We start from the raw sequence: 288,358 nt of genomic DNA, 5'->3' as shown, positions 1-288,358 counted from the left end.
AAATTTGAGAAAACCAAACAAAGTTGGACTCACGCTTCCTAATTTTAAAAGGTACTACAAAGCTATAGTAATCAAAACAATGTGGTACATGACATAATGATGGACAAACAGATCAGTGGAAAACAGTAAAGTGCCCAGAAATAAACCCTCACATATATGGTCAAATGACCTTCAACAAGTGCAAAACCACTCAATGGGGAAAGGACAACAATTGGTGTTGATAAAATTGTATATTCATATTCAAAAGAATGAAGTTGGACCCTTATCTTACACCATACAAAAATTAAACTGGATTAATAGGACTTGAAACTATAAAACTCCTAAAGAAAGTATAGAGGAATATTGAACTTGGCAACATTTTTTTTGGATATGACACCAAAAGCAAACTCAACAAAAACAAAAATAGCCAATTGCAACTACATGAAACTTAAACACTTTTGTGCATGAAAGGACATAATCAACAGACTGGAAAAGCAACACATCGTATGGGAGAAAATATTTGCAAATTGTATTATGGATAATTGGTAAGTTCAGAATGTATGAAAAACTCTTACAACTTAACAATAAAAATTTAAATAACCCAATTAAAACATGGATAAAGGATTTAAATAGACGTTTCTTCAAGATAATACACAATGACCAACAAGCATATGAAAAGATGCACAATGCCACTAATCAGAGAAATACAAATGAAAACCACAATGAGACGTCACCTTACACCCATGAGGATGACTACTATTAAAAAACAAAACCATAGAAAAAAGGAAAAAAAAAACAAGAAATAAGTGTTGGCTAAGATAATGAAAATTTGGAACCATGCACACTTTTGATAGGATTGTAAAATGGTGCAACTAACATGGAAAACAGTATGGACGTTCCTCAGAAAAGTCTGAACTGTCACATTATCTAATAATCTCACTCCTGAGTAAATATCCAAAAGAATTAGAAGCAGTGTCGCAAAGAGATATTTGCAAATGCATGTTCATAGCAGCACTGTTCACAATTGCCAAGAGGCTGAAGCAACCCAAATGTCCACTGACTAATGAATAGATAAACAAAGTATTCTATGCACATACAATGGAGTATTATTCATCTTAAACAGGAAGAAAATTCTGTCACATGTTACAACATGGATGTACCTTGAAGATATTAGGCTAAGTGAAATCAACCTGTCACACACATACACACAAAAATACTATGTAGTTCTGTTTATATAAGATATCTAAAGTAGTCAAATTCATAGAAACAGGTTACCAAGGGCTAGAGGGAGAAAAAAAGGAGAATTGTTTAATGGGTATAAAGTTTCAGATTTGTAAGATAAAAATGTTTTGGAGATCTGCTTCAAAACAATAAGAATATACATAATACTATGAACTTAAAAATGGTTGTGATTGTAAATTTGATTTGATGTGTTTTTACTGCAATATAAAGAAAGGAAAAGAAAACCTGGCAAAAGAATATAAGGAGCTGTGTTAGGCTATTTTGCATTGCTTTAAAGAAATATCCGAGACTGGATAACTTATAAAGAAAAGAAGGTTAATTGACTCACAGTTCTGCAGGCTTTACAGGAAGCATGATGCTAGCATCTGCTTGGTTTTAGGGAGACCTCAGGAAGTCTACGAATCATGCTGGAAGACGAAGGGGAAGCAGGCACATCGCAACATGAAAACAGAGAGAGAGAGAGAGAGAGAGAAAGAGATAGGTGGGGAGGTGGAAAGGTGTACCTCAGACTTTTAAATGACCAGACTTCATGAGAACTCACAGTCATGAGGACAGTACCAACCCATGAGGGACTCGCCCCCATGATCCAAACACCTCCCACCAGGCTTCACCTTCAGGGTTGGGGATTAAAATTCAACATGAGATTTGGGTGGGGACACAAATCCAAACTATGTCAGCAACCAACAAATTTCAATGTATGTAAAATAACTTGAGATTAAAGAAAATTAGGGATATAAGAAATGTTTACAAGCAACCTAAAAAATACAAAAAACAAACCCTCACATTAGAGAAAGTAAATGCAGGATTTATACTGTAAAAAAGAAAATGGTTTCAGACTTGGCAAAAGAGGGAGTGAGAGAAAGCCTTCCCAGAATACAGATGAAAAAGTCAAAGAGATTTCTAATGTTAAATCAAACATACAATACAATAGAGGACAGAAAATAGAGATGCAGCCTTCCAAAACTAATATTAATAAAGAAAAAAGTAGGAAATAAGGGGAAGCAGAAGCAAAAAAAGACAGCTTTAGTGAAATAACACTTTCCTATGATAAAGACCAGTAGGTGTACATTGAAAAATGGGAATGCATTGTAGATAAATAAAGAGAATTATAGCTTAGAAATAACTACAAATTATTCTCACAATATTTTAATTTTAAAGCCCTGTAGCAAACCTGAAAATATATAAAAAACTGGAATCGCAAACATATTCTTTTGCACTCTACTGGATATATAGAACAAAAATTATATTTTAAGTATATTATACCTGCTCAGATTGTTCTCCTATGTAAAGTTTATATGGAAGTCTTCACAAACATGCAATTGTCCAGTCAATATTGCATTCATAAAGCTCTTCTTGGAAAACATTTCTTTGAGCATTTCAAATCATTCTTGAATTTTAGAATATACCAAAGTTTGGACTTCCTCTCATATATCGTCCAGGCCATAATTTAAGTCTTCTTGTTCCTGATAAAGTGAAAACTGCAGAATTGTTAGAGATAAAAATTGGCATCTATTTTCCCATTGGCTTCATGTCTTATCAAGTTCAAGGCCAGGAAATGGACAGGTGCCCCGCTCCCTGCTTCAAGCCCTCTGCCTGAAGACAGACTTACCCAATCATCAGTCTTAACCCAAAAAGTTTGTCTTCCTTAGTTGGAAGAAAAGGGCACAGGACAAAGGAATTTGTCTCTGGGCTACAATTGAGTTTTGGAAGGACGTATTACGGAACTATTTCCAAGTAAATCCTGCAGGGTGAGGGCTGGGGAGAGGGAGTGCCATTCTGTCATCTTTTCTAATTTCCTTCAAGGTTAGTCTATGGTAGCATTGCATCCCAATTTTCTCATACCCACAAGGTGGTGTCTTTCTACTCTTTTATGGAAGTATACATTTTAAAAGACTAGTATGATTTTAACATAAAGGAGGATTATAAAAGAGATTTGCAGGCATGACATAGTCCTACTCTAATTACAGAACAGAGGCTTATATTTTGATAAGAGCCCAGAGACGTTTTGTATCTTAAGACAAGTGACACTGATTTAATCTGTTTCTCTATTCTGCTTTCCTAGAAAAAGAAAAATGGTATTTTTACTGATGTAAGGAATGTGAGCTCATTTGGGATTTTTTTTTTTTCTTAAGGGATTTTCTTAACTGCAAGGAATCACACAAAATGAAAGAACAATTAATGTGAAAGATATAAAGAAAAAGCAGTGGCGGTGGCGGGCGGGGGGGAGGGGGGGAAGCCAGCTAATCAGAGGAGTCTAAATACCAAAGACTTTTTAAACAGTTTTATGAAGGTATCATCCACTTACCAGAAAACCCTATTTAATTGTACAAGTCAATAAATTGTAGTAAATTTGCAGAGTTGTCCAACAATCTCCAGCTGTAGAACACTTCCACTCGTTCTGAAAATATCCTTCAGACCCATTTGCAATCATTGCCAATTTCCATGCACAGCACTAGCAACCACTAATTTCTTATCTTCCTCTACAGGTTTGCCTTTCCTGGAAAAAACAAAAGCTCTGAAAATGAATACAGTTATGTTTTAATAAATATTTTAGACACATATGAACTGAACCTCATATGCCTATTGCCCTAGATTCCAAATATCTGAGCTTTCCTGAGAAGCGGCCCTGCCTATGTTTCCAGAAAACAACAACAAAACAGTTTACAAGCATGCTAACTTGCTGTTGCAAAGGCCCAGCCTCATTTGTTGTTGCTTAGAATGTTCTTACTCTAAGCACTATTCTACAAAGAGCTTGACCAGGTGCGGTTGCTCACGCCTGTGATCCCAGCAGTTTGGGAGGCTGAGGCAGGCGGATCACTTGAGGTCAGGAGTTCAAGACCAGCCTAGTCAACATGGTGAATCCCCGTCTCTACTAAAAATGCAAAAAAATTAGCCAGGCATGGTGGTGTGCCTGTAATCCCAGCTACTCAGGAGACTGAGGCACGAGAATTGCTTGAACTCAAGAGGCAGAGGTTGCAGTGAGCCGAAATCCGGCCTGGGTGACAGAGCGAGACTCCATCTCAAAAAAAAAAAAAGAAAAGAAAAGAGCCTAAATCTTTATTTCTCCAATATTCCTGTGCTGATTATTAGACCTGGGTTCAATACCACAAAGACCTAGTTCTACACACCTGTTTTTCCACAGTTGTTGATATTCATTTAACTCTGCTTGTACTTTTTTTTGTTGTTCATTAATTTTGATCTTTCCCACAATCGTAAGGCATCACTTTAAGAGAAATTCTGCATTGAATGGAATCACAGAGTAAGAGACTATGTCTCTGTTTCTTATGGATACAAATGCTCATTTTCATAACAGAATAGTCATTTATTGTCCAACATAGAAATTTTACACACTGGTTGTAATTCTAACACTTCATTTTAGCCTCCCTGGTACTAGGTATTGTAATGAATCACGTAGGAAATCTTCTCATCCCCAATGTACTATCTTGGCTAATCAATGTCAACATCTGCATTCATTCCTTCAGAACTAGTGGGCAGATCTCATGTCTGGCTCCACTTCTAACATTAGAATGTCTAACATTCTAACATTAGGATGTTAGAAGTCTGTCCCGACTTCTAACATTGCCGTAAAGTCAAATTTGTGTGTCCAAACTCATCCAAGAAACGCCAAGGCAGTTTAGTTATACTTTCATAGAATGAAGAGAGGCAAATAATCTGTATCCTCGCTTAAATGAAACCCACATTTTTATGATTTCAGTGAATCAGTTGGTAAAGAAGTTGGGGAGATTCAAAAGCCACCTGCAAGAGACATAGTGAGTCAAACAGGAAATTATGGCATTTTTCACATATAAGAAAGAGTACCCTAAAAAAAGTGGATATCTTTTTGTTCTGTCTGAAGGCAGAGAAATATACAAGCTGTTAATCCAGCATTACCTGGGAGTTCAATGACAGGATGATACAGTTAGAAAGAGATCTGTGAAGAACATTATCTGTTTCTCTCTCTGTCCCTCTTGTTTTTTTCTTCTCCTTAGTTAAGTTGCAAGTCATCAGATCCTGAAGTTTCATGAAATAAATATCAACTGGTAAGTCAAAATTGCTGTTAAGAACATCTGGTACCAGCATGACTAGTTGTTTTGAGGCCATTAAGAGTTCAGGCAAATTAAAACTTGAAATATTTTCTCCTTCATTCTGAATTTTTTAAGAAAGATTTAGGCTATAAGTGATGAGTAAGAGTTGAATTTTTTCTAATCATGCTTCTTAATATAACGTTCTGTAATAATTTTTCCTCATTGCTGTAAGACATAATTCTTCCTTAAGAGAAAAATCACATCGGGAGAGATACAGCAAGATTTAAAGAAAAACCATGGCTTTCGAATCGAACATAGATTTGATTTCCAGTTGTGCTTGCTATGCACTTAAACTTTTAAATAAAAATGAACAAATAAAAACTTAATAGCTTTATCTAAATATCTATTTTTTTTTTTGCATTAAGGAGTCTATTCACTGGTTTTAATCTTAAAAAAAAAATTATAACGTGGATGTTCCAGTTCTACTTTCCCACCTGAAATTCAAAAGTTGCTTACATACCAGAGATGCATTTGGACCTAAATCTATATGACTCCAAAATACATTTCACTCTCATATTAGCAATGTTTTGTTTAACTGAAATTGTAGTGAAGATTTACATAGCAAAGGAAAGTACACAAACCATAAATGTACAGCTCAATGGATTTTACACACTGAACACATTTGTGTACCCTAAACTCAAATCAAGGAAAAAAAATCATCCGCCTCCCAGAAACATTCCTTCCCATAAATACCTCTTCCAAAATAATCACTATGCTACCTCAAAAGCGCAACTTAGTTTTATCTGTTTTAAATGTATAGAAATGGAATCCTATGGCATAAAATCGTTCGTCTGCCTTCTTTAGTGCAGCGTCATGTTTCTGTTGTTTTTAATATTATAATTAAGTCAGTGAAGATTTTTATGCACGAATTTCGGTGAATATTTGTAGAACACCTGATTTTGTTGCTGTTCGGGGTGCCACTATACCGCGAGCCTATTGGACTGAATAAAGAGGGGTGAACGCAGGGATAAAGACAAGAGACAAAAGAGTATATTGGAAGAAGGGGTCAAGGGGCACCTTGCCTCTGGTGGACAAGGGCTCTGAGCTTTACACAGCCCTCCGTATTTATTAGGCAAAAGAGACAGTGAGAAGGGTGGGGTGGAAGAAGGGGTCAGGTGCTGAGTCCAGAGTAGGCTTGCAAGACTGTATTGTCTAGATGTCGCAGTAGACAACCTCGGCGCCAGGGAGTGATTGCCTCCAGCAAACCTTCTGTTGGCAAGAGCAGTCGGGAGTTTGTTCGCCTCCTGCATGCATGACAAACAGTTTGCTGTTTGATCATATAGCCTCCAGTGGAATGCTGAGTTGGTCACGTCCCACGGGCCTTCGGCTCCCTGCAAATATTAGTATATGTTTCTGTCGTATATAACCTAGGACTAGAATTGTGGATTGAAGAGCATACCGATATTCAAATTTAATAGATAATGGCTCCCCCAAAAAAGTTTCCAAAGTGTTTTTTGAGTGTGAGTTTTAGTTTTAGCTTTTTGTCCTACCACATCTAGATTCTCCCTTTTACCTTTGCCAAAATATTTTATTTATCTGAATAGTAATTTTCACATCTGATAATAAGAACAGCCCTTCAGTATTGATGTGAGAATTAAATACTGTGGCATATTAAGAATAATTCATATTTGGTCCATTGGAACTATTTGAGCATTATTAGTAACTTAACCACTTGGATTTTCTCCTTTGCTTGTTTTGCATAAAACATCATCAATTATTTCAAATAGTCTATCTGTTGCTGTTAATTCTAATTCCTCAAAAACTCATATACTTAATATTTCCAGAGACAATTTACATTTTCAGAAAAAAAATATGTAAAATGTGTATGAAAATGTCTTATATTTTTCATATTATAAAGAGGTCAACATGATACTAAAATAGTAAATGCACTATTTAAAATCTAAAGAACCAATTTCAAATAGCATTACATTATAATTACTGGCTCAGAGTGGTAACCAAAAGACCATCCTTGCTTCCACTAAGCTTTCATTAAGCTCATATTACAGGTTTATAGATAATTACCAACTCATTTCTTTCTTCTCTTTGTTGCTCTGGGATAGTGCTCAGTTCTAGAACTATCACTAAATTAATTTGAAATAGGCGTTGTGGCACCTCCCAACTTAAAAGGAGGCATATTTTGATATAGAAAATGGAGAGAAACACAGTAAGCTTAAGAAGCTGAGAATTCTATTTAACTCGGTAAATATTAATTGAGCAATAAACTGAGAACTCTGATTGATTGCATAAAAATATGAAAACATGATTCTTTTAATAAAAATTCATATCTATTTTTTGAGACAGGGTCTCACTCTGTCACCTAGGACAGAGTGCAATTGCAGGATCTCAGCTCACTGAACTCTTGGCTCACTCAGTGAGGATCAAGCGATCCTCCTGCTTTAGCCTCCCATTTATCCCCAAATTGAAAAGCTGTATTATGGGTATACACATGATAGAGAATCATGCCTAACTGCGGGATTTTGTTTTGTTTTGTTTAGTTTTCTGTTTATTTGTTTTCTGATAAGCAATGTAACACTTTTAAATTTAAATGAAAAAGATACCGGCCTAATGATTTAGTGGTATTCTAAAGCTACTAGAACAATACAACAAATCATGACATTTTCAGTTTTTAGAAGGCAGCTCTTAATGATAAATACAAAGAACAATATTGTACAGTCTTTGTCTGTAAAATTAAAAAAAAACTGTTTATGATAGAAATGCTTTTAAATTGTTTTAGTCAAACTCAAATAAAAGGACTTAAAAAATAAAACGTCAACTAAAAAGAGTTTACCAGAATACTGAGCTCTTTTTGATATTCATAGAAATCAACACAATGTCCATTAGCACAGAATAAAAAACATAAAACAAATCAGTGTTAAAAAATACCCTGAATTAATGGAACATTAAAGTTATGATTTAAACCCACAAAAGTCAGGGAATTCAGAATTAGAACTCCCAAGGTAACCTTAACTGTGACCTCTTGCGCATGTACACTGTTTAGAAAATTGAGAGTTTTGCCTTCCTGATCACATATCACTATAAAGAACAATTCTGAAGGAAAAAAAGGTACAACATTTTTTAGAACCATTGTACATGTTTAAAATTTTATACCTACTTACAAAATCAAACCATCAATCTTATATGACCACATGAGCTAATTATGGGATAGGAAAGAATTTTAAATATATACTATAGAAAGCTGCAGAAGCTACAACATAATGCATATATATGAGAAACATATGAATTTGTGCTTTCTTTTAAATATAGCCATAAATGCCTTCCATATAAAAATATTCACATTGCAAAATGATGGTGGGGGATATTGTCAAAATGGAATAACATTTAAGAAAGAATGATCAAGAGAAATAATTGATCTGAGAGCCCAAAATACCATTTTTCATATTTATAGTTTCCTAGAGAAGATATTTTATCTCTACAACTATGACTTCTTCATTTGTAAAATGAGAAGATTGAGGTAAGCGACATCTTAGCATCTTCCAACTTCAAAAATAGTATAATTCTGTGACTTCATATAAGTTTATATTCTAGAGGAGAATCAGAAAACTGAGATCATATTATTCCTAAGTAACTTGTGTCAGAAAGCTTAGTGAGAAATAGATGGTCAGCCAAGAAAAAAAAAAATGTGATGTAAATAACTACCAGGCTTCTCTTCAATAAGATTAACCCATCTCACTAATACTGACATTTCTTTCAGAATTTTTAGTCCAAAATGTTAACTCATCCATCCAAAGATTAGCCTAGTCTCTGTGACTAGGGGTAGGGTAGATGTCTTTTACTAAATTGAAAAACATTCATCAGGCCCCCAGATCTGTTTTTCACAATACCATGAAATTAGACCAAGCAGAGCTGAGAAGAAAGATATTAGAGTAAAAATGCCATATTAGAGTCACCATGGTATCCAGTTCTTTCAAGGAAAGGCACCAAAAACAGTTTCTAGACCTCCTTGACTTTACTGTAGGGCTTAGCCTGATGCGGAATCAGAGGCTCATTAACTAAACAATAAATTTCTGAAAGCAAGCAACAACAACAACAAAATTCCATGGCATTCAGTTCTATATAGATCAAAGGAAGCAATTATTGTTTTTAATTCTGTGTGTTTAAACTTTTGTTGAGGTGTTAAAAGCTTTCTAGTTTCAAGCAACATTGAATGACACAGATCAACATAAGGATGCTGTGTCAGGGCAACTCAAGTCTAATAGCCATCTGTGAAGTTGGAACTTTGTGCCTAAGTATTGCTTTCACCAAAGAGCATAATGCCATTTTCAAGAAAACCAAAAAGACTGGATTTTTTGTGGTTAGATAAGAATTTCTAAAGTCACTTATGAAATCCTAGAGACAAAGGATTGTATGGCCAATTTACATGAAGAAATTTAATATATTTGACTCACTGGTGAACGTACTATAAAGAAAATAACATTAAAATGTTACCTTTGTAAATGTAATGTCATTTACAAAATCCAAGCAACCTTTTCTATTATAGGTGTCATAGATTTAATTTCTGACAATTGTTTTACTATCTCTCTTATTTGCAGCTGGATAAATTGAGAGAATAGCAACAGTGCCTATGACATAGCCTCTTCTTATTGAAAAAGGTTAAAGTGAGCTCTGAGAAAATTTAAATGTTCTATAAATCAAAAAACGTACTGTTCACTATTTTTATGTTTACATATTCTCCTGCAAATATTGCCAATAGGGATATACTTATTTTATGGTTGAAATAGTAATAAAACCAAATCATTGTATAGTCTACTTTTCAATAGAACTTTAAATCACCATGTTTACATGTCACAAAATATTTTCATCATTGTTTTAAAGGCAGCATAATATGCTACCAAGTTAATGCACCATAATTTACTTAATTTCCTTATTGTAAGACACTTTAGCTATTAGAGAATATACCCAGGGAATTACTATGTTCACATTGCTTTTTTCCCCTTCCTTGAAAAATTTCCAACATGAAATATTTATGACTTAATACATAGAGTGACATTGTAACTAGTTGAAGGTTGAGGAAAGGAGTGTTTAAAAATTAGACTGCAGTCTTAAGAGAAGTGACTGTCAATGATAAATTGTCTACTGAGATAGCAGGACAGAAATCTTGTCTCCTTATGGTACGTAGAACTTTAAAAGTAGGCTCCCATAGACGTGGATATCTATTCAGTACCCCAAACTAGTTGTTGCTGAAAGAGTAACAGCAATATTTTAGATTTAAATAGCCATTCAGAGTCACAAAATACTTTTAAGTACCTACTCAAGCATTTTTATTACCTTAACTTTCAGATTAAAATATTAGGGTACAAACTCTGATACACTCACACTAAAACAAAAATCGGGATGCTATAAATATTAGCAGGATAAGCACTGATATTTTTAGAGTGATGACGTTGCTTTGTGTAGGTAATAGAATTATCTAAGAGATATTATTTCATTATGCAAAACAAGTATTCCTACTCTGAAATATCACTGCAATTGAGGCTAATATCGTTTTAACAAATACCCTTCCACTACCTTGAATGTTTATAGTACTTTCCTTCTCTTTCCTAACACAGTCACATTTCTCCATGGCGATGTCTATCCTTTTATTAACTTTTTTCCTCCTAGTCACTCCTCAGCACTTATGGTCCGGTTGCTGGCCCTATCGCTTGACTGAAACATCTCCGAGAATAGGTAGCAATAACCTGTGTGTGATGAAATCTAAGGAACACTTTCCCATCTCTATTTTTATTTGACCCCCCTGCCACATTTGATATTTTTGATTACTTGCTCTAGAAAATTTTATTTTCCCTTGGCTTCCACGTAAAAAATCTGCCCCCATTGTCCTATAACTTTGTTGTCTCTCTTTCTCACACACATACACATTCATATACATGTACACACATACACACATACACACTTTTGGCCAGCTTTTCAGGTTGAAGCTCCCCAGGATACTGTTCTACCCTATTATCTTATCACTGTACATTTTACCTGCTGCTTATTCTTTCTCATTACTTAAAAATTAAGTCATATATACTGATTCCATAATTTAGATTTCCTGCTCAAACCTAAGAATAGAATAATAGATATATCGTAAAGCCCTCTCTCTACATGAATAGTCCTGTTTAAAACTGAACCAATTGCCTCATCCCAAGACCTCCTATCCTGATTTCAATACTTGTTCCACTGAAATCAGCCAGAATCATGTTATCTTCACCACCACTCACACCTCCATGTTTTTTTCACCTTATGCATCCGCTTAATTATTGCTCACCCTCTAAATATCTCTGTAATCTATTTTTTTCACTGCATGGCCTCTGCTGTTGGTTCACAATGTCTTCTTTTTAAAACTGTTAAAAATATCCTCCTAATTCATATTATGATATAATACTTGTCCTCTAATCCTATCTCTTTCCAGGTTCCCCCCACGTCCCTCTCCCCCACCCCCCGTTCAATAAAGGGAATTTTCTAAAACACATTGGATTTAGTTACTTCCCCGTTTGATCCATGGAACTTCAGTTACCTGCAGAAAAGAGTCTATACTCCACAGCATTCATGCACATTTTCATTCAGCCACTCATTCATTCATACATCCACTCACTACCATGTCTGAGAAGCGAAGAGGATATGGAACTCCCCGTCTCATGAGGCTTACAGTCAATAATGAATGATTTAAGTTTAACAAGCAATGGCACATGGAAGGAACTTAGAAACAGAGAACCTAGCAATGCTATGGGGTCAGCCAAAGGCTTTGTGATCAAATGTAATATCAAAGTTGCAAAATGTTACGTCAAAGTTGCATGTGGATTTCCCAGCTAAATGTGAGGAGAATGGAGGCAGCGAAGCATGGAGGCGTGGATTAGACGATTGCTCCAAATAGAGGCAACAGAGTAAACAAGGCTCTGGGGCAAAAGAGATTTACATAAATCTCTTAGATTTACAAAAACCTGATAGCGGTGGAGGGGACAAAAGTTGAGAGAGAGTAGGTACAGATGAAATTTAGGGGGAATACTGACATAAGAGCTTGGTGGACCCTACTGTTACTCTTAAAAATATGACAGATCCACATTTGCATTTTAGGAGACGTAAGCAAGAACCAACCAAACAAACAAACAGATAAACAAGCTCTCTGGCTGCAGAGAAGAATTGCAAGGACCTTTATGACCAAGATCCTGCTTATAGGCCCCACCTCGCTTCATCCCTTCCTCTCACCCGCAGTGCCTCTTTTCCTCCACCCCGAATATCCCCCCCACAGAAGTAACGTGGCCGTTTCCTAGTGTCTGCTCTTCCGTCTGTTAAGGTCTACATACATGCTTTTCTTAGTTTTTGTTGTCGTTGTTGTTGCTGTTGTTGTTGTTGTTGTTTTAGATCTGAGTCTCGCTCTGTCGCCCAGGCTGGAGTGCAGTGGCGCGATCTCGGCTCACTGCAAGCTCCGCCTCCCGGATTCACGCCATTCTCCTGCCTCAGCCTCCGGAGTAGCTGGGACTACAGGCGCCCGCCAGCATGCCCGGCTGATTTTTTGTATTTTTAGTATAGATGGGGTTTCACTGCGTTAGCCAGGATGGTCTCGATCTCCTGACCTCGTGATCCACCCGCCTCGGCCTCTCGAAGTGCTGGGATTACAGGCCTGAGCCACCACGCCCGGCCGTTTTTCTTAGTTCTTCAAATCTGCTTCCCCTTTTCTCAAGCCATCAAAATCCTCATCTTGTACAACCAGTTCTAGCATTTTGTCTTCTGTAAAGCCGTATTTGATTCTGCTGTCCTTTGTTTTTACCATCTCATGAACACATTTATTCGAAGATGCATATCCACTTTTTGAGTTCCTGTCCCTACACTAGAATTAGAGTACCTAAAATCACTGGATGCATTTTTCACTCTTTATTCACTATGTCTAGCACAGTGTCTGACACTTGATGAAAGACAGGGAAGGGAGGATGGCAAAAAAGAGAAAGTGAATGGGGGTGGGGAGGAGAGCGAGTTTATTTGATCAGTATGTTATTTTCCTGCTATTTCTATTACCAGAGTAAAATGCCAAAGTGGGAGGGGGGGGAAACTTCCTATGAAGTAAGTCGTCTTCTCTACAAAATTCTTGACAGATGGCCATGCAGACTTTGCTTGAACATTCAGTGACTTGTGGCTCATTTTTTTTTTTTTTTCTAAACTAAACCAGTATTTAAAATGTTGAATTTTTAGAACTGATGTTTGCCTTGTAACTTTTATTCATTGTACCAAGTTGTTCTCCCTGGAGACATGAAAATCATGAAAGAAACCATCTCTAGGTACTTTATGCTATGTTATTGAACTTATTTCCCTGGACAGTTACAGTTTGGCAATGCCCAGAATGAAATATAACACTCATTAAGCAATAGTATTGATAAAACATAGTATTAAAGCCATATTTGAAGCCAATGCTATTAGATTGTTACTTTCAGTACTCAGTCTTTTGGAGTCACCTATGCTTTCCTTGTTTCCTGAAGATATGGGCCCTTAATTTTCTAGCGTTCTTTTCACTATTACTCCTTTCCTGAACCATGATGATTCTAATATCCCCAAAGTCAATCTTTCTAATGCCCTGGACTTGATGTTCTTTAGCAAAATACTATCTAAACTTCTCTGCCATGCAGACCACGCATGTTCATATCCAACATCTTACTAAAACACGTTGGATTTAGTTACTTCCCTGTTTGATCCATTGAACTTCAGTCACCTGCAGAAAAGAGTCTATACTCCACAGCATTCATGCACATTGTCATTCAGTCACTCATTCATTCATACATCCACTCATTACTATGTCTGAGAAGCGAAGAGGATATGGAACTCCCGGTCTCATGACGCTTACAGTCAATAATGAATGACGTAAGTTTAACAAGCAATGGCACATGGAAGGAACTTAGAAACAGAGAACCCAGCAATGCTTTGGGGTCAGCCAAAGGCTTTGTGATCAAATGTAATGTCAAAGTCACAAAATGTAATGTCAAAGTTGAATGTAGATTTCCCAGCTAAATGTGAGGAGAATGGAGGCAACTGTTGTAACAATGGAGGCAACTGTTGTAACAATCAACCACAACTTCAAACTCAAGAGTTTCATTTTTACAATTACCTTCTCCTCTTATTTCTCTAGGTCTCTGACTTCAAAAATTATTGGTCTCCAAAGGGACAATCAGTCCTGTGGTCCTACCACTTCTTACTGTTACTCCCCTTTCTCACGTCTTCATTTTGCTCCTAAATTTGTTTCCTTGGTTTATCATTATCATCATTTCCTAATATATTTGTCAATTTACTTCCTCTGTCCATTGTAGTCTGGGGAGCAACTCCAAACATGGTAAAATACCATATCCTTTTCCTTGATAATTTTGCTTGTGCAGTTGAATGTTTAAATCCATGGCCGTTGACCTGAGATGACCTTTTAAAACCATATTTTTATTTCCTGTTATTTTATACATTCTATTTATCCTTCAAATCTTACACCTATCCTGACAGTCCTCATTTTTGCTTGATATCTTGTTTCCAACTTCACTGAAGAAAAGGGAAGAAATATGAACAGAGCTTTCATGTTCTGCCATCACCACATGTATAAGCCTGCCTGCATCTTTGTCTATCTCAGTAAATGACAAATCCAACCCCACTTTTTTCCAGTAACTCAAGGCAAAATCTTGTAGTCAGTCAGAAATCTCATTCTGTATTAATACCTAGGTCCAATTTGTGGAGCTCTGAGGAGGTAAGAGAAATGTGAAAATGGACTTAGCTGGCAGGAATGGAAATAGGGTCAACAGGGAGGAAATGTTCAGAGAAATAGGGTCAACTGCAAATGGCTCACTGGCACCCAAGTATCCAGTTTCAAGCGTTCAGCCTGAGCAACAGGATCTTATAAAACTTCCCTCCAGCCCCTGCCTTTTTGCAGACAGCCTCTTCTCTGCTGTGTTGCCCATTGTTGCACCCTTGCAACATACTTTTGTGCTTTTTCTAATAAATCTGCCTTTTTGTTTCCTAAAATTGTCTTGATAAATTATTTTACCCACTATGCGCTGGTCCCAGGCAGTTGTAAACCATGACACAATCCATTGGTAAATCCTGCTGGTCTTAGCGTTAGTGCTACTCAAGAATCCATGTCTTCTCAATTCCATGGGAATATTATTTTCCTGCTGGACTGAGATATTTTTGTTTTGTTTTTCAAAGAGGACTTCAAAATGATTGTGATTGTAGTGTTCTAACTGGTTTCCCCTTGTGTATCCTTGTCTACCATTATGCTGCCTATTTTCCCAGGAGACAATATAATAAGTTTTAAAATATTTTGGATTATGTCATTTCTCTGCTTATCTCATTGAATAAAAGTCAAAGTGATTACAGTGCCTTTGAACTATCTGAGAGCATTTTTTTTAAAAATCTTTTAACGTGTCCAATCAATCACATGCTGCTATTTTATAAATATACACAAATAAATTATTAAAAGTAAAATAATAAATGTTAATTCAGACCAATTAAAAGTAAATTCCTTCAGATAATTATTTTACAAAATTACACCGACAAATTTCAAATGCTTCCTCTCAGTTTTCATATTCATTTAATCATACACTGATGACAGTTTTCAGAATGAGATGAAACTCTGTACCTATCTTGAATGGTCTATGTGGCTTTCCAGGGTCTAGTTCATAGCTACCTTGCTCATCTTACCTCCTTGCACCTTTCCCTTCAGCTTTTCTTCACAAGCCACATCAGCCTCATGACTTTGCTTTAAATGAGACAAACATTCTTCCTGTTAGGCCGTTCATACTTGTTCTCCACTTTAACTTCTTCCAGATTTCCACACTTTGTATTTTAATAACCTAATATGCAGAAATGTTTATGGAGACAGTACTTCTGTTGTATTTCTGTAATTAACCACATTTCCTTTACTTAAATCATGCAGACAATTTATTTTCCAGTTTTATTAAAGCTTCACCCTTTACTTAACCATATTTTTCACAAGAAAAAAATGATAAAAATGTTGGTATGCCTGATTTTTACCTCGTTATGAGTATTACTGTGCTATGAACAATGAAAGAAGGATTGGCTAGGTTCAGTTGAAGGCTTTGGTCAACTGTTAATAGTTTTACTTATTACATTATTTATTCCTGCACACTAGTATGGCAAATCCATTGTTGAGCAAAATAAAATAATTCCAAAGTTCAAGCTCTCATGGCTATTGACAAAAATTTCATAGATTTACCATGTGCAATTTCAGTCTTTTGCAAAGGACCCTACTTAGAATATCAACTCGCATTCCACGCTCTACAATTTTTTAAGATCTCTCAAGTTATAAGCTAAATATCTTCAAAAGTATATCTTTTATTTCTATAAGAATCAACATATATTGGCTATTGACAGTAGCTGGTGGAATTTATGAGAAAATCAACAGACTCTCCACCAACATTAAGATTCATTCTTCAGAACAATGTAGTTATCTACAAACAAATCAGTAACTCATCAGCCTTTTAAATGTTTACCTATAAGTTTTCATAGATAGATAGATAGATAGATAGATAGATAGATAGATAGATAGATAGATACTTAGATACATAGATAGATAGATTGATTGATGGATGATAGATTTTATTTGATGATAACAAGGTGTGAGACATTGCCAGCAGAATTAACTACTGTCTTTATTTTATAATGAAGCGTAACATGAAGAGAGGTTGAAAAGAAAATTTGACATTATATAATAATGCATATTTTTCTCTCTTTCTTCATTTTGCCACATGTTATTTTTATCAAACTTCCTAAAAGCTTGCTGTTATATCTTCATACTTGTTTCTTTATTTCTTTCTGTCCTGGCCTACATCCTTAAAGATTTTCTCCATTCTATCTGGAAACTCTACTTCCTTTCTCAGAAACTAGAGCATATGGTTATTTATTTTAAGACCTTACTATTTCTTATCTATCTATGTGATCATTCTCTTTTATTGCTCACAACATTTTTGATGATATCAGGGAGGAAAACAAAGATCGTGTTGATTGAAGGTCACTTTATATGTTTCATCAGCATCTATACTTCCTGGATCTCAAATTGAACAATATTTCTTGTGTCCCTTCTGAAAGCAGCACTTGTAAATTGCCACCCCAAGTTATCTATATTTCATGTCTATTTGTAAAAAAATTCATTTTAAAGAAGTATTCTATAAGTACATTTAACATGGGTATATTATCTGATTCACTTAGTAAAAATAATATAATACATATGGTTCATAGCTAACTGAAATTTTATTATTATTTTCTGTCCTAAATGTGTTTATCTTCAAGTAAAAATTAGTAATTCATCAATCTTTCTCTCAGTTCTCTATATTAAGCAGCAATATTCATGGATTCTCTGTATGTTCTCTCTCTCATGCTTTCTATAGCTAAAAGATAAGATGCACTAAGAATTACATTTGACTATGGAAGCCAACATTTTGTATTTCCATGCAGTTCAACAGGATGCTGGTAGTTTCATTTTTAATTATTTTATTAAACTATTTCACTCAATGCTTAAAAGTTAATTACTTCCAGTTTTATCCCTCAAATTTTTAAAAGTGTTTGTACACTATTAATGATCTGAAAAAATGAAGATATTTCTAAATACGTATATTTTATACACTCTCATGCTTTCTATAGCTAAAAGATAAGATGCACTAAGAATTATATTTGACTATGGATGCCGACTTTTTGTATTTCCATGCAGTTCAACAGGATGCTAGTATTTTCATTTCTAATTATTTTATTAAACTATTTAACTCAATGCTTAAGAGTTAATTACTTCCGGTTTTATCCATTAAATTTTTAAAGGTGTTTGTACACTATTAGTGATCTGAAAAAGTGAAGATATTTTTAAATATGTATATTTTATTCACTCAGTTTGCCTTCTGAATGCATCCAACAACCCTTAAATAATATTATGTGATGATTCAATAGATTTCATTCATTGGATCAAAATTTACTGACTAAATAATCATGCCAATCTGCTATCTTTGTCCGCAAATAGCTTAACATGCATAAGTGAAGAAATATGAATAAACAAGCATTTAAAACGATACAATACTAGTAAGACAAAGTAATATAGAATGAATATTTAAGCAAAGAATAGAGTCTTAAGGAACACTGTCAGTAATCAATTATGTCTATTTCATAGCGTGGGAGTAAATAGGGAATAGAGGAATGATGACAGACATCTTCATAAATCCTAAACATATTTTAAGAAGGGAATATTATGTTGCAATATAATGCCAGCAAGTTTGAAATGTAGAAGAAATGGTTGAGTTCCTTGACTACATAAATTATCCAATTTGACTCTAAGCAAGAGTATATCAGAGTGCTCTCATACCAATTTAAAAAGTGAATTTATAATAAAACACTTTCTTACAAAGAAAAGATGTATAGTTTTATATGGATAACTTTGCTGGTGAATCCTTCCAAACATTTAGAGAAAAAAATATTACAAGTTCTCTGCAAACATTTTGAGAAAATAGAAGAGGAAGGAACACTTCCAAGCTAATCTTAGGAGGATAGCACTACTGATACCAAAACCAAAGACAATTAAAAGCAAAAAAAAATCAAACATATTTTGGGAAAACATGCATTACATAGCCCAGAAGTATGGTTGGCTACTACAGGGACATGGAATAATACAAATAAAAACAATTCAATAAAAGTTAAGAGTGAACCTGCACAGATTGTGAGGATAGTATTCTCTGTACAGGGAGAATGCATAGCTCTGATTGGAGTCCAACAAGGTTTAGAAAAATGTTAAAATTGAAGAGTATAGCTCATGTAAGTTTGATGGTCAAAGATGGAAAAGGAAAGGTAAAGGTAATCCGGGCAACATATATTCTCATCTTACATAGTCTGAAGTCAAAGTAAATTATTAATATCTTGATAAAAAATAATACAATGGTGGTTATCAAAGGCTGTGGACACAAGGGAGTGGGTGAGGTTGGAAAGGGGGAAAGCAGTGTTGGAGGATGCAAGAAGAAAGAAGTGATATTGGTCCAAGCTTACCAAAATTTCCGTTAGACAGAAGAAACACGTTCAAGTGATCTATTGCACAACATGGTGACCAAGATTAATAATACTATATTATATATTTCAAAATTGCTAAAAGAGTAGATTTTAAATGTTATAACCATAAAGAAATAATAAACATGTGAGATAATGGATATGTTAATTTGCATGATCTTATCATTCTAGAATATATACATGTATTAAAACATCTCATTGTATCGCATAAACGTGTACAATTATTATTTGTCAGTTAAAAAATCAAATAAAATTTTTAAAGTGGAACTTTACAATTTAAGGAGAAATTGTGGAAATAATATTCTATCTAATTATGTATTATATAAAAGAAAGTGTCAAAAAGAAGTAAGGCCTAAAATTAAGTCAAGAGTGATTAAGACAACATTATAAGAATTAAAAACAAACTGTTGAATGTGTTTGCCCCTAGGGAGTTTTGTGTTTTTAAAGACAAAGAAGTGTGAAATTATTTTTAAGCCATTCTGAAATAATTGCCTTTTTAAAATTAAAAAACACTGCATATATTCTTTTAAAATTAAGGAAAATCATGTAATAGGATTCCAGTAAAACAACAACGAAAAATGTTAGATGATACTGAAACTAGGAGATATGTCAACCAGCCAACCAATCAATCATTATAGTAGCAGCTGTCTATTATTTTCAAGATTCCATGTTAAAAGTAAAAGAGCACACTAAAATTATGTGTTGAAAAATTATGTATTGAAGAAGATTGCAACTTAACTAAGCAAGACATATGCTTCACACATATGCATATGCACACAAACTCTGTACAGGTTGAATAGACTTTCTGATCTCCAAGAGTATAATGCCTTAAATGCAATCAGATGTGTTGCAATAGGGCCAGCACTGCGGCTCAGGCCTGTAATCCCAGCACTTTGGGAGGCTGAGATGGGCGGATCACTTGAATTCAGGAGTTTGAGACCAGCCTCGCCAACATGGTACATGGTGAAAACCCATTTCTACTAAAAATACCAAAAAAAAAAAAGGAAAATTAGCTGGGCGTGGTGGCAGGTGTCTATGATCCCAGCTACTCGGGAGGCTGAGGGAGGAGAATTGCTTGAACCCGAGAGACAGACTGAGGTTCAGTGAGCCGAGATCACACCACTGCACTCCAGCCTGGATTAGAAAGAAAGAGTCCATCTCAAAAACAAACAAACAAAAAATGTGTTGTAATAGCTAATGGCAGTGATCTCAGTGCAGGAAAGAGACCCCCGAAAGCTCCCTGTGGAGCAGCTGTATATTTTTAAATTACACAGTCTAATATTAATTTACATTTGAAATATGTGAATATAAACATTTCAATTATTATCTTAAGTGATAATTCCAAAATAACCTGAAAATATCAGCTTTTTCAAGTTTCACAAATCCTCAAATAAAATGAATTGTTATTATGCCCCTCTTTCTAGCCAACTTTAGTAAAGTGGATCAATAAACAGAGTTGCTATTCTATCTTGACAGGGATTTTTGTCCACTTTGGTCAGGTCAATGTTTTCACGGGTTACTTTCTTTTTTAAGGCAATCTTCTCAGTTGTGACTCCAACAGATGCATTGCAAGTCCCAGGGAACCTCCCACACTCAGAGACTGCTTTCAAAATAGATTCATACAAAAGTGAAAAAGCAGTCAAACCTTAAACAAATGCCAATGGCCGGAAGCAGTGGCTCATGCCTGTAATCCTACCACTTTGGGAGGCCAAGGCGGGCAAATCACCCGAGGTCAAGAGTTCAAGACCAGTCTGGCCAACATGATGAAACCCCATCTCTACTAAAACTACAAAAATTAGCCAGTTGTGGTTGCGTGTGCCTGTAGTCCCCGCTACTCGGGAGGCTGAGGCAGGAGAATTGCTCGAACCGGGGAGGCAGAGATTGCAGTGAGCCAAGATCGCGTCCCTGCACTCCAACCTAGGTGAGACTTTGTCTCAAAAAAAAAAAAAAAAAAAAAGCTAATATATTTTATGCTGGCCAAGACATAAATCATATACAAAAATATAGGAGAGTGTTCCTCTTTATTCCAAAAAATAAAGTAGCTCTATTATGTGGATTGTTTTTTAGTTGGGTTTCCTGGTTGCTGTCGTTTTGGTTTAAATGAAAAGCATTTCAAGAAAATAAGGATATTTTTTCTGTGTTTATCATGTGTCTGTTGGATTAGTCCAACATCCCTCCTGTCTGGGGAGCCTCCTACACTGACTTTTTCAGGTCAGTTCACATCATGAATCTGTTTTCATTCAGAGCCACCCAGTTGCACTCAGGGTCATATTGTACTATATGGCTCTCTGTATTTCATGATCTCTTTCTTACGTGTTTTTCAGGGACTTTTTTGCTTCCAGCCTTTTACATATGTTCTTTCATCTGTCTAAAAGTATCTCTGACTTCCCTCCACCCCTAAACCTGATAGCTCTAGCTTCTTATGTGAGCTGGGACAAACCCTAATATTTAATCTGTATTGGAAGTTTACACGAACATTGGCTCACCTTCAGCTAAAATTGCCTTCAGTGTGCTTCTGCAATAAATGCCCAACTAGATGTTCAACTGACAAAGGGAACAAGGATAGGAAAAAGGTGAATTGCACCCTGTGTCTCTCTTTTACTGAGTAAAGACCCAGACATTTGGCAGTTAAGGCAATTCAGGTCAATGGAGAGAGGAATCTATTTTGTTGAAAAGCCCAGATGACTTCTGTAAAATCCATTAAAACAAATCCTTTATTTACTTCCACAGAGAGAACTTTGTCTAATCCCTAAAGAGTTCAAATTCAGTATGCCTTGTCATAATTAAATGTTTACCTGCATACTTTCCATATTGTACTCCAAACTTAACGAGCAAGGGAAAGAGGTGATTTTCTATCACAGCACTTTGTATTAGTGTGCACACAACAAATGTTCGTTCATACGTCCTGAATATTTTTCTCATACCTACTATATATTAAGTTTTTACTGAAAAATGAAAAGAAAGTAAGAGAGGCAATATCTTGGTAAAATCCTTTCTTCCATAATTTAAATTAAAAAAAAAAAAAAAGTTGGCCAGGTGCGGTGATTCACTTCTGTAATTCCAGCACTTTGGGAGGCCAAGGCAGGTGGATCATCAGGTCAGGAGTTGAAGACGAGCCTGACCAAGATGGTGAAACACCGTCTCCACTAAAAATACAAAAAAAAAAAAAAATTAGTTGAGTGTAATGATAGGTGCTTGTAATCCCAGCTACTCAGGAGGCTGAGGCAGAGAATTGCTTGAACCTGGGAGGTGAAGGTTGCAGTGTGCCGAGATCACACCACTGCTCTTCAGTCTGGGTGACAGAGCGAGACTCCATCTCAAAAACAAAACAAAACAAAACAAAACAAAAAACCACGCTTCCATGCAATAACAACAGGAACAAGAATTAAAAACAAAACAAAGCATTGGACTCTCCTCTGCAATAACGGAAGTGGAAGACAATGGAAGAACATCTACAGACCATTGAGAAGTTGAGACTACAACTATCACATCTCCAAGCAAAATACCAAACATATGTTAGGCAAAAGAAAGGCATATTTGAGCAACAACAAACATTAAAAGGATACATCTTTATGTATGTATTTGAAGAAAACTGTCAATGAAAAACTCTCAATAAAAATATATTTGAATTAACGATATGAATTTCAAAAGAAAAGACAAAAGGAGAGGGGACAGCAGTGGTGATCCATCAGTCTTGAAATTAGTTAATTGTAAATAATAGATGTGTAGAAAACAAGGGGAAGTCATGATTCTTGTAACAGAAAAAGTGCACAGAAAAGAAAAAATAATAATAATATGAAACTAAACTAAAATAAATTATGCCAGTATAAGCCAAGAAATTGTAGAATGGGCTCTAAGAAGTGGAAGACATTATTAAGGCAAAATTTCTCTAAAAAGATTATCTTATATTATTGCCCCTAATAATTTTTGATCTCATTGGTCATGCATATTCTTCATTGCCTAGTATGTAAACAGTATTCTCGATAGAGAAAGTAAAACTAAATAGTACACACAGCCTCTACTACTGAAAGCCTGTCAGATGATTGTGAGAAAAACACATTTTTTAAATAGAGAATAGAAACATGCTCAAGAAGCTGTGAACTTTAAAGTGAATTTATGCATGCAAAAAGGAGGCCGAGAGGACAGATGTTTTCTGGAAAGAAATCGGTAGAAAGGGGGAAGGGGCAGTAATTTGTTAATAGCATTGCGTTTATTGTTTTAGGTTGTCTTAGTTCTGCTGTTTCCTGGAAGCATGGCCATCAGAGAAGCACTACCAGCTGCCACCCGCAGACTCCAGAAGCAACTGTGGAATAGCAAATAGCTAGATTGTCCCTGAAAAAGTGCCAGTTTGCTCCCCCTCCCCAACCTTCCCTATAACACACACACACACACACACACACCAGACTTACTGCATTCTTTTTAACTTGATAGATGTAAATGTTTCTTTTTCTTACTATATGAAAGTCAAATATGTATGTGCATTACAATTTCTCTCTTTAGACAGATAAACTGAATCCATCTCTGTATCTGTGAAAGAATTTAGATCTCAGAGCCCTGCTGCAAGCATAGACCTTGGAATACAAGGATAATTGAGCAGTTTTCAAATCCAATGGGAAAGAGTGGGGGCAAATGTATCCCCAGCTGGCATGAGTAACTGGGAACTGGCATCTGTGGCTTATAATTCCAACACTTATGGTGAAAGGAAAAATGCACATACATACTCTATTAGGGTCTATTTTCAATTGATCATTGTCTCTTTTCAGTTGTTTTATTTAGAAGCCTTGTAATTAACCTTCACCCAGAGGTTTCATTTACTGAAATGGATTGCATATTTTTGGCCGTGTTGTTTGAGGAGGAGAATGAGATCAATATAGTCAATAAGATTAAAATAGAATGTATTCAAATTGTTCGATGCAATTGGACACATTTGACATATCTTAGCATATTAAAGATTAGACTGAGGAAATAAATTAATTTCAATTTATAATAATAATGAACGAACAAAGTAAGAAAACAAGCTACTCAAGGGAGAAAAAAAAAATCCTTCAGAGCTTTCTTTTTCCTCACTAAATTGAGGTGACAACTGTGCTGGGATTTCTAGTCCCCTTGTTATCACTACCATCACTATCACTGGGTCACCTTGTCATACATCTCATTAGTTAACACACAATTCTGTAGAAACTGCAATAATCAGTATACATCCAGATAGGTTTCAATGTCATCTCTCCAAAATGTCTATTGACAAAACGGAAGTGATTCGATATATTAGCCAAAATTAGAACCTTCAGAGTTCTGTCAGTAGGAAAAAATAGATATATTTGATGTTTCTAAACAATTTTTTTTATTACTAAAGGTGATTTAGGCCTAAACAATAACAAACAATAAAGATTACTAGTAGCCACTAATATAATGTAGCCAATAATCATTAAGCACATCTTCAGTGCAACTCCTCATAGGTAATGGAGGCAAAGTTGGGAGAGACAGGTCAATCATTTCACCTATGGATGAAGTAAGATGCTGACTGATGCATTACACCTGTGAACATTTTCCAATTGAGGACACATGTTGGTAAGGTCATATTCACTTATCTATTATTGATCCTGTTCTCTCTTTTCTCTGTTACTTTTGGAAAAGGTGTAATGAAAAACAGCAAATTAGTCAGAAAATAAATTTTATCAACCACAGTTGTGCCAATTCATGAACTTTGCAAAGTATTCTTTCATTTGCCATCTGAATGCTAGCATCAAAGATGATGCAAGGGAGACAGAAAAAAAAGAGCAGATGAGTGAATGAGTAAAAAACAATGCATGGCTAAAATAGTTCGGTATACAATGCTGAATAACCAGCTTCAAAGGGAGCAGAAATTTCCACACAAAGCATCCTACGTCTTTTGGAAAATTACATCATTTTTCTTAATTTATAAAGTAATACTACAAACGCAAATAAGAAAAAAAGAAAGAAAGATGGAAAGAAACCTGAAATTTACTCATATTTTTCTGCTGGTTTTGTGTTATTAATAGACTCAAATGGCTTTTACTAGTATCACTCCCATGTCACAATGTGTTGACACATTATGTATTTTCTAACACATTTGGAACGCTAGGTTTCCCTAGTGAATCTCAGCATCTCAGAGGATGAAAACAAAATCTGAACATTGTCAGAAACATCCAACTGTGTTCTAATTTAGAGACTCAATGGATTACCCAATTGTCTTGAGATGTCCATTGTAGGATAGAAAATAAACCTTTTTTGAAAAATCATATTACTTATTTAACTATTTATCTTGCCTTTGTGGCATACTCCTATTATGATTCTCATTCTTCTTGCCCCCTGGTTCACATATGCGAAATAAATTAGTTGAGACCAGAAACTTAAAACAAATAGAAAAATCTCAAAGAAAAAATTTTATTATATGGTAAAATATTACATTAACCACTGCTAATAGTTCTTCTATTCTTCCCTCAATCATTGTCTCTCTAAGCACATACATATAGAGAAAGTGAATAAATATACATATCATTATGTCCTCTTTGAACACCTGATTTCCAATAGCTATGCTTCAGTCAGTATGTGAATTTGATATTTCTCTTATGGTTAGACATTGGAATTATTTTATTTTTTTCACAGTCATGGTTGCCAAGTACATTCATGAACATAACATTTTGTATCCATTTCTTACCATTTTTAGTAGAGTTTCATACAAATGAAATAACATCATCTTAAAGACTTTTTTTTTTCAGTTAGACATACAGTAGTTCCTCGGTATTCGTGGGGTATTGGTTGCAAGACTTCCCACCGATATCAAAATCCAAGGATGCTCAAGTCCTTTATATACAAAGATGTAATATTTGTGTACAATCTCTGCACATCCTCCTACATACAACTCTGTACATCCTATATACATCACCCCTAGGTAACTTATAATACCTAATACAAAGTAAATATTTTGTAAATACTTGTTTTATCATATTTTATTTCATTATTTTTATTGCCTTTTTTTTATTGTTTCTTTACTCAAATATTTTTGATCTGCCATTGGTTGAATCCAGGGATACAGAACCCACAGATACGAAGGGGCTACTGTACCTTCATTTCACTTTAGTGAAAGATTGAAAACAATATCCCAAAATGGAAAGGGCATGAGTGTGCAAGGGTTTGCTCTTTCACAGACAGTCGCTATGTTTAGAAGCTCTTTCAACTTTGGACATTTACTTAAACTATTTGGGTTTTAGTTCCTTCTCTAGTCTCAGAAGAAAATAAACTTTCCTCTAGAGATTACTTGAAATGCCACGTATAAATGATTACCATAATCCCTAGCAAACACGTAGTGTTCATAAGTGTTAAATATTATTGTTATACCTTGCAAGCACTGCCCTGTGTTTAAGAGTCTCATGTCCTATAGAGCCAGACAACTTGATGATGAACCTTGGTTTTTCCACTGCACTAATTATAAAAACAAGTTTTGAATTTTTATGTGCCTCAATTTACTCATAAAGTGGGAATACTAACAGTGCCTACGTGGGGATGTTTTGAAGATAAATTGCTAATACATATAACTCAAGTCCTAGAAAACTGCGAATCACATGTTGGATGTTTAATAAATGTGGGCTACTACATACGCTATTAATACTGCAATGTTTACCCTACACCTTCTTTAGGATGTATCTTATTTTTAAATTATAAATTATTTTCAAATGTCCCAGTTATAAAAGAAATATTTTGTTTTTATAAGTCGTTCTTTTAATACTGGTGTGTTGATTCCTCTTCTGAGAATTGACAAACTCCATAAATTTTTCTCTAGGTGATGGTAATCAAGAATGTTTGTATTTTAGCTATTTGATCATTGTATTTTCTTGCACAGATTTTCCTAATGTGTATATGTTAACTTTGGTGATATTGGTTTCAGTTATAATTCCTTCATAGGTTGTCACATCCAACAAGCATCCACTGATTTTTCTTTTTCATTTTTTGAAGGCTAGTGGGAGTTTGTTAATATTCTGTTTAGAATTTGTTTATTTGTGCCTTTATTTATTTTATTTATTTATTTTTTGAGACTGAGTTTTGCTCTTGTCGCCCAGGCTGGAGTGCAATGGCATGATCTCAGCTCACTACAATGTCTGCCTCCCGGATTCAAGCAATTCTGCTGCCTCAGCCTTCCGAGTAGCTGGGATTACAGGTGCCCACCACCATGCATAGCTAATTATTTTTATTTTTAGTAGAAACACAGTTTCACCGTGTTGGCCAGGCTGATCTCGAACTCCTGACCTCATGTGATCCACACATCTCAGCTTCCCAAAGTGCTGGGATTACAGGCGTGAGCCACCACTCTCAGTCAAATTTGTTTATTTGTAATAGAAGGTAGAACATAATATTTGTAATTTCATTGGCTACATTTAACATTTCGAATACTGTTCATTTATTCACTTATGAACTTATTTGTTTGATGCTGAGTGTTGTGCTACGGACTGAATGTTTGTGTCTCCCCAAAATTTATATGTTGAAGCCCTAATCCCCAGTGTGATGGTGTTTGGAGGTGGGAATTTTGGGAGATTATTAGGTCATGAGGAGTGCTCCTGATGGGATTAACATGCCCTTAAGAACAAGATTTATCTTTGTGTCATGTGAGTATACAGAAAGAAGCATCCTTCTGAAAATTAGGAGGATGGCCCTTGCCAAGAATTGAGTGAGCCAGCACGTTAATCTTGGACTTCCCATCCTCCAGAATTGTGAGAAATAAATGTTTGTAGCTTAAAGCCATGTAGTGTATGGTAATTGTTATTGAAGTCTGAACTGACAACTGACTCACATACTGGATAAGGCTAAATATAAAAATTCTATTACAAATGTTCAATGTGTAACAAATACTACTTTTAAATAGTTATCTTTCATTCATTTGTGATTATTTCTATGTTATATTAGCCTATTTCATTGCATTGATTTCTATTTAGTTCATTTTGTGCTGCTACAACAAAATACCACAGACTGGGTCATTTATAGGGATGGAAATTTATTTACTCACATTTCCAGAAGTGGAAAAGTCCAAGATCAAGACACAGGCAAATTTAAAAGGGCCTGGTCTCCATATCCAAGATGGTGCCTTAAACGCTGCTTCTCACATGGGAGAAGAGCATAAGAGCTCACACCTGCAAGCCTTTATATAACAGCATTAATCCTTTCCTGAAGGCAGACCCTTAATGACCCAAGTTCCTTTCAAGGTCCGCATCCCCAACACTATTGCCTTGTGAATTGTTTCCAACACATAAAATTGGGAGGAAACATTTAAATCATAGCAATTCCTTATAACTCATTTTAATAGTGCCCCCACTATTTTGAGTCTGTTATTTCTATGTTTTTATATTAGGTAGAACAAGACTTACAATTTTTTTTTCCTTTTCTGAAACATTTTAGCTATGACTTACCCTTGTTTCATTTGTCCTCCATGAGAATTTAGAAATATGTATGTATGTATGTATGTATGCATGTATGAAAAGATAGATAATGGTTTAATTATAATGTCGATATCTATATTTTCTCTTGATACAGTGATATTTGTATTACTTTTTATAATCTTGGAAAAGAAAACATTTAAGCTTCTTGTTGGTAGAATTAAAATGTTTATTATATGCCCATAAATCTTAAAATCTTAATATATACATACATATATTATAACTATGTATTATATATCATATGGCTAAAGTTACTGATTACTGGTTATCTGATTATCTTATGATTCTCAATTTGAAGAACATATTTAAAACTTGTTATAGAAATTAGATACAGAGGACAACGAAGACTAATTTATACCTTTCAAGCTGTATTGTAGAAGACCCTATTAGATACTATTTGTAGCACAGAAGGATTAAAACACTACATGCCTTCTATCCAACTAGGAAGTTTAGTAACTCATTTAATTAGCCTAAGAAGAAATAGGAAAAATAGGGAGAAAATTTTAAATTTAATTAATTCTGAATAAAGAGGCATGCACAAGTTTTGGCAAGAAAAAAATTATCAGATTTCTTGATATAATTGAACACAAGTATTTTAGAAGTCTCAAAATCTCCAAATTAATATCATTTATCCACTTTTTTTAGGAAGAAACATATATAATAGCACTACACCATATATAAATAGTTTTAAAATTTTTCTTGGATTATGCCATTTATGTTTTTAAAAATATAGTCATCAGATAAGCGTTATCCTTCAATTACTGCTAATTTCTAGCAGAGAAAATACTAAAAAACAATTATCTGAGTAATGTTACCAGTTTAATATATGATAATATTAATCAGGAGAGAGTATTTTACTCAACACTCATGAAATATTTAATGCTAATGAATGCATCTTCAAATACACTTAATAGTTCAAATATACAATTTTCTTATTTATGTTATTTCAAATATATATGATATGACTTAAATATAAACAGTGATCATATCATTATCTATAAATCAAACAGGTTAAAATAGAGATGTTTCCTTCCAGTAGTAAATTATGTATATTGTTCTATTTACACAATGCAAATTTAATGTTTTATTTTTATATTTTCATGGTTTAAAAAATTTAAGCCTACTTAACCCTGAACATAAAATTGTATTCCAGCAAATCAATGATCACTCAACTGAAAAAAACTAAATATGTAAGATGAATATAACTGAACATATTTAAAAGGCTTTATTTTTATTTTCATTTGCTTGTTTGGATTGTGAATCTGAATTTTTAGAGACCATATTTTGTTTCCTATGTAATAATTTGCCAAAGGAATGATCACTCTCTATGAATCTTAATATCAACGAACTTTTAGAACAATAATCAACGTTATTGTTCACTGAATTTCTAGGATTATTATTTGTAGACTCAATCTATAGCTAATGTTATTAGGTTACTCAAGATAAAGTTAACGGAGAAAAACACACACACTGTTCTATAAAAATGCTACAGAATACAAGTTTTTCTTATATATAGAGTTTAGTTTAGTGTTTACTGATTATTTCAAAAGCAGCTTTATTCATAGCTACAGTGGCAGAATTTGAAACTATGCAATAAATTTCACTGGATAACAACAATCCACATGACTTTCAATAAAGATGATACTTTAAGACCATAATTTGAGTATAATTCCCAAACCTAAATACCACACACACACACACACACACACACACACACCATGATAGTTTCAATTAATAACCTGAGATTAGGAAAGAACTTGTTTTGTTCAGCTATAAGATAAACATTTCCATAACCCGTATTCAAAACTCAAACATGCATCAGAGCATGGGGCCAAGGTTTCAAGCTTCCTGACCCTCAGCCAGCAGGCAACAGAGATCAGAAGAAAAGCTTTCTCTGTAATAAAAGTAAATAATTCCATTTAAAGCACAAAAACAAAACAAGGCTCTGTACTCTAAAACAGGCATCTGGGGTGAGAACCACTTGCTGAGTAGAGAATGGAAAAGCTGTTGCCATCTCATCACTCCCTGAGACTATGAATTATTTGGGGGACCTGGGAGAGGTGGGGACTGAGACAAACCACCCCGATGGCTTGGTGTCTAGATCTACAAATATCTGCTGTCACCAAGGGGACAAAGTCCCCATGCTGCTTTCAGATTGATAGAAACTGTGGTTGGTTGAAGTCATTGCCAAAACTTCTAGACACAGAGAATAAAACACAAAGAGATAGATGCAAAAGGGAAAATGAATTTTCATGTAGAATGAAACCCAGTCACATACTCTTAAACACATGGGCAAATAGACCATAAAAGAAAATTTATTTACAAATTAAAATTAGACAATGACACATAATTCATTCTATTAAAGTATAATTTTAATCTTTAAAAGTAAGTGAATTATGTCAAGAAAGCATAATTTTGGCAAAATAATATAAAACAGAAGCACAAAGATATTAAAGATATATGTATACAGTGCATATGGATGGATCTCTGAGTGACGATAGGTCAACAATTTTTTGAATTTACAAAAGCAAAACCATACTTCAAGTAGCTATACAACCATTCTGAAGGTGTTTTTTGGTTTTTAAAATTATTTTTAATTAATATATAGGAATTGTACATATTGATGGGGTGTAGCGTAAAATTTAGTGCATGTATACAATGTGTAATGATCTAATCAGGGTAACTAGCATATTCATGACCTCAAGCATTTATTATTTATTTGTGTTGGAATCTTTCAAAATTCACTCTTTTTGTTATTTGAAAATATAATTTTTTTTTTTTTTTTTTTTTTTTTGGAGACAGGGTATAGCCAGCCCTGTTGCCCAGGCTAGAATGCAGTGGTGCGATCTTGGCTCACTGCAGCCTTCGCCTCCCAAGTTCAAGCAATTCTCCCACCTCAGCCTCCCAAGCAGCTGGGATTACAGGGGTGTGCCACCATACCCGGGTTCTTTTTGCATTTTTAGTAGAGACGGGGTTTTGCCATGTTGGCCAGGCTGGTCTCAAACTCCTGACCTCAAGTGACCCACTCGCCCTGGTCTCCCAAAGTGCTGGAATTACAGGCATGAGCCACCATTCCTGGCCTGAAATAAAAAAATAAATTTTTATTTATAGTCACCTACAGTGCTTAAAGCAGTAGAACTGATTCCTATTATCTAGCTGTAATTTTTTATCTGTTAACCAATTTTATACTGTTCTTTCTCCTCATTTCTCTTCCCAGCATCTAGTAACCACTATTCTACTTTCTACTTCTATAAATCAACTATGTTAGCTTCCACATATAAATGAGAATATGTGGTATTTATCTCTTTTCAGCTGGATTATTTCACTTAAAATCTTCCAAGCTCATCCATGTTGCTGTGAATTTTAGGATTTCATTCCTTTTTGCTGCTGGATAGTATTTCATTGAGTATATATTCCACATTTTCTTTATCCATTCATCTGTTGATGGGTGTTTAGGATGATTTCATATCTTGGTTGTTGCGAATAGTTCTGCAATAAATATGGGAGTGCAGATATTGCCTCAACATACTGATTACTTTTCTTTTAGATATATACCTAATGTGGAATTGCTGGATCATGTGGTAGTTCTACTTTTAGTCTTCTAAGAAACCTGCATACTATTCTGCATACTATTTTCTTTCTTTCTTTCTTTCTTTCTTTCTTTCTTTCTTTCTTTCTTTCTTTCTTTTTCTTTCTTTCCTTCCTTCCTTCTCTCTCTCCTTCCTTCCTTCCTTCTCTCTCTCTCTCTCCCTCTTTCTTTCTTTCTTTCTTTCTCTTTCTTTCTTTCTTTTTCTTTCTTTCCTTCCTTCCTTCTCTCTCTCCTTCCTTCTCTCTCTCTCCCTCTTCCTTCCTTCCTTCCTTCCTTCCTTCCTTCCTTCCTTCCTTCCTTCCTTCCTTCCTTCCTTCCTTCCTTCCTTTCTTTCTTTCTTTCTTTCTTTCTTTCTTTCTTTCTTTCTTTCTTTCTTTCTTTCTTTCTTTCTTTCTTTCTTTCTTTTTTCTTTCAACAGAATTTCACTCTCATTGCCTAGGCTGGAGAGCAGTAGCACAATCTCAGCTCACCCTCTTGGGATCAAGCGGTTCTCCTGCCTCAGCTGTCCAAGTAGCTGGGATTACAGGCATGCACCACCATGTCTGGTGAATTTTTTGTATTTTTAGTAGAGACAGGGTTTCACCATGTTGGCCAGGCTGTTGTCAAACTCCTGACCTTAAGTGATCTGCCTGCCTTGGCCTCCCAAAGTGCTGGGATTACAGGAGTGAGCCACCTCACCTGGCCAATACTGTTTTCTATAATAGCTATATTAATTTCCATTTCCATCACAATGTATAAGAGTTCCCCTTTCTATGCATTTGTTATCTTTTGTCTATTTTATAATAGCCATTGTAACTAGAAGGAGATTTTATCTCATCGTGGTTTTAATTTACATTTCCCTGATGATTAACGATGTTAAGTATTTTTTCATATACCTCTTGGCCATTTGTATGTCTTCTTTTCAGAGATGTCAATTCGACTAATTTACCAATTTTTAAAAAAAATTTTTTCTTTGATGTTGAGCTGTTTGAGTTTCTTGTGTATTCTGAATACTAATTCATTGTCAAATGAATAACTTTGCAAATATTTTCTTTCTTTCTGCAGGTTACCTTTTTATTCTGTTATAACCATTCTGTTTGTCACCTTCAGTTTAATATTCAATAAATTACATAAGATATTCAAAACTTTGTTATAAAATAGGCTTTGTGTTAAAATAGGCTTTGCCCATCTGTAGGTTAATATAAGTGTTCTGAGCATGTATAAGGTAGGCTAAGCTAAGCTATTATGTTCAATTCATTGGGTATATTTTATGCATTTCAACTTACAATATTTTTAACTAGCAACATGTTTATGGGAACGTAGCCCCATTGTAAATTAAGAAGTATCTGTATATGTACATAAAGTGAATTCAGAAATCATGGGTATGTTAATTTTGTTTGTGTGTTAGTGTGTGCGTGTACAATGCATGTGTGTGTTTAAAAGAAAATTAAGGGTCTAAGATAAATATAACAAGGATTTATAAAATTTAACAATGAGAATACCAATATTTTAGCAAAAATAATTACAAAATTTTCAATTTAAAAAAAAGTTGGGGCAGGCACGGTCTGTTGCTCACTCCTGTAATCCCAGCACTTTGGGAAGCCAAGGCAGGCGGATCACGAGGTCAGGAGATCAAGACCATCTTGGCCAACATGGTGAAACCCCGTCTCTAAGAAAATGCAGAAATTAGCTGGGTGTGGTGGTGCGTGCCTGTAATCCCAGCTACTCGGGAGACTGAGGCACGAAAATCGCTTGAACCCAGGAGGTGGAGGTTGCAGTGAGCCAATATCGTACCACTGCACTCTAGCCTGGTGACAGAGCGAGACTCCATCTGAAAAAAAAAAAAAAAATGAGTTATCAAATGGAGGGAACACTCTAATTCACTCTAAAACACTGATATTCTATGAATCCTATATTGAGTCAATGGGGAAAGTTTAATATTATTTTTGCCGAAACATCAAACATCAAATAGTGAGATGCAGACATGTGTCTCAAGCTTTAAATCCTCTTCTGTAGTATGGAAGTAGATCATATATCACAAGATATTCTTAAAATCACAATCAGTACTACTTTGCAAACTACTGCTGTCAGCTTGAAGCAGGGAATTCCATCTTCCCACATTCAGAACAAAGAGGATCTGCAAACATTAAACATTAGAATTCAATTTGTCAAAGACCATTGCATCTGAATACAGTTATCATTAGATAGTGAAACTGAGACTATTAGTGGCCCAGCCAGTTGAAATTTATCCTGTTCAAGGAAGAGGAAAATGTAGTTGGGGGGAAAAATGTTCAATCTGAAAGAAAAGAAGTGATCATTGTAATTTGTCAAGCTACACTCTTCACATATCTAAATTACTCTTTTTTATACTTTAACAATATAAGCATATTGCAAAGCTTTAATTACTATTTAGGGCCACTGGAGGGCTATTTATAAAGACAACAGTAACAAACTAAGAGCACATAATGCCCATGTGGTGAGAAGAAGTTAACATAACTTCCGAAGGAAATTAACCTCCCACAAGACTACACTTACTGCTTTAAGAGCTTCTGATTTTTCATTGTTTCCTGATGAAGGCAAAATACTCCAATTAATACTGACATTCTCTTCATATTATAACTAGTTCAGATTATGTTGTTCTGGGCAAGGGGAGAAATAGGAGAAAAAGCAGCAAATAAGTAATCAAGTGACTATCCTAAGCATTTTGTCTCAAATATTTATTGTGCATTTGATTTCTCCTTCTTTGCATGGGTATTTCCCCTTTAAGGATATATAGTTTTCATGCTGAATTTAAATTGAAGAAAAATGTTAATTTATTAACAATAGTAAGATCATTCACTAGACTTGTAATCAATTATATTCAAGAGTGGAATGGAGAACACGATGAGAGAGGAAAGGAGAGTTTTGAGAAACCCACAGCTATGATTTTTCTGATGCTTATATTGCTGACAGGACCAAAAATATACCTGAGAACATTGCTTAGTACAGCTGGCAAAAGACAAGGGAACAGATATTTAAGTGGCAAACAGTAGAAGGTCACACACTAGTGATTACACACACATATGCTGGAAATCAGCAGGGTGTCAAGGGAAAAGATAAAGTTCAGCTGAGCTAATACAGCAAAGAATCTGTATGCAAACATATCCTTTACCCTAGATTATCAAGTCAACATATTTACTGATCCCTATTTTTAATTGGTCTTTCCTCACTAGCAGTGAAGTAGACTGCAAAAAAAGGTGGCATTTCCGCTGATGTGATATTATTTGCGGTGCTCACGGCTCATGTCACACTTAAACACTACACTTTTGACTTAGTCTCTGTCATAAAGGGATATAGTTCACAGATATAAGTTATTTACATTATGTGTGCTGTTTTAAATACATAAGCTTTCAGGCTTTTTAGTTAAACTTTGGAGGGTACTGACTCTATGTTCTTCCCTTTAAGCTAATCAAATTCACAAATGAAAAGAGACAGACGGTAAGGAGCAGAAGGAGGTAGGGTGATAGCTAAGAAAACAGAATAAAAAGGTCACTCTGGTGATTCCCAGTGTGGGGAAAGAATATAAATTCTAGAGAAAAGGCACTCAACAGTCAATGTTGTGCTAGCAAGTGACATTTTGATAGACATGTCAAGAACGTGAGTTAATTGCTTTTTACATAGACAGCCTTATATGTCCAAATCTTTTTCTATGTTTTGTATATAATACTCAGCATCTGGTTATTTATACTGCTTTGCAAAGTCATGCAATGAAATGGAATTATTTTAAACTTAGCATGACCATTATCATCTCCTGGGATCCACACTACATTTATACTCTGTCATTGAGCAAACCCTACTCCAGCTCATGTGCAGTAAATGGAAAGATCAATGAGCCGCTGCCAGTAGCTCCTGGTGGATGCTGGGCCCCTTTTCCACATGACACACAGGTTTTCATAACAGAACTGACTCTCAAAGTCAAAACTTATTCCTCCAGTGCACCTACTCATTGTCACGGTGGATCATGTCCTGGATCAGCACAGAAAGATCTAAGATAAGTCTCTACTGAGTTTGTTGCTATTGCTACTGTTCTACATGGAAACATAAGAGCTCCACTGGCAATCTAAGAATAGTCGAGCTGGTTATCTCCAAGGATGATTTACTTCTGGATTAGATGCATTATTAACTGCAGTACTTTTGAACATCAGTTGTGTGACAAACCATTATTAAGCCTGTCTGAGCTCCTCACTGAAGATCAAAATTAGACTTCTCAATGTAACTTTTAAGTTTTCCCATACCTCTCAAATTTGGATTATGTTTGTTTTTGTTGTTGTTGTTCTCTGTCGTTCTATATTTTCCAGGCCAAACTTCACTCATTTTAAGGTAGCAAATTTATTGATTTAAGCTTTCATAATCAATAAATCTTTCCAATATGTCGGTCACCACTGATGTGTTTGTGGAAAACACTGGTGTTTGTGACTCTTTTCCTACAAACAATAGGCATGCATATTAATAGTCTTGGACCATAAGTAAAAGTATTGACCTTATGCTGTTGGACAGCATTTCTAGACCTTCCCTGGGCCAGAAGGGAGACCACTCCACTGGAGGGTGAGTTCCAAGACTGGCAGCATTTATCACAAGCTGATGCAGATCGCCCTGAGCTTTAAGCAAACGTCTTCAGAAACCTGGCAGAACTCGCCATGGGCCAGTGGTGGTAGGGGCCACATGGAGAGGCTCTTCTGCCTGTGAAAAGGGGAGAGAAGAGTAAAAAGGACTTCATCTTGTGGTTCGAGTGACAGCTTAGCTGTAGTAGAATAGAATATATATTAAATAAATTGCTAAAGTTTTTTACTCTAATCCCTGGGATACTCTAAGGGCCTGGGGGAACTTGCCACTCTAACTAAGAGCCCTGGGCATCACGGCAGTAATGGCTACAGGGGTGCTTGCATCACTACACTCCCCATTTCCAGATGGCTCAGTAAAGAGAGAGAGATGGTGTGTTTAGGAGAAAGTAAATGAAAAAAACAAAAAACAAAAAAACAAAATAAAACAAAAACAAGGGTCTCTGCTTGGTAATCCAGAGAACTCCTCCAGAACTCATCCAAGACCATCAAGGCAGTATTGCTACAAGTTTGGAAAAACCACAGTGTTATTGGGCTTGAATCCCAAGTCCCTCCAAATACCTGAAAAGTCCTCAAAAGAAAGACAAACACAAATAAGCCCAGACTGTGAAAACTACGATAAGTATCTCTTTTCAATGCCCAGACAATAAAAAACATCTACAAGCATCAACACCATCCAAGAAAACATGACCTAATCAAATGAACTAAATAAGGCACCAGGGATGAATCCTGGAGAAACAGTCATACATGACCTTTCAGGCAGAAAATTAAATGTGCTGTTTTAAGGACACTCAAAAAAATTTCAGATAGCACAGAAAAGAACGTCAAAATTATATCAGATAAATTTAATAAAGAGATTAAAATTATTTTTAAAAATGAAACAGAAATTCTAGAGTTCAAAAATGCAACTGACATGCTGAGAAATGCATCACAGTCTCTTAATAGCAGAATTGATCAGGAGGAAGAAAGAATTAGTGAGCTTGAGGACAGGCTATTTGAAAAAACACAGTCAGAGGAGACAAAATAATAAAAAATAAAAAACAATGACGCACACCTACAAGATTTAGAAAATAGACCCAAAAGGGCAAATCTAAGAGTTAGTGGCCTTCAAGAAGAAGTAGAGAAAAAAAATAGGAGTGGAAAGCTTACTCAAAGGGAGAATATAGAATTTCCCAAATCAAGAGAAAGATATCAGCATTAAATTACAAAAAAACTTATAGGACACCAAGCAGATTTAACCCAAAATAGACTACCACAGGGGATTGAATAATCAAATTCCTAAATGTCAAGGATAAATTAAGGATTATAAAAGCAGCAAGAGAAAAGAAACCAATAACATATAATGGAACTCCGATATGTCTGGCAGCAGACTTTTTAATGGAAGCCATACAGGCCAGAAGAGGGTGTCACAACATATTTAAGGTATTGAAGGAAAAAACTTTTACCCTACAATAGTATAGCCAACGAATATATTCTCTATGCATAAAGGAGACATAAAGATATTCCCAGACAAACAATAGTTGAGTAATTTCATCAGCACCAGAACTGTCCCACCAGAAATGCTAAAGGGAGCACTTCAGTCAGAAAGAAAGGGATAATAATGAACAATAACAAGAAATCATTTGAAGATTTAAAGCTCACTGCTAATAATAAGAACATGAAAAAACGCAGAATGATGTAACATCATAATTTTGGTGTGTAAACTTGTCTTGACTAAAGTAGAAAGACTAAATGATGAACCAATAAAAAAAAGTACAGCAACTGCTCAAGATATAAACAGTACAATGAGATACAAAGGGAAATAAGCAAAGTTTAAAAGCTGGAAAATAAAGATAAAGTATAGGGTTTTCATTAGTTTTATTTTGTGTTTTTGTTATGCAATCGGAATTAACTTCTCACCAGTTTAAAATAATAGGTTATGAGATAGTAGTTGGAAACCTAATGGTTATCTCAAATCAGAAAATATACAATGAATACACAAAAATAAAAAAACAACAAATCAAAGCATACTGCCAGATAAAATTATCTTCAATAAAAGGAAAACAAGTAACAAAATGACAAGAATAGGTCTTTACTTATCAATAACAACATTGAATGCAAATGCACTAAACTCTCCAATCAAAAGACAAAGAGGGACTGAATGGATAAAAAATACTCAATGATCTGTTGCCTATAAGAAACACGCTTCATACGTAAAGATACACATAGACTGAAAATAAAGGGATGGAAAAAGTTCAACATCACTTCATGATAAAAAGCTTCAAATACATGCTTATAGAAGAAACATACTTCAATATAAGGCCATATATGACAGACCCACATCTAGTATCATACTGAATGAGGAAAAACTCAAAGCCTTTTCTCTTACATCTGAAACACAGTAAGGATGCCCAATTTCACCAGTTATTCAAATAGTGCTGGAAGTCTTAGCTAGAGCAATTAGACAAGAGAAAGAAATAAATAGCATCCAAATTGGAAAGGAAGAAAAGCTGTCCTTGTTAGCAGATGATATAATCATATATTTAGAAAACTCTGAAGACTCTATCAGGAAAATATTATAACTTATAAATTCAGTAAAGCTGCAGGACACAAAATCAGCACACATAAATTAGTAGCATTTCTAAATGCCAACACTGAACAATCTGAAAAAGAAATCAGTAAAGTAATATCATAAACAATAGCCTCAAATAAAATTACATACCTAGGAATTAACATAACCAAAAAAGTGAAAGATCTCTACAACAAGAACTATAAAACACTAATGAAATAAATTGGAGAGGACACCAAAAAATGGAAAGATATTTCATGTTCACAAATTAGAAGAACAATACTGTTAAAATGTGCATAGTACCCAAAGCAATCTACAGATTCAATGCAATATCTATCAAAATACCAATGATATTGATCACAGAAATAGAGAAAACAATCCTAAAATGTATATGGAATGACAAAAGACCAGGAAAACAAAAGCTATCCTGAGCAAAAAGATCAAAACTGGAGGAATTGCATTACCTTTCTTCAAATTATACCACAGAGCTATAGTAACCAAAACAGCACGGTACCGGCATAAAAACAGACACATAGACCAAAGGAACAGAATAGAGAATGGACAAATAAATCCACATGCCTACACTGAACTCATTTTTGACAAAGGGGTCAAGAACATACACTGGGAAAAAAACCAGTTACTTCAATAAACAGGGCTGTGAAAACTAAATAGCAATATGCAGAATAATTAAACTAGACCCCTATCACTTGTCTGATTAAAAAAAAATCAAAATTGATTAAAGACTTAAATCTAAGATCTCAAATTGTGAAATTACTACAAAAAAGTGTTGAGGAAACTCTTCAGGACATTGGTGTGGGTAAAAATTTCTTGAGTAATACCCCATAAGCACAAGCAACTAAAGCAAAAATGAACAAATGAGATCACATCAACTTAGAAAGCCTCTGTACAATGAAGGAAACAATCAGCAAAGTGAAGAGACAACCCACAGAATGAGACAAAATATTTGCAAACTATCCATCTGACAAGGGATGAATAACCAGATATATGGAACTCAAATACCTCTTTAGAAAACTTCTAGTGATTTGATTGAAAAAACAGACAAAGGATATTTGTAGACATTTCTCAAAAGAAGACATACAGATTCCAGACAAGCATATAAAGAGGTACTCAACATTACTCATCATCAGAGAAATGGAAGTCAAAATTTACAGTGAGATATCATTTCACTTCTGTTAAAGTGGCTTTTATCCAAAAGTTAAGCAATAGCAAACACTGGTGAGGATGGGGAGAAAAGGGAACCTTCGTACACTTTTATTGGAAATGTAAATTTTCATAGTACAACTGTGGAGAATAGTTTGAAGGTTCCTCAAAAAAAGAAAAATACAGCTACCAAATGAACCAGTAACTCCACTGCTGGGTCTATACCCAAAGGATATCAGCATATTGAAGAGATATCTGCATTCTCATGTTTGTTCTAGCGTGGTTAACAATAGCCAAGATTTGGGAGCAACCTAAGTGTCCATCAACAAATGAATGGATAAAGAAAATGTGGTACTTAGACACAATGAAGTACTATTCAGCTATTAAAAAAATGAGATTCAGTCATTTGTAATAACATCAATGGAACTGGAGGTCATTATGTTAAGTAAAATAAGCCAGGAACAGAAAAACAAACTTCACATGTTCTCACTTATTTGTGGTATCTAAAAATCAAAACAATTGAACTCATGAAGATAAAGAATAGAAGGATGGTTACCAGAGGCAGGGAAGGATAGTAGGTGGGTGGAAAGTGGGAGTAGGGATTGTTAATTGGTTAAAAAAAATAGAAAGAATAAATAAGACCTAGTATTGATAGCACAACAGGGTTACTATAGTCAATAAATAATTTAATTGTACATTTTTAAATAACAAAAAGTGCATAATTAGATTGTTCGCAACACAAAGGATAAATGCTTGAAAGGATAGTCAATTTTTTATTATGTGATTATTACTCATTCCATGCCTGTATCAAAATATTTCATGTACTGTGTAAAAATATACACCTATATGTACCCACAAAAATTAAAACATAAAATTATAAAAAGATTATTTGTTTCAATTATTTGCCAACTGAAATGTTGCAATTATGCACAAAATATTTCTGTGATAAGGTCTCTAGACATGTATTTTTGAATGTTGAGTGTTATTTTAAAAATATGTTAATATATTTAATTAGTTGTCTTATTCATTCTTTCATTTAATGATTTAAATGCATCTTTTACCTAAAAGGTAAATGTGCTAAGTGTGGTTCCAAGAATTAGGTATAGTTTATTAAACAAATCCAAGTCCCTTACTTATAGGAGCTTACAATAGATTGGAGGTGGGAGTTGGGGTAGAGAATAAAGGCAGAGCCAGGCAAATCAAAGTGAAATTATAATACACTAGGGTAATTTAAGTGTTCCAAACTTAATTCATATCTTGTAATCCATATTGCACAGGTTAAAAATTTCCTTTAAGTATAAGCACACACAGAAATTTTACTTTGATACCTACCCTGTGAAATGGATCAGAAAGCGAAGAATGACCCTTTCTTCATGTATTCCACATATGATCAAATCACAAACTACAGTTGAGTCAGACTCATAAAAATCACTTTAATCTAGGTTTATTTTGCTCCTGGACCTTCATACTAGTTCCAGTGACCCGAATCTGGACTCTGGTGCATTTGTATGGACTGTGCCTTAACATATACCACTAACTGTATATTGCAAACAAGTTTATGAATGAGGATATAAGTAACACAAATTATCTACTTTTGCATTATCAAACCAGGTCAGGGATTTTCCCTGGTAAGAGATCTCTGAAGGTAGATTGTCTACTGGCTACTCCAGAACCAATGTTTCAGATAGACCAGTCCCCATTTATATTTTGTCCAAGAAGAATGAGAGTAACACATTTAGGACTTACAACATGATACAAATTGCAGAAGCTCAAGTTTCTAATAGATCAAAACAACCACCTCAGTACCTATGTCTTGAAAAGGTGGTCATTTCAGAAGCCAGAGCCTATTTATTTTGGCTAATTTCCTCCTAAGACCTAATCAGAGAAATGATAATTTAATTATGAAAGCGATGTAGATAAATCACAATGTTTTTCTATCCAATTCATGAAAAACCATACTGTAATATCATTAATTTATTTTACATTTAAAATAAGATATTCTCAATACAGGCATATCTTCAAGCTATTGTGTATTTGGTTCCAGATCACAGCAAAAAGCAAGTGACATGTTTCTTTTTATTTCCAAGGGTATATAGAGTTATGTTATACTGTAGTTTATTCAGTGTGTAATATCAACTTGTTCAAAAAACAATATACATACCTTAATTTTAAAATTTTTTACTGCAAAAATATGCTAGCAATCATCTGAGCCTTCAGTGAGTCATAATCTTTTTGCTAGTGGAGTTTGTTGCCGTAATGTTGATGGCTGCTGACTGATCAAAGTGGTAGTTGCTGAATGTTGTGGTGGCTGGGACACTTTCTTAAAATAAGACAACAATGAAGTTTGCAATAGGCTTCCTTTAATGAAAGATTTTTCTGTGGAATGTGGTGATGTTTGACAACATTCCAGGTGTAGAAGAACTTTTTTCAAATTGGAGGTCAATCTTTACAAACATTTCCACTGCTTCATCAACTAAGTTTATGTAATATTCAAAATGCTTTGTTGTCATTTGAACAATTTTCATGGCGTCTTTACCCAGAATAGATTCCATCTCAAGTAACCGCTTTCTTTGTTCATGCATAAGAAGTAACCCCTAATTTGTTCACATTTTACCATGAGGTCTCAACAATTCAGTCACATCTTAAGTCTTTACTTCTAATTATAGTTCTCTTGCTATTTGTACCACATCTGCAGTAACTTCCTCCACTGAAATCTTGAACTCCTCAAAGTCATTTATGAGTTGTGGAACCAACTTCTTTCAAATTCCTATTATTGTTTATTTATTTACCTCTTCCTATTAATCACAAATGTCGTTAATGACATCTAAAACGGTGAATCCTTCCCAGAAGGTTTTCCATTTACTTTGCCCAGATCCAAGAGAAGAATTACTATCTATGGAAATCATAGTCTAAAAAATTATTTCTTAAATAATGAGGTTTAAGAGTTAAAATTACTCCTTGATCCATGGGCTACAGAATAGATACTGGGTTAGCAAGCAGGAAAACAGCATTAATCTCCTTGTAAATTTCCATCAGATCTCTTAGATGACTAGGTATATTGTCAATGAGCAGTAACATTGTAAAAGAAATATTTTATTCTGAGCAGTAGGTCTCAACAGTGGGCTTAAAATATTTAGTAAACCATTGTGTAAGAAAATATGCTATCATCCAGACATTGCTGTCCTATTCATAGATAACACCCAAATTACATGTAGCATAATTCTTAAAGGCCTTAACACTATAGCCTTGGCTTCAGTTGAAAGTCACTAATATGGTTTGGATCTCTGTCCTCACCCAAATCTCATGTTTAATTATAATCCCAAATGTTAGAGGTGGGGCTTGAGAGGGAGATGATTCAATTATGGGGGTGAGCATCATCCCTTTGGTGCTATTCTTGTGATAGAGTGCTCAGGAAATCTGATTGTTTGAAAGTGTGTGGCACCTCCCCCCATCTCTTTCTTACGTGCTAGCCATGTAAGGAGTACCTGCTTCCCCTTTGCCTTCAGCCATGACTGTAACTTTCCTGAGGCCACCCCAGAATCCACTGTGCTTCCTGTACAGCCTGTAGAACCATGTGCCAATTAAACCATTTTTCTTTATAAATTACCCAGTCTCAGTTATGCCTTTATAGCAATGCAAGGACTGACTAATACTGTCACCAATTGTGTTGTCTCCTAACAAGAGTGTCAGCCTTGTTTAAAGCTCTGAAGTCAGGCATTTACTTTTCCTGTCTAACTATGGAAGTGTGAGATGGTATCTTCTTCCAATAGAAGACTGTTTTATATGCATTGAAAAATCTGTTGTGTAGTGTAGCCACCTTCATCATTTATCTTAACTAGATGATCTGGATAATATGCTGTGGTTACTACATAAGCACTTACTGTTTCACCTTGCACTTTTATATTATGGAGATAGCTTATTTCCTTAAGTCTCATGAACCAACCCCTGCTAGATTCAAACTTTTCTTCTGCAGCTTTCTTACTTCTGTCAGCCTTCATAAAATTGAGAGTTAGGACCTTGCTCTGGATTAGGCTTTTCCTGAAAGAAATGTTGTGGCTGGTTGATCTTCTACTCAGACTGCTAAAACTTTCTCCACATCAGCAATAAGACTGTTTTGCTTTCTTACCATTTGTGTGTTCACTGGAGTAGCACTTTAAATTTCCTTCAAACACATTTGTTTTGCATTCACAATTTGGCTAAATGGTTGGCACGTGAGGCCTATCTTTCAGGCTATCTCAGCTTTCAACATGCCTTCTTCACTAAGCTGAGTCATTCCTAGTTTTGATTGAAAGTGAGAGATGTGTGACTTTTCACTTCACTTCAACATTTAGAGGCCATTGTAGGGCTATTAACTGGTTTAACTTAAATATTGTGTGTCAGGGGATAGGAAGACTCAAGGAGAAGGAAGAAAACATGGAAAACAGCCAGTTGGTGCAGTAGTGAGAGCACATACGACATTTGTCATATTTGCCATTCTTTGGCAAGAATTACTAAAATGTAACACAGGGACATGAAAAGAATGTCTGTTCTTGGGAAAATGACACCAACAGCACCAATAGATTTACTCGACACAAGGTTGCCACAAACTTAAATCACAATACCTGTGAAACACAATAAAACAAAGCACAATAAAACAAGGTGTGCCTATATTTAAACTTAGGTTTACTAAAGCAGGTGTTCCATGAGAGCAGGGAATTTTTGTTTGTTTGTTTTATTTTCTTTTATTTAGGTGCTCAGCATCTAAATAAATATCAGGTTCATAAGAGGTGCTTTATAAATATATATTGAATGAACAAGTACACCTAAGTATATTTCCTTCTTTTTCATCCAGGAAAGGTAAAACAATAGTATTCTGAACAAAAACATCTTTCACATGAATTTCCACTGTCTTTTATTTTTTTTCCTATTTGCCTCAAAATGAGAAATTTAGGAAAATCACTATGAGAAACACAGGGTAAATTACCCAGTTTCTCAGTTTATGAAATCTAGAATTCTTAAAGACTCTTTTAACTATCAGTAAAAAAAATACACCTCAAAAGATTTAATAAACAACTAAATTATTGTTTCATCAAGCCAGTAAATAATCAATTATATAATCTTCTATCATGGCTGAATAGGTGTCCTATTTATAACCTCAGGAATTTTATTCAGTTTCTCCCTCTCTCTCCTCTTCCTCCTTCTCTTCCTCCTCTTCCTCCTCCTCATTCTGATTCTTCTTCTCCTTCTCCTTCTCCTTCTTCTTGTCCTTCTCCTTCTCCTTCTCCTTCTTCCTCTTCCCCTTCCCCTTCCTCTTCCTCTTCCTCTCTTTGTGTAGGCATTGTTCTCAGGTAGACACCTGAATATGAATTTGAGATGCCCATTGGCATTTCCAAACATACATGCCATTATAGCTTGAATTTCCAGAGGAAGAGAAAGTATGTTTCCTGATACATCGTTCTGGTAAATGTCCCAAGGAGATAAGATGGTCTCAACATAATTTAAGTGTACACCTCTCTAAGCCAACCACTGGGCTGCTAATGTGGGTCTCTTGTCTCCCATTTATCTTTGGGCTAAAGACTAAAAGTCTGGATTAAATTAGATCCACCCATGAGCTAGGTAGACACAAAATATTATCAATCACTCATAGCCCACAAGGTGCTGCCTCATTCTCTGTGTTTCGAACTCATTGACCTTGTTACTTTCCTCAAATGCATCAAAGCTCTTTTATTCCTGAAAGCTTTTACATGTGATATTCCCTCTCTCTAGACTATCTCTCCTTCCTCTTCACCCTGACTAGATCGTATTTATCTGGCAGCCCTCAGTTGCTTGACCACTTTCTCATGAAAGCCATCAATACTTTCCAAAATTACGGAAAGTCCATTTATACATTGCTCCCTGCTAGAAAACATATATGCTTCTTTTCAGAGCTTGTCATTATTATAATTACTTTCTAAAGATTTGTTGATTTTCTATTCCTTTACCAACAGGAGTACACAACCAAGAAAACAATCAACAAAGTCAAGAGACAACCCACAGAATGAGAGAAAATATTTGCAAACTACTCATCTGACAAGGAATTAATAACTAGAATATAGAAGGAACTCAAACATCTCTTCAGAAAATTTCTAATGATCTGATTTAAAAATGGGCAAGGAATCTGAGCAGACCTTGAATTATACTCCCAATTCACTGTACTGAGGAGTACAGTGTTTTAGGTGGTTACCTTTATCGGCATTGCTCCAGCACACAGCAAGCTATGTCTGTCAAAAGGTAAGTGTTAAACGTATTCGTTAATGAGTCAAAGAAAATGAGTCAAAGAAATGAGTTGATTAATTAAATATTTGCTAACTGACTACTCTAGTGGGAGAATGACTTTTGCAGTTAAATGCCAGATAGTAAATATTTAAGGCTTTGCAGCAATGTATAGCTCCTGTGACATATTCTTATTTGGATTTTGATTGTTTTTCTGACTCTGGATTTTTAGTCATTTAGGCCATCAGCCAGATTTGCCCTGTGGATCATAATTCACAGATCTCTGCATTACTTTACAAGTAGTTATGGTAATTTCTCTGACTGCTTAATTATAGTGACATCCTAACTGTATCTCTTCTATCTTTTGCTTTTCTTTTCTTTCTGAGCACTTAGCTTTCTATTCTATATAGATACTCCTTCTGTTCTCAGCACCCAATCCAGAGTCATATTGTTGTGATCTCTTCTCAAATTTATTTGTTACCAACTTTTATCCCTGTAAACTGTCTGTGCATTTCATCTAATCTCCTGCTGTCTGTGCCACACTGTGCCTTCTTCATTCTTTAGCCAAGTGCACCTGCTGCCAGTGCTTCTTATTACTGTTTCAAATTTTTATGCTGCATCATCATCCCTTCTGCTTTCTGCAGCATATAGTATGATATTTCAACAGAAGAAGAAATGTTTATGTAAAATAAACTAAGTAAAACAGACATTCTCAGGTCCCGACACCTGGAAAATAACATGCCATCTGCCCTCCTCCATAAGGAGTTATTTGCTGGAGGGGCATGCCCTCCATAAGGAGTTATTTGCAGTTATGATAAGGTGATAAGCTTACCTTATCACCCAGGTAAGCTCTTACTAATGTAAAGATTGCACTGCAACCTACAAATTGTGGTTGTCATTCCAAACCTTCTGTCCTTTCACCACCCTCTGTTCTATACTTCATTTTTAAATTATTCTTTCTCTGATTGTATATACCTTGACATCTCTTTCCCTGGAATACACAACCACTAGTGGTGTGAATGGGAAACTCAGAACATCTTATCCATTATAGCTTTATACCTTAAATTTCTAAATGTAAATTCTAGAATCTATATTGTTTTTAGTAAAAAAAAAAAAAAGCCTTCACAATTCAAGTACTGCTGTTACATAATTTGAGGGAAATAAGGCCAACCTAAAAAATATACACATAAAGGTATTTTACAGTACATTATTTATTACTTTATTATATAAAATAGCTATCAAACAAAATATAAAAATTATAACAATAATCCAGGTCAAGTTCTTCATGTCAGGAAGGTCCAGAAAGAAGTAATGATTTTTACAAAGTTGGTTAGATAGTAGCAGGTTGAAGTCTAAAAGTCCATCTCTTTACTCCAAGCTTTATATTTTTTCTGCACAGAAATGTATGTTCTTTCAGCAATTCTTTCTGAATCAGAATTGACTCTTTTCTTGGCCCTCTTTTCCCTCTTTGTTGAACCCACACTTTTTTAAACTAGATGGGGTCTTGCTCTGCTGCAGTCTGGAAAGCAGTGGTGCAATCACAGCCTCCAAATCCTGACCTCAAGTGATCCTCCTACCTCAGCCTCCCAAAATGTTAGGATTACAAGCATGAGCCACTGCTCCTGGCCCATCTAATTTCTTTATGATTGTGCCATATGTCTTTCATCTAATTATTTATGTTTAATTTTTGTGGATACATAATAGGTATATATATTTATGGGGTATATGAGATATTTTGTTACAGGCATGATAATCACATCATGAATAATGGGCTGTCCATCCCCTAAAGCATTTATCCTTTGTGTTACTAACAACACAATTATATCCTTTGAGCTACTTTAAAAAGTACAATTAATTAATACTTGACTATAGTCACCCTGCTTTGATATCAAATATTAGGTCTTATTCATTCTTTCTATTTTTTTGTACCCATTAAACATCCTTGCCTCCCACCCAATCCCCCACTATACTTCCAGCCTCTGGTAACCATTATTCTGCTATCTTTCTCTCTGAGTTTAATTGTTTTTGACTTTTAGATCCCACAAGTAAGTAAAAACATGGCAATGTTTTTCTTTCTATGCCTGGCTTATTTTACCTAACAAAAGAAGCTTCAGTTCCACACATGTTGTTGCAAATGACTGAATCTAATTCATTTTTATGGCTGAATAGTAGTCCGTTGTGTATAAGTACCATACTTTTTTCCATTCGTCTGTTTATGGACTCTTAGGTTGCTTCCAAATCTTGGCTATAGTGAACAGAACAGCAACAAAAATGGGAGTGCAGATATCTCTTCAATATGCTGATTTCTTCTTGGTACACACCCAGCAGTAGGGTTACTGGATCATATGGTAGCTCTATTTTTAGTTTTTTTGAGGAACCACCAAACTGTTCTTCATAGTGGTTATGCTAATTTACATTCCCACTAACAGTGTATGAGGGTTCCCTTTTCTCCACATCCTCACAGGCATTTGTTATTGCCTGACTTTTGGATAAAAGCTGTTTTAACTGGGGTGAGATAATTTCTCACCGTAGCTTTCATTTCCATTTCTCTAATGATAAGTGATGCTGAACACCTCTTCATATGCCAGTTTGGAACCTGTATGTCTTCTTTTAAGAAATGTCTACTCAGATTCCTTGCCCACTTTTTAATCAGATCATTGGAATTTTCCTAAAGAGATGTTTGAGCTCCTTATATATTCTGGTTATTAATTCCTTGTCAGATGAGTAGTTTGCAAATGTTTTCTCACATTCTGCGGGCTGTCTCTTCACTTTGTTGATTGTTTTTTTGGCTGTGCAGAAGCTTTTTAACTTGAGAACCCATTGTGTGTTCTTGCTTTTGTTGCCTGTGCTTGTGGGGTTTTACTAAATAAATTTTTGCCCAATCTGCTTCCTGGAGAGTTAAGCCAGGATTTACTTGTAGAAATTTCATAGTTTGAGGTCTTAGTTTTAAGTCTTTAATCTATTTTGATTTGATTTTTGTATAAGGCAAGAAATAGGGGGCTAGTTTCATTCTTCAACATGTTGCTATTTAGTTTTCCCTTCCCTAATGTGTGTTCTTGGCACCATTGTTGAAAATGACTACTGTAGAGGTGTAGATTTGTTTTTGTGTTCTCAATCCTGTTCTATTGTTCTATGTACCTGTTTTTATTCCAGTACCATGCTGTTTTGGTTACTATAGCTCGGTAGTATAATTTGAAGAAAGGTAATATAATTCCTCCAGTTTTTTGTTTTTTCTTTTTGCTCAGGATGGCTTTGGCTATTTGGGGTCTTTTGTGGTTCCATATGAATTTTAGAAATTTTTTTTTTTTAATTTCTGTGAAGAATGTCTTTGGTGTTTTGCAAAGAATTCCATTGAATATGTCAATTACTTTGGGTAGTGATATGGTTTGGGTTTGTGTTTCCACTCAAATCTCATGTCAGATTGTAATCTCCAATGTAGGAGGAGAGGTCTAGTCTGTGGTGATTGGATCATGGAGGCAGATTTCTCCCTTGTTGTTCTTGTGATAGTGAATTCTCATGAGATTTGGTTGCTTAAAATTGTGTAGCACCTCCCTCTTTTCTCTTACTCCTTCTCTAATCATTTAAGACATACCTGCTTTCCCTTATGCCATGATTGAAAGTTTCCTAAGGATTCCCAAGTCATGCTTCCTGTATAGCCTTCTTAACCATGAGCCAATTAAATCTCTTTTAACTATAAATTACCCAGTTTCAAGTATTTCTTTATAGCAGTGCAAGAACAGACTAATACAGGTAGTATGGACATTTTAACAATATTTCTTCTACCCATTTATAAACATGGAATATCTTCTCATTTTTATGTATCCTCTTCAATCTCTTTCATTAATGTTTTATAGTTTTTATTGTAGGGATCTTTCATTTCTTTGTTTACATTAATTTCTTGATATGTAATTTTATTTGTGGCTATTGCAAGTAGGATTACTTGATTGATTTCTTTTTCAGATTGTTCACTGTTGACATATAAAAGTGATGGCAGTGAAGGTCCATCTGGAGCAGCTGCTGCAAAGAGGCTGGGTGCAGCAGGGGAGGAGTGGCCAGGGCTGTCTGCTGACTGGGGATAGGCAGAAGTCCCACCCTCTTCCAAGCTGGAGGGGTGGGAGCCCCAACGTACCTGTCGCAGCTGTAGCCTCCCAGCCATGGCTATGAACCCAGGCATCTCTGCTCTTTCTGGAGCCTGGAAATCCCCCCTTACCTCTACAAGCTCAGAAGTGTCTGCTCCCACTGCCTGGCCTCTCTCTGCTCCTGGCACCCACTCTAATTTTGTGGGTTGTTGCCGAGTCCAGGTCAGTGTCACAACCTGGCCATGTGTGCATCTGCTCAGGGCAGCACTGACATGCCAGCCCTCTGCCACCTAGGCACCCTCTGGACTTTAGACCGTCCGGACACCATGGACAGCAAGATAATGGTAGCAGAAGGCAAGGCAGACAGGCTCCTGGGTGAAAAGAGGCAGGTCCCTGGTGAAATCCCACTTTCAGGTCAGAGACTGCCTGAGGCCTGTGGGCCAGACTGCCTGTTCTGTGAACCAGAGTAAAAATTTGTGGTGCTTTTTCAGGGACCACCACCCGTGGACACACTTCTCCCACCCTGAGGCCCATAAAAACCCCAGGCTTAGCCAGACTTGGGCAGATGATGGGAGGATCTGGCTGCAGGGACAAACTACCCACTATGGGTTTCCACTCTGCTGAGAGCTGAACAGATAATGGGACAATCGGCCTGCAGAAAGGAACTACCCATCTACCCACTGTGGGTCTCCTCTCTGCTGAAAGCTGAACGCTCATTGGGATGCCCTGCCTGTGGAGAGGAGCTAGCCACTGTGAGTCTCCTTTCTACTGAGAATTAGACACTTGTCAGGATGACCTGCCTGCAGAGAGGAACTATCCACTGTAGTTCTCCTCTGAGCTGTTCTGTAGCTGAATAAAACACCACTTTGTGTTGCTCACCCTCCACTTATCTGCATACCTCATTTTTTCCTGGACACAAATCAAGAACTTGGCACCCACTGAGGGTGGGGCTGAAAGAGCTGTAACACAAAGAGGGCTGAAACATGCCCCTGACTCACCCAGTTGTGGGCAATGAGAGGGATAGAATTAAGGAGGAGAGAAAAGCTGCAGCACTTAGGGCAGCCCAGACCTAGGATCTCCCTGTGCCAGGGCTGTGACACCTTCTTTGAGGATCTGCAGTTCCTGGCATCTCCAAGCTTCCAGTCAGAAATGCATTCCCCAGAGCCAGCTGTGGAAGCTGATTGTGGTATGCCTGATCCCCCACAGCCTCACAGGGAGCTGCAGTCTGTGCCAGCACCTGGAATTGCCCACCCCACTGCAGCAGGCGTGCCTGAATGTACACAGTGACCAGACCCCATGCTCACTTGCTCACACACCCCCTCACCACTCTGCACCTTGCTCCCCTTTAACAGGCATGGGATCCAGGCTGGTAGTGTGAGTGCAGCCTGGCAGACTAAGTAGGCAGAATGAGCCCAGCATGCCCAAGCAAATCTTGAGCAGGGACACTACCGCCCACAGAGGTTCTGGCTGGTGAAGTGACACCCCAAGCATCCTTTGACAAAAGTGTTATTGATTTTGGTATGTTGATTTTGTATCCCTCAACCTTAGTAAATTTATCAGTTCTAATAGTTTCCAGTGGAGTCTTTAGGGTTTTCCAAATATAAAATCATACGATCTGCAAACATAGATAATTTGACTTCCTTCCCAATTTGGAGGCTATTTATTTCTTTCTATTGTCTAATCGCTCTAGCTAGGATTTCCAGTACTATGCGAAACAAGAGTGGTTACAGTAGGCATGCTTGCCTTGTTTCAGATCTTAGAGAAAAGGCTTTCAGGTTTTCCCCATTCAGTATGGTACTAGCTGTGGGTCTGTTGTATGTGGCTTTTATTATGTTGTGGTATGTTTCTTCCATACCCAGGTTTTTGAGGTTTATTTTTTGGGGGGGTCATGAACAATACTGAATTTTATTCAATGCTTTTTCAGCATTAATTGAAAAGATCATATGGTTTTATTGTCCTTCATTCTGTTAATGTAATATAGCACATTGATTTATTTGCATATATTGAGCCATCCTTGCACCTCAGAGATAAATCTTACTTGGTCATGGTGGCTAATCTTTCTAATGTGTTATTCAATTTCATTTTCTAGTATTTCATTGAGGATTTTTACATGAATATTAATGAGAAATATTGGTGTGTTGTTTTCTATTATTGATATGTCTTTGGTTTTGGCATCAGGGTAATGTTGGCCACATTTAATGAATTTGGAAGTATTCACTCCTCCTCTATTTTTCTGAATAGTTTAAATATCTTTGGTAATATTTCTTCTTTAATGTTTTGTAGAATTCAGCAATTAAACCATCAGGTTAGGGGCTCTTGTTTACTGAGAAACTTTTTATTACAGCTTCAAACTCGTTTCTTGTTTTTGCTCAGGTTTTGGATTTCTTTATGATTCAGTGTTGGTATGTTGTAGATGTCTAGGAATTTTTCCATTTCCTCTAGATTTTCCAATTTATTGGCATATGGTTGTTCAGAGTAGCCTCTAGTGATCCTTTGGATTTCTGTGGTATCATTTGTAATGTCTCCTTTTTCATTTCTAGTTTCACAGAATACACATCTTGCAGCCATTGGATGACCTTTTCTGTAAATACTCATTAGGTCCATTCGGTCTATAATGCAGATAAAGTTCAATGTTTCTTTGTGGATTCCCTGTCTGATGATCTGTCTAATGCTGAAAGTTAAATGTTGAAGTCTCCATGTCTTATCATATTGAAATCTCTCTCTCTCTTTAGCTCTAATAATATTTGCTTTAAATATCTCAGTGCTCCAGTGTTAGATACATGTACATTTCCTATTGATATATCCTCTTAATGAATTGATTCTGTTCTCGTTAATAATAACTTTCTTTGTGTCTTCTTACACTTTTTATCTTAAAGTTTATTTTATCTGATATAAATTTAGCTATTCCTGCTATTTTATGGTTTACATTTGTATGGAATATCTTTTTCCATCTCTTTATTTTTAGTCTATATGTGTCTTTATAGGTGAATTGTGTGTCTTATAGGCCACAGAAGGTTGGGCCTTTTTTTTTTTCTGTTCATACAACTAACCTATGTCTTTTGATTGAAGTATTTAGTTCATTTACATTCAACGTTATTATTGAAAATATGAACTTACTCTTGCTATTTTATTATTTGTTTCCCAGTTGTTTTGTCATATTCTTTTCCTTATTTTCAATCTTCCTTTTTGTGAAGGAGATTTTCTCTGGTGATATGTTTAATTTTCTTACTTTTTATTCTTTGTATGCATTGTGTATACCTTTTTTTTAATTCGAGGTCACCAAGAGTTTTGTAAATAATATCTTGTAACCCATTATTTTAAATTGATGACAACTTAATACTGCTTGCATAAGCGAACAAAGAAAACAACTAATAAAAACTCTACATTTCAAGTTCAACTTCCCTTTTTAAAATTTTGTGTTGATATTATTTATATTTTATTATACTTGTTATGTTTTAAAATGTTTTGTCATTTTTTAATAAGTTTATCTTTTAGTCTTCCTACTCAAGATATGAGTAATTTACACACCACAGTTATAGTATTATAGTACTCTGTGTTTTTCTCTGTACTTACTATGAGTTTTGTACTTTCAGACGATTTCTTTTTGCTCATTAGTGTCCTTTTCCTTCAGATTGAAGAACTTCCTTCAGTATTTCTGCATGGCCACTACTGATATTCACTCAAGGACCATAGGCTATTCAGTCAGCTTGTGATGAATGCTGCTAGCCCTGAATCTCTCCTTTCAGGGCAGTGGACTCTCTTCTGGTCCAGGGCAGCTACACAAATGCCACCCAGGATCCAAGGTCTGCAACTGGGGACTCTAGGAGTCCGCTTGGTGCTCTACTCCCCTGAGGCCAAGCTGGTAACCAAAATGCAAGACAAAGTGTCCTTTATTCTTCCCTCTCTTTTCATCCCCACAGCTATCACAGCTAGGTATGTGCTGGGTCACACCTGAAGCTAGCATGGATCTGAGTCTCACCCAAGACCCATGGCAAGCACTTCCTGGCTATGACTGCTGGTTATTCACACCCGAAGTGCTCTTTAGTCAGGAGGTAATGAATTTTGACAGGACTGAGTCCTTCCCTTTAAGGCAACAGATTCTCTTCTGGCCCAGGGATCAGGGGGTGTTTAGAAATGTTGTTTGGGAGCTAGGTCCTGGAATGGAGGCCTCAGCACTCTGCCTGGTGCCCTATTCTACTGTGGCTGAGCTGGTAACAAAGTTGCAAGACAAAGTCCTCTTTACTCTTCTCTCTCCTCTTCTCAAACAGAGGGAAGAAGTCTCTTCCAGAGCTGTGAGCTGTGCTGCCTGGGGTTGAAAGAGGGGTGATGCAAGCACTCCCTAGGCAGCCCCTGATTGTACCTCATTAGGTGGTGTGCATCCTAAGTCCACTGGTTGTAAGCTCAGCATAACACCAGGACTTGCCCAGAAATTGCACCCCTCATGGCCTAGACTGCCTTTCAAATTGATTTAGGACACCTAAGAACTTTAGCCCATGGTAGTGGGGCTTGCCAGAGTTCAAGTTCTCACTGCCAGATGGACAATTTGCCTCTAGCTAGGGCTAGTTCAAATGCTCCCTCCATGGGCAGCAGCTGAATTCTGCCCTGGTTGCTGTATGCTGTGACAGGGCAGCACTGAGTTCCAATGCAAATTCCCTCAGTTGCTGTATTCTTCATACACCAAGTGCACAGACTGACTCTCCACACCATGTGGCTGCGGCTAGGATGTGTGGGAGGGGTGGTTTAGGCCATTAAATATTGATTTATGTATCATCTTCAGAGCCTCTTTTATTAATATGATGTTAAAATCAGGTACTGTGATTGCTTACCTGATTTTTGATTCTTATGCCGGTGCTTTATTTTTGGATAGTTGTTCACATATTTTCATTATTAATCCATGTCAGATGCATAATTTGGAAATATTTTCTCCCATTCTATGGGTTGTCTCTTCACTTAATTGATGTGGAGAAGCTTTTTAACTTTATGTGATCCTATTGGTCCATTTTTGAGTGGGTTGCCTGTTCTTGTAGTGTATTATTAAAGAAATCTTTACCCAGTCCAATGTCCTGGAGAGTTTCCATGAGGTTTTCTTATAGTAGTTTTATAGTTAGAAGTATTAGATTTAATTCTCTATTCCATTTTGATATGAATTTTGTATATGGAAGGAAATAGGGGTCTAGTTTTATTCTTCTGAATATTGATGTCCAGTTATTCCACCAAAATTTATTGAAAACACTGTCCTTTTCACAATGTAAGTTCTTGGCACCTTCATGGAAAATGAGCTCGCTGTAGATGTATGGATGTGTTTCTGTGTTATATATTCTATTCCCTTTGTCTACTTGTCTGGTATTATACCAGTATCATGCTGTTTGGGTACTATAGTGCTGTAGTACAATTTGAAGAAAGCTAATGTGATTTCTTCAAATTTGTTGTTTTTACTTAGGATAGCTTTGGCTGTACTCATTGTTACTGCAGTTAGATATATGTTAGTCTAGTTAATAGTTCTTACAATTCATTGAGGTTCTGTTTCTTTTTTTAATTTTCAGTTTGATTCTACTTTTATTTCAAATTCCATTTTTCTTCAAGTTCATATTCTTACTTTTGACATCAACAGTCTGCTGTTAAGCACATGCATTTTTTTAAATTTCAAGTATTATTTTCACTTTTAGATTTTCCATTTTTTCATAGGTATAGTTTTTTATCTTCTGAGATATTCTGTTTATTAAGGTATTGTTTTATTTTAAGTCCTTAGGTACATTTATAATGTTTGCTTTGTATTATTTTTCTATAACTGTGTAACAAATTACCACAAACTTAGCTAATTAAAATAACATCCATTTGTTAGCTCCATTTGGTAAGAACACTCTATTGATTTCTTTGCTTAGGATCTCACAAAGCTAACATTAAAGTGTCAGTCATGGGGCTCTTGTCCATATGCCATGGGAAAGAAATCCCTTCCAAGTTCATTTTTGGTTTTAGCAGAATTAGTTTATTTCCAGTTGTGAGACTGACCTACCCATTGTCTTTCTATCTCTTAGACTGTGGTATTTTCAACTTCTAGACATCCTCTTCAGATCATGGATATTCCTTTCTAGTCTTTTACATGTAGCCCCTCTATCTTGAAAACCAGAACTGGTATGTAAAATCTTTCTTGTGCTTCAAATCACTCTGCTACCATCCAGGAAGACTATCCACTTCTAAAGGGCTAATTTGCTTAGATTAGCTCAACTTGGCTAAACTCTCTTTTGTTTAAATCAAAATCAATTGATTAGTTATTAACCAAGAATATCCCAAAAATGAGAATCAATAGAACATACATGCATATGAAGAGATATGTTATAAGGAATTGGCTCACATAATTATGGAGGCTGGTGAGTCCAAATCTGCAATATAGGCCAGCAGGCTTCAGACCCAGTAGGGCTGAAGAGGCATTGCCAATCTGAAGACCAGACAGACTGGAGACCTAGGAGAACCTATGGTGCATTTACAATCTGAAGGCCAGCAGGTTGGGGACACAGGAAAGCTGATGGTATAGATAAAGTCTGAAGACAGTATGCTGGAGAATTTCCCCTTGCTTGTGGAGGCCTGTTTGTTGTTTTATTCAGGCCTTCAATTGACTCAATCAGGCCCACTCACATTATGGTGCGCAATCAACTTACTCAAATTTAATTAATTTAAATGTTACCATCATCCATAAACACCTTCCAATTTGATACATAAAATTAACCTTCACAACTATAGATCTTAATTATATCTGCTAAATTTCTTTTGCAATATTATATGCCATAATCTTTGGTGTGATATCTCTTCATATTATAATCCCCAGGATTAAGACAGTGAATCTTGATGGGCTATTTTAGGATATTGCTTACGACTTATTTAAAGTTCTTGTCTGTTAATTCTAACATCCATGTCATCTAAATTTCAATTAATATTGACTGCTTTTTCTTTTGACTTTTGATTACATATTTGTTACTTTACGTATTAGTTTATTCTCTCAGTTCTATAAAGAAATACTGGAGATTAGATAATTTACAAAGAAAAGAGATTTAATTATCTCACAGTTCTGCAGTACCAAGTAGGAAACTTGCCCTCATGATCCAATTACCTCACATCAGGACCCATCTAGAATATTGGAGATTGCAATACAACATGAGATTTGGGCAAGAATACAGATCTATATCATATCATATCGCATCACATCGCATCGCATCGCATAGCATAGCATAGCATTCTGCTCTTGGCCTCTCCCAAACCTTATGTCTTTCTCACATTGTAAAATCCAGTCATACCTTCCCAACAGTCCCTCAATGCCCTCTTCTATTCCAGCATTAACTCAAAGGTCCAAACTCCAAAGTCTCATCTGAGACAAGGCAAGTCCCTTCCACCTATGAGCCTGTAAAATAAGAAACAGGTTATTTACTTTCAAGATACAATGGGTATGTATGCATTGGGTATATATTCACATTCAAAAATGGAGGCATTGATCCAAAAAAAGAGACTACAGGCTCCAAGCAAGGCAGTCATTAAAAATCTTAAAGCTCCAAATTAATCTCTTTTGCCTCCATTTCTCACATCCATGGCACACTGAGGCAAGAGGTGGGCTTCCAAGGTCTTGAGAAGTCCCACGTCTGTGACTTTGCAGGGTTCAGTTCCCATGGCTGCTTTCAAGAACTGTCAGTGGAGACTCTGTGTGGGGGCTCAAACCTCACATTTGCCCTCTGCATTGCCCTAGCAGAGTTTCTCCATGAGGGCTCCATTCCTGAGCAGGCTTCTGCTTGGACATCCAGGCTTTTTTGTACATCTTCTGAAATCTAAGCAAAGGCTCCCACACTTCAACTCTTGAATTCTGTTCACCTGCAGGCTTAAGAGCACATGGAAACCACCAGGCATTATGGTTTGTGCCCTCTGAAGCAGTGATCCAAGATGTACCAAGGCCCCATGAGCCACAACTGGAGCTGGAGCAGCTGGGATGTCAGGAGCAGTCTCCTGAGGCTGTGCAAGGCAGTGGAGCTCTGGGCCTGGCCAAGGAAACCATTCCATCCTCCTACAACTCCAGGCCTGTGACTGGAGAATTTGTCCTAGAGATCTCTGAAATACCTTAAAGGCCTTTTTTCTATTGTGTAGGCTATCAGCATTTGCCTTCCTTTTAGTTATGCCAATTTCTACAGCCCCCTTGAATTTCTCCCCTTAAATTGGGCTTTTGTTTCCTACCATATGGCCAGGGTGTAAATTTTCTAAACTTTTATGCTCTATTTCTCTTTTAAATAATAAGTTCCAGTTTTAGATCATTTATTTGGTCACACATATTAGTGTAGGTTGTTAGCATCAGTCATGCCACATCTTGAACACTTTGCTGCTTAGGACTTCCTTCCACCAGACACCCTAAATTGTTCTAAGTTCCACAGATCCTTAAGACATTGGTAGAATGTTGCCAAGTTATTTGCTAAAGCATAGCAAAAGTAAAGTAACCTTTACTCCAGATCCCAAAAGGTTTCTCATTTCTATCTGTGACCTCCTTAGCCTAAACTTCATTGTTCATGTAACAATAAGCATTTTGGTCACAATTTAAGTGGTCTCTAGAATGTTTCAAAATTTTCCATCATCTCTCTCCTTAGGTCTCCAAATTCTTCCATCGTTAGCCCATTAACCAGCTCCAAAGCTACTTCTACATGTTCAGGTATCTATAGCAATGCCCCGATCCTTGGTACCAATTTTCTGTGTTAATTCATTCTTGCATTGCTATAAAGAAACACCAGAGCTGTGTAATTTATAAGAAAAGAGGTGTAATTGGCTCATGCTTCTGCAGACTGTACAAGAAGCATGGCAGCATTTGCTTCTGGGGTGGCTAGGGAGCTTTTACTCATGGTAGAAGGCAAAGCAGGGGCAAGCATCTTACATGGTGGAAGTAGGAGGAAGAGAGGGAGGAGGTGACACACACTTTTAAATAACCAGATCTCATGAGATCTCATTCACTGTGATGAGAACAGCAGCAAGGGGAAAACCTGTCCCCATGATCCAAACACCACTCACCAGGGCCTAACCTCCAACACAAGAGGATTATGATTTGACATGAGATTTGGGTGAAGACGTAGATCCAAACCATATCACTTTAGTTACATTTTATTATAAACTGAATAGTTCATATGGTACATTGAAGAGACTGAATTCTGTTATCTTCTTCAGAAATGTTTATCTTTGTTCTAGTATGAGAATAAATTATTGAATATAATTGTAATGTTAAATGAAGTTTGATGTTATGCTTTTTTGTCCAGGGAAACTCTTTTAATCCTGTAATATCATAACAATTTTAAGGTGTGGGTATTTTAAGTTCTCAGTGATAAACTTTAAATGTTTGCCAAGTCCCTTCTAATGTTTTGGGAAAGAAACTTTGCATGAGCCTATTTTTAAGATGCTAATAAAAACATATCAGAGACTGGGTAATTTATAAAGGAAAGAGGTTTTATTGACTCACAGCTCAGGTTCAATTGACTCACAATCACAGCAGAAGGGGAAGCAAACACATCCTTCCTCACAGGGTGGCAGGAAAGAGAAGTGTTGAGCAAAAGGGGGAAAAGCCCCTTATAAAACCATGAGATTTCATGAGAACTCAATTACTATGATAACAAAAGTAGTATGGGGGTAACTGTCCTCATGATTCGATTACCTCCCACCAGGTCCCTGCCACAGCAGATGGGAATTAAGGGAACTTCTATTCAAGATGAAATTTGGGTGGGGACACAGTCAAACCATATTATTCTGCCTCTGGTTTCTCCAAAATCTCATGTTCTCACATTTTAGGCCACAATAATGCCTGCCCAACAGTACCCCAAAGTCTTAACTCATTCTAGCATTAACCAAAAAGTCCAAGACCAAAGTGTCACCTACCACAAGGCAAGTCCCTTCCCCCTATGGGCCTGTAAAATCAGATGCAAGTTAGCTACTTCCTAGATACAATGGGAATACAGGCATTGGGTAAATACATCTGTTCCAAATGGGAACAACTGGCCAAAACAAAGGGGCTACAGTCCCCATGTTAAGTCCAAAATCCAATAGAGCAATCCTTAAATCTTAAAGCTCCAAAATGATCTCCTTTGGCTCCATGTCTCACATCCAGGGCATGCTGATGAAATAGGTGGGCTCCCACTGCCTTCGGCAGATCCTCTGGCTTTGCATGATAGAGTTCTTTTCTGACTGCTTTCATAGCTAACACTGAGAGCTTGTGGCTTTTCCAGGTGCATGGTGCAAGCAGTTGCTGGATCTACCATTCTGGAGTCTGAAGGACAGTGACCCTTCTCACAGCTCCTCTAGGCAGTGCCCCAGTGGTGACACTGTGGAGGGTTCTGATGTTATATTTCCCTTCCTCACTGCCCTAGTAGAATTTCTCCATGAGGGCTCTGCCTCTGCAGCAGATTTCTGCCTGGACATCCAGTCATTTTCATACATCGTCTGAAATCTAGGCAGAGGTTTCCAAACCTCAATTCTTGACTTCTGTGCACCCACAGGCCCAATAACACGTGAAAGCTACCAAATTGTGGGGCTTGCACCCTCTGAAGCAACAACTTGAGCTGTCTATTGGCCCCCTTAGCCATGACTGGAGCTGAAGCACCTGGGATGCAGGGCATGATGTCCTGAGGCTGCACAGAGAAAGGGGGCCCTGGACAAGGACCTGAAAACATTTTTCCTTGAAAGACCTCCAGGCCTTTGAAGGGAAGGTTGCCATGAAGGTCTCTGACATGCCCTGGAGACATTTTTCCCATTGTCTTGGTGATTGATATTCGGCTTCTCCTATGCAAATTTTTGCAACAGGCTTGAATTTCTCCCCAGAAAATGGGTTTTTCTTTTCAAAAATTTCCAAGGTTTTTAAGCATTTTTCTTGAATGCTTTGCCACTCAGAAATTTCTTCCACCAGATACCCTAAATTATGTCTCTCAAGTTCAAAGTTCTACAGATCTCTACAGCAGGAGCAATATGCTGTCAGTCTTTTTGAGAAAACATAGCAGGAATCACCTTTATTCTAGTTCCCAACAAGTCCATCTACAACTGAGACCACCTCAGCCTGGAATTCACTGTCCATAGTATTATTGCATTTTGGTCAAAGTCATTCAGCAAGTCTCTAGGAACTTCCAAACTTTCCCATGTTAGATGATTACCACCCACTAGGTTCCTCCCATGACAAATGGGGGTTATAGGAACTGCAATTCAAGATGATATTTCAGTGGGTGCCCAGCAAAACCATGTCAAGCTTCACACTCTTTTTGTCTCACAGCTCAGCTCTCTTAGCCTTACAATGATTACTTTCTGGTGGGATCTTTTGTCTCCTTTTTTAAAAGTTTTATTTTTGTAGATTTGGGGGGTACAAGTGCCATTTTGTTACATAAATATATTTTGTAGTGGTGAAGCCTGAGCTTTTAGTGTAACCGTCACACGAATACACCCAAATAGTGTTGAAGTGCAGGTCAGAGTTCACTGAAGGATTTAAAGTGACTCGTATGCAAGTTTTAGAATTGTCTCCTGTAGGTGGCTACCTTCTTTTCAGTATTTCCTTCTTCAATTTCCAGTGACTCTGGTAGCCCAGAACTCTTATTTAACACCCTAAATTAATATGGTGGGATCTTTCTGCTTGATTTTTAGCCAACTTAGGCCTCATTGACATGGCATTTCAATCAGGTTAAAACATTTTAAGAATGTATTTCACTTAGTGTGCCTCCCTTTTTTTCAAGGGTTGCATTTACACAGAATTTTATGTTTTGGTTTTTCTTCCAATGCTTTTATTCAAGTGACTTTCTGATGGTTTTTCTTCAAAGAGTTGAGAATAATGGTTTTTTTTTCATTTATTTAATTTTACATTTTGTCCAGAGGTTATTATTTATCCTTATGAGCAGATTTTTCTGATACCAGCTGATACTGAACTATGTTGCTACTATTAAACCAGATCTTCCTACTGAAATTTATTTAAAATGTTAACAAATATTTTGATGACACTAATAACAATAATAATTTGATTGTAGTAGGTCTTCAAATTTAGGTATTTATTTTAAATTCATTTAATTTTATATATAAATTTTACTCTCAAACATTTATATGTTAACAGATATGCATACTTATGTACACAAACATCTGCACCCCTCCACAAACACACACACACACGCATACATACACACTGACACACACGCACATTTTTAGTAGAAATGAAATTTCTTCCAACTAAATTTTAAGGAGGCATTATATACCCTTTAATTTGCACTATTCCAAATAACTACAAGTGGTATTTGCCCAAGCACGCATACTAATCTATCCAAATTATTTATTCCTTTAAGATCAAAGTCAATTTCTATCTTCCAAATAAAGAATTCTTCAACGACTGTTAACACTCACTGATATTTAAAACATGATTTAGCACTACTTTTCATACTGACTTGGCTTTCTCACTTTTTGAGTCATATATATTACTCATGCCATCTCAACTTGAGAGCAAACTTCTTCAAGATAAGTACAAAGTTTAAGGCTATTTTTTAAATAGTTCATAGTGGTAACGAAAGAGCTTAAGTTCTATACTCAAATAGAAATAAATTGCAGTTCTGACATAATGCTTGGCTGTGTTACTTTGACTCATTTTAAAAAATTTCTAGTCTCAGTTTCTCTCTCTGGAAAATGTAACTGAACATGTTCCGTAGTTCATAAGTTGTTTTATCAATGTCTTTATTTTTTTTCTCTGGGATAGTATTTTAATGTTGTAAACATATTTGGTTTTCAAAAATTTTGCTAGTGTAGCAATAATTCTATTATATTGCTCCCAGTGTACTCTGGCTACGTACTAAAAGTGAATTTAATCTGCGTGTTTCTGTTTATTGCAACACCTTCAACAACAAAAATTTAACATTTCTGGAATACTAATCCTATATGATACAAGTTGTGCATCCTTTATCCAAAATGCTTGGAACCAAAAATGTTTTACGTTTTTAATTTTTTTAAAAGCTTGGAATATTTACACGTACATAATGAACTATTTTGAGGATGAGACCCAAGTCTAAACACAAAATTTATTTGTGTTTCACATTACAACTTATACAGGTAGCCTGAAGGTAATTTTAATTTTCCCTTGGGGATGCTGAATAAACTGTGTGTTATACATTTGTTTTGATTGTGACCTGTCACATGAGGTCAGGTGTGGAATTTTCCACTTGTGGTGCCACATCAGTGCTCAAAACTTTCAGATTTTTGAAGCATTGTGGATTTCAGATTTTCTCTTTTTTTTTTGAGACAGAGTTTCACTCTTGTTGCCCAGATTGGAGTGCAATGGCACAATCTCAGCTCACCACAACATCCGCCTCCTGGGTTCAAGCAATTTCCTGACTCAACCTCCCCAGTAGCTGGGATTACAGGTATGTGCCACTATGCCTGGCTAATTTTGTATTTTTAGTAGAGATGGGGTTTCTCCATGTTGGACAGGCTGGTATCGAACCCCTGATCTCAGGTGATCTGCCCACCTTGACTCCCACAGTGCTGGGATTGCAGGTGTGAGCCACCACCTGGCTCAGATTTTCAAATTAAGGATGTTTAACCTGTACATCACTGATATTCGTAATAAAGATTGCATAGATATTTTAAGACATGTAAAAGGTATCAGATTGAGTACACCACTATGGCTAAAAAATTCAACGTGAAATGAGTAGGCTGGTGAGAAATTGAATTTCCAAAACTTCAAATTTAATTTGAAATGATAACAGGCTTTATCAGTTTTGTGCTTTGCTTCAACTATCTGGATGAAATGCCTGTCTTCTACTAAACAGAAGAGTTAGCATTGGAAAATATAGAAATTTTCCCTTGGGGAAAAATTAAAACCAAAGCTTTTTTTCCAAAAATTAATTATTATACAAACCTTCTAAACTGTGGATCCTTGAAATAATTATGATAATTAGATTATGATCAAAGATAAATGGGATGGTGCTTTATTTAGTTTACCGTAATAAATACGCTTATATACTACACATTCTCGCCCTAGACACTGACTTTCCCAGCATCTGAAAACTGTGAAATAATTTGTACAAACACCATATTAAATTCAGCCTATGATTTAGATTAGAAGTTGAAAATATTCATTTGATTTAGTTAAGTTGTCATCATATCCTCTGTATTTTACCATATCTTTCTCTTCGCAGCAGCCATCTTCTGATCTTTTTTAGGTGAAAACAAATCTGGAGAAATTTGTAGGCCATATCTTGATGATTATGGAAAGAAAAAACACAGATTTTTTTAAAGGACATGTTTGTGATTATTGTAATAGGATAATGAAATTACATTTTTGTAATTGGTGAATATTTAACTATATGAATTCTAACCAAACACAGAGGTTTACATAAATTCATAATATAACTAAATAAAAAATGGAAGGAGAAACACTAGATTTTGATCAATGCACTTTTAATTGCTAAAATACATATTAGGAATAATTGATAGAATTAAGACAAGCTTTAATTTGAAGTTGCTAAATGTAGAAACTTTTTTTTTCTGTATTTTCTTTTTAATCCCCAGGGGAAAAACTGTATTTTGTATCTGAATATGAAAAAATTGGCTGGTTTTATTTGTCTTTTTAGGTTTTGTTTAAAATTTTTTTTTAACTTCCTATAGACTAATAGTTCCTCTGTTTTTCTAAAGAGGAAGAGAAAGATGACTATAAATATTATTTTCATCTGTTAAGTTACTAAGGCAAGCTTCATGATACTATGGTATAGGTGGGAAATCACGTATTAAAATGTCATTTTCCCTTTTGCTATTATTCTATGGACTATATATAGCTAAATTTACATTTGAAAAAATTTAAAAAAATGTTGCTGCTGTTAACAATAGAAGAAAATAAGGGATTTAAATGATTTATAATTTAAATATTGTAATTATTTAAATCTCATCGCACATCTGCTGAGTCTTTAATCCTTGGTTCTGTAATACAGGTAATTTTCATGTTTGGTGTATGGTGAAAATGGAGTTACATAGTTTCCTTTTATATCAATTAACTACCTTGTTCTTTTGTATAAATTACGTCATTTAATTATCAAAACCTAGCTGTGAAGTAGGAACTATTTTTCTCCCATCTTGCAGAGAAGGAAAGTGAGTTGCAGAGAGACTTCCACAACTAGTTGATGGCAAAGCCTGTATTTGGAGTCTGGAATTTTGACTGCAGGATCCAATCTTTTATCCATTGTGTTATTCTTCCTAATACTTAATGGGTCTTTCACAGAAAAAAACAACTCAAAAAATGAGCAGATTGCTAAGCATGAACAGGCAAAAAGCTGAATGTCAAAATGGCCATGATGCGTGGTGTTGAAGAATATCTTGTTTTTCTGCTCTATTACAGTTAAAGATACTCCTTTGCTGCTGAAGTGATCAAAGGAAAATCAAGACTGTTATTCGATTCTTTCTCAGGGTATATGTGTGCCTAAAACTGCCAATCACTAGTGTAGATAGATACATGGATAATTTTTTTGAACTTGGAATGGCCCAAGTTAAGATGAAAAGACAAACATATACAGTTTACATAATGAATAAGAAAAAAGAAAAGAAGAATACATTATTAGTACTATCAGCTAAAGGATTTGGAAGATATTTTTGGGTAGAGGTAGGTTGAAAGGGTCATGAGTGCATATGAGAGAAGCTACAGAAAATGCAGGCAGTTCATAAAAAGGAGATAAAATGTAATTTAATAAATATTTCTGTGAATTATGAATTTTGATACATACAGTTGTCTCTTACTATATGTGGGTTTTTTTTTTTTTTTCAGAACTCCCTTGTATACCAAAATTTGGGGATACTCAAGTCTCTTAAATAAAATAACATAGTATTTGAATGTAACCTACACACATTCTCCTCTATATTTTAAATAATCTCTAGATTACTTACGATTTCTACAACATGCCTAAATCATTTTATTCATGTGAATTCAATGCAGTACTCTGTGTGCAGTAAATTCAAGTCTTGCTTTTTGAAACTTTGTTGATATTTTTATGAATGATTTTAATCCAGGGTTGGTGAATCCATGATACAGAACCCACAGATATGGAATGCTGACTGTATATGTAGAAAACTAGGGTTCATAAGTTATTTTAGTTCTTATAAATGTACTCTCTGATTTTAACCTACATGGGGAACACACAGACACACAACCACACACACAAATGCTCACACATACACCCACATGTTGAGAGTCAGATATGATTGTCTTTACTCTCAAAAACTTTTATTTCGGTTTTAAAACAACACTGTAGCATACATCTTAGTGTATTCTAAATACAAATCCCATTCTACATGACATTACTGACTGCATTAGTCCATTTTGCGTTGCTATAAAGAAATGTCTGAAACTGGATAGTTTATAAAGAGAAGAGGTTTATTTTGGCTCACAGTCTGCAGACTGTACAAGTGTGATGCTAGCATCCACTTCTGGTGAGGGCTGAGGGAGCTTACAATCATGGTAGAAGGTAAAGGGGGAGCAGGCATGCCACATGGTGAGAAAGGGAGCAAGAAAGAGAGGAGGAACTTCCAGGCTCTTTTAAACAACCAGCCCTCATGTGAATGAATGGGGTGAAAATTCACTTATTACCATGGGAAAGGCACCAAGCCATTCATGAGGGATCCACCCCCATAACCCAAACACCTTCTACCAGGCCCCACCTTCAACACTGGAGATCACATTTTAACATGAGATTTGGAAAGGATGAGCATCCGAACTATATCACTGACCAATGTTGATTTAATATGTTGTTAAATATACTGAGGATAGAGTTCTCTTACTACATGAGAGCATTCCTCATCCAAAATCCCATTTGACATCTACTTCAGACCAGCTCAGTCTAGGGAACCTTCCTCCAGAGAGGTTTAAATGGGCCCCTACCTCCACATTTTTTTTTGTTCTTGCAGAACCATCTAGCTAATGCTCTTCTTTTTTAGTCCTGCATCCCAGCTGAACCACTAAATGGGAAGCCTCACTAAGTTCTCTTATAATGATAACCATCCAACCAAATTAGCTCCTTCCTTGGAAGCAAAATAACTACAAACTATTTTTAAAAATTACATGTGGTCATATTAATAAATAATCATAAATTAATACATAAATAATTATACACACAAATTCGTTTTCAAGGAAATACATGTATATATAGTATTTATTAATAGAAATAATTTCATTTTAAATATTTCAAGGCTTTTCCACATGAGAACTCGAAGAAACAAAGTTTTGTGGCTATCTTTTGATTAAATAGTTGATTTTATTGAAAGGGAATACTTAACATTTCAAATAGATCTACATGTCCTTCAGAACATGAAACAAATCTAAAATTATTCTTAAAACTAATAATAATTCATTTTCAAAAACCAAAGCTATGTTTAATTTACTGGTAGCTAATATTTATAGTCATTTTAAAAATCAGAAATAAAAAAAACTATGTGTGAGTATTTTCAAAGATAATATGCTAGTTTTTGTTTTCAAGGCTTTTCGAAATAAAAATGATTTTTTGTTGTTTGATTGAGACAGTGTTGTTGTGTCACTGAGGCTGCAGTGCAGTGGCATAATCTTGGCTTACTATAACCTTCACCTCCCGGTTCAAGGGAATGTCATGCCTCAGTCTTCTGAGTAGCTGGGGCTACAGGTGCGCATCACCAGGCCTGAGTAATTTTTGTACTTTTAGTAATAACAGGGTCTCAGCATGTTAGCCAGGCTTGCCTTGAACTTTTGGCCTCAAGTGATCTGCCCGCCTTGGCCTCCCAAAGTGCTGGAATTACAGGCATGAGCCATCAAACCTGGCTAAAAATGATGACATTTTCCAGTAAGCCAAAATAATAGAAAGGTGTTACCACATTCCATTGAACCCATTGATTTTCAGAAAATCTGGGCCAAATTAGCAAGCACATGATGAAAGCAACACTGTTTTGCATTATTTAGGAAGATTAGTTGGTTCATTCCAAGAACATTGTAAAAAATTTCAAATACATTTTTAGTTTACTGGAATATTTAAGTGTTAATAGTATCTACTGAAAGTAATGCTGGAAGAAACAGGATTGTTTTCCCCTCCATTTTGCACATGAGGAAATGGAGGTGGAAAGAGTTTAAGTCACTCATCCCATGTCACACAGCCACTGCGTGACAACACAATCATCTTAATACGAGTACTACTGCACACATTCTCTAATGTAAAATATGACAAAATATTTCATCTGTTTTTCCATTAGCAAGATAAATTCTAGTAGCCACCATTATATCACTTGCATTGCCACCAAGATGAGGGGGGAAAAGAGAAAAACATACAGGACTGTGCCATTTGAGCTCAGCAAATATACTGAGATGAATATATTTCCTCTGAAATAAATATGTCTCAGTTTAAGCACTATCAATTAAGCACCAAAGACACATATAAATATTTCATTTGCAGTATACCTTTCTAAATGAAGCCATGCCTGTTTCTCTGACTAGATCCAGTGTCTATATTAAATCAAAATTTGCTTAACTCAGGACTAAAAAAATCAATGGATTTTTTTTTACAAAAGCCATCAAAAATACTATTAAGGATTTTAAAAACAAGTTGACTTCATTTAAAAAGAAATTTAAGTAGTTTTGTTGATACAGCCACAGATAACAAAGCTGGTATTTTTAAAGCAGCGAAACACAGCTCTATATTGCATAAAATTTTATATATACTGTGTTACTTTATATTTTCTCTTTCATTCCCCTAAAAATGTCATTGACGGAGTGAGTGATTATTTGGCAGTTTTACATTTATAATTGACCAGTAATGAAAATGTAAATGAGAGGAAAAAATAAAAGATATTGTCAGATGGTGTTCAATTTATAGCTGAATATTGTCATGTAATGTTCTATAATTGAAACAATATTTGCAAGAAATGATCTTAGAAGAAATTCTTCCTGAAGGCATGCATATGGAGCATTACTCAAACTGCCTGTGTTGGAATTTTATTGGAAACAAATTATTTTAAGATTTTTATTAATATTAACACTTCAGAACTACAAAAGTACTTTTATATTGGTAATAACATTGAGTAGACAAAATGTCTGGTAATAACTCTGTGCTTGAATATAGTTCTGCTATAAGAATATGATACTGAGCCGGGCGCGGTGGCTCATGCCTGTAATCCCAGCACCTTGGGACACCGAGGCGGGCGGATCACTTGAGGTCAGGAGTTCAAGACCACCCTGGCCATTATGGCAAACCCCCGTCTCTACTAAAAATACAAATATTAGCTGGGTGTGGTGGCTCATGCCTGTAATCCCCACTACTTGGGAGGCTGAAGAGGAGAATCACTTGAACCCGGGAGGCAGAGCCTGCAGTGAGCCGAGACCATGCCACTGCACTCCCCCGGGGGACAGAGTGAGACACAGTGTCAAAAAAAATAAAAATAAAAATAAAAAAGAGTATGACACTGAATAGAAGTTTTGTGTAAGTCTCCTTAATTCTTAACTCTGTGTTGATTTTTAAAGTGGCAACATAAGCAAAATAAACAAACAAAAGCAAACATCCCAAGCCTTTAAAGTTTGGGCTAATCATCTCCTGAAGGCCTTCATTTACCTCCTAAGGTCATTCAGTACCACACGTTAGAAACTTCCAGAACTTAGATTTGGGGAGAGAGAGGAGAAGGCTCGTAAATGATTTCTTAGGGATAGGGAAGCCATGAAAGTAAAGGAACTGAAATCAAAAACCTTCCGCTGGTTTCGAGTTTACAGATGAAAAATAAAGGTTACTGGCCTCCTAAAGTCCTCATTTGCTTTTGTTGTTGTTGTATGTTTGTTCTTTGAAATATGTATATTACCTTAAACTAAAACTCTGCATTATTTTAGCTCCTAATGGACTTATTATTCTGTGCTCTACTGTGCCTTTTGTAGATAAGGAGATAAAAATTTCTTTTGGGAATTGAATTGTATACTGGACAAAAAAGACAAATATTTTAGAATTCTAGTTTAGGGAAAAATTATTGTGATGAAAGCTTCTTTATAGGCTACATTGACCCATGTGCCTTAACCTTTGTCAAATAAGTTACAAGCCAGCAAAGTCACAGTAATTCTACATTGTACACAAAAACTGGTTTCTCAATTGGTGAGGTCACAATAAATCAAAACAAATAGCTAAGGTCACTGGTTTATTTCCACTGTACTCTTAATTTCACCCATCAGCTATAGATTTGTACCTTACCCTTGAAAAGTAATTCTGAAAATGGGAATATTTATTTTCTTAAATTTGGGGAATGGGATAAGATAGTGTAAATGGAAATGTAAAAATAGATTACTAAAGTCTTTTTTAGTTTTTCACTAAAAAAAAAAAAAAAGAAAAGAAAGAAAAGAAAAGAGAAAGAGAAAGGAAAAACTGCGGCGTCTCCAGAGGATATCAATGAGTAACACTCAAAGGACTCTACACAAAGGTGTTCTCAAAAATTTAATCCTATACTTTCAACACACAACACAACTGCAGTTTCCTCTATTTTCAACACACAACACAACTCAACTCTCAAACAATGATTTTGGAGAAGTTAATTTCCTTTTTTTTTTTTTTTTTTTGCGATGGAGTCTCGCTCTGCCGTCCAGGCTGGAGTGCAGTGGTGCGATCTCGACTCACTGCAAGCTCCGCCCTCTGTGTTCACGCCATTCTCCTGCCTCAGCCTCCCAAGTCGCTGGGACTACAGGCACTCGCCACCATACCCGGCTAATTTTTTGTATTTTTAGTAGAAATGGGGTTTCACCCTATTAGTCTCAAGTCCTATTGGTCTCGATCTCCTGACATCGTGATCTGCCCGCCTGGGCCTCCCAAAGTGCTGGGATTACAGGCGTGAGCCACCACGCCCGGCCAAGAAGTTTATTTTTCAAGGTTCCAAACAGACCTAAGGTATGATTTAATGAGTAAGTTAACAATCAGTATGCTGCAAAGGTTACACAATATAATCACAGACTGAAAATGAAAGGAAAATAAAGCAGGAATCAGAGAACGCTGTTCAATATCAGAAGTAGTCTTTTCTCAAATGCTGGTTATAATACATCAGAAAAATTTTGTTAAAGTGATGGACAAATACTAAGTCACAAAACACATGATTTCACCTATAACTCAAATGCCTTGTAACAAATATATGGAATAAATTAAAATTAGTAATTATCTGATTTCTTTTGTTGAGGAAAAATAAGGCTTATATGTAACTAAATTACTATGTTAACTAAATATTTGGAAAGCAAAACTGCACATTTTTATCCTGACATCTCTAACTTTTATGTACGAGGAAAAGAAAAAATTTTGTTGATCAATGATGATCTTAACACAAATAGCACTACAGTCTCCTCTGCTTGGCTACTGATCATATCACACTTAATTTTTTTTAATGACATTAAAAGAAGCTATTCTGCATCAGATTCTTAGATAATTTCAATATATGAACAAGATTATAATTTAATACTATTATCAAAATATCTAAATTTGGTAAAATATCCTTATTTTTGTGAAATAGAATGAGGTATATTTCTGGAATAAATTATATTTTTATGCTTAGACATTTAGTAAGTATATCTTATTATATTATTAATTCAGTAATTAGGTCATAACTTGGCTGGTACTAACATTTATTAACTATTTTACATTTAAAAAACATTCTTTGTTTTTCATCTATGTGGCATTCTCCATACGACAAGCTTAGAAAAATTTACCTAGATATGAATTCATGATATCATCAAAAGTTAAGATTAACACAATGAATCATATAAAAACATAAATTAGCCTGTAGAGAGCTAATGCCCAGACAAATAATATTATTTGTCCTTTAAGAATGTATAAACAAAAAAAGTAATTAAAAAAGGAGGAAGAATTCATAAACCCTTGTGGTATTTTGTAACAATCCACAAATATATAATCAAAATAATTATATTAAAATTACTTTTACAGTAGGGGATTTAATGGGAGTTTATCAGTAAATGTTAAAAATACTACTTTGCTATAATAAAATATGAGACATGAATATTTCAGTTATGTTAAACTATTATTTTATATACAATTTAAAATTTTATATTTATGTATGGCTACTTCATATAGTTGGAAGATAGTTTATTAGATTTGCTTTTCAACAAAGTGGCAATTGCTGTAAATATTTTGTTTAGATTTAAATTACCTTTGATTTTATTCTAACTTACTTTTTAATTTAGCATTACATGTGCAAACTTAAGCCTCAATCCCAGTATGGTATATTTCTAACATATAATGCTGGCACTTTTAAATAATGCAAATTATAGCAGTCATGCTTAATGTTCAAAACCCACCATCTAACAAGCCAAAATTGCTCATCCCCACATAACATTACCTAGGAACCAACTACCATTGCTAAGAAGAATCCAAGCGCAGAAGTTTCTCATTTCAATGAATTTGCATATACCTTCAAATATCATTCTTATTTAGATTTTCAAATTATGTTTTAGCTGAAAAAAACATTGACTAGAAAGTACTCAAGTGAAAAATGTATAGTTTGCAAAGTGGTTAGGAAGACAGGCAGAAAACTCTGAAGATAAAAACTTCTGAGTGAACAACACAGCAGTGGCGATTTAAGCATGAAAACATTGATGGCCTCTTCTAAGGTAGCATTGTGGAGTATGTGAATTAATGAAATAGTCATGTGCACGGTTGGAGGTAGGGTAAAAGACAGATAAATTCAACATATGTGCAATATGGAAAAATAAGAAATGTTTTAAAGTCCTAAAAGAAACCTTTGCAAATGTTTTGGTTGTCCCCAAACTAATTCCATCCTTAGTTGTGATCTCAGTAGGGCAACTCCATTTTGCATTTGGAATTATTCTCCCCTTTTTTCCTCTGACCCTACTGTCTAATCCATTAGCAGATCTTATTACATCTAGCTCCAAAATATATCTATCTATTTCTCATCAACTCATCCAAGATGCCGTCTTCTATTTGGACAGACCTCTTGGTTGATCCTCAGATTTCTCACTCCTACTCCTGCCTTTCCTATAGTCTGATCTCCACTAGGTAACCAAAATGTTCCTTTTCAAATGATGTGTTTCCCCTCCCCCAGACCTCCAAGAGCTTCCCCTGTCAATCAGAATAAGCTGCCAGGACATACCAGGCCCCAGAATGTCTGGCTTCTTGATGCTGGCACTCATCTCATTGACTAATTCTCTGTCACTAATTTACTGATTTTCAGTCATTATGTTCTTCTTGCTATTTCCCAAACAACTAAACATATTTCTGTCTCAAGACATTTTCATTTGCGGCTTCCTCTGCCCATAAGGCTCTTCCCATGTGTATGCAGATGGCTGACTTTGTCACTTCATTCAATTCTGCTCAAGCATCCCCTCCTCAAGAACTCCTTCCCTGACCATGCTACACAAAATGGCATATACCTACCAGACTCTACTGATCTCCTGTATTAGTTTCCTCTTGCTGCTGTAACAAAATACCTCAAATTTGGTGACTTCAATAACACAAATTTATTATCTGCCGCTCTGTAGGCCAGAAGTCCTACATGGGGTGGGGGTGTGGTTCACTGGGCTAAAATCAAGTATCAGCAAAGACTGAATTCCTGTCTGGGGACTCTGAGAATGTGTTCTCTTCTATTTTGCAGCTTTTAGAGACTGGCCACAGTTCTTGACTCCTCCATATGAGAAGCCAGTAGCAATGCACTGAAAGTCCTACTTATGCTATTGCCACTCTGGTTTTCTTCTGTCTTTGCTTTCTGAGCTGAGAAACATTCTTTGCTTTAAAGACTTCTGTGATTACATTGGGCCCCTCAGAATCATGCAAAGCAAAAAACAACAACAACAACAACAATAACAACAAAAACTCACTGGATCTCAAGGTTTTTTGTTTTGTTTTGTTTTCTTTTTTTTTTTGAGATGGAATCTTGGTGTGTTGCCCAGGCTGGAGAGCAGTGGCACAATCTCGGCTCACTGCAACTTCTGCCTCCTGGGTTCAAGCGATTCTTCTGCCTCAGCCTCCAGAGTAGCTGGGACTATAGGCACATGCCACCACACTGGACCAATTTTTGTATTTTTTTTAGTAGAGACAGGGTTTCACCATATTGACCAGGCTGGTCTTGAACTACTGACCTCGTGATCCGCCCACCTGTGCCTCCCAAAGTGCTGGGATTACAGGCGTGAGCCAGCGCACCTGGCCAAGATTTTTAACTTATATCAGCAACATCACTTTTGCTATGCATATTACTATATTCACAGGTTTCAGGGATTAGGATGTGTACATCTTTGGGGACCACTATTCTGCCTACCTTCCCCTGCTTCATTTTTACCTATAGCTCATATTACCGTCTGTTGTGTTATATGCTTCTTTGCTTGCTGTCTGTCTCTCCTTAGTCAAAGGTAATTTTCTCAAGAACAGAGTGTTTGTATGTTGTGCTTACTGGTGCATACCCAAGGCCTATAACAGTGCTTGAGATCTAGGAGGCATTAAAGAAATACTTGCACAGTGAAGAAATGTCAGGTGTATTTAATAACTAAAACATATTTGTGACCAGGGATAGTAGATTCAATATTGTAAACAGTAAATAGTACACAAAATATTTGTGATTTTGTTTAAATATAAGAACAGAATTAAAACAGGTGTAGTAAAATAATTTATGTCGTATGTTTCTTAGTATAGCAATGTGTCTGCAAACCACATCTTCCATATTCATACAAGGAAGGATAGGTTAAGTAAAGAAAACAAAAACAAATATTGTACTGAAAGTTTAGATCTAGAAGAAATTTACTTTTTTTTTTTTTTTTCCATAAAAAGAAAACTGGCCAGGCATAGTGGCTCACACCTATAATCCCATCACTTTGGGAGGCTGAGGTGGGAGGACTGCTTGGGGTCAGGGGTTCAAGACCAGGCTGGGCAATATAGTGAGACCCTCATCTCTAAAAAAACAAATAAGAAAACACGATAGCAGATTAGCTTTAAACTAGATTAAGCTCTTGACAAATATTTCAAAGTGTATGGGCAAGAGGGATTGACTTAAACAAATGAAATGCAAACATTTCCTACTAAGAGTATTGTACATCAATGTCTTCTAATTGAAAAGTGTTAACACTCATTCAAGTAATTATCTGAATTCATTCCCTCTGTATTGTCTTAAATTTAACCTGACTGTTATTTAACTTTTGGCTCAACATCATATTTTTGAGGGATTGCACATAAACATCTAAGTGTTTTTTTTTTCTATTGATCAGCTTCAAAAAGGCACAAGCAATCTTGCCTGCACTATAGATTGTAAGCATCAAGGTGAACACAAAGGATACAGGGTAATCATCATTACAGAGATTTTCAAAGCTCTAGTAATAATTACCTGCAATTCACTTCCCTTCATGACACTACATAGCCATTTATGTGTGACGATATATTGCACTGAATTTAAATACATCCACATAGTACCTATGATTCATCTTGCTATATCAACACTACTCAAACAATAAGGATTCTCACTTTCTGATCTGCGTTTGGCTACATTATTAATTTCTTTATTTTGTCAATGGCTTTATTTCTCAATTATTCGTGTATAATTTTCTTGTTGAAGAAAATTTAGACAAAAATGAAAAAAATTTTTTTTCGAGATGAAGTCTTACTGTGTTGCCCAGGCTGGAGAGCAGTGGCACAATCTCGGCTCACTGCAACCTCTGCCTCCTGGGTTCAAGCGATTCTTGATTATGTAGATTCTACAGAGAAACATGGAGGCACTTAAGAATGTCTGTGGGGCTTTAGGATCAAATGAACGGTTATAGGATCATAATCTCCTGTTTTAGTATAGTCTACCTTATTCTCCATCCTAGTTTTATGGAAAAAAGTAGCCCCTGATTATGGTGACAACCGCCTGTGCCAAGGTAGGACTAGAAATTTCCAGTGATGAGCCCAAATTCAGAGACCTCTCTATCCTAGGCCTCCAAGTCAAACTCAGTTCTTTCCCGTTATTTTCTAGGGCACTGCACCTTACCTCTGGAATTCAGATCATCTCTATTTGCTAATCTTTCCTCTCACCCCTAGTGCAAGATGTAGGGAGCCAAATGGATTAATATCAGCATAATCATGAACTTATTCACAAATAGCAAATATGTCTAAAAGGCCTAAGAAAGGAGATGTGAGCAGGAAAGTTCAACTCAGGGTGGAGATGCAGAAGGGAATTTTTTTTTTGAGAAATAAAAATGTAATAACAATAATAATATTTAACATACTTTAATAGCTACAATGCTCTGAATATCATGTCTGTATAAACACATTTATATGTTTTATGATTATGAGCATTAACATTAAAAGTCACTGATAGTTTTGCATCTTAAATTTATCTCACTGTTTGGAATTCTATGTTTATCATTTACTCATTTTGTTAAATGATGCTGTTCTCTTGCTTTTCTTAAATATTGGTCATTTTCTTTTTAGTTTGGAGAAAGAAAATTTTACTACACTACAATGATAACAACTAAAAATAAAATTGATAAAATACACACTTTAAAAAATTCTACCTTTGGAACAGCATTTTTACAGAAACCAGCTCAGGACTTTCACAAGTGATCCTTATGATTTGATTTATTTTGCTCTTAATTTTTAATTTAGTATTTTATACAAGGCAGCAATTGAATTGCTAATTAGTTTGACAAATCACCCAAATTTTGCTTTTGATTGTGTATTTTTTGTAAAGACTTTTAATTCATTTGTTTTAATTGAGTCAGGATAAGAAATGAAAAATGTTAAGCAACCATACTTAGCTTGAGATCTTGTATCTAGTTGAATAGTTACTGTATCAATTAAGTAATCAAATTTATTTAAGATAAAATTTTATCTGAAAAAACTCTTCTAAATCAGAATATTTATTTTGTGTCTCAGTTTAACTGTGAGCTACAAATTATGTTTAAAACAATTTAAATACTTGATTAATCTTGGTGACTTTTCAACCAAAGAGTATTTTAATGCAGAAATCATAGTATTAAAAAAGGATAAAAATTAAAGAAATAATGGCATAATTCCTTATATAAATGAACTATTTAAACACAGATTTTTCCCCCATGATTTTCCTGAAAGATGGTTTGATACCAAAGAATAAACATATATAGTTCAATAGTTGTTTTGTTTTTATTTCATTTTGCTCGTGCTAAAAATTGGACCAAAAGCTGATAAAGATTAAAGTACTTTCACAGGGGCTTCGTAGATATAACCTTTGCATTGTAATAATTGGGGTGTGTTATGCTCTTTTCTAATGTATTACAGGATGAGTAAGATCTTTTAGGGCAACTAGAGGAGTATGTATTTGCATGATATGTCTGATAATTTTGTTATCTACCATTTATTGGTTACAGATATTTGCACCAATGAAATCTCTTGGCCAATTAGGTGTTAGGAGGGTAGGATTCAAGTGTTACCAGGCAATACACAAGATGATTTCTTCTAAAAGTCAGTGGGACAAATGGCATTCTACTGTGTTTCCTGTTTTACCCTAAGGCTCATTTTATCAAGGAAACTTCTCTGACCCTCTTTTCAGCCCCTCCCTTTCTATGTTGTTCCCATTTAGGTCAAGACCTTCATAAGCTGCAAAAGAATCAAGTGCCTTCCTTTAGGGCACATACAACGATGTGCAATTATATAATCATTTATATGATTAAATGATTCTTTTCTTCTGCTAGAGTATGAACTTTGTGAGGGTGAGAACTGAATGAGGTACTGATTTCCATTATATCCCCAGTGCTAAGCAGAATATCTGGCAAAGTGTAGCTATTCAACAAATAGCTGGAGAATAAACAGCTGAGTACATAAAAGAACAAAATTTTACCTGCTGATTTCATAGAAACCTTAGGCCACTGCCTTGACACTAGAGATCAAATGATACACAGACGCAGGCCCAGCTTAATAGGAGTCAAGTACACTTTATTGTCCTTGTTTACTAATGACAAACGAATTTATCAATGTTGTTTGTCTGTTAAATGTCAACATTGATTACTGTGCAAACACTCACCTGTGAAGGACTTTTTTAGTCCGTGGGCCATCCTACTGCATTGGCATTATTAGCCAGTGAATAAGCAGATAGGCTACAAAATGGTATGTCCCAATGCAAAATGGAAACCTGGAGCCCTTCGTTAAAAATCTTAGGAAATTATGGGATGCAATCTCAGTGCATTAAACCAAGAAGGGGCCTTTGGGAGCACGAAGCGCTATGCAACTATGCAAGATGCACATTTCTAAAGCTAACCCTGTCAATAAAGAAGAAGACAGTTCTGGTTTCCTTTAGTTTTAGAATCTGACTTTATACAATTTCTTTTCCTTCTTCTGTTTCCTCTCCTTGTCTTAATTCCCTCTTCTTTTTCTTCTCTGATGTCACGCTAAGGATTACACAGGGGAGGTATTGTTACAAGAGGGACTGGGGAAAGGGCAGACATTTGTATGCAAAGCAAGCTACCATCATCAATTGGAGATTATTAGAAAGGAATAAAGAGCTCCTCCTTCTTCTGGTCTGTTCTCTTGGCAACTCCTGTGGGACTCTGCATTATCAACATACTTCTAGGATGGAACATCACAACCCAGGAGTTTTCACTGCTGTCCTTCCCCAGGATGTTGCCTGCTGAAATGAATACCAAAGCTGACATTCATCAGAGTTGTAATACTCTATTTTGAAACCTCTAGAGTAACTATATCTATATTCATCACATATAGCAAAATTCCTTCCTTTCTTCCCATTCATTTACTTTTGTGTATCACTCGTCTTCATTTGTCTCTCTCATCACATGTTTAAATCCTTATTTAGCCAGGATCAAGATTATAGCTGTCCTCTACAATCTCATAAATAGCATAATATTTTGCAGTGATTCTGCATATGATATATATGTGTAAAAATAAGTGATTGCATAAACAAATCTCTCATATATGAACTATGAGTTTTAATTCAGAGGTGTTTTCTTTTCTTAACTGAAGCAATTGTTGTAGGGCGAGGGTTCTCAAATTTTCATTCCCAGAATTGTCTTGAGACTTTTGAAAACACAGAATGCTGATCATGGTATGATTGAAAAGTCTCAGACCTACTAAATCAGAAACTGTGAGAATGATCCCAACTTCCAGACGAGGCTAATGCTTTTTTCCCTGAACTACATTTCAAGAACCATTGTTTCAAGTCATAAAATTGATTCTAGAGGTAGAATATTCATGTTCTTTTGGATTTTCCTAAGGATTGGGGAGGCCACATGCTGAGTATAGGTGAGTTTCCCAGCAGACACATTGAGGCAAGATTAAGAACTCACTATGAATGACAAAGTCGGAGATTCACTCCTAGAGCAGGAAGAGGAGTGGCATTCCACTGAGCTTGCATATTCTTGGTGGGATATCTCTGCCTGAGCTCCTGGTTAACAGTAAAGGGGTCGTTACAGACATTTAGAGAGGGGAAAAGTACAGAGGAAAGGTTAGGAAGGGTGAAAAGAGATTAAAGAATAGACCTTTGAAAAATAAAATTTCATCTCACCCTCTTTCCCACCATTTAAATGGTAAAATGGGAAGAACAATGAATTAAGTAGCTTAAAGAGCAAAGATTACTGTGTAGGGGACAAAAATCTTAATTTCATAATTGTTTTTTAGTTGATGTAAGATTATAAAAAGAAATGGAAAAGAAATTAATCTACATGGTACCTTTATACTGAGTCAAACTGAAGTGAGAATTAAATATCATGAGAATGATTATATTAGTTTTATTAAACATACTTCCTAGTGTATTTGATAGTCTGATTGAATAGAGTCTTCAAAATCTGAATTTCTTGTCTAATATTCTCACCCTCGGCCTCCCATTGCCTTATGGAACCTGTAGCCTGTGCAGCCATACATTGCTGTAGTGGTCGATGTGGCTGTTGTATCTTGAGAGAATTAGTGGCCTTTTTAATGTTATGCCCATGTCAGGATCAATTTCTGGCTGGAGTAATGGTCAAATATAAACCCTTCATGGTCTAGGTGGATGACATAGAGTCAGAAGAGGAGAAGGAGATACACTTTCTAATAAGGAACCTAGAACTTGCATAGCATAAAATGAGATGGGATCCTGTGAGACAATTTTCCATATATTTCTATATAAACAGCCTTTTTTTCCTGAACTGTCTTAAGGACATTGACCTAAGAATAGTCTTGGATGATATAATGTCACCATCAGACAGATAACAAGTTTGTATATTGTACAGTGAATGTTGCATATATACCAACATGAAATCTCTTTAGTCAGACCCAGACGAAATAGAGACAGTAGGGCCCAAAGGAAAGGAGGTGTATGCTTACATGGTTGAGAGAATATATGGTACATACACACTGTGGAATACTATGCAGTCATAAAAAAGAATGAGATAATGTCCTTTGCAGGGATATGGATGGAGCTGGAGGCCATTATCCTTAGCAAACTAACACAGGAACAGAAAACCAAATATCACATGTTTTCACCTACAATTGGGAGCTAAATGATGAAAACACCTGGGCACATAGAGAGGAACAATACACATTGGGGCCTTTTGGAGGCAGAGGGAAGGAGGAAGGAGAGGATCAGGAAAGACAACTAATGGATACTAGGCTTAATACTGGGATGATGAAATAATCTGTACAACAAACCCCCATGACACAAATTTACCTAGTAACAAATCTGTACTTATACCACTGAACTTAAAAGTAAAAAAAAAAAAAAAACAAAGAAAAATAAAATAACTGTTTACAAGAACTTTCTAGATAAAAAATAAAAATAAAAAATAAAAACCTGCAAGGAACCCATCATGCATCTCCTCCTTTGCTAGGGTTATCACTAGACTGGGACTGCAGTAATTCAGTTAAGACATTCTGGGAAGGAGACTTGCCCAGTAACAAACAGCATTTTAATATATGAACTGACATCTCTGGGTTTGAACCTCCAGAACCAATGAACTCTGTTTCTAAACAGCTTACATAAATCTCTTTTATTAAAAAGCTCCCCTCACCCTTCTTTCACCCTCACTAAATGCACTGGGGACTTGCTATTTCATGCATTCTGGATTATAATCCTTGTAACTTAATCCTGAATAAACCAAATATACTTAAAGATAATTTCCTCTGGAGTCTTTTTTTTTTTTTAAGTTGACAGCATAATAAAATAAAGATAAGGATTTCCTTGGGAACAAAATTCAGACAGTATAGCTCACCAACCATTATAACAAAATGCTGCATTTCCCTGTTGTCCCTCAGCTAATATGCAAACCCATTCTATGTGCAATATCCACTTGAGTCCATCTCAGGTATGGCCCCTATGGGATATTGGGAAGAAAAAATGTCACAAATATGATAGTCATGCTGCTTCCTGTGCCCTTTGTCTCTTACTCAGAAGTCTCATATCTTCTGTCAGCATCCATGAAACGGGCAAGGGGGTTTGTTGGTTTACATTTAAGTAATAGTCTCAAACAATTAATAGTTCTTGACAAATAATAAGAGAAGAAAAAGCATAGAAGTAATGAAATAATATTTTAAGAGAGAATAAACAAAAATTATAGTTGTGGTTTGTCTGGGGTTTTATAATACGTATTTATTTATTTTAAAATATTGCATTTTATTAAGAAGCATCTAAGAATTAGAATGGCTTTTCAGAATGGCAATATTGATTAAAACACTAGTTTTAGCACCAAAGCCTCATTTCTGCATTAAAATTACAGCCTAAAGTATAAAAATAAAAGATTATATCTATGTTCACTAAACACAATTACAAATACACTAGACTATGATTTATTTGTCACTTTTTTATATCAAAGATTTTTAAAATTCGCTTCCTCAGGCATAAAGTTATATCACAACCAAACAATGTGCAATTCATCCTTGATTATTTTCACTTCACCAATGTCTCAAAATTTAAACTAGGCTACTGACCTTATTTAGGTATGGATTGAAGTAGTCAGTTTGAGTAAGAATTTAATTTTCAATGAATGTAAGAATAATTCACTCTACTTTTTGTCAATTTTCCTATGAAAATATCATTTAATTTACTCGTAAATCTTTTCATATGTAATTAAATTGTTTTAACATTAAAATAGGAAAAAGATCAAACAGTGGGATTCAGGTTTTATCTAAGAAAAGTATAGGGGTAAAGATAATTTTTCTTCACCAACTGAAGGTTTGAATCTTCTGCAGTGAACTGGCAATGGACAGATTAACAGGAGAAAGACATAAAAATATATTAACTTGTATAAGCACAGGAGTCATATAAAATATAAGACTCAAAGAAGGGCCAGATGGTTGAGACTTAAATAGCGTAGGGGAGAAGGAAATGGGAGATGAAGGCATTTGTGAGGGGTAGCAAATGACTTTCAGGGGAAATGAATGAACCCAAAGACCTGACAATGGGCTGGGACAAAGCTCCTCTGAGTTCTGGGAGAAGTAGTGAAAAAGCAAGAGGCAGAACTTCACTGTTATCAAAGGTTGAACTTTATGCAAATAAAGTGTCCCGGGTAATCTTTCTGAGCAACTCTCGGAAGAACAGATGAAAAGTCTGCCTGGTCACAGTGACAACATTTAATCTTTTCTCTGGTCGGGTGGTTAATCTTTATTGGTTATTTGATGAGATTCCTAGGGAAGGGATCTTAAGACAATTGCATTTCTTGTGGAAGAAGCTTTCCTCAGTTAGATGTAGAGCACCTGATTCTGTTTCTATTCGGGGTGCCACTGTGTAACCCGCGTGGACCTAGGGGGACTGAACAAAGCGAGGCGAACATGGGAATAAAAGACAAGAGACAAAAAAGTATATTTGGAAAAAGAGATCAGGGGGCATCTTGCCTCTAGTGGACAAGGGCCCTGAGCTTTACACAGCCCACCATATTTATTAGGCAAAAGAGATAGTGAGGCCATTCCAAGATGGCCAAATAGAAACAACTCGGGTCTCCAGATCCCAGCATGATTGACACAGAAGACGGGTGATTTCTGCATTCCCAACTAAGGTACATGGTTCATCTCATTGGGACTGGTCAGACAGTGGGTACAGTCCATGGAGGGTGAGCCAAAGCAGGGCAGGGAGTTGCCTCACCCGGGAAGTGCAGGGGGTCAGGGGATTTCCCTTTCCTAGGCAAGGGAAGCAGTGACAGACTGTACCAGGAAAACTGCAACACTGCCACCTAAAAACTGCACTTTGTTTTTTTGTGTTTTGGGTTTTGTTTTTTGAGACGGAGTCTCACTGTGTCGCCCAGGCTGGAGTGCAGTGGTGTGATCTCAGCTCACTGCAAGCTCCGCCTCCCAGGTTCAAGCCATTCTCCTGCCTCAGCTTCCCCAGTAGCTGGGACTACAGGCATGTGCCACCATACCTGGCTAATTTTTTTGTATTTTAGTAGAGACAGGGTTTCACCATGTTAGCCAGGATGGTCTCGATCTCCTGACCTCGTGATCTGCCCGCCTCGGCCTCCCAAAGTGCTGAGATTACAGGCATGAGCCACCACACCCGGCCACACTGCACTTTCCCACGGTCTTAGCAAATGGCACACCAGGAGATTATATCTGGTGCCTGGTTCAGCAGGTCCCATGTCCACAGAGCCTTGCTAACTGCTAGTCCCAGATCGAACTGTGAGGCAGCAAGCCTTGCTGGGGGAGGGGCGTCCACCATTGCTGAGGTTTGAGTAGGTAAACAAAGCCACCAGGAAGCTTGAACTGGGTGGAGTTCACCACAGCTCATTGAGGTCCACCTGCCTCTGTAGACTCTGGGGGCAAGGCATAGCTGAACAAAAGGCAGCAGAAGCTTTTGCAGACTTAAATGTCCCTGATTGACAACTCTGAAGAGAGCACTGGTTCTCTCAGAATGGTGTTTGAACTCTGAGAACAAACAGACTGCCTCCTCAAGTGGATCCCTGAACACCGTGTAGCCTAACTTGGAGACACCTCCCAGTAGGGGCCAACTGACACCTCATACAGCCAGGAGCCCCTCTGAGATGAAGCTTCCAGAGGAAGGATCAGGCAGCAGTATTTGCTGTTCTGCAATATTTGCTGTTCTGCAGCCTCTGCTGGTGATACCCCGACAAACAGGGTCTGGAGTGGACCTCCAGCAAACTTCAACAGACCTGCATCTGAGGGACCTGACTGTTAGAAGGAAAACTAACAAACAGAAAGGAATAGCATCAACATCAACAAAAAGGACATCCACACCAAAACCAGATCTGTAGGTCACCATCATCAAAGACGAAAAGCAGACAAAACCACAAAGATAGGGAGAAACCAGAGCAGAAAAGCTGAAAATTCTAAAAACCAGAGCACCTCTTCCCCTCTAAAGGATTGCAGCTCCTCACCAGCAATGGAACAAAGCTGAATGGAGAATGACTTTGACAAGTTGACAGAAGTAGGCTTCAGAAAGTCAGTAATAACAAACTTCTCCAAGCTAAAGGAAGATGTTCAAAGCCATCACAAGGAAACTAAAAACCTTGAAAAAAAGATTACATGAATGGTTAACTATAATAAACAGTGTAGAGAAGACCTTAAATGATCTGATGCCACTGAAAACCATGGCATGATAACTACGTGATGCATGCACAAGCTTCAGTAGCTAACTCGATCAAGTGGAAGAAAGGGTATCAGTGATTGAGGATCAAATGAATGAAATGAAGCAAGAAGAAAAGTTTAGAGAAAAAAGAATAAAAAGAAAGGAACAAAACCTCCAAGAAATATAGGACTATGTGAAAAACCCAAATCTACGTTTGACTGGTATACCTGAAAGTGACGGGGAGGATGGAACCAAGTTGGAAAACACTCTTCAGGATATTATCCAGGGGGACTTCCCCAACCTAGCAAGGCAGGCCAACATTCAAATTCAGGCAATACAGAGAACACCACAAAGATACTCCCTGAGATGAGCAACCCCAAGACACATAATTGTCATATTCACTAAGGTGGAAATGAAGGAAAAAATATTAAGGGCAGCCAGAGAGAAATGTCGGGTTACCCACAACGGGAAGTCCAACAGACTAACAGTGGATCTCTCAGCAGAAACTCTATGAGCCAGAAGAGAGTGGGGGCCAATATTCAACCTTCTTAAAGAAAAGAATTTTCAGCCCAGAATTTCATATCCAGCCAAACTAAGTTTCATAAGTGAAGGAGAAATAAAATTCTTTACAGACAAGCAAATGCTGAGAGATTTTGTCACCACCAGGCCTGTCTTACAAGAGCTCCTGAAGGAAACACTAAATCTGGAAAGGAAAAACCAGTACCAACCACTAAAAACATGCCAAATTGTAAACACCATCGATGCTAGGAAGAAACTGCATCAACTAATGAGCAACATAACCAGCTAACATCATAATGACAGGATCAAAATCACACATAACAATATTAACCTTAAATGTAAATGGGCCAAAGACACCAATTAAAAGACACAGACTGGCAAAATGGATAAAGAGTCAAGACCCATCAGTGTGATGTATTCAGGAGACCCATCTCATGTGCAGAGACACACTTAGGCTCAAAATAAAGGGATGGAGGAAGATCTACTAAGCAAATGGAAAGCAAAAAAAATATATAAAATAAAATAAAAAAATAAAAAATAAAAAAAGGAAGGGTTGCAATCCTAGTCTCTGATAAAACAGACTTTAAACCAACAGATATCAAAAGAGACAAAGAAGGCTATTATATAATGGTAAAGGGATCAATTTAACAACAAGAGCTAACTGTCATAAATATATATGCACCCAATACAGGAGCACCCAGATTCATAAAGCAAGTCCTTAGAGACCTAAAAAGAGACTTAGAATCCCACACAATAACAATAGGAGAATTTAACACCCCACTTTTAATATTAGACAGATCAATGAGACAGAAGGTTAACAAGGATATCCACGACTTGAATTCAGCTCTGCACCAAGCAGATCTAACAGACAACTACAGAACTCTCCACCCTAAATCAACAGAATATACATTCTTCTCAGCACCACATCACACTTATTCCAAAATTGACCACATAGTTGGAAGTAAAGCACTCCTCAGCAAATCAAATGCAAAAGAAGTCACAACAAACTGTCTCTCAGACCACAGTGCAATCAAATTAGAACTCATTAAGAAACCCACTCAAAACCACACAACTACATGGAAACTGAACAACCTGCTCCTAAATGACTACCGAGTAAATAACAAACGAAGACAGAAATGAAGATACTCTTTGAAACCAATGAGAACAAAGACACAATGTCCAGAATCTCTGGGACACATTTAAAGCAGTGTGTAGAGGGAAATTTCCAGCAATAAATGGCCACGAGAGAAAGCAAGAAAGTTCTAAAATCTACATGCTAACATCACAATTAAAAAGAACTAGAGAAGAGCAAACACATTCAAAAGCTACCTGAAGGCAAGAAATAACTAAGATCAGAGCAGAACTGAAGGAGATAGAAACACAAAAAAAACCCTTCAAAAAATCAATGAATCCAGGAGCTGGTTTTATGAAAAGATTAACAAAATTGATAGACCACTAGCAAGACTAATAAAGAAGAAAAGAGAGAAGAATCATATAGACACAATAAAAAAATGATAAAGAGGATATCACCACAGATCCCACAGGCATACAAATTATCTTCTGAGAATACTATAAACACCTCTAGGCAAATAAATTAGAAAATCTAGAAGAAATGGATAAATTCCTGGACACATACACCCCTCCAAGATTAAACCAGGAAGATGTTGAATCGTTGAATAGACCAATAACAGGCTCTGAAATTGAAGCAATAATTAATAGCCTACTAAACAAAAAAAGTCCAGGACCAGATGGATTCACAGCCGAATTCTGCCAGAGGTACAAACAGTAGCTGATACCATTCCTTCAGAAGCTATTCCAAACAATAGAAAAAGAGGGAATCCTCTCTAACTCATTTTATGAGGCCAGCATCATCCTGATACCAAAACCTGGCAGAGACACAACAAAAAAAGAGAATTTTAGATCAATATCCCTGATGAACATCAATGTGAAAATCCTCAATAAAATACTGGCAAGCCGAATCCAGCAGTGCATCAAAAAGCTTATCCACCACAATCAAGTTGGCTTCATCCCTGGGAAGCAAGGCTGGTTCAACATACACAAATCAATAAACGTAATCCACCACATAAACAGAAACAATGACAAAAAACAGATGAGTATCCCAATAGATACAGAAAAGGCCTTCGACAAAATTCAAGAGCCCCTTCATGTTAAAACCTCTCAATAAACTAGATATCGATGGAACATATCTCAAAATAATGAGAGATATTTATGACAAACCCACAGCCAGTATCATACTGAATGGGCAAAAACTGGAAGCATTCCCTTTGAAAATGACAAAGAGAGGGATGCCCTCTCTCACACTATTCAACGTAGTGTTGTAAGTTCTGGCCAGGGCAATCATGAAAGAGAAAGAAATAAAGGGTATTCAATCAGAAAAAGAGGAAGTCAAATTGTCCCTGTTTGCAGCTGACATGATTGTGTATTCAGAAAACCCCATCATCTCAGCCCAATATCTCCTTAAGCTGATAAGTAACTTCAGCAAAGTCTCAGGATACAGAATCCATGTGCAAAAATCACCAGCATTCTTTTTTTTTTTTTTTTTTTTTTTTTGAAACGGAGTCTCGCTCTGGTCGCCCAGGCTGGAGTGCAGTGGCAAGATCTTGGCTCTCTACAAGCTCCGCCTTCCAGGTTCATGCCATTCTCCTGCCTCAGCCTCTGGAGTAGCTGGGACTACAGGTGCCCACCACTACACCCAGCTACTTTTTTGTGTGCTTTTAGTAGAGACGGAGTTTCACCATGTTAGCCAGGATGGTCTCAATCTCCTGACCTCATGATCCACTCTCCTCGGCTTCCCGAAGTGCTGAGATTACAGGTGTGAGCCACGATGCCCAGCCACAAGCATTCCTATACACCAATAACAGAAAAACGGAGAGCCAAATCATAAGTGAACTCCCATTCACAATTGCTACAAAGAGAATAAAGTACCTAGGAATCCAATTTACAAGGGATGTGAAGGACCTCTTCAAGGAGAACTACAAACCACTGCTCAATGAAATAAAAGAGGACACAAACAAATGGAAGAACAGTTGATGCTCATGGATAGGAAGAATCAATATCGTGAAATGGTCATACTGCCCAAGGTAATGTATAGATTCAATGCCATCTCCATCAAGCTACCAATGATTTTCTTCACAGAATTGGAAAAAAAACTACTTTAAAGTTCATATGGAACCAAAAAAGAGCCCACATTGCCAAGACAATCGTAAACAAAAAGAACAAAGCTGGAGGCATCACGCTACCTGACTTCAAACTATACTACAAGGCTATAGTAACCAAAACAGCATGATACTGGTACCAAAACAGAGGTATAGACCAACGGAACAGAACAGAGGCCTCAGAAATATCACCACACATCTACAACCATCTGATCTTTAACGAACCTGACAAAAACAAGAAATGGGGAAAGGATTCCCTATTTAACAAATGATGCTGGGAAAACTCACTAGCCATAAGTAGAAAGCTGAAACTGGATCCCTTCTGTACATCTTATACAAAAATTAATTCAAGATGGATTAAAGACTTAAATGTTAGACCTAAAACCATAAAAACCTTAGAAAAAAACCTAGGCAATACCATTCACGACATAGGCATGGGCAAGGACTTTATAACTAAAACACCAAAAGCAATGGCAACAAAAGCCAAAATAGACAAATTGGATCGAATTAAACTAAAAAGCTTCTGCACAGGAAAAGAAACTACCATCAGAGTGAACAGGCAACCTAGAGAATAGGAGAAAATTTTTGCAATCTACCCATCTGACAAAGGGCTAATATCCAGAATCTACAAAGAACTTAAATTTACAAGAAAAAATAAAATAAACCCATCAAAAAGTGGGCAAAGTATGTGAACAGACAGTTCTCAAAAGAAGACATTTACACAGCCAACAGACAGATGAAAAAATGCTCATCATCACTGGTCATCAGAGAAATGCAAATCAAAACCACAACGAGATACCATCTCACGCCAGTTAGAATGGTGATTATTAAAAAGTCAGGAAACAACAGGTGCTGGAGAGGATGTGGAGAAATAGGAATGCTTTTACACTGTTGGTGGGAGTGTAAACTAGTTCAACCATTGTGGAAGACAGTGTGGCAATTCCTCAAGGATCTAGAACTAGAAATACCATTTGACCCAGCGATCCCATTACTAGGTATATACACAAAGGATTATAAATCACACTACTATAAAGACACATGCACACGTATGTTTATTGCAGCACTACTGACAATAGCAAAGACTTGGAACAAACCCAAATGCCCATCAATGATAGACTGGATTAAGGAAATGTGGCACATATACACCATGGAATACTATGCAGCCATAAAAAAAGATGAGTTCGTGTCCTTTGTAGGGACATGTATGAAGCTGAAAACCATCATTCTGAGCAAACTATCGCAAGGACAGAAAACTAAACACTACATGTTCTCACTCATATGTGGGAATTATACAATGCGAACACTTGGACACAGGGCACGGAACATCACACGCTGGGGCCTGTTGTGGAGTGAGGATGTCGGGGAGGGATAGCATTAGGAGAAATACCTAATGTAAATGATGACTTAATGGGTGCAGCAAACCAACACAGCACATGTATACATATGTAACAAAACTGCACGTTGTTCACATGTACCCTAGAACTTAAAATATAATAAAAAAAGAAATGAAAAGAAGATAGTGAGAAGAGGTGTGGGAGAAGGCGTCAGCTGCTCAGTCCAGAGTAGGCCTGCAAGACTGTATTCTCTAGATGTTGCAGTAAATAACCTCAGCGCCAAGGAGTGATTGCCCCCAGCAAATGTTCTGCCGGCAGGAGCAGTCGTGAGTTTGCTCACATCTTGCATTCACGATAAACAGTTTGCTGTTTGATAACATAGCCTCTAGTGGAATGCTGAGTTGGTCACATCCCACAGGCCTTCAACTCACTGCATATCCCCCTTTCTATTTATGAATTAATTGAAAGAATGTAAGGCCAGGTTGGGCAGCTCTCATTCTCTGACTGGCAGTCCATCTGATTTTACAGACTATAAACAGAAGACAGAGACAACACAACAACATTATTCTAACTACATATAAGATGTTAATGTGGTGCCTTAAATAGGTCTAAAGGCTGAGACTCTCTAGGCCTTGCTGGAATTCAGTTCAGTCTTCTAAAGAAGGCTGAAGTCTTGAGTTTGCCTATTTAAATCAAGAATTTTGTTTTGTAATTCACCAATATCAAAGGTGATGTTGAATGTGAAAGCTCCCTGAAAATGGGCTTTCACGAGGTCCCACGGATACTCACTTTGGTTATATTCTAAGTTAGTTACACAAATATGGATGTCATTAAAATGACAATGCAATTGCTGCTGCAATTGCAAGCTTTGTACTTGTTCCCCTGACCATAGAACCATGGATTTAAACATTGACACTTCAGTTTGTAACTCAGTGTTAATTTTATTGTGAAGTAGCCATGCTTGGTTAGCTGAAGGTATCCAGTGCTCCAAGTACTGAGCTGTTTGAACAGAACTATGCAAAGCTACAGAAGATATCACAACAGAAGTTATTAGTGTGACCAAGGAAACAAGAGCAAAAATTATCGTGCCTAAGGCTCTACAGACATGATGAGTAAACTGAGTTAGAAGTTTCACAAAATTCAAAGCAGGTCTGGCAGCCCAAGGCTCTGGACAAATTAACAGGAATCCATAGCCCAGGAATGTGACCTAAAAATCATCAAAGTAGAGATATTATGAGTTTGCAATGTATTCTGATTAATGCAGTGATATAACTGGCAAGATTTCAGGTCAATTGGGTATTTTTTACCTGGAACTGGTCCTTCTTAGCTGCCAAAAAGACATAAGGATTAAAAACACAAACTGTAAATTGAGTGGTGATATTCTTTACAAATGTAACAGTAGAACTGTGTTGTGACTCTGGTCAGCCTTCTCTCTGTCTTTACACTCAGGTTCAGCTGACTCATGGCTCATACCAGAGGGAGCGGGCCCATGGTTGGCCACCCTGGGTTCCTCCAGTCTCCCATTGCATGGTCGCACGCATCTTGAGGGCACCTACATGGCTTGTCCGTCTCCTGTAAAAACACAAGCATACTCTCATCCCCACGTCAGTAAAACCACTGGACATTTCCATTGTTTTTCTTCCGGGGATTTCCATAACACTTTTGGATAAACTTTCCTCTTTTCCTCTAACACTTGCCAATCAATGTCTTTCTGCTGGAGTTTTACCATCCATAGCAGGAATCAGAAAATTTAAAGTAAATAAGGCTAAATGTAGTTTTGATTGAGGTGGTAGTTGGCCTCTTATACCCCCTTTTTGTTTTTTCAATATGTGTTGTAATGTTTGATGTGCCTGCTCTATAATGCCTTGTCCTCTAGGATTATAAGGAATTCCTGTTTTATGGGTTATAGCCCAAAGTTATAAGAAATTTTGAAAAGCATGACTAGTAGAAGTGGGTCTATCGCCAGTTTTTAATTGTTTAGGTATCCCTATATGAGCAAATGATGACAAGTACATGACCAGCTGTCTCACCTGTTTGGCATGCAGCATATGAGAATAAGCGAAACACATTAAGCAGTTCTGGGTCTAGTGTACTTTTAACTGTAGCAGTTTCTATGTGACTGGCTACATTTACAACATAAGCTGAACCACAGATAATGTTGATAGGATCTGAAGCTGTGAGCCGTAAAACCTGAATGAATGCAATTAGCTCTGAGCCTTGAACTGAGGCACCAGAAGTCATTATTGCTTTTGGACCTTTTTGGAATAACACTGGAGAATTCCAGCGGCTAACTGACTTTTCTATATATCCTGCATTCAATTGCTCTTTTACCAAGAGATGAAGTCAATCTAGCTTCTCCTGTGTTAGGGGCCATTGATCCACCCACACAGGTTTGTCACTATGCCATTCTAATGGTAAGGCCATGGGTGGAGGAGAAGTGTCAATGACCCTCACCAGAAATCCTGACGTCCTAGCCCTTTTCCATCTGTTTTTTTTTCAGTACTGATATCGGGTAAGAATTTCATTGTAGAAACTTCCCCAAACCTTTTCCACTCTGATATCCCATGTTCTTCAACATTTTAAATCCTGGGTTATCAAAGTTTTCATTTGTAAGTCTCCTATCCCATGCTGTAAGTCAGTCTCGATCCCATAAATTGATGGCTATACTTGCCACATAAGATTGAAAAGTACGTGACTGTCCATCCGTACCAAGGCAAGGTAAAATGTCAGCGTGCTGTTGAATACTTTCAGCTGTTCCTACTCCCACTAGAGATGCAGAAGTTAATTGCAAGGGCCAGGATGGGGACCGATTGTCTTTAGATATTACTGACACATCAGCTCCTGTATCCATAAGTCCATAACATTTCTTTCCTTTAATTTGGACTACACAGGTGGGTCTATTAGAGGCTATGGGTTGGGATAGATAGATTTCCCATGTAGTTGTGCTCTCAAATCCTTTATTTTCTCGTTTCTCTTTTCGTGGAGAAGGGTGTAATTTGCAGGGAATAAGCAATAATTGAACAATATGTTCTCCCAGTTCAAAAACCCAAAGATCTTGTGACATTAAAACTTGAATTTCTCCTTCATAATTGGAGTCAATCACTCCTGGGACTACAGTAATGCCTTGCAAGTTAAGGCGACTTTTGCCTAAAATTAGTCCCATATATCCTTTTGGTAAAGGTCTCCAAATGCCAGTGGTTTGATAGGTATGTCTCCACCAACTAATGCGATTCTTTCTCTGGAGGGTAAATCTAATCCGGCACTACCTGGTGTTCCTGAGGTGAGGGAATCAATGTGCCTCTGGGAACCCATCCCTGAAACAGGGTTGAGGTCTGGACCGGGGACGCCCTCATTCTTTGTGGGGCCCAGGTCTAGGCCCCCATCTTGTTTGCTGGCAGGGGAGTGCCATTTTGATGAAATTTTGAGTGGCACTGATTAGCCCGGTGATTTCCTTTGTTACAGCGAGGACAAAGTCATGGTGTTTTTTCCACTGGGTGGGGTACTGCGTTGTAAAGTCCTTTCTGTCCTGAGATCTGGCCACATTCTTTTTTAAAATGTCCAGTTTTTCCACAATTATGACATTTTCTCATTTTAGGGTTTGACCCTTGGCTCCTTTTAGAATTGTCAGTTGCTAAATTAGTCATTGCTTGTGCTGACATTGCAAGGCGATGAAGCTTAGTTCCTACATTTGACAAGCTCTGAGAAAATTTTCCGAGTTTTTGTACACCTCACCAGTGCCAGTGCATGTTTACAATCTTCATTTGCATTCTTAAAAGCCAGAGTTAAGGTTAGCATTTCTGCGGCCACAGTATGAGGAATCTGACGCTTCATTGCCTCTTGTAATCTTGCAAGAAATTGCATATAGGGTTACTGTGACCCTTGTATGATATGTAAAAAGGATTGTACTGGGACTCCCTCTTCAGGAATTGCGGCCCAGGTGCATTTACCGACCTGTGAAAATTGCTGATAAGCAGTGTCTGAGAGGGCCATTGGATATTCCAGGTCTGAATAAGGGCCATTAGCTAACAGCATGTCCTCTGTAATGTCTGCATGTCCAGCAAAACCGTTCTGTTTAGCCTGGTCTGCACACATTTCTTGCCATTTTAAATTCCATGTCAGATATGCACTAGCGGACAAGCAAGTTCACGCCAAGTGTCTCACATCAAAGAGTAAAAGACGCATAGGACCAAACACAGATTCTAGCAATATTAAGGTGAATGGGCTCTGTTCGCCATTATTTACCACACTCGCTTTTAATTCCTTCAACAACTTAAACTCTAGCAGAGTGTGTTCATGAATAACATGCTGTGGATTGTTTGGCTCAGGCCTTACGGAAATAGGAAAAGCACGAGGTCCTAAGGGCTCTCCAGCTATGACAGCAGAAGGTAAAATTATTTGTATTGGGGTTTCTATTTCTGCTACCAAAGGAGGTGGTACAGATGTGTCTACAATGGGAGAAGGCGGTATAGGCCAATTTTTATCCTTCCTCTCCGGTTTTTTATTTTCAACTGGAGCTGTGGGTGGGAAAACAGATTCTTTCAGTTTTTTTTTTTTTTTTTTGAGACAGAGTCTCGCTCTGTCACCAGGTTGGCGTGAAGTGGCCTGATCTTGGCTCACCGCAACTTCCGCCTCCCGAGTTCAAGGGATTCTCCTGCTTCAGCCTCCCGAGTAGCTGGGACTACAGGTGTACACTATGACACCCAGCTAATTTGTGTATTTTTAATAGAGATGGGGTTTCACCATGTTGGCCAGGATGGTCTCAATCTCTTGACCTCGTGATCTACCCACCTCGGCCTCCCAAAGTGCTGGGATTACAGGCATGAGCCACCACACCCGGCCAATTCTTTCAGATTTTTAGACTCAGCCTGTTGTCCAGCAGAATAATAAGGAGATAATGGCAGAAGTACAGTATGAACTAAATTCCAAGTGGAGAAAACAGAAGAATCAACTTTATTAGGCAAAAGAGATAGTGAGAAGCTGGTTGGAAGAAGAGGTCAGCTGCTCAGTCCAGAGTAGGCTTGAAAGACTGTATTGTCTAGATGTCGCAGTAGATAACCTCAGTGCCAGGGAGTGATTGCCTCCAGCAAACCTTCTGTCGGCAGGAGCATCATGAGTTTGCTCACAGCCTCCAGTCACGATAAACAGTTTGCTGTTTGATCATATAGCCTCCAGTGGAATGCTGATTTGGTCATGTCCCACGGGGCTTTCGGGGCCTTCGCCTCCCTGCAGTTAGATAAGGGAAGCTCCAGAGTGAACCCTTGATGGGGGAGAAACAAGAGAAGGTGAAGAAGTCCTTGGTTCTGAGGCAGTTTCTAAGGTCTTTCAATTTCTTTTAATTGAAACATGCTCATATGCCAAAGCACCGTACTTTGAGGTATTGTTCTCTGCATTCCTAAAAAAGTCAAGAAAGCAAGCAGTAGCCTTTATACCTAAAGCACAGAGAGCATAGTACCTTATAAAGAGAAGAGGACATGAGGATAAAAATAAATTTAAGATCATATGTTCTTTAATTAATTATTGTTTGTCAGAATGATTACATTTTTTAAAACATCGCTATTTGACACTTCATTTTTTCCCCAGGATTCATTCTCCCTTTTTCCATCTGCAAGTTATAGGACTTAAGAAATGTTGAGATATGATTAAGTAGAAAAATATCAGTAACAGTTCAGTTGCAGATAACAGAAACCACTCTCACTATTTTAGACAAATAATAACAATTTAATTTGGAATGCTGTGTGGTTAACAATCTAAGTAGAAAGAGAGGCACTAGGTGAAGATCAAAGTACTTCTAGCTCCCAGGATCACACATTCATTGTCCTGGTTCAAAAAGCTCCCAGCCTGGCACGGTGGCTCATGCCTGTAATTCCAGCCCTTTGGGAGGCCAAGGCAGCTGTATCACGAGGTCAGGAGTTTGAGACCAGTCTGGCCAATACAGTCAAACCCTGTCTCTATTAAAAATACAAGAACCAGCTGGGCGTGGTGGTGCGCACCTGTAGTCCCAGCTACTCGGGAGGCTGAGGCAGGAGAATCACTTCTCGGGAAGGCAGAGGTTGCAGTGAGCTGAGATCACGCCACTGCACTCCAGCCTGACTCCGTCTCAAAACAAAACAAAACAAAACAAAACAAAACAACTCCCAATACTGCCCCAGATAACGGTGACTGCAAAACTATGCTTCCTCAGCTACTATGGTAGTGAAATAAATACCTTGCATCTTGCCTTTCTGCTTATTTAACTCTGTTTCTAATTAAAGATGATGAGGGCATCTGAAAAACTGAATATGAATCACCCTCCATTCCGACCCCAAACACTAGCTGTAAGGAAAATGTGATTTTTAATTTTCCAAGCCTGTACAGTCCTGTAAGGCAGACTAGAAGGAGTGTAGCAAAAATGTTGTCAAACAAACTATGACAAATTATTATTCTGCCAACATATTTATGAAGAGTGAAGCAATGTGGACACTCTTTACTTTTGTTTCACAGACGTAGAGAGAGAACTAGGTTTTAGTAACTTCCTAACAGGAAATAGAAATTGATATTATCTTTCATAACACTCAGAGAAACTGAGGAAAGGGTGGCTAAGAAGCTACTGTTTTAAAAGAAGCATGTCGCTATTCAGCAAGTGACACTTTATGCAGTTAAGCTTATTGTTTAGCAACAGCATGACAACTTCTAGGCATGAAATAGTTTCATACAAAATGGAAGGTTGTTTCATTTAATTGATTTCACTCAAATTGGATCTTTCACATTTGTAATGAAGAGATCAGCCTTCACAGAGTCCCATTATTATATTAATAATATAATGCTTTCAAATTTTCTTGGTGCTTTATGATTGTATTAAGGTATTTTCTGTGTATTTTCCTATTTAGTTTTAAAAGTTGTATATAGAAATATATTTGCAAAAGTTTTCATCAGCCTTTATTTGCTTGTAGTTGATATATGGCCTCTCCTCACATTGAAGGGCACTTTTGCAAGATATTGACCCATTAATTTCATTGAGAGTTTACTGTCCCTTTTACATTTCATTTATTCATTTCACTTCCCATGTGCTACCAGTTTCCTGATATTGGTAACTACAGGAAAACCCTATCTAATTCACAAGACTATTTCACATAAGATTTGGAGGGAACATTATAAAGAAATAGAAAAGCTTGAAGAATCCCAAGTTAACTCATTTATATTGTGAAATAAGGAAAATGAAAAATAATACTGTTTAATAAAACAAAACCCATTGTCAGAAGTTTTACATGTTAGTCAATGTTCTGTTTATTCTTTATTTTAATTTTAATTACTAGGGCATATATTGGATAGGATGGCAAATGATCTCAGATATAGAGTCTTTCTTTTATGAGATGAACATTAAGAAAAATGTGAATGAGTTTAATTCATTTATTGTTCAAATGTTTTCCTCTTCATTCTCTCATATCTGTAACTAGATCCCCTGAACTTTGGAATACATGGATGCTTTGCCTATTATTTATTAATTATATTACTTGATCAAAAAACAGAAAAAATGCAATAACTGACAATTGTTTCATGCTTCAAAATGTTAAAATATTATTAACATTATGTTGTATAGATATCTTTTACTAGCATTCTGACACAATTTTAATTTTAAACTAGAATGAAAATTTGCTTTTCTCCAAAAAAGTACATTGTACAAAATATGCTACTCTATCATACATGGATCTAATAGACAATCCTGCTGTTTGTACCCAATTCTGTCACCTCCCTAACAGCACTAGTGAGTTTAGCTGGGCAAATAGTGAGAGTAAATACCAGCCTCGCTAGCAACAATGTGTGACCAAATGTCTAAATTCCACCCAATGAGATCATGGAAGTGACATGTACATCTTCAGGGTCACATTTTTCAAGGGACAGGAGCAACTTTCTCTTGTTCCTTTTATTCCTTTTTCTAGAAGATAGATGTGGGGTGATCTCTCTTGGATCATATAAATGAGTTCAATTCCTTAAAAACATTAAGCATCAAGACAGAAGGAACCTGAGTTTCTGACGATTAGACAGGGCAGAATAAACACACCAACTCAAAAACTTACGTAAGAGAAGACTAAACTTCTATATAATTCAGAAAATGTTATTTTGGGAATACATCATTGCAACATGTATTCTAATTAATAAAATAGCAATTTACCTCAGATCTTAGCCTTTGGTTATTTTCTCAACCCATTTAAATGTAACCCCCAAATTCCTCACATTGTGTAGTCATATATTTTGAAATTAGCACTAAACGAACATATGGAAACAGTTAATCCAATAACATAACAATGTGTGTGTGTGTACCTAACCTACTGCATTTAGTTAAATATTATAAATTTCTCTTGATAGCTAATTTTAGCATGTTAATAACAGTATTATTTTGAGTACACACATATACCAGGCTAACACAAATATACACAAATATACATATCACAGGTAAAAAATGAAATATCTATTTTCACTTGACCCTGAAATTAAGGCACCCTGTTGAAAAAAACATACAAAACATAACAAAAAACTATGAGCAAATGATACAGTGATAATGCAGAATTCTAGTTCTATTATTATCAAACTTTAGAGGGGCCATAGAATTTTCCTGGTCTTAATGGTATCATCTGTAAAATTAAGAGTTTCAAAAGTCCATTTCTGCTCTAAATATCATTTAACTGTTTAGCTCAGTGGAAATGTTTGGTGTTTTCAAATATAAAACTAATTAGTAAAATTCATCATAATAATAACACTGTGATACATTAAAACCTTTTTGGAATCTAATTTAGAATCTCCCTCTCACTTCTTTTTTCCCCCCATATTGAGTTTCCTTCCGTTTTCATTATGCTGATTATATAAGGGGCCTGCTGACTGTTTGAATGATGAAATAGGTACAGAGGAGGCAGTATGGCACACCCGGAAACAATACTAAACCGGAAGTAGGAGTGCGGTATTACAGCTTTGACACCGCCTCCAGTTAGTCCTGTGACCATTTAACATTCTAAGCATTATTATCTGATAAAAAATAATAACTGGCCAAAAAGATCTTCATAATTTCTCCTCTAGCTTTAAAACTATAATTGACATATATGTATCTATGTGCATATATATGTATATATGTATATAATTTATTTATGGATGGCACTTTAAAAGGAATCTACCGTTAGCCGGAAAAATGCAAAGATGTTAATTACTTTGTGGCGCTATACTGACATCCTTTGGTAAAGTTTGGTTGATTGCAATTTGATGTGGAGATAGATAAATAGCGAGACAGTTAAATGTTTAAGTAGGTAGAACAATCCAAATGTATTTATATCTGTCCACACACTCATTTGGGTATGAAACTCATATTTATGAGAAAAAAAAAGTTAATAAGAAAAAAGGGACACTGTGTCAGGTTCTAACACTAATTATATATTTAAATTTTTAATAAAATATTTTATCTATAAAGTATTAAAATGCAAAGATGAGGCAGAGAAGACTGGCTCGTGGACATTCCAAAATGATGAGCGAGCTATGCACTCCTCTGACAATAAGCAACAAGAAAAGGGATTGGGAAAATCAAGCCGAGAAAGTTCCCTGAAAGCAAAAAATAAATAAACATTTAAAACCCCAACGAAAAATGACTCTGGTAACACATCAGATCTGGTTGCAATTTGACTTGGCGCTCCGATAATACGTGGATTTCGGTAGTCTGGTGTAAGGATGGTGCAGGAATATATATGCCAGAAGAACTATCTGTTTTAGAAAAAATTGCAAGAAGCAGTCCTGTTCCTGAGATTGCATTACGGACACAGGCGGATTAGATTGGGCTGATTACCTTAGCCTTGAAACAGAGAGTCTTTCTGCCCTGCGGGGGAGGGGACGCCTTTCAAGCAAAGCCCTCCTCTCGGATGCGCCCTCCCCTCGCATTCACTTGCAAATAGCTGTGTGCTCGCAGAAGCCAGCGCTTCCCCAGTCTCTAACCTTCCCATGGCGAGTGCTGCAGCTCTATCAGCAGAACCTTTCTCTCCGTGTGAGGAAGAGCTTTTTTCCCCCCTTTCCTTTTTTTTTCCTCTCCCCTTAATCAGAAGCACTGAATGAAAGCCAATCAGAGAGAGAGCTCGCCCCCGTTTTCTTCGGCTCCCTGCTGTCCAGAGTTAAAAGTGATGCTGAGAAAGAGCTTGAGTTAGATTGAAGTAGAATCAGTGATAGAAAATAACAGCCGAAAACAAACAAAAAGGTGACATAGTGACAATTTCTCCTGGGTTATTTTGACTGGAACCAACTTCCACTATCCAGAAGCTGATAAAAAAGGTAGGAAGACTTCATTCACCTCTTTTCTTTTAACTCCCTTAAGGGATTTTATATTCTTCCACTTGAGGGGTGGCAGGGGGAGGGGGGGAGAGGGAGGAGAGAAATGTTTGTTTTTAAGTTGTGTTTAGCAATTATTTCAAAATAGTTATCTTTAGTACCTAAATAAATAAGCATACAACTCTATATATTTAATTCTAGCAACAACTGCTTCGAGTATCTATATAGGCAATGTAAAGCTGGATAAATTATATATTATGCTCAACAGTGGGTCATGATATTAGAGTTTGTGAATTCATTCACTTGGAACAAATGCTAAAAAATATGTTATGAAGTGAATTTGTCATGCCCAGACTTGTTCATCTGTATTTTAAAAATCAGTTCAAGAGATAACATTGTTGGTGTGAACTCTAACATCATCTAACATTACTTTGCATTCCATATGAATGGATTCACTCTGCACTTATTCATAGTCATAGTTCATTGTACGTTCAATATAAAGAGAAATGACAGGCAGAAGACAGATTCCTTGAAACTGCCAATGGTCACTAAGCATCTACATAAATACAATAGATTGACATTCATCAGAAATAGAATAGGCAGAATTCTTATTTTCAATTTTATATCTGAGTCAGAAGTATGGGGGGGAGAGGTAAAGAGAGGGAGAGTAAATGCATGTAGTCAGCAGTTGCAGCATTTATTGTTTCTGCTGCAATAAAATCCATATTTTATGTGGTGTTAAATTAATGCAGCATATTGCAAGTATAAATGCATGTCCCCAACAAGTAACTATTGATAACACTGTAAGTATGGGGAAAAGCAGTAGTCTGAAATTATTTTTATGCCACTAAAATAAAAACCTACTGTCTCCTTATTATTGAAAAAGAGGAGTCTACAGGTACAAAGACAAATATTGTTTTAAAAATGACCTATCATCTTTTGCTTTGAAAAAAACAGATCTGAAAAAAATTGTAGTCCTTCATTCCAGTAAAAGCTTCTATTATCCAAAACTGCACATCCATTACTTCTAAGCTCTTTGGGGATACATTATTTTTTCTCCTCTTTTTTTTTTTTCTTGAAGGATCTATATTAAAAATAATCTGTCCTTCTGATGTTGACAACTGTTATACTTCAATGCATATGTTAGTAGACTTTCTCCCTCCACACCATCCCCCTCTCTATCTTCCTTTAAAATGTAGCTACAAGAGCTTCTCTGTGGTGAATAACACTTGGCAAGAGTGTGCTCATTTTTTAGGTCTGGTATGGTGAGGATTTTTAATTAGTAGAACTTTCATGAAAACATTATGTCATTGACAGAGCCGTATGTTCATTTTTAGTTAAAGTGATGAAGAAGAAAGGAAGGGGTTATGTCCTAGAAATATAGGTAAATGCTAAGTTGCATAGATAATCTGGCCCCTGCTCCCCCCAGTGTACTAAATGTGGCACATATGTATTCAATGTGCAATGCATAAGGAAGGAATGGTTTATCTGGGGAGGGATGTGGTGAAGAGACTGGAGAGTGCACAAGTATAAACAGCGTGGATCTGTGCCTTAGGGACACATCAGATACAAACCCATTCTGATGATAAAAATATAAAGAAATGCTTCTTTCACTTTTTTTTCTTTTTTTGGCTGTGTTATTAAAGTATGAGTCAATGTCTGCTTTCATTAAATCAAATACTTCTTGGGTTTCAAATACTTGCTGCAAACAAATTGACTTCCCTGGTGAATGCATATGCCTTCCCTGACTCCAATCAAAGAATAGAATTCCATACACTTAAAGGTTTGGGGGAAAAAACCGACAAACAAAACCAAAATCTCTGGGAAATGGGAAAAAAGAAGGTAAACTGTATGAGCATCCACCTACATATGCATATGTGTGAAGTCAGTGGTTAAATGGTTTGGTACCTGATTAATGCTCTAGGTGATGTTCTTTAATTTTATAGAAACTGCTTCTTAATTAGAACAGTACTATGCAGGTAATCGATTGAATATTTCATTGTTAGATTTTTACCCACACTGTGGTTTTCTTTAAAAAGGAAAAAAAGAGGATAAAAAATTGATTTTAATTTAGAGTGATATTTCTGACATATTATTTACAAAGTTAGTGTAATCTGGAAGAGGTATTTATTTATTTATTTTCTTGTGAAAAATAGACTATTTGAAACTGGAAAGGTTAATTTCAAAATATGTGACTCTTGCATAAAAATAAGGTGAATTTCTTTACCTTTACTTAAGTTTTTATATAAGCAAATAACTAAGGCAAAGTATATACTATCTGGGGGGTTTCTGTGCTTATGACTGATTTTCTGTTTCTTAACCTACTTTGCAGCAAGTGATAACGTGTCTTACTGGAATATGTCATTTTTATACCAAATCATTCCACTAGGCTGCAGCACAGCAATAGTATTGGCTCTGATGATGCTGATTCAGCAGCAAAGTGAACCATATTCTTGTTAAGTGTTATTATCAGTAACAGTGTTTCATAGTAAGCAATTAATACAAATCAGTGATGTAAACCCAAGTACCTCTAGTATAGCCCTTGGGCATTAAAAGCATTAGCCACATTATATTCTTATTTCTACTATGCAAATTACATTCTAATACTGTCGTCACGTTAGACGTACTTGTAAAATACTGAAATTATAAATAGAAAAACAAAAAGTATTTATGCCAGTTATAAGTAATTTTATGCAGATATTTGATCTCTAAATTTCAGGTCTATAAAACTCTACTTTCGATTAACCCAACGTATTATCTGGAATAGTGTTTCAAAAGAGACAATTTACTAACCATATTATATATTTAAGAGTCATGTCTCGAAGAGATTGAAGTTGAAAACCAAGTAGCAAGAAAAATTTCCTCATCCTTCTTAGACTTATACTGAGCAATGGTAAAATTGATTAAGCATTATACTAAGTATAATATATGGTTCCTATTATGATATTTTAAGGAGTAAAAAGAAGAGTACTTGGAATGACACCATAGATGCATATTTGAAAAACTGAAAGTTAGCACAGACGAATCTATTTTTCTTTTCCTGACACTCATACAGACCAATGAGTTCACAAAAATATATTTTTTTGTCATAATTGCAATAATCTGAAATCTACAGAAAAAAATACAAGTCCTAAATTTAAAAGAAAATCTGCCTTTTTCTTTTCTGGTTGGAACCTTTGGATGATATTCACAAAGCATTCGTATACTTTTCTGCATTTACCCCAATAAGTTCAACCTTCAAAATTACAGATTTTTGCTCATGCATAAGAACAAGGGACCATTTCAAACAATTACCAAGCAATGCCTGTTTCGTAAGATAACAATATCAGCTCTGGGTCACCTGTGCCCTCTTCTTTTCTGACTGTAGAGCAGACTCACCTCACTTGACATTTTGGTATGAGCCCTTGAGCCCTTTTACAATCCAGTTGTCCTGTCTTTCTTGAATAGAAGGGCATCTAAAGCATATAAGGCCATTTTGCTTTTCCCACACCTTTTTGTCGTCATTCACTTGAACTAACTGTACACACATATTGTCAAAAAATAAGACCCATCACATTAAATTTTTAGATTTCTGGGAATGTATTATTCTTAAACTAATATTAACAGTGATAAGTTGAAATAATCTGACCTGTTTAAAAAATTTTAATACAACTTTTGCTCAACTCTATTATCAATGCAACTTCTCACAAAGAAGTAACTCTTTTTTTTTTTAAAGAATGAACGTGCTTTATTTTCATCAGTTTCTTTATATTTTTATCCTATTTCTTTCTTGCAGTGTATGTGATGACCTATATGCTTTATGACTAAGAGACGTTGGTTAAATATTAACCATATTGGAGTTGGAACTAAAGAAAGGGAAAGCTGCAAATTGAATAAGAAGGAGTAAAATAAAATCACATTTTACATCATTTTTGGAAATGAAATGTAGCATTCCTTCAAAATAATGCCTGCCTGTGGGAGGCTGAAATGCCTTCATATAAAAATCCCTTTCAGTGAAGGGATTCGTATCCTTAGAGAGTTTGTCAAAAACATTATAAGCACTTTACCAAATCACGTGGTTTCAATTTTCAATCTTTTTTCAAGAAAGCAGTCTTGATTCAACATACTCTTTATGATGCAGTGATATAAATTAAAGTCAAATGACATTTCAAGCTTCAGGACAGAATTAAACAATAGACTATAAGATATAATACAACATTGCTTCACAACAGGAAATTCAGCATTAAGTGACATTTCTAAACACTTGAGAGCCCTGCTGATCCCCATAAATTTAGCAGGTCATATTCTCACTCTCTCTCTCTTCTACCCCATCTCTCTTTCTGTAAATCTGTGTCTATTTCCATCTCCCTCTCTTTTTTCCTTTCCTCTCCTTCCTCATTTAAAACAATTACAAAACCCCTTGAATAAATGTCCCATGTGCTTTTAAAAAATATTACCCTATTGTAAAGTTATATTTCTGTAAATCTGGTGTTTTTTATGGCCAGTATTCTATCATCTGCCACATTATACATTATATTTATTGCATTAAACTTCACATTATGGCACAAAGTATATGACAATTGGCTAGAATCTATTCTTTTAAATGAAAGCAACTCTTTTATAAATTTTGTAACGCTGAGGCTTCTAAGGAGTTGAAATTGGCACCAGTGTAGTTTACTGCACTAGCAAGCCAAGTATGGGAATTCAACATTTATTATTGAAGTGACTCCTTCAAATTGTCAGAATGTAGAATGTATAGACATGAATTATTATGCTCAATGCATAAGTTATTGATTAGGAATCTTTATTGATTTACTGTGAGAGAGGATATTGAAATGGTTTGACAGAGCCCTGATTTTTAAAACAAACATAAATTACATGTTTCTGGAAAGCAATGTTTCACTAGACATGTTGATTCTTCTTTGCTGCAAGAAACACATATTACCAGTTTGGAATCTAAAAATGAAATCCGGTATATAATGAGCAAATGTCTATTCTAGAGATTGTGGAGTAAAGAACTACCATTGCTTTTGTTTCCAGTTGGAAATTTGGGAAACAGAAACTATAACAATAGTTGAGGTAGGCATAATATGTAACAAAATGAAATAATCAATAAATTGAATACAGTAAATATTCTACCTTGAGTTATTCTGGGAATTCTCTCCATGGTTAATGTAATATGTATAAATACAAGAATTAAAGTTGAAATTCAATATCATTATCTGAATAGATCAAAGGCAACCAATATATTTGCCCTAGTAATTGGAAAATTTAGAGTAAATTTTGTACATAATATTAATGTAAGCTTTTAAAATGCAACTGTTTTTCCTTTTGTAAAAATATAGCTCCACTCTCAATAAAATTAAGTCAAATAAACTTCCTTTGAAACCATTGTAAATTCTGGGATTTCTGAATTAAGGAATATTTTCATAATTATTAAAGCAAACTTCAAATTTGAATGAGGCACTATAATGTTTCCAAATAATTTGACTTCTAAAGGTGAATTTTAAATTAATAGGCTCATTTTTTTGATAGATTTGAAAATATTTAAACTACCTGAGGAATTTTAAGGGTTTTGTGTTTCCATGTAAATCTTCAATCTCTAAAGTGTATTTATCAATTATTTTATTTAAAATATTTTCCTTAAATAAACCAAAACATTAAAATTTTTATACCTCTAACTCAAGTGGTTTAAATCTATTGAGAATAAGATCCAAAACATGAATTACATGCTTTCAAAACCAACAGTGTGGTGTTGATTTGCTTTAGTGGTGACCTGAAGAAAATAAACTGTTGGAGTAAAATATATGTCAACTTATTACATCAAGTATGAAACTGATTATCCAAAGATTATCTATTAGCTTAGCCAATGATAATATGTTTTCTTTTCTTTTTTGACTTCTTAAAGCATTATACATTGGGGGTTATTCCTACTCTGTAGTGTTGAACCATATTTTGTTACCAGAGTGATTTTTCAATATGTAGTCCCTGAAGAGTGAAATCCAGCAACATGCAGATTTATTCTGCCTGCATTTAGCTCCCTAAATTTGAATATTTCTCCATGAGTAGAAACTTACAGAAAAATCTTTATTTGTCTACCCCCTCAACCAAGACTTTAGTTATTCCTTTGGAGATTAGTTAAAAAATGAATCCTAAGCACAGACATATACCTAGAGGCACTGTCACTTTGTCTATTTTTCCTTTTTTTTTTTTTTTTTCAACTGCTGAGTGAAGAGTGGAGGTTTTCTACACAATTTCTACACTAAAGAAGTTATTTCACCCCCTTCTGGATGTGTGGAATTAAAAATGATCAATATGAACTCTACCTTTTCTGAGACTTTCTTCTCTTCTAGCTACTGTCTTTTAAAATATATATCCTAGTTTTCAATGGTTAGTACTAGATAGTTCTACATAATATTTAAAAAATTAATTTATAAGCCTTCACTGACTTGAGAATAGACGTAAGTACTTGCTATCAATACTTTAAAAATGACAGAAATGAAATACTCCTAAAATCTAAGTTGAGAAAAAATATTTAGTAATTTTTTTTTCTCCCCTTGGAGTTAGATTAGCCATCATGATGGTGTATGAAATCTGAAATCCAGCCCAGTGGAGATGTGAAAATAGATGAATGGCAACCATAATCTTGACTTCAGAGCAATGAAATTAATCACTTTGCTTTGTAGGTAGAGGCTCGGTCAAGCCTGTTTCTAGGTAGGGCCAAGAAGAAAAAAGTGTGGATGGGGGAGAGCCTTGTCCTTCATTGAAGCAAAATGAAACGTTGCACAGGAACCACTGTTTTCAGAAACACCATCATGGAAATTTGAAATTTTTGATAGTACTTAGGGGCTCAGTACTTTGAGTTCAAAATTCATAATCATTAAATAACTCTCTTTTGATTTTAAGGTATTATATGTTGCTATTTATTATTACATGTGTTATACATTTTCTTTTGCAGTTTCTATTATTAATTTAACTGATATCCTGGTATCTATACAACAATTTGCTCAATTTTTCTTTAGCTCCTAATTAATTTCACTCATTTTGGGAGAAGTTACTGTGAGCCATTCCCTTCTGTCACACCTGGAGATACGGGAATGAATTTAGTACAAATTTTGTCCTTGAGAAGAGGCAGGTTCTAATCTGAGATATTCATAATTAAATATCATATAATTTACAATGGAAATATCAGTAGTTGTGTTCTAAATGTTTCCATTTTTATGAAATAGTAGTAGAATTAGATGGTAGAACATCATTGGGCAGTAATGTACTCCTCCACCTAACACAGTCTTAAGTTTTCATCTTCCATTAGAAATACTGCTGAAAAAACCCCATCAAAAGCATTTTATTCATTCATCCATTCTTTCATTCCTTCATTTGCCAAGTATTCTTTAAGTGCCTACCATAAGCCAGACACTGTGCAAGCATCCAGAAAGACAAACTTGGGAAGAGAGAGAAAGAGAGAGAAACAAACAAAAGCCTCTGCTACTGTGAACCATTGTGTGAATACTCACATGACTTGTTATAGTCCAGCTTTGATAAATATAAGAAAGATAAGTACGAGGTGTGTTTAAAGTGACTAATACAGGGATCTAACTTATCTATATTTTTCAAGCTGTATCGTTGCATTTACAGCCATACCACATCGTTAAAGAAAATATCAGAGTTAGCAGTTTGGTTCAAGATACATTTTTGTGTAGCCTAAGATTTCTTCAGTCAACACCTGAGAATGGATTTTGAATGGATGTTTCCATTAGGAGCAGCCTTTTGGTTGGTGATATGTGGTGTACTTCAAATTGGCAACAGCCAATTACCATCTCGCAGACACGGGGAGCTATATGGGATAAAGCAAGGGCCCAAAGTTGAGTATACCCATCCCCATCAAGAAACCTACAGAAAAATTATGTGTCAGGGGGCCAAATGTATCCCAAATTTCTACTGCTAATTTTTTTGTTTTCTTTCTTTTTTTAACTTATTTAAGATTCAGAGGTATATATGCAGGTTTGTTATATAGATATATTGTGTGTCACGGAGTTTGGTATACAGAAAATTTTTATGAACAGGAGCTTCGTTACTCATAAAGTAATGAAAATAAGCACTTCATAGAAGCCACTGTGTTTAAAACTTGGTCACTCTGTGAAAAAGACTCTTCTATATAATAGTCTGTTTTTGTGAGGACACCGGATGAAGGTCATGCTTAATAGGAGACTATACAGTGTTAAGCCTACATTCTAGAAGCACTGAGATTTCCTTTCTTAGAAAATGCAATGACCCTAATCTAAGTGCTCTCACAAGGTCCTTTGACGGATAAAAGCATGGATCGTGGTACCAGAATGTCTGGATTTAAATCCTGGCTGTGCCACTTACCATATATTTCATATTTAATGTCACTTGTAGTTTTTTCTATCTGTGAAATGGGGTTAATAATTATACATACATAATAGGGCAATTGTCATGATTAAAATAAGCAATTACTATAATGTCTAACAACAACACCTAATACACAATAGGTGTTCTAGTGCTACCTAGTACTGTCCTTGGTATTATTATTAGATGTTAATTCATGTGACCTATGCTTTTTCATTAATATTGAGTGTGTTGTATTTTTACCACAGCATTTAATATCATTAGGGCTATAACTTTAAATTATTTAAATATTTTAAATTATATTATGTAATAATTTTGTACTTGAAGTGAGAAATTCTTGTTTTAAGTCTAATTCTCTCACTAATTCTACTGACAATGTAATAAATTCTTCATTCCGAATTTTATTTTTGGAAAAATGGGAGTTTGAACCATAACATTTCCAGGTACACAGTTGATTTATCTACTATTATAATTGGAAAGGGCTCATAAGTCCATGATTGTAACTGGAAAGGGCTCAATATAAAACTTTTGTAAATATATTCCATCTCTAATGGTTGTGAAAATGTCAGTTGCACAAAGACTTGAATGTAACCTGAAAACTTAAATTTCATTCTCAGAGAGGCATTGCATGAACTAGGGAATTGATGGATATGAATTTTGAAAACGATAGGAAAAACTCGAAACAGAGGCAGAGGAGGAAAAAATCATAAGAAACAGTGAGACTAACTGTTGTGAGGTCCATGAGCCACATAAACTCACTCAGGTGAAACATGAGCCATTTCTGAATACACTGCAGTAATGGTTCCTTTCACAGATTCTCCTTCTTGAGGTCAGAGTAATGAGAATAAGAAAAAGAATGATGAACAGAGACAGTGCATTACAGAAATTATCCCATTAAAGTTTTGATACCTATAAATCTCAAGAATAATTCTGCAGTCTATATTACAAGCTGAAAGGTCAGTGGACTACTGATTTCCTAGACTAGGTCCCTGAAACTGTCTGATGAAGACATAGAACCTGCTGCAAAAATGTGAAAAATTTAACAGGTTTTATTTAGATCACTCATTCTTTTCATTCTTCACATTCAAGGGGATATGAAGATCAATTTGAAACTGTTTCTTTTTTTTTTCCTTTTTGTGGTTCTATTTATATGTTAATTTAAAAAGCATCTGGAATGGTTTCTACAGATTACATAAACAAATGAAAACATACATTGAGGTCATAAAATATACATTTATATGGGTTCGTAAATACCTTTTAAAAAGCTTTATTTTAAAAATCCAGAATTATGTCACAGTTTTTTTTAAGTTTTATTTATAGCTCAGGGATAATTAATATATTATTTATACCATTTACATACTGGAAGGACATACTTAACACTTCATTTTATCCAATAACCTGTAAAGATGAGGTAAGCTATAATAGAGACTCCTAAACCTAGCTAAAAGGTATACTTTGGTGTGCCTAGTAAAATAATGCTTGTATTTGCCATAGCTATGCATTTACATCTATTATCTCTTTAATCATGTATTATCTGCTTAATCAGAGTCACAGTTATTGTTTTTCTAATCATTCTGATTAAATGTTGTGGCCATTTCATAGGATTCTTTTTTTTCACAACTTCACTATAATATTTGGCAAAATAATTTGACCTTATGGCTTATTCATCAGGATGGCTAATTTAAAATATTCTATTAATATTACACGCATTTTACATTTAGTATAATTGATCATCTAGATGTATGTATACTTTTATAACTGGACTTTACAAGGGCTAAATCTTTGACATACTTTCTCTTTAATTTTCATATTCTTTAATCATAGTACAAAGTTTGTTAACTTGCATCTATTTTGCTTTCATGTAGTTGGAAGTAAAGTGAGAATAAAATTGTGCAAAATTAGAGGAGAAATTAATTTTTAAAGCCCAAGAAATGGTTACTGAATAATTAATTATGCAGACTACTGAAATAGTCATTTCTTTTCAAAATCCTTCAAATTCTTTAAAGGTTTTCAACCATTTCATGTGTTGTTTTGAATGTCTGAAGTTTAAAACAATATAAATTAGGCTTCACAATGTCATCAGAGGGTTGAGATGAATTTACGTTTTTGAAGTATTGACCCATTTATAGGGTAAATAGCTGCTAATATTTCTGGTAAATTTCTATTCACTTGTCCAAAGGGAAAATAACATATTTCGGTGTTGAGAGCCACCTTGTGGTCATATTGAGAATTATTATTCTATGGTACACAATGTTTCTGGCTTTAGATGTTTTTCCAAGTGAACATTGCACTTGGAAGCATTGATGTGAATTACACAGATGTGAATTTACACTAAGGGTTATAAGATGGCATTGAAAATGAATAATTTTTAAATGAATGCCATTTAATATTTACATATTGACATGAATTATAGCAAATATTGTTTTACAAAATCCACATGAGATCTTTTAAACAATGTTTTTGAGGCAAGATATTATTTTTAAACTAAAATATATGACTGTGCAGTTACAAGTAAGTTCTAATGACTCATACATTTAACCTTCTCAAGGAAAAATTCCTTTCAGAATCCTCTGGTGTTCAATGCAAAGAAACCAGGGACTGAATTATTGTTATTTTTGCATTTTGTAAAACTTAAAAGTAAATATGCTACCTACAAGAAAAGCAGAGAACTAATACCAGCAAACTCTGGTCATTGAATGCATTTTTCAGTGGGTTCATTGGAAGTTCAAAGAGACAAATTTGTTTACTTTTTTTTTATAAACTCTGAAACAATTTATGTTTACTTTGTGTAATATACATATTCACCAAATATCAAGCCTCTTTGACTAGGTTTTTTTATAACGTAGTATCGTACTTGCAGAGGAGTAAGACCTGTAATTACTGCTTGTAATTTTACTAGGATGTACCTATACTTAAAAAGAAAATAATATAATTATTTTCTAGAAAATGAAAATAAGCACTGACCTAGGTATTTAAGTCAAGAATAGTCATTGATTGCTTATGTGGTCTTACTCCTCGTTATTTTCTTTACTTTATTATCTGAAGGTAAACACGAATTAATTTGATCAAAATAAATTTTCTTTGTATATAACTCATAAGACTATATGAGCACAAAATTTTCCCCTACTTTATTTCTATATATATAATTATCTCTAGTGATATCTATTTATCAATCGATCTGGATACATTTATGTTACATCCTAAAGTATCAACATTGTCCTCCTCATCATCATCATTATCATCATCATCATCATCATCAAAACCTGAGTAAAACTTCAGTTGTGACACTGGACATGGAATAGCTTAATCACAATTACAGGATACCATGGGAATAGGTTCTGTATCACCCATCTTTGGGGCACTGGGATGATTTGATTTAATTAACAGAATAGACCTCAACGGGAACTAAAGACACATTTATAAAATTGCATACAAATCTTATAACAATGATCTCTATGTTATGTGTTAAAGCTATGAGTTGTCCATTGCTATTAGGCAAATTATTTTCTCTAGTTTGAACCTGCCATACTGCCCTTTAATGTAGAACAAGTGGTCAGAACATGTCATTTCTCATGCACAGCCCAATAGTCTTACTGAAAACAAAGATTACTTTGCTTCCCATTAAACCATGCTCCTTCTGTCAACAAAAGTGCTTCTATTCTGAGAGATATTACTATTGATTTGCTTTTATTCTCAAAAGACTGATGGAGTTTTTTTCTCTGCAATGCTGCACACTAGGTATTATTTCAAATGAATGTATAAAGCATTTATTTCAACCTCAAAGGGGAGACAGAAATTGAAATAGCATATATAAGAGTATAGAAATGTTTAAAATTTGCATGCAACCTTTTCATGCTGTCATAGTCATATGTAGTGCTATATTTTAGGGCAAAGGTTTTTTGCAGAATAAATTGTAAATGGATCATAAATATAGAAAGAAGCATATGAAAGCACCTCCCAAGTAAAAGTAAAAACCAAGAAACCACCCAAAATAATTTTAGCTAAAAATATCTACTTCCTTCTCAATTTTTGTCTAAAATATAGCAAACCTGTTTATACAAGATAATTATCCTCAAGTGATAAGGGAGATTTTCATAGTCAACCATCACCCTGGGATCATTTTTGAACTGCTTTTCATTTCTCACTAACTTAAGGCAAAAAATGTATTTTCTATAAATCTCAACTTTTTTCTCTCAAATCGAATTATTTGACAAATGAATTTAATTCTCTCTGTATTTTAAAAATGATCCTTTCCTTTTGATTCCGACTCCACACTAAAGAAGAGGTTCAAATTTCATCTTTCCTTCACAAGTCAACAACATTTCAGAGTTTTCATATATATATTATAAAGTGTGCTCAGAACTTGAGAAATGGATGTAGATGAGTTTTTTTGTCCCCTTTCTCAATGAAATGGAAATATAGTAGGAGAGAGTCACTTTTTAAAGTAAATACATTGCCAATTATTTAGTGTTTTGCTTGCAATATGAATGGATTTTCAGGAAAATGTGGAGGAGGGAACATGGTCATTTACTCATGGGAAGCTGGAGATGGACTTGAAAGGTGAGTACTCTTTCACTGTGTATTAAATGAAGCTGATGAGCCAGGAGGCATGGCTGTCTGCAAATCCAAAGACCTAGCTGAGCTGATCTTCATGCCTGTATCTCCTCCCCCTCCAATTCTTCCTGAAATATATTGTTCTTAATTGATTTTTTCCCACAATTATCCATTCAGTAATGTGTACTGATTTTTTATAAAGAAACTACAGAAACTACAATGTATTATGAAAATTTCACAGAATGGTACACATATAGGATATTATAAGAATTAAAGTTGATGGCATACAGTGTTAGGTTTCCTTCAGGGATGAGATTAACCTAAGTCCTTAAGGCAGTGACACTTTGTGTCACTCACTAGCTCAGTATTTACCCTGGGCACAATCCCATTTCCAGAGGCAGTACTGCATAGTGGTAAATTGCTCTCACTCCAGACGAGGCAGATCTACTAAGAGTTTTACCACTTCCACCAAGGAAGGAATGTGAAAATTTGACCAAATTATTCAATCCAGCTAAACCTCAGTTCCCTTGTCTAGAAGATGGGACAGTAATGTTGCTGCCTCCTAGCTCTGCTGAAAGGATTAGATGAAACTTACAAAGCACTTAGCAGAGTTTTTTTGCAATTACAAATGCCTATTAAATATTATCAGCATGTATTACTGCTTACTAGGTAAGGGTCAAATTTTTTAATCTGTTCTAATACTTTCTTCATTGTATCATTCTCTGCCCCTCTTGTAATTTGCCTCATAATATTGACAAATAGACCAGTTTTTATTTCTAGGAGTTCTGTTTATTTATTTTATTATTATTATTTTAATCTCTTTCATTTTGTTTCTATTGATCAGTCTGCCTTCAGGTTCTGGCTACTAAAACTCACACTTCAGTAGTTTTCAAATGTTGCTTTTTCCTTAAGGTATTCTAGATGTATATGTATATATTTTTTGAGACAGGGTCTCTCTTTGTCACCGGGGCTAGAGTTCCATGGTGCAATCTCCGCTCACTGCAACCTCCGCCTCCCTAGTTCAAGCAATTCTCATGCCTCAGCCTCTCACATAGCTAGGATTACAGGCAGAAGCTACCATGCCAGGCTAATTTTTTGTATCTTTAGTAGAGATGGGGTTCCACCATGTTGGCCAGGCTGGTTTCAAACTCCTGGCCTCAAGTGATCTGCCAGCCTCAGCCTCCCAAAGTGCTGGGATTATAGGTGTGAGCCACTGTGTATGGCCTCCTTAAGATAGTCCCTGAGTTCTCCAGGCACTAGGACTCTCTAGCTTTGGAAAACTCATAACTCTTAATTTATACCTCTTTTTTTTTTTTTTTTTTTTTTTTTTTTGAGATGGAGTCTCACTCTGTCGCCCAGACTGGAGCGCAGTGGCGCGATCTCTGCTCACTGCAAGCTCCGCCCCCTGGGATCACGCCGTTCTCCTGCCTCAGCCTCCCCAGTAGCTGGGACTACAGGCGCCCGCCAACACGCCCGGCTAATTTTTTGTATTTTTTTAGAGATGGGTTTTCACCGTGTTAGCCAGGATGGTCACGATCTCCTGACCTCGTGATCCGCCCTCCTTAGCCTCCCAAAGTGCTGGGATTTCAGGTGTGAGCCACCGCACCCGGCTATACCTCTCTTTACTGTGGATCATCGCTCTGAGTTGTTTTTTTGCATGCCTTATTCCTTTTGTATAATTTTACTTTCTTAAAACCAAGATCATTCTGATTTGTATTTACATCCCCAACTCATGTACCATATAAGTAGAACATATATTATGGTTTGCATTTTACAGACAAGTATACTAACATTGAGTAATTGGAAGATTAAATGACTCATGAGAGACACAAAAGTTGTTTTTCTTTCCACTGGACAATATTCCTATATTAGTCCATTCTCACACTGCTATAAAGAACTGCCCATGCCTGGGTAATTTATAAAGAAAAGAGATTTAATTGACTTATAGTTCCGCATGGCTGGGGAGGCCTCAGGAATCTTACAATCATGGCAGAAGAGGAAGTAGACACGTCTTACATGGCAGCAGGCAAGAGAGCCTGTGAAGGAAGCAAAGAGGGAAGAGCCTTTATAAAACCATCAGATCTGGTGAGACTCATGCACTATCACGAGAACAACATGGGCAAACTGCCCTCATGATCCAGTCACCTCCCACCAGACCCCTCCCTCAACACCTATGGATTACAATTTGAGATAAGTTTGGGTAGGGACGCAAAGCCAAACCCTGTCAATTCCTTCTTTAAGCTAAAGCAATTGTCTTTTTAAGAGGAGAAACTTTAATGTAGTTTTTTTCTTCACCTGATGAGTTTGCTTTTTATTTATTTCTTTGTTATCCTTTTCACTTAATATATACAACTGGCCTCACCCTAAGACCTGCTGAATCCGAATTTTTGAAGTAAAAGTTATGGTATGGTGAAATATATTTTAAAAGTCTTGCTGGGTGGTTTGGGTAGATTCATAATTATAACTAGAAAATATTGAGATGTTCATAACTGTAACTAGAAAATACTGAGATGTTTCTATATCCAAGCTCATAAACTGAACCTAAAATCAGTTTCAAAAGAGAAAGTTTTCTAAATACATTGAAAATGACAAGTATTTATTCTTTAAAGTAAGCTTATTGAAGAGGACATTACTCATTTTGAGAAATACAAATTATTTGATTTTTTGTTAAATTGATTCTTGCTTTATAGCCATTTATTGTTTTAAACACATATTCTCTACAGAACTTTGACTTAGTGAGATGAATATAGTAGAAAACCTAAGAGACATACTATATCTTTGAGAAATAAAATAATGCATGGAAGTACTTGGTGGCATATAATTAAGCACTAAAAGAAACTAATAAAGTACTAGGATCATCAGTATAAGTAAGAAAACTGATGTAATGGAGGGCATGGAATTTTTACCTGACTTTGGCTTGGAGAATATATAGAATATGTGTGTGTATTGGGGGGCGGTGGCAAGGCGGGGAGGGAGATGGGGGCGGCAAGTGTTCCAGAATTTGTATTTCTGTGAGCAAGGGCAGGAATGAATATGGACGTTTAATTGGTAACTAAGACACCAATCTGGGTTTATGCTAAGAAAATACATTTATGAAGAAACTTGAATACAAGCTTAAAGGGTTCAGATGTAATGAAAAAGTTTATGAAAGAGGTATTATTTTAAAACTTCACTTAAAAGAAGTTCAAAGAGACAAGTAGGGTAAAAAAGTATCAACCTCTGTTCTTGGCATTTTATTTTTTTATTTTTTATTTTTTATTTTTTTTGAGATAGAGTCTTGCTCTGTCGCCCAGGCTGGGGTGCAGTGGCCGGATCTCAGCTCACTGCAAGCTCCGCCTCCCGGGTTTAGACCATTCTCCTGCCTCAGCCTCCCGAGTAGCTGGGACTACAGGCGCCCACCACCTCGCCCGGCTAGTTTTTTGTATTTTTTAGTAGAGACGGGGTTTCACCGTGTTAGCCAGGATGGTCTCGATCTCCTGACCTCGTGATCCGCCCGTCTCGGCCTCCCAAAGTGCTGGGATTACAGGCTTGAGCCACCGCGCCCGGCCTGTTCTTGGCATTTTATATGCATGGTTGTTGGTGTTAATATACACCCAAATGCTTCCAAGTCAACCAGAAGCTTAGATTTCAGATAAACCAACCTGAGGGGTGGCAATGGAATTAAACAAATAGTGTATGTATGTTCTACCTGTTCTCCACTAGTAGCATTTTTCTCATATGTGCTCTCAAATTCATATGTATATTGAATTACCACTTGGTGTCTGCAGTTTGTCTCCACTACATTTCCAGTAAAGATAGCTTTAAAATGTCTTTAATATCTTTAAAATATCATTGTTTTGGTTTGATTGCTGTATAGCATCTTCTCCCACTGATGAAAGTATAATTGTCTCTAGTGTATGCTTGTTGTTGGTGTTATAGTGTTTTGTAGCTGTTAGAACTACTGATGGTCACACTGATGAGTCTTTGATGTGCAAGATAGTTTTGTTTAAATCCTGCCTCAGTTTAGGCTCATCTGTGTAACCAGGGGAGGCATTATTTCAAACTCTATGGTTTTTATTTCCCCTGGGAAAACAATTTGCTTTTAATCTTATAGCTGGTCATCAACAAAATATGATGTAGAGCTTACACTTAAAATTCCCATTCCTGTGTTACTACCATGATGCTGTAAAAGTAGTCAAAGTTTTCCTCACTATAAAATAAAAACTTGGACAATATCAACTTCATGAGTTTATTTTTTTCTAATTAACTGAGATAATACATATATTATATTAGTGTGTGTGTGGTGTGTGTGTGTGCTGTGCAGTACATACTGTTCGTATATTTAAAGCTATCATTGTGCTTTCACTAATACTGATTGTATGTAGATGTTTTCTTCTGCTATTAAAATGTGTTAACACAAATAAATAAATGATAGGTATCACTTATTGAACACTTTCTACATACTAGACAATGTATAGAGTGGTTTGCCTCTAGTATTTCCTTTCATCATCGTGTTAAAGGAAGCAGGTTATATCACCTCCATTTTACAAATGAGGGACCTGAGGCTCAAAGAAGTTTAGATGATTTTCACAAATCACAAAGCTAGTAAGCGAGAGAACCAGAATTAAACTCTTATAATATGGTCCCTGCCCCTCCATTCTTAACCGCTATTGCATATTTAAATATACATGCCTGTATTCCCGAGAGGAAAAAATATATGACCTATTATTTCACTCTATATTTTTCTTTTTATAAAATTTCTATTTATTGGTGATTTATTGTTTTACTTTTCAATGAGAGAAAATTGCCCTAAAATTAAGTAGGATTTAAGCATTTAAGAGTACACCAAATGTGTCATATTTTAAACACTGTTTTATTTTATTAATATGTAAAATCGAGTTTTCAAAATATATTCACAGCAGTGAGAAGATTAGTATTATGTGTAAGAAAATGTCACTAAAACTAACGTAAAAGTAGCCATGAATTCCTCAGTGAACTTCATGTCATCCCTTTAGCATTATGTAATAGTTTACTTTTTAAAAATGTTTCTAGTAGGGCAGATAAGGCATATGGTGATATTATTTAATATGCATAGAATATTTTTAATTGTATACAGGAAAATAGTCACAATGGTTGCTTCTAGGTAGAAGGGTAAGGGATTTGCATGTCTGAATCTAGAGGATTTTCACTGTACTTAATTTTTTTTAGAAATTGTTCTTACGAGTATGGATTAAGTTTTCAGTAAAAATGAATTAACTTTTAAAAACTTGCCTATCATAATGAACTCTGTTGTGCAGGAGAAAGATGAAAGATTCTAAACTCTAATTTCATCTTTATAACATAAGCTGACCACTCATTGTCCCCATCCATAAGTAGCACACCGTATACACACACACTGCTACACACACACATACCTCACACAGATACACATCACAACACACACACCATACAGGCACCACACACACACACACACACCGCTCATTGAGTTTTAGCAACCTGAATAGCTATTACCGGAAAAATATTCAGCAGCATTTTTTTCTTCCTGTGGCTTTAAACATAAAAGAAAATATACATATATATATATATATATATATATATATATATATATGTATATAATTTTTTGAGACAGAGTCTCACTCTATTGCCCAGGCTGGAGTGCAGTGGCATGATCTCAGCTCACTGCAACCTCTGCCTACCAGGTTTAAGTGGTTCATGCCTCAACCTCCCAAGTAGCTGGGATTATAGGCATATGCCAGTACACCCAGCTAGATTATATTTTTTAATAAAAATTTACTATTAGAAATCTACATCAAAGTTATGGTATAAAATACTGTTTCTCAAACCTGACTCAAGTTGTATGACTTTTGAGAACTTTCATGTGATACTATGAATGTGTTTAATATAATCATGCTTAACGTGGGTAGCTCGTCTATCAAATTACTTTCATGTTATTTTAGGACCTGTTTTCCATCGTGGTTATTATCCCTTTCATGCCTCCTTCCTTGAGCCTTCTGAAAAAGGAACAGATAAAGTCATACCATATAGTTTATCAGTTTTTGCCAAATAAGCTTCAAATTATATAATGGTCAATTATAAGAATTATGTAAAAATTTTACCATATAGAGAAAAAATGAATCAAAAGTTTACTTCAAGCCTATCAATCTCTAAAACTCTCTCTGTTAGCTCCCAGTGCCGTATTCACATAGTCATCAACCACATTGTTTTGGGAACCCAAAGAATCTGATCCATAAAATTAACATGAATTTGAATGGCCATTGGTTTTGTGAATTGTGTTTGCAGTTATTTTTATTTTTTGTGTTGACTTTGTAAGTATTAGAAGCACAAACGTTTATATGATAAGCTTTTATGCTTAATTTACATGTGTTCCAGCAACATTATTCTACAAGTAATTCATATTAATGTAGCTCAAGCATCGTGATAAGAGAACATGATTCAACATAAGAGCCCAAGATAAATAAATTCTCTCTTAAATGTTAGTAAAAACTTTTCAGATCGTAATTACTAAATGAGAGTATTATATAATGAAAATATTTTATTCTGCAACAAAGATTAACACTTAAAAATGTAATGAGTTTTGTGATGTAGGAGAACTTTATAAATCCCTAACACCAAGAGCCTAAGATGCTTCAAAATGATGCCATGTACCAAAACCTAAAACCATTTACCAAAATCTAAACTGCACATCTAGAAGGGAAATAGCTTTGGTACATTTTCTTGTTTGTGAATTCATGAATATATATATATGTATACAGATAGATAGATAGATAGATAGATAGATAGATAGATAGATAGATAGATCTCAGTTCGTGCATCTAAATTTAAAGATGTAATACACACCGTTGAAAAATTTGTGTTCAGAGAGCATTTAATATATCTAATCACATTGCTGTAATGGTCATTTGGAAATTTCACCTTGGCTTTATGTGTAGAGTATTGCACCATATCTACTCTTGCTATTTAGTTCATATTACTAAGACACCTGGTTTTTTAATATCAGTGCAACAATGTTCAAGCTTAGGCACTTCCAATATAACTAAAGAGCAAGGAGAGTTCTGTACTTTGACAAAGATAAAAGTGGTAGTAACCGTATATTGGGCCAATTCCCTTTAATAGTTTGGAATTGATTTATTGCATGTTTTTTATCTAAACCTTTTATGAACCTATTATATTTTCAGCCTGTGTTACTTCCATGAGCACTCTACCTAATAAATAAAGTAGTATGGCACTTCCCATTATTTTCCTATATTTATCTCTTTTAAACTTCAAAGGGTGCCCTAAGACCTAGTATAATTGAAGTTTGTGGATAGCTTGGCTTTTACACTATCCACCTTCTTCATGATTTAATAGATGTCAGAGTTTCCAGATTGAAGATTCTAATCTTTAAGGTCTTCCTTTACAAAGCTACTTCTTTTCTTTAATGATACTTTAGTTGTCTTCCTGTTAGCATTTTCCAGCTCTATTGTATTTCTTTGAGGTAATGCAGTCCTTTGTGTGAGAACATGCAGGCACATGGTTCATAGAAGCTAATGATAGAGAAGATGAGCATTTCAGCATATGGATTCCAGACTTGCCTTTTTCACCAATCAAGGGACCTTCAACGTACGCCTTACTACCTCTTGATTTGAGTTTGCTTTCGTCAAACATTGGCACTTGGAAGAATTGGTTCTAAATTCCATTCTGAACCTGGAATCTCAGAAATGAAACTACAAAATTACTTTAAGAAATACTTTGGGGTGGTTCATGAGACAGGAAGCAAAATGAAGTCATTTAGACTTTAGCCATGCAATTTCATATTCTGATATGGAAACTTTCTAGGACCTAGAGATCACCATACCCAGTGTGTCACCTCATCATAAGTATCTTTACATGTCTCAGAGGGAATTAAATTTTCCTATCTCTTTGTACATGTTGTTTACCCATAATTTGTAATATTAACAGGAATATTTGATAATTATTATCTGATTTATTTAAATATTGATTGAGGCAGTGAGGAAAAATCCATATATAAAATAGATGAAAATCTATGATCTCGTAGAGTTTACTTTCAAGGGTGGCAGCAGACAGTAAAATGTGAATAACAAAAACATTTCATATGACTTATTTGTAATAAGTGCTATGGAGGAAACAGTGCAGAGAAGAGGTGTGTTATTGGTTTATAAGTTGTTTCTCCTCACAACAGGACACCGCTCCTTGATGACAGAGTCTTTTTCTCTACTAGACCTCAGAGTACCTACTGAGCTCTCAAAAAACAAAACAAGCAGAAAACAGTTGCTGTGTGGGTATCTGGCTATGTCCTGTGTTTCCTTCAACCTGCTGTTGTACTTTGATAGTGTTGAAATGTTAGAGGAATGTATTTCTTAGGAAAAAAGAGAGAGAGAGAGAACTTCATTTCTCACTAGATAAGGTACAGTTCAGAAAACAAAAAGTTTTGAGTGATACATTTTTCATTTTCATCACGGATATAGTTGACAGTTCTATGGGAAAAAAAAAAGAGAGACATGCCGCAAGGCAAATCCCTAAAAACACATATGCTGTTATTTAAAAACAGCTCACCTTGCAATTGCATTTGGAATTCAGCACTGCCTTCTACATGCTTTGTTTCTGATAGCATTCCTTTTCTGCAAGGTAAGAGATATTCCGACCACAGTGTTGCTTCAATTCATAAATATTTTTGTTCACATGATGCTTAAATGTCACTGAAAAGCTCCTACCGGACCTGAAAATTTCTCTTCTTAGGATTTTCTTATTCCTCTATTGCTAATATTGCATCATTTTCCAATTACATATGTTTGAGGTGATTGAAAAGAGAGAATTTCTCTGATTGTTTAAATTATTTCTGATTTGAAAGAAATAGTCCACTCTAAGAATGCACATTACAAAGACAGTTCTCTTTTAAAATTTGTTATGCGATTTACACATTTTGGCCTGGCACTGCACATTTGTTCTGTGGTATATTGTTATTACCCTTTTTCCTCATTGCATGCCATATTTTATATGCAATCATCAGACACTTTCATGCTCAAGTGGTCGTTAGCATTGTGCTGTCCAGCTGTTCAAGACTGTTAAATAAAACTAGTACCCCCACCAGGAGTGTGCCTCACTAGCTTCCCTGCATCTGCAGGACTGCTGGCTTGGAATTGGCTGCAGAATGAGTGCTGTGAGGCTGCTCTGATCCAGTAGCTCTAGTTCCCAGTCGTATCTTCTTCCTGCGTGACACAAAGGAAAGGTGAAATAATTCTCATTTCTGGCAGAGGCATAGCATTTTTCCCCTTTTCCCTGCAATTGGCTTTATAAGAATAACAGTTTTTGAAGCTATCTTACAGTTTTATATCTCCTAGAAAGTGCTACCACTGAGGTCAGATATGCTAGTCACATCACGTTATGTGGTCTCAGAATCCTCCTCTTGAAAATAAAAGGATTAAACTAAATAATTTCTAACTTTTTTAAAATTTACAAAATGGAATGATACTAAGTGAAGATTTTATTTTTAAAAATATGAGAGTAAAATATAAACCTGACATTAGAGGGTTATTTCCCCTAACTACCTATACTTTTATTTCTTTGTGATTAAAATACATGAAGCAATGCTTGTTGTCTCTGGAATATTGAGAACCTCGCTGCTAGCACCACCAATAAATGCCTCATCTGTCCTAGGATTTTGTTAAGTCCTGGGGACCTGAAGAGGAGTTAAGAGTCTGTATTCAAAAGTTTAGATTAGCAGATTTCAATTGCCTCATGATTATCACTGTCAAAACTGGCTGGGCTTTAGAATGGTAATCCATTCTCTAATCAGAACACTAGAGTGATCTGAATAAGGTACATATCTGATCTACAAATTTTCATCCATGCTAATGCATTCCAAATTCTGCAGCCTGCTGAAACTGATCCTTCAATATCAGCAGAGCTAATGAATTTGTTGTGGCTAGCCAGGGAAATGTCCCTTCTTCCCTCAGGCGCTTTCTTCTTCCTCCTTGCCAGTTCTCACAGTCAAATTGCGATCAAATATATTCTTGATTCATCATGCATACTCTTTCCCATAACATTTAGAGGCTGAAAAATTTTGTCAACAATCATTCGCCCATCAAATTAATATGTTTTGTCAAAGGTCAGCTGTGACTTGTGAGTTTGAGTTTGTGCTGACATTTACTGAAGTCTTCGTTCTAACTGAATTGAGTAGCCTTCAAGCAGGTCTGCTTGTTTCTGTGCTTGCTGTACCTCAGTCTCTCTCAACCCAAGTAAATGAGATCATGTTAGTCTTCTGTGCAAATGTCTCACTTGGTGTAAAAGCCAAAGACGTTGCAAGAGCTGGCAAGAAGCCAATGCAGTTTGATCTGCATTTCCTCTCTAACCTCATCTTCTTTTGTTCTGTCAGGACTCACACCACTCTAGTCATCCTAGTTTTAGGCTGGTCATATAACATTCCATCATATCTCTACTGTGGGTAGGGCCTTTACTTGTTGCTGTCCCTTATGAATGAAAGATGTTTATATCTGTGTGTGTACACACACATGTATATCGTGTATATAATGCGTATACATGTATTATATGTGTGCATGCACACACACATAAATATGTCTATCTATCTCTATAGATGAGAAAAAGAGAGAAAGAGAGAGAGAGAGCAATGAGACTTTCTCTCTTTTCCTTCAGTTCTTTAGTCAAAATGACTCAGGAAGGCTTCCCCGGACTTTCCAATTTAAAATAGAAATCTCTCCACATTCCCTATGCCGTTTTCCTGTTTTGGTGTTTTCTGAACATGTGTTACATGCAATATACTCTATATTTTACTTTTTCCATGTGGTTATTGTTGATATCCTCTCAGTGAGATCAAGCTTCTTGCTGACTGTGAGTTTGCTGGTTTTGTTTCTGCTATGTTACTTATATATTGTACTTGTTATCTGAATCTTTCCACTAAAATGGAAGCAAGCTTTTTCTGGCTGAGAAGGCTGTTTGATTTGCTTAGCCCTGTGTCCTCTTAGTAGATATGCCTTGGTCAAATGCATGAATAGATCAATGGATATGGGGATTCTGTGGGGTTTCTAGATTGCAGCCAGTCCCAGAGATCTCAGGGAGACCCGGTTTCTTCTTTGGGATTCCTCGTCCACACTGCTTCTCTGACACTCATTGGCATTGTAGATGAGAGGCGGAGTGGGGGCTCTTAGAGACAAATCTGACGTCCTTGAGGAGGCAGCCGATGGAGGCTCCCTCCTGAATTAAACTGCATCAGACCTACCACTATTTGCTGCATGCTGGCAGATGTATCCCAGTTTCAATCTCAGAATATTAAGTCAAATGCTGATAGGTCCAAGCGTCTTGTATTATGCTGGCAGTTAGACCTTGACGATAAGATGGAACTAAAAAGAGATTTCCATAAACCTTCAAAAGTTGAAACAAGCTGTCCAGAGCTAGTCAGTCAGCTAAATTGATTGCTGCTTTATGGGATTTGTATATTTCATTTGTGCCTCTTCTGTCAACATTCTTTATGTCTAATATGAATACAGACTGGTATGGACACCACTTAACAGAACAGTGGCAACAAGAAGAGGATGAAAAAAGACCCCTTCTGCCCTATAACTGTGGTAATACACAACTGGAGTATTCAAAGTTCATTGCCTAAAGCAATTATAAACAGTATACAAAGGTCAGAAAAGTACAACTTTAACAAGCAGATGTGCTGTCCTTAGTATATACGTGGAAAAATAGTTGAACTTGTATGATTTTAAATCAAACACAGAGCTACGGTGTATTTTCACTTTCAGAGATCTCTCTTTATTCCGTAACCATTTTTTGAAGAGAAAAAGGACACAATCACATTTTATATACCTTATTCAAGGTCTTATCTTAATTTACTAATCATTAAGGCTGATTCATTTTAGACAAAACATGAATAACTTTGCTTTTTAATAATTTTTTTTCTCAGCCTATTTGGAGATGTAATTATTGATGGAGCTAATGTACGTGTTAGAAAGATGTGCAATCTTCTTTTAATGTATATTGTTTTGTCAGACTATAATAGATATAAATCTGCATTTTGAGCTGTCAAAGGACGTCAGAAAACAAGTTGTTAACGTTAGAAAAACTATTGATATGTTTAATAAAAATATTATGCCTATTAATATGTGTGAGGAGATCAGAGCTTTATGAGCTGAAGTTAGTAAGGTAGAACTAAAAAAGAGATAATTTAAGGTAGATTTTTGGAGAAGTATTTATTCTGATGTGTGTAACTATATATCATTCATTTTACTGCTACAAACCATTTCTTTTTGTGAACAAACCTCAATGTTGACTTTCTTAGTCCCTTCTGGTTGCAATGACAACCTACCATAAAGTTGGTAGCTTGTAAATATTAGAAATTTATTTCTCAGAGTTCTGAAGGCTAGAAACTCCAAGATAAAGACGAGCAGAGTCAGTATATGGTGAGGCCCTCTTTCTGGTACAGAGACAACTCCTCCTCCTTGTGACTACACATGGTAGTGGGAGTTAGCTAGCGCTCTGGGGTCACTTTTATGAGTACTAATCCCAATCATGACCTAATCAACTTCCTAGACTCTTCCTTGTAATATCATTATCTTGGGGGTTAGGATTCCAACATACGCATTTTTTAGGAACATAAATATTCAGACAATTAATATTTATAAATATTCAGCATTTTGCACCTGGCCCTCCAAAATTCATGTCCTTCCTGCAGGCAAAATACATTTGTTTTATCTCATAGCCTTGAAAATCTTAACTCATTCCAGCATCAACTTTAAAATCTAAGTCCAGTGTCTCATCTAAATATCATCTAATTCAGATATAGATGAGACTCGCGGTACCGTTCATCTTGAAGTAGATTGTTTTCCAACTATGCATCTGTGAAATCAAACATACTATGTACTTCCAACATGCAGTGGTGGGACAGGTACAGGATAGACATTCCCATCTCAAAAGTAGAGAAATAGGAGAGAAGAAAGGAGTGTCATGTTTTGGGCTGTTTTATGATTGACTATCTTAGTATATTACTCAACAATCCTATAGAGCACATTAAAACAATTAAAAAAAATTATTAAAATCAGATGTTTGACCTACAGTCCTTTGCAGTTTGTAAAAAATTCAAAATTAAATAATATACAGTACCTCTAGGTATTTCTTAATATGTCATTTAATACCATTATAAAATAAGCTCTACAAAGACCAGGAAGTCAAATTAAAGAAAAGAAAATGTTCCTATAGATAATGAGTTGCATGATTATGAATAAACATTTGATAAACTGTTGTGGAGAGTTTAAGGATTATTTAGATAATTACACAATATACCTTTTGCCTCTTTATGATTCTTTAAAATGACCAGTGCCAGTTACTGGGCTATTTGTTTAATCAGTTAGATAGAACCAATTTGAAATCTCTATGTCAAACAAAATTAAGGAGCCAGCATTTAAAAGAAATAGCTGATACAAATTTAGAACTTTAACAAAAATATAAAATACAGAAAAGAAAAAGGCTTCATGCTTATCCACTTAGTATTTTTTCAAGACTGTAGAATAATCACATGCGTTTTAAGAATGATATTTAAATTATTAAGTAAATATTTTGTTAATTGAAAGAATTTAAAAAACAAATGACAATGAAACACCCAGACATGTAGCTACTCTACAACAGCGTTGTCTCTTCAAATGATTTCAACTTTTGCTTCGTAAGAAGTTATCCTTCATCATATTCATAAGAGTGTAGTTTCCAGAAACTCAGAAATTTTGCAATCACTTCCATGTTAAATGATTTTACATCAGTTTTATCCATAATTATGCTAATAATAGTGGTCCATTCTTTGAGTTGGGTTTCTGAACAGATGATGAACTACCTCATATTTTACATTTAACAGGGAAAAAATTCTAAAAACCAGAAAATGAACCCCTAACCAAACACACATTGAAACTGGACACTCTTGAGAAGTGTAATCTACCCTTTTAGCCATTGCACATGATACAGGTAAAATCACATAACGTGTTTGACACTGATATGTAAAATAGAGGGTGGAGAACAGACTGATTGCTAAGATTCCTTACAATTCTAAAACCATATGGCTTTGTAAACAAGCCCTTCACAAGAAGACCATTTGGGTTTACAGGTGTATTGATAATGACAAAGTGATCCAAGTGCAACAGGCGGGGAGGTTGGTATCATCTCTTCTATGAGGAGGCCCTAGGAGGCCCATAGCAGAGGAGTATGGATATGTAATTCTAAAGAGGAACAAATGAAGATTTAGAAGCAGCTATTTGGTTATTCCTTTGTTGCATCTTCCATTAATTTGTGGTCAGATATTTCTTTATTCTTGTGTTCTTTTTTTATCCTAAGATCTAAGAAATAGTGAATGGTATTTTCTTAGAGCTTTTTAAAAAATAGTATCACTCTTACATTTGCTCTTAAAGTCATTTAGAATTTATATTGGCATGCATAGGCTATGAGGAGCCAATTCTTTTTCAAATAGTCAACTAATTTTGTCAGCAAATTTTACTAATTATCAACAAATTATAATTCAGAAATTATAATTTCCATATTGTAAATTAGTACCAGCTGTTTCTTTTTTAATATGGGAAAGTATTGTAAGTATTGAGAAAGGTGTAACTAAAGATGGCTAAGTTGCCAGAAATTCCACAAATGACATTTCTTTTTCACAGCTTGCCCCATACACAAAAATGGAGACATTGTTTCAGAAATCATGTTGAGTTAACTCATTCCAATGAAAATCAAAGTGCAAACTAAGGTAGACAGAGAGACAGACTTTTAAGGTAGAATCTTTAAAAATTATGTATTTTGTCTACTATTGGTTAGAGAAATTGACTTTTTGAACTCTGCTGAACCTAAGCACTCTGCCCCCTACCTTCTCCCTCAGACCTCAAGTGCCAGTTTTTCTAGCTAGTGTCTTTGTCAATTATTGCAAAATAGAACTTACTAAGTCTTATCAATCGCGTACACACTTTAGTCTAAATGAGCTTGTTAATCTTTTCCTGAGTTACGGTGCATTGTGGAAGACAGTCTACATGTATGTTTGAGAGTATACAGAATGTTTTAGGTAATTTTGTGTGAGACTGAAGACTAACATTTTGGGTTTTTGGATCACCTATGCTAGTAAGAACCCTTAAGGAAATAACTGACCTCCATGAAGACTTATTTTTGCATTTATACAATTACTAATTTGGATTAGATTAACTCATGAGTCTTGAGCTTTAAGCTTTTATAAAAATAGCCTAGAATTGGGAAAACACAACAGTATCCTATAAATATTTTGCTTACATTGTAAGTTTACTTACAAATTAATTAACAAACATATGCTTCATGCCTCCTCCAGACTTTAGCCAGGTCCTACTTTCAGTCTTATTTTTTTTCTTTAAACTTGTACATTTTGTTTAAAGTTTGCTTTTGGTTCTTAAGTTATTGATCTCAATACAGATATTCTAGGCAATATGACAATTTTGTGGTTCTCCATTTGGGGTAATTTTTCTCCCTTCCCTCCAGATAGTATTTGGCAATGTCTGGAGACATTTTTTTGTCTGCCATGATCAGGGCAAAAGCAGGAGGGATGCATTGCTACTGGCATGGTGTAGGTAGACACTGGGGCTGCTGCTAAATATCCTACAATGCACGAGATTCACCTCCCTAACGAAGAATTGTCTAGTCTAAAATATCAACAGTACCACTCTCGATAAACTCTGAAATATACCCATTTTGAATACAGCTTGATGCACCTGCAAGGGGCTGGATTGACCATTCCCTTTCATAATAACTGATGCAAAGCTTTTTGACTAAAGGAATATGTGTTTTCAAAAGATGAGGTGTTAAATTCAATGGAATTATAACGATGAGAGATTTGTGCTTTTCTAAAATTACTTCTTGCTTAAATGTCCTTGAATTTTTTTAAAAAGGTATATTGATAAGATAACTGCTAGAGGAAAAATAGTATATGCACTCTGAGGACCAGTATAATTTATGGTCATGCCACAGAGTGAACTTAGCTGACATACAAATTGATAAACACAAGACTTTGGCCTTAGTCCAGTGGTCTAATAGAAATATGAATTTGATACTCCTACTTATCTAGAATCAATGAAACCATCTGAGTGCCTGAGAATGTTTATTCTGGAGAATAAGTTTTATTTAGCCTCATGTTCAAGTACTCACAGAACAAGAACAATTGATTGTAGAATTCTTTTTTTAAATATAGAAAGTATGAGGTATGTGCAGATTTTGAAAAAAAAAATTGCAATCTGCTAACGGCCTTTTCTTTGTATGAGCTTTATTCACATTTATCAATGCTGCCATTTATTTCTACCATTCATTTTTCTATATACTTTGTGCCTTCATTCCTTTTCTTACCTTTTAACCTAATCCAACCCCCAGGTATAGAACCTATATTCAGTGTTCTTTCCTACAGTGTAAAAGATCTTAAAAAATTGCGATGTTAACCATCATCCAAATTTGTTTCTGAGAAAACAAATTCCTGGTTCTTGTGAGCCTTGGTAAACACAAAAGTTATTCACTTAGTTCCTTAGTTAATGAACATTTAAATATTACTTTGTCTTTGCAACAGAAAAATGAGAAAATGGACGTTTACTTTATTTGCCAAGGCTAGATACTTCTTCCTAAAACTTATTTCACGTAGACCTTCTTTCTTTTTTTTTTTAACTTGCTGAAAGAACTAAATGTATGTAATGCAATGAAATATATACTTTTTTTAAAAGAACATAAAATAATTACAGTCAACATTCCATAAAAAGAATATAGCTATAATTTATATAATTTGGGGTAAATAAAACACAAGATATGCTAACACCTTGGCAATGAGAAGGGATAAATGGAAAACACTAAAACACTATGATCAGGCTCATGACTTCTAATTGCCAAGGGATTTGGGAAATGAACACCTACTAAGGTTGATCTCAATAAGGACCTCCTCATGCCTCAAGGCAGAATTTCCAAAATATATGCTGTGCTCAGCTTTGGTCACTTTGTTGAACTGCATATATGATTTAATTTATATGAAGAGAGCCAGTCTCACATGGCAGTGAGAATCCAATGGTACCTGGAAATTAAGTGAAGGTTAGAGAGCTCTGCTGGTATTATTTGGGAATTATATTCACCAACACTTTAGGCTTCAGAGAGCAAAAGCCATCCATGAAAGATGTAGGAGTTTATAGGGAAGCTCCATAGTCTTAGAAAGAATTGAAGTTATTCACATATTATCTGTTTCGTTCCATTTGCTCCATACCTACAATATACCAAGCACTGTTCCGTGCAGTGTGGCTCCTAAGGGAACAATCAAAACTAGTTTTCTGTACTCATGTAGAATGTATTTCAGTGACAGATGATTAACAGTTAAATACTATAAAAAATCACATTGTGATAACATGAATAAAATAAACAAGATAAACAGAACAAGAATGTCTTTGAAGGTCAGTTTTTAGTGCCAACGAGCTGATATTTGAGAATTGAGAAATGTGAACAGAAATATAAAATATTTGAAATATGTGAAAAGTGAGCAGAAGAGATTTCCATGCAAAAGGAACAGCAAGTACAAAAATTCTGATGCAGAAATGAGCTTGGTGTATTGGTAAAAATGAATGGAGGCTATTGTGCCAGAAGATAATTGATCAAGAGAAATCAGTGAGAAAGGAGGTTAGAGAAATAGGCGGGAACAGTATTATCATGGACTGTGGGTAACGTGGGCAAGTTGAGAAGAAAGCATAGTTAAGAGTGGATGTTTACGTGTTGGGGAGGTGGCCACACTCACCAGAGACAACAGAATATGTAGATGCTCTCGGTGCTTGACTCCTGCAGCTGAAGATAGCACATACCAGAGCCTGTGCATTGTCATCTGTTACTGCTCTGACCAATAGGAGTGCAGGAGAGAACCACACAGAAAATAAGTCCTGCCGCCTTGGCTTTTCACAGAATAATTAGATGCCAAAATTAAGAAGCAAATGTGAGATAAACATGAGTCTTATACTATGCCCCAGTTTACATGGGTACATATAAAATACTCCCAAATATCAAATTTTAATCTAGTTGGCAAAGACAATTATCGCAGGCATGAGGACACCAATAATTGTGACTAGTTCTCTGTTTACTCGGTCTGGAAACCAAAACTAAATTCTATCTTCATCCGATGGTGGCCCCAACAATGAGAAACTGTGAAAGGCAGTGACAGAGAAAAAAAATGGAGAGATTCATCCCTGACCCATTTTATTGGCTTCTGCAATGTCATGCTAGTCATTTCCTCAAATACTTAATTTATCAGCCTGCTATTATTTAATATGTACATCATCAATTACATTGAGATCTGCACCCAGTTAGTGTTTTCCAAACTCTGTACCATTGGATCAGGAGGGATAACACTGAAAGGGTGCAAGCTGCGGAGATATGTTTCTATTTATGTATGGTTTTAGAAGTAATTAAGGAATATATTGTGTGCTGTGTAATGCCAGAGTCCATTATTCAAGCATAACTTTATCCATACTTGTTTGCATTTTTCTACTTCATAAATGTTCATTGCAAGGATGTAGCCTATCTGTAGAACTTAAAGAGTTTTTCCTATCAATAGAGAGTCATTATTGTTTTAACAATTTTGGATCCACCATGATTATATTTTTTATATATATATAATGACACTGACCATGCAATAGAACCAGAAAGCACCTTTATCAACATTATTATCAGACTATGTTCTTTATCTGTCTGCTTTGACTTAGTTATACTGTTCCAGAATGCACATTTTTAACTCACAAACTGAACTCTTGGTTTTGATGTTTGGATATCTCTCTAAATAGGTGATTCTTCAGATGCAAAGTTGAATTTGTCCTTTTCCCATTCTTAAATGAATGCTTCATTCAACATTTATTTATTGAATAAATACATAGAACATAGAATATTGAATATATAAATAGAAACACAGACGGTGTTTTTAGTGGGGTAAGGGAGCAATAAATACCCAGTTTGAAAATATCCTTTCTATACAAAAACTAGGGAAAATATTTTATCTGTACCACAGAATGTATGTTGATGAGAAACTAATTATTCAGTGACCAATAATTCATGTGCCCTAAAGTTTATTTAAAGCTTGAGACAATTGCCACAGTGTCCTAGGTAGCAACATTGTCCCCATTTGTACTTCTGAGACTCTTCTCCAGCTGCCCCAAATACTTCCAAGGACATTCTTTCACTTTTATGTTAAATAAAAGCTGTTATTTCCTTTTTTTTTTTCTTCTCCAGCAAAGAGGATGCTTGCAAGCCAAACAATAGAGAGAAAAATACAGTGAAAACAATGAACAAAAATGTGAAAACTATTACACAGGAAAGAAAGAGAACACATAGAAAACAAAGATGATGTAGTCTTCCTTTTTTTCTAGGAAGGCTGCAAAAGCATGAAAATGAGTCTTATCTAGCCACGTGTTATTTATACTTGCTCACAGATATATTAACAGCAGAGAATACATATGCATTGTTTTTCCTGAGTTTTTAAAAGGTATTTTACTCACCACAACTATAGTTGAACAAAACATGAAATAGCTATAGGCAGTGCTGATACTCTCCACATATTCCCTATGGCAGATTTGCACTTCAGTTATACATTTTTTTTCTTTTAAGAAAGAGATACTTTCAGTAGGAATGGAATAAAAATCATATTGAATTATTTAACATTTTTTTTTCTATGTGGAAGTACTCTAGAATTATCCTAGTAATGACAATGGCACTCAAAGCCGTTACTAGTATGTTTCTGAAGCAGTCGATTTGGATTACATCTCTCAGAGGACTGTGTCCTCAATGTGTTGCAAATGGCATACTGCACAATCTTGATAAGTCTAGTCGTCTTTTAGAAAATTGAAAATACAATAGTAATATTCCATCAGGGGCTCTGATTACCACAAATACTTTATGATAGATTGAAAAACTACCTTACATTTCAAAAGCTCCATTTACATCATATTAATCTTACTGTATTGATTAAATAGGAGCATACCAGTAAATGTAAACAAGTGAAACAAATAACTTTTCCAAAAGTTATTTTTTTCTGTAAGAATTATGTATATAAACCTGAGAGCTTTTCTCAGTTGACTTCTGACTTTCTAATGGCCAGTGTGTTTGTGTAGATTTACCCCCAATAATAAAGAAATACAAAAAGCATTAATGTATACCATTAACACATTGATCAATTATTGAGGTTACTCAATTGTATAAGCTCCATTATTTTGTGACACTAAGTGAGTAAACTATTTTTAATTCAACCTTACTATCAGTTGAAATACATTTTCTATATTCACAGTCGTAAATATGCAAAAAAGAAGTATATCTGTGAGAGAAGATGGCAAGCAATAAAGTTTTCGACCGGACGTGATGGCTCACGCCTGTAATCCCAGCACTTTGGGAGGTCAAGGTGGGTTGATCACAAGGCCAGGAGATCGAGACCATCCTGGCTAACATGGTGAAACCCCGTCTCTACTAAAAATACAAAAAATTAGCCTGGCTTGGTGGCGGGTGCCTGTAGTCCCAGCTACTCAGGAGGCTGAGGCAGGAGAATGGCGGGAACCCGGGAGGCGGAGGTTGCAGTGAGCCAAAGAGATCGCGCCACTGCACTCCAGCCTGGGCGGCAGAACGAGACTCTGCCTCAAAACAAAACAAAACAAAAAAACAAAAAACAACAAAAGCAATAAAGTTTTCACCAAAGCAAAATTGCAAAACTTTATAAAATGTCCTTTTTGGGATATCATATTGCAATAGCAACCACATTGATTGTGGCATTTATTCTAGTTCAGTGAACTATTCTTACTTCCAGTGGGCCACTAAGACACTTTGTCCCGTCACACACATATCATCATAAGCAGCTGATACCTTTTTCTAAAAAATATTAATATCTAATTCTTATTAAAATAATATGTCTAATATTTCTTATTTGTTTGATATTGTATTAGGTATCTATTAACGTGTAATGTATTATCACAAAATTTAGCTGTTTAAAACAACAAACATCCATTATCTCACAAGTTCTGTAGGTCAGGAATGCAGGCAGGCTTAGCTGGATCCACTGCTTTAAGATTTCTTGATGGTTGCAATTCAGGTTTCGTGTGAGGGGTTGCTCAATGGATGGTTGTTGGCAGGTTCCAGTTTCTGTGGGTTGTTGGACTGAAGTCCTCAGTTTCTTGATGGCTGTTGGCCTTCAGTCACACTCAGTTCTTGGCTCCATGATCCTCTTCAACATGGTGGCTTGTGCATCAAAGCATTCAAGCTGAGAAGGCAATAGAGAGTCTCCTAGCAAGATGTAAGTAAGCTGCCATCTTTTGTAACTGAATCATGGGAATGTATCTCTTCACCTTTGCTGAATTCTATTGGTTAGCAGCAAGTCACTAGATCCGTGCACATGAAAGAAGATGGGATCACATAGGGTTTGCATACCAGGAGGAAGGGACCATTGGTGGGGGACCCTCTTAAAAATTCATTGTTAAAAAAATCTACTCTGAAAAATAGGAGACAAAACGTATTTAACAATTTTTCTAATAATCCTATTTTATTCGCTCCCTATAACTATGTTTTTTGATACTTTACAAGTTATGATCAGTCTGTTGTTTGAAGACAACATAATAAGGGAGACAGAGAAAGACTTTTCTTTTTTTAATTTTAATTTTATTTTTTATAGAGAGGTAGTCTCCCTGTGTTGTCCAGGCTTGTCTCAAACTCTTAGTCTCAAGTGATCCTCTCACCTCCCAAATTGTTGGGGTTGCAGGCATGGAGCCCCCACATCAGGCCAAGACTTTAAAAAATCCCAGTTTAACCAGTTGTGAGCTATATTATGCTGATCACATTACTTAATTCATCAGCATTGTTTGGTGTATCAATTAAAGGGGTGAATACTTAATATGGCCTAGTCATGGGCACCCTGTGAGGGAAGAATAACAATATATTATTTTCCAGGAACTTATTGAGCAACTATCTATACAAGGATCTATGCTAAATCCTGGGTATAAAAAGGTAAGGAATAAATAGTCTTTTCCCAGATCAACAAATAATATAGGATGAGAAACAATGTTTAAGCTATGCATAAATGTGTTTGGCCTGTAATAGTCATTCAGCAAATGAGGGTACTAAAGAGGGATATTGTTATTTTCCTGTTTTCTTTACTAAATACTGATTGCTGAGCCTCCCTACATATTGTACCTTGTAGCCTTCAGTGACTGCAAAGGAGCAATTGTTACAGTCTTAGGAGGACATCAATTAAAGGTGCAGCTTCCCCACTTTCTCCAGCTATAACCTGTTTACATTTTTCTAACTTCTTCACATCTCCAAACTGTCTTCCCTATCCCCTCAGTGCACATAGGTACAAGTCACTTAAAACCTTCTTGAGGATTTAAACTGAGAAAAATTAAATCCTGAGGATGAGAATATTGCCAGGAAATATTTATTGATGTTAGTATGAAGATTTCACCAGAAATAAATTAAATCAATATATAATCTCTATATTCAGAGATCATAATTCCATTTGGTAGAGCAGTTTAACATTGCCATTCAGAGGAAACGTAATGTTTTATTCATGTGTATTTTGAAATAGAGGCCAAACATTCATATTTATGATATGAAAAAAACATTAATATTTAAATCTCTCTAAATTTAATCAAATACAATTAGCATAATGGAAGCAAAAATAAAGATAATCCTAGTCAATACAATTTTTAAATGTACTCCAAAACTGTTGTAACTAACATTGAAAATTAAGTTTATATTTAAGAAGCTATTTAATGTTCTTTTCTGTAGTCCAACACATGTATGTTTAGGATTCTTTGCCTCATTTTCCCATTTATGTCATTAGGAATCTACTTCACAATATTTAAAAAATTAATTTAGCATTTGTGAAACTACATTGCTAAGCAGTTGTCATGGAATAATTGGCAATCTAAGAAAGTTTATTTTGCAGAACTGTCTCAGGATAAAATTAGGCCCTCCAAACAATCATCAACTAGCTAAATACCTCTCATGTATGAGTAATAATATGGAACGTTTCTGGGCCCAGGGCCTCCTTACCATATGCGAGAGAGTGACTTTTACTGGGTTTCCCTCCCTGCTCTTCTACTCTGTACCTTGGCTTGCACATTGTAATGGTGACCAGATGCTGTAGCGTGAATTCTGTGAATGGCAGGGGAAAACTTGGATGAACATCCGACAGGCAGTGAGCAGCACGATTAGTCATTCTGATGGGTGCCTGATCATCAATGTGAAGCCAGCTAGTGGGGAGTTAGGAGACTATCAGCTGTTGTGAGGATGACTCGAGCCAGGCCGGAAAAGGTGTAGGAGAAAGAGATCTAAGAAGAAAAAGCAGAAATCAAAACACTGTGGGGAAACTTGCACAGCCTTGCAGTGGTGACACACCATCTCCTGGATTTCTGTGGGTCTCTGCTGTAGAGTAGCCAGTCCTTCAATACACTTATACTGTAATCATTTAAGACGTGTTAATTTTGATGGACACTTCCCGAGTTGTGCTGGCATCTGATGTAGTGTGGTTGTCTGAACAGATTCTCATAGTGTCCTGTCATAATCTCCTGCTGAAGTCTGTGGTCCAAGCTTTCTTGTCTTTTCCTCCCTTCCAAATTTTGTTCTCTTACTCTGAGTCACGTCCTCAGCACACACTGGATTGTGTGGGGCTCTGCGAGGTTGTCCTCTTACTCATTTACCTAGACACTTTGATCAACCATTTCTTGTTTTCCACCCAGCCTGGGCTTCTAACTCCCCCTCCACTATCGTTCCACCAAGCCTCAAGGATGTCGACTAGAGGCATGGAAGGGGAAAAAATCAACTAGGACTCAATAGCTTCACCCTCTTTGATGATCTTCGTTCTGTTTCTTTCCCTGAGAGCCATTCTTCAGAATCCGTAATGGTTTCCCCCTTCCCCAGTGGGATGGGAATTCTCCTACATTTTATTCTTAGTTTTGTCTATACTGGGGTTTTGAGTAAAACTTTAGAAATTCAACAATTACTGATTTTCAATCATTGATTCTGCACATCTACTGAAGAAAATACAATTTGAAACTCAGAACTATATAATCACACCTTTGTTTAATCCTATCCACACCCTTGGAGCCTTATATACAAAGCCTCCAGCTCAAAGAATAATGTTAAGTTAATTGGGTTGCAGCTGTGCATAATGTGTTATGGTAAATTTTTCAATGTACAAATTTTAATAACTTTGAAAATGTAGCTTATTCATTTTATATTGCTAATATGTCTATTTCACCCTGTTGAAATGTAAACTTTCCTTAAACTAGTGCTCTTGTGCCATTATATCCTTGTTATGTAGCAAAGTATCTGGTTCATGTGAAGTATTAAATAATTGTTCATTGAACAGATTAATTAAGTGATGGGATGATTAAAAATTTTTAAATGTCTTTTCACTGAGATATTAGGATAATGTAATTTTACTACTACTTTATATTTTGAAATCTTTTGTTAAAAAATTCAGAATGTAGGCCAGGCGCAGTGGCTCACACCTGTAATCCCAGCACTTTGGGAGGCCAAGGTGGGTGGATCACGAGGTCAAGAGATTGAGACCATCCTGGCCAACGTGGCAAAACCCCGTCTCTACTAAAAATACAAAAATTAGCTGGGCATGGTGGTGCGCACCTGTAGTCCCAGCTACTCAGGAGGCTGAGGCAGGAGAATCACTTGAACTCAGGAGCCCGAGGTAACAGTGAGCTGAGATTGTGCCACTGCACTCCAGCCTGGCAACAGAGTGAGACTCCATCTCAAAAAAAAAAAAAAAAAAAAAAAAAAAAAAAAAAAAAAAAAATCAGGATGTAAATAAATTAAACCACTGAGGAACAACACATGTGTTGACAAATAGAATAAGAAAAGTCCTAGAAGATGGCTTGGTTTGCCAACAGAACCCATTACTGTTCCATATTCTTTCTCATAACCAGTGGTTTAAAATGGGATAGTCCTGTTAGCAATCTTTTGTAAGATAAAAATATGGCTATACTACTATTTAAAAATATGAAATATTATCTTACGTACACTAGTGGTTTTCCTCCAAAGATTAATATTTCTAGCCAAGGATATTTCAGTAGCCAAGAATGAGGATTTGAACATTGTCAGGAATCTCAAAATGTCTAGGTTGAGGCTGTCAAATTAAACAAAAAATAGAGGGCCTGCTTTAAAATATAAAATTATCTATATAGCAATACTTAGTTAATAATTTTTAATCACCAGATAATCTTTCATATTTATATTAGGCTAGGAGATAAAATATTTAAAATATTAATGAAACACTTATAAAAATGGTATATATTTGCTTTTTCCTCAGTATGACAAAATTTTCATTGTGTGATCTGAGAAAAATGTCCTGGCTCTGTGAATAATACATAATTTAATTTTTTGGGAAATCATTAATTTGATCTTTTCAGATAGAATTTTAAAAGTCATAAAAAACTAATGGACATCCCTAGACGATAAAGTGTATAATATAATACTTAAAATTCTAAGTCATTTTGCTAAAATTTCTGTGGGATTTACAAGGGATTGTTAGAAAGCTTAGCATATAAGTCATAAAAATATTTTTCCTTATTTATAATTTATGTCAGACTTTCTGTGTGAATAAAGTAGGAACAACAGACACCTGATGGTGTTTTTTTTTTAAACTTTCCTTCTTATAAATAATGCAGCTCTGTTAAGTTCATTTCCCTCGTTGGTTTCCCTAAAGTGTGCCTTTCCCTATTTTTGTTCTGTTCCATCAGATACTTGTAAATCTAAATCCCTTTGAGAGTAACTCTCCCACCCTTGTGCCTGTCTCCAAGGGAAAATGTAATCTTACTTCAGTCATCTAATTAGGACTAGGAGTCTCCGTGCTGCAGGCATCGGCATCAACATGAGTCTGATGAGCCCGTGTGCTGACATCAATGAACACTTTATTAAATTACACACTCCCCTAAGCAGGCCCAGGCTTTCAGAGCCCTCATATTTTATGCACTATTGCACTGACTCCCTGTTTGCTGAAGCTGAGGGTGTCCAGGCCAAGCTGAGGAAATAAAGTTCTGATGAGGTTATAGAGATGAAAAAATATATATTTGACATGCCGTAAAGTGTTAGGTTTAGTCTGTTGTTTTGACAACTGATAACTACCTAGAATCAAAGAATAACAGGAAACAAAATGGAACATTCAATTTAGGGCACCTTTTTCTTTGAAACGCCAATGTCTCAGAGTAGAATAAAGGAACCATTAATCTAAATAACATTTTTAAACAAATGCTTTTTTCTGGATGCTGCATACTTAGATATATAATGGATATGTAGTAAGTTTTATTTCCTGTGTAATCCATACAATTACATACTCTTAAACATTTTCAATTATTAAAATAATATTTGATAATGAAAATACAATGAAGGTAAAAATCTTTTTTATACATTGCATTAATCCTTTTATATAAAAGCCATCTTTTTTTATCTTTTTCCTTTTTTTTTTTTTTTTTTTTTTTGAGACAGAGTCTCATTCTGTCACCCAGGCTGGAGTGCAGTGGTGCAATCTTGGCTCACTGCAACCTCCACCTCCCAGGCTGAAGCGATTCTCCTGCCTCAGTCTCTCCTTTAGCGGGAATTACAGGCACCTGCCACCATGCCAGCTAATTTTTGTATTTTTAGTAGAGAAGAAGTTTCACCTTGTTGGCCAGGCTGGTCTTGAACTCCTGACCTCAAGTGATCTGCCCACCTTGGCCTCCCAAAATGCTGGGATTACAGGTGTGAGCCGCTGTGCCAGGCCTGTAATAGTCATCTTAGCAGGTGTTAGATGATGCCCATTGTGATTTTGATTTGCATTTCCCTGATTAGTGATGCTGAGCATCATTTCGTGTAACTTTTGGCCATTTGCAGGGAGGTAAAATTTACAGATAGTAAAATTCATCCTTTCTAGGGAAAAGTTCTATGAATTTTGATAAATGCCTACAGTTTTATAACACCACTGTAGTCTACATGGAGAACATTTCCATCTCCCCAGGGAGTTACCTCCTGTCACTTTGTGGTGACTAGACATTAGCCATCACCGATATTTTTGCTTTTGCAAGAATGCCATATCAATAAAATCAAACATTGTATGTGATTTTGAGGCTGGCTTATTCTATTTAGCATAATGCATTTGAGATTCATCCATGTATCAATTGTTCATTCCATTATATTAATAAGTAGTATGCCATTGTATGGATGCACCAAAGTTTGTTTACCCATTCACCCATTTGAGGACATTTGGGCTGTTCCCAATTGATGATTATAAATAAAGAAGATATAATCATTTGTATAAAGTTTTATGTGAACAAATGTTCTTATTTTTCCTCTACAAGTACCTAGGGTAGGAATATTGTATCGAATGATTAGTACATATGTAACATCTTAAGAACCATAAATTTAGGCCGGGTGCGGTGGCTCACGCCTGTAATCCCAGCACTATGGGAGGCCGAGGCAGGTGGATCACGAGGTCAAGAGACCGAGACCATCCTAGCTAACACGGTGAAACCCCGTCTCTGCTAAAAAAATACAAAAAATGAGCCGAGTGTGGTGGCGGGAGCCTGTAGTCCCAGCTACTCGGGAGGCTGAGGCAGGAGAATGGTGTGAACCTGGGAGGGTGGAGCTTGCAGTGAGCCGAGATTGCGCCACTGCACTCTAGCCTGGGCGACAGAGTGAGACTCTGTCTCAAAAAAAAAAAAAAAAAAAAAAGAATTACAAATTTGTTTTCTAAAGTGTCTATGATATTTTGCATTCCCATCAGCAAGGTGTAGAAGCTTCAATTACTCTGTATCAGTGGTCTCCAACCTTTTTGGTGCCAATGACCTACTTCGTGGAAGACAGTTTTTCTATGGATGGGAGGAGGTGTCAGGGGAATTGTTTCAGAATGACTGTTCCACTTCAGATTGTCAGGCAATCAGCCATTAGATTCTCATAAGGAGTGTGCAAACTACATCCCCCTGCATGTGCAGTTCACAATAAAGTTCCTGCTCCTATGAGAAGCTAATCCCCCCTCCCCCTACTGCTGATTGGATCTGAGAGGAGGAGGAGCTTAAGTGGTAATGCTTGGTCACAGGCTGCTCACCTCCTGCTGTGTTAAGAAGCCATAGACCTGTACTATATCCTTGCTCTATATCCTTTCCAACACTTGGTAATGTCTTCTTAAAATTTTATTTTAGCTTTTGAACAGTGCTGCAATAAACATACATGTGCATGTGTCTGACAGACTGGATAAAGAAAATGTGGCACATATACACCATAGAATACTATGCAGCCATAAAAAAGGATAAGTTCATGTCCTTTGCAGGGACATGGATGAAACTGGAAACCATCATTCTCAGCAAAGTAACACGGGAACAGAAAACCAGACACTGCATGTTCTCACTCATACGTGGGAGCTGAACAATGAGAACATATGGACACAGGGAGGGGAACATCACACACTGGGACCTATCGGGGGGTGGGAGGCAAGGGGAGGGATAGCATTAGCAGAAATACCTAATGTAGATGATGGGTTGATGGGTGCAGCAAATCACCGTGGCACCTGTATACCTATGTAACAAACCTGCATGTTCTGCACATGTACCACAGAACTTAAAGTATAGTAAAAAAAATTTTTAGCTATTTGAATTTATTTTAGTGATATGCATTGTGGTCTTCATTTTCAAATTTTTGTTCCATATGGATGAATGATGTTGAGCAAGTCTTTATATGCTTATTTTCCATCTATATATTTTCTTTGCCATCTGTATATTTTCTTTGCTAAAAGATGTCTGTTCAAGTTCCTTGCCTATTTTCAACTGAGTTGTTTTCATTTATGGAGATTTGCAGTTCTTTATGTAGTACGAAGAAAGGCTTTATCAGAGATACATTTTCAAGTATTTTCTAAGTGTTTCTTTCTTTTTTTTTTTTTTTTTTTTTTTTTTTGAGAGAAGTCTCGCTCTTGTCCCCCAGGTTTGAGTTCAATGGCTTGATCTCGGCTCACTACAACCTCCGCCTCATGGGTTCAAACGATTCTGATTCTCCTGACTCTGCATCCCAAGTAATTGGGATTCAGGTGCTTGCCACCAAGCCCAGCTAATTTTTGTATTTTTCAGTAGCGATGGGGTTTCACCATGTTGGCCAGGCTGGTCTCTAACTCCTGACCTCAGGTGATCTGCCCGCCTCTGCCTCCCAAACTACTGGGATTATAGGCGTGAGCCATCGTGCTCGGCCAAGAGTTTCTAACTTATCTTTCATTTTATTGTGTCTTTGAAGAGACTTTTGCTATTAATTTTCATCAAATGCAATTTGTCAGCTTTTTTCTTTTATGGATCATGATTTAGGTATCATCTCAAAGAAATCTTTACCAATTACAAAACACAAAAGTTTCAGCATAGTGATCTTGCATATATTTTGTTTAATTTCTACCCAATTTTTTTGCACATTGATAAATTTTTTTTATTGTATTTTATTTTTAGAGACAGAATTTTGCTTCATCACCCAGGCTGGAGGGCAATTACACGATTATAGCTCACTGCAGCTGTGAACTTCTGGGCTCAAACAATCCTCCCATACCAGTCTCCAGAGTAGCTACTACAAGCATGTGCCACTACACCTGTCTAATTTGTAACATTTTTTTTGTGGATATGGGGTCTCACTATGTTGCACAGGCTGGTCTTGAACTCCTGGCCTCGTGTAGTCCTTCTGCCTCTGTCTCTCAAAGGGTTTGGAATACAGGAGTGAGCCACATGCCAGATATTTTTAATTTTTATTTTTATTTCAATTTAAAAGTATTAATTGTTTGTATGTAAAACTTTAATTGTTTTGTTTGATCGTATATTCCTCTCCACTTACTGGACTCATTGATTCGATTGGTAGCTTTTAATGGAACTTATCTGGGATGTTCATGTGCAGGATCATGCCATTTGCAAATAGAGACAGTTTTATTTTTTACTTTTCGATATGTTTGATTTCCATTTCTTTTCTCCTTGCCTCACTACTTTGGCTAGGACAACCAGTGTAAAGTTGAATACAAGTGGTAAAAGTAGATCTCTTATCTGCACTTTGTTCCTGAATATACAGGGGGAAACTTTAGCTTTTTTTTTTCCCCATCAATTATGCTAGTTGTAGGATTTTGTGGGTCCTCTATATAAGACTTGAGGAAGTTGGTTTCAGTTATACTTTGTGGAGAATTTTTATCATGAAAGATGTCAAATTTTGTCTATTGTTTTTTCTTCATCTACTGAAATGGTCATAGTTTTAAAAAATCTGTTGATATGATGATTACAACAACAATTGGCACTTGAATGTTGAGCTAGCATTATACTAAGGTGAAGTCATGATGTTTTATAGTCTTTCATATTGCTTCCACTTGCTAATATTGTGGTGCAGATTTGTGTATCTGTCATCACAAAAGTTGTTTTTCAATTTTGTTTTGTTTTTGATTTTCTCCTCTTGTAATAATGTTTTACCAATTTAAGTGTCAGAGTAATGATACCTTCATAAACTGTGTTGGGAAGTGTTTTTTATTCTTTATATTCTACATATATAGTACCTGTTTGGACTGTGTTAGACTCCAAAGAGAAAATGTGCAGATTGTATTGAACGGTCTTTACAACTAAAGCTGATGAAGGCAGAAACTGGCACCTGTAGGTATACAGAGACTTGTACTTTCTTATCACATTGTGTTCTTTGTTCCTCTTGATATATCACACGTTTTATTCCAACCCTAGTGGCTGTGTGGTTCCTCTTATTTAAAAAATTGAAATCTACTAGTTTTTAGAGTTTCATTATCAGACAAAGCCATTGTAATCCCAAGATAAGTTACTAAAATGATCAATGAGTTCTCTTGAAAAGGGTGAATAAACATTTTAGAAAAGAAATCAGGATAAATAGTGAATGTATTCAGAAAGCATCTATTCTAGAAAATTAGGCCTTGAGACATATTATTCCCTTATGACTCCATATTTTCATTCCGTAGCTGAGTTAGGGGAGTAAGAAAGTGAGAAGACTCAATCTAAATAAACTATTTTTTCCTTAATCTCTTTCCCATCTTCTTATCTCTAGCATCTACTACTGCATATTCCTAGACTGAGGTAGGAGACAGGAGAGTAAGTTAAAATAAACTCAAAAATAAATTTTTTCTTCGATTAACTCAGTCCATGGAAGGTCATTAAGGGAACACACACACGTACACATATACACACACATGCAAATCTATACAATGATACCTTTTCCCAAGTTGCAGAATGTCTAATTGGGGAAATAAGTAAAAAGTGCTGTAACATCATGTGGTAAGTATCACCATGCAGAAATTCGAGAAATATTTAAACCCAGAGCGGGTATACACAAAAGGTATACCAGCTATCCAAGGGAGACAGGAAATGCTGAGCAGCACTCTGCTTGACATACTATTTTGCAATTAAACTGAATGAATGGCACTTTACAGATTGTGGTTTAATGGTCCAGAATTTAGATGTACTGCTTTGTTTCTGGCGGTGATCTTAGCCCACTAAATACTTACTGAAATGATAAAGCTCTCTCGTTCCCACAGTAATTGTGACTGAATATAGATCAAGTATATAATTGGTGCAAGGACTAATGCATAATCTCTTTTAATGTCTGAAAGCTTACAAATTTCACTGACTTTAGTAAGTGTGAATTTTTGTTGTAGTGATTAGCTTAGTATTATACTGGATTTGTGCACCAAATTATTCACTGAATCAGACTTATAAACTCTAATACTTTCTAATGGTTAAACATAATTAAAAGTAATCATTTCACCATTAGTGTGCACTACAAATAAAGTCAGACATACATACACAAAACCCAAAATTTGTTAAAGTGGGTGGTCTTAAAACCTATTGCATGAAAAACTGCAAACTGTGATTTAGTTGGAATTGCAAGAGCAGTATCAGGGGATGGTAATGGTAGCGTTAGGGTCAGGGTGTAAATTTAATGAGTGTGGGAGAAGAAACCACTTAATGTGTCCACACTTGTAAAGGTAAATTTTAAAATATCTTTTTATCAATTAATTTACAACTTTAACCCATTCAAGCTTTCCTTCCACTGGCATAATTCTTAAAAAAGAAAAACAAATTAACTATTGAATCTTTATTCTCAAGGGCCTTTGAATAGCAAATTTATACTTAACAGTCAACGTAACAATGATATGTTTGAAATCAAAGCAATCTGTGGAATTTAGATCTCCCACACATTTTTAAATGTTTTGAACTAGTATTCTTTTCTTGGACCCTTACTTTGTGTGTTTAAGTACATTCATGGTCTGTAGTTCGTACACTTCCAACTCCCAGTGGATCTGTCTTATTTGTGTTCAGCAAACTGGAAGCTAGCTGGGATGTCTCCTAGATAAGGGCATGAGCATGTACATTTTAATCATAATAACATCTATTCATTACTAAATTATGTAGATTTCAGAACAGTGCAAAGGGAGTCTGGTGACCCAAGTTGTATTTCTGGTTATGACACTAACTGTTTGAGACTGAGCAAATCACATAACATTACTCTTAAACTGTTTCCTTATCTGTCATATTAACCCATGGGAGAAAAATTTGACTTCTGAAGCTGGGTACAGAAGTCCATGATGATATGTTTGCTGCTAAGGACATGGTTGACTTTTCCATTAAGCCCAGTAGGCACCCAGCTGAGTGCCCATGATACTTTTGGGCCCATGACAATGATTTAATTTCTTTTAAAATTAAAAAGAAAAATGAACTTTTAGATGCAAGAAAATTCTGTAACATATAATAGTAATATGTGGGTCTTTGCTTAAATGCAGTTGTAAAATATATTTTCTTTCTTCTTTTTTTTTTTTTTTTTTTAAGAAATAAAAGGCCACAAATACAAATTGCCTTGGGCCCATCAAAGACATAACCCAATCCTGGCTACAGTAGAAAAAATTGTGTCTGAAGGATTAGCTGCTTTGAGCTCCACATTGTATCAGACCTAGACCTAAATCTGTTTTTGAGCTTAGTCACTTTAGAAGTGTCACACAAAATAATTGTATTTCTTTAATGCATATGTTTCTGTTTCCCCCTGAGCTTTGCACATTCTTTTTTCATAGCCCATTACATACTCATGATCCATTATGTCAACTCATGAAATGCAAATTTCTCTCTGTTGTGTTGCCACAACTCATTTTAACTCCTGTCCTTGTTTGCAAACACGTACATCTGCATGCATGTACAGAACACACACACACGTACACACACACACACACACACACACACACACGACACTCTGCTCTTTCCTTTGTGCCAGATAGGATGTGGTTTCCTCCAAAAAGATTTCGCAGACTACCCATGTTTGGATTAGGTGCTATTTTCATGGATTCCCATTGTTAATTATTAGATTGTGAGAACCATTTCAATTTTGTTTACATTTTACAGCTTCCACACAGCAGAATTCATGGCTCCATAGAGACAGAGCTCCATGGACACTGCTGAAGGAATAATTCTCAGCGTCAATGACCCTATTTATAGAAAGAAAATTCTAAACATACTCTGTTAAGATGTGAAGCAAAAAATACAATGATTTCTTCAATAAGTGGTTCATTGAGGTGCTCACTATATTATAGCTCAATAGTTGAAGGATTTACACAACTCATGTTTCAGATTCTATATTCTATATTTTGGGATTGATCCCCTTAAGAATCAAAATTTGGATATTAGAAAATGAGGAATAAGTCTTGTATTGTCTTTTTTGGTGAGTTGAAAACTACAGTGTAAGTACAATTTAGAATTGAGTCAAGCATTTAAAGAAATAAAGAATAAGTTACAATCTGGCCCCTTTCTGCCCTCAGGAAAATGAAATTTAACTAATGGAACAGTATTCCAATTTTCTATATCAGCTACAGATGCATAATTTAGGAGATAATCTTTTTTATATAAAATGGGAGTATACATAGAGATAAGACGGGCCATCTAAAATTGGGTTTTAGCATTGTGCAAATATTAAACCATGATTAGAGTCAAAAATTAGTGCTGATAAGATTTTTCTGCTTCTTTTTCTTAACCTTGACTATCTCACAAATACATGCCACAGAGATTTGTCTTATGATTACTGTGCTTATCCTTGTGTAAAGATCTATATTTATGCATTTAAGTAGATATTTAATGGCCAATGTTATATCTCCATATGTTTACACTTTTTATTGCCTTTCACAAATGAGTGTCATGTGTATTTTTGCAACTTCAAGCTTAACAGACAGTTTATGCCAGTCTGATGCATGTTCTACACATTCTCGTATTTGAACACGCTAAAGTGCATAGTAATTTAGTTTACACACCATTCATTAGTACATGCACAAATGGTCTTCTTAGAAGTAACTTAGAAGAAAAATAATTTCTAATGGATTCTTTCTTCCAGCTAGGGCTATTTTTTTGATGTCCTAATAATAATTAAGTGAAGAATGACAAACCGTCTTGGGCAGGAAATCTTAATAATCTCCCAAACTCTCTCTTCCTATCTCTTCACTCATTGTTTTACAGAAGCAGTTCAAATCCTGGATCAAAGAAAACTGGGTACCAGATGGCTTTTATGCGAACATCTTTAAGTAACCCTCAGAGCATTCTTGCTACCATTCTCCACAGAATGAAATAAATCCTAGCTACAGTAAAATGAGACTTTCAGGAAGTAGCAGGTGCAATGTCACATCTGTATTAGCACTGCTAACTTGCTTGTGGCTCAAATTACATCTGGGACTGTCACATTGGCTGCTGAGTTAAAAAGGTTGCTCAGAGAGTAGCAAGAACTCTTGGATACTATTATTTAGCCTATTAGCAGGAATCTTAGAGATAACAGCCACATGAAGTTATGTGCCTCATTCAACAATCCTCTTTATCCCTGCCATGTGTTTTATCTACCCACTGACCCTAAATTTATATGGTTTATGTCTGGTTTTTCAAATTATCACGTAAAGATGTTAGCATGTAGTATAGCTGGAGAAGTGTATTACCAGTTTGTGTGCAGGTCACATTCCTGGAGAATAAAACTAATTTCAAATGGTTTTGCTTGAAGAAGAATTTTAATCTGAGAAGAATAGCAAGGACCAGAACTTCTTGGATTCTTTCTGCATTGATAACAATCCTAGCAATGGTTGATAACTTATCTAAGACTACCAAACCTTTGTGTTCTGTATTTCATTCAACAGTGATATATTGATTTCCTTTTTGGTTAATGTCTTATGTGAGTTCTGTCATGTTAAATACAAATAAGATACAGGCATAAAATTGTCCTTGACCTTTTTTGTTAAGAAAAACAAGGCAAGTTTCTTTCTTATTGAAATGTTTTACAAAGAATTATAATATTCAATCCAATTTAAAAATACTTATTTAACACTTTGTATTAATCTCTATATTACTAGCTTTGCACGGAAGACATAAAACCCTGCCTCAAACTTACAGTCTAAACAGAAATACATATGCAGAATACTTAAAAAAGCAATGTAGAATTATACATTATCTATGACAATGGAGCACAGTAGGTAATGTGTAATGAACTCTTGGATAATATGATCAAGCATATGGACTCATATTATTTGAGTCTTTAGTGTAATGCTTTGATTCAATTATCTCACATGGTGCTTTATACTAGATGCATAAAATGGTATCAGCTGAATAAAAAGGAAGTATTTAGTATGCACTGACTCATTTTAATTGTATAAACACATCTGAAAAATGTTCCTTTATTTCTCAGTGTTGAAATGTTATTAGACTGTATTTGTTCTATGAAACTTTAAAAGGATTAAAATTGTCCATCTATAGGGACTTTTATATCTATAATCTTTAGCATTTTCGATTACTCTTATAAATAATATGTATATTTTTTAAAAGCTGATAATTAGGTTCCTAATCAACATAATAAATTGACTGAGAAGGACTAATTCCTTTTATTAGCCAAGAATAGATTATAGCTTAATTGATCATCTGTGATGTGTGGAGACTTAATTAGTAATTGAGATGTGCCAAAATGCCCATTATATTATATTCTGTGATGTGCTGTTTTTGGCTGGCTATATAATAAAATTAACAGGTTATAAAGAAAATAATATTTGTGATAAGTATTTCAGATGAATAATGAAAGTCCTGTAATTGTAAAAATGAAATGGGACCCAGTGAGACAAATGCTTTAAAATGCACATATAAAGAAAAACATAGTTTACAGCATGATTAGGAGAAAAATTGCTATCGTATGTACTGTAGCTTGAAGCAAACAAACTCTTCTGGTAAAAAAAAAATATGGAAAAAGGTCTTAGATTATTTAGAAATAATTTTCTGATCTTCTGACTGCAGTCATCGTAAAGCTTATTTTCCCCTCATTGTAGTAGGCTACGTACCTGGCGACTGAAGCACTAAATAGGAAAAAGTTACAAAAACATTCTGAGGATGATTTTAGGTTTGAGGGAGGTCTACAGCTTTGCCAGTCAAAGCACGTGGTCCACCTGCATTGGCATTATAGGTGAACGTATGAGAAATGTTGCATCTTATGCCCCACAGTAGACCCGCTGAATGAGAACATAGATATTTAGTAAGTGACCCAGGAGTTGTGAGTGTACATTAAAATTGGAGGAGCACTGGTCTAAAGGAAATATGTGATTGCAGAATGGCTAAAGGTTGTTTTAATAATTCTTAAAGGTCATGTGATATTCATATTAAATTATTTTTATATTAAAATAAAGATGTAGTTTTGAAAATATTTTCCGAAAATAAAATTAACTGGAACTGAAATTATAGAATTTCATTAATTGTAGCAGTTTTAGTCAGAGAGGTAGTTTAGCAGTAGTTTCAACCCATCTGATTCCTTTCATTATAATTCTGTTAATAATTTCAAGCAAGCACAACAGCTCCCTTATGTAATATTTTTATATTCTAAAATTTAGCTTTTATTTCTCATCATAAATAGTCCAACATATTTAGAGAGGCTTTTATAAATATATCAGTTAATTAAAGAGACATATACTGATACATCTGTATATACCACTTTTTACTGTTGAGAGAAATTCAATACGTTTTAATCACCTGGATATTATTCAGAATTGTATATTAGTGGGGAAATAGTTTATACATATAAGAAGTTACATATCAGGTTTGAAACTAAAACAACTAGAAATACTGCAAAATGATGTTTTAAAACTTACCTGGTTCCAGATACTGAAATGAAATATAAAGTTTTGATGTTAATCTTCCCAGTGATGGACGTGTTCAAAAATTTTAATTGATTTGAGCCTTGGAGAAGTGGGTTTTAGAAAATTAATTTAGCTAACACCCTGTAGGATATATTTTAAATAAGAAAGATTGAGGTTAAGGAAAATGGCTGTTAGTAGTTATTGTATGCTGTTTGCATGAAATGATGATCATTTAAAATAGTGTGATGACAACATTGACAGAAAAAAAGGACAGCTGAGAGCCATGGGGGGTACGGAAAGCAGCAATGCAATATATTGACTGACCATGTAAAAGGTACACTTGGTTGAATGGAAATGCCCAAGATATTCTGTAATTTGAGTTAGGCTACTGGAAGGATGATGATTAGTGATATTTGTAATAAAGTCACAATGTTGTGAAATGTCTCATAGGTAGGCTCCTAGTTACTTTGAACATAACTAGGAAGAACTAACTGCAAAGTAAATGTTAGATTTGTTTCATATAATTTTCTATTTTTATTTAACCATGTCATTGTTTGCAATGTTTTTGTCAAATACGGTAGTCTTTATGTAAAATGTATTTTAAATATTCTCTAGTTATCTTGCATCAGTATTAAATAATGCATTTTACCGGGGATTCTTCAGGACATTTATCATTAAATATTTGAAACTTGAACAATAACAAAGGAAATGATCTCATGCATTATGTGGGGTTCCAATTATTCAATAGCAACCTTTATAGCTATAGTCCCCACCTACTCTTTTCCGAAACATTGGTGCGTAGGCTTTTCACACTAGGGAAGGTTATAACTGTATTGAAAATGATCACCAATGCATCATAGAATTGCTGACAATTTTTCAAAATGAGAAAAGAGATGAAATGAGAATGACCGTTTCTTCAATAAGTTTTAAAGCTTTTGTAGAAGAAAGCAGAAACCCTGACTTACACAAACTCTCCCCTGCCTCTTGGGGATAGTGTACATTTCTGGGGAATACCGTCCAGCACATCCTAATACATATGAAAGCCCCTATTTTGGTCAATGTTCCTATTACTTAGAATCCAATCAGTTTGAGTTTCAGTGCTTTGTGATGTAAGACCATTTTATGCATCAGATAATTTCTAAACTCCAAGTAGAGTATTACATGACATATTGAAATACAATTTCCGTCTATCATGCTGTACGTCTTCAAGCATTGTGGACGACTCCACTGTCATTTAATACACTCAAGGGAGACACTGCTTCACTATTAATCTTATTTCCTTGAAACATTTGTATTAACTTTTAAATCTTCTTAATAATGAAACAAAAAGTAAAGAGATTGCTAACAAATTACTGTGGATGTAAGCACAAATGTAAAAGCAGGAGTATTTATAATGCAATGCCATATTAGAGAAGTGAAACTCAATCCTTTTGGTTCTCAAATCACTTTTTATAACAAATACTTTATCACACCCTGAAATAAAATCCATACATATTAGGAAAGAAAAGACAATCGACACATACAAAAAATAAAATAAGTATATTTACAATAATATAAATGAAGAATAATATAAAAGGTATTGTAATTCAAAAATATGTATTTCTATACCTAAATGCTTGGGCATAAGAACATATAGCAGGTAAATGGTAGTCAAATGTTTGCATTCCCTTGCAATTCATTCATTCATTTATTCATACATTTAAAGTGCTTATTGAACATCTATTATACACAAGATTCTTTTTTCGGCATTGTGAATACAGTAATGAAGAAAAGAATAAAATTATCTTCCTACGTGGGATTGTAGCAGAAAAACAGAATATGTACACAGTCAATAAATAAATAAATAAATAAAAATACATGTCGTATAATGGAACACATGAAATTTCAGGGATGGTTTTAAAGAAATACCTGAAGGAAACAGAGGATCTAGCTAGGTGAATATCTACAGGAAAATCATTCTAGGCATAGAGAACAAGTAGGAAGTTGCTAGTTAAGGAAGGCAGCATGTAAAATGTATTGCATGGTAAAGCAAGAAGGACCCTGTGGCTGGAGAAGAGTCAGTTTAGAGAGATGTGGTGGAGGGTTAAAGTGAAACGTGGTCAGAGAGGTGGCCAGCAGTCATGAAATTGAGTGCAGCATTATTGGACGGACTTCGGTTTCTTTCAAAGTGGGATGAGAAACTGCTGACGTGTTTTGTGAAGAAAAATGACATGATATGACTTAAATTTTAATAGATTTCTAAGGAAATTTTGTTGAGAAAATAGTGGCAGGGAGGGTGTAGAGAGCAGTCAGTAGGCTGTTACCATAGTCAGCCTCGGGTATAATAGAGTTCTAGACCAGGCAGTAGAGGTAGTTAGAAGCACACTATCTGCTAGATTTAATTATACTACAAATTGGTTCACTGTAGTAGTGATTATTTTCTACTTAAGGAATCTCTAGGTGTTCCACAGTCCAACCTAACAGGGAAGAGAGGAGAGGTCTTCAAAGGAAGGCATTCCTAGTTTTCTCGTTTGTTTGTTTTGTTTTGTTTGTGCCTTTACTTTTACCTCTGAGTAGGATTAAATTTGAAGAAATTATGCCGCTGTTTAAAAACATTAAAATATAAAATTGCACAACAGAAGGCGTGATTCCTGTAGGTTATTTAAATCACAGTTTTGTTTTCAAAATTTTAATTCGTGTTAAATTACTCTGAAAAAATTGACATGCAGATGAACTATATCTCCTGTTTATACAGGAATGTAATTCCTAAAAACTGTTAAAGTGCCAAAGGAAAAAAAAAAGCCTAATAATGTCCTTTCTTTAGGATTTGGTGGAAATAAACATTTACAATATTTTCATAAATTGTGGACATATTGCTAAACAAGTAATATTTCTCAAAACTTCGTTATTGTATGAAAAATAAAGAAAATGAATGTTTTGGTTGTTATTAACAAACTGTTGTCACTTTGAATTTAAAATGAAAAGTAATAATGATAATGTTGTCAACTAACTTTTTTTGTTTGTTTGAAGCTTTGGGAAACATGTACAAAACATTGATGAAATGTTGGAAACCAGTTGAAACACAGTAAAATCAACTCGGTAAAATAGGACCGCTTCTCTTCATCTACGTTGGGATTTGTCAAGGAGTGAACTATGACAATATATCAATTTTTGCTACTGTTTCTACTCTGGGTGTGCCTGCCACATTTCTGCTCTCCGGAAATAATGTTCAGAAGGACGCCTGTACCACAGCAAAGAATTTTAAGTTCACGTGTCCCAAGGAGTGATGGCAAAATTCTCCATCGTCAAAAGCGTGGTTGGATGTGGAATCAGTTTTTCCTACTGGAAGAATATACAGGATCTGATTATCAATACGTAGGCAAGGTAAGTCTGTGTTAAAATGGCACATATTTACATTTGCTCTTTATATATTTTATTGATGAAAATTTGACGGCCATCAAACCATCATTGTTACAAATATGATTCTTTAAATCTCCCTAAAGCATTTTTGTTTACAGAATACAAATTCTAATGTGATAAAAACTGTGGAATGAATATAACATGATAAATGCACACATTTATTTATTAAAATTAATTCTGCCAATAACTTATGAATTAAAGAGGTACTCGAAACTGCGATTTTAGTATTTATGGTTAGAAAGCAATGATAGTGAGAAAGCTGTATGTAAATACGGTCATTTAGATGACAATGCATATGTGTATATGTATATTTCACATTGCTATTGAGTTCAGTGAGGAAGCAAAAACATTTCAAAGTTGTTTAATCTTCTACAGAACAAGAAAGCAAATGTGAACAAGAAAGCAAAATATGATTCAAGGACAAAAATGTTGCTTATTATAAGAAAATTTATTCTAGGTATGAATGTTATTTATTTTTCTTAGGCCACACTATGGGTGCATTTGTATAAAGAAAAACAAATAGGAAGAAAAGCAGGTAAAAATAGTTTAGTTATTCCAATATGAGGTGGACAGAGGAGAGTTTTCATTCTGCAGAGTTATAAATTTAGTGAGGACAATTAGTTGTGATTGGGAATGAAATGAAAAGCTTAACATAAAAGCACTAATGAATGCTTTTATACACTAGGTTGTATTAAGTTCAAAATTTCTTTCTTGACACGATCTGAATCTAATTGAAGTCAGATAATGCCTTAGTTGACTTGAGAGCTTAAGAAGAAATTCATTTGATAGCCAATATTATTACCTTTATAGATAGTCTACGAGAATATGTCAAAGAAATAAAAGGAAATTAAGCACACTAACATAAATCACACGTTAACACTACACAATTATGATGGACACATTACTGCATTGCCAACTTTTGCATTAACCTTAACTGTGATATCTTCATTGGAATAATTAAAATTGTGCAAAAGCTTTTTTCTTCTAAAAATCCTATTTTTGAGACAACATTTTCATTGATTTTGAAACACTGATATGTTTTGTCATATTGCAATCATTTCAGACCTTTTAAAATATTTGGTAAAATGAGAAAGATGAGGTTAAATATCATATTGACTAGAAAGAAAAGGAAAAGAAACAACACCCTAAGGAATCTTACCAGAAAGCACAGAGTAGCAAGCTTTTCACAGATCTCATTGATTGAAAGCCTGGGAATAGAGAGTGAAGGTTGCTCTCATAGACAACTTTTAGTTTATGAAACTAACTGCGTAAAAATATAATAATTGAAATCTGGGCTGTAGAAACTATAAATAGTTTTCTTTGGTTCTTCCTGTACATAGCAGTTAGCTTGTTTGCATCTATTTCCCTTCATCTAGTACTTTATGATGATCTAATAAATGTTGGTAAATTGAATTATCATCATTACATACTCTCTCATTATAGTCAAGCTACTTCTTATTTACTTTGTATTTTTATCTCATAAAATATCAACACCTTGACATCAAGAACTGTACTTCATATCTCTTAGAGCAGTGAGAGAGTGTTAAGCTTTTAGAGTAGATCTTAATAACTATTTAGCTGATTGAATTAACCTGAGTCATATTACACTGAATTCCCTCTGCCATCTGGTGGCATTTGGCTCTTTGGCAGAGAAGACTAGTCTAGAAATTTTAATCACTGAAGACCATTAAGTTGGTAAATTTAAGATATACGCATCTTGATATACAACTCAAATTTTATGCTTCCTACTCTGCTTTATGAAAACAAATTAGAAAACTCTTTAATGAGTATTGGTGTAAGGAATTTGTGAATGTGTTCACCAGTTCTTTTCCATATAGACTGTGCTGAACTGCTAGAGTAACAGAAATGATTTAGGTGTTATAACTCTCCGACTTCTCTGAGTCTTTTAATGGCCAGAGTATCTAGATTTTAGTTCACATTTCAATCAATTTTGTAGTTTCCATGGTGTATTCATGTCATAATCTGTGAAATAGATGCTTTAACATTTTTTGTCTATACTATAGTATTGTATTAATTACCTTATTATTTGTATTACATTAATTACTGGTACAATTAAAATATTATTTAAGAGATAAGACAGTGTGGCGATTCCTCAAGGATCTAGAACTAGAAATACCATTTGACCCAGCCATCCCATTACTGGGTATATACAAGGATTATAAGTCATGCTGCTGTAAAGACACATGCACACATATGTTTATTGCAGCACTATTCACAATATCAAAGACTTGGAACAAACCCAAATGTCCATCACTGACAGACTCGATTAAGAAAATGTGACACATATACATCGTGGAGTACTATGCAACCATAAAAAATGATGAATTCATGTCCTTTGTAGGGACATGGATACAGCTGGAAACCATCATTCTCAGCAAACTATCACAAGAACAGAAAACTAAACACTGCATGTTCTCACTCATAGGTGGGAATTGAACAATGAGAACACTTGGACACAGGGTGGGGAACATCACACACGGGCACCTGTCATGGGTGGGGGGGACGGGGGAGGAGGGAGGAATAGCATTAGGAGATATACCTAATGTAAATGATGAGTTAATGGGTGCAGCACGCCAACAGGGCACATGGATACATGTGTAACAAACCTGCACATTGTGCACATGCACCCTAGAACTCAAAGTATAATAAAAAATTTTAAAAAAAAGAGATAAACATGCAGATGAAGATATGCCAAAAAGGCAATGTTTATGATATTTTAATAAACAAACATTTTGATAAATATAACTTGAGGCTAAAATATATTTTCCTTGTGAAGTATACAAGACTTAAAATCCCCCACATATTCTCTCCATCATTATTTGTAAGGAATTTATCATATAGTCATATTTTCTTTCAGAAATTATTCTTCCAGTTTGTATATGCTTTAAAGTAGGCATGTGATATGGTGATAAGTGTTTCAATGCCTCTGGGTTGGTTTAGATGTTGGAGTAATATGTGTTCCAATCACTAGACATATGAAAACACAGTGACAGATATCTCTCTATATGGGGAATATTTGGGGAGCTCACAAAGCACTCTCCCACTAGCGATGGAGAGGCTTACACTGGTTTGATGAGGACAAGATTAGAAAGCACCTGTGTGGAGCAGAAGAAAAAAATTTTTAAATACCCATACAATTAGCTAACCAGACCCTAGGAAGAATTGATGCCTATAATTTCTCAGATGGAAACCTATTACTGCTATGTGGTTAAAGCAAAATGAAAAAACCATTACTGCTCATTGGGTTAAAGCAGAGAGGAACTTAACAAAACATACAACTGTTAATCAGAAAATCTAGGATGTGGCATTTTTTTTGCCACTGTCTCTTGGCCTTCTCTGAACTTCTCTTGACCTTCATTTACTTATCCATGAAATCAAAGGGCATGATTATAATGTATTATATACACTAATACACTAACATTATATATACTAAATAATTTCTATTATTGTACTCACTTCTAATAATGTTACATTATAAATATAAATTATATGTGTATTTAAAAACTCATTTAGAAAAAAAATCAAGAGAGGGAGAGAGAGAAGGAAAGGAGAGGAGTAAAGCCCATTGGCTAATTGTCACTGCCACAACTCCTTTTGTTTTGTAAGAAACAAAGTCAACCGTACTCAATTCAAAACATTTATTTGTTGAGTTCGCCATAAAAAGAAACATTTTCCGGTAAATCATTCTGTTAAATACATTCTAAACAAAAGCATATTTCGCGTAAGAGCTTTCTTTTTCCATTTTTTCCGTGATCTAATCATAACACTGACCTTTAAGAATCTTCCTGTATACTGGAATTTATTGGAATATGTGGATATTTCCTGTATACTTACTCCCCTCTCTTTATCTTCCAAGGCAAGAGCTTCACATGTGTTGAACTTCAAGGAACCTACTTTTGAAATATGTTACCTCCATAGTGAAACCTTCTGTAAATATTTTAAAATTTCCAAATTTAAATTCAAGGAACATTGTGTTTATTTATTTATTTATTTTATTTTATTTTATTTTATTTTTTTTGAGACAGAGTCTCGCTCTGTCGCCCAGGCTGGAGTGCAGTGGCGCGATCTCGGCTCACTGCAAGCTCCGCCTCCCGGGTTCCCGCCATTCTCCTGCCTCAGCCTCCTGAGTAGCTGGGACTACAGGCGCCCACAACCGCGCCCGGCTAATTTTTTGTATTTTTAGTAGAAACGGGGTTTCACCGTGGTCTCGATCTCCTGACCTTGTGATCCGCCCGCCTCGGCCTCCCAAAGTGCTGGGATTACAGGCGTGAGCCACCGCGCCCGGCAGAACATTGTGTTTATAAACTCCTATTTTTTATTAGTTTAATATTTTTTTACATGTAGTTTCTAGTCAGTTTCCTATTGCTCAATCCAGTTGGGTTGAGGAGATAATTTCAAATTCCTCAGCTTCCATATCTTCAAATCTAAAGTAAATAATGATATTAAACTGTAAAGTCTTGAATTTACTTTTAGTTGTAATAAATATGCAGTTCTAAGCAAATCACTAATTTTATATTTCTTGCACAAACTTTGTCTATATTTTATATGATAATTAGTCTCAGGTGGTAAAAAAGCATGTTAAAAATAGATTTTAATCAAAACCAAAAATTGAGAAAAATCCCAAAACACCAAAAAAAAAAAAAAATAAATAAATAAAAAAATAACATAGAGGGGCAACCATAAATCTTATTCTAAGTCATTATAGTAAAATCTCTCTTGCCTTTTCCTAACAGTTCTACCTAATTTTATTTCTTCATGGGTTCTTTCTTCTAAATATGTTCTCAATACTTCTAAATATGCTCTCAATTATATTCTTCCCTTCAGAGTTAGCATTACTGTTTGTTTCCCACAGTGTAGACTTCTGACAAGACCTCCTGACCTCCTGTTTATGTCCAATCTTAAAGCATATGTTTTTCTCCAGTCTCGTGGTCATCCTTCTCTATAGACTTGTCGGCTCCAAACACCCACTATGCATGAAGTACATATTCCTTCTTTCAGTAAATATGTGGAGGACCTTCTAGGTACCACTCTGGTATTATGCACACAGTAGGGAAAATATAAGCTCTCTGCTCACAAAGTGCCGGCCTTTAAGAAAGAGAACAAATACTAAGAATAACAGCAAGTTATGGGCCTCTTTTGTCTCAAATATAACACAGACTCCACAACCAAGAATAAAACAATAGTCGACAAATATTCCCATGTTCTGTTTCTGCAGTACTTGTAAATACAGTGAAAATGAAACAGTTTGGGGGTTTTTTACTGTATGAATCAATGTTACTAAATGTTAAGATTGAAGACTCAAAAAGCATGCTTTTATTGTTTTATTGATCTGTTTATTCCTTGGGGACGTATTTTTGATGTGAAATACCTCATAAGGAAATTATAATTGAGAATTTCTAGAGGATCTCTCTGAAAGTGTAAAAACTGATCCATGAGAGACTAACTCAAATTTAAATATCAGTAAAGCCCAGAAATAGCAACTGTGTCCACCATATTAGACTGCATCCCTTTTACTCTTGATAATACAGACACAGTCATGTCAACTGGCCGCAGCTGGAGAAGGAGAAGCTGGAATGAAGTTGGAGGAGAAGCTGTTCTGACCTCCACCACTTCAAACTTCCTAGGCTAAAATAAATCTCAATTGCACAAGTGGACAATCTTTACATTATATGAGAGTTCAGTATGTAGAAAACACTCTATTTGATAATTGAAATGAGACTGTTCTTGAGACTAAACGTTCCCAAGTGATTAAAAAAAAATTATCCAAACATGACCAAAACGACCTACATAAAAAACAACTGTTTACTAAATATAAACCTGCTTTTAGTGATTAGATGGGGTAGGGGGGTATAGGGATTTGGGGACACAGTTATTTTTTATTTGGACCGTGTCCATTGCAACCATATAATGAATAGAATATGAAAACATAAATGCATTAGTAAATTTTTCTTAGAGAAAGTCCTGGAAAACATTAATCAGGTTGATGTGATATACATTGACAGAGACTCCTTTGGATTAAATGATTATAAATATCTTCCTGATGAGTGGACATTTGCATGAATATAGACATTATTTCTTTAATATGTAAAGACCACACAAACACACAAAATGTAAACCTGTATTAAAATCTCTAGGGACTTCAAGTAAGAAGTAATAAAAGCATTTGTAAATAGAGGCATGACTTGCAGAAAACCGCGAAAATTTTCAGAGCAGACCACCTCTTTGTTTTTAGTTCTCCGAATGCATACAATGTATGTATCTCTGCATACAATATTTTAGCTAGCAGTTAGGTAGGGAAAATACATCTTCAAATATCACTGTATCATTTTAACAAAATATTCAGGAAAATCCTGAACGTGTAAATTTTGCACTCATAATTCTCCATCACAAATTTGAAAAACTTTATTCAATCAAAATATCCAAAGTAAAATAAAACATTTATATCTGTAATTTAGCCAATCATTTTTCAAATGCAGAATTTTTAAACTATGTAGTCAAGAATGAAGATTATATGAAAATGGAGTCAGTGATTTTTAGTAAAAGTGCAAGAGAAATCTCGGTAAATGAAAACTGTATTAAATCTCACATAAATTTTGCTCTGTAGAAGTTATCTCAATATAATTTGTCAATAACAAGTAAGTACATATATAATAGCAATGAAGCATGGTTATTGTTAATATGATATTATGAATTACTAGAGCTCTGTCATTTTCTTTCTTGGAGGCAATATATAATTATATGTTCAATTAAATTTTGTACCCATTGTATTGAAGAATAATGCTCTTTTCTGTAAAGTAAGTGAAAGAGAGGGATCTATGTTAATGTGTTTGCTCATCAATATCTCATACTTGGCATATGTTCATATATTCAGCTTCTCACTTGTTTCATATGAAAGCATGAATAGGAGGGAGCCCTTTAATAGGTTTCCTAAAGTAAATTCTTAAATATTCACTTCATATAAATTCTTAAATATTCACTTCACTAAACATCTACATCCATTTTATTAAAGAATATGGGCTATCTTACTGTTTTATTCTTATTATTGTTATTAATCACTGAACTGTGTTCCATGACTCCTAGTAATTTTAATTAAGAGTTAACATGACTGGATGCGATGGCTCTCGCCCGTAATCCCAGCACTTTGGGAGGCCGAGACGGGTGGATCACCTGAGGTCAGGAGTTCAAGACCAGCCTGACCAACATGATGAAAACTTGTTTCTACTAAAAGTACAAAAAAATTATCCGGGCGTGGTGGTGTATGCCTGTAATCCCAGCTACGTGGGAGGCTGAGGCAGGAGAATCGCTTGAACCCGGGAGGTGGAGGTTGCAGTGAGTTGAGATTGCAGCATTGCACCACTCCGCCTCGGCAAAAAGAGCTAAACTCTGTCTCAAAAAAAGGAGTTAAAATAAAGAAAAACATGTAAATTTTCAGGTAGGTGGATTAAAATTGAGAGGGGAGCAGCAACTTTGTTAAACTATAACTTAAAACCTTTGCTTCTCTCCTTAGAGCTCTAATCCACAATAGGCAAAGGGAATTTAATGTAAATTTCAGATTCCCCCTTTAGCAAAATTATCTCACAAACTTCATGTTTAAAAATATACTATGCATTTATAGATTACATAAAGCTATTAAATGTAAAACTTTAAATTAAAATGTTAAATCCTAGCCCCAGATTAGAGGTATATTATCAAGTAGGAGACTGATCTGTAAGAATGTATACTATTATATCAAATTTTCTAAAGGAACATTTTATATTTGGCTGCAGTTTAGCTTAACTTACATCATCAAATTTCTCACCATTCAGTGGTGTCATTTTCAAATACCACCCCAAAAAAAGCCCAAGACGACTGAGCTTTTTCAATTTCCTTTGACACTCCTCTGTCGCTATTTACAAGTCTACATCATAGGCGTAGCACCAAATCTAGTTTGTGTCTGTTTGATTTTCCTGAGTCTAGCAGAGCAGAGGGACAGAAATGTGAATCATGAGCGTACTAGGCTTCTGCCCCTGTCATAACTGAGCTTCTGAAGGGACACAATAAAGAGAAAAAAACACAAATCTAGGAAATGACCTTTGATTATGTTTACTCCTAAATGTAGAGAACATCCAAGTAAAAGTATGTTTGGGCCAGGCGTGGTGGCTGACCCCTGTCATCCCGGTACTTTTGGAGGCTGAGGCATGTGGATCATCTGAGGTCAGGAGTTTGAGACCAGCCTGGCCAACAGGGTGAAACCCTGTCTCTACTAAAAATACAAAAAATTAGCTGGGCGTGGTAGCGGGCACCTGTAATCCCAGCTACTTGGGAGGCTGAGGCAAGAGAATTGCTTGAACCTGGGAGGCAGAGGTTGCAATGAGCCAAGATTGCGCTACTGCACTCCAGCGTGGGCAACAAAAGCGAAACTCCATTTTTGTTTTGTTTTGATTTGTTTTGTTTTAAAGAAAAAGTATGTTTGTGTGTTGGTGGAGGGAAGGAGACTATGACTGTTCTAGAGGCCAAAGAAGCAAAACGTTCCAAGAAATTGATGACTGATCTTGTTGAGTGATACAAACTCATCACAGGGACAGATGTAGCAATTTAGAGATCAGTGTGGACCCAGAAGAGACTTATTGTAATAATCTGGGCAAATGAGAATAAGATGGTTTTCAGTTAGACTGGAAGAAGGCTACATGCTAGGTTTTCAGAGTCATATTATTAAGATTAAAAATTAAGTGGGCCGGGAGCAGTGACTCACGCCTGCAATCCCAGCACTTTGGGACACTGAAGCAAAGTCTCCCAGTGCTTGAGCCTGGGAGTTTGAGATCAGCCTGGGCAACATGGCAAAACACTCTCTCTACTAAAAATACAAAAAATTATCCAGGCATGGTGGCATGTGCCTGTAGTCCCAGCTACCAGAAAGGCTGAGGTGAAAAGATCACCTGAGCCTAGGAGTTTGAGGCTGCAGTGAGCCATGATCGTGCCACTGCACTCCAGCCTGGATGACAGAGTGAGACCTTGTATCAGGGGCAAAAAAAACCTATATTTGAAATGATGAACAACTAGAAAGGTAAGATATATTATGATGTGGATAGTAAAAAAGGATGTGAGGTCAGTCACAGTGGCTCACGCCTGTAATCCCAGTGCTTTGGGAGGCCAAGGCAGTTGGATCACTAGGTCAGGAGATTGAGACTAGCCTGGCCAACATGGTGAAACCCTGTCTCTACTGAAATACAAAATATTAGCCAGGCATGGTGGCATGCACCTGTATTCCCAGCTACTTGGGGAGCTGAGGCAGGGAATCCTGTAAACCTGGGAGATGGAGGTTGTAGTGAGCCGAGATTGTGCCACTGTACACTCCAGCCTGGCAACAGAACAAGACTCCGTCTCACAAAAAAAAAAAAAAAAAAAAAACGAAAAAGAAAGGATGTGAATGTGAACCTCAGGTGAGCTCACTCTTTTTGTTAAAAATTGTAGTTAAATATATCTATATTAAGCTCAAAGTCACCATCATACATAATCAGCAAACAAAAAATCATGCTAATTTAAATCACCAGTTTTTAAAAAGACCTTTCTCATCAGCAGTTCTTAATATTCTTCTGGAATCAAAATACTGTATAATTACTGTCACATAAAATTTGGGGGATACAGTTAATTAAGATATATAATATTTTGAAACTTGATGTAGCCTGATAGTGATACCTTCAAAGTTTATTTTATTTTTTTAGGATTTCAACAACCTCATGATGTAGATCCAATTATCTTTCATTTATAATTAAGAGAAAATATGTGCCCTCATTGTCTATGTTTTCTAATGGTATGAATCGAGAAAGTTGCAAAGATGGGCTTCTAACCCTGAATGTATGACTCCAGGATTAGAACCAACATTATATCTCATTCACCATTATTAAGACTATTCTTGGCCGGGCACGGTGGCTCATGCCTGTAATCCCAGCACTTTGGGAGGCCGAGGCAGGTGGAGCATGAAATCAGGAGTTGAAGACCAGCCTGGCCAAGTTGGGGAAACCCTGTCTCTACTAAAAATACAAAACTTAGCCGGGTGTGGTGGCGCATGCCTGTAGTCCCAGCTATTCAGGAGGCTGAGGCAGAAAATTGCTTGAAGCCGGGAGGCGGAGGTTGCAGTGAGCAGAGACTGCGCCACTGCACTCCAGCCTGGGTGACAAAGTGAAACTCCGCCTCAAAAAAAAAAAAAAAAAATAGTAATATATTTATTACTATATATTACCACATCAAAACAGTTATATTTTTGTTTAAGTAGCGTGCTGATGAATAAATTAGCAGATTTTTTCTAGTTAAGTACAAAACTAAGTTTGCATATGTAATAGAGCTCTTTTGACTATTTCACACAAAAATCCAATTAATTTTCATAGCCATTATGTTATTATTTAATTTATATTTGGAATGGATGATGCATGCACTTTTTACAGAAAAGGTATACAGTTAAAACTAAGATTCTCATCATGATCCTCAGACATCTCCAGTTTTCTTCTTTAAAAAAACATATATTTCCAGTTTTTTGTTACATATTCCCAGAGAAACATGTAAAGACATATGTGTTATCTTGTTTTTGGAAACATGGCACTGTACTTTATGAGATATGAGATGTTAATGTAAGCTGCCTTTTTTGTTTTGTTTTGTTTTGTTTTGAGACGGAGTCTCGCTCTGTCGCCCAGGCTGGAGTGCAGTAGCCGGATCTCGGCTCACTGCAAGCTCCGCCTCCCGGGTTCACGCCATTCTCCTGCCTCAGCCTCCCGAGTAGCTGAGACTACAGGCGCCCGCCACCTCGCCCGGCTAGATTTTTGTATTTTTTAGTAGAGACGGGGTTTCACCAGGTTAGCCAGGATGGTCTCGATCTCCTGACCTCCTGATCCGCCCGTCTCGGCCTCCCAAAGTGCTGGGATTACAGGCTTGAGCCACCTCGCCCGGCCGCCTTTTTTTTTTTTTTTTTTTTTTTTTTTTAACTTAAAAATATAAACTGGGACTCATTGCATTACAGTACATAAAGGCATTTTTCTCTTTCTGAGTAGCTGAACAATATTCTCTCTAATGGGTGCACTAGAATTGTTTTAACATTTTTAAAGGACATTTAGATTTTTTTTTTTTAATTGCTAATACAGCAATTTGACACAGAGTTATATCTTTAGGAATTATGATTACAAGTAGAAATGCTGAAGTATAGTCTTGAAAAGTTTTAAACTTTGATAGGGATTTTATGTTGCTCTCCATTGAGGTTGTTGCAGCTTAAACCAATGACTATGAAAGTAACTGTTTTTCCACAACTGCAGCAAATCACTATATCACCATTATCATTTTTATTTATTTGATAAGTGAAAAGGTTTATGAGTGACATTTTATTGTTCATGCTAAGTGAGCATGAGCATCTATGTGTTTAAAGCATTTTGCATTTTGAAAATGTGTTCAGATCCTTTGTCAATCTTTCTATTGACATGGTAGTATTTCTTTTGATCCACAGTCTGTCCTTATTAATTGACCTTTATGTTTTAAAAATTTTAAACATAATGCATATTTCAATTTACATAAAACATATATACACTTTAACAAATAAATAAAAATCAATGGAAGCGTCCTCTTCCCAGTCCAGGAAATGGAAAATTTCTAGCCCCCAATAATTCCTCTCTGTGGTATGTTAATAGCAACACCATTTCTCCTTCCGAGTGGTGCCATTGACCTTTATTTTGTGGTAGTAATGTTTGTTTCTCTTTATGGTTTGAATATCTACATAAGTATTTCTAAATAAACTACTAGAATTTTGACTGTTTTTGAAATTAAAGTGCAATCATAGTTCAGATAATCTTTTACCTTCCTTCTTTTGCCAAATATTGTTGTGTAGAGTATCTTTCTCCATAAATGTATTTGAATTTGGTACAATCCTATTAATATGGATCACATTTCAATGGATATGTTATGCACATATCAGTGGGTATGTGGAATTACCTCTTCCCCTAGTTTTCAATGTTACTAACAATGCTCCTACGATCATTTCTGTACATGCATCCTGATACTCACGTATGTTAGTATATAATCTGAAGTAAAATTGCTCTTCTATAGTATGTACCTAGCTTTAATCTTTTCAGAAGTTGTCATGGTACTTTCCTAAGTTGTAACCAAGACAATTTACCAGCAGTGAATGAGTTCCTGTTATTTGAGGTCAGCATCTTAACTTCTTATTTTTAGAATTTTAAAAATATCTTTTTTATTCACATTTTTCTAAATATCAGTAATCTTTCATCTTTGTAATTAAGTTTTTTTTTAGATCAAAGCATTTACTTTTTGTGTTACCAAAAATAAATCCAAGCAGATGATGAAATAAATAAATTTGCTAAGGGTTCCATCCTGGGTTCTCTGTTCTAGAATTTAGTAAACAGGTCAAGTTTAGGTTACTTCGACACTTCTGGATGATTATAATTATGTATTGAAGTTTTTCAAGTGTTTTACTGATAGTTTACTGATAGTTTCTTACTGATTGTTTTCTTGTGGATTGCTTCGTTCACAAATTCAAGCGTAGCTGAAGCAAAAGAAGCGAGAGGAGAGTGGTAGTTGAAGCAGGAAAAGAGGTAATAGGTCGGGGGGTGCCCAGAATCCCTAGGGTGTGGTAGACTGAATAATGGCCCCCAAGGATGGCCACACCCTAATCCTCACAACTGTGAACATGTCACTTCAAATGTCAGAAGAGACTATGCAAATGTGATCAAATTAAGGATCTTGATGTGAAAAGCAAGTATCCTGGATTACATGGGTGATCCCAATATAACTCAGTGGTCTCTGTTAAGAGTGAAGCAAGAAAGTCAATATCAGAAAAAAGAGATGTGGCAATGGAAGTAGAGGTTGAAATGATGCACTTTGGAGATGAAGGAAGGGGACACAAACCACAGAATGCAGACAGCTGGAAAAGGCAAGGAAACAGAGTCTCCTTTGAAACTTCCAGAAGGAATGCAACCCTATCAGCTCCTTGATTTTAAACTTCTGACATTTAACAGCTATAAGACAATGAATTTGTGTTGTTTTAATTCATTAGGTTTGTGGTTATTTCTTAAAATAGGAATCGGAAACTAATATGTAGGGTCTTTTATAAATTCTGACTTTTACTCTATGTTGCATGGGAAGATACTGTAGAATTTTTAGCAGAAGGCTGATATTATACTAATTACGGTTTAACTAATGGGTACTAGGCTTAATACCTGGGTGATGAAATAATCTGTATAACAAACCAGTAACTCATTTTCTTCTACAACAAAACTGAGGTATCATAGGATATCTTTAGTAAATTCTATCTACCATTCATGAGAGTAATAATTCCATCTCACACAAATTATTTAAGGGAATGGAAAACATGTTGATACTACCTATCTGATTTTATGTGGCTAATATAAGTTTGCCATCTAAATCCAATAAAAATAGTTAAATATAAGGTATTTTACAGGGAAATATCTTGTATAAAATGAGTAATTTTATAAAACTCAAAAATTATATATAATCTGCATAATAATCTGTATAACAAAACCCCATGACATGGGTTTACCTGCACATGTACTTCTGAACTTAAAATAAAAGTTAAAAAAAATAAAATTTTCACTCTGTCTTCTGGCTTTAAAGTTGATACGATAGAAATTTCTGAAGTATTATATGTAGAGTTTTTGGGAATGTTGTTAAGGGTGTCTCCTAAGTCAAAGATTTGGCCTGAGCAACTGGAAACTATAAATCTGCTTTTATTTGAAGTGATAGAGCATTAGGGAGGAAAAAACAGATTTCAGCTTTGGATATAGTAAGATCCATGAAGTTCTGAATTGTAAATTGGAACTTCTTAGCAGTAATTACCTTCTATATGATGTTTAATGTGATGGGACTAGATAATATGTAAAAAATGTGAGTGTAGTCAGAGAAGAACTAGGTCCATTTTCGGGGCAAGACCTCATTAAGACATGTGTATGGTAGATGAGGGTGTGGGAAGAGAGAAGAAAAAAAAAAAAAAAAACAAATGAAACCGAGAATATATATTTCTTGAGCTGCAGGAAAACCTAACAGTCAGAGATATCTGATAAGACAAAGCAAATGTAAGGGGAAGAGAATGTGTCAACCTTGTCAAAAGCTGCTACTAAGTCAAGAATGACAAAAGGTTTGAATTGACCGTTAACTTTGGTTTCCATGAGATTATAGGTGTGCTTGATGTCTATAATTTCATGATGTGGCGGGTCCAGGATTCTTTTTGCAGTGGATTTAAAAGGGGATGCAGTGAGAAAAAGTGGAGAAAGCACATGAGAGCAAACTGTAGAAAGTCTTGCTAGAAAGGAGCAAATATATGCAGCAGTATCTGGCAGGGAACGGTGTTAGTGTAATCAAGAAAAAAATAAACATCTATATACATAGATTATATATATATTATATATACATAGATAGATATTTTTTCTTTGTCTTTCTGCATGAATAAAGAATCTAAAACAAAATCAAATAAAAATATGATAGGGAGAATTCTTATTTTGTTCTTGACTCAAAGAAAATGTTTAACATTTTACTCTTAATCATAAAGTTTCTTAAGGTTGTCTTTAAATATACCTTTACCAGAAGAAGGAATTGCCTTTCAATCATAGTGTCTTATTTTTTTACTCATAAATGAATATTAAATCTTTTCAAATATACTTGTGCCACTATGCAGCCATCAAAAAGGATGAGTTTGGGTCCTTTGTAGGGACATGGATGCAGCTGGAAACCATCATTCTTAGCAAACTATCACAAGAACAGAAAACCAAACACCGCATGTTCTCACTCATAGGTGGGAACTGAACAATGAGATCACTTGGACTCGGGAAGGGGAACATCACACACCGGGGCCTATCATGGGGAGGGGGGAGTGGGAAGGGATTGCACTGGGAGTTATACCTGATGTAAATGATGAGTTGATGGGTGCTGACGAGTTGATGGGTGCAGCACAGCAACATGGCACAAGTATACATATGTAACAAACCTGCACGTTATGCACATGTACCCTAGAACTTAAAGTATAATAATAAAAAAAAAATCTTTTCAAATATATTTATAACTCTATTGACCTATTTGTTTCCCCTTTAATAACCAAATTTGAAGATCTGGAAAAAGTCCACATTGGTAATTATAACTTTTTAAAATTATTATCTTCCATTTTCTTGTTTAAAATTTTTGAGTTTTATAAAAATTTTTTTTGTACAAGATATTTCCCTGTAAAATATATTTTCTTCAACTCTTTTTATTGGATTTAGATGGCAAACTTATATTAACCACATATCAAGTCAGGTAGGCAGTATCAACATGTTTTCCGTTCTCTCAAATAATTTGTGTGAGATGGAATTATTGCTTTCATGAATGGTAAATAGAATTCATTAAAGATATCTTATAATACCACAGTTTTGTTGTAGAGAAAATGAGCTACTGATTTGTTTTCTTCAATGGTTATAGAGATACTTGAGTTCTTCTTGCTTCTTGCCTTCGTTTTAGTAAACCTTATTTTTAGCACTTATTAAATATTAATTTTGACAGATTAGTATTTGTATTTTATTTACAAAAATATTTGTGTTTAATATTTGTATTGTATATATTTGTCAAAATTAATATTTTTTGACAAATATATAGTAATGCATATATATTTGCAGAGCAGGAGTTTCCAGCAGTTCTAATGGATCAGAGTATAGCAGAAAGTTATGTAGCTGGTAAATCCAGTGATTCTGAAGCAGAAATTCTTAAACTAGACTATTACTCTTTGCATGGCAAAGGGATAAAGCCTCCATGGTCTTCTGGTCATCTGCAGCTAGATGAAGAAGATGAAGATGCTGCTTTCAGTACACCATCTGCGGAAGACAGGACTTTGCTAAAAACATGTAATTACTTTTTAACTTAAAAGTGTGAACTCTGTGAACATTTCTGAGTCAGTTTCATGTCACCCAACTTAGGCAAAAAAATAATAAAGCTTGTGAAAACCATTTTCTTGTTTAGGATGTATGCATTGGCATTAAGGAAATCTTCTCATTTTGGACACCTACTTTATGAACGATCTAGCTGCTGCCCCATTTGTTGAGCTTCACTCTTCTGCTCCCTCTGAAGGGGCAATGGAAAGTGTCCTCTCCTCACCAGCACTGTGGTGGGGTGAGGCAGGTATTTGTCATCTCCATTACACATTTCCTCATAGAGACATTACAAGTGAAGGTCAGGCTCTTCAATGCTGAAGAATGGTGACAGTATGGGTTAGAATATGGAATTGGCTTCTAATGACACTTAGTGATTTAGTAGATTGTGACTGCATTGATCATTGTGCTCTTGAACAACACTTAACAAAGATTTCAGTCCTTATTATTTGTGTGGGGACCATTAAAGATGGTCTTGTTATATGGTAAGGACTTCAATTTTTATAACATGTATGAGAGGAGCATGGCCATCCTATAGCCTCAGGAACAAGGTGACGACTTAGATCCTCTCAACAGAATACAGATTTAGAATTAATCTAGTAGTTGGAAGAAATGTAAATCTAGGAAATTTATAAATTAAATCAATTTCTAAAGCCAGACATATACCTGATAAGAATATTTTGATGTTTGACTTATAAATTCTATAATCTTAACTATTTACTATATGTAGTGAAAGAGAAACATTAACAGATCAGTTGGTTTATCTAATATTTCCTGCCAGAGTTTATTTTATTGTCACATCTTACATGTATGCAGGCAAGGAAATGAGATGAATATTGTTGTAATAAAGAGTGATGGAAAATCTATGTAATTAAAAATTTGAAAGACTTATTAATGAACAATTATATTTTATGATACTTTCAGGTTTATAGAAAAGTTAGAGGATAGTATGAAAGTCCCGTATATCCCACAACCCACTTCCCCTCTTGCAATCATTTTTAGTTACTTTAGTACTTTTGTCACAAATAATCACCCAATAGGGATACATTGTTGCTAAATAAATTCTGTGGTTTGTTCAGAGTTTCATGTTTCTTCCCTAATGACTTTTTCATCTCTAGAATTCCACCAGAAAACCACATTGTATTTAGCCATCATGTATCCTTAGATTATTTTATGCTGTGGAAGCTTCACGGCTTTGTTTTGTTTTGTTTTGTTTTTGTTTGTTTTGTTTTTTAATAACTTTGACATGGTTGAGGTGGACTCGAGTATTTTGTAGAATGTCTCTCAGTTTGGGCTTTTAAAAATATTTTAGCTAATGGACAGACTGTGGTTATGGGATTTGGGAGGAAGACTACAGAGGTAAAAATGCCATTCTCAGCACATCATAGCATGGCATGGGCAGATGTTTTCAATATTGCCCATTAGTGATCATGTTAACCTTGAAACCTAGGTAAGGTCTCCACTGGAATGCTGCTTTCTATACTGTCCTTTTGGAAGCTACTCACTAAGCATAGTCCACACCTGAGGGACTGCCAGTTTTTCTCTAACTTTTTGAAGGGTAGATTTACAAAATTACCTGAAATTCTTCTCTAGGATATTTGTCTCTTCTCCCCTGTTCCTTTATTTATTTGGTAATTTATTTATATTCACATTTACACCTGGATATTTACTTTTTACTTTGGGTTATAATCTAATACTATTTGGCTGACTTCGTTACTCAGATTGATCCAGCTTTTTTACTATTGGGAACTCTGGCCTATGGTTTTGGGGTTTGAGCACTTTTCACTTTCTTATTTTGAGCACTGCAAGATGTCTCAGTCTCATTTTGTATTTTCTAGCCCAGTGATCAAGTAAGACATTTCAAGAAGACATTTTTCAAAGAAAAAGATGGTGAGGGGGTTTAACCTCCCAGAATTTAAGTCAAGTTATATCATAGTTTTCTAAAGCACGTGGCTCTAAGTTGAAAAAACAATCGAAAATAATAAATGAAATTCTAAAAGGTGATATAAAGTGTTATGAAATATCAATGTAATACACATCAGGAACAACTCAGTAATGGAAAAAGTCGTCCTCATCTTAACTGCTATTGTAACTAGCAATAAGGAAATTAAATTTTGGTCTATAGCTGATATAATTGAGGAAATGCAGATGACAGATTATCACATAGAAAAGTCAAATTGTCTCTTCACATGAGAAAAATAAATGCCCTAAAAATAATTAAAGTTATAAAAATAAGTAAAAATGTTATTGGCAGGTTTGTAAGAAACGGATATGCATGAATGATAGCTCTGTGGGTTAATTCAAATCATCGGGAATCAATATTTCAGACAATAGGTAACAAACAGTACATTTTTATATCTTTGATCCAATAATAGCATTTTGAACATTTTAGAAGTTAACCTCGAAGAGAAAAAAAATGTTTATGGAAGTACTATTTATAAAATACATAATAGAAACCTATTCAAACTCTCAACAACAGAATAATGGCTAAACATTAAGATATCTAAACACAGTATAAAACTCGCACAGGTCTTTAAATATACAGAATACAGAAGCACATGGAAATGTTATTGGAAAGGAATATTTCCCTCACTGGGAAGAATGTTACCAAAAGTAAAGCGGGCAGTCCTTACATTTAAGTGGACATACATGTTTGTTCATTTATATTTATTTATTCAATCATTCAATAAAAATATTTATTTGAGAACCTCAGTTAAATGCTGAGGAAATACTGACCAGTAGTATCTACTTCTGGCTTTCAAAAAATTTATATTTTAACAAAACCCCAAACATTTGAAAGCAATATAATAAAGCCAAGTGTTCATTAAGCATTGTTGAATTTTAGGTAAAATATCATAACGTAATTCATAAAAAAGATGGAAATAATAAACTACTCTATAATTACAGACTGAGTATGCAGGAGACTTTTCTTTTCTTTCTTTCTTTCTTTTTTTTTTTTTTTTGTTGTTGTTGTTGTTGTTGCTCAGGCTAGAGTGCAGTGGCATAACCTCGACTCACTGCAATCTCTGCCTCCCGGGTTCAAGGGATTCTCATGCCTCAGCCTCCTGAGTAGCTGAGATTACAGGTGCACACCACCATGCCTGGCTAATTTTTGTATTTTTAGTAGAGAGGGGGTTTTGCCATGTTGGCCAGGCTGGTCTGGAGCTCCTGATCTCAGGTGATCTGCCCACCTAGGCCTCCCAAAGTGCTGGGATTACAGGCGTGAGCCAGGGTGCTGGTTCTGGGCCAGCAGGAGACATTTTGAATGTGAAATTAACCTCCCTGTCTCAGATCCGTTTGAGTGACTATGAAAAATTTACCTGCAAACAGACTTTTGTAATGGTGATTAACTTCATTTCTAAATAACATATTGAGATATTTGCACTATTTACATTTAAGGTATCGTTCATGGGTTAGGTTTGAATCTACAATCTTACTATTTGTTTATTATTTGTATCATCTACTTTTGTTCTCTTGTTTTTTTCTATCATCTTTTGAACTAATTAAATTTTTAAAAAATATTATTATTTGCTCATTAACTCTAAGTCTTTATTTTGTTATCTTAGTTCAGAAGTTGGTGAACTATGACTAGTGGGCTAAATCTAGAAAGCAATATCTTAGCCCTTGATCTAAGAATGATTTTTGCATCTTATTAGGCTGGGTTAAAAAAGAAAAGTAAAAGATGATATTGATATTATATGTGGCCTTCAAAATCTAAAATATTTACTATCTGCTTCTTTACAAAAAAAAAAAAAAAAAAGTAGTTTGTTGATCCCTTCTTAGTGGTGTCTTCAAGAATTCTACTACAGAAAGTCCTTGTTTTGTATGGCAGTGAGAAACCATAGAAAGGTCTGTGCCTGCTGAAAGCCGTGAAAAGTGATCTATCTTAATAATTAATTGAGAAAATCACAACTGTTCTACTACCTTTAAATTTTTTAGTCAAAGCTCTAAAACTCTTCTACAATTGGTCATAAATGTATAGAAAATAAAAAAAAAAAACACAATAAGAAACTATTATTGGGTATGGTATAATTTGACACACTAGAAACATTGAGAATTCAAGTGTTTTGTTTCTTTATTAAAAAAAAAAAAAAAGAAAAGAAAGAAAACCTTGTCTAGGCCTGGTGGTTTATGCCTGTAAAATCCCAACATTTTGGGAAGTCAAGGCAGGAGGATTTCTTCAGCCCAGGAGTTTAAGACCAGCCTGGCAATGTTGTAAGAATTCGTCTCTACAAAATAGAGAAAGAGAGAAAGAGAGGGAGGAAAGAAGGAAGGAAGGAAGGAAGGAAGGAAGGAAGGAAGGAAGGAAGGAAGGAAGGAAGGAAGGAAGGAAGGAAGGAAGAAAGGGAGGGAGGGAGGGAGGGAGGGAAAGAGGGAAGAAGGGAAAGGAAAGGGGAAGGGGAGGGGGAGCGGGAAGGGGAAGGGGAAGGGGAAGTGAGAAATATCTGGTGCTATTGGTGTGTACCTGTAGTCCGCTTGGGAGACTGAGGTGGTAGGATCTCTTGAGCTGCATTCCAGCCTGGGCGACAAACAGATACCCTGTCTCAAGACAAAAACAAAAACAAAATCAAAACTTAAGCACAGTTTAAATAGTGCTTGCCTTCTTCTGTATCATGTTTTATGCATCTGTTTTTTGCCTTGGCAGATTGTCATACTCCTTTCAGAGTTTGTTGTAAAACATCTCTGAAGTTCCTTCAATAGGATATTTTGTGTTGGTGTTACTTCCTCTGTGACATTTCATTCTTTTCTTTACATCCACATTCTTCAATATGTCAATATCCTGTTCACTGTTCAGTTGGCATCAGATCTGGAGTGGCATCAGATCTCAAGTGGTGACACTGTGTCAATATTCCTATGGTTGTAATTTCTTCTACAGCTACACTTGTGTTTGATTCGAATTTTACTTTCAAGAGTGTCATATTTGGTTTACTACACTTTCATCTATGTTGGCCAATATCCTCTTCCAATTATTCATTTTTGTAAAATGTCATGTGAGTTTATCACTGAGAACCAACCAGACAATGCAATACACATTTGAGTATCTGTGAATGAATTGAAGAATAGATACACAGTGATCAATCACCAACGGATTTTGAAAAAAGTGACATATTTGGTCAGTATAATCACTGTTATTTATGTAGTGGCTTGAGGACTGCTAGGCTAGCATGCAATTACTTAAGTTAACATACTATGATAGGCAGGGAGCGGTGGCTCACACCTGTAATCCCAGCACTTTGGGAGGCTGAGGCAGGTGGATCACGAGGTCAGGAGATCACCCTGGCTAACACGGTGAAACCCCGTCTCTACTAAAAATACAAAAAAAATTAACCGGGCGTGGTGACCGAGCGTGGTGTCAGGCACCTGTAGTCCCAGCTACTCAGGAGGCTGAGGCAAGAGAATGGTGTGAACCCGGGAGGCGGAGCTTGCAGTGAGCCGAGATCGCGCCACTGCACTCCAGTCTGGGTGACAGAGCGAGCCAAAATATATATATATATATATATATATAAAATTGAAAATTGAGCTGTGTTGTTAGATGAATGGCTGTTTCTTTCTTTCTTTCTTTCTTTCTTTCTTTTTTTTTTTTTTTTTTCTTTTTGAGGTAAAGTCTTGCTCAATTGCCCAGGCTGGAGTGCAGTGGCGCGATCTGGGTGCACTGCAAGCTCCGCCTCCTGGGTTCAAGCGATTCTCCTGCCTCAGCCTCCCGAGGAGCTGGGTCTACAGTACAGGCGCCCACCACCACACTCGGCTAGTTTTTTGCATTTTTAGTAGAGATGGGGTTTCACCATGTTAGCCAGGATGGTCTCGATCGCCTGACCTCGTGATCCGCCCGCCTCGGCCTCCCAAAGTGTTGGGTTTACTGACCTGAGCCACTGCACCGGGCTGAATGGCGTTTTTTCAACTGTGATAACTGAGCTGTATTCATAAAAGAACTATGCACGAGGAGGACTCCACATACTCAATTTTAACATCATAGTTTTTGTTTTATTTCATCACCTCATGCATCATGTGAAAATATTTCCTTTTCTTTTTGTCAACGAAGGTTATGATCCCTAAAACACAGAATATTAGATGAGATTAAAAACTATCTTTTCTTCAGCCTTCTGCCTTCAGACACAAGTGCATAGAAGAACACAGGCTGAGGCTGATGGTGATGACAAGTCGTTGAGTCTGAGTCTGGGAAGACTGAGATGGCTGGTGCTCACAGGACAGAGAAGCGGAGATGAGAAAGGTGCACAGAGAGAGAAAAAACTCTGCGGATGTTCATAGTGTTTCCTTCAATTATTCAAAACCTGTGGAAACTCCCTGAGGCTGGAGAAAGAACCACTTAAGGGATTAGAGGGAACAGTGCTCCATACTGAGTGATGAGAATAATGCTTGTTCTCATCAGCAGACATGGAAAACCTCAAGGTCTATGGCTGATTGATTACACATGAAAATCTTGATTTACTGGTAGGGAACAATTAATCCAAGAGCTATTACTCCAATTCTACATACAAGAAATAATGGTCTTACAGAAGCAAGAATCAAAGTACAAACAGTCCCAAAGTAAAGTGCAAGGGTCTTTATAGTAATTCAAAAATACTCAGAATTCCAAAATAAATTCTTAATGTTTATCCTATAGACACATTAGGAGCCATGCAAAGAAGCAGGAAAAATAACTCATGACAAGGAGGAAAATCAATTAAAATCAACCCAGAAATGAAATAGATATTATAATTAGCTGATAAGAATATGAAAATGTTTATAATAAATATTTAATGTGATAAAAATTAAGTAAAGATATGAATATATACAAGATATATAAATTAAACTACTAGAGTTGAAAACTAAAATGAGTGTGATGAAAGTTACAGAGATATGATTATTTGTAGGTTAGGATATTGCAGAAGAAAAGAGTAGAGAACTTGAAGATAAAACAATAAAAACTTCCAAAAATCAAACCTAGAAATTTAAAAAATTCCTCTCTTAAAGTTTTTTTAATCATTTAGTTTTTCACTCTACCAGTTTATTAATTTATTTTAGCTATTACAGATTTAGTTACTACTTATTTAGTAACTCTTTTATAGTTTGCCCCACAAATCATATTATGTACCATTAGTTATCAAAATCTAGTTTCAATCTATAATGTTATCCGGGTGCTGCATTATAAAAGTACCACAGAATACATTATAACTGCTCATCTCTGACCTGAATTACATTACAATTGTCTTTTGTGTTCTTTGTTCATATAGATTTATTCATGTATGTTACATTCCCTTTATCTTCTTTTTCTATCTCACATTCAATTGTAGGTCATTTGTCTTTGTTATGAAATCATTTTGTTTAGTGTGTATGCTAAAGTTGATATCTCTTAGCATTATCTGAAGATATTTTTGCCCTTCTGTTAAAAACTTAATTTTTGTCAGTATAGAATTTAAAGATGACAGCTAGTTCGGTTAAATTTTCTCTATCTCTTGGATTATTAATGGATTGTTGTTGCTGAGAGATCAGCTGACAGTCTGCCTGTCTGTTGATCATAATTTGTCGTTTTTGTCTCACTGCTTCCAAGTTTTTATCTTAGGCTCTTCTGGTTTACTTACATATTTTAAATCTGGCTCAAAATATTGGTGAGGGCCAGCCTGCAGCCATCGCTTCCCAGAATTAGTTGATTTTTCTTTACCTTTAGTTTCTTGTACATTTTTTTTCTTTCTTCTTCTAGCTTTGCTCGTAAGGCAATTTTCTCTTCAGCTACATAGGATGAGCAGCTGATTTTAACTGTTTAAGTCTTTGCACATTGGGTCTACATCTTTGTCCTTGAATTGTGTATCTTACCCCAGGACAGCAACAAAGCTGAAAAGCAAATTTTCCCATACAAAATCTATTCTCACAGAAAAAGCAGGATTGTGATCTGTTCTACTTACAACTCTATGTTTTCACTAGTGCTTAGATTTTCTTCTGACATCTTGTCTTTATTACTTTTACAGAACTATTTCTTATATTCTTTCCAGCATTTTAAATTGATTTTAACATAATTATTTTCCAAACAAACTTCTCTACCATGTCTGAAAACGATAGTCTCTCTCTAAGAGTTTTGATATGAGTTGCAAATATATTGTCCCAATATATTTGGTATTTTAACCATTGGGGTATATATTCATAAACAGATTAATGGAGTATTTTTACTGAAGTCAAGTTATTTATTTGCTTTTGTCTTTAAACTTTCTTCCCTCATTATTCTGATACTCTCGGAAACAACTCCCTTCATTCTTTCATTTTTCTTTCTAAATCTTTTTATTCTATTTTTATAATTCCCTTTGCTTAATTTCTTCATCTTGTATTCTCTTTAATTTACTATGTTTACAATTTCTACTATCTTTTTAATTGTTTACAATCATGTCTTTATTCTTGTCACTATTTTTTAACTCTTCAAGTTTTTTCCTGAACTCTGCTTATTTATATATTTATCATTTATTTTATTGCAGTATCTTTTATTTTATTGCGCTATCTTCTATGAACTCATCAATATTTGTAGTCTTGTTACATAAAAGCACATTTTCTTGTTACTTTTAAAAATCAATTTATATTTGTTTTATCATAATTTTCTGATGATTTTTTTTTTATTTTTTGTGTACATCTTTTTGTTCTGTCTTCTGCTCTTTTTTTGTTTTTTTTTCCTTCTTCTAAGTACAATTATACAGATTCTGACCCTGTCCTTATGATTGAATAAAGTAAAGCTTTTCTGTCCCAGTTTTTTACAGATAATATGTGAGGCAGAAGCAAGAATGAGGAATTCTCTGTATATGTGAATATGGTGTGAGAAAGACACAAGATTTATGTGTGCTTGCTTTCCTCTTTATTGTCAGCTGAAATTGGTGGCTCTAAGATTACTTATACCGTAAAATGTCTCTCCTCTTTTAGTCTCATACATACAGGGCTTCCTGAAAATACGATTCTACTCTGTTTCATTTTACCTTGCTATTTTTCTGCCAGAACTGATCCACTATGTCCCCGCCATCAGTCAATATAACCTTTCCCTTTTTTCTAAACAAGATAGTGTTGATTTTTTTGCGGGGGGCGGGGAGGGACATTTAATATTAATTGTTTTGTCAAACTGAATTCTGTCAGCTTTTCTGTTTTTAAGATCCTCAGCTCCAGAAATCCTCTCCCCATGTCTTTTTCTCCTAATATTTTAAAATTTACAGCATTCAGATAACTTCAGGCTATCTCTTGGTTTCTTCAAAGAAGGTGCTGGCATTTTTCCTTCTAGATCTCCCAAATTCCTTTAGTTTTTCTTTTTGTTTTGTTTTTGTTTTTGTTTTTTTGTTTTAAGAAAGTGGGAAATTCTCTCTCTGCATTGCTACTTCTTTACCTGGAAGTTGAAAGGCATGGTTCAAAGGTGTTATTCCGGATTCCCAGAAGATGGCTGACTTCACTCCTCAAGCTCTGCTCCTTGGGTTTCCCAGATCCTTATAAGCTCCAGGTTAATTTTGATTTCTTCTTCAGACAGAGCTCCAAGATAATATAGACTTCACAAAAGAAATCCAGACGACGATTGTTTTTTTTTTGTTTGTTTTCTGAATACTAGATTAGTAAAAATGTGGATTTTAAACTGGAAAAATTTTATATAAATTTGAGTCCATCCTTCTTTCATTTTTTTAATTTGTAGCAGTGTTTTCATTTGTAAAACATACGTAGCAATGGTGTGGTGTGCTGGAGCTGGCTCATGCTTACTTTGCAAGAGCCCACTGTTAATTTTTTAGGATTTTTACATGCCCAGCTGAGGTCATGGGGGCAATTTTAAGTCGGGAATGGTGCAGTATTTACACCACAGAAATTGGCAAACACTACAAGTCAGGACTCCTGCTCCCAGAGAGCTAGTTGTTAAAGATTTTCCAGCTCATCGATACATAACATTACTTTTTTTCATAGAACTATTGCTATTATAGAATTGATGTAATAATGTATGGACTACCTTACATAGGTTTTCTGTCTAGCATATTATAAATGCTTAGTAAATCTCCTCTACTTTTTGTCTTCCTGCTGCTCTATTCTAGTCAGTGTCTTAACTTTAGCTCTCATGGCCAATATAAAATTTCTTCTGAATTGTTTCGTTGTTCTTATATTGACCTTGACTCCAAACTGGGTAATAATGCTTTCCTGGCATCTGACTTAAATTAATTTATTTTCTTGTCACATAACCTCTCAGTTATTCCTTTCTCTGAGGCATTTTCTTACTGTTGACCCCTGTGGCTTTCAGCATTAATCAGTCTTTTCTCAGCTTAATTGAAGTTGTCCCTGTTATTTCTCACATCCTGCTTTTTTTTCTTAATTTTTTTCCAACTTTTTAAAAAGGTTTTGCCCTTTATCTCTATAATCTTCAAGGCTTATCATGAACATAACAATTAAAATGCACTGAAGCATATGAATTATTAATATATTTACCCCGTGTATACTGTTACAGTCCTCAGACTACTGAGATGCTGACTGTGAGAGATTCCATGAAAAGAAAAGATTAGTTCTCCGTAAAACTCTTAAATTGGCTCTTCACTGACAGAAAATTCCATTATGTAGAATATGAAACCTCTGAATGAAAGAATGGGCTCATGGACACCGTTCCTCTACTTTATCCAGATCAAATTTTAATTTTAAAACACGTCATCGGGAACAATTTTATTAAAATTGGTAATAAGCCAGCAGGACTTCAAAACCAGGGGTTGAAACACATTCACACTACCCACCCAAGTGAGTCTAGCCGGGTCATATTTTTGTTTGTAAAAAAACAAAAAAGATTTCAAATCATTCTCAAAACGAGCTTCTATCTATGAGGTAAAATTTGAAAGCTTCCAAAGCAAATTAGATAAAAAGTGTGAAGTACAAAACTATCATAAGCAGACATTTTTTGTATATTTCATAGAGACAGTTTTAAAGATTTGATTAGATAGAAATGCAGAGAGGCCACTTTACTCTAGAATTTATTTATTTATTTATTTATTTATTTATTTATTTTTACAGTGAGGTAACAAGCAGTGTATAATTTGGGTGTGGGTGTCGCAGGATGCAGCCTATCAGAATATATGTTCAGCAATGCTCTTTGCATAAACATCTGCGGATAGGATTTGATAACGTCAACAGTTGGGCAGTGATGCAATCTCTACAGCCTCCACCCACCTTCTCTGGTCTCTAAAGCTTCATATCCTACCAGAATTGTCCTCCTTTGAAGTGAAATGGCCAGGCCCTTACCCTTCCACTTCTATCAGACACTAATGGAGCTAGGCATCCCTGTGAAGCATCCCTGAAAGGGATTTCGTACAACCGTAGTAATGCTCTATCCTCGAAGGCAGAACTGGAGGTAGTATATCTATGCACAAACTAGATGATTATTTTTGTCTTATTGTTTGACTTATTTTTTTCTTTAACGTATTGTTTCAGTCAAAACAAAGTTGAATAGAAATACTTTATCTGTTAAAATCGTACAAAAGTTTCTACAAATTAATATCTCTAAGAGGGTGATTCCCAATTTAACAGAAAATTAGAACAATTTCAGACAAAAACAAATCTCGTAGAAAACACACACTTCTTGACCGGGCGTGGTGGCTCACACCTGTAATCCTAGGACTTTGGGAGGCCGAGGTGGGCAGATCACCTGAGGTTAGGAGTTGGAGACCAGCCTGTCTAATATGGTGAAACCCCGTCTCTACTAAAAGTACAAAAAAATTAGCCGGGTGTCGTGGCGTGCGCCTGTCGTCCCATGCAACTCGGGAGGCTGAGACAGGAGAATTGCTTGAACTACTAAAAACAGAAAAAAATTAGCCGGGCGTCATGGCTTGTGCCTGTAATCCCAGCTACTCAGGAGGCTGAGACAGGAGAATTGCTTGAACCCGGTAGGCGAAGGTTGCAGTGAGTTGAGATCGCGACACTGCACTCCAGATTCCTTCTGTAAAAAAAAAAAAAAAAAAAAAAAAAAAAAAAAAAGGCACACACAAAGATTCACACTGATGACAGTGAAATTCCCCAGTGAATCTTTGAAAAAAAGAGTATATATTTGAAATGTCTGCTAAAATTTTATTTTAAAAATACATTATTTTAATGAAAAAGTATGAAGTAATTTTTAAATGACTAAATTTGTACAGATTATTTTGGAAATTACATTACTGATTTGGAGGAAAACCCATTATTTTTATGAAAATTATTTTGAAAATATTTCAATGAGTTATTTACATGCATACATATGTAGCATGTATTTTAGCATATATAGAAAAAGGCATTATAAATCAAGTTTATTAAATCAATATGCTACCACAATTCCTATGATTTTTTATTTATTATTGTTAAAAACAAAACCACAGCATATTTACTGTTGTAACCATTTTTAAGTGTACAGTTTATTAATTTACAGCATTGTGCAAACATCACTACTATCTAGAATATTTGTATCATCTCAAATGGAAACTCTGTACAAATTAAACAATAACTCCCCTTTACTCTATCTCCCTCACCCATAGTAACTACTAACGCTATTTTCTGTCTCTATAAATTTGCTTATTCTAAGTCATTCATTTAAATGGAATTATATGTTTTCAAAATTTATTCACGTTATATCTCAGGAATCCTTTTTTTTTTTTTTTTTTTTTTTTTTGAGAAGGAGTCTCCCTCTGTCGCCGAGGCTGGAGTGCAGTGGCAGGATCTTGGCTCACTGCAACCTCCGCCTCCTGGGTTCAAGCAATTCTCTGCCTCAGCCTCCGGAGTAGCTGAGATTACAGGTGCCTGCCACCACGGCCGGCTAATTTTTGTATTATTAGTAGAAACGGAGATTCCTTATCTTGACCAGGCTGGTCTTGGATTCCTGACCTCCTGATCCACCCACCTTGGCCTCCCAAAGTGCTGGGATTACAGGCATGAACCACTGCTCCTGGACAAGAAATCCTTTGTTAGTCTGAATCATATTCTATTGTGTATATGCTGTATTTTGTTTATCCATTCATCTGTTGATGAACATCTGGATTGTTTCCACCTTTTGGCTATAGTGAATAATGCTGGTATGAACACCGCTATACAAATATCTGTTCAAACTCCTGCTTTCAATTCTCTCGTGTATATACCCAAAAGTTGAATTACCGGATCATCTGGTAATTCTGTTTCATTTTCATGGAAGTATCATATTGTTTTCCACAGCGGTTGAACCATTCCATATTCCTACCAGCAATGCACAAGGGTTCCAATTTCACCACATTCTTGACAATACTTTTTTCTGTTTGGTGTTGTTGATAATAACTATCCTTATGGGTATGAAATGATAATTCATTGTGGTTTGATTTGCATTTCCCTAATGACTGGTGATATCGAGTACCTTTTTATGTACTTATTGGCCATTTGAATGTCTTCTCTGGAGAAATGTCTATTACATTTCGTTGATCTTTTTTTAATTGTGCTACCTGCTTAAAATTCCTTAGTTTTGAATAATTTTACTTTTTATGTGAATTAAGAATACATCCTCCATGCCCAATATTTCTTTATGGAGGTCGTATTTCCAACATATTAGCATTTTCTCTCTGGTTTATACTCTATGTTTTTTGTTTATTTTTATAACAAGACTCTCTTAAAGAAGGTTTTTAATCTACTTATATTAAAAACCCAAAGCAAAAATAGATAATTCAGGCAAACAGTCTTGTGGATATTTTTCTGGAGAGTAGATCATGAACCCTCCGTTGAATTCCACCATCTGCTACTCTCCATAAAATTATGGGAAAATTATTTAATTTCTTGTGTTCCTGTTTTGATCATGATTAAAAATTGAATTTTTTGTGTGAGATTAAATTTGAGACCCCATTGAAGTCTACATTTTTATATCAACACTGCTGACAAAATAAAAAGAAAAGAAAGGAAAAATACAAAGTCACGGGAAGAAGGAATACTACTTATTTGCTTATTTAAATTTTCTCTCTAACTGTCCTTATAAGAAGTCCCTTTTTACATTTTTGAAGTATAATTTACATATAGCAAAGTACACTGACGTAGAGTGTACTTTGATGAGTTTTGACAAATACATATACATTTGCAATTACGTGATAATACAAATCATTTTCATTACCTTGAAATTTCCCTCTATGTCTTTCCAGTCCATTTCCTATTTCAATAGGCAACCACCTTTCCGATTTTTTTCAGTAGGAATTAATATTCTTTTATTTAAAATTTTACTGAAATGGACCTTTAGAGCATATACTCTTACATAGGTAGCTTCTTTTTCTCAGCGTGTTTTTTGAGGATCTTGTATGCTATTGCATTAATCAGTGGTTCCTTTCCTTGCTGAGTGAGTGCTGTTCCACAATATTAGTATATCATAGTTTGTGTATCCCATTTCCTGTTGATAGGCATTTTGGGTCCTTTTGTGTACACATAGTTTCACTTTTTCTCCAAGTGTGTAGAAATGGAGTTCTGGGTCATGGCCTAGGGATGTGTTAACTTAATGAGAACCTTCTCATTTTCTCAGGTAGATGTATGTAAAAATTTACACTATCATAATTAGTACATGAGAACTCCTATTAGTCAATGTCCTGGATAATATTGGTGTTGTTAGAGTCTTTAAATGAGTCATTCTAAACAGCATATAATAACAGTGTAGTGTAGTTTTTATTTGCATTTCCTTGATGACTAAGGATGTTGAGCATCCTTAATATGGCTTAATAAAATGGCTTAATGGCTATTTGTATATATCGGTTTATTCAGGATGTTTTTGAGGTTTGCTCAAATATTTTATTGGGTGGTTGGGACTTTATAAGTGTGTTATAAGAGTTTATATATTCTGGATATAAGACATTTACCAAGTATGTAGACATTGTAAATGATTTTACTCCCAGTCTCCGACTTGCTCATTCATTTTCTTTACGTTGAGGAGAAGTTTTAATTGTGGCGCATTCAGTTTTATTATTTTTTTATGGTTAGTGCTTTTTGGGTCCTGTCTAACAAATCCTTTATTACCTTAAGATCATAAGGTTATTCATTTGTATTGGCTTCTAGAAAATACATAGTTTTAGATTTTCATTAGAACTTAAATATATTTTTGTACATAGTATAATAATATATAAATAGGTGATTTTTTTGTTTGTTTTCCATAGAGAGAACCAGTTGTCCTAGCATAATTTGTGAAAACAACTTTCCTGTCCTCATTGATATGTTCTCATACCCTGGACAAAAATCGACTGACCATATATACTTTGTGGTCTAATTATGAATGATCGATTCTGTTCGGTTGTTCTATATATACAGCTAGGCCAATAACACATTGTCTTAATTAATGTAGCTTCAAAAGTAAGGCACCAACTGTGTTTTATTCTCCAAGTGTTTTTAAAATAATTCTGTATCTTTTGCATTTTCACATACATTTTACCTTTACCAAAAATACACTTAAAACATGCTAGGGGCTGGGAGTGGTGGCTCACTCCTGTACTCCCAGCACTTTGGGAGGCTGAGACAGGTGGATCACCTGAGGTCAGGAGTTCGAAATCAGCCTGGCCAACATGGTGAAATCCTGCCTCTACTAAAAATACAAAATTAGGCAGGCATGGTGGTGCGCGTCTGTAATCCCTGGTGCTCCGGAGCCTAAGGCATGAGAATGACTTGAACCCGAAAGGCAGAAGTTGCAGTGAGCTGAGATCGCACCACTCCACTCCAGCCTGGTCAAGAGGGCGAGACTCTGTCTCAAAAACAAAACGAAACAAAACAAAAAACTACTATATTATTTGAATCTTATTGGATCTGTAAACCAAGCTGGACAGAACTAATGCTTTGTATTAGTCTGCTTGGGCTGCCATTAACAAAATCCCATAGATTGAGTCACTTAAATGAGAAATTTATTTTCTCATTTTTCTGGAGGCTAATAGTTCCAGATCAAGGTGCATCAAGATTGCTTTTTGATGAGTGCTTTCTTCTTGACTTGATGATGGTTGCCTTCTTGCTATGTCCTCCCATGTCCTTTTCAAGGTGGGGGTGTGTGTGGGTGTGTGTGTGTGTGTGTGTGTGTGTGTGGGTGTGTGTGGGTGTGTGTGTGTGTGTGTGTGTGTGTGTGTGTGTGTGTGGGTGTGTGTGTGTGTGTGTGTGTGTGTGTGGGTGTGTGGGTGGGTGTGTGTGTGTGTGTGTGTGTGTGTGGGTGTGTGTGTGTGTGTGTGTGAAAGAGAGAGACAGAGACAGAGAGTGAGAATTCTCCCTGTCTTGTTATAAAGATACTAATCTTATAGGATCAGGGTCCCACTCTTTAGGATCTCATTAACCTCAGTCACTTCCTTAGAGGCCCCATCTCCAAATCTAATTATGCTGGGAATTAGGGCTTTAACATTTAAATTTGGTGAGGGTCAAAAACGTCCAGTCCGTAATAAATTTTAACACTGAATCTTCTTATATATGAATATGTTATACCTTTCCATCGATTTAGCACTTCTTTCATTCAACAATTTTGTACAGATTTTAGTGTAGAGATTTTGCATATTATCCTGTTACATTTATCATCAGTGTTTTATGTTCTCTGTGCTATTGTAAAAGGCATAGTATGCTAGAGTTCAATTTCCAAGAATGTAATGTTAGCACATAGAAATATATTTTGTATTTATTTTGACTCTGTGAACAATGACCTTAATTTATTTAGCAATTATAGAAGTTTTTTAAAATATAGATTTCTTAGGATTTTCTGCATACATCATCAGGTTGTCTGAATAAAGACAATTTTGCATCTTTGCTTTCCTCCTCCCTTTTTCTTCTCTTCTTTCTTAAACAATTCAGTTCTATTGGAGAAGATTAACCTATATATCCACTTTCCAGGTTGAAAAGGCCCCTATTGCATAGAATGAGCTTTCAGAACTAAATTAGGGTAAGGAGGCATTCTTAGAGATGGGAGCTGATGTGGAGCATCAGGAGAGGTATGGAAAGTTACTGTACAGGGATTTGGACTGGTATGCACATTCAGAGTCAGCAAAGGGTATGGTGGACATACACTCAATAGAGTGGCCCAGTGAGAGGGTCAGATGAGGGCAGAATGAGCAGGGCAGCCATGCACAGGAGGGTCCAGCATGAGGTTTCAGAGCCTGGGCAGGAATTACTAGATGAAGTATCCTGAGAGAGGTGGAAGAGATGGGAGATTTGTTATATGCAGGAGGATTGATCCAATAAGTAAATATACTAAGGAGCATTATAACAAGTATTCTTTGTCTCATAGAAGAAAGTTGCAAATAAGAAAAGCAAGAAAATTAGAATCACTTTTGTGCTACTGGAGAGCAATTAGAAATACTGGTATGAACTCATGTTTTAAACATATTCATTCAGATTGATATAAAAATGTCCTGGAGGGGGCCACGGGGGACTTGCTCACTTTTAACAACCCCTGTAGGGGCAGAAGTCTTAGCTCCACCAGCAGCACAGAACCCAAGAACGCTGTGCTAGGATCTGACCTCTACCATTATGAAGAGGAAAAGTCTTCTTGACTTCATTATAGAAATGATTACTTTCTAAAGATTATTGATCCTTCACTGAACTGAAAACACACCATGTAGACCGTGTAAGAAGGACGAATGCCACCACCAGTAATGTTTCTATATGCCAATTAGTATTCTCTACTTTTCTTCACAGAAGTAGGTCCAAATAAAGCATTCAACATTTTGGTATGATCTATATTCAGAGCTATCTCAACAACAACAAAAAGAAATATATCTATATATAGTATGTGTGTGTACAAATATTTCTTCATTGTGTCCAATGAGGAGGGTCTGAGGAAAGCAGTATCCCAATAGCAATGAGTACACATATTACAGAGATATTTGTTTCTAAATATCATTTTTGACTAAGAGGAACCAGAGATCTTTTGAGATATAGGTGATTTCACAGGTGGTCCACTGTATGTACAAGATAAACTAAACCCTTCTGGGCCAAAACGCAAGTAAGTGCTCAAAGAATAAATGGAACTTGTCTAAAGTATTCAGAAGCAGATTAATATGACTTGAACATCAAAATAAATATTAGTGATGGATTACAACCCATTGAAGAAGATAGAAAACCATTAGTCTATACAGATATAATTTATTAATTGATCGATTAGAACATTTTATGAAGAGTGGGATATTTACATAGCTCTTTTCTTTTCTTTTCTTTTCTTTTCTTTTCTTTTCTTTTCTTTTCTTTTCTTTTCTCTTTTCTTTTTTTCTTTTGAGATGGAGTCTTGCTCTGTCGCCCAGGCTGGAGTGTAGTGGCACAATCTCAGCTCCCTGCAAGCTCCGCCTTCTGGGTTCATGCCATTCTCCTGTCTCAGCCTCCCTAAGTAGCTGGGACTACTGGCGCCTGCTACCACGCCTAGCTAATATTTTTATTTTTATATTATTTATTTATTTATTTATTTATTTGTATTTTTAGTAGAGATGGGGTTTCGCCGTGTTACAGGATGGTCTCCATCTCCTGACCTCGTGCTCCGCCCACCTCAGCCTCCCAAAGTGCTGGAATTACAGGCTTGAGTCACCATGCCCAGCTATTTACAAAGTTTTTTTGTTTGCTTGTTTTGTTTTTTGTTTGTTTTTTAAGATTCTATAAAAGATGTATTAATTCTGAAGGGAAAATGTAAATCTTTCTAGTGGAGAAGACTTAATTAGTTAACCAAATTGAATATCACTGTCAGTAAAGGGATAAGTGGAAACGCACCTGTCTACAGAAAGAACATAGCACCGTTTCTATGATAATCCTGCTCTAAATGCCTAACTTAAATATAAACATAAGGAAATATCAAAGCTAAATTGAGGTAGATGCTACAATACAACTCATCTGTAATTATTGCAGTCACCTAAATCTTCAAGTTGAGGAAGGACTGATACTCTTCTAGCCTCAAAGATGCCAAAAGTCAAGACAACTAAATGTAGCACTTGATTTGAGGTGGTTATTTGTACTACACAGGATATTATTGGAACAATTGGTGAAGTTTAAATGGAATCTGAGAATTGGATTATAATAACAAATTAATATTACATTACCAATTTTCACGGAGCATTTGAGGTCGTGTAAGAATATCCTTTTGTAGGATCTGTCTGCTGAATTACTCAGGAATGAAGATTCGTCAAGTTGATAGCTTGCTGTCAAATGGATGAGGAAAAAATAAATTATTTATACGTTAGTTTTACCTTTCTATAAGTTTGTTAGTATTTCAAATGATTTTTTTTTAAAAGGTATTTTTCTCCATCTCCAATTGGTACACCTGTGATTGTATTTCTATTTACTAATTGCAGTGGTTAGGATCTCTAGTGTTAGGTTAAGTGCAAGGAGTGAGAATAGATATTCTCTTTTTGTTTAACTTACAGGGAAATCATTTTTGTCTTTCTACATCATATATGATATTAATTACAGAAATTTTTATAGACTAAATAGACAATCAAGTTAAAGTGGCTTATAGTGAAATAATAAGATAAAATACAGTCAAATAGTCTTGTAGATTTTTTTTTTTTTCTGTAAGGTATATCATAAGACAAGTTGAATTCCATGCTCTCCCACTAAATGTCAGTATGGTTATAGGAAAATCATTTAATTCCGTTTTTTTCCAGTTTGATGAAAACTAAAAACAGAGTAGCTGAGTGAAATTAAATTTGAGACACCATTAGACTCTGTAATTCTGTATCAACAGTGGTGATAAAAATAAAAGAAGGAAAAATACACTCATAAATACAGGAGGGGGAGATAATACTTCTTGACATATTTAAATCTCTTTTTAAATCTCTTTAAGAGGAATGTTTTAAATTATAAATGTATAATTTGAATATGGCATGGCGACATAAAAATTGTGACTATAGTTTTAGAAGTGTATGTTTAAATTTACATGAATGTAGTTTGATTATTTCTCATTTTTTCTATTTTCTCAACAGTATGTGTATATATATATATAAGATTTATAGTATCATAACTTCTACATCTGTATTATTGCATCTAACTGTTGCACAGTATTTTATTATATGCATCCAGCAAATTAGAAACAATAACAAACCTTTATTGGGCCTACCAAGAATGACTCCAATCAACTTCGACTAAAGTCTTGATCACATATGTTTTTTGTTTGTTTTTGTTTTTATTTTTTAAGTTTCTGTGCATGGTTCGTAGTGGGAAGAGAAACATAAGCCTGACCTCTCTTAATGTTCTGAATCCAAATCTTTAATTAATTACTATGATCAGTGTCCTGTGGTTTCTTTACAAAATTATGTTTTGTTGCTCCAAGCTTGAGCTTCTTCAGGATTTCCTAGAGATGAACTGATCTTACTGTCAGTTGTCTTATGCTGCGGTTTTGCTTTGCTTTAATTTTCCATTATTCCAAATAATCTGCATTTAATCTTAACATGTGGGTACTTTTGAAAAACTTTATAGCTTTTGATCTGATTCTTTCTTTTTTTTTTTTTTTTTTTTTTTGAGCAGCAGCAAGATTTATTACAAAGCGCAAAAGAACAAAGCTTCCACAGCCTGGAAGGGGACCTGAGCAGGTTGCCCCTGATTCTTTCATTTTAACCTAATTGTGGGAGAGAAGGGATGACTATAAGTTGGTATATGCCTTGTAGAATTACTACAGGGAGGGAAAGGGGAACTGAAAAATGCAGTAGGGTCACAAACGATGGCTCACTTTGAGCTAATCTCCAGGTGAACTACCCTTAAATTAAGATCAGAGTAAATTTACTGTAACATTCCTAGAAACTGATACAGTTTTGTCTTTTACCTCTTCCCACTGAAGTTTATCCTCACAATTTTCTCAAATAATTATTTTTTAAATTTTATTTGTCTTGATTATGAAATAAATTAATACCAAATACATATATTTGCCATGACTAGTATAGGATATGAAATTTTTGTTAGTCCTCCAGAGATTACTCTTTTTAAACCCCAAACATACTCTGTTCCATTCATTTTTACTACATATATATTGACATGATATTAGCACTTTGTTTTTAAAAATAAAATATATGTAATACTTCTAAACATAAAATAATTAAGTTAACACTAGTTACCGCTTATTGAGAGTGTAGTGTGTGCCAGCTATTGCTAGGCACTTTAAATACTGAATTTCTAATCTACTCAAGACTATTGCAAGACAATGATTGTCATTCCTACTTTATCAAGAGGAAACTGAAGCTTAGGGAAGTGGCCTATAATATCTATCCATTTAGCTAATAAATTACATATCTATAATTCAAATCTAGTATTATATAGTCAGGAAACTTGGATTATTTCACTCTAGTAAAAAAGAAGCATATCAGTAATTATATGTAAAACACCATAGACTAACAACTTTATTTCTGTGGACAAGTTTCAGATTGAATACATCCATCTATCAGCAATACATTTTAAAGGCTGAAGTTGCTTTGGTCTAAAAATACACTGACAACCATTTATAGAGAAAAGAACTGTGGAGCTTCAACTCCAGCAAGGATTAGCAGCCAAGATTCCTTGAAAACATGACCTCATCTCCTACAGTCTCAGTTTTTATAGTTTTAAATAAAATAATAGCATCTATTTATATAAACTGTAATTTGAGAATCAAAATTAGGTGATAAATATGCAAATCCTTTAAAATCTCTCAAGTTTTATTCAAATGCCCAGCATTATTCAAACTTAGGGCACACCTCAATGAAAAAATACAATAGTTTCTATCAAAAAGCATACTTAATTCAATGCAGTTTTAATTATATACATGAAAAGAAAAATCTAAAGGAAATAGTAAGAAGTGGAAGTCAGTGTAAGTTGTAATTACATGTTGGCCATGTGCCATATTAGTGGGTTGGTGGCTGGGCTTCTTTCCCAACATATTTCCCTACAGATCTGTTTAATATGCAGGAAGCATGCAAACCAGAGGAAATGTGTAGAATGTTGAAACACACAAACACACGCGCGTGCGCACACACACACACACACACACAGGATTGCAAATATTTCCAAATGAAAGATTATCATCTTATTTAAACTTCACCTGGAGAGTAAAAAAGAAGAAATCTCGCTTTAAGTTGATCATCTGGGATCGTGGATTACTAAAGTGAAATCAGCCAACATGTTAAATTAAAAAGTTAAAGGAAAGACACAAATAGGTGTTCATGAATTTGGAGATAAAATAATGAAAACTGGTAAATTATTTAAGAACAGTGATATGAAAGCAAAATAGTATGAAGTCACACTTTAAAACACAGAAAGTATGACCACACATTTCCTTTGTCTTCTGGCCACAAGCCATATAGCAACCGAAATCTGGCTCATAAAATAAAGAGACTGATAGAATTATTTGCATTTTGATCAGTTCAATGATTCCAAATGAAAATGTTCAATTCTCATTTTTGATAGTAATTTTGAACTAGACTTTAACATTTACTTTGTATGAAACTTGACCTTCTCTTTCAAAGCATCATTTTGCAGTCAGTCTTATAAATAAAAACTTTTGAATTATTGTTGTCACCTGTTTCATTGTCATGTAGACTCATCAGTTGTGGTAATATCTTAACCACAATTTCACAATATCAGAACAACCTATTTTTCTCTTTTTTCCCATGTTTTCAGTTGACCAAAGACATTTTCAGTTTTCTTTTCCCATGTACAGAGATCTCAATATAAAGTACTGCAGTGTGAATCAGTTCAATAGTGAAATGTTTGAAGGAAGTGCTGTTGATTGGATATTGATCTAAGATAAATTTATGCATATTTTAACTATGCATTCAGTTGGATTAAAAAGATAATTTATTGTGAATGTTTCTCTTATGTGCCCAGATATACATTTGTTTACACATACTTGTAGCTAAACAATGTCAGAATCAAGTAATAAATTTCAACAAAGGCCTATTTATTGCTAAAATTGGCTGCCTGATACAACTTGACTAAAACAGTTTTATGGAATGATTTGCTCAAGGAGTAAAATGTTAACAGCCTATTTTATTTAGTCATTTATTTCTACTAAACAAACAGAAATAATTCCTTTAATACCTGTTTCCTAACAGCCTATTTATTTGTGTACAATAATAAAACAAAATAAGGGATCCGATGTCTATCTTTATGAGAAGAATTATTCTACTAGAAAGACAAGTTAAAACAAATAATTCAAACTAGACAGACCTCCCCATGACATCACCCCAAGTAACTGCTTGTAAGAGATGAGATTTCTAAAATCTCTAAAATAATTGAAAATAAAAGGGGGATACTGAATGAGATTGAGCTAATTTAATGAGAGAATAATCTGGATCTTGAAATGGAATATTTTAATAACTAATATATGTTAAAAAGTTTATATTTGCAGGCCACAGCAAAGCAAAAACTAAGACTTCATGATTAAATGTCCTGATTCTAACATATTGCACAAGCTTTGTAAACGTTGCTTGAACCAAACTGATATAAATTGTAATAATATAGATGTATCTTACAATATTTAAAAGCATTTATCTGTTTCTTTTTCCCTTTTGACTCTTATGCGGATATCTTCATTTCTTGACTGACTTTTTCCTTGATTAGATTCATTTCCTTGGCATGTATTTTATTATACTTACATCCTTTGGAAGTTGGATACAGTATTCTATATAAAGTATGGCTGTCTAAAATTATTTTTACTTATTTAAAATACATTTTTGATTGTTAACTAATGTATTTTAAATATAGACTAATTATGATTTTTTTAACTATTATTTAATTTATTTTAATTCCTTTGCCATACTGTCATTGCTTGCTAAATCCAAATTATAGTCTGGGGAAATATTTGAAATTATGAATGTCCTGGATAATTCAGAATCCTGGTCATAGTTTATAATAATGAGCTATTAAACAAATATATAGTTTGTATATAACAAAATATTCTGAAATGTTAAAATGCACTAACATATATTAAACAGCCTCCATTACAGAAAGTTTGCCCCAAAACATGAATAATTCTCAACATTATTTACAGAAAGTCCTACAGAGGATTTAAGACTTCCAACACTTAAGTGAGCAGTTAATATTGTATTTATTATTCTAGATTCTCAAAATATATTTTGTCTTTTTCCCCTTTTTCCTGTTTAGTTTACTAAATATCATTTGGAATTCTAATAGACAAAAATTATTTAATTTTCATACTTTGCCTCTTGTTTCTAAAAATTTGAATTCTGGGAGTGGTTGAAAGTTTTAAGCCAAATATAAAACTGCTGTAATGCTTTCTCAAAGGGATTAGAAACAATTAAATTTAGTTCTTGCTTGAGAAAACTGCTATGCATCATTAGTTACCTCTTTAATCCATTCCATTCTTCTTATTTTCTTTAGTGACTATACTAATTTTTAAGTAATTGTTAGATTCAGCAGGGAGGGTTTTATTGGAACATTGTAATACAATCAGTTGCTGCAGAAGCTGAAGTAGTTATTTATTCTTATATTAGACAGAGATGCTTACTGGTAACCTCAGGCTTTTATTTATTTATTTTTTTATAAACTGACTAGAAGTAAGCATCGTGAATTCATCTCATTTCCTTTTCCCTTGACAAGACTAAAGGATGCAAGCAAACAACTTAGCTAAAAAATGAGATTAAGTTGTGGAATTTTAATGGTGTTATCTTTATTGCTATGTGAAGGGGGCCGAGCATCACAAATGAAATTAAGCATGAAATTATATGAAAATATATTGAGTTCTTTTTTTTCAGTCAGCAATTGGTTCTGTTTTACTAAAAATGAAATGGATGTAAATTGAAAATTACACAATGGGAAATAAGAGTGATTCTTCAAATTACGGACATTAAAATGTTGGAAAGAAAAAACCACACCTTTTTTAGTTGGCAACAAAAGTAAATTACAAGTAATACAAAAAAACCCATAAAATTTCAAATTAAAAAATTATCTGGAAGGTATAAATATATATTTATAAAATAATCTAAATAATCTAAATTTTAAAATAATCTAAATTAAATAATCTAAATTAAAATATAGTAAGTTTTTTTTAAAAAAAAGCTGATGTGAATAATTCTATTCTGATCTTTGTTTAAAGTTACAGAATATACTAATAGTACTAACAGAAAGCCGTTCACCATCATTCTACCCTACTCACACATGACCACTACATATACACACCAACATTTTTTATAGGCTTTAAGCACATCAAATGAGTTTGTCTAGGCAAGTTGAAAAGAATACCTTCCAATATGTTTTCTTTTTATATTTTATTTTATTTTTTCATTTTTTGAGACAGAGTCTCGCTCTGTCACCCAGGCTGGAGTGCAGTGGCCAGATCTCGGCTCACTGCAAGCTCCGCCTCCCGGGTTTACACCATTCTCCTGCCTCAGCCTCCCGAGTAGCTGGGATGAAAAAACCTTCAGATTAAATTTTATTTGGTTTAAAAATTTTGAAGTAACTGGGAATATGTATAGAAATACTTTTTGTGAACATCTCTAGAAGCCAATTGAATGTGTAATAATTATAACAGAATTATGAAGAATAAATTATGCTCAATTAACTTTATTATATATAGAATGACAGGCATACAAAATGGATGGGCTGATTTTTAATACAGCTATATTAAATATTTTATTAAATTATGTAAATATTTTAATTCTATTACTTATAATTCTCTAGTCATTACATTTTTAAGAATCATCCAAACAATAAGTATTTAATGGTTAGTTTAACCAAAAAAATTGTTTAATTTTTAGTAGTAGTAAGACTTTTAAGATATTTTTTAGTAAGGATGGAGCTCATTATAACTTTGATTTTAGTTAAATATTATTAAAGAAGGCTTACAGAGCTAATCATATAAAATAACATGTAAAAATGTTTAAAATATTTTTGAAATTTGGAGGGTCTACCAAAATATACAAATTAACACGATCTTCACAGCTATATTTTATTTATCAATAGACATCAAACACAATTATTTTAAAAGCAATTAGAAATTACAATTCATTTTGACTCAGTAAAACTGTATTTTTTTAAAGTTAAGCTTCCTTCAACATGATAGCCTACTCACTCTTATTTGCTTTCCTAGCTAAAGAAAAAATGAATTAAGTATAAATTAGAAACACAAGGAACAACCGAATGATACAACAGATCAACAACACTTATAAATTAAACGTGGATTGGGTTTCCATAATGGCTATGCTAATCACCAGAACAGACATAAACACTGATGATTAGTAATGTAGAAGAAAGCTGAGATGGAAGTGGGTTTAATTTTCACCTTTAACTTGTACTATTTTTGTTTTAACTTTCTTCTTAACAAGGAGCTATATCGGTTCACTTCTCTTTCCCTTATACCCACCTCTGCTAATAACATAAGCAAAACATCCAATAAGGTATCTTCCTAGAAGTGATTGTGGTTTACAAATTGGATATCACTACCTAGCATCAAGCTTATTATCTTTGCAGTATAGTAAAGATGGCAGCTCGTTGTCTTCATGTTTTTTCATGTGCAGTTTGTATTAGAGTTCTCCAATCCCAATAGACATATGCTAACCTTGCTAGAAGACAATTGCTTATAGATTTCTCACTTTTCTTCACTTCTAGAGATTGAAAGCTAATTCACTTAGATTCGTTTACATTTCATAATAATAATATAGCTCACTCCCAAGTGATATTTGAGGATAGATGATAATCTCTCCCTCTCATTTCTGATGAAGCTTGCATACATTCCAGGTAAGTAGATAAAGCTACAGGTTCTCTTGACGGTCTCCTGGGCTCAGTGTCTCTCAGCTGTGATACTGACCCACTATATGATCAGTGAGTTGTGATGCCACATCACCCCCATGAATGAGGGGGCAAGAGAAACCCATACTAGCATGAAACTTATGCTGCCTGCTCTGCTGACGGAGTAAGTAATGTCTACATCTGTTTGAACTCATTGGGTCTTTAGTGGCCACATCCGCAGAAGTGTGACAAACCAGCCTGGCAGCTGCTACCATGCTACTGCTTGGGAACTGCTTGACAGTCCTATTTGGAAAGCTTGTAGTCTTCGTGTTCATTTAATGGTCAGGCTTGTAAGGAAAGAGAAAAGTCACCTAAGCCTCTAATGAAACTTTTGCAAAATTAGAAAAGAATAATAAAATGTCACTGATACTTTAGGAAATCCAGTAGCACAAAAAAAACCTCATTTAATAAATAGAGCATCACTCTCTGGGGGACCAAGAAATAAGTCAGAGAAGAGTTAAGAACATTAGAAAAATTAAATCATATCTTCCAAGGGACTGGAAAAAGTACAGTACATTCTTATAAAAAAGAGTTATTTGAAGCAAGCACAAATTGTATTCCAAAAATAAATAATCAAAGAAAATGTTAAAGGAGGTTCTGGGAAAAATAGGGATTAATTGAGGTCTAATAAATCTGTAATATAAAATGTAAAGAGAGGGCAAGAAGCAAATAAAGATCAGAAAATGCAAACATAAAATATTAATTTACATAATATTTTTCGAAGACATAATGTTGGACAATAATGTTTCCAAAACATTAATGGTCAGACCAAAGATACTTGATGATACACTACCACAGAAATGGAAGAGTGCAATTTCTATAATTATTATTATGAGATTTTAAAACCACAAGGACAAGATCTTTTACACATTCTCAGAATAGTCTTTCTCTTTTTTTTTACCATAATTAAATGAAAATCGGATTTGACTAGACTTTCCAACAGCAATATTGGGTATTAGGAGAAAATGACAGTTTCTAAAATTTTCTGAGAAAAAAATATTTGGATCATAGGATGTATAACTAGTTAAATTATCAGTTAAGACATTTGAGGAAAGCCATCACTAAAAATCACGTGCGTGCACACACACACACACATGAATAGGGAGAAAGAGCAACTGGAAAAGTTAGGGAATATGCAGAGAAAATAAAATCCCCCAAGGAAGCATCAAGTTTCACAGGTATGTAAGATATTGTGCAATGTAATTTTATATACATAATACTCATAAAACACTAATCAATTACATTTTTAGTTGGCCATTGCTGCCTAACATTGCAAAATTTAATAATTTAGAACAACAGTAATTTTATCTGCCGTGATTCCTGGGTTTCAGGACCTTGGAAGGGTTTTTTTTGGCTGAATGTTTCTCTACTTAGAGTTACTTATGAAGTTGCAGTCAAATGGTAGGTGAGGGGCTAGAGTTCCTGAGGGCTGACTGAATCTCTCTCTCTCTCTCTCTCTCTCTCTCTCCCCCCCCCTCCCTCCCCAACCCCCCCACTCTCTCTCTCTCTCTTTCTGCTTACTCTTTCACTCCTGCTCTCACTCTCACTCTGTCCTTATGTGGTCCAATGACTTTCCCATGTGGTTTCTGCACAGCCCAGTGGGAGCTCCTGAAAGTCTAGTAGTAAAAGTAGTCAGACAACTGGATAGCGTCCACGGTAACTCGGGGGGCGGTAGTATAAGTTTTCAAGTTCCAAAGGCAAAGGCATCTTTCTTCACCTTGCCCCACCCAACCTCAAAAATGATGCAGTATCACCTTAGCTACTTAACGTTCTGTCCATTACAAAATATTCAAGGGGAGAGGAATTAGATTCCACATCTTGATGGGGATTCAATGGGAGGGATATAGAATTTTTCCTCTTGATTATGGAATGGCAAGTTACTGAAAGAAGATATAGGGTGGAAGGTGTCACTGTAACCACCCGTGGAAAATATTATGCACTATATATATAATACAAAACATGAATTCACATAGAAGAAAAATTGTCTTTGGAAATTAAAAATATAGTACGAATCATAAAAATTTCAATAGAGGGCTGGGAGAATAACAGGAAAATGTCCTATGAAGTAAAGCAAGAAGACAAAGAGATGGAAAGTAGGAGCCAAGGCGGACAGTGAAATTAAAGGGAAAAGCCGGGAGGACGAATACCTAATAAATAGGAACTCCAAAATGACTGAACAAGAAAAATGGAGCAGAGGGACAATGAAAAACTTATAGACTGTCCCAGAAGAGAATGGCATGAAACTGCAGACTGAAAGTGCCTGATGAGCATTCTGCAGTTTTGATAAATACATACACACACCGAAGAACAATACCAAAAAGTTTCAGGAATATGGACAAACAAAAGCTTCTGCAAGCTTCTGAAATAAATAAATCCATGGCTTTTATACGAACAGAGATCAGAATGACTATGGATTTCTTAATAGCAATATTAAGAAGAAGAAGTTAATGAAATAAATGATTGGTTCAATATTCTAAAAAACAATAATATTCAGTCTTGTCTGCCTTGCCCAATAAGAGAGTCCATGTACATCCAGCATTTTGTTGTCATGTTAAAATCAAAGAATAAACACTAAAAAGAGGAAAACTTGGGAGATTGGAGAGGCCAAAGATGCTGGTGAAGAAATATTACAGGATGACAGCTCTAAACAAAGTTTGAATCACAAACGGTCCCTTTTGGAATCTGTCAGAAGGCTCTGGGAGATTTATCTTATCTCCAACAAGATGAAACCCATTTATCCTCAGGAGATTGAGAGGAAATTTATGAAGTTATGGAAGAATTTGTAATTCAGTACAAATGTAATTCAGTACAATGTAACTCATTGACAAAGTTTGAAATTAAGGAATGGAAAATGAGGCACCAATCAAACATTAACAGAAAAAGAAGATTAACAATATGATAATAGACAAAAAATTACTAACAACATACTGTAGTGAGTTATTTCTATCAGATTATAAGAAAAACTCACAAGAAAATTATAAATTATACAGAGGTATATAATGAAAAACCTATTTATTATATTGATTATAATTATATTGATGTTAATATGCATATATAATGAATTTTCTTCAATTTACTAGAATGCATAACAGTTTTGCACACTAAAAGTGACTATTCTTATCAAAAGATTACATTTAAAAATCTCACTCACAGTAGCACAATATCTCTAGAAAGCTAATAGAGTCCCACAAATTCATATGGAAAAGTCAGCTACATATCAAAACAAAAATGTAAAATTATAATGAAAGGCATTAAGATGTCCTAAATAAATGGAGATACATGTGTATTTGAGACCAAGAAGTGCTTATATGTTTCACATAATTTAATTGCAATCCCAATAAAATATTTTGCAAGAATATTTTGTTCTTGTTTATTGTTTTGCTTTGTTTCTAACAGAAGGTAACATACTGATGTTAAAAATCCATGTAGAAAATCCATGTCCAAATGAAAAATAAATAAATAAAAATCCATGTCACAAAGACCCAGAACCCTAAGATGATTTTTCTAAAAGATGAATGAGGAAGCATATTTATTTGGATAGATATCAGGTAATAGTTATAAAGCGTAAAAAACTAACAGTATGTTATTAGTGTAATACTGGAGCCAACAGATAAATGGAACAGATAGAAGGCTCTAAAGCAGATGGTGGGCATACCAGACATATTTACATTACAAAATTGGAATTTAAAATCAATGATTAAATGAATATCTCCAGTAAATTCTCATTTAAAAATAGATCTGTTGCTCACACCACACACATGTTCACACAAGCACAAATCTGCATGGTAAAAGTGAATGAAATATCAAAAGAAAAGCTTTAAAAATATAAAAGTGAAGAGACTATGAGACCATATTGATGACACTGGCTTAGAAAAATAATTTTTGAATAAGATACAAAGAAGAGTAACCATAAAATGAATGCTTGATAAATTTTACTATATTAAAATTAAACATTTCTCTAGTACAAAATGAACTGTTACCAATGTTAAAAGAAATATCTCAAACTTGAAGAAGGTATTTGTAGTAATATATTACCCTATTGTTAAATCAGAATATATAAAGTGTCTGTTACAAATTGAAAAGAATATGACAGAGTAAGTGAAACAAGAGGGAATAATAAAATATAAACATACTAAAGAGGAATGCTGAATAGTCTATAAAAATGTAAGTGAGGGAGTGAGTCTCATTCAATGGAATAGCAAATGCAAAAGGCTGAGGTAGAAATAAATGTAGCATGTTGAAGAAACAGAAAGGCCAGTTTAAGTTTACATGCCTAAAGAAGGCAAAAGGATGAGGCCAAAGTGACAGGCAGGAGCTTGCATCATATGGATGTTGTAAATTGGGCTAAGGGATTTAGATTGTATTCTAATATGATGCAAAGTCATTGATGGGTTTTGAGCAGAGAAATGCCATGCATAGTTTTGCATTTAAAAATCATCATTCTCACTACTGGGTAGAGAGTAGCCATAGAATGATGGAAAAAGAAGCAAAGGGACTAAATGAGAGCTGAGGTGATGGCTTAGGATGATTTGTATTAGAATGGGAACAGTAGAGGAAGTGAGAAGGAATTGGACGTACATTAGAAGTCAGAAGGGATTTTCTTATGGAATAAATGAGTAAAGTTGGAGAAAAATTCAATGACTCCTAGGTTTTTATTTTGAAAAATTGGCTTGATTATCATGCAGGTTAGTAAAATGAGAAGCACTGTTTTGTGGGGATGATGGAAATGATGCATTCTGTTAAGGGCAAGTATTCTTACCCAAATTGTAAAGATATAAAATATGAATGAAAAAGATGCATACCAGCCTCAGGATGGAGGCTGTGTAAGGATTTAATGAAAGGGAGAAAAAGGCAGGGAAGATTTCAATTGAATGAATGACAGTTCATTTTAATTTTAGTTCTTAAAGTAAAAAAGATCTGATATAAATTTGGAAAAATATTGACATTTATGGAATCCTAGTATTTCCTTGTTTTGTTTTGTTTCCTTATTCTATGTAGTTTTCTTTACATTCCATTTTGGTGGAATACATCATTTTTTGTTTTTTAGATTTATAATTGGATGTATAAGCCTGGATATTGTTGGTGGGTGAAGGTGGTGGAGTCAAATGGAAAGTGGAAAGACGTGAAAGATGATAACTTTGTATTGAAGAAAAATTATAATGAAAAATGTGCATGTCAAAACTGTCCAATTCAATGTATTTTCACAAACTGGTTGAAATTTAGAATACTTTAAACAGTTGCCCCCTTTTCTTCTATGTATTATTTTCATGTACTTTATTTCCATATCCAAAGACATGACTATTTTTGTTTTGTATATTCAGCAATTATTTATATTTACCACGTAGTTGCTGTTCTGGTATTCTTCATTTCTTTCTGTGATTTTATCTGGGATCATTTTCCTTAGGCCTGGAAATATCAGTTTAATATTTCTTTTACTGACTGCCTGTTGGGATAAATTCCCTGTTTTTTTAACAAAAAATATACTTATTTCACCTTTCTTTGAAATCTATTTTAATACAATATAGAATGTTATACTGCTAGCTATTTTTTTATCAATGCTTTAAGATGTCATTCCAGACCAGGAGCAGTGGCTCATGCCTGTCATCCCAGCACTTTGGGAGGCCGAAGCAGGCAGCTCACCTGAGGTCAGGAGTTTGAGACCAGCCTGGCCAACATGGTGAAACCCCGTCTCTACTAAAAACACAAAAATTAGCGGGGCATTATGACAGGTGCCTGTAATCCCAGCTACTCGGGAGGCTGAGGCAGGAGAATCGCTTGAACCTAGGAGGTGGGGGTGGCAGTGAGCTGAGATAGTGCCACTGCACTCCATCCTGGGCGACAAGATCGAGACTTCGCCTCAAAAAAAAAAAAAAAAAGTCATTCCATTGTGTTATTGGTTTCTGTTATTTTTACTGAAACACCAACTATTACCCACTTTGCTACTTTGACATTAATGTGTCTTTCTCCTTGGTACTTTTATAGTTTTCTCTATGTCCTGAGTATTTAAAATTTTGAGTATAACTGGGTTAGATGTGGTTTTTTTCTCATTTATCCTTTTGGGAGTTCTCACATTTTATTGAATGTGTAGGCTGTCATTTTTCACCAGTTTTTAAAAATTTCTTACCTATTTTCTCTTAGAATACAACTTCGACTTCATTTTCTTTCTCCTTCTGGAAATCTGATTTCATGTCTTGCAACTTCTGATTCTGCTTCACAAGCATTCAATGACCTTATGTAATTTTCATTTTCATATTTTTATTTTCTGCATCTTTCAGTTTGTGTATATTCTATATATCTGACTTCACTTGGGAATTTTTGTTTTGGCTTCTGAAAGATTAAACTTATGTTTTTCTGTATCCAATTTGCTCTAAAACCTCTCTGTTGATTTATGAATGTCAGATATTTTATTTTCAGTTTTAGAATGCTCTTTTGATTCATTTTATCTCAATTATTATCTATTTTTCCATATTTTTTACATTTTTAAATATATTAAATATAGCTATTTTTCAGCTTTGTTTGCTAAATCTGTTATTCAATTATGGTTTCTCTATACCTCTACTTTTATTCTTGCATATTAATCACATAATCGTGCGTTTTTGCATGTATAGTAAAATTTATTTTTAACCACACAATATGTGTAAAGAGCACAAAGACTCCAGAGTGGGTTATTTTTTACTGGAAAGCTTTATTTTTGTTTATCAGATTATTTATTTGCTTATAACTCTGATTATTAATTTTATATGTCAAGGTGGTACACAGTTGATCAACTAATTAGTCTCGTTGTTGTTATGAAGGTATTTTTTAGATATGCTCAACATTTATAATCAGAAAACAAATAGAGCAGATTACTCTCCATAATACCATTGGGCCCCATCAAAACAGTTAAGAGCAAGGATTGAGGTTTCCTTAAAAAAAAAAAAAAAAGAAGAAGAAAGGGGACTGGGAATTCTTTCTCAAGACTATAACATAGAAACTCTGCTGAGGTTCCCTTGGCTGGGCTCAGTGACTCAAATCTGTAATCTCAGCACTTTGGGAGTCTGAGGCAGGTGTATCCCCCAAGGTCAGGTGTTCAAGACCATCTGGCCAACATGGTGAAACCCTGTCTCTACTAAAAATACAAAAAAAAAAAAAAAATGGTGGGGAATCATGACAGGAGCCTGTAGTTGCAGCTACTCAAGAGGCTGAGGCAGGAGAACCGCTTGAACCTGGGAGGTGGAGGTTGCAGTGAGCCAAAATCATGCCACTGCACTCCAGCCTATGTGACAGAGCAAGACTCAGTCTCAAGAAAAAAAAAGAAAGAAAGAAAACCTGCTGAGGTTCCCATCTGGTGGCCTAGTCTGTGGGTTTCTGATTCAAGACTAGAATATCAACCATTACATGCATTTTGAATCTGCTGCCCTTCCCTGTAGATTTTGGACCTGCCAACTCCCGCAATTGCATGACCCAATGTCTTAACATTTATTTGCTTTACGCTTCTTCAACAATTGACAGAAGTCACTAGGAGGAATTTGTTTGTGTGTTTTGCCACTTCAGCTTGACGTGAAGAGCAACGTATCTTCTACTTTCTCTTCTCCTGAGCGATGGCCATTTGTCAAGGGATCAAGTGTGTATGTTTAGTTTCTACAGGCACTGAGAATTGTTGAATGCCCTTAGGTTAAAAAATAAGTCTCTGTAAATCCTCAAGTTCAACTCCACAATCTCTGGAGGACTTCCAACTTTCACCATTTTACTTAAAAAAAAAAAAAAAAAATGAATCTAGGAACCACAAGTCTCTGGAAATGTGGATGATTATATTACAGCTTTCAGCCTTGCCCTTTAGCCTCCTACAGACTATTCTACAAAAGTCTTTTGGGGAAGGCTGACAATGTGCTTGAAGACCTTCAGTTTACCAATATTTTTACTCCAGTACCATACAAACTCTCATTTTTTTTTTTTCGTCCTAGAAGTGCCCTTTCATTGGACAGTTACAGATATTCACCTTCAAGGCCCCTGCCAAGAATTGGCAAATTCCCTCAGGAAAAAGCAGCTGCCAGTCATAAGCTCGCATCTCTACAATTCTCTTCTCTCAGGTTTCAGTTTATTCAGTTCTTGTTTACATAGCAATTTGGCCCTGGCAATATGATTTTCTGTGATTTACTTAGCTGTTCTACATGATGTCGGTGGGAACGTTGGCCTGCTGTTACTTACCTACCTCATCCTACGCTTAAGATAAATTACAGATGTTTAAAGTGATCTAACTTCCAGTTTCTAAGGCAAATTTGGATTAGCATTTCCATTATTAGCGCTTCACTAAAAATTTTAAATTGTCCACTGATCCAATTTCATAGTTAACTGGAATTCCTGTATATCTTACATAGCCCCATCTTTTTCAGTTTGAAAGCTAAAATTTTCTTTGTGCAGATTCATACTTTTAAGATAGAGTAATTGTTGACCACATGTTTCATTATGAATTTCTGGCTCTCTTGCACTTTGTTCAGAATATTCAGGCTTTTCAAACAATAGCACAAAATATACCCATCATTGCTCATCTTTTTTATTTTATTTGTGTGACATTTGACTCTGATGTCCAGTTTCTTTTATAAATAAATCCAATAGATAAAAGGAGAATGTACTATGTGCTATGAAAATTTTGGAGTCCACAAGAGTAGAAAATTTGGTTCTTATTTTCAAAATAAATATACTTTTAGTTTCAGAAAAAATTTCAAAAATAATAGTTCAAAATTATTACAGGTGTTATAAGAGTTTATATGTGTATATATTTGTGCACACAATTTATATATGTATATACACATACATACTCAGTTATATATACATACATAAGCAGTTTAAATATTTAATTTTATATACTATTGTATATACATATACCTACACATAAAAGGTATAATTGGATACATAGGATCTTTATAGATGAGTATGAATTTTTAAGGTGGATAAATCGATGTCATGAGGGAGGAGGCAAATCACAGACGCATGACATTGATATGTTTGGGGATAGGTATATTCATCCGATGAAGATATGAATATCTCCCAGTCAATCGAGCAATCCCTTTTCCTGGTGAGAGTATTGATCTTGATTTCTTAATTCTTTTTTATTGGGGAAAACGCAGAAAGCTAACCTAGAACAAGAATTTTTTTTTCTTTTTTTAGGGGTCTTGGACTATATTTCAGAGGATCTTTGTACTCCCTGATACTGCGTTAGCATTGTTTGTGTGTTTTGTACACACACACACAATTTTTTTTCAAGGATACCATTCATAGCCTTTTTTAAAAATACTCATTTTAGTTCATGTCTCAAAAATCAAATAAATGTAAAGATCCAATCTCGTTTATCTCTTTCCTCTCTTTGACCATAGTCCCTCGAGACCGTAGTCTGCTGTTTCATCCTTCCTCAGACATCCAGTCATGTATTTGTCACCCTATACCTTCTGAAATCAAAAAGCACCTATAGAAGGCTTAGAGGCACAGACCTTCCAATATTGTCTCTGTAGCAAAGTCTCCAAACCTTTTAAAGTCCAAAAATACCACCCTTCGAATTTCTATCACTTCTTTAGTTTCATTCAATTGGTTACAGAAATATTTCCTTTTTTATTTTTAGTTTTTTGAAGACAGAGTTCTACTCTGTCTCCCAGAATGTTGTGGCAGGATCATACCTCACTGTAACCTTGCGTGCATGGGCTCGAGCAATCCTGCCTGTGAGTCCCAATCGAGTCCCAAGTAGCTGGGACTACAGGCATGCCACCACACCTGGCTAATTAAAATAATAAAAAAAAAAATGTAGAGAGGAGTCTGTGTTACCTAGACTGGTCTTGATCTCGTGGCCTCAAAAGGAGATCGTGGCTTCCCAAAGCACTGATATTATAGGTGTGAACCCCATGCCAGGCCTAAAAGACTCCTTTAGTGAATACTTACACCGAGCCCTCACCTGCATTTAAAACTGTCTGTCACTGTGCCTTTCTTGGTGAAAAGGAGGAAAGAATGATTCTCAGCTATTTGTATAGCTCATAGCAAAGAAGTTATATTTCCCTACCAATTTTTCTGTGATCTCCTTTTAAATGAATTTCTTGCTTTTGAATGTTGTGAATTTACTTAACAACTTCTTAGACACCTATGTACATATATCCCTAGGTTACAAATCCAAGATGCTTAAGAAGACTTCTCCAAGTTGTTGGAAAAAAATAAGGTGTAAAAACATTCAATGTCATTTTAAGACCACAAGGAGATAATTTTCATAATTCGGTGACCTTCAAAAATATAAGATTCCAGGCTTCTAAAAGACTATGAACCTTCTCTAAATCATTTTCTCAATAACTCTCTTTACAAGTGATAAGCTAATACATGAGAAATAATGTGTCTATTTTGTGTTTTATATATCACTTAAGGACTTACAAGGCGGGTACCTTAAGTTATGTACTTAAATTGTTGACCTTTGAAGCAATTAATGCCTGTAAATATATTTTTAAAATTTCTGGCCTTGGAAGCAGATAATGCCTGTGAAAGTCTGTCTCTGAAATAAATAACTGCCTTCAATGTAATCTCAATATCTTTCCAATGCTAGCAAATAAATATATCCTGGTTGAGATGCTTCAAGATGTGACATAGCAACATTTTTAGCAGGACCTGCCTTCTAAAATTATATAGCATCCTCATGAAGAAGTCTGATCTCTTGTAGGTTCTTGAGTAATTCAAGTTGACTTCAAAGAGAGCTCCAACATCTCCAGGACCATCCCAGACTGGACACTTTAGTCAGAAGTGGCCACAAGCACAAGGCCAACTTTCAATAGGCTGCAGACTTGGAAGACAAAATGGGAAAGAGGAATCCCTAGTTATTTAATCCAGATCCTATTGACATTTTTCCTCTTGGAGGAAATCTCTGGGGAACCCTGTCAAATGTGAAGAATGAACCACTTAACTTTTTTGCCCAGAACTAATTTATGCAGCTATGTGTGCCCACCCATCATTTACATCTTCAAAACTTGCCTCTGGCCCCAGAAAGAAATTATTCAGAAAAGTACTTATGAATCTAAATCATATACATGGGCAAATTATTATAGTTGTTTTTACAATCTATTTCATTGTTAAGCTTTTTTTGCCCTCTCCATTTCCATTTTTGTTGTTGTTGTTGTTGTTGAGACAGAGTCTTGCTCTGTCTCCAGGCTGGAGAGCAGTGGCGTGATCTTGGCTCACCGCAACCTCTGCCTCCCAGGTTCAAACGATTCTCCTGCCTCAGCCTCCCAAGTACCTGGGACTACAGACGTGCACTACCATGCCCAGCTAATTTTTGTATTTTTAGTAGAGACGAGGTTTCACCATGTTGGCCAGGACAGTCTCGATCTCTTGACCTCATGATCCGCCTTCCTCGGCCTCCCAAAGTGCTGGGATTATAGGCGTGAGCCATCACACCCAGCCTTCCATTTTTGAAGGAAGGATTGTTTTATCGAGATTCATGAAATTGGTCTTGTTTTTCTGTATACTAATATTAAAACAGTGCTCTGGAGGGAGCAAACTACACTTGGAGGACTATATTGCCAGTATTACTCTGTAATCTTCCCATACTCCATCCAGTTCAAGGTTTTCTCCCATTCTCCTCATTTTTCTTCAGCCCCAACAACATGAGTAACTAACTACTTATTTATTTCTGACCAGATTGTGTTTGCTGGCTTTGACATGCTTTCAGCTGCTTTCTCATGCCAGACAATTTTTCACCTATGTGTTTTTGTTTTTTTATTGGGTGCAAATTTAAAGTTATTTGATTCAGTGCTTTATTTTCCGTGTAATATTATGTTTATCAACTGGAGCAATAGAGCAGAATACTAATGATGCCACCGGGAGAGGACAGCATATTTGCCACATTCTACATTTTTTTCAACAAATATAAAATACCTTGGCTGTCTGAAAGAAAATCAGGCATAAATTATCACTGTAAGTTGAAAAATCTATTCAAAAATTTTGTTATTTCAGGTTAATGTATGTAAAAACTTACCATAAATTGTTTAACTCAGATACTTAATGTTATAATCCTTGTGATTCATTCATCAGAATTTATCTAAAAGCTAGTCTATTACAAATATATTTCTAATATAATGCTACAAATATATTTCTAATTATCTCTGCTTTCCCAGATTTTGGAATGAAATCAAATACCAGCAAATATCAATATCTAAAATGGTATCAATATTCTGAATGAGAAATAATCTCACAATATAAGCAATATAAGTGTCTATTGATAGATACGGTTTTTTCACTATTTTAATTTTTTCTTTATTTTTCTTCTAGCCAATGGTGAAAATAAGAGTAAAATATTTTATATGTTATCCTTTTGGTAACAAATTACTTAAATTTTCTATACTTTGTAGTTTTTTTTTTTTTTTTTGGTAATATTTCCTCATTTAATGTAACTTAAAAATGAATTGATATTAAGAGTTAAAGATTTGCTATGGTGTGAATATTTGTGCCCTGACCACCATGATTCATATGTTGAAATCCTAACTCCTAAGGTGATGGTTTTAGGAGGTGGGGCCTTTGTGAGGCACTTAGGTGTGAGGGTAGAAACCTCATGAATAAGATTAGTGTTCTAGCAAGAGATCCTCAAGGAAGACCTTTTGCCCTTCTACCATGTGAAGATACAGCCAGAAGGTATCATCTATGAGCCAGAAAGTGGGCCCTTACCAGACACCGAAGCTGTTGGCACCTTGATCTTGGACTTCCCAGTCTCCAGAATAGTGAGAAGTATATTTCTGTTGTTTATAAGCCACCCAGTCTGTAGTCCAGTCATGCATAGCTTCACCTTCTGAGAAATGCATCATTAGGCAATTTTGTCATTGTGCAAACATTGTGGAATGTACTCATACAATCCTAGATGGTGTAGCCTTCTACATACCTAGGCTATATGGTAGGGCCTATTGCTGCTAGGTTACAAACCTGTACAGCATGTTATTTTACTGAGTACTGTGGGCAATTATAACACAATGATAAGTCCTTGTATATCTAAACGTAGAAAATGTACAGTAAAAATACAGTATTATAAACTTGTGGGACTACTGTTGTCTATGCAATCTGTCATTGAAATGTTTTCACGTGGCCCATGATTGTAGTTTGCTATAGCAGACTGAACAGATAAAAACTAAAATGTCCTACCAACATTGTCCCTATATTTAAGTGTAAGTTTATTTCATTTCCACTTGATAAACAATTGATTGGATATTCTTCTCCTCCTCTTTAAAAACAAACAAAAAAAATGCTCTTAAGCCAGATAGGCTGCAAGACCCCTTTAGCTTATAAACTTCATTTTATACAAAGAATATGTTTTGCAAGAAATGTTATAATATTATCAGAAAACTGACACATTTCAAGTGACCAGGCATTCATTAAAAAATTTGTTTAAATTTTTCTTTAAATTCAATCTATCATTTGGTTTTAAATATTAAAATTAATATAAACAAATGTAATAATGCATTATGATTAAAAAATGTCTGAATAAAAAAATTAAAGAATGGGAAAATGACTTTTAAATGTGCAGGGCAGTACCAGTTGTTCTATTTTCATCAGTTGTCATGTATCTTGCCATGTCCTTTATCTGGTTGTGAATTTACAAGGAACACAGCAGGTTGTGAATTTTTAATAGACTTTTCCCAAGGAAAGAAAAGGTCAGTATTAACATAAAATTCTTTTTCAAAATGTGTGACACAAATGTTTCACACCGAAGAACAGGTGTTACTGAGGAACTAAAACCACAATAATCTATTTTTTTTATATTTAAAGAAAACTTAATATCTCACATAATAAAATAGTAACACAAAAATCATTAGTCCTATCTTTCAAAGTAGATGCTTTAAGTTTTTTGACATGTGACCCATTGATCCCAGCTTCTCAGCAATGTAAACTCTTTTGTTCAATAAAGTGTTTGTTTTTTAAATCCAAGTATTGTTACCTGATATCCAAATAAAAAAGGAAGAGTCATGAGAAAGCTGCAGTTATAAAAGACTAACCCTTGCCTGATCATTACTCAGTGTATGAATTGGAATAGGAAATAAAATTGTGCCACAGACACACAAAGAATGAGGGAAGGTGGTAATACCAGAACAACTGTTGAAAAAATATGCAGAGTAAGAGAAAAATTAAAAAATAAAGAGAAATTTAAAAAGAAGATGGGAAGCTTAGGAAGGGGACTATAACTCAAGAACTTTGTCCTTTGGTCTGTTTCTGTAACTGTTAGGAAATCATCAATATCAATAGACCTGTTATTACTTAGTTCTTGTATCCCATCAGTTTCATCTACAAGAGGAGCTATTCCCTAAGTCTCAGGAGATCTAGAAATTCATCTTTCTGCCTCCTTTATTTACTTGAAGAGTAAAGCGTGGCCACAGGAAGAACAGATCGTGGCTTTGAAAAACATAAGAAGTGTAAGGTTTTTTTTTTTGTTGTTGTTGTTGTTGTTGTTGTTGTTGTTTTTAAGTTGTATCACCCTACCAATAAACATTTTTACATGCCAGGATCACAGTTTTATTATGTGCAATGAGATTATTCACATAATATTATTACAGTAAGTATCTCTTGTAGTTTCTTTACTTGTCCATGTATCAAATATGTTTTCAAAGACCATCTTTCATTAAACATACACTAATGTCATGCCCTCAAATATGGTCCTTTTTGCCTTTTATTCTAGTGCTAGCGATCACTTGTTTCCCTCTGTGACTTTTTAAATGCACATTATCATTAGTACAAGCTCTAGTGGCTTGAGAAAATCGTATAGTAATTCTGTCGTCTTAGAATCGATCTGTATAAATTCTTAGTTGTAATTTGCTTCTCTTAATTGTATTCCCGTTGGTGAAGGTAGAAATCCTTTCATTTTCTGATTCTCAAAACCACAGTCTACTTGCAAACTCCATCTCTTTGATTCCCTACTACCATGTTCAATTTTCTAATCCAACACAAACTCCCACAGTATGTGGTCCAATTATAAGATTTAATTTTCACTCTCTGTAGTATAAGTGAAGATAATAAATCCTGCTATGATTTATGTTCCAAAACTGAGCTTTATAAAAATTAAATCTCACCATCTTAGCAGCTTTTTTGTATGTCTAACTGATTAGAATAGAGAAAGGGTTTTAATGACCCCTATCTTGCCTTAGATCCTTCTTCATTCCAAATCTATATTCTATATTTATGCAGTGTTCTTCCTAAAATGCAAAATTAATAACATATAAAAATTCCCCAGGTTCAAACCTCTACTCATTCTTTGATAATTTAGGTATTGTAAGCTTAAGAAATCCTCATTCATTCCTGGGGGCCTTTTTAGGGGCTGTCTTGTGAATTTCCATTTCACAAAATGTTTGAATATTCCACAGAAACTGGAATTGTTGATTTGGATTAAGAAGTACACGATTCTTATGAGTATAAACAAATATTTCTCAATTAAAATTATTGAATGCATAGGGAATAAATATAACTGTCAACTATAAAACATAATGTTATCTGATCAAATTATTGATAATATCAATAATTTTTCCTGAATTATTTTGATTCTCAGATAGAACAAGAAACATGCAGTGCTTAAATCTGTAACTTGGAAAATTGCCACTGTGTTGCACATGCATATAATTGGAAAGTTTCCCAGCAACCATGTACATTTTCAGTTCCTGTAAAGCATCAGTCTTGTGACTTTTTTAAAGAGTGGTTTCCTGGATAAAAGTCACATGTTACTTCGGAAAACTTTTTAGTTAAAAGGAGTTATTTCCTGAGCTTCTCAACCTTACTTTATTGTTTATGAATAGCTAAAAATGTAGTAAGAAACTATTTGCTCCCTGACTTCTTTATCTTTTTCTCCACAATATATGTCCATTTGGAGTTTTCTTAATCTGTTATAGCTGTATTAATAAACAGTTTATCCAGAAATGTAGTTTTATCCAGAGTTGATGGCTCAGTGCTAATTACTACTTCCATTAACCAAAAAGTAGACTGCTTTTGTAGACCCAGTTATAACAAGTAATACAATACATTAAAGATAAATATGTATAACATTTTATTTATTTTAAATATTTTGGTGTCTACATAAAAATGTTTTCAGGGGCAAGTTCATTGAAATAAGTTCTCATAAGTAAAAAAGAACCTTTCAATTAAATAAACTAAAGTCTTCTTAAATAGGAAGTAATTAGTTTAAAATTCAACACTTAATTAGATGAAAATGAGTGTTGATGTAAACAGTCTAAAGAGGAAAAATGAAACATTTAGATAAATGTGTAACTCTATGTATTTTTTCATATAATTGAAGATTACTGTCTTGAATTCTTAATTCTGTAGACTGTAGGTTAGTGTGCCTATTCTGATTTATGTCTACATTTTATATAAATATTAAAACATAAAACATGTCTATAATGATGTCTGTTGTAATCAATGTTTTGTAGAAATTAAGATCTACAGTTTTTAAAATATTTCTTATCAAATGTGTAACAACATAACAATTTGTTGAAGCATAATCACATTGCACATAATAAAACTGTGATTCTAGCATGTAAAAGCTTTCATTGGTAGGGTGGTAACACTAAAAAAACCTTACACTTCTTACATTTTTCAAAGCCAAGATCTGTTCTTCCTGTGGCCAAGCTTTACTTTTCAGAGTAAGAATTCTATATGGGGCAGGAGATGTACCCATCTGGCAACTGCCTGTCCATTTCCAGAATTCTCAAGGTCATTGGGGCCTATTACTTCTTTCCCAAACATTCCGGAACTTGCTTCTAGGTTTTAGAAGAGGCTCTTCTTTAAGTCCATTGCCCAAAGGTTAGACTCAGTGACTAGTACATGTATTCCTAAGCCTATTGGCTAGCCTTCAGGGCAGTTGTTGAAAAATAACCTAGATGGAATTTATCCATGACACATGGCCTCCTGGAGTGGCATTTGCACTAGGATGGTATGTACATTGGGTTGAGATGTGCACATGAAGGTATGCAGAGCTCTTTGATGAGATGAATTGATTCTCAAAACTTCAGTGTGGTTATGTTAGAGGCTTAGGAAAAGGAGCAAGACACAGGCCTTGTATTGTCTTGTTCCTGCACAGAATTTGTCCTTGTAGGTTTTTGAAAAGGTAGATTTGACAAGGTAGGAGGCTAGAACATATTTTATTTTATAGTTCATTAATTTGATTTATAACTTTAAAATATAAAGACATGTGTTATGTAGATATCTGTCTGCTCTGAGTACTACAAATATTTGTGGGGTAATCACTGTCTATTGTATCAGCAAAAAAATGATGTACGTTGTTTTTAAAGTAAGAGCTTTGTCTCCTACAACTTTGCTTGTCTTACAGTTAAGACATTACTAATTCATCAACAGAAATATAATAGCTAATAACAAGTTTATAGCAGATGAGTTTTTTGCATATTATAAGAATAAAATAATCTTCCATTCACAGAAAGAGATGAGAGAGCAGTGTTTACACCAGCCTATCAGGACTGATATCTTATATCTGAAACAGAATTTATTTGCCCATGAAAATGAGTATTTACCAAGCAAAGAGAGGAGCTCGGTTTAATTTTATTACATTTTTTTCATTTAGGATAAAAATTATCCTGATATATAAAAGGCTATTCATATTCTTTAAAGTGTATAAATGAGTGTGATCAAACTTATTCAACTCTCATTTCAAGAACTACTATAGGCGACCCCATTGCTCAGTGATGAGACTTGAAAAACCTTCTGTGAATTCTTTCAGCCTCATGTACCTTTATACATTATCATGGATATACTCTTTTTTTATTTCCCCTAGCTACATTCAGACCAAGATAAAGGAGATGGATCACTCAAATATATCTTATCTGGAGATGGAGCTGGTACTCTTTTTATTATTGATGAAAAAACAGGTGATATTCATGCCACAAGACGAATTGATAGGGAGGAAAAGGCCTTTTATACTCTACGTGCACAAGCGATTAACAGAAGAACTCTGAGGCCAGTAGAGCCAGAGTCAGAGTTTGTGATCAAAATTCATGATATCAATGACAATGAACCCACGTTTCCAGAAGAAATCTATACAGCAAGTGTTCCGGAAATGTCTGTTGTAGGTAAGTTCATTTACAACATTTATTATGGTATTCAAAAAGTGTTCTAAAAATCAAGAAATTCTTATAGTAGTATAATCAATTAATTGAAATCCTCTTTGATTTGCTACCATGAATATATATATATATATATATATATATATATATATATATATTTTCTTTTAGGAGAAAATCAGAAAAAAAGATCAATGCAATTTACACTTCCTACAGATTTGTGAATCTTTATAATACTTATAGGTAGACACTCTCCTCAAAAATCAAGAAAATATCATTGAACTTCAGTAGAAAATTGTGAAAATAAATTGTTTTTTGTCACTTGGATTCAGATAAAAGTTGTGTAATTTTTTGATCCCAAATATAATATAAATATATTTAGAATACCATACAGGTTATAGAATCTTCACATATACTCTAGTCATAATTTACCAAAAGATTTCATCTTGAATATGTACTATCTACATATTTCAATTGAGGAAATTGATTAGATTCTTTTTTATTAAATATCATAAAATATCCTATCATTATGATTATCATATATAAAACTCTGCTGGTATCTTTAAAACTCTTTGAAATCTTATATTCAAAGAAGCCAGTTGAAAAGCCATGGTTAAATACATACTGATACAGAATTACAAAGTTAGATTGTGGAACCTGTAAAACATACGGCATGAAAAAAAGGTAGAAATATAACATTCAAGAAAATAGAATTTCTCTCTTCAGTGTAAATAAATGGGAGATGTATCAGTAGGCCAAGAAAATTAAAACTGCATTAATTTAGATATAGAATGAAAGGCAGTGAAAAGCATCAGAGAACAGTGATAACATTTTTAGAGAAATATGTTTGGATTCAGTAGGAGAATAGACACTTTTCAAATATGTGTGAAGTTGTTTAAACTGATTAAACAAATCTGAAGCTTTTTTTTTTACTTGTTAACAGTTATAATAGCACATTTTCAGACTCTGCATTTCTCAAAAGCATTGTTCTGGGATTGTTATTTAATATTTGCTTCATTAAATCCCAAGAACTTTTGGCAGTAATCTCACTGTAAAGTCCTTTTAAATATCTTGAACTTTATTAAATAGATTTTAGTAGTTCATGGGACTTGGGATCATGTTGAATTGTTTCTAAATTTAGAATTTAATCTATTCATAAAATTGTATTCTAGAGCAGATGTTAATTATTTTTAGAGTTAATTAGTGGAGAGCAGGAAGAAGAACACACTTACTCCTGTGTGATTAGATATGCCCTTTACACAAAACAAATCTATTATGTGAAAATGAATTTCAATATCCAACTTGAGCATTTGTAAAGTAATTGTATTTATCATATTCTGATATACTAGCATTACTTATTGCATGCATACAAAATAGGCATGTTGACTAAATAAATATTATGTACTTGAACTCAGAGTTTACCTGTAATAACACTATATTAATGTACATATTCATCCAAATTGTATATGAAAGTTTAAGAGGTCATTATTAAAGCCAGAAATCCTTCAAGTCTTCAATGAAAACCAGTGCTTTTGCTCCTCCTTCTGGTACTGTGCAGAACTAAGCTGAATTTGGATACTTCAGGTACTTCTGTGGTGCAAGTCACAGCTACAGATGCCGATGACCCTTCATACGGGAACAGCGCCAGAGTCATTTACAGCATACTTCAAGGGCAGCCCTATTTCTCTGTGGAGCCTGAAACAGGTCAGGAATCATGAATTGCTGTTTGTTCATTTGATCATCTTTGTGACCTTTATCAGTAGAAAGACCATGGGAGAATAAGAACAAAACTTTAACGTTAATACTCACAGTTGAGTGAGGATGCAACACTTAAAGATGTAAGAATTCAAAGTTAAATCATAGAGTGAACTAATGGAAACCTCTGTGTAGATATTTTAACATATAGGCTTAGGCCACTCTAAGCACATGTGATGTTGCTAGGAAATGGAAACACAATACAAATGATATTTCCACAGATTCACTTTTCACTTTTATAATTTTTTTTTTTTTTTTTTTTTTTTTTTTGAGACGGAGTCTCGCTGTGTGGCCCAGGCTGGAGTGCAGTGGCCGGATCTCAGCTCACTGCAAGCTCCGCCTCCCGGGTTCACGCCATTCTCCTGCCTCAGCCTCTCGAGTAGCTGGGACTACAGGCGCCCGCCACCTCCCCCGGCTAGTTTTTTGTATTTTTTATTTTATTTTATTTTATTTTATTTTATTTTATTTTATTTTATTTATTTATTTATTTTTTGAGACAGAGTCTCGCTCTGTCGCCCAGACTGGAGCACAGTGGCGGGATCTCAGCTCACTGCAAGCTCCGCCTCCCGGGTTCACGCCATTCTCCTGCCTCAGCCTCCCGAGTAGCTGGGACTACAGGCGCCCGCCACCTCTCCTGGCTAATTTTTTGTATTTTTTAGTAGAGACGGAGTTTCACTGTGTTAGCCAGGATGGTCTGGATCTCCTGACCTTGTGATCCACCCATCTCGGCCTCCCAAAGTGCTGGGATTACAGGCTTGAGCCACTGTGCCCGGCCTCCACTTTTATAATTTCTAGACAATAAAAATGAGTATGGAAACATGTCTTTCAAAAAATCACTAGCTTAAAAATACTTTTTGTGGACTTAATAAAATAATAATGGAGATTTCAGTGAAGATAATGGAAGTTTTTATATTTTCTCAAGGTATCATCAGGACTGCTTTACCAAACATGAACAGAGAAAACAGAGAGCAATACCAAGTGGTCATCCAGGCCAAAGACATGGGCGGCCAGATGGGAGGTTTATCAGGGACAACCACCGTGAACATCACGCTGACAGATGTCAATGACAACCCGCCACGTTTCCCCCAGAGTAAGCACTCTTTAATGGTCATTCTGCAGGGCAAAAGATTTAGAGTAAAAAGAGACAAAGAAAAAAAAACCAAAAAGCAATTGTCATTCGTTTAATTTAAAACATACTAAAAATGTGCTACAAAAGTAAAGGTGTACATGCTGATGAATTACTGTTATTATAAAATAAAATTGAATATTTCAAGCATATTTCACTCAGAGACAGGAGGACCTATGATCCCAAACCTCTTCATATGTGAGCTTGGCATCTATACTTGTAGTTTTAAGAACTGTTTCTTTCAGCTAATAAAATGAAACAATGTTTATTAGAAAACAAACTAAGTCATAATTTTACAATAAACTTATTTGTTTCTGTTTCAAATTTAATAATGAGGATCCTAAATTGAGGACACAGTTTTTCAACAAAAAATCTAATTTGACAAATTATAAGGACTAAGCCAGAAAGCACTGTAGAGGGAGAACCTCAGAAACTATCTGACTTGCATTTAATGTTATTATGTGTGGAGTGATAAACTTAGTACAACATTTTGTATTCCTGATCTGCACATAGATCTATTTTGAACTGACCTCTCAAATTCTTAAAATAGAGTAAGAATAGGTTAAGAACCTTTAGCTCCTGACCATAAAAACGCATGCATTTGTTCTTCTTTCTTGTACAAATTTGATAGATTACATGTCAACTCGCATACTAGAGAGGATGGTATCAAATCTCAATGGAAACTCCCAAATTTTTGCTTTGCCAGAAGATCCTGTACTTAAAGATAGAATGTAGGGTCATCAGAAAAGTGACACAAAAAACATATTCGACTACCATCTATGTCCTGAATTTTCAGTATATGCTGAATATTAACCTCTGAATTGGTCCCCCCATTTTAGTTTGTAATTGACTTTAAATACCTTGTGACAAAGTACTAAAATTTAAAGGCAATAGCTTTTTTGTAATATTTGTATCTTTATATTAAAGACCATTGCTCAGAGGAATTACTGTGTAGAATTAACAGCATTGTTTTGACTCTTCAAAAGCATTTTTTTCTCTTTTCTGTACTATTTTTACCTAACTTTGATTATTAATAGTACCTGATTCGAATTAAATTGTTTAAAAGCATGTATTTGGAAAGATTTCAAAATTCATACAGCATTTTCTTGAGCAGGCTAATCACATGCCTATGTATTTGTGATGGTTGTTTGATTAGATATTTAAGGTGTGCCCATCAGGTCTGCTGGTATGGTGCTGGGCCCCAGAACTCATAGGGAAAGGCGTGTGCTTATGCTTTTTTCAAATCATTAGGTTTCAGGTCCAGGTTACCTTTAATATTGGTAAGAAAAATAAAAGCAATAATAATCCTGCATATTTCTTAGAACACGTTTAAAGATGCGTGCTGTTTAAAATTTAAATTTCACATTTTACATGTATTTTTGACCACCTCTTAGCTCGAGCCTTTTACCAGGAGAACGAGCATGCAAATTCAGCACAATAAACCATAACAAATTAACTACATAATCTACAATGAGCAAAACTATTACTGGAAAAAAAAGTATTTTATCGGTAATAAATTTCCTTTGGGAGTAGTATTGTATTTTACATTTTTGGGACCATATATGCACATGTGTCTAAAATACAGTCCATTTACAAATGACACATTCAATAATTAAACTAAATCTACCTCCAACTCCAAATGTACAGTACAATACATTTAGAGGATTTTAGATCATCCCGTATCTTGTCTCATTATTATTATCACTATTATATTATTATTTTGAGAGTGCATCTGACTCTGTGGCACAGGCTAGAGTGCAGTGATGCGATCTCAGCTCACTGCAACCTCCACCTCCCAGGCTCAAATGATTCTCCTGCCTCAGCTTCCTGAGTAGCTGGGATTACAGGCTCATGCCACCATGCCAAGCTAATTTTTGTATTTTTAGTAGACACAAGGTTTCGCCATGTTGCCCAGGTTGGTCTGAACTGTCCCATTATTTTTAAATTATAGATGGAAATATAATTTATGGATTTTTATTTTCTAAGTTTTCTTTTTTGTTATGAATATTTACAACCTTATCTAACCTTTGGGAACCCACATTCATGGGAATTAGAATGTTAGTTGATTGTCTAAATCATACAACATCTGGAAAAGGGTATTTAATATTATGTAAGTAAATAGCCAATCTTTGGAGGGAGTTCTACAGTTCACAAAGCCTTTCATATGTAGCATGTCATTGAAACCTCACAACTAATCTATAGAAACCGTTACTATTATTATACCCATACATAGAAGAAAAGGAGGCTCAGGGTAAAAATGATAAAGCCACGTAGGAAAAGTTTTCAAAAAGCAAGAGACATTTATTTGCAGTATATGTTTTTCTTTAACCCAATATTACCCTTTAAATATGACAATATAAAACTTACTCAAATATTTTACATTCTTTTTTTCTCTAAGTCTTAAGGTTATACCAAGTTATCAAGTATTTTCAACTTACATCAAATCTCAATTCAAAAACTATATTTGTAGTTATAGCTATGTGAGGGTTAGTGGCTTGGCTAGTGGCTGCCACGTTGGATAGCTCAGCAGCAGGCCCTGCAGTCATCCTGCATGAGTCCCAGTAATTTTCACTTAGTAGTTTTTTCACTTGGGTCAGTTAAACTGACCATCTATTTTTCATTGTCATCAGCAACACTGGATAGCAGTCTCTTCTTTGCAGAGTAATGTAAGACTAAATAATTTAATATCTAAGAAGCATTGACTCAGTGGCTGGCATTTAGTGTATTTATGCATCCAATAATGTTGATTCATGCTAGTTCTCTATTACCATTATTATTTTTATTATTCAATATTATAAGTTAGGTCGCAACTCAAACTTTCCTTTAGGTTGGCTGATCTAAATTCATTGTTTCCCTATATGCTACATCAACAATCTCAGTCATCTGGAGGAGACAGAGACAAATGAAAACTCAGATATCTTGCTTTATTTTTTCATTTATTTTATTGTGTGGATTTATAACAATGTTTCTAATTCAGAGATAATTTTGCCCTCCCCAGCCATGGCCCTGGACTTTTGGCAATGTCTTGAGACATTTTTTATTATGTCAACTGACAAATGCTACTGGGATCTAGTGGGTAGGAGCTAGGGCTGCTTCTAAGCATCCTTAAAATTTCAATGACAAAGAGTTATCTGGCCCAATATTCCAGTAGCATCTAAGTGAGAAGTTTTGATGTCGTATGAGAGACAATTCAAGTAAATCACAAATTCATTGATTTAAAAATATTTATTGAGATCACCCTTGTACCAAATGCCATTGATATGGTTTGGCTGTGTTTCCGCCCAAATCTCATCTTGAATTGTAGCTCTCATACTTCCCACGTGTCATGGGAGGGACCTGGTGGGAGGTAATTGAATCACAGGGGTGGTCTTTCCCATGCTGTTCTTGTGATAGTGAATATGTCTCATTAGAGATGGTGGTTTTATAAAGTGGAGTTCCTCTACACAAGCTCTCTCTTTCCTGCTGCCATGTAAGACATGACTTTGCTTTTCATTTACCTTCCACCATGATTGTGAGGCCTCCTCAGCCATGTGGAACTGTGAGTCAATTAAACCTCTTTCCTTTATAAATTACCCAGTCTCGGGTATGTCTTTATTAGCAGTATGAGAACAGACTAATACAGCCATTTTAGAAACTAAGTCCAAGCATATGGCATTTGTCAAAACAACAACAAAAAGTCCTGGTTTGTATCCCTGTCGCCTTTCTTTAAAGCAGCGGAGACAAATCATACATAAGTAAAAGCATTGTACACTGGCAAGGGGTCGTTCAGTCCTGTATAAAAAACAATCACATGTGAGACAATTCCAGTGTAAGCAGGATTTGGCGATTAGGGGAAGGGGAAGGCTAATAGAAGCTCTCATTCAAAAGGTGATATTTCACCTAAACACTGCAATATCTAGCCACTAACAGAGGGAGAAATCCACTTAGCAAAAAGATCAGCATGTGGGAACCCCTGAGGTTGGAAATTGAAGGGAGTCTATCCACAACTGAAACTTCCTGTGACTGGAACATTCCAAAGAATGAGGAGGTTGATGGGAGATGAGTTTAGAGGGCTTTACCCTCAGGGTAACATTGACAATTATAAATTATCATTGGCATTAACAAAATAATAACTGTGTGCCTGATCCAAGTTATCTTTGTAGTCTCATGGTTTTAAAAGTATATAAATATGTGAACATTAATATATGCACATTAGTATAATTCTAAAAAGGAGTCCATGGATTGGAAGGTCGGGATGCACCTTAAAACTGATATCTAAAAGTATTTTCTACTCTTTTGCTCTAAATATTAAAATGTATACAAAATAAATGCACTTACTTCATGTGTACCAATAACAGTTCCATTAAGGAGGATTCCAGAGCAAATTTTCCTGGTCTCCAACCAAACATTCAATAATCCTTAAATTTTTCTGTTTCATTGTGCTAATACTAGAAAAATATTATACTTCCATACTTTAAATCTATTTGCCTGGTATTTTCACTTGAATATTTTTAGTCCTGTTTACCCCTTTTCTTTCCTTCTTTCTCTAAAATCATAAAAACATAGAAAATCATAAAATTATGTAAAATTGTTAAAGCAGATCATTGGAAAGGTCTATGAAAAGCTTAAATTACTGAAACGTGATCATTGTACGGCTTTGCAAAACCAACTGGGACAACAGTATTTGTTTCCAAAAGGTTTTACAAAAAGTGTCCCTGAGAAAATGTTACAATATTGATTTTCATCCGTCCATAGTTAATGATTAAGGGACATCTAATGTACTGAGGTCTGGCTAATTCCATCTTTGCCTTAACACTCCAGAGAATCTCTATTTGAAAACGCTCTCCAATATCTTCAAGGAACAAAAATAGGCACCAGAGAAGAAGGTCAAGGCCTAGAGAAAAAGAGTTTGCAAAAGCAACTAAGCAGGAGGTCAGGTTCCCAGCCAACTGGTTGGTGCCTAGGATTGGGCACTAGTTTAAAAAAAAAAAAGAAAGAAAACAGAGCCTTTTATTTGCTCTTCCATACATCCCATCACAGGGACAAAAGTCAAGAAAAGCAGATTGTTTTCAAATTCCACTTACCAATGTTGTGAGCTCCTAAGAAACCTGGCTTGTATAGAATCATGCTTCTGTACACTCACTGACTCACAGACATTATTGCAAATAATTTAGGTTGACAAGTAAAAGTCATGGACCAATAACATGTACATTTATGTAGTGTCAGCTTTGCTGAGCCTTTTTGAGGGAGGAAAAAACCTTACAAACTCCAAGCAAAAGGTCACTGTGTGATTGAGTGACTCTCTCATATGTATGCAGGGTATCATGTATATAGATAATCAATGTCAAATTAAACGAGAATTTGATATATTTATTATGTAAGCATCCAAATCGATCCTAAATGCACTCAAACGAGTGAATGTATTGTTGTCTACTATAATTTCCCATGGATTATTGACAATAGGGACAAATATAAATAGCTTTTCATCATTTGGTTAATGTTAGCTTTGAAAATTAATAAAACATTTGCCCTCTTAAAAGACAGTTTTTATTAAGATAAATTATAGGTGATGGAAGACTTTGAGTATTCAAATAAACTGAGGTAAGATCTTACTTCCTGAGAATTTCAACATCAATTCTTCATATTTCCCATCAAATTAACTCTGAGGATTATATACAACTATAACCAATTCAGAAACAACTGTAAACAATTCCAGAATTATTTACAGAATAATCATCTAAAAGAGATGTCATAGCTATGCATGCTTATTTGTTTATCTGAATGCCATTGATGGGCTACTGACTTTATCTCATTAAATTACTTAAGAAAGGATTATCTGGTTTGCCCAAATAAAACAGCAACAGTATAAAAATAATAGTATTAGGCATTGTTATAGCAGGTACTAAACACTACTATAAAGTATAGTGCAAATATAAACTCACTTCATCTTTACATCATCCGTATGAGATTGATAATGTATTAGGTTGGTGCAAAAGTAATCGCAGTTTTTGCTATTAATGGCAAAATTACTTTTGTATTAGGTTGGTGGAAAAGTAATTTTGCCATTAATAGCAAAAACTGCGATTACTTTTGCACCAACATAAATCTACCCCTTTTCGTTAGTTAAAAAAACAGAATCATGTAAATGTAAAGTCGCTTGTTCATGAAATAAATAAGAAGCAGGTTGAGGATCCAGGTTATTTGGCTTTTAAGCCTATGCTTCAAAGCACTGCACCTAGAAAGATACTGGCACATCAAAAATTTAATCTTCCTTCGTGCATCCCGCTTTAGTTGATTCTGTGGTTCACTACTTTTATATAGATTATAGGGCAAAATTCAGGCAGGACATACTGAATTCTTAAAATGTGTATGCATGTTGTTACAGAGACAAGTAAATCATAGTTTTATTGCTTGGTGCTTTTGCAGTATCCAAGGACCAAACACGACTGACCTCTTTTCTGGGATCCTTATACTGCCTGGGCAGATAAACAAGTTTGCATGAGACAAGGTCTTTCAAGGAAATGTCTATATGATATACATAGGGATTTAAGACACGTACGTTCAGTGAGCTGTGAGACTATCATAATCCCTGCCTGGTACAAGAGAGATTTGATTTAATAAGTGCTGATTTTCACTTTGTAAATAGAGTCAACCTCTCCTCTGCTGGGGATCCCAAGGTAATGTAGGCCCCAGGCTGATTTGCATATTTTAAAATTATCAAGCACTTTTCAACTAGAGCAACTGTCAGGTATGCCCCAAGGAAGATGCTTCAGCATGAGAAAGAAGGGAATAAAATTAAAAATGTCTCTTTTTCCCTGTTTTATTATCTAGAAAAAAATGAACCTACTTACACGCAAAAGTACTGTTCTACAATTTATGTTGGTTAGATGTAGCGTGATTTTCCCTCATGTTCCCAATGCCTATAGTTTGAAGGAGTTACAAAAGAAATTATGTCATTAAAGCATTCATTGATTTATTAAACATTGACCAAAGCCCTATATGTGCCAAGAACTGTGCTAAGAAATAAAAATGAACTGTAGTTGTCTTAAAGTAAGAAATTATGTACAGGATACATTCACAACTAATTTGCATTTTGGTGGGATAAACAGAACCAAACTCTCTCTCTCTGTCTCTTATACACACAGACACACGTACATACACACATTTACTTTTTTTCATTTCAGTTTCTCTTATATTCATTGTCTGTCTCACTTTTTCTTGCTTGCCTTTGTAACTGTACAGTCATGCACTCCATAATGACATTTCAGTCAATGACGGACCACCTATCGTGATGGTGGTCTCATAAGATTAGAATACCAATACTTATTTTTTACTGTGTTTAGCTATGTTTAGACACACAAATACCATTGTGTTACACATGTCTGCAGTATTCAATACAGTAACATGCTGTGCAGGTTTCTAGATTAGGAGCAGTAGATTCTACCATATAGCCTAGTTGTGTAGAAGGCGATACCATCTAGGTTTGTGTAAGTACACTCTGTGATGTTTGTACAACAAAACTACCTAACAGTGCATTTTTCAGAATGTATCCCTGTTAAGTGAAACATAACTCTACATATATATATATATATATGTGTGTTTTGTGTATAAATGTATAAATATAAATATATATAAAATATGTGTGTGCATGTTTCTGTTTTGTGTATATATGTATGAATATAAGTATATTTAATTATATAAATATATATAAGACTATATATTAATTATATAAGTATATATAAGGCTATATATATTTAATTATATAAGTTTATATAAGACTATATATACTTATATTTATCTGTATATACACAAAAACATACATGATTATATATACTTATATTTATACATATATACACAAAACATAAACATGTACAGAAATATAACTGGTGAGTAATGCAATAAGATTAGTGCCATAATTGTCTAAATAATTAAATAATTAAATATTTTAGACATAAGGGAATCATGAAAAAGAACATTATTTAAAACTACTTCTAAAATGAATAAGAATTTTCCAGGCAGGAAAATAAGGGGCATTGAGGGAAAGAATATTTTTGGTGGTTATTGTTGTTAGAGAAGATAAAATGAATAAAAACAGACTTCAGTGAAATGTGTGTAATTTGGTTTAAATCAGGGATTGTGAAAGGTGAGATTATGACATAAGACATTGTTAGCATCATGAAAGAGTTGAATAAAAAGATAAAATGCTACATATATTATTTAAGAGATCTTTTTTTGGAGAGCATCAGGTACAGTTCTTCATTTTGACCAATTATTTTGATAGCAATGAAGCACATTGCTGGATAGGAACAGCAAGAGTTGATGCAGTCTGAACTAATGCTGAAGAGAAGAGGAATTTGAGATATATTTAAGACAATTTAGTAACTAGGTAAATAAAAGGTTTGAGGGATAAAAGGAAAAATATCAATGAAAAGATACTTTCAAGCTTTCTACCAGAAGTGTTTATTTGAAGAGAGGGACAGGGATTTCAACTGGACTTGAGCATTTTGAACTGAGATGCCTGCAGAAAGACAGTGCCATCTAGTAGCTAGTGAAATACAGCATGTCAATCAGATGTGTGCAAATGAGATATTAGTGAAAATAAACATGTAAGATATCAGCTAGGCTAAATGTTTAGCATGACAGAACCCGGGGAAATACATATTTTCCGTGTGTGATGAAATGTATAGTTTTCTAAGAGAAATCATGTATATGGAAATTACACAAAAACCTACTTGGAACATTCCAGTTAGTCCAGTGGAAAGTTGCCTTAGACCAAACTACTTGGCATATTACATAATGGGATTCACACTCCTTCTGCATCGTGATATCCTCTAGGACAACTTGGACAATAACCCTCTGTAGGTATAAATTTAGAAATATAGATGTAAAACCAGTTATGCAAACCTGTTTAGACACAATTAAAGCTGTTGTTACAGAGTACACTTACAATTTCAGGTGAGATCCATTGTAAAGAATACCTAGGACAAAATAATATACTTATGAGTGATTAAAGTTTATCTTAACCTTCCTGAATCCTATATGCTTTTATTGTTTATACACATTGCAATTGTGTGTTATCTATTGATGCCAATTAACTTGGGGACCGCTCTAGAGGAATGTAGCAAAACAGATTTCCAGGACTCTGGGGATCCATGGCAGCTTCACTGAAAGCTTTGTCAAGTTACTTTCTTCAGTAGCTTAAACAGGAAACTAAGACATTGTAGAGCATCTCGTTTTGCTCTAATTTAACTTAAATGCCCAAAGCTGAGTTGATGATCGTATCTCCAGTGCTCACAAATTTGGGTTTCTCTCTTTCCTCTGGTAAGAATCTTCAATTCGAAAGCCTCAGTAGTTTCTCAGTCTCTGGTGTGACTTTCAGCTTTCCTCTGCTGTCTCCTAAATGCCCATTTCGCATTGCATAATTTCCTTAACTACTCTGCAGTTCCCTCCAAGGAGCTTTATCTTGTTTTTAATTTCTTCCTCTTAAGCTCATTAAAAAACATCTTTTAAGCATTATACAATGGAATGGTTTATAAACGTGCATAATTATGTCATTTTTCTTAAAGCAAGTATTGTTCGAGATTATCATGTAGCATAGAGATGTTACAATATGATTATACACAAAGCAAATAACAAAATAAGCTAATGTTAAATTATTTTGTTGATTCATATATATGATGCCTTTTTCATCTCAACTCTGGAAAAGTAGCATTTTAATGTAAATGTGAGTAGCAACGAGAGTAGAAAATAAAGGATGAGGACAAATTATATCTCTTTGAACTTTATTGGTTTTTATCAACAAAAAGAAACAGCAGCTGTTTGTCGCTAAACAAAACCTAGAGGTAAGCAGTTTGCCTTTGTCACCGTCCCAGTTGATTTCTGGCATCATTTTGTTGTTCTTAAGGAAGTCACCCTGTCACATCTCTTAAATCACCTATTATATCTTTCCTCCAAAGTCTCTTACTCACATTGAGCTGTCAGTTATTTTTAACTCTTGTACACAAATTGGCAGTATTTTAAGTATTCAAGTGCAAAGGTCCTACTGATCAAATTTTGATAGAAGAAGTGACCAGGCATATCAGCCTCAAATAGTGAAAAACCATAAATTCATCAAAATTGTTTGAAATCATTAATAACTGACAGTGCAGATGTTGTGGTAGGTTGTCAGTATCAGGATGAGAGTGCACTTATTTATGTAGCCCCACATTTTGCTCAGTCCTTTGGAAGCTTTCTTTGCAATATTACCTCCTAGATTTTTACTTGCTCAATACGACTTTATTATTATTTTTTTTTTTTTTTTTTGAGACGGAGTCTGGCTCTGTCACCCAGGCTGCAGTGCAGTGGCTGATCTTGGCTCACTGCAAGCTCCGCCTCCCGGGTTCACACCATTCTCCCGCCTCAGCCTCCCGAGTAGCTGGGACTACAGGCGCCCGCCACCTCGCCCGGCTAGTTTTTTGTATTTTTTTTTAGTAGAGATGGGGTTTCACCGCGTTAGCCAGGATGACCTCGATCTCCTGACCTCGTGATCCGCCCACCTCAGTCTCCCAGGTGCTGGGATTACAGGCGTGAGCCACCGCGCCCGACCAATACGACTTTATTTATGTGATATAGAAATGGCAATTACCTCTCTCCTTCTCACATTCATGCCTTTGTGCTTCAATGGGTAACCACACTAAGAATGTACTCACCAGGAAGAAATATTTATCTGCCTAAACATTAAAAGGGAAGCAGATGATTCAATCTGACACCTGGAAATGAATTTAAAACAACTATAAATTAGAATTGATAGGAAAGCGTAGCACATAATTAAAGCTTCATCACTGTAAGATAAAAAATAAGGAGCATGCAAATAGGTGTCTTTAAGGAGAAATGAAACTTAAGCACTCATTTGCCTTTGCCAGTGTATGCATAAACCATCTACGCCTGCTTTCTAGTTAACTGCCTACTGCTTGCCCGAAATGGCAAACACCCTTGGAGGCAGAGCATGCTGGTTCTCAATTAGTAATTTCAGTTTGCTTGACAAAGTAGGATACTTGTATTCAACAGACTCATCTTAGAAATAAATTAGAAAGTGTGAATGAATTACTCTCATACATTTAAAATAAAGAAATTCACTTTTCAATTTTGAAATAGACCCAATAAATCTTGTCCTAAAAATGATTTCTGAGCATAAACATAATTCCAGAGAAAACACGATAAACATATGTATGTAGGAAACTGAATATAACTTTGTTGAATGAATTAATTACTGATGTTGCCATATAATCAATTTTTGTTTTAGGGAAAAATAAATATGTTTATGTGCATGTGTGCTCTAGAAAAAAATTAATGTACGTATGTGCATGCATGCACACACACGCCCCATCTATATTCTTCAGAGAAATTACTGTGGAAAAGAACGGATCGATCATCAATATAGTTATATTGTATCATCAGTAAAATTTTAAAAAATTTAGATTCATTTTAATGTGAAGCATTAAATGCTTCACTTTCCTGTTTAAGTCTTGAAAGTAGATAGAATTAACATGAAAAACACTAACTCTCATAAACATGAAATACACCTTGTAACAAATATTGTCTCTGTACCAATCGAAAAATAAAATACAGTAATAAATAATTTTGGATATTTGACCAGAACTGTAATGGCAAGTTTAAAGCAGACATATTTTCAGATTCTAAGCATGTGCCTAAGAATACAAATCAAACAATCTCAAAGAGATCAAACTAAAAATAAAATGTTTGAGAACAAATTTCCAGAGATAATATTCACAATGAATTCCATGTGAAAGTAAAATTAATGTAACAAAGGAATTTTTTTTCCAGAAGAGAACATTGATATGGTAACTTTTTATTATAAACTGATTATTTCTTCTATCATTAGGAAATTTTTGAAATTTTTTAAAAACAATTTTTACTAGAGTATTAAATGCATATTTGTATGCCTATATGTGTGCATATATACATAAATAAAATAAGCCATCCATTCTATTCTCATCTATAACTCTAATTCTCACAGATAACAACTTTATTACTCTTTTTAGTTCACCTAGGATTAAGCTACAATTTTCTAACTAATATCCTCTTGTTATTTGTTGAGATATTTTTATACATTACTCATTGACTTGCTTTTATGATTGATGAAAATGGACATCAGTTACACATCATTCTATTCTCCCCAAATATAATTTCACTCCCCATCCTCCCTTCCCGCCCCCCCACACCCCCGTTTTTTGTATTAGTTATCTTTGCATATTTAAATGCCATGCTATGAAAGGTTTCCTTTCTGTGTGCCTCTATTTTGTTTTAATATTCACCGTTGTCAACCTCCCTCTTTGGCTTTCTGTCCCAAGAACAATCTCACAACAGCACTAAATGTATCACATTTTTTTTATTGTTTAAGACACAAACTGATTTTTTAGTGTAATTTTCAAAAATGCTGTGCTGTTAACTGTAAAATTTAGGTCTCATGTGCTAAAATTTGTAACAGAGCATACCATTGCTCCCAAAGGTCAACGAGAAAAAAAGGTATTTTATTTCCTAAGTAATTATTTCCAACTGATGAATATTATAGATCTTCTTTAGCAAGGCGATATTTTCTGAGATATCACAGGCTTGTGTTTTTGATGTGTTGTGTGTGCAGCTGCTGAAAATTTGTTAGTGAGCAGCTCTATAGCATTTGCTTCAACTTGGCAGACCCGAAGATGCAATCTTAGAGCCCTTAGTATTCTGGTTCCAGCATGGGGGGGGACTATTTTATTTTATTTTATTTTATTTTATTTTCTGCTTTCTTGCTTTGCATTCAAGCTTTCTGGATCTCATGCATTCCTAAAACTTGATTTTTAGTCCCTTATGTTCCTAGAATGCATTCTTTACTAGGTTCCTTAAAAAGGTCCAAAGGGACTATGCTGAATCTAAAACCATCTTCACTGAGTTATCACACTTACTTATATGGTGGCTAAAATGAGCATTCAAGGTTCAAAATCACATTATCATAAAATGTTGATAATATTGTTCAATAATTTGTGGGATCGGGGTTGCTGTTGAAAGGTCACTGACATTTTAATCTTTTTTTTTTTTTTTAACGCTCACAATTACATATCAGTTTTTGTTTGTTTGTTTTTGAGGCAAAGTCTTGCTCTGTTGCCCAGTCTGGACTGCAGTGGCACAATCTCTGCTCACTGCAATGCCTGCCTCCTGGGTTCAAGCGATTCTTGAGGCTGAGGCTGGTGGATCGCCTGAGGTAAGGAGTTCGAGACCAGCCTAGCCAATACAGTGAAACCCCATTTCTATTAAAAATACAAAAAAAAAAGAAAAATTAGCCAGGCATGGTGGCACACGCCTGTAATCCCAGCTATGTGGGAGACTGAGATGGGAGAATCGCTTGAACATGGGAGGCAGTGGTTGCAGTGAGCTGAGATCATGGCCACTGCACTCAAGCCTGGGTGACAGAGCAAGATTCCATCTCAAAAAAAAAAAAAAAGTTATTTGTGTTGTATATGTGTTTGTTTCTTTGTTTTAAATTTTCTAGTAGTATTTAATAAATACAAAAGAATATAAGTAGCACCCCTGAAAAATTACATTACAAAGATTTTAAGAATACTTCACATGGACATACATCATCCTCTCCTTTTAGATAGTCCAGAGTTAGTTACCATGTGATACTATCTGATCATTGAGACTATCTGATAGATGTAGAAAGGGACAGGGTTGGGGAGGCATATATGTATATAACTGTGTGTATATATTCATAGTAGTATGTATGTATTCCTAGAAAATATAATGAGTTCTTCTTGTTTTAGGTTTATAAAGCTAGTATCACACTATACCTCATTTTCTGAAACTTGGTTTTTTCACTCAATAATGTGTACCTAAGATTCACCCATATTTTTCCATATAAGTATAGCTCGCATTTTTCACTTTTGTATTATGTTGAGATATGCGATTATACAATTATTTATTCATCTGTTCTCATGCTGTTTGACACTTTGGTTTACTTCCTTTTTTTTTTTTTTCATTTTACAAACAATAATTCTATATGTCCTATGTCTACATATGTGTTGAATTACTGACCTCCAGTACCACAGAATTTGAGCTTATTTGGGAATAGAGGAAATCAGTTTAAAATGAGGTTACTAGAGTTAAAGCCCTAATCCAATATGAATGGTATATTTACGAAAAGCGGCAATTAAGACACAGAGACAGGGAAGGGCAAGTGAATACACAGGGAGAAGATGGCTATGCAATGGTAGTGATACAGCTACAAGCTGAGGGGCACCAAGAATTTCTAGTGAACTCCAGTAGCAGAAGCAGCAAGGTAAGATTCTCTAAGAGTATGTCCTTATCAGACTTGTATCTTCCAGAACTGCCAGACAGTATGTTTCTATAGTTATTGGCCACCTAATTTTTGTTACTTTGTTACAGCAGCTGTAGGAAACTACATTTCCGAAAAAGTCATTGTGTCAAATATAAAATCCACCAATTCTACATAATAGTTTTTATTCTACCACATACTTTTAACACTTGGGATTGTCAGACTTAACTTTTATTAATTTCATAAGTGTAAAGTTGGCTTTAATTTGCACTTACCTGGTTTAATTTTAGGATAGTTGTCTCTGTTTATTGATCTTTCATGTTTCCTCCTCTGTCAATTGTTTTCTATCAACATCCTTGACTAATTTCTCTACTAGTTTATTCTACCTTTTCTTATGGATCTTTAAACATACTATATTTGTAAATATGTGTACTGAAACTGTCTGCTCTTTATTTGTAAAATGTTTCACTTTCTCTACATTGCCTTCATTTTATAGAAGGTTTTAGTTTAAGTATAGACTGATTTATCGACCTTTTTAAATTTTGTTTTGTTGTTTTAGAAATTCCTTTCTAACTGAAGATCATTAAAATATTGATCTATGTTGTTTTATAAACTAAACTTTTGCTAAAAATTATTTTATAAATTTAGGATTGCTGGGGAAAACCAAAAAGATGCAGACTGAGAATTTTTAACTTAAATTTTGCATGTGAGCTGGGCACGGTAGCTCATGCCTGCAATACCAGCATTTTGGGAAGCTGAGGCAGGTGGAGCACCTGAGGCTAGGAGTTTGAGACCAGCCTGGGTAACATGGAGAAAACCTATCTATACTAAAAATACAAAAATTAGCCAGGCATGGTGGTGCACGACTATAATCCCAGCTACTTAGGAGGCTGACACATGAGAATCACTTGAACCCGGGAAGTGGATGTTACAGAGAGCCAAGGTCGCACCACTGCAGTCCAGCCTGGGTGACCAAGCAAGACTCTGTCTCAAAAAAAAAAAAAAAAAAAGTGCACATGTGAAAAAGCAAAATTAGTCCCTGGCAAGATAAACTTAGAAATTACCACCTCAGTGTAATCCTTCTCCCACATAGGTCAAAGCCGCCTTTGGCAATAAAATAACTTTGTTAATATACAGATATGACTTAATATTTCTCAGTTCAAGCATTATGTTGAGACATGAGGAGAACAGGGAAAAACAAAACAAAACATGATATTCATTGAAAGGGGAGATCTTGTGATCTTTAAGGCAGGAAAAACTGCAACATTGCGACAGGGCTGAATTTGCCCTCAGTGGAAAATTTCAAAAGTTTATTTTTGCTAAAGAAGGTGAATAAATTAAAATATTAAAGATCTATTAGCTTGGTAAAACTGTCCATTATATTTCCACATATGTATATATACACTCATATATTTATGTATATGCATGTATATATATATATTTATGTGTGTGTATATATATGAATATGTGTATACATGTGTGTATATCAGTGTGTGTGTATATATCTCTCTCTCCAATATGCATCTGATGTGTTGTTCTATATTTTAGGGTAACTAATACCATCATTTTCATTCCTTTTTGGCTTTATGAGCTAAATGTTTACAACTGTACTCTCACTGAGCTATATAATAAACGTTTCAGAGATATTAATGTCCCTCACTTTTGCAAAAGACACTTGAGAGAAAAACGTATGTGGAGAAGAAGCCAGGAAGGGTCCTGTCAGTTAGGACAAGCTTAGAGGTTTTCTTGTCTGTACACAGAATCTCCCTCAGGTAATTTTAGACTGCTTTATGATCCTTCATTCCATTCCATCGTGGATACCACAGTGTCACCCTCTCCCCTAGCAGTTAACGCTATCTGTGTCTGTAGAAATAGATATTACCAGGGTTATCTGAGCCAACACTGTGAAATCTAAAATGTTGTCAAGGGTGGCTTACACCTGGATCCCCCTTAAACCTAGCGCAAAGCTCGTTAAGTTTAGTTTGTTGTGGAGTCTATCGGCAGCTTCAGTAAATAACCTTGTAGATAACCTAGACTTTGGTCTATCTCCTCCTTGCTTCAAGAGGCCATAAAAAGAAAGATAAATGTTGTGAAAAGGGCAAATATCCCCAGGCCATAAAAGCTTTTAGTCTTTTGCTTACTTCTCTAGGTTCTCATTTTCCTTCAATTTGGGCTTCTGTTTTTTTGCCACCTTCATACAACTATCTTTATCTTTACATATAATCCACAAATATTAATTGTTTGTCACTAAGATATTGAACTGAATTATTTAGCTTGCATTGTCAAAAACCAAATATGATTTAATGTATTTTAATCATCTAAATTATTATCTTATTGATTATCAAATTTTCTAAATGTTGGCCGGTGGAGGCAAGTTGACTGGTTTCTTTGTATGTTTCTGTGATCCCATTAATCTTTGAAATCTCACTTAATTTTCGTCTCAAGAAGAAATCCTATTCCCACTTTCTCTTCAATTCCTCAGACTTAGAAGACAGCAAATCTCTACGAAAATCTAGTTTATATCAATGTGAAAACAGTGGTATTGCTGACCAGTGTTTGGGCACTAGAGTTGTGTTTCATGCCAAGAAATGAAATTATAGGCTTTTTTCAGCAATAATGATTAAACAAAAATGTGTGACTACTTTACAAATACACATTTGCAAAAAGCATACATAATCAGTTCTAATATTATAGTGTTGCTATTTGAACACTTTCATTTTATTCTTGTGGAGAATTTTTTTCTTTTGCTGAAAAGTCTTAAATACTAATATTATATATCATAGATTTCAAAATTACTTTTCAAGAATGCAAGTATGTTGATTTCTAAAATGAAGGTCAATTAACATGTAAACAATAACTGGCTGTTATTTAGTTTTTTATATTCAATACACAGATTTATTTCAAATACAAATAATTACTTTCATGTACATATGTTGACATATTTACACATTATGAAGAAAGAGTTATTTTTTTTTATTCTTAATACTGCACTATATTAAACAATTATGGTTCTTTCTCAAGCAGAAGCAACCAGACTTACATATATATGTATATATGGAAACTTGTTTGATTTGAGGACTTAGGCACAAAAAATATAAGATGAACTTGGAACATTTTGTGATGCCAGAAATTAAGGAAGCATGCTGAAAGAATGATGGAGACATGTTGAAGGAGCCAACCTAAAAAAATCATCCAATAACTGAATCTGGAAGAATTTGCAGAAAACAATAAATAATCATATTATTAGATTCTAATAAATAAAATAAAATAAATGTTTTTGAATCTATAATGATGTAAATAAATAAAAGCATAAGTAAAAATAAATGAGAGAGAAGGGGTAGCTTTTCCTTACAGAAGAATTTCAAATAATAAATGTGGAACTGAATGAAAAAAATTGAAAATCATTGTTAGTAAACTGCAGTATTAATTGTTGCCAGCAAGATCACTGATTGATGCTACATTTAGTGGGCATATTTTTTTAGGAGGAATGGGATATTTGCATACACTCAAAATATCTTCACCAAGATATTTATTAACTGTGAGGAAAAAAAAAACCAGTAACTTAACAAAGGAGAAAACTGGCAGAAACACCTTAGTTGACTTAAGATCATCATTCCTAAGACATATTGATATTGAATACTCCCTGCTATGATATAATACACTAAGAACAGACTGCTTCTGTGATAGTCTTACAAAAATGCATAACTTTAATCTAATGACAAGAACATATCAGATAGGCCCTCATTGAAAGAGATTCTGCACAGTAACTTGACAAGTATTCTTTAAAAGTGTCAGGGTCATTGTATTAGTCTGTTTTCATGCTGCTAATAAAGACATACCCGAGACAGGGTAATTTATAAAGGAAAGAGGTTTAATTGACTCACAGTTACACATGGCTGGGAAGGCCTCACAGTCATGGCGGAAGAGCAAGGGACATCTTACATGACTGCAGGCAAAACATTGTTCAGGGGAACTCCCTTTTATAAAACCATCAGATCTCATGAGACTTATTCAATCTCACGAGAATAGCACTGGAAAGACCCGCCCCCATGATCCAATGACCTCCCACCACGTCCCTCCCATGACACGTGGGAATTGCAGGAGCTACAATTCAAGATGAGATTTGAGCGGGTACACAGCTAAACCATATTAGTCATGAAAGACAAAGATTAAAGAATTCTCACAGATTGGAGAAGAGGGAGGAGACATGACAATCAAATGCAAAGTGAGATCTCCAGAAAAGAAGAATGACTTTAATGGCAAAGATGAGAGTTGAACGAAGTCAGGAATTTAGTTAGTAGTAAAATGATTAGAATAGTGTCTGTAATAGGCTAAACTTGACATAAGTGATCGTAAACTAAAAAAATTTTAAAGGAACTTACTAAATATTATACATTTCCATGTGATACAGTGTGATACAGCCTGAATCTTGACCACACTATATGCCCACTTCACTTGTCTTCTCCTGTCTGGTTTTATGTCAGGGTAATACTGTTCTCATGAGTTACGATAGGAGCCCCACTTTTCTTTGCTCAAGAAGACTTTCCATAAGACTGGAATTTTCTTTTCCGTGAATGTTCCTTAAAAACTGTTCAAGTGAACTTTTTGGATTTGGAAGGGTAGAATATTTTAAATCATACTTGATTTTCTCTTTTGTAGATTTTGGTATATTTTGTATTTTTAGGAATTTTCCACTAAGGCTAAGTACTCAATTTTATTAGCACATAAGTGTGGGTAATATTTTCGAACATTCACAATCTTGGTATTATCTGTTATTTTTAATTTTATTCTTTAAATATATTCAGGAATATAAGGATTTGAGTTTATCTTTTCTGTGTTAACCTTTAACTCAATTGTGGCATGGTCAGAGTATTTGGTGGATAGTGGTTTATCAAAATGTATTTAAACTTGCCTAATAACTTAGTATTTGGTTAGATTGCATTAAATGTTTTATGTTGGCTCTAAAAGAATCTGTACTCTCTAAATGGTGTGTTCAAGTGGTATATATATCTCAATTTCATTATCCATATGTTTGTATTTGTTTTGTTAAATATTCCTCCTATTTAAAATTTTTAATTGAAAGCTTATTAATTGAAAAAATATATTGTGGCTGCATTTCCTGTATGCTCTAGCTTTGAGAATAGATACTAGTAACAATGAAGATTTTAGCAGAAATCAAATTTTATAAGACTTTACACACCAAATGAAATTAAACACTTAACATCAACAATAAGTGCTTTCACTGAGGCAGTGAAATCATTTTTGTATTTTAGAAAGGTCACCTTTGCTAAGGAGTAATAAATTCATTTATTGAGGTGCCACTTGTATAAAATTTAGTTTTTAAAGGAAGTTCTTGCAATCAACAGATTAGATTTTATGATGTTCTGTGGTAGAATCATAGTGAACTATATGAAAAGAGTATGTGGTTATGAGGCAGAGTTGTGTGGAAAATCTTTCATAGGGAAGGAAAAAATGTTGAGGTAGGAAAAGTTTGTTGGACAAAACTAAAAGAGACCAAGATAATTGGATGTATTAATTTGAGAAAAACTGACAGGACAGAGGATCTAAATAAATTACGAAGGGTCAGCCTGTGGATATTTTCTTTTAAGTAAAATGGGAACAATCAAAGAGTTTTGAAACTGAGTAAAGCTTAATAACATGAATGTTTTTAAGGAGCAACAGGGCAGCAATGTGGACTAAGAGTGTGTACGAATTGATTTGATTTGGCCAAGCATAGGAGCTAGTAGACTAGGTAGGAAGCTTCTATGCAATATACAATATACAAATAACTTATTTTATTGTATAAGATAATGTACCAATAATGATATGGTGGCTACTACACTCAAATGAACCCTTAGATAAAAATACTAAGTGCCTGTTTACTGTTACATTCTTTTGTTTCGTACGAATAAGTAAGTAGATAATAGAATGCCTGGTGATGACTGGTGATAGGAGAAGTGATTGCGAGCACTATTTTTGATAAGTCTATTTTCAGTTAAGCTATTAGTGAAAGCTCTTGAGGAGGTCCCCGTAGAGCAGACAACTGAAGGAAGAGAACAGGGGAGCCATCAGAATATCCAGGGGACAGGTGTTGCAAGAAGAATCAGCAAAGGCAAAGAGAACCAATAAGATGGTAGCAAAGTAATGAGGTGAGAATTGCTTTCAGTGGTGTGTTACCAGAGATAGAAAAATGAAGAAGGATACAGGCTAAGGCACCAACTGCAGTGTGATGGAAACTGAGTTTTAATGATGCTTCTTAGGAAGTGTCTTCCAACGTGTAGTGTATGTATATGCCCATAGTCATTTGTTAGGGCTGCCACAACAAAGTCTCACAGAATGGGTAGCTTAAACCACACAAATGTATTTTCTCACAGTTCTAGGAACTAGAATCCTAAGAACAAGTTGTCTGCTGGCTCATTTTTTCTGAGACCTCTCTTCTGGGCTTGGCATAGCCCAACAAACAGTCAGCTTTGAACAGTATCATTTTCTCAGATTTGGTAAACTGCATTATGATAACGTGAGGCTAAGGGGAAGGAATTTTATGTGAGAGAAATAGCGTGAGAAATACAGAATTGGTGATATAAGGGCAGGGCACAGTGGCTCATGCCTGTAATCCCAGCACTTTGGGAGGTCGAGGTGAGCAGATCACCTGAGGTCAGGAGTTCGAGACCAGCCTGACCAATATGGTAAAACCCCGTCTCTACTAATAATACAGAAAATAGCCTGCTGTGGTATGGTGCCAGGTGCCTATAGTCCCAGCTACTCGGGAGACTGAGGCACGAGAATCACTTGAACCTGGGAGGCAAGGGTGCAGTGAGCCAAGATCATGTCATAAAACTCCAGCACTCCAACCTGAGTGACAGAGTGAGACTCTATTTAAGAAAAAAAAAAAGAAAGAAAGAAAAGAAAAAAAGAGGGAAAGAAAGAAGAAATAGTGATATAGGATAAGTTTTGACTAGAAAACTTTGAAAAGCCCAGTTTGGTCCGTATCTTTCATGGAAGTGACTAAATTCAAAATGATATAGGAGAGATATATTCAGGCAAGACTGTGACAAGCTAAGAGGTCTGGACTTTATTATGTATATTAAGGAGAATTACTTAAGGTTTATGAGCAAGAAGGTGCTATAATCAGAAGTGTACTTGAGGTCGATTAATCCATCAGAAATACATAGTTTATGACCAGGTGCTGAAACATAAATCTCATTAGCAGTAGAGGTTGTTCATGCTGGAAGTACATCTAAGTACACCAAAAGCATAGATAAATTTTTATTTTGCTCTGGAATGAAGGGGAGTTTGTCAGTATTTAGTGTTTTTACTCTGACACTGCGAAGAGCATCTTTATGTTTTTTCCGTAGACTGTCCTTTGTTCCTGCTGTCACAAGTAGAAATAGGATTCCTACCCATAATGGCTGATTTCATTGGATTTTGTAATGTTCTGCCATGCAGTTGAAATAAGTATGAGTAGTAAATAACTAAATATAGCATAGTCAAAACAACTAAATAGAAACATTCACTGTATATCCTGTGGTTTGTTGTGATTGTGTAAACACACATAAATACATATCTGCACTCAAAACAGACCTATGCAATGAAAAAATACATGCTTGGTTGGTGCAGTGGCTTGCATCTGTAATCCCAGCTACCTACCCAGATATTAAAGTGGGAGGATAGCTTGAGCTCAGACCAGCCTGGGCAACATAGCAAGACACCCATCTCAAAATAAATAAATAAATAAATAAATAAATAAATAAATAAAGAGACAACATGCTAATATTTTTTAACTTTTATTTTAGGTTCAGGGGCACACGTGCAGGTTTGTTATATAGGTAAACTTGTTTCTTCGGGGTTTGTTGTACAGATATATATTTCACAGCCCAGGTAATAGGCCTACTACCCAGTAGTTATTGTTTTTCTGTTCCTCTCCCTCCTCCCACCCTCCAGCCTCAAGTAGGCCCCAGTGTCTGTTGTTCCTCTCTTTGTGTCTGTGAGTTCTCATCATTTAGCTCCCACTTATGAGTAATAACATGTGGTATTTGATTTCCTCTTCCCGCATTCGTGTGTTAAGAATAATGGCCTCCACCTCTATCCATGTTCCTGCAAAAGATATGAACTTGTCTCTCTTTATGAACATATTCATTTTTAAACCAGAATTTCTCTTACTGTTAGGACTTGTTTCTTACTATTCATAATATGCACAGATCAAAGCCCTCAAAGTTCCTAAACCTTAATGTTATCCATATTACATGTATTCATCATTTGTCAACATCTGATTTAGAGTTTAAGATCTATTATATTGCCTCGTATACATTTTGCTTTTGGCTATTCTATTGAGAAATCTCTCTCTCTCTCTCTCTCTCTCTCTCTCTCTCTCCTTTTCTTTCTACTTTACAGACACTATTCATCTTCGAGTTCTTGAATCCTCCCCAGTTGGCACAGCCATTGGAAGTGTCAAAGCAACTGATGCTGACACTGGGAAAAATGCTGAAGTAGAATACCGAATTATTGATGGTGATGGTACTGATATGTTTGACATCGTGACTGAGAAGGACACACAGGAAGGCATCATAACTGTGAAACAGGTGCAAAGCATTCATATAAATAAGTATCTGTGTGTTTCAGGAGTAGGGATTGCATTATATCCTCTTCACTCATGAATTATCCATTGGGAAATACCACTCTAATGTTCCAAAAATGTGATTTATACTGTGTATACATAAGAAAGAAATAAAGCCAAAGAGCTCCTTGAAAATTTTGACCACGTGTTTTGGTTGATTGAGACATGAAACCTGAAATTTTAGAAAATATAAAAGGCAAGTTAATATATGTGTAATCGTGTTTCTAAGCCACATTAATAAAAGCACATCATAATCACGTTGTTTTATTTTAAAATGTTTAGTTAATACATAATAATGGCAATATATCATCCTAGTTGGAGGTATAAAAAGTGTGATGCCATCTATCCAGCTGATGAAGCAATAATTAGAGTTACTAATAAAAGAGACAGCATGGATTGGAACATAATTTAATTGTTCACATTTTCCCTTCTGCTGTATAAATGTAAGTTTTCTTCTAACATATGCTCGGTGATACAATCTAAAGGTAACCTGTTTTTTTATTGTAGCAACAGTGCCATCATTATGAGAAAAAAATAAGGCCCATTAAACTTTAGGTCCTAATGAAATGCCATACATAGAGTAACTACATAGGCATTAGTTAATAATTAAACTATCCTGAGATACTTTTGCAAGGTACAAAGTACAAAACCAACTGTTATTAAATGAACAGTGACTATCAAATGGGAAAGCAGCTGTCTTGTCATTTTTCAGACCAGATAGCAGCAGTAATACAAATAGAATCTGTTTCTTTTCGAAACAAAAATAGAAGGTTGAGGGAATCTGAACTAACAAAGTCTTTTATCTGGTAACAAAACATACATTTTAGAATAGGTGAGATATAAAATACTTGATTTTATACTTCTGACAGTTAAACTATATGAATATTTAGGGTATTTAGTTTCATCATGTAACCTATTTACCAAATTACTATCAAAATATTTCTTATTACAGAAGGTTTTTCTTATCTTGAATATTTGATATAACTTGAAAGTTGTATATTAGTCTCCAAGATTTCATAATTCTTTTATAATATCATAAGCCCATTACATTGAATGGAAACATCACGGCATAAATGTGAAAAGGTAACTGCATGTATTTACTTAGAAAAATTGAGCAGTAGCTAACACCTCCACACATGCACATTCACACACAAACACATACAACATCCACCAGCCCATTTTTTGTAATGTTACCACCTATAAGATAGGTTTCAATACCCATCCCAATTTTTCCAAGGTTTAAACTCTCAAGTTCCTATGTTCCAAAGTATTACTAATTGAATGCATAAAAAGTAAAAGTCGAATCCTAAATGAAACATGAAGATTGTATTATTTGTGTTTGTCTTTTTTTATTTATAATTAATGAACTATGTAAGAGAACTCAACCAAAACTTAAAAATCATATTGTACCTTGGTGGGAGCCTATCATCCAATTTCCCTCACGCTAATTTGATGATGTATTTTTTTATACAGCCACTTGACTATGAGAGCCGAAGACTTTATACTCTGAAAGTCGAAGCAGAAAATACCCATGTGGATCCCCGTTTTTATTACCTAGGACCATTTAAAGATACTACCATAGTGAAAATCTCTATAGAAGATGTGGATGAACCTCCTATTTTTAGTAGGTCCTCCTATCTGTTTGAAGTTCATGAAGATATTGAAGTTGGCACAATCATTGGTACTGTAATGGCAAGGGACCCAGATTCTATTTCCAGCCCTATTAGGTAAGTGTGCCTTTTAAAAATGAAAACAGCTGAGCTCGGTGGCCCACACCTGTAATCCCAGCACTTTAGGAGGCCGAGGTGGGTGGATCACGAAGTCAGGAGTTCGAGATCAGCCTGGCCGACATAGTGAAACCCCCGTCTCTACTAAAGATACAAAAATTGAGCCGGTCATGGTGGCACACACCTGGAATCCTGGCTACTTGGGAGGTTGAGGCAGGAGATCACTTGAACCTGGGATGCAGAGGTTGCATGAGCCGAGATTGTGCCCTTGCGCTCCAGCCTAGGCAACAGGGCATGACTCTTTCACAAAATAAATAAATAAATAAATAAATAAATAAATAAATAAATAAATAGAAAAACAAAGTATAGTTTAAAATGAGAAAAAAAGAAAAGAAGCGGAGATACATACAGAGATCATGAAATTCTATTTAAAGCATTTATTGCAATGGAAGATACAAGAGTCCTTCCATAAGTTGTATACAAATATGTTGAGCACAGGCATTTCTAGTAAATCGCCTCTGAATGTTTTTGGGGCGTGGCATGCACAAGCTTCATGGTTTTCTTATTTTTATCATGCCCTTTAGATTGAAATCTTGCTTGTTACACCTGCATGTCTCCTTACGGTGTTCGCTGTTCTGATCCCTGGTACAGATCCAGGGTACTATGTCAACTCTGCATTTACAGTACAACCAAACCACTTTATTTGTGCTTTAAAGGTATTAAATAAAATGTAAGGTTGAATGAGAGAAGTTTTAACAGTTATAAAATAGTTTGGATGTGCTGGCTCACACCTGTACTCAGCACTTTGGGAAGCCACGTTGGACAGATTGCTTAAGCTCAGGGATTCGAAACCAGCCTGGGGAACATACTGAGACTCCGTCTCTATTAAAAAATTTAAAAATTAGCCGGGCATGGTGGTGCACACTTATAGTCCCATCTACTCAGGTTAAGATGGGAGCATCACTTAAGCCCAGGAGGTCAAGGCTGCCATGAGCTGCATTCACACCACAGCTCTCTAGTGACAAAGCAATACCCTGTCTCTATGAAAAAAGAAAAAAGTAATTATGATACTGCAGTGTGGGTTATATTATGATGTTAGAAACTCCCCTAATACACAGCCATCAAAGTTGAGAGGATTCTGTTTTGTTTTATGTTTATTTATTTATTCTGCCAATTTTCAAAATATGTGAGAACATTCTAGAAAGGTGAGTCTTTTTTGATTCTTGTTTTCCTTCTTATGACAGCTTAAAAACATATGAAATGTCATAAACTCCTGAAAATGAAAAAAAAAATCACTGTTTTAATGACACTTGTTCTATTACTTTAAAGAAATACGTATATCGACATACACTATTCAGTATGAAAATGAACGCTTACTATAATCCATTAGTCCATCCTGTATTTTGGATTTCATTTGTTTTCTAAATCTCTGCGGGCTAATTTTGCTTGCCCATTTTCTATGTGAACCAGTCAAGTATGAGTTCAGATGGTTATTGTTCACTTTCTGAGTGCACGCTTATCTTTCTCCTACACATGCCACAGCGCATTCAGGAAACTTCTAATTTTATGTGCCACATGACTTGAACCAGATAAAAATTCTATAGGGTCTGCCATATCTTCAAGTGAAATCATGTATTTTATGAATATCTATGTTACTTTTTATTTATATAATTTCACATAAATATGTTTTCTTATATTCACACACAGCATCACAGGTTACATATTGGCAGAAGAAACCTGTACATGCCACATGATGTTCCCATAAATGCCTCTTTCCCAGTTCATTTACCAACATCTAAATTGCTGCATTCCTTCTGTTTTTTTGTTTTTGTTTTTGTTTTTTCCTTTGAAGGTTTTATATAACCAATACACAGGCCTAATTTTCTTCATTAAATACTTACCAAGCATTTTCTTGGCAGAGATTCTAAGGTTTAGCAAGCTGTCTTCTGTGTTTCAGATTTAAAATGGACTTTACAAAATAAAATATAATATTGTTAGTTAAATGTCTATTAAGTGGCATACTTAAATTGTAATATCAAGCTATTTCTCCACACAATGAAATAGAATTTAAATCCTCCTATAGACATATAATTATTATATGTCAAAATATACCTGTGGATATTTAAAATAAAATAAAATGGTTAATAAGGATGCAAGTCTAAAGACTCGGAGGAAATAATCCTCTTATGAATATTATTATACATGTATTCCTGTTATGTATATTATGTATATGTATATTATAGTCCTCTTAGGTATAATATTACACATATTATAGTAAAAATAATAACTCCTTTGGTTATCAATGACAGAGAGTATGCCATTAAAGTTGCTGTACACTTTGACTTTATACTTATTTGATGTAGAAAATTTAATGAATATTCGTGGATATCATTCTTTGGTTCGAATATATATATTCAAAAAAATAGAATAGCCTTACTAATGCAATATGTCATTATGGGAAGGATCATACTTGACATGCTATAAATTGTGTCATATCTTGTGAATGTTAATACAGTATTCAAAGGGATTTTCTTAAAATGTGTGTTCTGGAAGTTATTTTAGAAAGGAAAATGAAAGTTAACACACATAACTTTCCAATACAGAATTGCAAACTATATACTTTGAATCATATTTGCAAAAGAACCATGATCTCTGTGTATCTGCAAGATAATGTCACATAACGTTTCAAATTTTGTCATTACTTCTTCATTCTGAACTACAAGAAATAATTAAGAAAGAACACACATGAAGTGGATTTAGCAAAATCAGTGATGCATGACAGCAGAGGCTTTTATTGATTTATATATTTCAACTTTATGTCATATTTCTACAGAAATAAGGAACCTTATTATTTGCCAAAATGCCAGATAATTAGGTCATTCTTTCTTTCATTTAACAAATATTTGTGGATCACCATATCAGATATTAACATGTTTCTTAAGGAGTTCTCCGTCTATTAGAAAAGAAGACTCACAATGAGAATCAAATATTATTCATTGAGTGCCTAGTAGAGTTTGATGCTTGGTGTTTTCATCTTTCATTGTCTGTTTGAGATGTTATATGAAATGAATTCCTAATACAACGTGGTAAATGGAAAGATGGTGGTACAGCTGCTTTATGAGTGAAGGGGGGATAAATAGCTTCTACTTTACATCATCATGAGGGGCTACAATGAAGAAGTGAAATTTATGTTAGATCTCTCAGTAATAAAATAATTATTCCAAGTGGAGAGACACAACGATTTTCTTAATATGTGAATGTTAGATATGTAGTTTGATAAAGATAATGAGATTTATTTAAACTACATCAACCAGAATGTTAAATCTAGTTTTAGGCTTTAAAATGACACACAGCACACCATGCTTGCTATCAAATTGCAGGATAGTTTGCTGATATTTTTTAAATGCATATAGACGTTATTTGATACAGATATATTAAAAACTCTTATCCCAAACTTTACTTTTCTTTTTCTTTTTCTTTTTCTTTTTTTTTTTTTTTTTTTTTTTTTTTTTTTTTTTTGATGGAGTCTCGCTCTGTCACTCAGGCTGGAGTGCAGTGGCGTGCATTCTTGGCTCAGTGCAACCTCTGCCTCCCGGGTTCAAGCAACTCTCCTGCTTCAGCCTCCCGAGTAGCTGGGACTACAGGCGTCTGCCACCACACCCGGCTAATTTTTGTATTTTTATTAGAGATGGAATTTTACCATATTGGTCAGGCTGGTGTTGAACTCCTGACCTTGTAATCCACCTACCTGGGCCTCCCAAAGTACTGGGATTATAGGCGTGAGCCCCCGTGCCCGGCCATCCAAACTTTTCTATTTTTTAAATATTTTGCATTAAAAGCAATATGTATAATAATGATACAAATAGCTAGGAAATTGAAGCTGCATGAGTGTCATACCATGAAGCTACTAAACACCATAAGAAGTTGATAGTCTATTACTTTGATGAAACTAACATTGTCTTCAATTTTCTAAGAACACATAGCTTCTGGGAATAATCTTTTGCAATAAATCTTTGTATTATTCTTCAGTAGAATTTCCAATAACCAAATAATGTCAGTTGGCAATGTAACTGCCTGTAATTCCAACTGTTTTGTGACCAAATATATCAAAATCAGTTGAATGAATATGACAACAGACAATAATTTAAATAACACAAGCATTCAGGAGAATAGCATTTGAATGCAGAGCAAAGTACCAATTTATGCCTTGAGGAGAAGGTATGTGTGCAACTATGAAAAGTCATTCAAACAATCTACATTCTGGGTCAGCACTGTGTTCTTTCCTGTAATTATCAGTGATTTGTGTGTCTTTGCATTTCACTGTTTTTTCCTGCAAACTATTAATAATGCTACCCTGTATTTTTTCTTGCCCTCCATGTTCAGATTTTCCTTGGATCGCCATACTGACCTTGACAGAATCTTTAACATTCATTCAGGAAATGGATCTCTTTATACTTCAAAACCTCTTGACCGAGAACTATCTCAGTGGCATAATCTTACTGTTATTGCTGCTGAAATCAGTAAGATGAATTTTATGTATCTAACATATATCTAGATGTTTATGTTTATATATTTTAAGTATTTTAACATATTTTATAGGTTTTATTTTATATTAGAAATAATTCATTCTCATTGGACAGATGAATTGTAATTTTCTCAGCACTTATACTTTTTTTTTTTTTTTAAATATTTCCTACATCGATACATAGAGGGATACCTATACGTATTGGTAGAGGATGCAAAAATTTTATTTCTGCCTTCTTGGAGTTTTTGGCTGAGCCTCAAAATAATATTGACATAAAACAGATTAACCGGCCGGGCACGGTGGCTCACGCCTGTCATCCCAACACTTTGGGAGGCTGAGGCGGGCAGATCACGAGGTCAGGAGATCGAGACCATCCTAGCTAACACCGTGAAACCCCATCTCTACTAAAAATACCAAAAAAAAAAAAAAAATTAGCTGGGCGCAGTGACGGGCGCCTGTAGTCCCAGCTACTCCGGAGACTGAGGTAGGAGAATGGTGTGAACCCGGGAGGCGGAGCTTGAGGTGAGCAGAGATCGCGCCACTGCACTCCAGCCTGGGTGACAGAGCGAGACTCCCTCTCAAAAAAAGAAAAATACCAACCAAACAAACAGACAAACAAAAAACAAATTAATAGGAGAAAAGCATTTAATATAAATTTTACGTGACACAGGAGCTCTCATAAAGAAATAAAGACCCAATGAAGTGGCAAAACTGTAATGTTTTTATACTAGGATGATAAAGAGAGGCAATTGTGAAAAAGTAATTAAATGTATATGCAGAGCATAAATAAAGATACAAATTATGTTAATAAAATCTGAATCTGTTTGTATGGAATTTTCTTGGCCTCACTTCCCATTTTTGATGATAAGAATGTTACTTTTCTTCTGGTATAGAGAGGACATCTTCTATATGGGGGTTTTATCTCCTGCTTTCAGGAAGAAAAGGGGAGGAGCAGAACACCCTTTTTACATCTGCTGTTTTTCGTGGTTTGTTTTGTTTTGTTTTGTTTTGAGTACCTTTAACTCAAAATAATCTGTATGCCAAAATGGCATATTTTGCCACCTTTCCATATATGTAAATGTATATTTAATATTAACTAATAAAAATGAGCTTGAATTATAGACTAAAGATATTATGATTTGTAGAAAAATTAAAAGTATTAAATTTGTCACTCGCACACTAATAATTAGGATCTATGCTAAATGCTGGGTATATATGATGCAATTTAATCTTATCAACAAACATGTAGGTAGATATTACAACTTCTCTTTTACAGATGAGGAATCCCAGGTATATATTGTTAATCAGAGTTCACATTAATCATATATGTCAGGTGTCATTCTAAAAAAAAAAAAAAAAAAAGATTTTCTCTTAATATTTTTATTAACCTTTAACAGAGAAGGTACTAAGGCTCTGGGAACTTTAGTAACTGGTCCAAAGTTATAATGTCAGAGTTAGCACAACTGAGATTTGAAACCATGTCATTTCTAGATTCATTACTTAATTCCACAGCTAATTTACAAAATTGTGTTCACTAAAACCTGACAGATTCAAGCCACATTTGCCTCTAAAAGTGAAAGTTCTTGCCCATACTAGGACAATTCATGGGGCCCATTGTAGAATGAAAATGGCAGGTGCTTGTTAAAAGTAAATTAAGAAATGTAAGATGCAGCATTAAAACAAGTGTGAGTCTCTTCTAAGGGTAAGGCCCTGTGGAACTGCTTGGATCACATGCCCATGAAGCCAGCCCTACCAGCACATGTACATGCAAACCTGTTCAGATTTTCTAATTCCCATGTTGTGATGTATGTGGTGTAGAGCAACTCTTGAACTGTTTTTAAAATAAGCACTAATTAGGGATGGAATCGTTTTTAAAAATTAAGCCCATAAATTTTAGATCTGTAATACTAAGCTGAATCCACAAACACGTATCAACTTCAAGTTATTTATATGAAGTAACTGCTACAGGCTTTGGAAGGCAAAGCATTGGATGAGGCCGAATCACCAAGTGTCCCAGAGCAATTGAATTAGGCTAGACAGGTCATCAGCAATGAACTCAAAGCTTCAGGACAAAGCAATAGATTTAGTGTCTTGCTTACATCTACCCCTGAAATACAGATTAATCTCAAATGGTCCATTTTTTTTCCATTGTGAGATATAAATATCTGTTCATATCCCCTTGTTCTTTCCATATAATTGCTATATATGACATATAAAAGCTAAATACCCTGTGAATTTAGCTTTTGATTTTAAGGCTAACTAAATACTTCCAAGTTTTTCTTTTAAAGAAAGTTTTTATTTCTATATCTGTATCCACATCCCCATAGTTAGATGTACCTAACATGATACAATCTGGTCATGTCAGAATCACGATTGTGCTCTCTGCTTGATTCAATATCCTTATTCAAGCCTAGTGAACAAGGAACTGCATTTTCCCTTTCAGATATTTTGTGAGATTTAACTTCTAAAGCTAGTTGAAGTAATTACAATGCTGTAAAAAGCTAAGCCAATTACTTCTTTTTTTTAAAGGACTGAATCTTTTTTTTTTGTCCTCAAATAAAATCAATCTGTAGAACAACTGCCAAAAATGCATACCTGCCAAACCACAAAATCAGGATCCCATTATTCTGTTCTGGGCATTAAATGCAATGAGGATGAGAGCGAAACAACGTGTAAGGATTTTTTTCTACTAGATTTTAAACACTGGCTTTACAGTCAGTGTGTCATACATCACACCCGGAACAGGACAGAATGGTGTTCAAATGTACTTCTTACCAATACGTTTTTGGCTTGACTTCTAATCATTTAAGTCTACATTCCATACAAATATATCACATCGTATGGCAGGTACCACTCCAGGTAATTATGTAGTGCATCATATCATGGAATAACTCCTCTTTTTCTTCTTCAAAAATATTTTAAAATGTCATGCGGAGAATAAAACATCTAAAATTAAGGTCACAATCAATGACTTAATAATAAACTTGGGATTTTAGGGCATATTTGTTGGAGAAACCAAAGAACTCCTCTCACTACATGTGAAAATTTGACTATAATCATTGCAGTACATTCTGAGGACAATAGAACTAAGTTTATGACTAAAGAACTCCATTATCTACACCATAGTTCTTATTCATAGAAATTCTTACCCAAAGCAGGTAAAACAGTTATATTTTTCGAATGCCTGTGATTTCTAGATAATTATTTAAACTTTCTCCATCTGGAGGCATGAAAAAGCCTGTGGATGCATAGTCATGGCTTCACCATAGGACATACATTTTAAGATCCTTTATTGCTGATCCATTCTTGCTACAGTAGTGTTTCCCTGAAGAACTTTGAGAGAAACTCAGGTGGTAAATATATGCCAACTGCTATTCAGTTTGATTCTTCCTTGGAACACTTTATACTTTTATTTATACATAAGCGACAACGTCTGCCAGCAAAAAAAAGATTAGTGTAAGCACTGTTTTTTGAATAGGTGGCTCCAGGCTCGATGCTTTACAAAGCACATTCATCCCTGTGGATTTCGATTTTGATTTTAAGAGCCTTGAGTTATTTGTAAAGATCCTGGAGAATCTCTATATTGTGTTAGGGAAGTGGCTGACGACGCAATTTTTTAGATATGAAACTTTTGTCTCTCCTGGCTCCTGTGGCATCATTAGAAAGTGAATTGTTAGCAACAAGGGTTCTTTATATGTCAAGACTTTATATTGAAAGGAAATATTTTGCTACTCACTATATAATTAGGTTAAAGAGCACATTCCAGAAAATATGGAAGAAGCATACCTTCCCACTTTTCTCTATAGCAACAAGTAGATAGCAAAAGGTCCATTTGTAGAGAACACCATGGCTCTGGGTATTAGCAAATGGTCTGGCATAGAGGAAGTGGAAAATAATGAGACAGCATTTTTCTCCTTTTTTTTTTTTTCTCCTCTCTCCACTTCTTCCCAAATGCACACCTCTTCAGACTCACATGGATGGTAGGAAGGCTAATTAATGTGTTTTTATTAGATAGATACTTTATGTGGAAAAAGTACAAGTTTTTAAGTAACATGAGAAAATGAAGAAGATATGATAATAAAGATGATGGTAATGATTATAGTCAATGCATATTGACTCCTGATCATTAAACTGATACTTTGATAAGAAACTTTCATGCACTAACTCCAATTTTCTTTTCTTTTCTTTTCTTTTCTTTTCTTTTTTTTTTTTTTTTTTTTTTGAGACGGAATCTCACTCTGTCGCCCAGGCTGGAGTGCAGTGACGCGATCTCGGCTCACTGCAAGTTCCGCCTCCCGGGTTCACGCCATTCTCCTGCCTCAGCCTCCCGAGTAGCTGGGACTACAGGGACCCGCCACCATGCCCGGCTAATTTTTTATGTTTTTGTTAGAGGCGGGGTTTCACCGTGTTAGCCCGGATGGTCTCGATCTCCTGACCTTGTGATCCGCCCGCCTTGGCCTCCCAAAGTGCTGGGATTACAGGCGTGAGCCCCCGCGCCCGGCCGCATTAACTCCTAATTTTACAAGTAACTCTGTGAGATTAGAGGTTCTACTTTGATTTATACTGAGTAAACCAGGACATTGAATACGTGGAGTAAATTGGCCAAAGTAATGTAACAAATGAGTGGTGAACTTGTGAATCAAAGCAGCAGCTATGTTAGACTCCACGGTCTGAACTCTAAACCTCCTGATACACTAACAAGTGGATAATATGCAACAATATATATATTAGCAAATATGAAGTTAGAACCTGACTACTGAATACATGTGAGTTCAGTAGACTGCAGTAAGACTTAAATAAATAGTGAATAAAGGATGCATTTTAAATTTTCTCTGCAAAGAGGGATAAATACACTTCAATTCTGTCTGCCTTTCTTTATTCTCTCTCAACCTTGTAAATACATCCCTGCTAAGTAGTCTGTTCTTATATATAATTTTTTAAAGTGTTAATTTTAATGTTGGAGTAACATTCAATTATATGGACAGAACAAGGGGATATAAATTATTTTTAGTAGTAATATACTTCCTGTTTGTATGTGACAGTATATTTTACCTTTTTATCTGAAAATTATTTAGATTACCTTAAGACGTCAAATCAATTTTACAGGGCTAAATGATATCCACAGCTGATGTTGGTTGAGACCATTTAATAAGGTTGCCACTGTCCCCTAGCTATTCTGCTATTGTTTTGTTTTGTTTTCTGCTAATTATAGTCTTTATTGCATTATATTGCTCTTCAGCTTCACTTTTCCAAAATTTACACAGAAGTTTAACTGTATCCAAAGACTGAGATATTGACATCATAAAACCTGATGAATATAAACTGAATTTAAAATGTAAACACATTCTCAGCTAGCATAAGTGACTAGAAAAATCTATAATAGAAAAAAATGCAATTATAACCAATACAGGGTTGTTACTCAAAGCTAAGCTAAATAAAGAGGCATTTATATTTTTATTAATTTACATATCAAAACAAGTTTGAAAATGCATCTTTTTTTTTTTTTTTTTTTTTTTTTTTGAGATGGAGTCTCATTCTGTTGCCCTTGCTGGAATGCAGTGGCACAATCTTGGCTCACTGCAACTTCTGCCTCCTGGGCTCAAGTGATCCCCCTGCCTCAGCCTCCCAAGTAGCTGAGATTACAGGCTCTTGTCACAACACGTGGCTATTTTTTGTATTTTTTTTTTTTATAGAGATAGGGTTTCACCATGGTGGCCAGGCTGGTCTTGAACTCCTGACCTCAAGTGATGCACCTGTCTCAGCCTCCCAAAATGCTGGGATTACAGCCGTGAGCTATCGTAACCAGCCAGAAATGCATCTTTTTATGTGAGAACTTTGATGCTGTTGATTTCAGCATTTGTTGCAAAAGGTATGATTAGTATGCTATGTCTTACTACTGAGCTAATTTGTGACAATAGATTGTAATGCAAAATTGAGCTAGATTGTGGAGATGGTACCAGCAATAACTATATTAATAAAATATTTGAATCTTCATATTTCATCATAAATTTTTCAAGTAGTTTGTAAAGTAAGTACCCATATAATAAAATTTTCAAACAGAAATTTGAGAGCAGTGTTGAAATACACTTTGGTGATAAAACTAGTCACAAACGTAGGTTTTATGACAGTTACCACTTACGAGCAAATGACCTTGGATAAATTACCAATTTATTTAAAACTATTTCTTCATCCAAAAAAATATAGGTAAAAATTAAATGGTACAATGAAGTATAACAAGGATTTAATAAATAAGTGTTCTTATTTTATGTATTTGGACAATAAGGACACAAATATAGTGTGAACTCAATTATACTGGCTTGTACTTTTAACATGATTTCCAAAATAATAATAGTACCCTTGTGCCCAATGATAACTGAATCCATGACTTCTTAATTAGGCTCTGCAGTAATTTTCTTTATTGCATTTGCTCATTATGTTAGTAGAATGATTGCAATGCTTATTTGTATGTGAGCACTTCATATCCACAAGATGCCTATATAAATTAACTTTGATGCAAAAATTTGTCTTCCTAAACAATATTTTTCTTCCCCTTTTCTAGACAATCCCAAAGAGACAACACGCGTCGCTGTTTTTGTGAGAATTTTGGATGTTAATGACAATGCCCCACAGTTTGCTGTGTTCTATGACACTTTTGTATGTGAAAATGCCAGACCAGGGCAGGTAAGCACCTACAGGATTAAAACTATGGAAAGATTTTAACTGTGTGCGAAATATTTTGTTTTCAAAATCCTGAGAGGAAAGAATACACAGAGATGGAGACATTCGTATACAGTCCCGATAGCATTTTTAAAAACCGTAACTGATGTTTTTAAAGGTGAAAGTGTTTTTAAAAGCCGTATACCAGGTTTCATATTTCCTTTGTAAAATTCTAATGCTGAAATAAAATTTTATTGTTGCCACAAAAGTCGAAATATAAGAAGGAATAACTACTTTCAAAACTTTCAAAAACAAAGACAAGCAAACCCCTAAGACCCCCTGCTGCGTCATTAAGTAAATACTGATACCTGCTAGACAGATGAGAGATGAATGCTGTGGAAAACCAGAGACAAATGTACGGGAGCAGCAGAATATTTAATAACTATTCTGATGTGTGCAGATATGGTTTTGCATCAGGGCAGCAGAATTTGCTCCTTAGACTTACACATTGCATGTCATCATTACAGCAACGTATGAAGTGCTTAATGACTTGATTTTAGTACTTTAAAACATTTTTTCTGCGTCAGCTTTGTTTATAATTCTGTAGGTCTTTTCCTCAGTGGACTAGTTTTGTTGATTGAAAAGCTCCAGTGTATATGGCTGAAAGAGAATGCTCTTAATTGGTTTGAGTGCTATCTTCACAGAAGGAAGCTGCGTGGTGTAAATAATAATTGGAAATCAAATGTGTTTTATTAAAAAAAGGAACCATCATGAAATTGTATTATGTTTTGACATTATTTGATGCTCTTTATAAACATCAATGTCATTGTTACATTTTTATGCAAATTATATTGTGGAATAATTCACATTCTTTCTTTTGAAGATTCTAACAAGAATTCAATAGCCTGTCTGTTGTCTGAATATGGCAAAATTGCTGCGATTTGATTCATTTTTTTTTTTACTTGAAAATGTTATGGAAATGTTTAATTTGGAATATTTAAATGACTTAGCTGCTTCCCACTTACTACTTAATGAAACAGTGCACGCCCCGAAAATACCATTCCAAATCATCCTCTGCTTGGCAGGCTCAGCATGATATACGCTGAAGTCTTTTCTCTAAGAGATAAATTAGCCACTTTGCTACTGCTGCATACATTGCTCCCTCTATGGTTATTCTATTTGATTTTCAAAAGATATCTTTTCAGAGCATTCAAGTCATTATAAATACTGATTTACAAATGTATTCAAAATATACAAAATGGAAAGGATGTTTGTTTATTTTCCTTCTGCCGATTTTCTTTTTAACTATAACTGGCTCACAACGTCCCCATACCTTTTGGACATTTAAAAAATAGCTGGCATATTGAAGGAAAATAATCAAATAAAAGATGATTTCAATAAAAAGGGAATTAGCCTGTCTTGACCCACCTGATAGGAAGAGGATGATTAATATTTTTTTGTTGAATTGGCTGCCTGTGCAATAGCCTTCCATACAGGCAAATTCTAATAACACCAGTTTGTTAGATGTCACTTTGGTCTCACAGGCTGAAAAATGCCTTGGTTAAACTAAACTGTGATATATTAAGGATTGAAATTCTAGGTTATGACATCCTAGCAGGCAAAATCAAAGTGGTAATTTGATAAAATTCTTGTTCAGAGCCTTTTTAAAATTAATTTGTTAGCTCTGACTCCCCTTCTCCTAAGGAAGCAGAAGAATGTCACGGTTTCAAGGTGTGCTTTAGTTTCTTATGGTGTATCTCAGTCCACCCAACACTCCTCTGAATTAACTGCTCCTTAAGAGTAGCACTTAAGAGTGACACCAACATGGAAAATAATCCATTCATTTGGTTGTGGACAAAATGAGGTGACAAATAAAACTAATAGCCATTCCCTGCTCTTGCCTATTTTCTGATCTAAGGGTAGAATTTCTCCTTGGAAATGTTGCAACTTTTAACTGATGTAATATTAGTAGTCCCCTCCTGCGCCTGAACTAGGCGGCTTGACCCTTCACCTTTTCCATCTCCGAGAGAGTCAGAGGACCTCAGCAAAAGAGAGGATAGAGGGCTGGCTCTTTTTGTTTTTCATTCTATCTTGTCTCACTCATGCCTACTCCTGGAGTCAATAAAATATATTTTAAGTAAATAAAACACATTTGAATAATTTTAATCTTCATGGCAAGAATGTAATACCACAGGTTTCTCAAGATGACCCTCTAGGGAGAGATGCTGCTTACATTTCCCTTCAATAGTATCTACGTGACTTATCAAACCACATGTCAACTAACAACAGATACCAAACCAAATGGCAACTAAGCCTTTAAGAAACCAAAAATATCCCATTACATATTTTCCATAGAAAAAGCTAAAACATATTAAAACTTAACCAGTTTTCTAACTTTAAATATCTTAAAACCCATTCATTGTTCCAGACAACATAATAATATGATCACTGAAGCATTCCTCAAGTTGATTTAAGATTATTTTAGAACAGCCCAGTGAAAACAGAAATCAACTCTATGCTTATTACTTCCCTAACAACTGAAAAGGGTACAACGGTGCTTTTTTTTTTTTTTTTTTTTTTTTTTTGAGAAGGAACCTGTCTGTTGCCAGACTGGGGTGCGGTGAGTGGCATGATCTCAGCTCACTGCAACCTCCACCTCCTGGATTCGGTTCAAGCGATTCTCCTGACTCAGCCTCCCAAGTAGCTGGTACTACAGGCACATGCCACCATGCCTGCCTGATTTTTTTTGTATTTTAGTAGAGACAGGGTTTCACCATGTTGGCCAGGATGGTCTCGATCTCCTGACCTTGTGATCCACCCACCTTGGCCTCCCAAAGTGCTGAGATTACAGGCGTGAGCCACGGCACCCAGCCAAAAGGGTGCATTTTACCAGCACAAAGAAAATGTTCTCAATAACAGAAACTCCAAGGCTTCCCACAGAAAATGCTAAAACATATTAAAACTTAACCAGTTTTCTAACTTTAAATATTTAAAACCCATTCATTGTTCCAGACATTAAATATCTTAAAACCCATTCATTGTTCCAGACACCATAATAATATGATCACTGAAACATTCCTCAAGTTGATTTAAGATTATTTTAGAATAATCCAGTGAAAATAGAAATCAATTATATTGTTGCTAAGGAGATAAAATGTAAATGACTCATCTGTGTACTTTTCTTCATATGCTCAAAATAAATACTGGAAATCACTAGTTTCTGTTTGTTTGTTTCTTAATTGTGGAAAACTCTTTTATTGGAAATGGATCAAATGAGTTTGTCTCCAGGACAAAAAAAGACAGTGGATGCTTACAGAAAGAGCCAGGGAAAATAATTGTACCTCCTTGTTGCCAAGTTCTGATATCTGTTACCAGTCTTTGTGGCATATTTACCAAAACAAAAGCATTGTGATTTTTAATATACGGTTGAAGATTGAGAGGTAAATTCAGGATATGAAGAAGTTGAACACTAGAAGTAATGTCTTAAAGAGAAAAAAAAAAACCTTTTATCTTGTAAAGGATATAAGTGCCTGCATCTGCAATAGCGATGTCTTAAGGTCATAAAAATATATTGTAATGTAATATAGATTCTGTAACATATGATTTTGTTTGTATCATCTCTATGAGTTTGACTTACCCCTTTTGTAATATTCAATGAAAATGTATAAATTAACTACTGATCTTTAAATCAATAGTGCTATAATATTTGATTAAAATAGCACATTTTAATTAAAGATTTTAATGTTAATTTTTAAAGTTTCTGATAGATATAGGTAAAGATGTCGCCATTTGTTTTTTGAACTGCATTATTTTGATCCCTAAAAATAAATTGAAATTATACTTTGTAAGTTTATTTTGAGGGAAAATATACAGTTGGAAATGTATATTTATTTTGAGACGTTTGAGTTTCCATTTTCAAAGGCCATTAGCCCTATTTTTACATTTCCATCACTTTTTGTGTCTGTATGTGAATGTTAAAATATTAATCTTAATGACTAAGGATTTGTAGTAGTCTACTGTCTTTTTTGATGTTATTCCATTTATGTCATTTTTTCCTCTTCAATATATTCTTATAAATCATTATTTGAAAACGAAATCCTTAAGATAACAAATCAGTCAAGAAATGTTTTTTCACGGAATTGACACATCTTAAGTAGTATTAGTTAATAATATTTTGACTTTATTAATTTTAATAGATTTATATTCTTGCTTTTTTATAATTCTCGCTTATATTTAATTTTAAGTTACAATTAAAATTTAGTCAAATAATTATGTTGCTATGTTTTTAAAATGTACTTTTGAAATAATTAAAAGTTTTAAATGATGTTTTTCTTGCTGCTTATTTCTAGGCAATAAATATAAATCTTCATGTCCAATTATATTTCTTGTATCCTATTGAAATAAATGGTTAGGGTTGTAATTAAACAGGCTACTACCACAAATACATCACATTTTCATTGCTCTAAGACATTTTAAAAGAAAAGTAATCTAATACAGATAGTTGTAATAATTTCTTTATTTCTTGTAATTTTTTACATAATATTTTTAACTTGAAATCACTTGTTAAACCAACAAAACATCAGCAACAAATATTTTAACCCAACATCCACATAACATTGAGTTAATGCAGTAGAAAGTGTATTCCTTTTGGTTAAGCATTAATTTGACTATATAGGCATCAGTGTACATATTTAACAACTTTTGAGGCTGTCTTCAAAATTAAAATATGTAAAACATATACAAATCGTATTATAAATATAAATTAAAGAACAAAAGGAATACAGATGCAAAAAAACCCCACATATTACATATACATATACATCTTACATTCATATTTGTATATTAATCATATATGTCCAAAGCAGTGATCTGATTATGTATTGGAGCTAAATTGTCTACTTTGCTACCATATAGCTTCTTATGTTTTCTCTTACCGTAAAATCAATCAGAGTTTACCCTTTTCAAATAATCCCCACGTAATATACATATGTTGAATTTTTAAAATACAATTTTATTGAAAATGTAACTTAATTGAACTCGGACTGTCAAAGTTTCTAATAATGTTTAAGACTCTGTTAAAAAGTTACATATAACATTACCTATAAAATCTCTACATTCCTCGATCATTTTTCATTTTATTTTTGGGGAGAAACAAAGCATAGTCACAATAATTTCCTAAATTTTTCTGACATTAGAAAAATTCTTCCAGATCAATGTGTAAATGCGTATAAAATAATCTCATTTTAAGTGCTATATCTAAATTAACAAAACCCCAAATAATATATTTTTGTTTACCATCTTGAAGTAAAGGGTATGATCCAAAAGAGAGAGAGATGAGAGAGGGAGAGATTATTAAAATCAAAGTAATAATAAAAAGATAGTTTAACTCAAGGATACATTCACAAGAAATAAAAGTCAATTATTTTGAACAACTTTAGACAAAATGAAGATCTTAAAAAAGTGTAGATTATACCCATGGATAAGAGATATATTGATGAGATATATTTTTCTTTTTCTGCAGCTAATACAGACTATAAGTGCAGTAGACAAAGATGACCCTTTAGGTGGACAGAAATTTTTTTTCAGTTTAGCTGCTGTCAATCCAAACTTCACAGTACAGGATAATGAAGGTAAGTTTCAGAACTTGTTCACTATGACCTATGATGATATTAACAGGAAATGTCCCTAATGTAATCATTGCAATATATATGCCATGTCAATTTATTGATCTGAGTTATACGATTTTGTTTTAATCAAGTATTTAATGACATATTTAGTAAACCCTTATTTGGCAATGTGTACTCTCTTCAATTTTAAAATACTGAAATATGTGAAAGAGGTCTCTTTATGGATGTTAAGGAAATGATTGAGTCTTGATAAGTTTAGAAAGGCTGGAAATAATTCTTACAACTATAATATAGGACACATAGGGTAGAGAAATGAATGATTCAGTAAGACTCTTAAGCAGACTTCAGTGAGATTTATCAGCAGCAGATTCACCCAAGCCAAATATGCATAAAGGAGTGAAAAGAATGAGAAGTAGCGTGTGAGGTGATTCAGTACAAAGGCATTGTTACAAAGGTACTGTTGCAATGGCAAGATGTATGCCTCTTGAAGGTTAAAAAACCTTCTTCTTCTATTTTGTTATTGATTTAAAACATGCAACAATGTGTGAAATTTACCTAATCCATTTTCTTCATGAATATTTGATTGATGTGTGTTCTGTATGTGTGTAAGCACACGTGCACAGATGCACATAAATTTAAAAAACACACATTTAGTATGGTTTTTCTCTTGGCATGCAAAATAGTTTTTTTGAAAAGAGAAAGCAATTGTTATCATCTATGTAATCTTCATAAATGATTCACTTATAAAAATTATATATATATATTATATTATATATATATTATATATAAAATTACCACTTTGAAAACAGTACTGAGGAATTATGTGAAAACCTAATAAATAAACCATTCATAGTATATTTTTCAAAGTAATCGTTTGTCATATCTATATATTAATTGCAGTGTACTTATTTTTTAGGAAAATGTATATCAATTTTATTTTTTACATAAATACATTTTTATTTATATGTTAAACCTTGGTTATCACATTGGGGAAAATGTACTATCTCAAACCAATTGTAATATTTTAAAATTTATTTTAGATAATACTGCCAGAATCTTAACCAGAAAAAATGGATTCAATAGACATGAAATCAGTACCTATCTCTTGCCTGTGGTGATATCAGACAATGATTACCCAATTCAGAGCAGCACAGGCACACTGACCATTCGAGTGTGTGCTTGTGACAGCCAAGGCAACATGCAATCCTGCAGTGCCGAAGCCCTGCTCCTCCCTGCCGGCCTCAGCACCGGGGCCTTGATCGCCATCCTCCTCTGCATCATCATTCTACTGGGTAAGAAATCTTAAAACAATGGGAACATTTTCTAGGCTCTTTAGTATGTGTTTGAAGAAGAATCGTTGCTATTAAAATCCCTTTCCCAAAACCAATCCCACATTTTAAGACAGACATAAATTAACTATGTGATATGCTTTATATTAAAATATTTTATTTGATCAGAATATATAAGAATATATAAAGAATTTTTGTTGTAGTCGTAGTAATAGCGGAACTTTACCTCGTGGGGCCTAGAATTCATTGTAATGGGAATCAAAATATTTAGAAAAAACAACAACTGTCTTTCACCACAATGCAGTAAACAAAGGAAAAGGCAAGAAGAATGAGTGCAGAATGGCTTGTGTAGGAGCTTGGAAATTTGAGAGACAAAATTCTTGCTAGCCGTGCTGAATGTTCTGATGGAATTAAGAGATCTTTAGAACCTAAGTCCAGTGAACAAATGAAAGGAGACACATCAGTGGCCAGGACCCCAATTATTTTATTGCTGGCCCATTATTTTCTTCCTGAGTGGTGTAGTAACAGAGTCTGGGGCAATGGTTCTTCTGGAACATCTTCTATACAGGAATCAAGTAAGAGTTGGAAGAGATGGAAGATAAATAGTAGGGTCTCAAACCACAACTCTGGAAGGTAGACGTTAATCAATCTCAATAAGACTAAAAACAACAAAGACAAAGGTTAAGTTGATAACATTTGTTAGAATAGCAATTCAAAAACTTGATATAGAAGCAATTCCCATCAGCATTCCTGTATTCAATAATTGCTAACTTTTCACACATACAAAATAAAGTAAAACTTTAGCATTTGTCTTAAATATTAAAATAATGTAGACAATAATAAATTGTAGCAATATTTTTATGATTATAAAAAAAGAGCATGTTTTTGTATGAAGTTAAGGCCTGCAACAACAAGAAATGGATTAAAAATATTTCCACGTTCTTTATTTGAGTTATGTCTACTTCATTCTATAGAAGTTTCCATTGTTCTGCTTTTATCATAGCATTTATGTACTTTCACTCTGTGTTTAAATATCAGAAAGGTAAATTACTTATGACAGATAAATCATTGAATGGATGATTTGAACAATTCTAGATTAGATTTTTATGTGGTTCAGGAAATGAGAACATGCAAACTAAAAAATACACATTGTATCATTTCTTACTATGAAATGAAATCTAGAACAAAACTTTTCTCTGTACCACAAAAAATATATGCCTCATTTTATTTCATAGAGTGAGAATTTGGTATAATTCTATTTTTATAATTTGACTTACGATTAATACAACAAACATTGAGGAAAAGTTAATAAATGTACCTTACAATAGTTGAATCCCCAATAGCAAATATGAGTAATATAAATATTTATTTGGGGGATTTATACTTTAAATCATATAGAAAACTTGTTCTATTAAAATATGCAATTAAAATGAAAGTCTCTAGTACAAATAATATTAATGGTGGTAAGTTTTTAGTATGTGTTTACTGTGTTTCAGACTCTGTCACTGGCACTTTGCCATGACAACCTTTTTCACTTGACAAAAAAATATCTGGCATGTGTGGTGTTATTTTCATTTTATGCATAATGAAACTGAAAATTCAAAATAGTCAGAATAATTTCCAAGGTCACATAATTTCTGAGTGTTTGAGCTAGGGTACCTTGCTATTAGTGTATGCAGAGATCCCGCGAAATCTGTATTTCCACTTTTATTATGGCTGGATGGAGGCCTCACTATCTTACATATTCACTAAAATCGTATTAAAATAGATTTTTACCTGATTTACTTTTCCCCCAAACAATGATAGTTCATTTTATAATCAGGAGCAGACTGCTTAACTGCTTTTGAATTAAAATCAGTTTAAGTATTCTCTCTAGTTTTGTTAGTTTAAACAGATTTTTATATTTCTATTACCCTAATCAAAAGACATTCAAGAAAAAGGGAAATGAACTTGAACTTGGAGCAAATCGTAATTAGTTGTCATTATTCTCAACATTAGAAGGCTTTTGCTGAGCAAGGTCGTTTGGTTGATGATAAATAATCTGAGATTTAAAATCTTTACACATTTTTATGTGCATAAATATTTGAATTTATGCAAAATAAAATGGCATATTTTCTTAAAAGCTTGAAGAATACACTTTTTAAAAAGCTCTGCATATTTGCTTTTTAATTACTTGGCCAAGAACACTTATCAATGGCTAAAACTTTCTTTTTCATGGCATTAAAAATGTTTATTGTTTGCCTTCTCACATAGGTTAAAGACAGACTAGTCTGTGCTTTCGATGTTAAAACAGAAAACATAACTTAATACCCCTTCATATAATAATATAATTAATTACATACTCTTTAAATGTGTGTTCAAAGAAGGTAAATAAATACTTGTATCAATATTTCTTTGGATATATATGGATATATATCATATATATTTATTTTTTATATATATATATATCCAGTAAGAATCTTCCCATCCTTGTCTAACTGAGTTCACACTTTTTCCCTTGAATCCTTTTAAAGGTTGAGGATCAAAATGTTTGGAAATAATGAGTAAGGGTGAGAAACTCTACTGCAATCAGAAGAATTTGATACTAACTTTCTCTTATCATTTATGCTATTTCCACTGTTATGATTATGAATATTGTCTCTCATTGAAGTGGGAAAATGTCCATTTTGAGCAGTACACTTTTCTATTGTGAATCTAGCCAAGATTCATAATTTTGGGGGGGACCTAATCCAGTGTTGTAATTTGAGAATTTTACTCTTTGTAAATTGAGAAATTTACTCTTTGCCATCTTGTAACCTAACAATGTTTTTGGGGGGGTCTCATGCGAGGTATATATTTTCATGGAAACCTTAGAAATTTCTAAATCCATCTAACTCTAAATAATCTTTTTTTTTCAATAATTACAGCATTCTTTTAATAAAGTAACAAAAAATATGTAAGTTCATCAGCAAAGCTATTTAACAGAAGTCAGTACTCAATATCTTGTGAAGGATGTTGCTTTTTGCTATTATGTAAAGGCTTTGAAAAAAGTAAGCATCAGGTTGTCCTTTTAAATTGTCTTCCTTGAAGCTGAATTCAATTGGTGTAGATTTATACACACAAATTTTATATAGCATCTTACGTTCCTTATTTAATGCAAAATATAAATATTATCTGTACAATGAGGAACCTTTTTAAATGGTTCCTAGAAAAATAAAGTGTAAGTCACTATATTTAAGGAATATTTTACGTTGCTTTAAAAATAAGTCACTATATTTAAGGAATATTTTACGTTGCTTTAAAAATAAATTAGAAACACTGATCTTAAACACCACCCACCCTTGCTAAACCCTTCAGCATCTCCCCTGACACCTCCCCCAAACTGTGGGAAGTATAAAATTAATCTGAAAGTCTAACCTGTTATAGAAAGCCTGGGTAACTTAAACTCCTTTATAGTATTTCCACTCGTTACAGTGTTTTGAACGGAGGTCTAATGTATCTTCTTGTCTTTTTTCAAGTTATAGTAGTACTGTTTGCAGCTCTGAAAAGACAGCGAAAAAAAGAGCCTCTGATCTTGTCAAAAGAAGATATCAGAGACAACATTGTGAGCTATAACGATGAGGGTGGTGGAGAGGAGGACACCCAGGCCTTTGATATCGGCACCCTGAGGAATCCTGCAGCCATTGAGGAAAAAAAGCTCCGGCGAGATATTATTCCAGAAACGTTATTTATTCCTCGGAGGACTCCTACAGCTCCAGATAACACGGACGTCCGGGATTTCATTAATGAAAGGCTAAAAGAGCACGACCTTGACCCCACCGCACCCCCATACGACTCACTTGCAACCTATGCCTATGAAGGAAATGATTCCATTGCTGAATCTCTGAGTTCATTAGAATCAGGTACTACTGAAGGAGACCAAAACTACGATTACCTCCGAGAATGGGGCCCTCGGTTTAATAAGCTAGCAGAAATGTATGGTGGTGGGGAAAGTGACAAAGACTCTTAACGTAGGATATATGTTCTGTTCAAACAAGAGAAAGTAACTATACCCATGCTGTCTCCACTTCACAATATTTGATATTCAGGAGGTTTTTCCTGCCAGTCAGCACAATTTTTTTTTCCCATTTACTTCTTAATTTGTTCATTAATTACATTAATTCTTTCCTGTAGGATGTCTCATGGAATATATACAACATTTTATTTAATCACTTCCAAGAGCCAAAGCTATGGAAATACAGTGTTGTCCATCTTAGTAAATAAAAGATAATTTCAGAAACATGAACAGGATAGTTCTCCCTTAAGCAACCTCACAAACAAGCCGCTTCTGTTAGATACATGTCCTGCCCTTGCAAATGAAGCTTTTAAAAAGGTGAAGAAAAATTTTAAGGTATATCCTGTTCTGTACATTAAATTAAAAAAAATGTACATGTGGTGTTAGTAGGTGTGATATGCAACCTGGTATACAGACATTTGTGCAATTTCATTTCATCAAATTCTATCTGCTAATGTTTTATATTTATATTTTTGTATTTATTTTTAAAAAAATAAACCAGTTTTTACAACTACTTTGTCTGTAGCTTCTTTTTTCTCCCTAGGATGGAAGACTTTCTCCCTGAACTAAATACCTTGATACACAATTACCTTACATACAGGTAAGAACACAATGTCATTATCATTAGTATTGAGAGTGCTAACCAAATTAATATGATTTAGGTAAGAATTACTTTTCCAATGAGTTTTGATACGCTGTGGTATGTGGAAAACTCTTCATATACAAAGTAATAGTCATTTATAAAACACATAAAAATTTGCCATTTAAACAACTTAAAACATGACCATCCTTATGCTAAATATCCCAAGACACCAGCAATGCAGTAATTTCATTTTGTTTATATTCACTAAAATCATACCTGAAAGAATAAAACATTTTCTCATTTTTTATGGCATTCATGCCATTAAAGTTTATAGAGAATAATAGTTCAGACAGATTTCAGACTAAAATAATCCTTTAATGGAAAATATACTTACCTCCTATGGTGACTTTAAAAATGCCTACTAATGACAGTAATAATTCAGAATATTCCATTAAGACATAGCTTTACAATTATATCAAGATTTTAAAAGCCATGATGCATCTGTTTGTAACAAAACCTGCTTTTCTGTTAATGATTCCATAATTATTTACAATGATTCTCTTTAGGGAGATTGAATAATAGGCTTCTTTGTTGATATAAGGCCTATATCGCAGAGAAATTATTCAGTAACAGCCATCTTATTTGTTGATACTGAAGGGGATATGTTAAAAATTAATTGGTGATCCTGAAATGTAAAATGTATGCCTATAACTACCTGCTAAAACTCTCTCAATAATTTCCCTGCCATTGTGCTCTCCCAAAGGAGAGAAAGGAATGGACAATATGTAGATTATTCTATGCCCCAAATCTCCTTTACATGGGAACTGGGACAACCCTCTCTCAGTATCATTGATTTCATTGAACAAGTGTGGGCTTTTCTTTTATTCATCTTCTTACACCTTCATTCATCACATATTTTTTGAGCAGCTATTATAAAATCAAGGGATGTTTTAAACACTAGACATGTAATAAATCATAGATCATTATTTTATATTACTGCATGATTTTTCTATTAATTAACATGAAAATATTGCAAAATAGTTAACATTTAACTTGTACTATTATTAATTTTTCTTTTTCTTTTTTTTTTTTTTTTTTTTTGAGACAGGGTCTCACTCTTTCTTTTGCCCAGGCTGGAGTGCAATGGTTTGATCACTCCTCACTGCAGCCTCTACCTCCCAAGCTTACACAGCCCTCCCACCTCAGCCTCTCAATAGCTGGCAGTACAAGTGTACACCATCACATCTGGCTAATTTTGTATTTTATTTTATTTTATTTTATTTTATTTTATTTTATTTTATTTTATATTCCATAGAGATGAGGTTTTGCCATGTTGCCGAGGTTTGACAAGTGATCAACCTACCTCGGCCTCCCAGAATGCTTGGATTACAGGCATGAGCCACCATGCTATGCCCTATTGTTTACTTTTCTAAACAGCAAATAAATAAACCACTTTGCTCTTCATTTTTCATAATTTAAATAAGCTGAAAAAAGATGATTTATAAATCTTTTGATCATTCAAAATGGTGATTAAGTTGATCAATTATCATTGTTTCTACTATCAACAAAATATGAAAGAAAATTTATGCAATGATACATACATACTCAGGCTGAGATTTCACTCTATATCAAGTAGATACTCTTACGCAACCTCAAGAATTACAGATATTTATCGGTAGTCATTAAGTGTGAATAATTAGACGTCTAGGATCTTCTAGAATTATAGAAACCTAAAATTCAGGTTTTTTAAGATTAAGGAGATCTACATATCTATATTCATTTATCAATATAGCTATCTAAATGTCCATATATAATTTATGTCTATATTATATATATGTGTATGTACTTATAAAACATAACTCTTAGACTCTAACATTCAAGGAAATTATTCCTTTTATTTTTTCACTTACAAATACACATACACACACTTATATTCACATGTCTTTATTAAAAATTTCAGCTTAACATAGCTATTAACAAGAAAATAGAGTCACTTTTCAAAATCCCTTACTCATTATAGGTCTTTTGTGCTCAAATAGACAAATGAAGGAATGGAAGGATGGTGTGATTCTTACATTCATTCAGAACTCGATTATTAATCATGTTTGATATTTGCCTCAGAGATTTTGGTGAACAGTAAAATGAGATAAAGTTGATAAATTTGCAAGAACTGAATTATACAGAACATATAATTATTTTGTACAAGGGTACAAAAGCAATGACTGAATTATGAACTCTGTCCCTAGTCAGTTATGGTATAACAAATGTTACATATATGCCCCAAGATTAACTAAGTGGCATACAACATGGAAAGTAAGAAATTAATAAAAAATGTTGTGGGCTCCTTTAATTCAAGGACAGAGTATGTCTTTCCTTCCATTGTTTTCTCAGTGATCAGTCCCTGGCACATTATAGTCACTAATTATGCTAAATAATTTCATTACATCTCCCTAATACATTTTCTAAATATTTCCTATAGTCATTCTCCAATGGCCTCATTATCAATTATGGCTGTTCAAGGTAGACTTGAGGCCTTCTTTTTCTTCCGTACCTATCACATCAGTTTTCATTTACTATAGAATCTCCCAAAATAAATATGCTTTAATCTACTGCCATTCTTGTTTTAAAAGAAATTTTTCAGTTACAATCGTTAAGCACCACTGTGTCAGTTTTTTTGCCATACACTTAAAGTAGATTGCCCTTAATCTTTACAATAAGTTCTCCAATGTATTAATATCCCCATAGCATACAAGATCTACAAATAGAGCTGCCAACTACTGCGGTATTAACGTGAAGATGCTCTCCTTGCTGTTGAGCCCTTTGTATTTTTCACTTGAGCCACTGTCAGTGTGACAGTCTTCAAACTTCTTTCCTGCAATACAATTTTGCATTTTGCTTACAAGAAAAGGAAAAAATAAAAAATAAAAGCAAAAACCAAAAAACAGATTAGTAATCTTCAAAGAAAAAAGAAGTCATATTTCTCATTGTCAAATACTTCACTGAACCCTGTCACCTAGAGGCTCAATTCCAAACTCCTATTATAGAATATTATTTTCCCTCAAGTTGTTTTTTTCTCTCATTGCTATGACGATTTGAATTGTCATTTTAAAACTTGTGACCAGATAATTTATTATTTAAGTCTGAATTTCTCCTGAAATTCCAAAGATACCTACTACTTAATAGTAACATCTCATTCTTGACATATCCAGAAGAGTACCACACATTTCCCCACCAATACATGCCAAACTTACTTCATCTGCAATCTGCTTCAGCGCTGATTGGCAATGCTTTCACTCCAGTGAAGAGCTCAGGCCCATGACTTTGGAGTCACCCCATATACTGCTCTTGCAAATCTCACCTCCAAACAGATTAGTTTTCGTATTAAAACACACATTGTCCTATAACTTCTCATCATTTCTATTTTTGATCCAAGCCACCAATACCTTCCTCCTCAATTATTAGGAACAGTTAACTTCCTAACTCATAGCTTTCGATCCTGCCCAATTTACACTCAACTGTCAGCACTGTGGTCAGAAGAATCTTCAAAATAAATTGTCTATGTGGTCATTTCCTTCTTTTAAACTCTTTAGTCATTTGTCATTTTAGTCAGAGTAGAAAACGAATTCGTTATAATGGCCTAAAGCCTCTCCATACCCCTTTGACCTCTTTTCTGCTGTTCTCCCATTTATTCACTTCGCTCTGATCTCTTCTTCGGTACTGTTTCTTCCTGCCTTTCTGTGTTCACACTGGCCATTCCTTCTTCTTGCAACTGATCTCCCTACCTAGCTCAAGTTCTTGATCAATTGATCAAATGCTGTTTTTGATTTGAGGTCTACCCTATCCACTCTTAAAACTATAGCATTTCCCTGGACCCTCCTTTACGTTGCATTTGTTTTCTCCTTAATGCTATCGCCTTTTGAGTATGCTTTGTAACTTACTTTTTACACTGATTATTTTTTGTCTCCCTCAGACAGAATGTAAAATTCATGACAATATGTCATTAATTGTAAATTTGGTCATTATGATGACCAAATACATAGAATGATGTCTATCTGTCTTTGAGCTCAAAAACATTTGTTGGAAGAATTAACACACACTTTACTCTTAAATTTATCACATATTACACTGAAATGTAGGCAATAAACATATTATATGTATGCCATATTTCTGCCTCCTCCTTTAGTGAACTACTTAAAGTTATAGGAGGTGCCTTAGTGATTTGTTTGTTCCTTTTATGACTGACAGAGCAGGAGCGTTGCCATCTTGGACAAGCCCCTGATTCTAAAGTTCACCTTAATAAAAAGCCACCTAAATCCAAAGGGCATCAGCCTAATGGCTAAGGTCAGCATGACCATAAGCCACAAATAATATCTCCAACCAAAAAACATTCCAAATCCCTCCCCAACCAGAGACATGGTAGCCTCGCGATAACCCCCCTCCGGTGCGGAAAGCTGCCTGCCGCAAAATAACCTCCCTTCCTCCCAGAGAGATTCTAATCCCGTCAAAAACTTCTCCACACACATAAACATTCCAAGCTTGTGATAAGCCCCCTCACCCTAAAACTAATATACACTCTCAGTCTGCAAGAGAAAGCGCACCTGACTGAAACCAGCCAGGAGCGCCTCTCAGGTTTTCACTAAAGAAAACCTGTCTTTAACCGCCAGCCGCATTTCGTTTTTCTTTCCTCTTTCTTTAACTCTTACAAAGACAACTGATTTTTTCCCCAAAATACAACAGTGCTTGCCCACCATTTTAAGAATAAATGATAGCCAGCAATTATTTTGGTTAATTGCTTTAGGAAATTAGAAATAAACTTTAAAAGAATCTGAGAAAAAGTGAAGTTACATTGCAAATATATTTAGAACATTTGCAAAGTGCCAGTGATAATGAGAGTAGGATTTAACATAAAATAAGTACTAGTGTCAGAGAATGACTACCCTTTCGGGTTCTGTTCTAATGTAGTTGAAGTCTGAGTCACAGTTTTGGGGAACCTCATATTTAAAGACAATGAAAAGGCCAAATAAAGGGACAGCCACTCAGGCAAGGTTTTGAGAAAGATTGTTATCAAAGGGAATGATGAAGTGGAAGAGATTACCAGAGTTTTAAGAACTCGAACTCCCTGTCCAAAATGTTTGTGAAAGAAAATTAGAATCCTAGGACCCCAAACTCACTATGCCAAAAGCAAAGTTAAACTTGAGAACTGAATCACTGACTTTCTTTTGTTCCCAAACAGATAGCTATAATTCCACATGCTTAAATTAAGTAATTTTAAAGTTTAATATTAAGTAAAACATAGATTTACTGAGCACAAGTGTCATGCATAATTGACTTTTCCTTCTACTCTCTTATTTTCTCATGTAAAAAGTAGACTCCACTAGGTGTGATGGTTGGCTCACACCTGAATCCCAGCACTTTGAGAGGCTGAGGTGGGTGAGATCACTTGAGGTCAGGAATTTGAGTCCAGCCGGGCAGACATGGTGAAACCCTGTGTCTACTAAAAATACAAAAATTAACTGGGCGTGGTGAGGCACGCCTGTAATCCCAGCTACTCAGGCAGTTGAGGCAGCAGAATCCCTTGAACCCAGGAAGTGGAGGTCGCAGTGAACTGAGATTGTGCTACTGCACTCCAGTCTGGGTGATTGAGCAAGACTCTATCTCAAAAAAAAAAGAAAAAATTGAAATTCTCAAAACTTTCTTTGGAAAAAGTGATGGTCACAGGTCCTACTATGACTTGGGTTTCTTTTTCCCAGACGCATCCTCAACCTTGGCAAAATAAACCTCTAATCAATTGAGATCTGTCTCAGTCACTTTTTCATTGGGTTACATTTTGGTAACCATGAAGGGATTCTCTGAAAGAGCATGAAGTTAGATCTTGGTCTACAGCAACTCCCCTATCAGGGCCCTGCTACAAGCTGAAGCTCGTATTGTCCTGACAAATGACTTGATTAGCTGAAGTCCGGGAGCTTCTCCCTCCAGAGATCCCTCATCTTCGAATAATTTTTGGTTGCGATCTGAGGTTTATTCTGGTGCTGAGCACCTCTTCTGGGAGTTTCTGCTTCCGTGATGGCCAAGAGCAGGCTTCCAATTGGGCTGCATCTCCGGGTAAGTGGTTTGGGGTTTCATTTTGAGGTTTGCTAGCTAAAGGTCAAGTTCTGTCAGCTGGCTATCACTTCTTTTTATGCTCAGAGATCTTGACTTTATGTAAATTGTGTGATTGCCTTTTTTTCTGGTTTTTGGTTTTTTAGGTTTCTTTTTTTTTTTTTTGAGACAGAATCTCACTCTGTCACCCAAGCCAGAGTGCAGTGATGCAATCTTTGCCCACTACAACCTCCGCCTCCCAGGTTCACATGATTCTCCTGCCTCAGCTTCCCAAGTAGCTGGGACTACAGGCATGTACCACCACACCCAACTAATTCTTTGTGTATTTTTAGTAGAGATGGGGTTTCACTATGTGGGCGTGAGACTCATTATATGAGTCTCGAACTCCTGACCTCAGTTGATCCACTCACCTCAGCCTCCCAAAGTGCTGAGATTACAGGTGTGAGCCACTGCACTGGACCTTTTCTTTCTTTTCTTTTTTAAATTTTAGCCTATCTTCCCTTAGATTTAACCACCTCCTGGCTCCCTCTAATGTCAACTGAAACCTTCATCGCTGTATGAAGTTAAGTTCCACCTCTAAAAAACTCTGGCCAGTTAAGAAAAATTAAAAAGATTGACTACCTGAGAGTTTTTCTTTATATAACAAGCCTGCCATCCCAGCCTTTCTCTGTGTGCTATTAATTGAAAGATTTTAGAAATCTATTATTCTACATAATTAACGAAAACATCAAATTTCAAAAGGACACATAATAGTGTCACGGCTAACCTTAAAAATTCTCTTGACTAAATCAAGAGAGAGAAAAAAAATCTGACCCAAAACAGTTTAAAATTCCCACCATGGCTTAGGTTTGCTATATCTGGTTAGGGAACAAGGGCCACTTAACCTTATGGCATAATAGCTAAAATTCAATTCTACACCTTCACCTCTATGGCAAGGATTTGATTGCTGGTCAGTGAACCAGCTTCTCTTAGTTTGATATTTCTGTGACTTTTGGGGTACCAATTTACTATTGATCTTACCCCCTTCCTTGAACAATCTTTGATTTCCTGCCTTCTTCTATCTGCAGGGAGTTCACAAGGTTTTGGGCCTTTGTGAGTGGAAGGTCATCTGAGAAACGAAGACCCAGAGAGTATGGCCTGACAGAAATGTGGGTTATACCTCATTTATAGCTAGTGAAACTGTCCTTCTCTCAGCTATCTTTCGGGTGATTCTGGATTCTGTAAAAATCTGCTTGTCACCTCTTTGGAGACAGCTTGTATATCCAACGTTAAGTGATATCCTTGGTTAAGGTACTTGGGAGGATACTTTTTGTTAAAGCAGTTCAAAGGCCAGAAATATTAACTGTTTGTTCTATCTAAAATCTAGTAATAAGAAATTTGAAAGGATTTTTTAGTAGCTCCATCACCAATAGTTGACAATAAAAACTGACATTTAGATTATATATGGATATATATGTAGTTATAAGACCTCTATTTGCTCTCTCTATGAAGCTTTCTCAGTCAACTAAATTTCTGTCTTCTTAAACCTCTGCCAGCCACATGACTTCCCTCTGTCTGTTTCCCTACTTATTTATACAGGCCCATCCTTTCTCTTGCAACCCTTGGTATGACACAAGGGGACAAAAAGAAAAAAATTAACAGCCCAGGAATTCTAACCCCCAGGCCAACCCCCTCTCCCTCCTTAAGAAAAAACAGAAAAGACACCACAGATTCTTTTTTTAGAGAAACTGCTGTGGTTTTTGTTTGTTTGTTTGTTTGTTTGTTTGTTTTTCTTCAGGGACTCCCAAGAGTTGGAATGAACAGAGTCCTTTCAAACCCAAACCTCTGTTTTTTGTTGTTTTTTTGTTTGTTTGTTTGTTTGTTTTTGGATTGTGTTACCTTAACTTTTTGGCTTTTGGAGGTACCAGACATTACTTTGTATTGTAAATAATTTGGCTTTGGTGTATATAATGACAAGGGAGTGGGCTGATCAGAGAGTGGGTTGATTGGCATTTGGTTGCCCACCAGCCTTGGAGGAATTTCCTTGTAGCGAAATTCACTGTGAAACTGTTGTGTGGCCCAGTCCCCACGGCATTTCTTCCTTTGTCGAAATTCAATATTCACTGTGTGTCCTGCCTTGAGTTTAATGTTCTATTTAAAAGATCAAAACTAAATTAAAAGTCCCTATCTAAATAAAATAGACTTTGTTATAAAATCTGATGATAAATTTAAGTAATGTTATATTACCTCTGCATCCAGTTATTAATCTTCCTTTTACACAACCAAAATTCTTTTGAAAAGCTTAAATTCTCTAGCTTTGTGTATACTATGAGATGTAAATTCTCTATCTTGTTTCACATAAGTGTTGTCTCTTTAGAAATGCAAATTTAGGGTGACCTAGCTAACAATTGCCTAGAGCAGTAAAACAGGTAATTGGAACAATGAATGAAAAAATTGGTATTTAAAACTGGCAAATGAAGAATCTTATAAATCTAGAAGATCTGCTTTTGTTTGTGTGAGTCTGTATGTCTATGTGTTTATATGTGTCACATGTATGTGATGTTTCACTACAAAAGTTCTAACTAATTGGCCGAAAGAAAAGGTAAGCACTTAAATCTCATATCAAAAAATAGAAACTTTAACTCAAATGCTTTTCAGTTCATATGACTTTAGGAATCATTAGTAAATAAAGACAGTTTTGAAATTATTTGTAAAGTAAAATAGAAATGTCTTCAAAATTTGCAGTTCGGATACTGTTTCTGTTAGATATTTTAAGGTTTAAAACTTGGCTTCTGTAATACTTTCGAACCTTGCTTAACTTCTCTACAAATGTCTGTATTTAGACTTGAGCCTTTTGGGCCATGAAAAAACCTAGCTTTAGGCATTGTCCTTTGTTGTGGGCTTACTCTGAATCTGGTACATATTTAAAATCCCTTACTTACGGGCATGGTGATTCACACCTGTAATTCCAGCAGTTTGGGAGGCCAAGGTGGGTAGATCACTTGAGATCAGGAGTTTCAGACCAGCCTGGCCAACATGAAGAAACCCTGTCTCTACTTAAAACACAAAAATTAGTCAGGCATGATGGTGTGTGTACATGTAATTCCAGCTACTAGGAAGGCTAAGGCACAAGAATCGCTTGAACCCAGGAGGCAGAGGTTGCAATGAGCAGAGATTGCACCAGTGGACTCCAGCTTGGATAACAGACGGAGACTCTGTCTCTAAATAAATAAATAAATACATAAATAAATATATAAATAAATCCCCTTAGTTCCTAGGCCTCTCCCTAAAAATAAGAGTTACTAAGAGTTAACATTACAAATAATATATCTTTTTAAAACAATTAAGTATTAGTAAAACAATTTTATATGTAAAATATAAAGGAAAATAGGATGTGTTTTTGGTAAAAAGGTAATAGGAAGGCATTGCAAATATGTTTTTTGTTAAAGGGAATAATTTTACCTAGTTTTGAGGTTTTTCTTAAATTAAAGAAATGAAAAAGAATGATAGCTAAAACTGAATGGATATAGAAAGTTGGAAAAGAAATAATACGGAAAACAATTGTAAGACATTATGGTTTATTGAAATCTTACCTTATGAGATTAGGCGGATATGTTTATAAGATTTTATTTAAAATTACCTCTAATGTTAAGAATACACTACGTAAAGATAAAATTTCGTTTTCTCTTTTGAACAAGATTTTTGTGTAGTATTAACTGATAATAATATATTTTTATTTACCTTTTGAGTAAACTACAAAAAAGGGGAAAGAGAGAGGAACAGATTAAGTAGGCCGTATGCCATCTTTATTTTATCTTATTTTTTGGGAAACAGAGTCTTCTCTCTATCAAAGAGTAGAAGATTTCACTTTTTAAAATCTTTAATTATCCTTTTGGCTAGTCGAATGACTTACTTTTCTAGAGATCTGTTATCCCATTTTGTAATATCAAGAATTTTAAACTTTTGATATTTGAAAAACTCCAAAATCAAAATTGTATGTCCTAAATTCAGTCTTATTATCTCATTAACTTTTTTAGATGTTAGGACACTTGAAGTCCAAAAGAGACATGTTCAGATTATTTGATATAATAAAATCATACAGAAAGCATTGTTAAATATGAAATGGTGTTTAACATTTTTTTGTGTCATCCAAAGACAATTATTATTTTACTTTGATCCTTCTCAAAAGAAGTTAATAATCAGCTACAATGGAAAACCTATTTATCTAAGGAAATTTCCAGAAAGGTCTCTGATGGGTGCTCTTAAGTGAAGGTTTTGGATAATCTTAGAGATTGTGCCATTAGACTAAGGAAAATACTTCCAGAACTCTCACTAAAGAGCTCATACATGCATAAGAATTACTAACCAATACCAAATGGAATAAGTTAATTGTATGAGACTGAACTTGTAGAGGAATGAAATAATTTTTATGACTTTATTTTTGTTTGAAACATTGCTGATTCTTTTTGTTTTGTTTCTGAGAGTCAATAAAAGTTTCGTTGTTGTTTTTTTTTTCTTTTGAGCAAGGTATAGCTTGTAACAACCAAGTAAAATATACCCTTGTGAGTAAATTTTGAGTTTTAGCTATCATTCTTTTTCATTTCTTTAATTTAAGAAAAACCTCAAAACTAGGTAAAATTATTCCCTTTAACAAAAAACATATTTGCATATTTCTTTCTATCTATCTGATTTATCCAGAATTTGGAAACTATTTGTGAGTATTCTTAATTTACAGCAATATAAGTATTTGCATAGGTTCAACAAGAATCTGTTTCCCTCTGTAATAGAACACAATTAGAGACACTGGTTATTATACCAAGGCTTTAACTGGAATGACATATTTTAGGTATGAACCAACTGCTTTGTGGAATTGAGATTATCATTATAGAGCTGACAAAACCCCCTTGGAAATATTGTTTTTGTATCTTGTCTATGCAGGTTTTTTACAGGGATCCTGAAAAGAGTGTTACATCCTATTAAGAATGCCACTTTCTGACAGGCCTAGCAACCTCAGGTTTTTTAAGGAGAGGAAAAGTTACTCAATTCATACAGACCAAACATGTGATCAGAGACTCATTTTCTTCTATAATACTTTCTCTGACAGATTTTGAAGAAAATTGGGGAAATGTCTAAGAAAAATAGAACCCTTGGACTCCAAACTCCCTATGCCAAAAGGAAAGTTAAGCTTGGGAACTGAGTCATGCGAAAACTGCCTTCTTTCTGTTCCCAAACAGATAGCTGTAATTTCACATGCTTACTTAATCTTATGCAAAAATGTAGATTTACTGAGCACAAGATGAATGCATAATTCACTTTTCTCTCCACTCTCTTTTTTTCATGTGTAATATGTAGATTCGCTGAGCACAAATTCAGAGTGCTAATCAGATCCTTACAAGAACATAAGCACTTGCCTCATTGCTTACTCACCCTCCTTTTTTTTCCCTTCCCCTCCTGTTTACTCTTTTCCCTTTAAATATTGAAGTTCCCAAAACTCTTTTTGGAAAAAGCACAGGTTGCACATCTTACTGTGACTTTTCTTTCTTTTTTCCAGATGTACCCTCAACCTTGGCAAAATAAGCCTTTAAGCAATTGAGATCTGCCTCATTCACTTTTTGGTAGGCAAGTTCAATTTTTGAGTTTGTTTGCTTTTCATGTTCTTTGTTTGTTTCAGGCCATAATTATTAAGTATAAAGGGTTAATTTTGTATTCGTTTGATTACTTGTAACAAGTTTCCCTTGCTGTTATTGCCATGCTATTAATTGCAAAGAAAACCTTGAAATGTTCCTAGCCATAAACTTTAGAGACTAACTTGAATGAAGAACCCACAACAAGATCAATAAAATGACTGGAGAGAATTGAAAACAATGAGCAAAGATGCTTAGAGCCAAAGGTACAAAGATGACTATAAAAAATAAAACATATACTTTAACTATCACCTCGTTTTAAATCAGCAAAACTACAGATATAACAATAAAAGTATGTGTGTATACATACATATATATTTACACACACAAACTATATAAATACATATAGTCTGTGTGTACATATATATCTGACACATTATATATTTGTTGAGAGTTACATATGTATGTATCAATAAAACTTTGTTTATTTCACTTCATTCCAATGTTTATTATACATATTGTAATTTGTATATGGTTCTCTTGATAATCTTACTAATTATTTAAGGCTACAAATATAGTACTTACCTCCAAGCTGAACTCTTTACACTAATTCTTTTTCAGATTTGGCAACTAACTAATCAAACAGAAGGAAAAAATATACTTCATTAATGTAATTATGGCAGAAAACAAGGAAAAGGCAAATAAAGATAATTTGTTCAAGCTTATTTTTTACTCTTATTAAAAATGATGTTATTTCAAAAGGGTACATAAAGCAGCACAATGTACAATTCTTTATTAAATTAGAGGATTTAGGTAGGAAAGGATTAAAGATTAACAAGCACATAATAGAAAACTGGTAGACAGTGTGTTAAAAAAAAATTCCAGCTGTGGAATTATCCTGAATTTGGAACGTGACATTTACAACTCCACAGGAAGAATAGCACAGCAACTCCATCCCCAGATTTATCTGAAGAAACCTCCCACATCATGTGAAATATTTAGAAGTACATCTGAGACTCTTGCCATGATCTCTGCCTCTCTCTTTTTACAATCAAAAGGATTCTAAATGAGCTTTTTCCAATGTGTAAAATTCATTTCACTGTGTTGTAGTTTACTTTTGTTTCCATTATTCTCACTATTAATATAGTTTAAGTGAAACTTTCCTGAATGATTTTGCTAATATCAATGCGTCTTTGTAAAAGACTGCCAAATCTAGTCATTGATTCTACTTCTGGCATGTCATCCTACACTTCTTTTACAAGAGTAAAACTAGCACTGCAAATAATTATTATTTAACATCTTAACAACATAACTAAATTTTATATTTCTGTTTCTTCAAAGAGTTAAGCTTTATTCTGGTTTGAATTTGACAGCATTTGTATTAATGTGAGCATAAAAAGTATTCATCTAGAAGGATATAGGTACTTTAGTAGTTTCAGTGTATGAATGCTACCTTCTCTTGGCAAGACTATATAATTTAGAGGAAAGCAGCTCCTTGATTTTTAGGTTACATTTGATTGAACACTTAAACCTGATAAAAAGCGGGTTCCAGCAGTGTACTGGGCACCTAAATAGGTTTCACATAAATATTTGTTGAGCGATTGATTAATCTTGGCATTGCAATACTTTGTTTTCTAATTTTGGCAGTGTGGAAAATGTCAGGTTCCATGCCTTCCCCACCCTCAACCAAAAAGGCAACATGTTTCATTCATATTTGAAAAAACATATTCTAGAAATGTCACAGTAACCTTTTAAGTTGACAGTCTCTGCCTAGGAATTCTTGACAGCAGCTATGCACAATTATGCCAGCTCTATATTGAACTTTCTTACATCATCTTCCCAAAAGTGATAGTCTGAACAGACAGCATGTAGATGACTAGATAGAAAAAAACACAAACTCAATGCACTCTTTTATAAATTTTATTTTTGAGGTAGAAATAAGAAAAAGTGAAACTTAATTTTTGTGTGTTTTTATTGACAAAGAGAATTATTATTTAAAGATGATCTTATAATGCCTTAACTCCCATATGTATAAAATTGATACTCCTGTAAATTACTAATATAGAATGCTGAACACAATTAATGTTGTACCTTGATATGTTTCTTAGTATACATCTTTTAATTTTGCTGAAAAAGCAAGAAAAATAAAGATAAACACAAAAGTTCTTCTCCAAATTAATCAAAACATAAGGGACATCATTTTAGTCATAGATTTGAGTGCATAAAGTGTCCCTTATAAACAATACTTTTAATGTTTGTACCTGGAAAATGTATACATGGAATCTTAGGAAAGTGTCTAATGTATAATAATGAGTAAGAAGGTGTAGATGGTGGCGATGATGATGATGATGATGATGATGATGATAGTAACACAAGTCTACTTGCCTGTTATGTTTCAGGATTATTCATTGTCTTACATATAGTAACACATTTTATTGTCACAATGAATCTCTGAGGTAAGTACTCCTATCATCTCCATTTTGCATATGAGGAAATCCAGGAACAGTGAGGTCAAGTACAATTACCCAAGGTTCTATTCCTTATCATAGTGTAGAGCTGCAAAACAAAAGTGAGTCAGGTCTAAGGCTAGTTGTCTTATCCCCACCTCTATTACTGGTAAGAATAAAATAATATTGATCTCTCAGGGGAGCAATGATAGAAGATTTCTATCAACAATGTTATGGAGAATGAAATTTTTAGTTTAAAAAGAGGTAGTATTTGAACCACACATAGAGTCAATATTCCTATAATATAGCAGTCACAGCTGACTTTCTGTGAATTCTAATAGATGTGTATATAATTTTTACTCAGAATGAATATCAATAAACACACATTGATAAGTACAAGTCAAATACAGGGGAATTACTTCTGGTATATATTTAGATTGACTTACATTGGTAAAAGTGAAAGTCATAATGAATATAAATATATTTAAATTTTTTTTGTTGGTTGAGGAAGTGGAAATAAGTATGTAATGGTGGGGAAAAAAAAAAAAAAAACACTGACAACAAAAATGCTTTCATTTTCCAGTTTGTTTAAGCAGTTAACTCCACCTGAAAGTAAGCATCCACTTATCAGAAAGCATCTAGAATACTAATAGCAGAAATAATGATATAATAATACCAATATGGTGAATTTGATTCTTAGGCCAGACAATGTAGTGAGACAACTTCCCATTTATTTTATTTATTTACACAGTATTTGAACTTCTTCTCCTAGCTAATATTTTGTTGATTTTACCTCCATACTTATTCGTGCTTCTTGCTAGTTATGTTTTTTGTTGTTGTTGTTTATTTGTTTTCTGTTTTTTTTTTTTTGTATTTTGGAGATGGAGTCTCATTCTGCTGCCCAGGCTGGCATACAGTGGCACAATCTCAGTTCACTGCAACCTCTGCCTCCTGGGTTGAAGCGATTTTCGTGCTTCAGCCTCCCAAGTAGCTGAGACTACAGGCATGCACCACCACGCCAGGCTAATTTTTGTATTTTTAGTAGAGACGGGGTTTCTCCGTTTTGACCAGGCTGGTCTCGAACTCCTGACCTCAGGTGATCTGCCCACCTTGGCCTCCCAAAGTACTGGGATTATAGGCATGAGCCACCGTGCCTGTCATGTTTTGCCTATAGTAGTGCTACACCAAAAACAGCCCCTAAATCGCAGTCACTTATAATAAATATAATTACTGTCTCTCATGAATCTATAGGTCTATATCAGCTGAAGTTTGGATTTACTTCTCATTTTGGTATCAGTGGATACCTAGCAACTATCCTATGTTCTTTTCATGGTAGACAGGAGAATCTGCATAATATCAACAAATGATATTAATATCTAAAGTTTTTGAGAAAGTGTTTTTGTAGTTTCTGCTGGTTCTTCATAAGAATAGTAGTTTTTGACAGTTATCTTAGATGATGAAGTGATTATTGCTTTGAAATACATATATTTGTAGGAATAATGTGGGGTTTTGAATGAAGATGGATTCCTCAATTCACTTCTTCCATGGATTTAGCATCGTCAAAAAAAATGAGACCTCTGAACCTAATTCAGGATTTACGAATATTTGAGCTACCTAGGATATGCAACTCTTAGTTATAAACTCCTGTGAGAGTGGCCACATGCTATTACTTCTCAATATAATTGCCTGGTTCCCTGTTGTCTACCTGTTTCAGGGTCAAGAGAATCCTTCCTGTAGTCTTTTAATAGGTAGGGAGGAAGGCAGGAGCAGGCTTATTTTGAGTTCACATTTACCCTGATAGTACCATCCTCTAGATACTCACTTTTGTCTGTAATGTTTTCCGGTAGGTCCTAAATTTTGTCCCCATTTCCAGGTGAGGTCAATAAAATAAAAGTTTACTTTCATCAGAATTTGAAATGACCTTGAACAAAAGCAGTAAGAGCTCAGCTTACTTTGCTGTCTTCTGATAATTCAGTTTTTATTTTTAAATAAAATCAATATATATATATAGGTTTCAATAGAAGATACACAGAAATAACAGCCTACCAGCACCAGGCATGAGAAACAAGAAGAAACATGACAATACTATTTATCTATAATTTACATCTGAAGAAGCTGAAATATGAAGAGTTTAAGTAACTTTCTGATGATCACAATCTTCATAAAAATGGCAGCTGGATTTGAACACAAGCCACCTGTCTCTAGAGTCTAGGCCTGGTTGCATAGTCTTTTTTTTTTTTTTTTTTTTTTGAGACGGAGCCTCACTCTGTCGCCCAGGCGGGAGTGCAGTGGCCGGATCTCAGCTCACTGCAAGCTCCGCGTCCCGGGTTTACGCCATTCTCCTGCCTCAGCCTCCCGAGTAGCTGGGACTACAGGCGCCCGCCGCCTCGCCTGGCTAGTTTTTTGTATTTTTTAGTAGAGACGGGGGTTTCCCCGCATTAGCCAGGATGGTCTCGATCTCCTGACCTCGTGATCCGCCCGTCTTGGCCTCCCAAAGTGCTGGGATTACAGGCTTGAGCCACCGCGCCTGGCCCGGTTGCATAGTCTTTTAATCAATCCTGTAATGCTCATGAAAATTAAACCTGATGTAAGAAGCTTAGGAAGATTGTCATGGATGACCAGACCTTGTTTCAATGGCAGATTGGAGAAAGGAATGACAGAAAGAGGTTAAAGAGATCACTAAACGCTACCAAAACCTATTTGGGGAACAATATATTTTGTTCAGAATGATACTGGGAACGAATGTAATCTCAGCCTTATTTCATCCAAGATAAAAATAAAATTTACAGTGGGAATTTAGTAGCAGGGATGTTACGGTTTTTGAGGGATGATTAGAATCACAAAAATGCAGAGGAAAAATACGATGAACCTGATAGTAGCCTAACTTGGAATGTGGCCAGGGAGTACTTTTTACTCTTTCATTGCCATTTAAAAAAAATATACCTTGTGTCAATTGGACCAATATATAGTTCTTTCCTATTTTTCTTTTACTTGTTATGAGTTGCTCAATTAATCAGTATTTACAGGTAGGCTGAGTGAAATGTGGATATAATTTCTTTGTTTTTCTCTCTAACTTAGACTTCCTACACCAATATGCAACTTTGAAAATTCAATTTTACTTGTCTGTTTGAGAAATTTAGATTTAGACAGGGAACAGAATAATTTTACTCAAGAATGCTAACCACACACTTACACCTCCTTCTACTCTGGTTAATATATATACTACTGAAGGTATCAGCGATGGAGAAACAAACATGAGGCAAGGAAGCTTTCTTCTATGAGAAATAAGTGTGACATAGTAACTATCTGAACTTGGGGAAATCAAAGTCAAGAGTGGGTAAGAAAATAAAACACCGAATATTTCTTTAGCAGTTATATATAGATTTGATGTGTAGCATAAAAATATCTGAGAGAAGATTCAGATACCACTTCTTCTTACTCTCACATTTACCATAATTCACACATTTCTCAGATTTCGGCTTTTAAATTATTTATTTCTATGATAAGATTTAGTTTGTGGCCAGGCATGGTGCCTCACGCCTGTAATCCCAGCACTTTGAGAGGCCAAGGCGGACGGATCATCTGAGGTTGGGAGTTCAAGACCTGTCTGACCAACATGGAGAAACCTCATCTCTACTAAAAATACAAAATTAGGCCAGGTGCGGTGGCTCACGACTGTAATCCCAGCACTTTGGGAGGTGGAGGTGGGAGAATCACCTGAGATCAGGAGTTTGAGACCAGCCTGACCAATATGGAGAAACCTCGTCTCTACTAAAAATACAAAAAAAATTAGCCAGGCGTGGTGGCGCATGCTTGTAATCCCAGCTACTTGGGAGGCTGAGGTCTTTTCTAGTTTGCGCATATCACATATAACATGTCTATGTAATATATACATATATGTAAACTAGAAAAGTAGATGAGTAATATCTTTTTGATAGTATGTGACAAATTTTGTAATTTATAATTTTAACTAAGTCAAATATACAATAAATTGAAAGAATAATTTCTTATTCCTGTATACCCTTTATAAATGACACCAGTTTTGAAGAGTTTTTGAAATTTCATTTATTCTTACAATTGATCCATCTATTACCTATCTATCATCTACGTTCTTGTTTTTATTTCACTCAAACTGTCATATTTAAGTGGAATAGTACAGTCTCCTACTATTAGTATATTCCTATATCTCCTTACATTTCTTGTCCTTTCTGCATTTAATAAGTGGTTAATGTGCTGTTTAGTATTACTGTTATATCTTCTTTGTAAATATTTTTAGCATTATAAACATTTCTTCTTTGTTTTATTTAATATTTATATTTTGACTAAGTTTATTTGGTATCAAGATAGCAACTGCTGCTTTCTTACAATTTCCATTTGCATGGTTATCTTTTTCTTATCCCTTTGTGGTTAGTCTTTTAATTCCCTTGATTAAGTATGTCTTTTATATACAGAATCTCATAGTGGGAGTTAATATGTAATAGATTACACACATATATGTAAAACATACATATATTTACATACAGACATATGAATATAGACATAGACAGGTCTATATGGTCTTTTCTAGTTTGCACATATTACTATCTTTTCGATAGTATGTGACAAATTTTGTAATTTATAATTTTAACTAAGTCAAATATACAATAAATTGAAAGAATAATTATCCAAAAAAGAGAGAGCTAGGGAAAGTTCAGTAAAATAATAAATTCTAAGATTCAATATATTTAATAGCATAAAAGAGAAGAAGGCAAGGGTGCGGACCTGGGCAGAACACTAATGTATGTATTAGTCAAAGTTCTCCAGAGATGGAGAACTAATGAAATATATATGAGCAATATAATCATATATATTATATATGTATATGTATGAATTTAAAACATTAATATAACAAAATAAGGTGAGTATAGAGACCATATATAATATATAAATGTATAATCTATAATATATATTATATGTAAATGTATAATATATTTATATATTATATATAAATGTATAATCTATGATATATATTATATATAAATGTATTATATAATATATTTATATATTATATTGTATATTATATATTATATATAATTGTGAGTCATCACTTAAGGCAAGGACCAGCCATTTTCACTTCTTTTGTGGTGGAATGTCATCAGTTAAGGCAGGGCAGGGCATTTTCCCTTTTGTGATTCTTCAGTTACTTCAGGCCATCTGGGCGTGTATGTGCAACTCACAGGGGATGAGATGGCTTGGCTTGGGCTCATAGGACTGGCAGGATGAATGTATAAAGCTCTAATGCAACAAATCTTTTAAAAATAAATTTTAAAACTTTAATTAAACCTGTTGAAGTCTTCCACCATTTACCCTGAAAAAATTGGACTAAAAATAATCAATCCTGAAACATATTTTAGTAACAGTTATAGACGTAAGGTAAAGAAAAAAATTACTGGAAACTCTAAGCAAAAATATTAAGTTACTTAAAAATTTATGGAAATTAGGCTGTCATTAGACTTTTCCAATGGAACATAGAGAATTGAGCAAAGGGGTAATACGATTTTCAAGAAACTCAGGAAACAAAGTGCATGTCAAAGATTTATGTATTGCACTTTAAATACAAAGTCTTCAAAAGAAACATTCTGAAATGGTAAAAATTCAGGTATGGCCCATGAATGTTTTGGGGGGACTCTAGTAGAATTGTGAGTCATTTTGTATCTATCTATTGATATATATGTAGGAAGAGACAGAAATTTGTTATAGGAATTGGTTCATGCAATTATAGTGGGAAAATATTCTCACGATCTGCTATCTGCAAGCTACAAAAAGAGGAGGGTTAGTGGTATAATTTAACTCACGTCTGAAGGCCTGAAAATAGGAGCACCAATTTCGAAGGGCAGGAGAAGATAAATGTTTCAATTCAAACAGAAGCAAATTTTCCATTTGTCTGACATTTTGTTTTATTCAGGACTTAAATGAATCGGATGATGCCACGAGCATTGGTGAGGGCAATTCACTCAGCAAAGTGAGAGGGAGTCCTGCCAAAAGGTGCCTACCTCACGGATTGAATACCAGGTCACCACACAGGAGCTGAAGAGCCCAGGCTCCTCCCCTCTGCACAAGACAAGAACTTCTAGGGTTCCACCCCATCCCCCCAGTGTGCATGTGGGTCCCCAGTCCCTTGCAAACATGCATAGACAAGACGCTGGACAGGTCCTCTCATCTGCCCAAAAGCATCTGACCTAAACACTTGTGGGCGGGTTGGAGATTCTCCGGGGATTCCCCCTTATTTTCCCCCCGCATCTATCATTTTCACCTAAAAACTTGTAATTTGTTGCTTATTTCTGACATTTTTGTTTCTTTTTGTTTGCTTTTTTAAATCAAATCAAATCTCTTCACATTTATTTCTGCTTTTTTAGTCTTAATTTTGGATATCTGATTTGTAAACCAAAAAGTATCTGAAACAGGTCTCAATTTTGAAGTTTATTTGCCAAGATTAAGGATGTGCCCAGAAGAAGAAATCACAGAATTGCAGAAAGAGTTTGTGGTTTGTGCTCTTCTCCAAAGATGATTTTGAGGGCTTCAACACTGAAAGGGAAAAAGTGGACTGGAGGTAAAAGAGTGGTATGGTAATCTACATGTTGCAAGAGAAAAGGAGCAGGGAGGGGAGTAGTTGATTATGTATTCATCTGGTGCTCAGTAAATTGGCACTTTACATAAGATAAGGGGAACAGAGAGTAGCTACCTGTGGAGATATTTAACCTTTTATCTGTACTTATCTGCTTAGGAACAAAAGGCAAGGCAGCTACTTGCATGAGCAGCCTCTTGCATGACTCAGCTTTCATCTTAATTTTTTTCTTTTAGGCATAGTGAATTGTTGTCCTAAGTTTTTATTTTCCTGTCACAGATTCTAGGGAGCTTTGTTTACTACTTTTTAAAATCTTAGAATGCTTACTTTGGATATTTATTTCAAATAGAAGTAATACTATTAATTTCTGCTTTGTGAAAGTATGTGTGTGCATGTGTGTCTTTGTGTTTTGGGCGTACAATAATCAATGGGTGAAATAGTTTTATTTGCATTTTATCTTTTTACCATAGATATATACAGAGGATTTTTTAAAATATAAATTTGCTAACCTTAGGCATTTTATAGAAAGTGTTTGTATTCATTTTCTAAAACTTCTGTTAAAAGTTACCAACAATTTAGTGGATTACAAGAGCAAACATTTTTAATCTTACAGTTTAATATTTCAGAAGTCTGACACAAGTCAGATTTTATGAGTTAAAATCAAGGTGTTCACCAGGCTGAGTTCCTTTCTGCCAGCTCTAGGGGAGAATCTGTTTCCTTGCCATTTTCAGCTTCTAAAACCACCTGCATTCTTTAGTTATGGCCCCCTCCCTGTATCTTAAGTTCATCACTGGTGGGTTGAGTCTTTCTCACATCACATCCCTCTTGCTTGCTCTTTTGCTACACTTTTCCATTTCAGACCACACTGGCCTTACCTGGAAAATTCAGTATAATCTGCTTATTTTAAGTTCGCTTGATTTTCAAACAATCCATATGAATCCTTCTATTTTGTCATGTAAAGAAACATATGCACAGTTTTCAGGAATTAGGATGTGAATGTTGGTAACTTTGGGGGCCATTATGCTGTCTACACAGGGTTCTAAGTTTCAAAACATCCACCTCTCCCAGTTTAGTAAATTTTATATATTGGAGATGACCTCATCTGTGTTGGCTGTAGTGGTTGAAAGTGATGTGTTAGTGAATCTGGTTTCTACTTCATTTCCGTAGAATATTTATCTATTTGATTTTCCCTTTGTAATATGGTTTAGATGTGTATTCCCTCCAAATATCATGTTGAAATGTGATTCCCAGTGTTGGAGGTGGGGCCTGGTGGCAGGTGATTGGATCACTGGAGCCAGGCCCACATGAACAGTTTAGCGCCATCCCCTTGGCAAGAAGTGAGTTCTCACTCAGTTAATTCATGCAAGATCTGTTTGTTAAAAGTCTGGGACCTCCCCACTACTTGCTCCCTTGCTCCTGCTCTTGCCATGTGATGTATATGTTTCTACTTCACCTTCTACCATGATTGTTAGCTTCCTGAAGTCCTTATGAGAAGCAGATGCCGGCATCATGCTTTATGTACAGTCTGCAGAACTGTGAGCCAGTTAAACCTCTTTTCTTTATAAATTACCCAGTCTCGAGTATGTCTTTATAGCAACGCGAAAATGGCCCTAATGCACATTGTTTATCTTCTCCTCCAGGGAAATGTGTCTTCATGTCCCTTCTAGACCTGTTTTCTTTCAAGATACCTTCCTGTAGTTGGTGCTGTGAACTACCGATCCCAGATTTCAATATTTCAAAATATTGTTTCAGTATTTTGGCATTCATCTAGTCGAAGGCAATAAGGGTAATTTTGTTTGTAATTTGATAAAATACTCCTTTTTACTCCCCACTTTTTCATGGAATCTATTAAGTATCCTTTCCTCAAATATCTACATTTGCTTTCTGTACCTAGAGGCTTGCAGTAGTGTAGCAGCACTAATAAAAGTTGGTGTTTATATCTCTATTTACAGAGAGTAACATTTTTTTGTGACATTCTCTGTTTCCTAGGAATGGTGACATTATGAAATTTTTATGTATGTGTGTGCATTTTACTACTTATGAGTCTTACTACTCATTTTACTACTTATGAGTCTTATTTTGGATATTGGTCTTAATAATATTTTTTTTGGAAAGAATATGTGGAAAGAATCAGATTCAAGCAACCACCATTATCCTTCAGAGCCAGAGCTCTCTTGTGTATTATTCTTTCTAATAAAGGGACTACCATTCTTTCTGATGAAGTGTATAAGCCATGGGTGTCTTTGCTTCATAGTATAATTTTCTAGTGAAGATGGCTTTTAACAGATTTTTTAAATGTTTTCTTAGTTACAACCCCTACCATACAGTAACCTTTTATTTCTTTAACTTTTAGGTACTTCTCAAGACATAATTCTAGCTAAAATACAACTAAAATAAAATCATTTAGAAATGTAAATATTAATTTTTTTACAATAAATAAAATTGGTAAAAATAGAATATATTAGAAATGGTAAAAAAAGGCAAAACCAAATATGTTAAGTGATAAAAATTCACATTTCCACTTAATCAAAAGATCAGGCCGGGCACGGTGGCTCACATCTGTAATCCCAGCACTTTGGGAAGCCGAGGTGGGTAGATCACCTGATGTCAGTAGTTCTAGACCAGCCTGGCCAACATGGTGAAACCC

The 288,358-nt window shown here is 35.0% G+C and overlaps 1 protein-coding gene across 1 annotated transcript; it reads left to right on the top strand.

Annotated features, from left to right (window-relative positions):
* The first annotated feature begins 100,375 nt into the window (after window positions 1-100,375).
* CDH10 (cadherin 10) lies at window positions 100,376-264,889 on the top strand. The gene is made up of 12 exons (XM_028849362.2): window positions 100,376-100,715; window positions 153,745-154,098; window positions 214,447-214,741; window positions 216,317-216,436; window positions 217,410-217,577; window positions 240,295-240,482; window positions 241,991-242,244; window positions 246,628-246,764; window positions 253,329-253,450; window positions 258,948-259,056; window positions 260,094-260,345; window positions 263,840-264,889. The coding sequence occupies exons 2-12, from the start codon at window positions 153,868-153,870 to the stop codon at window positions 264,328-264,330; spliced, it is 2,367 nt and encodes a 788-aa protein (XP_028705195.1). The 5' UTR covers window positions 100,376-100,715; window positions 153,745-153,867; the 3' UTR covers window positions 264,331-264,889.
* The last annotated feature ends 23,469 nt before the right edge of the window (window positions 264,890-288,358 follow it).

Source organism: Macaca mulatta, chromosome 6 (genome assembly GCF_049350105.2).
Source record: "Macaca mulatta isolate MMU2019108-1 chromosome 6, T2T-MMU8v2.0, whole genome shotgun sequence".
In the NCBI taxonomy this organism is placed as follows: Eukaryota; Metazoa; Chordata; class Mammalia; order Primates; family Cercopithecidae; genus Macaca; species Macaca mulatta.
The sequence above is the reverse complement of the archived record's forward strand: the minus strand, read 5'-3'. Positions and strand labels throughout refer to the sequence as shown.

What these genes read in the sequence shown, in the direction of transcription:
- CDH10 (XM_028849362.2), top strand. Translation starts at nt 153,868, where the DNA reads ATGACAATATATCAATTTTTGCTACTGTTTCTACTCTGGGTGTGCCTG. An exon ending in TCCGGAAATGTCTGTTGTAG is followed by an intron (nt 214,742 to 216,316) that starts GTAAGTTCATTT and finishes TGGATACTTCAG; the next exon opens with GTACTTCTGTGGTGCAAGTC. An exon ending in TCTATTTCCAGCCCTATTAG is followed by an intron (nt 242,245 to 246,627) that starts GTAAGTGTGCCT and finishes CTCCATGTTCAG; the next exon opens with ATTTTCCTTGGATCGCCATA.